This window comes from Pogoniulus pusillus, chromosome 6 (genome assembly GCF_015220805.1).
Source record: "Pogoniulus pusillus isolate bPogPus1 chromosome 6, bPogPus1.pri, whole genome shotgun sequence".
NCBI lineage: Eukaryota > Metazoa > Chordata > Aves > Piciformes > Lybiidae > Pogoniulus > Pogoniulus pusillus.
Genome location: NC_087269.1, coordinates 29,305,571 through 29,522,039, shown reverse-complemented (window position 1 = coordinate 29,522,039; position 216,469 = coordinate 29,305,571). Strand labels below are relative to the sequence as shown.

Here is a 216,469-nt window from a genome sequence, read left to right as displayed (position 1 = left end):
ATTCTCTGCTGCCCAAGAGCAGGGCTAGCAGCAGCCATGCACGCTGGCTCCTCACACGCAGCTGCCAGCCTGCAGCTCACTCCCACTTGAAAGCCCTGTCTCAAACCCAAGTCTTCTGCTCCATATTAAAAGCATTTGTCAAAGCTCAGGCTCCATCCTGTGCTGCTGGGTACCCGACGCTGTGCAGCAGGGTACAAAATCTGGAATGGAAGCTGAAGTGGGAGGGTAAGGGGAGGGTAGGGGGAGGGATATGTGTGTGTGTGTGGATGTGGATCCCATCCATCGGCATGCAGGGATGGCAGAGAGAACAGGGATGGCAGAGGGAGCACCAGATTTGCATTCCAGCTTGCTATGGGGCAGGCTGGAATTCCTGCTGTAGCCAACCTCAGATCCTCTACCCCCAACCCTACTGTGGCGTGATAAACGAGGGAGAAAACTTTGCGAGCTCAGTCTGTTCTGGCAGCGCTGTCCAACAGAGCACAAGCCTGTCTAATCAGAAGCTACAGTCCTTCACCATCTGTTTGGAGCCTAATTAGAAATGCAGGAAGAAAAAAACCCAAAAAACACACCAAAAAAATAATGTGCCTCACAATTGCACCAGTAAATGCTGTAAATGATTTAAATGCATGCATATGTTCCCTGCAGAATCCAGCATGCATCTGCGACTTCTTCTCCCCCTTCACATCAGCCACACAAATCAAGGGGAGGAAGTAAAAAAAAATCCCACCTCAATCTGATGAACAGCATGTCCCTAGGATGGTGATTTTTATCCCTTTCTGGTTGTGGTGGTTGTTTTCTCTCTCTCCCCCCCCCCCCTACTCCTGCTGGAATAGCAAACAGGGCTTTTTTGTAACAATTCACTCAGCGGCGTTTGCTTCGCTTCCATTTCCCAAACTGTTTATCACTGCCGTGTAAATATAGTACAAATTACTCCATAAAACATGCAAGAAGCAGAACAGCAGCCGGGCCAGCCTGCAGCTGCCTGGCAGGGCTTTCAAAGCAGAGGTTTTTATATCTCTGGGGTGCCTGCAGAGGAGCAGAAGCAGCTCGCTTTGCCTGCTAGAGACCAGGACTCTCCCCACAGCAGCATCAGCAGCAGCATTGACACGGACAGACAGAATGCATTGGGTTGGAAGGGACCCTCAAAGGTCGTCCTGTCCAATCCCCCTGCAGTCACAATAGACACCTCCAACTAGATCAGTCTCCCCAGGGTCACGTTGAGTCTGATCTGGAGCAACTGAGGGTACTGGTAGCTGAGCATGAGCCAGCAGTGTGCCCAAGAGAGCCAATGGCATCCTGCTCAGGACCAGGAAGAGTGTGGCCAGTAGGACAAGGGAGGTTCTTCTGCTCCTGTGCTCAGCACTGCTCAGGCCACACCTTGAGTGCTGTGTCCAGTTCTGGGCTCCTCAATTCAAGAGAGATGCTGAGGTGCTGGAAGGTGTCCAGAGAAGGGCAGCAAGGCTGGGGAGAGGCCTGGAGCACAGCCCTGTGAGGAGAGGCTGAGGGAGCTGGGGGTGTTTGGCCTGCAGAAGAGGAGGCTCAGGGCTGATCTCATTGCTGTCTACAATTACCTGATGGGAGGCTGTAGCCAGGTGGAGTTGGTCACTTCTGCCAGGCAAGCAGCAACAGGAGAAGGGGACACAGTCTCAAGTTGTGCCAGGTCTAGGAGGTCTAGGCTGGATGTTAGGAGGAAGTTGTTGTCAGAGAGAGTGATTGGCATTGGAATGGGCTGCCCAGGGAGGTGGTGAAGTTGCTGTCCCTGGAGGTGTTGAAGCAAAGCCTGTCTGAGGCACTTAGTGCCATAGTCTAATTGAGTGGATAGGGCTGGATGAGCTTGGAGGTCTCTTCCAATCTGACTGATTCTATGATCTTCAGTGTATCCAGGGAGGGAGCCTCAACCACACCATTGGACAACCTGTTTCAGTGTCTCACCACCTACATTGTGAAGTGCTTCCTCTTAATTTCCAACCTAACTCTACCCTGCTCCCATTTTATACCATTGCCTCTCATCCCACCACCACAGGCCTTTCTAAACAGTCCTTCCCCAGCCTTCCTCTAGGTCTCTTTCAGATATTGAAATGCAGCACTAAGGTCTCCCCAGAGCCTTCTGCAAGCTGAACAACCCCAGCTCTCCCAGCCTGTCTTCACAGCAGAGGTATTGCAGCCCTCTGATCATCTTTGTGGCTCTTCTCTGGACCTCCTCAATGAGGCCAATGTCCTTCCTGCATTGAAGCCCCCAGAGCTGGACACAGTACTCCAGGTCAGGTCTCATCAGAGCAAAGTGGCAGAATTACCTCTTTCCATCTGCTGGCTACATTTGAAGGATGGTCACCACAAAGCCATGGAGGCAACTTCATGTGAAGGGGCAAGGGACTACAATACTTTGCCACCCATACAAATGAGGAGCATTGTTGGAATGTCAGGGAGAGGCAGAGGATGCAGACCTGCAGGAATGGTCTGTGTACTACCACCCTAGCAGACGTAGAAGTGACAGCATTTCTACCCTGTGGAGCACTCCAGTTAGAGGAAACAGGCTAAAAAAGGCTTTGGAGATTGAAGATAAAGAAAGAGACTTGCAACTGATGGGAGATGAGCATCACTCCACAAGAGAAGTTTCCTTTGCATCTGGAACACATGTGCTTGCTTACACAGAATGTCAGGGACTGGAAGGGACCTCAAAAGCTCATCCAGTCCAACCTCCCTGCCAGAGCAGGATCTCCTATACCAGATCACACAGGAATGAATCCAGGCAGGTTTTTAACATTATCTCCAGAGAGGAAGACTCCACAACCCCCCTGGACAGCCTGTTGCAGTGTTCTGTCACACTCACAGTGAAAAAATTCCTCATGTTTACATGTAACTTCCTGTGCCTCAACTTGCACCCATTGCTCCTTGCCCTGTCATTGGGCATCACTGAGAAGAGCCTGACTCCATCCTCATGGCACTCATCCTTTACATATTTATGATGAGATCACCTCTCAGTCTCTTTTCCCCCAAGCTAAAAAGCCCCAGGTCCTTCAGTCTCTCCTCATAAGACAGATGTTCCATTGCCTTAATCATCTTTGTGGCTTCCCTCATGTAAGAGAGCCAGTGCCAGCTGGCTCCAAGATAGAACTACTATCAAACTCTGGATGCATGCTCAGAATACAGCTTCACAGCACCTTAAGCTGACTTAAGGTGAAGTGTGGTAACACTGCCTACCAAATGCTCTTCATGTCCTTTGCTGCTGGTTCAGGAAGATAACCAGATACAAGCTGTCTAGAAGGAAAACTTTGCATCTCCACCCATTCAGATGTCTTGGTTATGGCCCTGTGTCAGAACACAGCACTACCCTGGTCTGGATTTAGACTGCTCTCACACAGACACTGAAACTAGACTTAACTAAATCTGGATACAAAAAGCAGCCCAGCTTCAACAGCTTACCTACACTTCAGTGGTCCAGCTCTGAAGTAAGGAGTAGTTGGCACCACTAAGCTGAAAGATAGGACCAAAAAAGGCCAGACATAGGCTCAGTTTGTATCCTTTGAGCTAAAGCCGCAACAGATGCAGCTCCTCCGCTTCCTTCCCTCTCATCCAATCCCCTCCTGATCCCTGTGCCCCTCTTGCTGCTGTTGCATTGCCAGCTCACAGATTTCACCTCCCCTTGGTCTGTTGGACTGGACACCAAAGGCCACCAGAGAAGCCATTGTGAGACAGGAGCAGCATCCCAACCTTCCACAAGAGCCAGGGGATGATGGGAGGTGCTCCAGCCTCCAGCTTGTTCTGCCAGAGCACATGGTGGCTCTGCTGCTTGGCACCAGGCAGGGATCTGTGCCCATCTTTGAGTTAGCTTCACCTCAGGGGCCCACCTTCATCAATGCTGCAAGTGCCTGCATTGATGTCTACACCCAGCAGTGAGGTGAGGCCATAGGTTGGACTCGATTGTGCAGAGAGCAGATGGGCCAGGTCAGCACCCGCTCTCCTTGCTGAAAGATGGTGAAAGCACTGACAACTCTGCTGGTCTTGCCCAGGCAGGTGAGAGGATAGGGTTAATTAAGGAGAGGAATTATGTTCTGGACAGGCGATGAAGACCCATGGACCCAGCTCAGCTCCCAGCTTTCACAGTGTCACAGTATCACAGTATCATCAGGGTTGGAAGAGACCTCACAGATCATCAAGTCCAACCCTTTACCACAGAGCTCAAGGCTAGACCATGGCACCAAGTGCCACGTCCAATCCTGCCTTGAACAGCCCCAGGGACGGCGACTCCACCACCTCCCCGGGCAGCCCATTCCAGTGTCCAATGACTCTCTCAGTGAAGAACTTTCTCCTCACCTCCAGCCTAAATCTCCCCTGGCACAGCCTGAGGCTGTGTCCTCTCGTTCTGGTGCTGGCCACCTGAGAGAAGAGAGCAACCTCCTCCTGGCCACAACCACCCCTCAGGTAGTTGTAGACAGCAATAAGGTCACCCCTGAGCCTCCTCTTCTCCAGGCTAACCAATCCCAGCTCCCTCAGCCTCTCCTCGTAGGGCTGTGCTCAAGGTCTCTCACCAGCCTCGTCGCCCTTCTCTGGACACGCTCAAGCATCTCGATGTCCCTCCTAAACCTGAGATCTTCCTCTGGACCTCCAGGTCTCCTAAGTCCAAACAGAGATCCAGGGAGCAAGTTCCTCTTGTAGAGCATTTCAAGACCTAGAAGGAGGAAGCGCAATGCCCTGGCTAAATCACCATGGAGAGAAGAGAAGCATTGAATTGTTTTAGTTGAAAAAGACATTTAAGATCATTGAGTCCAAGTGTGAGCCCAGTACTGTCAGGTCACCACTGAACCACGTCCTTCAGCACCACATCGACATGGCTTTGAAATCCCTCCAGGCATGACGACTCCACCACTGCCCTGGGCAGCCTGAGCCAGGGATCGATAAGCTTTTCAGGGAAAACAGTTCTGCTAATGCCCAACCTAAACCTCCCCTGGCAGAACCTGAGGCTGTTTCTTGTCATTCTATTACTTCTTTGAGAGAAGAGAGCAATCCTTACCTGGCTTCCATCTCCTTTCAGGGAGCGTAGAGAGCAATGAGGTCTCCCCTCAGCCTCCTCTTCTCCAGCCTAAACAACCTCAGTTCCCTCACCTGTTCCCTACCAGCCCTGTTCTCCAGACCCTTCACCAGCCTTGTTGCTTTTCTCTAGCTCTGCTCCAGCATCTCAACATCCTTCTTGTATAGAGGGGCCCAAAAGCAATCCCAGTATTTGAGGTGCAACCTCACCAATGCCCAGTACAGGGGCACAATCACTTCCCTGCTGCTGCTGGCCATATGGCTCATCCAGCCCAGGATGCTGTTGGCTTCCTTGGCCACCTGGGCACATGATGGCTCACCTTCTGCCCACTGTTGACCTGCAGCCCCAGGCCCACTTTCGCCAGGCAGTTTCCAGCCACTCTGCCCCAGAGCCTGGGGTGTTCATGAGGTTGTTGTGACCCAAGTGCAGGATCTGGCACATGGCCTTGTTGACCCTGAAGTAGGGCTTTGTCACCTGCAGCATTACTGCTGCCTGTCCCACCTCAGTGCTGGTGCAGCACCCACCATTCCTAACCTGGAAACTGGGCTCAAGCGCTACATTTCTTATTAAAGATACGTTTAAAACATCAAGAAGATTTGCCTAACACATCTGAGATACAGCAACCTTCCTTCTGCCTTGCAACTCCCTCATCATTCTACATTTTCTTACCTTCAGCTGTTCAATCTGCAAAGCATCAGATGGGACTTCACCTGGGCAGCATCCAGCAGCAATTATTTCCCTGCCATTACATGCACTATCCTATAAATAACCCATTCCCTTTCAGAGAGGCATCACCCACATGCTCATGGCTCAAGATGCCTGTCAGCATCCATCCCTGTCCCACAGAGCTCCCAGCAGCTTTAAACCCACACCTGATTCTTGCCCAATTTGAACCTGTATTGATTTTTCCTCTCATTCCTCCAACTTTCCTTAGCTGAGGGCCATCAAAGACAAAGGATAAATTCCCTCTTTGCTTGCTCCCCCCTACAGAAGCAGTAAGTATGGTCTCCACACTGACCTGCAGATCAGTTGGAGATAGTAAATTAGAATAACTGGGCTCTCAAAGCAATCCATCTGAGGCTCCTTCACCCGGGCCTGGTAGTGATTTCTCAGAGCTTAACAATCCAAGCTGGGAGAGAAGGATGACCAGAAAGAAAAACACAAGCTGAAACTGCACACACCAGTGTGTCTCCAAGAGAAACCATTCCAGACACCAGCAGCTGCACAGTATCAAGCATTAACTTTATAAGCAACAATACTGGCTAATTAAGTGCTGTCTTGAGAGGTGATTTGTCTGTAACATGAGGGAGAAGATCAGCAGAGGTGTAAACAAACAGAATCTCATTGTACTTAGGTCCAGAGGAAAATGCAGAGTCCAGAGCAGACCACATGGCAGTGCGGAGGGCCACAAAGGGATGTTTTGATTCCCAACACGAGGCTGGCTTGGGCTCTTCAGCCACGGCCAACTGCTTCATTGCTCCAAGCAGTGCTCCAGCACTCCTGGAGGCAATGGCAGCATTCACCCACATAAGCAGCTCCCAGCTTCACTGCTTCCTTATATCCTCCCCCCCCAATTCTAGCTGTCCTTTCTTCCACTCCTGGTAGAATTTCTTTTTGTGTGACAGCTTGTCCAGGAGCTCCTTCTCAGCCAGGCAGGCTTCCTAGCATTCTTTCCTGCTTTCCTCTTTGTTGCTTCTGGACACAGAGGAGGTGATTTTTGAATACTGACCAGCTGTCCTGGGCCTCTCTTCCCTCTAGGGCTTTGTCCCACAATACTTTGGCCAGCAGATCCCTGAAGCTATCAAAGTCTGCACGCCTGAAGTCTAGGGTCATAAGCTTAGAGTATGTCCTCCTGGTCAGCCCTGAGGATCTTAAATTCAACTCAGTCATGGTGACTGCAGCCAAGGCTGTCCCTGAGCCTCACATCAGTCACCAGCCCTTCCCTGTTGGCCAGAACAAGCACCTTTTCTTGTTGGTTCCCCTACCATTTGCATGAGGAAGTTGTCATCTATACAATCCAGGAACATCCTGGCTTGCTGACGACTTGCTGTCTTGTCCCTCCAGCAGATGTCAGGGTGGTTGAAATCCCCCATGAGGACCAGGGCTTGTGACCTGGAAGCTGCTTCTATTTGCCTGTGAAGGGCCTCATCTGCTTGATTCTGCTGGCCAGGTGGCCTGCAGCAGACCCCTACAGTAACATCAGCCTCTCCTGTCTTCCCTTTAATTTTAACCCATACACTCTGAACCAGCTCATCAGCCTTCCCCAAGTGGAGCTCCACTGATTCTAGCTGGTCACTGATACAGAGGACAATGCCTCCTCCTCTCCTTCCCTGCCTATCCTTCCTAAAGAGCCTGTACCCATCCCACCGAGTTTCAATAGTAGCCACTATGTCATGGCATCCCAGCAGTACAGTGGCACTTAATTCATCCTGTTTGTTGCCCAAGCTCTGTGCATTTGCACAGAGGCACTTCAGCTGGGCTGGCCTTGTCATCCTCTTGTGCCAAGTCCCCTTGATTTCCTCAGATTGTCCTGGTGCATCATCCCTGGCTTGCTTCAGGGCAGCAAGCTGAGGACCCTCATTGGCTCTCCATCCCTCTGCCTCCAGTGAGCTGCCCCACTGTTTGTCACCAGCCAGCAGGAGACTATTAACCCCTTCCCCCTTTGAGTCTAGTTTAAAGCCCTATCAATGAGCCCTGCCGATTCCTGCCCCAATATCCTCTTCCCCCTCTGGGCCAAGTGCATCCCATTAGTTGTTTGCAGCTCTGGTGCCTTGTAAATCGAGCCATGGTTGTAGAATCCAAACCCCTGTTGATGACACCAGCCCCAGAGCCATGAATTGAGCTGTTGGCTCTTCCTACGTGTTCCCTCATCCATCACTGATGTTAGAGGGATAGAGGAGAACACAACTTGAGCTCTTGATCCCTTTACCAGCTGCCCTATGGTCCTGAAGTCTCTTTTAATTGATTGTGAGACTCTCATTGTTGCATCGCCGCTACCCACTTGAAAGACCAGAAGCGGGCAGTAGTCTGAAGGACTCACGAGGTTGGCAATTTTACTACAATGTCCCTTACCTGGGCACCAGGGAGGCAGCAGACGCCTCTATGAAGTGGGTTCAGTCTGCATATCAGGCCCTCTGCTCCCTTCAGTAGGGAGTCTCCTGTAACAATGGCTCCTCAAGGTTTCTTTTCAGGATCGGTTTGATAGCTGGGCTGGAGCAACCTGCCTTTGGTGCAGATTCTGGGCTTTCTGAGTCCTCATCCTTGCTGACCATCTGTTCCTCCTGCAGAACCTCATACCTGTTCTGCAAGTGCACTGTGGGCAGTGTGCTGCTTAAAGTAGTGCACTTGCTCCATTTGCATTTGTTCTCTCGGGCGGAGACCTGCTCCCATTGACCCTGCTCATGTGGATGACTACATGGAGGCTGAGACTTGCTGGTGGGAGGGTACCAGACCCCAGCTCCACTAACAGTCAACCCTAGTTCAGGTATTAAGGGATTAGACTGTGGAAAGAGTCAATTTCCTTTTCGCAGTCTCTTACAGTTCGTAGTCTTTCCGCCTCTTCTTTTAGTTCAGCCACGGTGTTCATCAGCTCCCTGATCTGCTCACACCTAACACAGCTGTGCTGCTTGCCGTCCCCGATAGGCACTGCCTGATCTGCTCACACCTAACACAGCTGTGCTGCTTGCTGTCCTCCATAGGCACTGCCTGATCTGCTCACACCTAACACACCTGTCCTGCTTGCCATCCCCCATAGGCACTGCCTGATCTGCTCACACCTAACACAGCTGTCCTGCTTGCCGTCCTCCATAGGCACTGCCTGATCTGCTCACACCTAACACAGCTGTCCTGCTTGCCGTCCTCCATAGGCACTGCCTGATCTGCTCACACCTAACACAGCTGTGCTGCTTGCTGTCCTCCATAGGCACTGCCTGATCTGCTCACACCTAACACAGCTGTGCTGCTTGCCGTCCTCCATAGGCACTGCCTGATCTGCTCACACCTAACACACCTGTCCTGCTTGCCGTCCTCCATAGGCACTGCCTGATCTGCTCACACCTAACACAGCTGTCCTGCATGCCGTCCTCCATAGGCACTGCCTGATCTGCTCACACCTAACACAGCTGTCCTGCTTGCCGTCCTCCATAGGCACTGCCTGATGTGCTCACACCTAACACAGCTGTGCTGCTTGCCGTCCTCCATAGGCACTGCCTGATCTGCTCACACCTAACACAGCTGTCCTGCATGCCGTCCCCCATAGGCACTGCCTGATCTGCTCACACCTAACACAGCTGTCCTGCTTGCCGTCCTCCATAGGCACTGCCTGATCTGCTCACACCTAACACAGCTGTCCTGCATGCCGTCCCCCATAGGCACTGCCTGATCTGCTCACACCTAACACAGCTGTCCTGCTTGCCGTCCTCCATAGGCACTGCCTGATCTGCTCACACCTAACACAGCTGTGCTGCTTGCCGTCCCCCATAGGCACTGCCTGATCTGCTCACACCTAACACAGCTGTCCTGCTTGCCGTCCTCCATAGGCACTGCCTGATCTGCTCACACCTAACACAGCTGTCCTGCTTGCCATCCTCCATAGGCACTGCCTGATCTGCTCACACCTAACACACCTGTCCTGCTTGCCGTCCTCCATAGGCACTGCCTGATCTGCTCACACCTAACACAGCTGTCCTGCTTGCCGTCCCCCATAGGCACTGCCTGATCTGCTCACACCTAACACAGCTGTCCTGCTTGCTGTCCCCCATAGGCAGTGCCTGATCTGCTCACACCTAACACAGCTGTCCTGCTTGCCGTCCTCCATAGGCACTGCCTGATCTGCTCACACCTAACACAGCTGTCCTGCTTGCCATCCTCCATAGGCACTGCCTGATCTGCTCACACCTAACACAGCTGTCCTGCTTGCCGTCCTCCATAGGCACTGCCTGATCTGCTCACACCTAACACAGCTGTCCTGCTTGCCATCCTCCATAGGCACTGCCTGATCTGCTCACACCTAAGCTGTCCTGCTTGCCGTCCCCCATAGGCACTGCCTGATCTGCTCACACCTAACACAGCTGTGCTGCTTGCCGTCCCCCATAGGCACTGCCTGATCTGCTCACACCTAACACAGCTGTCCTGCTTGCCGTCCTCCATAGGCACTGCCTGATCTGCTCACACCTAACACAGCTGTCCTGCTTGCCGTCCTCCATAGGCACTGCCTGATCTGCTCACACCTAACACACCTGTCCTGCTTGCCGTCCTCCATAGGCACTGCCTGATCTGCTCACACCTAACACAGCTGTCCTGCTTGCCGTCCTCCATAGGCACTGCCTGATCTGCTCACACCTAACACAGCTGTCCTGCTTGCCATCCTCCATAGGCACTGCCTGATCTGCTCACACCTAACACAGCTGTCCTGCTTGCCGTCCTCCATAGGCACTGCCTGATCTGCTCACACCTAACACAGCTGTCCTGCTTGCCATCCTCCATAGGCACTGCCTGATCTGCTCACACCTAAGCTGTCCTGCTTGCCGTCCCCCATAGGCACTGCCTGATCTGCTCACACCTAACACAGCTGTGCTGCTTGCCGTCCTCCATAGGCACTGCCTGATCTGCTCACACCTAAGCTGTCCTGCTTGCCGTCCTCCATAGGCACTGCCTGATCTGCTCACACCTAACACAGCTGTCCTGCTTGCCGTCCTCCATAGGCACTGCCTGATCTGCTCACACCTAACACAGCTGTCCTGCTTGCCGTCCCCCATAGGCACTGCCTGATCTGCTCACACCTAACACAGCTGTCCTGCTTGCCGTCCTCCATAGGCACTGCCTGATCTGCTCACACCTAACACAGCTGTCCTGCTTGCTGTCCTCCATAGGCAGTGCCTGATCTGCTCACACCTAACACAGCTGTCCTGCTTGCTGTCCTCCATAGGCAGTGCCTGATCTGCTCACACCTAACACAGCTGTCCTGCTTGCTGTCCTCCATAGGCACTGCCTGATCTGCTCACACCTAACACAGCTGTCCTGCTTGCCGTCCCCCATAGGCACTGCCTGATCTGCTCACACCTAACACAGCTGTCCTGCTTGCCGTCCCCCATAGACAGTGCCAGGCTCCTGCACTCACTGCACCCAGCCGCCTGAACGCCTGCACGGCTGTGTGCGGCCTCTGTCCGGGTGCCCACTGTCTCTCTGCTGGCCTTTGCCCGAGTAGCAGCCATGTCTTTCGGTCCCGGCCCTCTGTGCCGCCCCAGCCCTGGCAGCGAGCTGTCGCCGCCGCCGCCAACGCTCCCCACAGCCACGCGCAGCCTCCGCTCGCTCGCGGCGCCGTTCCCGCGGCAGCCCCTCCCCCTCTTACGTCACTGCGCTCCGGCGTAACCAGCCCCAGCCTGCTGCCCCCTCCCCTGCTCAGAGCTGCGGAGCCGGCAGCCGCCTGGCGCCTGGGAAGCGGGGACAGAGAAGCCAAAACAAGCGCCCAGAGCTGAGCTGCCCGCCGCTGCTGCGGCCTCTCCTCAGACCTGCGCCGCGGTCATAGAATAGAGCAGAATCATAGAACCAACCAGGCTGGAACAGAGCTCCAAGCTCAGCCAGTCCAACCTACCACTCACCCTGCTCCAATCAACCAGACCATGGCACTAAATGCCTCAGCCAGGCTTTGCTTCGACACCTCCAGGCACAGCGACTCCACCACCTCCCTGGGCAGCCCATTCCAATGCCAATCACTCTCTCTGCCAACAACTTCCTCCTAACATCCAGCCTAGACCTCCCCTGACACAACTTCAGACTCTGTCCCCTTGTTCTCTTGCTGCTTGCCTGGCAGAAGAGACCAACCCCACCTGGCTACAGCCTCCCTGCAGGCACTTGTAGACAGCAGTGAGGTCAGCCCTGAGCCTCCTCTTCTCCATCCCAAACACCCCCAGCTCCCTCAGCCTCTCCTCACCGGGCTGTGCTCCAGGCCCCTCACCACCTTCCTTGCCCTTCTCTGGACACCTTCCAGCACCTCAACATCTCTCTTGAATTGAGGAGCCCAGAACTGGACACAGCACTCAAGCTGTGGCCTGAGCAGTGCTGAGCACAGGGGCAGAAGAACCTCCCTTGTCCTACTGACCACACTCTTCCTGAGCCAGACCAGGATGCTGTTGGCTTTCTTGGCCACCTGGGCACACTGCTGCGTCATCTTCAGCTACTATCTACCATTATCCGCAGGTCCCTCATTCCTCTTCAGCCATCCTGTAGGATTCCGTTAGTTCTAAGGTCTCCCCAGAGTTTTCTTGAACCCTGCACTTGACCTTGTTCAATCTCATCCCATTGGCCTCTGCCCACCCATCCAGCCTGGCAAGGTCCCTCTGCAGGGCTCTCCTACCCTCCAACAGCTCCACACCTGCTCCTAGCTTGGTGTCATCTGCAAACTTACTGATGCTGGACTCAATCCCCTGCTCCAGATCATCAATAAAGACACTGAACAGGACTGAGCCCAGCACTGATCCCTGGGGAACACCACTGGTCTGCTTGGTTGTGGCGTGGTTTCTGCAGCAACCCTTCCCACGTCACTGCGCTCAGGCACATAAGCAACCCGAGCCTGCTGCCCCTTCTCCTCTCTTCAGGAGCTCTGGAGTGAGTAGCCCCTTGTCACCTGAAAAGAAGTGAAAGAAAAGCCAAAAACAAGCGTTCAGAGCTGGGCTGGCCACCACTGCCTCCTCTCCTCACAGCCACGCATCGGGTTCTCACACCAGAGCCTCTCTGATCCCTCTCCTCAACTTTACAGACCTTTCTCAATGCAGACTAAAAGGCACCTTAAAAACTTCAGCTTAGGATCACTTTGCATTTTCCCTTTCCTTGGGGTTCACCTGCAGACCAGCAAGTTGGAGTCCACAAGTGTCCATCATGGACACAGCAAGAGAAAATGGTCTCTGGCTGGCCACCACCTTCAGCCCCACCATGAGTAGCACCATGCTGCAATCCCTTAATTCAGTTGTATGTGGAAAAATTAAAGCAAGCAGAAGTCCCAGATGTGGAGGTTTCCCTTATATTTGCTTTTTTTGTGGCATGAAAGTATGAAATTCCCTTGAAACAATGCCCTGCTCCCTGGAATGGCTGCTGTCTGTTCCAGCGGCTTGCTTGGAGGTATGCAGGGCTCAAACCTCCTTTAGCTTAACACCACCATCACAGCTTGATGGAACCACCAACACTGTAGGGCTGTACCTGCAACAAGAAGGAAGTAACACCCAAGATGCCACCAACAGCCTTAGGGCTGTACTTGGAACAAGGCACTAACACCCAAGATGCCACCAACAGCCTCAGGGCTGTACTTGGAATAAGAAGGCAGTAACACCCAGGATGCCACCAACAGCCTCAGGGCTCAGTTTAAAGCCAGCGTGGTGGTACCAAAATGCCACCCTTGCCCGTTTGCACTGGGGTGAGGGACAGGTTTCCCTGTGCTCCCATTGCCTCCCTGAGCTCCCTGGAGAGGATAAAGCTTCTTTGGTCCCTTTGCTCCATGTGGTAGAAGTCCAGTGGGACTTGCCCATCGGCACTGGGGTGAGGGACAGGTTTCCCTGTGCTCCCATTGCTTCCCTGACCTCCCTGGAGAGGACAAAGCTTCTTTGGTCCTTTGCTCCAGTTGAGCTGGTGAGTGGCAGAAGTCCAGTGGGACTTGCCCATTGGCACTGGGGTGAGGGACAGGTTTCCCTGTGTTCCCATTGCTTCCCTGACCTCCCTGGAGAGGACAAAGCTTCCTTGGTCCCTTTGCTCCAGTTGAGCTGGTGAGTGGCAGAAGTCCAGTGGGACTTGCCCATTGGCACTGGGGTGAGGGACAGGTTTCCCTGTGTTCCCATTGCCTCCCTGACCTCCCTGGAGAGGACAAAGCTTCCTTGGTCCCTTTGCTCCAGTTGAGCTGGTGAGTGGCAGAAGTCCAGTGGGACTTGCCCATTGGCACTGGGGTGAGGGACAGGTTTCCCTGTGTTCCCATTGCTTCCCTGACCTCCCCGGAGAGAACGAAGCTTCTTTGGTCCCTTCGCTCCGGTTGAGCTGGTGTGTGGCAGAAGTCCAATGGGACTTCCTAAGCACAGAGGAGTTTCCCACTGGATGCAACCTCCACTCCAAAGACAGGCAGCCTGCCCCAAAAGCACGTCATTTGGGGTAAAAAACCCAATCCTAAATACCCAACAGCAGCACTGCAAACTGAGGGCATCCCCCTGGCTGTTCCACTATACAAGGTGGACAACAAGAACGGAGCAGGCAGACCCCACAGCCAGACCCAGCATGAGGTAAATTGTCATTACCACCCCTGCTGCCTCAGCCAGCTCTTTAGGCACAATCTTGGGGCCATAGATCATGACCAGTGTCCCCAGGTAGCCATTGCTCAGCCCCAACAGCACTGTGAAGACCACCGGGTAGACGTCTTGGTTGAAGACCACTATCCGGATGTGAGCCCGGGGCTGGTAGTTACTGAGGATGAAGAGAGGGAGGAAGATGGTTCTGAGGAGGACGAGGGCAGGCAGCAGCTTGCTCTTGGGGCCAGGGACCTGGATCCAGGCAGTGATCTGCCTCCCACACCAGTCAGCAAAATTGTAGAGGAGGAAGCTGGTGAGAGGTACAAAGTACTTGGTGGCCCATGGGCTTCCTGAGGACTGGCTAACTGACTCGATGTTGGAGGAGAGAGAAGGGAAGATGATGATGGAGACGAAGAAGATGTAGAAGAGGCAGAAGCCAAGAAGGGCAGTCTTCTGCAGGATGGGGCGGAGCGGGGGAACGCCAGCGTTTCTGCTCAGGAAGGAGGCATCCCTGGTGCCTTCCGCCTCCGCCTCGTCCCCTGCGGAGCTGTCGGGCGGCACGGTAGCCAGAGGTGGACTCTCCTGCCTGCTCAGGTAGTACCTGGAAAAAGGCAAGGAGGGAGATCATCAGCCCAGTGTGCAGGGGGAAAAACACTCTGAAATGTAGAGAGGGAGCAGGAGAGAAGCAGGCAATGCAGTCATGTCCACTTGACAAGTAAAGGTGGGTTGCAGTGATCGCACCACACTTCCAGCTCTTCCAGGACTCACCACCCCCTCTTCTCCGTCGTGAAATCCCTTTACACTCTTGGTAGTTCACAGAGGAGACCTACTACATGCAGGCATTTGGGGGGCAGATGGTGTTGGAGCCAACAATACCAACGGGTCACGCACATCAGTGCATGATGTTGTGAATGCGAAAGCCCTACAGGGACCCATCCGCCTGACTGCTTCCAGATCATGGATCTCTGCTGACTTCACGCATCTTGGACGCCCTCGGTGTCATGTCAGCACTACACTCCCCCTGGGGCTTGCCAGAGCCTCAGCACAGGGCAGGAGGCCAGTTTCAGTCTGTGGTTTCAGTCAAATTGGGAAGTGTGTCTGGTGGTGGGACAGAGCTGGAGCACGTGGGGTGGTGATGAGACAGGGACTAGCACAGCAAGTATCCCATGGGTACCCTCAGCGACCCTGCTTAGCATCGATGGTAGCAAACTGTCCTGCCCTGTGCCCACAGGACACCCATAGCAGGCTGGTGCACACACCTGGAGTAGTCCAGCCTGGGAAGGAGGAGGTACACCATGATGCAGATGACAATAAAGATGTCAGCGGTGAGGAAGTAGGCCAAGGCGCTGTCGGTGACATCGGCTGAGGCTGCCAGGTCTATCACAGAGGCCATGGCGCTGATTGTGCCACCCATGGCCTGACCTGTGGGGACCAGAGTGGTGGACCTCAGTGCCTAGTGCTGAGCCAATCTGACTGAGGTAAGATCAGGTGCAAGATACCAAGGTGGCAAACAATAACCCACAATACCAGCAGCAAAGAAGACTGCTGCAGAAGGGGGACCCAGAAACAACAGCATCCTCTCATCAACACCTCGTGGCATGCACAAACCCTCTCAGGGGAAAGAAGCTGGTCTCACTTGCTGGTCCCCAAACCTGTCTCAGGGTGCAGCTTCACTCATCTCCTCATCTTCATTTTCATGCAGCACAGCTATTCATGGGGGCTGCATCACAACCTAGATCCCACCCTCCATCCCCTTCCAGCACTGCACAAGGGACAGGATGGGATCCAACCTGCTGGGCTTGCATGTGACGAGTCCTGCAGAGAAGATCCAAACCCTGCTTTCCACTAGCACACCTATGACCACCTCTCTTTATGCCACTCCCTCAGATGGGAACTCCAGCCACTAGCAAAAGGGATGCTCAGCAGGTCTCTGGGCAACCTGATCTACTTGAAGATGCCTCTGCTTACTGTAGAGTGGGGTTGGACTAGATAACCTTCACAGATCCCTTCCAACCCAGACCATTCTATGATTCTATGCCACTTTGGGAATGCTGTGACTCCCCCCACTGGGCTAAACTCATTAGAACACTCCTGTCTCAGCCCCAGGAGAAATAGCTCCATCTTGATTTCTCCCCTCTTCCTCCCTGGGTTTGTCAGCAGTTCCACAGCACATTTATAATGTTAGCAAACCTCCAGGGAGCTCATCACTCACAGCTCCCAACATGCCCCTCATCACTCATGGGAATGCTGAGCAGAAAGGAGGAGACAACACAGAGTTGCAAGCAGAGGAGCTGAGGGATGTCTCTCCTTCCCCTCTTCTCCCTGCACAGAACACATGACCCAGGTCAAGCCACGGAGCTGCTCTGCAGGATGTTCACCCCCCAGGCAAGAAAGGTGAAGAACCACCACTCTCCTTGTCTCTGCTGAGCCCTCAGAACCTTTGCTTCACGGGTATTTACAGAAATGAAAACACCAGCTCATGCCACTGAGCACGTTTCTCCTTCAGCAACTTCCTTCTGTCTTGAAGGCAAAGTTCAGCTTCTAAAATAAGCCCCACGTGACGAAACTGCAGATGGAGGCGAGAACGAAAACCAACCACCCGACCACAGAGAAACCAAAGCACAGCCTCACTGGGACAGCACAGATGGGGGACACCAACCCGAGATCAGAGCCTGCAAGTTCTTCATGGGGAAGCAGCTGCTCAGCCCAAAGATGCTGCTGGTGAAGATCGTTGAGGCGCTGCTGACTACCACCACACAGACAATGGTGAGGGCAAAGAACTGGGCGGTCCAAGCGGAGGTGTCGACCTTCACCAGCACCGTGATCACCAGGAAGACAGTCAGCATGACAAAGAGGGAGGACAGGATCCGAACGCTGGCAGGCACCCTGGAGACAAGAGGAAGGAGAAATTCCTGTGTTTGGAATGTGGAGGCACAATGTGATGGTTTGGGTGTTCCCTGCCCCCCCACACTTTGGAAATCACCCAGACTAGACCCAGTTGGCTCTGGGAATATAAATGAAGCTTTTATTTACAGCTAGCACAATATACAAGCAGATATTTACAGTATATACAGTTATAGACAGAAATATACAAGGTAAAAGGTAATACAGAAACACAACTCCCCTCCCAGAAACCTGAGTCCCCAGGAGGGGCTCTCAACCACCCCTCACCTTCCCCCTGCCTCTCTCAACCTTACCCCAGTCCTAAAGAAGAATAGAGGTTCAGCCAAGAGGTTATGAAGCAAAGGTGAGTGGAAGGTGAGGTTAGGGAGATGCAGCTCAGTCGGAAGCCCGAAGCAGAGTGTGACAACATGGCAAGAGTGTTATCTAATGTTTTCCTTTCTTCTTCAGCAAGACTCTGAGGGGAGTAGACATCACCATTGTCTTCCTTTCACAGCCTATGATCCAGTTCTTCTCACCAAAACATTCTACCCTGCTTCAAACTAGCACACACAAGGCCTCTGTTTGAGGAAGGGTCAAAGAAAACAAAGGAAGTTGTGGGGGTAGGGGGGAGATGAGAAATAAAAAGCAATGCTTCTTCTCAGAAGCCTTTAGATGTTAACTCTGTAATTTCCACTTTTGCCACCAGTAGGACTAAGTCTAAATACCTCTTTGCAATCTAAATATTATTGGTAGAACAAGAGGAGAAGGCCTCAGGTCACTTCAGGGAAGATTTAGGTTGGACTTCAGGAACAATTTCTTCCGCAAAAGGGTTCTCAAGGCCTGGACCAGGCTGCCCCAGGGAAGTGGCGGAGTCCTCATCTGCGGAGGGACTTAAAAGCCATGCAGATGTAATGGTAAGGAATGTGGTTTAGTGGTGACCTGGCAGTACTGGGTTAACAGTTGGACTCAATGCTCTTGAAGGTCTTTTCCAATCAAAATGATTCCATAGTTCTATGATTTCTCCCAGCAGCTGGAAGTTATCCTCATTCCTGGAGCAAAGGACAGCGGCAGTGCAATGCCTGTCTGGAAACCACCATGGGCTGGGTGAAAGCAATGCCAGGCATGCCACTACAAGGCAAAACAGTTGCTTGGACATGGAGGTTGCTTATTACTCAACCAGAAGCCTGGATGGGCAGGCCTGAAGCAATGGGAGTGGGCGAGAGGCAGGGAGCCCAACTGTCAGCTGGGATCTAGGGATGAAGCTCACCAACATATTCCCCTTCACTCACAAACATACAGAATCACAGAATTGTTAGGGACCTCAAAGATCATCCAGTTCCAACCCCCATGCCAGGGGGAATATTTAATAAACTTCCAAGTTAAATTTCCTTTTCTTTCATGAAGGGGAAAAAAACCAAAACAACTTCAAAACAAAACCACCCCACATTATAGCACCTCCCATCAAGAAGTGTACCTGAAGTAACTTCACATTGGATCAGGTTGTTTAGAGCCACATCCAGCCTGGCCTTAAAAATCTCCAGGAATGGGGCCTCTACCACCTCCCTGGGCAACCTGTTCCAGGCTCTCATCACCCTCATGGTAGAGAATTTCTTCCTAATATCCAATCTGACTCTGCCCACCTCTAGTTTTGCTCCATTTCCTCCTACTCCCATCACTACCTGACATCCTAAAAAGTCCCTCAGCAGCTTTCTTGTAGGCCCCTTTCAGATACTGGAAGGCCACAACAAGGTCTCCGTGGAGCCTTCTCCAGACTGTATAACCCCAACTCTCTCAGTCTCTCTCCACAGGAGAGGTGCAGGAGTTTGATCTGGGATATGGAAAGGCACAAATGAGGCAAGGTGACTTGTTTAGATCTAAAGCAGCTTGCAACAAGGCACAGATTAGCCCAGTTCTTAAGCCAGTTCAGCAACTGGTGGGACAGGAGCAGGCATTACTTCTGCCTGGATGAGCCCACCCAGTCCCCTAGTGGCAGTTTTAAGAGGATGATTGGCAATTTGGCAAGGAACTGGACAAAGAACTCATGAGGAGATTATATAGACTGGTGCAACTCAAGCCAGCTTCAGGCATGGGTGCTGCTGGTGGGGAGCAGGGTGCTTCATAGAATCATAGCTGTTCCAGTTGGAAGAGACCTTTAAGATCATAGAGTCCAGCCACTGACCTAAGACCACCATGGCCATTAAACCATGTCCCCAGGAGCCACCTCCACACTTTGATTGAACACCTCCAGTTTACTGCTGACTCCACAGCTTCCCTGGGCAGCCTAATTTAATTTCTGATTCATTTCTTTCAGTACAGAAATGTTTCCTAATCTCTAACCTAAACACCTCCTGGCACAATTTCAGGCCATTCCCTCTCCTTCTCTCCCCTGACAATAAGAATACTGCTTCATTTCAATCACCTCTGATTCAGGCAGGGACAGATGAGAAGATTTTGGCCACATTCTGCTCACAATGCCCTGTGTGCCCAATGGCTTCTCCCAAAGGAGAGGGTGAGCTGGGAGCCAGGGGTGAAGTCAGAGAAAGACAGGAGCCACATGGGCAAAGGCAGGGAGATCCACAGCTTAGAGACTTGGGAAGGGAGCAGCACTCACTTGTTGACAAGCAAGAAGTTTCCAACCAGGCACAGCACAGAGGGCACAGTTGAAGCGATGGAGATGTAGCTCTCAAAAAAGTCCTGCCAGGAAAAACATAAGAACAAATCACAAAAGGTAGGTGGGAGAGCACCACATGGATTTTGGGTCCTAAATACAGCATGCATGGGGTGTTATAATGGAGGTGTCCATCTCACAGGATACAAGGGGTTGGAAGGGACCCAAGGAGATCGAGTCCAACCCCCCTGCCAAAGTAGGACCACACAGTCTAGCACAGATCACAGAGGAACACATCCAGACAGGTCCTGAAAGACTCCAGAGAAGGAGGCTCCACAACCTCTCTGGGACTCCACAACCAGTGCTTTGTGACCCTCACAGTAAAGAAGTTCCCCCTAGTGTTGAGGTGGAACCTCTTTTGCTGCAGCTTACACCCATTGCTCCTTGTCCTATCCCAGGGAGCAGTGAGCAGAGCCTGTCCCCCAGCTCCTGGCCAGCCCTCAGATACTTATAAACAGTTATCAAATCCTCTCTCAGTCTTCTCCAGAATAAACAGCCTCAGGTCCCTCAGCCTCTCTTCATCAGGCAGTGCCCCCAGTCCCCTCATCACCCTTGTAGCCCTCCACTGGAGCCTCTCCAGCAGATCCCTATCCCTCTTCAACTGGGGAGCCCAAAACTGAACACAGTATTCAAGATGAGGTCTCAGCAGGGCAGAATAGAGGGGGAGGAGACCTCCCTTGATATGCTGGACACACTCTTCCTCATACACCCCAGGATCCCATTGGCCTTCTTGGCCACAAGGGCACATTGCTGTGCCATGGATGTTATCCACCAGGACCCCCAGGTCCCTCTCCACAGGGCTGCTCTCCAGCAGATCACCTCCCAGTCTGTACTGGTGCAGTTCATTATTCCTCCCCAGATGCAGGACTCTGCACTTGTCCTTGCTGAACCTCCTTTGGTTCCTCTGTGCCCAGCTCTCAGTCTGTCCAGGTCTCTCTGGATGGCCTCACAGCCTGCAGCTGTATCAGCCAAGCCTCCCAGCTTGGTGTCAGCAGCAAACCTGCTGAGCAGACTCTGTCCCCTCATCAATGTCAGTGATGAAGATGCTGAACAGGACTGACCCCAGCACTGATCCCTGGGGAACTCCACTGGTTACAGCTCTCCAGCTGGACCTGGCTCCATTGATCACCACTCTCTGAACTCTGTCTTGTAACCAGTTCCTAATCCACCTCACTGCCTGCTCTTCCATCCCACACTTCCTGAGCTTGCTCACTAAAATGTCATGGGAGACAGTGTCAAAGGCCTTGCTAAGGTCAAGGTAGTAGACTACATCCACTGCTCTCCCTGAATCTACCCATTCAGTTATGCAATATAACATAACATAAATAACATAACACATAAATAATGCAACAAAATCTATTTGCATTGTGCAACATCTTGCACAGCTTCTCAGGACAACAAGCAGTTGAAATGGACCTTTTGCATCCTACAGTAACCCTGGGACATTTCAGGACATTAGGGACTTACAAGTCAGAAGTAGAAATAGTGAAGGAAATACCTGCCTTACTACTGTGCTGCCTCCAAGGAGAAGGAAATCACAGAACTACACAGAATGGTTGGAGTGGGAAGGGACCTCTGGAGACCTTCTAGTCCAACCCCCTTTGCTAAAGCAGGCTCACCCACAGCAGCTCACCCAGGATCACAATATACAGGTGGGTTTGGAATCTCTCCCAGAGTAGGAGACTACACAGCCTCTCTGGGAAGCCTGCTCCAGGGCTCCAGCACTCTCACCCCAAAGAAGCTTCTCCCCCTATTCAGATGGAACCTCCTGGGTGTCAGTTTTTGCTTGTTGCCCTTTGTGCTGTTGCTGAGTACCACTGAAGAGTCTGGGGTCTTCTTGACCCCCATGCTTGATAACCACTGATGAAATCTGAATTCTTACTCTGGCTTCAGCATCTTGGACAAACTTGAATCTTTCCTCCTACTTAAGCCCCACGAGGGTGGCTTTTTATGTATCAAGACATCAAAGCAGTATTACCCTTCTATTAACTGCCTCAAAAGCCACTGAGAGCAGCAGACCTCTGCACCTCTTTTCAGTGGTGCCCAGTGATAGGACAAGGAACAACAGGCACAAGCTGGAACACAGCAGGTTCCACCTCAACATGAGGAGAAACTTTCTCATTGTGAGGGTGCTGGAGCCCTGGAGCAAGCTGCCCAGAGAGACTGTGGTGTCTCCCTCTCTGGAGACATTAAGACCCCACCTGGATGTTTTCCTGTGCAGCCTGCCCTAGGTGATCCTGCTCTGGCAGGGGGGTGGACTAGGTGATCTCTGGAGGTCCCTTCCAACCCCTAACATTCTGTGATCCCTCTCCACTCAGAGTGTGCTCCAGCAAAAGCAGCCTGAGTGGGGACACAGGGACATTATTTCCCCATCCCCTCTTTGTGTGCATGAACCTCATTGAGAAACTATATTGAGACTCAACACACATTTACCCTGGGGACTTGTAGATCACCCAAGCAAGTCAGCTGTAACATCAGTCAATACTCACCAGCCCACTTTGTGTGGAGGGCAGGCAGGAAGCAGTAACCACAGTAGAGAGCTGGAGATGTATTTGGCAAGACTGTAGCCAAACACTTAACATTTTCAATCCATTTTCCATACAATGCTGTTAAAGCATCTCTGCTCTATCTCCTTCCCTTGAGCTGCTCAATTCCCTGCTGCTTCTACCTCAGGCAACAGGTAGGACAATGCTCAGAAAGGGGATGACCTACATATCCACCCCCACAGTGATGGGTTCTCATCTTCTGCAGTTACCTAGCTACAGAGATGGGGCCATGGTGCACCTGAGTGTGAGAAAGCACTTGGCAGGCCTTCTCTGCATGTTACAGGTGGGGTTTGGGCAGTTGATAATCACTTTACAAGCACCTTCACTTATTCTTCCCTATCAGGAGCTTTACTGTAAGCAACACAAAACCTAACAATCACTCCTGGAGGGTCCAGACAGAGAGAGACATAAATACCTGCACTTACAGCCTCAGCTTGGCAAAGCAGAAGGCTCAAAGCTCTATGGCATTGTGATGAATTAAAGGAGCTAAGCAAAATGCAAAGCAACTCTGCTATGAGGACAGACTGAAAGAGCTGGGGCTGTTCAGTCTGCAGAAGACGAGGCTCCCAAGGCACCTTCTTGTGCCCTTCCAGGATCTGAAGGGGGCCTCCAAAAAAGCTGGGGAGGGACTTTTTAGGCTGTGAGGGAGTATCAGGACTAGGAGGAATAGAGCAAAGCTGGAGGTAGGGAGATTCAGACTGGCCGTGAGGAGGAAGTTGTTGAGCATGAGAGTGGTGAGAGGCTGGAATGGGATGCCCAGGGAGGTGTTTAAGGCCAGGCTGGATGAGGCTGTGTGCAGCCTGCTCTAGGGTAGGGTGTCCCTGCCCATGGCAGAGGGGTTGGAACTGGCTGATCCTTGAGGTCCCTTCCAACCCTGACTGATTCTAAAGCCTGCTGGTAAAACTAAAACTTATTTACCAACCTCCTTAAAACAAACCTCCAAATCAGCCTGGGAATATTTAATAAACTTCCAAGTTACATTTCCTTTTCTTTCATGAAGGGGAAAAATACAAAACAACTTCAAAACAAAACCACCCCACATTATAGCTCCTCCCATCAAGAAGTGTACCTGAAGTAATCCAGCAGAGATGCTGCATTTCAGGCACCCTAGAGAAAGGCTCATTCATTCCCAGTGAATGTACTCACACCAGCAGTGGGAATAGAGCTGGGTGTTAGGTGTTAATCCAGCTCAGATGGCAACTCTTCTTCTCCCACCCACCAAAGACATGTTTTCAGAGCACATTTCTAGCTGCACAAGATACACTTAACCCTAGAATGGTTTGGGCTGGAAGGGGCCTTAAAGATCATCTACTTCCACCCCCACTTCCATGGGCAAGGGACACCTTCCACTAGAGCAGGCTGCTCAAGGTCTCAGCCAGTCTGGCCTTGAATGTCTCCAAGGAGGGGGCATCCACAACCTTCCTGGGTAACCTGTGCCAGTGTCTCACCACTCTCACTGTAAAGAATTTCTTTCTAATGTCCAGTCCAAACCTGCCCTCCTCAAACTGAAAAGTCATTGTCCCACATCCTAGTCCTTCACCCTTTCTGCTGAGCCCTCCCCATCAACCAGCTCACCTCCTCCTTTGCTCCCAAGGGCCAAGCTCCCTGTTGCTGCCAGGTTTAGAGGAGAAATGCAAACACTGAAAGACTCTCACTCCTTTCCTGGCTAATAATGAATAATAATAAACCTCAAAGTCACCTTTCTCCCACCTGCCCCCTCTCACTGGGAAAGTGTCATCCCTCAGCCATGGGGCCATAATGGAGGTGTTTGACCCTCTATTAACCACAGCATCTTCAAACGTGCTGTTGTGATGCACGCCATGCCCTTGCTACCTTAAGAAAACAAACCCAAACAAGAACAAAGCATAGTGGTGGCAAATCAGTCACCAGAGTCACCAAGATGTGTTTGCAAAGCAGTTTTTATTCTTCTTCAGCCTGGACTCAGCAACTGGGCTCCTGCTGGGCTAGAAAGACAATCCAGGCCCACGCTGGTGGCTGAAGGCACTGGAGCGTTACCTGGAGCACAGGGCATGAAATTAGCTGCAGCCAGTAGGTTGGAGCCAAAAGTAAGCTGACAGTCACAAGGGCATCTCTCCAGAGCCAAGCTCTGTTTGCAGGTAAGTCCTGCTGCTGCACCATCATGGCTTGTTCTGGGCAGAAATGGGGCCAGCTGGTTTATTTTTCGTCATAGAATTGGTTTAGTTGGGAAAAAACCCTCTAAGATCATTGAGTCAACTCATTCTCTACTGAGTCTGGTGCTAAACTGTGTCCCTCAGCACCACATCTCTCTGCCTTTTAAACAACTGCAGGGGTGGTGATCCAACCACTTCCCTCTTCCAGTCTTTGAGAACCCTTTCAGTGAAGATATTGCTTCTCATATCCAACCTAAACCTCTCTTGGTGCAACTTCATACAATCAGAATGGCTTGAGTTGGAAGGGACCTTAAAGATCATCTAGTTCCAACTCTTCTGCCATGGGCAGGGACACCTCACACTAAATCAGCTTGCTCAAAGCCCCATCCAACCTGGTCTTAAGCATTTCCAGGGATGAGGTATCTACAACTTTTCTGGGCAACCTGTTCCAGAGTTCCACCATTCAGAACTTCTTCCTAATGTCCAAACTAAATCTGCCCTGCTCCAGTTTAAAACTTGCTCCTCCTCCTGTCACCACAGGTCCTTATAATAAAAAGTGTCTCTTCAGCTTTCCTGTAGCTCCCTTCAGGTACTGGAAGATGGATGTGTGGGATGGGTAGGACCAACCAACAACTCTGGTGGAGCTTTAAACCTCTTCCCCTGCTTCATGCAGAGAAGAAGCCAGCCCATGGAGCTGCACTTACAGTTGTGCAGTGATGCAACAGAAGTGCCTGGGTGAAGTGGGGTTTCCTGTGTGCTTCATGGGACTCCACAGATGCCTGTGTCCTGCCTCAGGGCTGTCTGCTTTTCAACCTTTGCCCTGCTCCTGTGAGCTCCACCAACACTTAAGAGAATAGGAGGAAGTTGTTGGCAGAGAGAGTGATTTGCATTGGAATGGGCTGCCCAGGGAGGTGGTGGAGTTGCCGTGAGTTAAGGTTTTCAAGCAAAGTCTGGCTGAGGCACTTAGTGCCATGATCTGGTTGATTGGGCAGGGCTGGGTGATAGGTAAGACTGGATGATCTTGGAGGTCTCTTCCAACCTGGTTGATTCTGTAAGTCCAGATACAGAGGACATAGGCTCGGGGCTACCTCCTCTCCTGTTAAAACTTACTGGGCTGACCCAAGTACCACAGAGAATGCAGGTTGCCTTCAACCAGTGAAATAAAAAAGTGGCAAGACACCAGCTCTGCCTTGAAACCAGCTTCTTCTAACACTGCCTTGGATAAGCAGGACATCAAAGCCACAAGAAGTGGGTGGGATGGAGGCAGCATGGAAGGACATCATGGCATGTGGTGGCAGAGCACCTTTGCCCCTTCTTTAATATCAAACCAGCCACACTGGCTGCCACACTGGGGAGAGAAGGCACAGAGAAAAACTGTGTGTCCTGTGTATAGGGTTAACACTCCAGGGGGAGTAACCTTGAACCTGACCCTAGGTGGTCTTGACCCCTCCCCAGGGGTGGGTCTGAACACCACCAGGTGATTTTTAGCTCACTCCTGTCTAAAGATCCATAAAAGCAGGGGGACTTCCTGTTCTCTCTCTCTGTGCTCCCTGCCTCCCTGCTTACCAGCATCACCATCCTGTTCCTGGTTCTCTTTGTTTCACCACGTGGCCATCACCCACAAGGCAGACAAAGCCATCACCATCAAAAACAGGTTGTATTTATACATTCTGTATTTGCTTTCCCTTCCCTGTACCTTTGTAACTTCCCTACCTCAGATACCTTTTTAAGTTATTGTTAAACTTCTCTCCTACACTTCCAAATCGAGTGAGATTCATTGATTTGGGTGTGCCTACCTTTTCTCTCTCTACATCTAATCCCTTTCTTTTGGGAAAGAAAGGGGGAGAGGGAAGGGCACTCTATAAAAATTGTTATTGGATCTATCAAATTTATTTGAGTCTCTGGAAATTTAAATTAGAACCCAGAGATCCTGCTTGACTCCATGTTTGTCTAACAATAAAATGTGTCTAAACCACTGGAGGAAGCTTGGCAACAGAGGGGGAGGATGGGGCACAGACTCATACAAGGAAATAATCCTGCAGTGGCAGGAGAAGCAAGAGAAGGCTTTTACAGGGACAAAAAGAATGGACACCAAAGCCACAAGAAGTGGGTGGGATGGAGGCAGTGTGGGAGGACAGCATGGCATGTGATGGCAGAACACCTTTGCCCATTAATATTAAACCAGCCACGCTGGCTGCCACACTGGGGAGAGAAGTCACAGAGAAAATCTGGGTATCCTGCTTGGCTCCATGTTTGTCTAACAATAAAATGTGCCTAAACCACTGGAGGAAATAATCCTGCAGTGGCAGGAGAAGCAAGAGAAGGCTTTTATGGGGAGAAAAAGAGAGGCCATCAAGCTTGCCAGCCCAAGGCCAGCTCATCAATCGCCCCATGACAAGCTCCTCATCCCATATGCCAAAAGCCAGATGTTTATCGCTGCAAGGAAATATTCCAGTCACAGTTGCCAGGTCTTGAAGGAAAAAGCAGTAAAGCATCTGGGGAGGGGGGCTTGAGACTGTTGGTGCTCCTGCAGAGCCTTGCTGCTGCCTCTGAACAACGTGCTACACCACTGGAAGGGAGAAAATGCCCAAAACCTGCTTGATGCCTCATCACCAAGACAGAAGTTCAGGCCAATTTATCTCCCAGCCCGGCTGAGACAAGCTGGGAAAGCACAGTGCTCTGCAGGGCTTGGGGGGGAAGTGCACCAAGCATGAAAGACAAACAAAGCACAAAGATTTCTACCTTCTGCTGCAGAAATTGTCCTTGAAAGGCAGCCTTGATTATGGGGCAGGTTAAACCAAATTTTTTTAAGCCTTAGCACACAGAATGGTTGGGGTTGGAAGTGACCTCTGAATACCATGTGAGTCCAGCTGCCTGCTGTCAGAGCAGGATCACCTAAAGCAGACCACATAGGATGGTGTCCAGGTAGGTTTTGAATTGACTCCAGAGATGGAGACTCTGCCACCTCTCTGGGCAGCCTGTTCCAGTACTCTGCCACCCTCAAAATAAGTAAGTTCCTCCTCATATTAAGATGGAATGTTCAGGTTTATGCCCATTACCTTTTGCCCTCTCACTGAGAATTATCAAATCAACCAGGCTGGAAGAGACCTCCAAGATCGTCCACTCCAACCTATCATCCAGCCCTGTCCAATCAACCAGACCATGGCACTAAGTGCCTCAGCCAGGCTTTGCTTGAACACCTCCAGGCACACCGACTCCACCACCTCCCTGGGCAGCCCATTCCAATGCCAATCACTCTCTCTGACAACAACTTCCTCCTAACATCCAGCCCAGACCTCCCCCGCCACAACTTCAGACTGTGTCCCCTTCTTCTCTTGCTGCTTGCCTGGCAGAAGAGACCAACCCCACCTGGCTACAGCCTCCCTTCAGGGAGCTGTAGACAGCAATGAGGTCAGCCCTGAGCCTCCTCTTCTCCAGGCCAAACACCCCCAGCTCCCTCAGCCTCTCCTCACAGGGCTGTGCTCCAGGACCCTCACCAGTTTCATTGCCCTTCTCTGGACACCTTCCAACACCTCAACATCTCTCTTGAATTGAGGAGCCCAGAACTGGACACAGCACTCAAGGGGTTGCTGCGTGGGGTTGTTGTGGCCAAAATGTAGAACCTTGGACTTGACCTTGTTCAATCTCATCCCATTGGCCTCTGCCCACCCATCCAGCCTGTCTAGGTCCCTCTGCAGGGCTCTCCTACCCTCCAACAGATCAACATATGCTCCTAGCTTGGTGTCATCTGCAAACTTACTGATGATGGACTCAATCCCCTTGTCCAGATCATCAATAAAGGATGAGGACCACAAGGTACCTACATCTTTAAGTTTTAAGCACCTTTCCTCCAACTTTCTCCCCAGAGAAAGCCCCACCCCTGGTTTGCTGCAGGCAAAACCCCAGGGGGTGTTCACTCACCTTCTGGGGAAGTGGAGGGGAAAAGGAGCAAGTTGGGAAGGAACCCAACTGTTTTTTTCCCCAGCCTCAAGAGCAGCACACTCACCCGCAGATCCGATGCTGCCTGTCCCGCTGGGCCAGCCTGATCCGAGCAGTTTTGTAGCTTGTACATCCAGTAGTGCTTTGCTGTGATGAAAAAATTCCAGGGCAGCAGGGACCCAATGCCCAGGAGGAAAAAAATAATGTAGGCCCCATGCAAGTGGTCACTGGGCTTCTGCTGGCTGTAGCTGTTCACTGAGGGCTCCTCTATCAGCGGCTCCTCATCTGCTGGGTGCATTGTGCTGGCAGCCTGCAAATAAACACCATCAGAAACGTTATCATCACATGAGGGTTGCAAGCTGCTTATGCATGGTTCCCTTCTTCCTTGGTCTGTGATTGCCCAGCAAATGCAGCATGAGTGAGCTGAACCAGCTCAGCACAGGGACGGATGGATACCCAAAAAGGTGTGGGAGAAGGGACTGAGACAGTTTGGCTTGATGACATTAAAGGTCTTTTCCACTCTAAATGACTCTGTGAGACATGGTAGGAACGGGCTGTGCTGCTGCAGCACCCATATTTCCATCCTTTAATAATTAACCCATCCCCTTGACCTTGTAGAAGTAGGAAATCCCCACTCAGGCAACGCTCCAAAAAAAAATTAACAGCTTGTAAACTAAAGCTGCTGTGCAGAGCAACCTGTACACCAGCACAACACCAGCAGGCTTGGCAGAGCAACCTGTACACCAGCACAACACCAGCAGGCTTGGCAGAGCAACCTGTACACCAGCACAACACCAGCAGGCTTGGCAGAGCAACCTGTACACCAGCACAATACCAGCACAACTCCCAGAGCTGTAAACCAGTACAGCACCTCAAGGACGTGCAGAGCAACCTGTAAACCAGTACAGCACCTCAAGGACGTGCAGAGCAACCTGTAAACCAGTACAGCACCTCAAGGACGTGCAGAGCAACCTGTAAACCAGTACAGCACCTCAAGGACGTGCAGAGCAACCTGTAAACCAGTACAGCACCTCAAGGACGTGCAGAGCAACCTGTACACCAGTACAGCACCTCAAGGACGTGCAGAGCAACCTGTACACCAGTACAGCACCTCAAGGACGTGCAGAGCAACCTGTAAACCAGTACAGCACCTCAAGGACGTGCAGAGCAACCTGTACACCAGTACAGCACCTCAAGGACATGCAGAGCAACCTGTACAAGGTCATCAGGCTTGGCACAGCAACTCATAAACACACATAACAGCAGCCGGCTTGGCAGAGCAACCTGTAAACCAGTACACTACCAGCAGGACTGGCAGAGCATCCTGTTAACCATGCAACACCACCAGGATTGGCAGAGCAATCAAGAAATCACTATGGTACCTGAAGGACTTGCAGAGCAACCTGTAAACCAGTATACTACCACCAGGGCTGGCAGAGCAACCTGTTAACCAGTGCAACACTGCCAGGATTGGCAGAGCAACCAGTAAATCACTATGGCACTTGAAGGACTCGCAGAGCTGTAAACTAGTACAGCACCTGAAAGACTTGCAGGACAACCTGCAAACAATTAGCAGATTAACCTGTAAACCAGTACAGCACCACCAGAACTGGCAGAGCAACCTGCAAACAATTAGCAGAGCAACCTGTAAACCAGTACAGCACCACCCAAACTGGCAGAGCAACCTGTAAAACAATACAACAGCAGGATTGACAGAGCAACCTGTAATGCAGTAGCAAAGCAACCTATAAATCACTACACCACTTGAAAGACTTGCAGGGCAACATGTAAACAAGTAGCAGAGCCACCTCTAAAGCAGTACAGCACCACCAGGATTGACAGAGCAACGTGTAAACCAGTAGCAGAGCAACTGTAAACCACTACACCATCACCAGGCTTAGCAGAGCAATCTGCAAACAATTAGCAGAGCAACCTGTAAACCAGTGCAACACCACTAGAAATGGCAGAGCAAACTGTAAATTGCTACAGCACTTGAAGGACTTGCAGAGCTGTAAGGTAGTACAGCACCCGAAAGATTTGCAGAGCAACCTGTAAACAAGTAGCAGAGCAACCTGTAAACCAGTGCAACACCACCAGACCTGGCAGAGCAACCTGTAAACCAGTACAGCACCACCAGAATTGGCAGAGCAACCGGTAAACCACTGCAACACCACCAGACCTGGCAGAGCAACCTGTAGATTCCTACAGCATTTGAAGGACTTGCAGAGCTGTAAAGTAGTACAGCACCCGAAAGATTTGCAGAGCAACCTGTAAACAAGTAGCAGAGCAACCTGTAAACCAGTACAGCACCAGCAGGATTGACAGAGCAGCCTGTAAACCAGTACAGCACCAGCAGGATTGACAGAGCAGCCTGTAAAGCAGTGCAACACCACCAGACCTGACAGAGTAGCTTGTAAATTGCTACAGCACTTGAAGTACTTGCGGAGCTGCAAACTACTACAACACCTTAAAAACTTGCAGAGCAACCTGTAAAGCAGTACAACACCACCAGACCTGGCAGAGCAACCTGTAAACTGCTACAGCACTTGAAGGACTTGCAGAGCTGTAAAGTAGTACAGCACCTGAAAGACTTGCAGAGCAACCTGTAAACAAGTAGCAGAGCAACCTGTAAACCAGTACAGCACCAGCAGGATTGACAGAGCAACCTGTAAACCAGTGCAACACCACCAGACCTGGCAGAGCAACCTGTAAACCAGTGCAACACCACCAGACCTGGCAGAGCAACCTGTAAACCAGTGCAACACCACCAGACCTGGCAGAGCAACCTGTAAACCAGTGCAACACCACCAGACCTGGCAGAGCAACCTGTAAACCAGTGTAACACCACCAGACCTGGCAGAGCAACCTGTAAACCAGTGCAACACCACCAGACCTGGCAGAGCAACCTGTAAACCAGTGCAGCACCACCAGACCTGGCAGAGCAACCTGTAAACCACTACAGCACCACCAGAACTGGCAGAGCAACCTGTAAACCAGTGCAACACCACCAGACCTGGCAGAGCAACCTGTAAACCAGTGCAACACCACCAGACCTGGCAGAGCAACCTGTAAACCAGTGCAACACCACCAGACCTGGCAGAGCAACCTGTAAACCAGTGCAACACCACCAGACCTGGCAGAGCAACCTGTAAACCAGTGCAGCACCACCAGACCTGGCAGAGCAACCTGTAAACCAGTGCAGCACCACCAGACCTGGCAGAGCAACCTGTAAACCAGTGCAGCACCACCAGACCTGGCAGAGCAACCTGTAAACCAGTGCAGCACCACCAGACCTGGCAGAGCAACCTGTAAACCAGTGCAACACCACCAGACCTGGCAGAGCAACCTGTAAACCAGTGCAGCACCACCAGACCTGGCAGAGCAACCTGTAAACCAGTGCAACACCACCAGACCTGGCAGAGCAACCTGTAAACCAGTGCAACACCACCAGACCTGGCAGAGCAACCTGTAAACCAGTACAGCACCACCAGAACTGGCAGAGCAACCTGTAAACCAGTGCAGCACCACCAGACCTGGCAGAGCAACCTGTAAACCAGTACAGCACCACCAGAACTGGCAGAGCACCCTGTAGATTCCTACAGCACCTGAAGGACTTGCAGAGCTGTAAAGTAGTACAGCACCTGAAAAACTTGCAGAGCACCCTGTAATCCAGTACACCACCAGCAGGATTGAGAGAGCAACCTGTAATCACTACAGCACTTGAAAGACTTGCAGAGCAACATGTAAACAAGCAGCAGAGCAACCCCCAAACCAGTACAGCTCCAGCAGGCTTGACAAAGCAACCTGTAAACCAGTAGCAGAGCAATCTGTAATGCACTACACCACCACCAGTGCAGTCTGCAAACCAGTACACCACCTGAACTGGCAGAGCAACCTGTAACCCAGCAGCGAAGCAAGTGGCATGGCAGTAAGCACAAGGCCAGCACACTCGGCAGCGCAGCCCGCAAGGCAGCCGCGCAGCGCCATGCTCGCTAAGAGACAGCAGAGCAGGGGCCGCAGGCTTGGCTCAGCGGCCTGTGCACGACGAGAACGTCGCCGAGGCTTCGCCGAGTGACACGGAACCTGTGGCAACACCACCGGGCTGTGGAGAAGGGCTCCTAACCTCCTCCCACAGCTGCTGCCTCTGCCAGGCGAGATGGAACTCCCGTCGCAACCCCGAGCTTTGCAAACCGACTCCTCCACCACTGCACAGCACTCACAGGCAGCTAGGGCAGCCCGGGGATGGGCCGGGCCGGGCCGGGCGCAGGGCGGGAGGCAATTGCCGGAAATCAGGCACTTGGCAGAGAAGCTGCTCCCGTCTCAGGGGGGCAGGCGGCGCATCCCTCCCTGCGCCCCTCCGGCCCAGCCTGCACCCTCACTGCCCACACCCCAGAAACACTTACCGGGGGCAGGTGCCGGGCCCCGGCAGCTCAGACCCCGCCGCTCCGCCCCGCCACGGGTGGCCCCAGCGGCTTAGCCCCCTCCGCTCCGCCCCGCCAGGGCTGGCCCCGGCCGCTCAGCCTCCGCCGCTCCGCCCCGCCAGGGCTGGCCCCGGCCGCTCAGCCTCCGCCGCTCCGCCCGCCAGGGCTGGCCCCGGCCGCTCAGCCTCCGCCGCTCCGCCCCGCCAGGGCTGGCCCCGGCCGCTCAGTCCCTACTGCTCCGCCCCGCCAGGGCTGGCCCCTGCCGCTCAGCCTCCGCCGCTCCGCCCGCCAGGGCTGGCCCCGGCCGCTCAGTCCCTACTGCTCCGCCCGCCAGGGCTGGCCCCGGGCGCTCGGTCCCTGATCCTTCGCCCCGCCAGGGCTGGCCCCGGCCGCTCAGTCCTCCTCGCCCCGCCGCTCCGCTCCGCCCCGCCAGGGCTGGCCCCGGCGGCTCAATGCCCGCCGCTCCGCCCCGCCAGGGCTGGTCCCGGCCGCTCGGTCCTCCTCGCCCCGCCGCTCCGCTCCGCCCCGCCAGGGCTGGCCCCGGCCGCTCAGTCCCTACCGCTCCGCCCCGCCTGGGCTGGCCCCGGCCGCTCGGTCCTCCTCGCCCCGCCGCTCGGCTCCGCTCCGCCCCGCCAGGGGTGGCCCCGGCCCGGCCCCGCGGGCGGTGCTGGGCAGCGAGAGGCAGTGCGGCTCGGAGTCCTGGGACGGGGAGGGAGCCGCAGCGGCGTGGTTCTTGGGTCAGCAAAACTCATGACCCTCCTGCGGGGGAATGGGGAGCAGCATGGATCATGGAGTAGGTTGTTGTGTGGGAAGGAGCTTTTAAAGGTCACTTACTCCACCGCCCCTGCAGCCAGCAGGGACATTGCAACTGGAGCAGGTTGTTCAGAGCCCCGACCCACCTGGCCTGGAATGGATCCAGGGATGAGGCATCTGCTACCTCTTTGGGCAGCCTGGACCACTATTTCACTGCCCTCACGGTTAAGCATTTCTTCTCTCTGGCCCAGATCTCGCTCTTCAGTTCAAACTCATCCCCCCTGTCCGGTTGCAACAGGCCCTGCTAAAAAAGACTGTCCCCTGCACCTTCTGTACGGATGAGGAACCCCTAGAGCCAGGGCACAGGCTCCTCCCTTCCTCATCTTGCTGCCTGCAGTGCTCTCTTAGCGCAGAGTCACAGAACGGTTTGGGCTGGAAGGGACCTTAGAAATCTAGTTCCAACCCCTCTGCCGTGAGGGCAAATCCTGCCTGACAAACCTGGTGGCCTCCTATGAACAGGTCACAGCATTCATAGATGAGAGGTGAGCAGCTGGCGTCATGTACCTGGACCTGAGCAAGGCCTTTGGCACTGTCCCGCACCACATCCTGGTCTCCAAGCTGGTGGCACATGGGTTTGATGGGTGGAGCACTGATGGATAAAGAACTGGCTTGATGGCTGCACCCAAAGAGTGGCTGTCAATGGCTCCATGGCCAAGTGCAGGCCAGGGACAAGCAGAGTCCCTCAGGGATCAGTCCTGGCACCAGTCTTGTTCAGCATCTCTGTGGGTGCCATGGACAGAGGCACTGAGTGCAGCCTCAGCAAGTTTGCTGACCACACCAAGCTGTGTGCTGCAGCAGACAGGCAGGAGGACAGGGATCCATCCAGAGGGACCTGCACAGGCTGCAGAGGTGGGCACAAGCCAACCTCAGCAGCTTCAACGAGACCAAGGGCAAGGTCCTGCAGCTGGGTGGAGGCAATGCCAAGTACAAATGCAGGCTGGGCAGGGAGTGGCTGGAGAGCAGCCCTGAGGAGAGGGACTTGGGGGTGCTGCTGGACCAGAAGCTCAGCATGAGCCAGCAGTGTGCACTTGCAGCCGAGAAAGCCAAGCAGAGCCTGGGCTGCATCAGGAGAAGTGTGGCCACAGCAGGGCCAGGGAGGTGATTCTCCCCCTCTACTGTGCTCTGCTGAGACCTCACCTGGAGTACTGCATCCAGTTCTGGAGCCCCCATGCCAAGAGGGATGTGGAGATGCTGGAGTGTGTCCAGAGCAGGGCCAGGAGGATGCTCAGAGGGCTGCAGCAGCTCTGCTGTGAGGACAGACTGAAAGAGTTGGGGCTGTGCAGTGTGGGGAAGAGGAGGCTCCCAGGTGACCTTCTTGTGGCCTTCCAGGATCTGAAGAGGGCCTCCAAAAAAGCTGGGGAGGGACTTTTGAGGCTGTGAGGGAGTGCCAGGACTAGGGGGAATGGAGCAATGCTGGAGGTGGGGAGATTGAGCCTGGCCACGAGTAGGAAGTTGTTGATTATGAGAGTGGTGAGAGGCTGGAATGGGTTGCCCAGGGAGGTGGTTGAGGCCCCATGGCTGAGGCTGTGGCCAGGCTGCTCTAGGGTAGGGTGTCCCTGCCCATGGCAGGGGAGTTGGAACTAGATGATCCTTGTGGTCCCTTCCAACCCTGACTGATTCTATGATTGTATGATTCTCACCTGGGGCTCTTTCTTGCTTTGCCCTCCACTGCACATGTATGCAGCCTTTACTCACCCAAGTAAGACAGTCTCCAGTTTTCACAGAAAGCCCTGAGATGGTCTAGCCTGGATTTTTCCCACGTGCAGCTCCTGCTGGGACAGCTGCAGATGGACCCAGATACCTTACCTGCCAGCAGCACCAGCTGGCTGCTGCTTGGGAGCCAGGGCCAGCCACCAGCCTCCTCCAGCCTCCAGCCTTCAAGGAGGGCAGATCAGATAACCTTGGCCACGCAGCTGTCAGAATAGCCCAAGACACACACACACACACACAAACACACTCTAGTGTTTTTTTTTTCCATCTCTCATGAACAAACAAGCAACCAACCCACTGGCAATGTGCTGAAATGGGAAGGCTTTAGAGGAGCACATGGGTTTCTCCCCAGAGGTTTCTACTCAGGATTTTCATTTGCATTGACATGCCAGGCTGGGAAAGCACCTGAGGAGATGGCACAGCCTCTCCGAGCCAGTAACCCATCAGCTCAGAGGGATTTGCCTGATGTTTCTGATCTGCTGCTGTCTATCATGTCAAAAAAGCTACTGCTGGAGAGGAGCCTCAGATCACATCAGCACAAGGGACCGTGACAGCCAAGCAGGGGAAACAAAGCCAGCCCACGCTTAACTAGAGCCTCGGCAGCCCCTGCAGGTAGTATTATCCACACTCAAGAGACCTTCTGCAACACTGACCTCCCCCCCCTATAAAACAAGATGAATTTTAGGGACACCTCTATGCTCAGGAGTTTGAGTGGTTTGAAAGCACGGTGAGATGTGCTGCAGCAGGGTTTTGTGGTTGTCTCAAAGGAGAAAGGGCATCTGGCTGTGCTGGAGGCATAACAGAGCACAGTAAGTGGTGGTTAAGAGACTGGAATGTGATCACAAAGACTTAGGGAGATCAGAGGAAATGCTTCCTATACAGCTCACTGCTCTACAGAGCAACTCACAGTTAAAATACAGTGGGATTAGCCCAAAGAAAATTCCTTAAGCACGAAGGAAAAACTAAGACACCCTGATGTGGGCTCGAGTGCCCCCCAGGTGTCCTCTCACCTGTAGAATAAGTCTATCATGCTTAGGAATGAGCTTTACAACCTACCATGGGGTCTGAATGCAAGATACCAACTGCAGAGAAGGTCTGGGGCAGCTTAATTTCAAGGGGAATTAGCAAGCTGGAGATTTCAACAAGAGAAGTTCTCAAGTGACATCAGGCACCATTTGGCCAAACCTATCCACAGGTTTGGGCCCTTGGAAAGATCATAGAACAGTTTGGGTTGAAAGGGGCTTTTAAAGGTCATCTAGTTCAGCCCCCTGCATTAAGCAGGGACAGCTACAAAAAAAATGGGCAGGGACTTTAGGCTGTGAGGGAGTGCCAGGACTAGGGGGAATGGAGCAAAGCTGGAGGTGGGGAGATTGAGGCTGGCTGTGAGGAGGAATTTGTTCAGCATGAGAGTGGTGAGAGGCTGGAATGGGTTGCCCAGGGAGGTGGTTGAGGCCCCATGGCTGGAGGTGTTTAAGGCCAGGCTGGCTGAGGCTGTGTGCAGCCTGCTCTAGGGTAGGGTGTCCCTGGGCATGGCAGGGGGGTTGGAACTGGCTGATCCTTGTGGTCCCTTCCAACCCTGACTGATTCTATGATTCTAAAGCCTGCTGGCAAAACTAAAACTTATTTACCAACCTCTTTAAAACAAACCTCCAAATCAGCCTGGGGATATTTAATAAACTTCCAAGTTAATTTACCTTTTATTTCATGAAGGGGAAAAAACCAAAACAAATTCAAAACAAAACCACCCCACATTATAACTCTTCCCATCAAGAAGTGTACCTGAAGTAACCCAGCAGAGATGCTGCATTTTAAGCCTGATCTAGGGTAGGGTGTCCCTGCCCATGGCAGGGGGGTTAGAACTAGATGATCCTTGTGGTCCCTTCCAACCCTGACTGATTCTATGATCTTCAGCTAGAGCAGGTTGCTCAGAGCTCCATCCAACCCCACATGGAATGGTTCCAGGGTTTGGGCTTCTACCACCTCTCAGAGCAAGCTGTTCCAAGATGAGGTAGTGCAAAAGGCAGCCAGCGAAAGCAACTTGAGGGACTCAGTTTAAAGAACTATGATGCAAAGGAAAGGTTATCACTTTTGAGAAGGAATCTGCCTGAGCATCATATCTGGAGCTGGAAAGCCCAGCTTGGGAGAGTTCTGCATTTTTGCATGGTTAAAGCCACAGGGCAACAATTTTCTCCCCGTTTCTTTCACTGGTGGCAGAATCTCCAACACCTGCTCAGAGCAGGGACAACATTGCCATCTCCTGGTGGTACCTCATCCACATGAGCTGAGCAAGAGGCAGCAGGACCCTCAAGTCTCCCTGGGACCTTCACCTTTCCCAGGGACTTCACCTCGTCCTGCAAACCCTTCTGGCTTCTCTTTGGCCAGAGCCAGAGCAATGACACTGAAGTAGTGGAGCAGTGTGATGGAGGTGGCCCCAAAGCAAAGGGTGGGGCAAAGCAAAGGAGGTAGAGGAGTGAGGTGGCAGCCGGAGGATGGGGATGTTCCAGTAGAGGATTGCATCTCTGTGCTCTGTCCCACTCCCATATTAGGCACCCATGTCCCTGTCCTTGCTAGAAGGGGCATTGCTTCCTGCAGGGCTGGTAGACATCCCTCAGAGGAGGGAATTAACTGCTTGAGATGGTGGCTTAGGCCACAAGACACCACTGTGACACCAGTCCCCTGCCTTGTAATCACCCATGTGAGTCCAAACTCATACCATAGAATCAGCCAGGTCGGAAGAGACCTCCAAGCTCATCCAGTCCAACCTAGCACCCAGCCATGCTCAATCAGCTGGACCATGACACTAAGTGCCTCATCCAGGCTTTGCACCAGAAGGCTGAAAATGTCCTGGATCTGGAAGTCCTCCTCCGTACAGCATCCTTTACAATGGTACAACTTTGGTTGCAACCATCAACTAGGGTCAGTGGTTGGACTCAATGATCTTAAAGGCCTTTTCTGACCAAAATAACTCAATGCTTCTATAACCTGTATGGATCTACACATGGGGATACTCCCAACACACAAGTCATGCTCCCTCCCACACCTTTCTCTCCCTCCCTTCTCACTTGGTGCTACAGGATCCCAAAAATCATAAAATCAATCAGGTTGGAAGAGACCTCCAAGGTCATCCACTCCAACCTAGCACCCAGCCCTCTCCAATCAACCAGACCATGGCACTAAGTGCCTCAGCCAGGCTTTGCTTCAACACCTCCAGGGACAGCAACTCCACCACCTCCCTGGGCAGCCCATTCCAATGCCAATCACTCTGACAACAACTTCCTCCTAACATCCAGCCTAGACCTCCCCTGCCACAACTTCAGACTCTGTCCCATTCTTCTCTTCCTGCTTGCCTGGCAGAAGAGACCAACCCCATCTGGCTACAGCCTCCCTGCAGGGAGTTGTAGACAGCAATGAAGTCAGCCCTGAGCCTCCTCTTCTCCACACTGCACACCCCCAGCTCCCTCAGCCTCTCCTCACAGGGCTGTGCTCCAGGCCCCTCACCAGCTTCACTGCCCTCCTCAGGACACCTTCCGGCACCTCAACATCTCCCTTGAATTGAGGAGCCCAGAACTGGACACAGCACTCAAGGTGTGGCCTGAGCAGTGCTGAGTCCAGGGGCAGAAGAACCTCCCTTCGAAAACCTCCCTACCATCAATCACTCTCTACAGCTTACCTCCATCAAGGACTCTCAACCACCTCCTTCAGTTGCTGGCACTGTCACACCTTTGGCATTGAACCCAAAAACAGGCTGGAGGGGATGTTCATAGAGATCTCCCAATGCTGCTGCTGGAGCCATACCCAAATCCCCCCTCCCCCGATGCTAAAGCCATCAGGAACCAGTGAGCGATGGACATGAGAGGATTGAACAGATTGTGCCTTTGTGACTGTTTTGTTTGGGTTTTGGTTGTTTGTTTTTTTTTATTAGACTAGGAAATATAATTTATTGCATAAAAATTAATTTGTTACAGTAGGAAGGCTAAACTTTATTTACAGTTCTTTAGTTTACAGAATAAACAGATGGGGGTTTTAGAGGATGCCACCAGGCCCATCCCCTGGACATATAAATATGGAAACAGACTGCTGAGCAAGAGATGGGACACTGCCAGCACGACACAGACCATGGGCTTGCCTCTGCCAAAACTCCTGGCTGGAGCAAACTCCAGTCACAGAGGGAGGCAGGGAGGGCTCCCAGTGGGAGCTGGCACCCATGGGAGATGGACGCAGGCACTCAGGAGACCTCCCCACTGTCCTGCAGGTCTGAAAAATGGGGAGAACACCATCCCCCCAGTACACACCTGGGTGGACACAGACAGCTGCTGCCTGCTGGAAGGAAAGGGAAGACAAATATGGACGGATGGGGATGGAGGCAGAGGCAGCCAGAGGTGGGACGGATGGACAGACAGACCGGCATGTGTGACACTGCAGTGGTCTGTGAGCCAGACAGCGAGAATGAGAGATTCAGATGAGACCTGAAAGAAGAGGATCTCATCTCACAGAGCACAGCAATGCTGAGAAAGAAGCCCTATAGACCACTAGCAGCCACTTTGACCCATCAGTTCTTCATCTGATTCCAAATGTGCTTGCTCCCCGTCTCAGCTCAGAGGCAAGGTCAGCAATTTGACTCTCAAACGCAGCCTAAGGGACAGATAAAACCCATCCGACCTGACACAGGAGCTGACCCAGCAGAAGGCTTCCCACCCATGTGAAGAAGATCCCCTCTCCCACAGCCCTGAAGACCCAGCAAGAAATGAAGCCCAGCGAGCCCCAGACGCAGCAGGGAGCAGCGCCACACGTTCAGCCGCTGCTCCAAGAGCTGCCAAGAGGAGGACTTGCACCCGTGCCCACGCAATACTGAAGTCAGCTCCCCCGAGCCGCCTGGCGAGGGAGATGCTCTCACTCACGGCAGGGCTCCCTGAGTTTGCTCTGCTCCCCAGCGTCGCCCCATGACGCCAGGCCAGGGTATCGCAGCCCAAAGCAGGACCTGCTCTTAACACTTGCTCTGAAGGAGGATGCACAGGCTGCCCGTGTGATCTAAACCTAATCCTGAGCTTTACCATCCCTGCCCTATTTTTGGTTCTAAATACCAGACAAATCCCTAAGGTGTAGCACTGCTGAGTAACTATTACCTACCTGCAGGCAGTCTATATCTTGACCTTCATTGAAACACCACATCCTTGTGAGGAACCTACCCCTTGGTCACTTTCCACTCATCCCACAACTTCTCCATCCCTAGTAAAAGTCTATTACAGGCAGGAAAAAACAGAAAGGAGGATGAAAATCCCATGACCAGAAGATGCCATCCCTCACAACGAAAATGCTCAACCTGGCTTGCAGCTTATAGATACTGAGGTCTTCCTCCCCCAGTCTTTGCTGAAATACTGCATCAGGAACAGGGCAGGAGCACAGAGCTCTGAGAACAATGTGCCCTGATCTGCCAACGCTTTGTTCGCCTCAGACCCTTCCACAAGCTACTCATCTCATAGAATCAGTCAGGGTTGGAAGGGACCACAAGGAGCATCCAGTTCGAACCTCCCTGCCATGGGCAGGGACACCCTACCCTAGAGCAGGCTGCACACAGCCTCAGCCAGCCTGGCCTTAAACACCTCCAGCCATGGGGCCTCAACCACCTCCCTGGGCAACCCATTCCAGCCTCTCACCACTCTCATGGTGAACAACTTCTGCCTGACCTCCAGTCTGAAGCTCCCCATCTCCAGCTTTGCTCCAGTCCCCCTAGTCCTGGCACTCCCTGACAGCCTAAAAAGTCCCTCCCCAGCTTTTTTGGAGGCCCCCTTCAGATACTGGAAGGCCACAAGGAGGTCACCTCACAGCAGAGCTGCTCCAGCCCTCTGACCATCCTCGTGGCCCTTCTCTGGACATGCTCCAGCACATCCACATCCTTCTTAGAATGGGAGCTCCAGAACTGGATGCAGTTCTCTTCCTCTCTGACCTCTGAACCCAGGCTTGATGTGCTCACTGTAGGTTTAAAAACACCCCCTCCTCCCCAGTGTGGGTCAGGGGGTTGGTGCAGGAGTGAAATCTTTGGTTTGTACCGAAGTGATGTGATGAATGAAGGTGCAGTCATCCTGAAAAATACTCCCCCAGATGATTCCAGGGGGGAATTCATTAAAAATACCCTTATCTGGACACACTTCCCACTCCAACCCCTACATCCCTCATCCCTCTTTGCAGGCAGAAAGGGATTCCTCACTCCACCAGGCACTGCTGCTAAGAAAAGGGGAGTTTGCAAGGGGGAAAAAAACACCAAACCAACAACCCAAAAAAAACCCTTGGGGAGGGTCTGAGGTGGCCCTGAAGCAGAGGGATGTAGAGGCACTTCACCCTACAAGACTCCCTAGTAGATCCCAGGACATGTAAACACATTTTGCTCCACGCTCTTTTTTCCTACAAAAGGGTGTCCGCACCAATCTCTCTTCTCTTGCCACCACCCTGACCAGACCAACTCTCTTGCTCTCTCTCTCTCACACACACACACACAAAGAAAAATGTTTATTAAATCTGACTTTTTTTTTTCTTTTCCTCTTTTTTTTTTTTGTAAAAAGGACTCATCCATAGATCTGGATAATAAATTATTGGCGTTTCCTAAGAAACTCTTCTTGGGTTTGTTTTGTGGTTGTGGTCTTGCCTTGTCTTTTCTTTTCTTCCCTTTTCTTTTCTTCCCTTTCCTTTTCTTTCCTTTCCTTTTCTTCTCTTATCTTTCCTTTCCTTTTCTTTCCTTCCCTTTCCTTTTTCTTTCCTTTTCTTCTTATTTGCCTTGCTGAGCTGTCTTGAAGCTTTCCACAGAAGCCTTCGCCTGGATTGTACTCATCTCTTCAACGCAGAAATGCTATTAGAGGAGGAGGAGGTGAAGCCAACTGAAGAAGGAAAGCCCCTGTCCCGACTCAAGAAGCCCTAATTCCTCCCCACACCACGGCAAGGAGGAGGAGGAGGAGGGAGAGGAATGCTGTGTACCACTTGAATTGCTTGTAAACGCTGAGGATGGGTCTCTAAGGCTGACAGTGATGCAGGGAGGGAGGGAGAAGCTCTGGCCTCAGCCCTTCCTTGCTCAGCCGCTGCCCAGGGCTGGACGTGCCCCCCCGTGGCCATCAGGGAAGGGTCTCCCACCTTTGCCCCCCAGGTTTTGTCCTCCTGCTTGTTGAGAAGCATCATCAGCAGTCTCCCTCTGTGGCCATGACCACCAGCATCTCACTCTTGCCCATCTCTTCTAAGGCACAGGCCAAGGTGTTGAGATCACCGTCGTCTTGGTGCTCGGCTTCCCATAAGTCCAGGAGCACCCCAGTGGGGCTGGCTTTGGTGGCAAAGTAATTCAGATACCTACAAAGGGGGAAGCAGAGGGGAGGTCCACGTTGGTGCAGTGTTCTTTGGGGATGGAAAGAATCATGGAATGGTTGGAGAGGACCTAAACCATTCTATGATTCTGTGATTTATAGGTGGAGCTATGCAGCTGTGGATGCCTGCAGCAGGGAGGGAGCAGAGCGAAGCCCTCCCTGCCCAGGACACAGGAAGGGAAAGCAAAGCAGGAGCAGACCTACCGGTCCATGGAGAGCTTCTGGGCGAGAAGCCTCCAGTCATTTCCTCTGGAATTGGGAGCATCCAGGCTGTTGCAGATCTTCTGCCGGATGGAGAGGGGGATTTTGAAGGCGTAGGGTCCCACCTGAGTGGTGGTGGTGGTGGTGCTGCCACCGCTGTGGTGAGAGCGAAGGGTGTCGAAGGTGCTGGTGTGCTGCAAGGGGAAGAACAGGGCGAGGTGTGAGAGCACAGAGTGTGTCCCAGGTACGTCCTCTTGCTGTCCCCCCACCTCCCCCACCACTCACCTCTCCCACTGTGATGTGGAGCTGGAAGATCTGCCCTTCCCCTTCCACCTGCCGGACGCAGATCTTGCAGGTGAGCTCGGTGGAGGCCTGGCTGTACCTCTCTAACGTGAAGGTGCAGTGCAGGGCTCGCTGGCTGCCGCTCCAGATGTGATAGAAGGGGATCTCCTGCAGATCCAAGTGTGGGCTCAGCAAAGGCTCCAGCAGTTCCCTTGGTAGATCCCATCTCCTCCAGCCACCCCAGGGGGATGAGACGAGACAGAGGGACCCCACAGACCACATCCCACCAGGGAAGACTAGAGGACTGGTTCCCCTTCCTTCTCCATCCCTTTGGGAGACAACTGCAGAGGTAAGACCAGGGTGCTCACGACACTGTGGTGCCTGGCCAAAAATGGGGTCCCCAGTCTGGGATGCCAGCTGCTCCTGCCTCAGCTCCTTACCTGGTACTTGGCCAGCAGCTTGCTCCTCCATAGTGCATGAGGGATGTCATGGATGGAGAGACGCAGGTTGTGGTAGCTGTCCTTGAAGGGCAGGGGCTTGGGCTCCTCCAGCAGGTAGCCACCCAGTGTCCGCTCCAGCTCCAGCACCTCCTGTGGGCAGCAGGACAGGCAGTGTGAAACCCAGGAGAAGAGCAGGGGCTGCTCCTCTCCCCACTCCGTATCCAAAGCCAGGGATGTTCCTGCTAAGAGGAGCCAGCAGCAGCAACCAGCCCACAGGGAGGCCCCCTGAGGAAAGCAGCCTTTGCTGCCTTGCCAGCTGCCCTCCAAGACCTTGCTAACTCATCTCACATGCTATCCCCACCTATGCCAAACTCTCTTTGGAGGTGCCCAGCAACAGGACAAGGAGCAATAATGGGCACAACCTGGAACCCAGGAGGTTGCACCTGAACATGAAGAAAATCTTGTTTGGTGTGAGGGTGCTGGAGCCCTGGAGCAGGCTGCCCAGAGAGGTTGTGGGGTTTCCTTCTCTGGAGAGATTCCAAATCACATTGTGACACTGTGATTCTGGGCAGCCTGCTGGGGGTGACTCTGCTTTAGCAGGGGTTTGGACTAGATGATCTCCAGAGGTCTCTTCCAACCCCCACCATTCTGTGATACCTTGAATTCTGTAACAGATGAGTATCCACATATGCCTCTATGCCTCAGACAATGCAAAGGTCCAACATAAAGGTCACTCAATCTGTCTTTAACACCATCCCAGCATTACATCAGCAGCTCTTAGGAGGAAAATACAATCAAGGAGACAGAGTCATGTCTCCATCCCCACCTAGAGGCACTGCAGCAACCTTGACAGCACAGAACAAATCACTGTGAATCCATCAGCCACCAAACTGGTGGTCCAAGCAGCCAAAGCATCACAGCTCCAGCTTCCCATGCTGCACTTGGTGGTATCTATGCCACAAAAACTCTCCCAAGGAGGGGAGAGAGAGGTCTCCATGAAGGGCTAACATATTCCAGAGAAAACCAAGACACATCCCAGTAGCAAGTGGCACTGTTTTGGCTTTGATGTTTTATCATGATGAAAAACCTCATTACTTAGAGGGTGCTGGAGCAAGGACCAGGCTGTCCAGAGAGATTCCAAACCTGCCTGGATGCAGAGTCACAGAATTGTTTGGGTTGGAAAAGACCTCTAAGATCCTCGAGCCCAACCATTGTCCTTACACCATCACGGCCATAACACCATGCCCCATAGTGCCATGTATTTGTATTCTGAACATCTCAGTTTGTTGTGGGTGACCTTGCTTTAGCAGGGGGATGAACTAGATGATATCTAGAGGTCTCTTCCAACCTCCACTGTACTGGGATTATGTGATGGCATGAGAATACCCACCCAGCATCAGCAAAACCTCTCATGAAAGGTATGCAGAAAGGGAGCCCAGTAGGAGAGCTGAGCAACACCTTCATTGTTGCCATCAGAGAGGGTGAGGAAGTATAAGGAAAGCAGTAAACATGTCTGTTATTTCACTGTGGTCACTTTGCAGGCAGCTGCATCAGGTTGTCTTCTCCCTCGGGCCAGGACATCCTGAGAGGCACCTGGCAGCATCTCACTGCCAGCACACGCAGGTTTGGGAAGCAGGGGCAGCTCATGCCAGTATTACAAGGTGATGTTACCTTCAGAGCATCTGGCGTGTCCTCCAAGCAGTAGACTTTGAGGTTGTACTCCAGGGATGTACAAATGGTGGGTGCAAAGATTGCCAGCTGAAGCCTCTTGATGGCTGACCTGGAGTAGGACTCTCCCACGAAGACATAGGTGCCAAGCTGGTCTAGCAAAATGTGGCAGGACTTGGCTTCCAACTGGCAGTAGCAGGGAGTGTTGAGGGTCTCCTCATCCAAGGTCACGACTTCCTATGAGCAGTCAAGATTGAGGGTCAGCCTGTTATCCAAGGGGCTGTGACCCTTGCAGCCTGGAGGGCCAACCAGAGCCTAGGCTGCAGCAGAAGTGTGGCCAGCAGGGCCAGGGAGGTGATTCGCCCCCTCTGCTCTGCTGAGACTCCACCTGGAGTACTGCAGCCAGTTCAGGAGCTCCTATTACAAGAAGGATGTGGAGATGCAGGAGCATGTCCAGAGAAGGGCCAGGAGGATGCCCAGAGGGCTGCAGCAGCTCTGCTGTGAGGACAGACTGAAAGAGTTGGGGCTGTGCAGCCTGCAGAAGAGGAGGCTGCGAGGTGACCTTCTTGTGGCCTTCCAGGATCTGAAGGGGCCTCCAAAAAAGCTGGGGAGGGACTTTTTAGGCTGTGAGGGAGTGCCAGGACTAGGGGGAATGGAGCAAACCTGGAGGGGAGTAGGTTCAGGCTGGAGGTGAGGAGAAAGTTGTTGAGCATGAGAGTGGTGAGAGGCTGGAATGGGTTGCCCAGGGAGGTGGTTGAGGCCCCATGGCTGGAGGTGTTTAAGGCCAGGCTGGATGAGGCTGTGGCCAGGCTGCTCTAGGGTAGGGTGTCCCTGGGCATGGCAGGGGGGTTGGAACTGGCTGCTCCTTGTGGTCCCTTCCAACCCTGGCTGATTCTGTGATTCTCTGAACCCACAATGCTCCTGGTCTTCTGTGGCTGCAGGGGTTGGGCTCCCACCTTACCTCCCAGTTTCCCTGGTGGGACTGTGTTTTCAGCTGGTAAATCCAGTCTGAGGAGCCGACGTCGGCACAGTGAGGAATGGTCAGGACAACAGGGCGGCACAGGAGCAAGCCGGTGGGGCCACAGGTCACTGCCGGGCTCAGCACCGTCTGCGTGCCCTCGGAGGGCAGGCTGGGCAGGGGAGAGGGCACACTGGTTACACACAAAGCCCCACGGCCACCACCAAGAGCAGAAGCTTGAGTAGCGGCACTGTGACTTACAGGGCATTCTCTGCCTTGTTGAGGACCAGGTACATCTCGTAGAACTTCCCCTGGGGGATGGCTCCATGAGGCACCAGCAGGCTCACCCCTGGCACAGCACAGACAAGAGTTAGTCACAAAATGAGGGACAAACCACCCCTCCAGCCCGCTGGTGAGCACAAGGGCAGCAGACAGCTAGGGCAGCCCAGAGCACTACAGGAAACACAGCTTTTCACTGAGAGAGAGGTCAGGCACTGGAATGAGCTGCCCAGGGATGTGCTTAAGGGTAGTCTGGATGTGGTGCTTAGGGATATGGTTTCAGGTGGATCTTTCAGAGTAGGGTTATAGGTTGGATTTGGTGATCCTGAGGGGCTTTTCCAACCTGGATGTTTCTGTAATCTATTACTGATCTCCAAGTGCTCCTCAGCTATAAGACACCAGCCCTGGATTGTTGGCAGGGCTAGCCAGGAAAGTCCCAAGAGGTTGTGACCTCTATCCTGAGAAGTCTGGCTTTGGAATAGCTTCCTGCCTGCCTTCTGAGGGAGCTGGGGTTGTTCGGTCTGGAGAAGAGGAGGCTGAGAGGAGACCTCGTTGCTCTCTACAGCTACCTGAAGGGAGCGAGGAGGGGACAGCCTCTTCTTGGTGGCCAAGTGACAGCATTAGGGGAAATGGTTACAAGCTGTGCCAGGGCAGGTTCAGGATGCATGTTAGGGAATATATTTCTTCATCAAAAAGGTTCTCAAACATTGGAATGGTCTGCCCAAGGCAGTGGTGGAGTCACTGTCCCTGGAAGTGTTTAAGGAGCATGTGGACCTGGCCCTTGGCAACATGGTTTGGTGTTGACCCTTCAGTGCTGGATCGAGGCTTGGACTGAATGACCTTTAGGTCTTTTCCAACTGGATGTATTCCGTGATTTTCTGAGCCAACTTTGGGATAGCAAAGAGCAGAGAAGAGCAACTCCTTCATCATTCAACACCCAAAGTCACTCTCCTCCCCAGCCCAAGGCTTACCAGTGCCTGGTATGGTGAGCCTTCCTCCCAGGTAGCCAAATGTGCCACTGGCACTGTTGCCATGCTCCCGGGGCAAGCTGAGGAGCTGCTGGGAGCCCAAGGCTTTGTTCCGCACGTTGGCAAAGTGGCTGTCCCTGGTGTTGTCCCCTGGGTAGGTGCCAGTAGTGGGGACTCCCCCAAGCAGATCTGTCCCATCATGGAGCCCCGGTGAGGAGGAAGTGGTGGAGGAGTTGTAGACCTTAATCTTGAGGTTGGGGAGGGGGTCAAGCAGTGGGGAGTTGGTCATGGGGATCTTGTCAGAGGAGTCCTGCAGGGCGTACATGGGGCCGCGGTACACCCCAGCGCTGGCGGTCAGGTCTGGCTGCATCGAGGGGTGCAGCAGCTGCGGGTTGTCTGCGTGAGGATGAAACAAGAATAGGGTGATGATGGTGGTGGAAACAAGGAGAAGAAAAAGCACTGCTTGATGGGGAAAGATGCCTGGGAGAAGCCTTCCTCACCAGCAAAGGGTGGAGGGAGTGCAGGAGGTACAACAGGTACAGCACTGGGCTGTGCCTCTCTGCGTTCCACCAGACACTTGCTCAGCAGAAGAGTGTGGCCAGCAGGTTGGAGAAGGTTTTTCCTCTCTCTCTACTCTGCTCTAGTGAGGCCACAGCTGGAGGTACTACATCCACTCTGGGCTCCTCAGTTCAAGAGAGACTGGAGAGAGTCCAGCAGAGGCCTGGGGCATGTCTGTAAGGAGGAAAGGCTGAGAGCCCTGGGGCTGTTTAGCCTAGAGGAGCCTGAGGGGGGCATTTGATCAATGCTTAGCAAGACCTAAAAGGTGAGGGGCAAGAGGATGGCAACAGACTCCTTTCAGTGGTTCTCAGGAGCAGCACAAAAAGCAGTGGGCACAAACTGGAACCAAGGTGGTTCCATCTGGAGAGGAGAAACTTTGCTATGAGGGTGCTGGAGCTGTGGAGCAGGCTGCCCAGAGAGGTTGTGGAATCTCCTTCTCCAAACCAACCTGGACGTTATGATCCTGGGCAACCTGCTGTGGGTGACCTCCCTTTAGCAGTGGGGTTGGACTAAATGATCTGTGTATTCCCTTAGAAAACTGGAGCTGGAGGTCCACCAAGGACCAATCTGACTTTCATTCTGCCTGGGCTTGAGCTGGTGAGGAGGACCTGTATGGGCTATGGTTCTTACCATGCCGGGAGGTCTTGAAGTTGACAGGGTGGAAGCCTCCAGTCAGAGCAGCTGATGAGTCTGTGATGTCCGTGTCGAAATCCCGGCATCTCCGCCGGTAGACCACCACCCCCACAGCCATCAGGATCACGATGAAGACAAATATGGCCACCACCAGCCCAGCATACAGGGCCACATCACCTGTGGCCTCCAGCACTGGGAGGGATAAATGAAAAAGGAAATGAAAATGGAGCACCAGAAACACACCCAGTGGTGCTCCCCAAGCCTACCACTCGCTCAGGACCTAGGCATGAAGGGGAAGATGGGCAGTGGTCCTGCTGAAAAGGCTGTGACAGAAGGTGATCTCTGAGTGGTCCAGAAGTCAGAATGATGACAGAGATTGAGATGAGGGTGAATCCCTCAGACATTAAGAGGACAGCTCACCAAGGCTCATGCAAACTATACTTGAGCACCAAGAAACCCAGCTCAGGTTCATGAAGCTATCAACCCTCACATCCCAACAGAAACAACCCTGAGGAGAACCTAACACCTCTCCATGCATCCCATAAATATGACCCTCCAGAAATCCATGAAGGTCCAGTGTCACTGTCTCTACACAGACACCACTACTCAGCTCCCAGGTCTTCCCTTCCCCTGCCATGAGGCTCTCAATCTTTAAATGCCTGCTGTGTCTTGGATAGATCTGCCCAGGAAGGAGATGGATGAAGAGGGAAAGCAAAGCACACTCAAGCTCCCAGCTCAACCTTTCCTTCTTCCTCCCTCAGTGCTCAACCTCCATCTCTTGGTTTCATACTGAAGCTCTGACCATGCTAGGATTATACCACTTGTGGGAGGTGTCACCTTATTCCCAAGTTCCTCCTCTCTGAATGCCAGAAACAGGAACCCTGATGCCTCCAGCACCCCCAACTAAAAGAAGGGGGAGTCCTCCTGAAGAGATCTTGATACCTAGAGTAGTTTTGGTGATGAGACATCAGCTGCATCACAGCTGCTTCTCTGGAGATACTGAAAACCCTCCTGGATACAATCCTGGGCAAGCTGCTCTGGGTGACCCTGCTTTAGCAGAGAGTTTTGACTAGATGATCTCCAGAGGTCATAGCATCATAGAATCAACCAGGTTGGAAGAGACCTCCAAGATCATCCAGTCCAACCCAGCCCTATCCAGTCAACCAGACCATGGCACTAAGTGCCTCACCCACTCTTTCTTGAACACCTCCAGGGACGGTGACTCCACCACCTCCCTGGGCAGCCCATTCCAATGCCAATCACTCTCTCTGACAACAACTTCCTCCTAACATCCAGCCTATACTTCCCCCGGCACAACTTGAGACTGTGGTCCTTTCCAACCTCCACCATTCTTTGAGCCTGTGGTGCACTCAAGAACTTCAGGCAGCAAAAATAGGAGGATGGGAGCAGAGATGCAAAGCAGAGGACAAGGTTTTAATATGCACTGGAGCCTTGGGGTGACCTTTAACTGCACTCTTATCCTTCTGTGCCCCATGTCCTGCCCCAAGACCCCTAGCACGGATGTGACAGACCAAAATCAAAGCAATGCCTTGCAAAGAAACAAAATGGCCATGAAATGAACACTTACGGTGGCTTTTGGGTTCGCTTAAAACTCTTTTATCTGTTAGGGGGGAGAAAAAAAAATTAGAAAATAAAAGGTGAAGGTGACAATGAGGATGAGATAAAACAAAAGGCAGGTAGAGGGAAAGCCAGCCTGGGGGTCACAAGGAGCTGCAGCATGGTGGCAAGGGATGGGAAAGCAACATCCTTCCCCAGCACATGCGGAAAGCCAGCTAGAAGCTTGGTGCTGAGGGCGTCCCCATGCCCAGCCAGCCCTTGGGGTGCACGTTCCCAGCCAACAGGACTTATCTGGCTGTGGCAGTGTTGAAGGGGACAGTGGTGCCACACAGCAGCAGGTGGCAGCATTGGCTGCTCAGCCTTCTGTGTGCCCACTCACAGTGTAGCAGCACCATTTACTGTTGTAGCTGTCATTAATATTGCTGTTCTGCTGTGGTGTTAATGCTAGCTCCTGCTCTAGGGCTTCTACCAAGCAGTGACCCAGTCTGTCATCTGTGATTCTGTGACCCTGGTCAGATGTTTCCATGGTGGAGCTGAGACCTCTTCAGCGTGCCCCAGGGAACCCCAACCAGCCTTTATTTCAGCAGAGACTCCCAAACCCAGCACAGCTTCAGAAAGCTCAATAGGACACTGATATTTAAATGCCACCAAAAAAATCCCCAACCCTTCCTTTCCACCTGGTGACAACTACCTCTGGAAGGGTTGATTTTGGTTAAAACAACAACCAAATCCAACAACAACAACAAACTTCTTAAAGACAGAGCTTAAAGTCAGGAGCGAGCAGCACTGCTGCCTGCCCCATGGACTTGGGAGGCTTAGCCAACAACGGCGTGGGCAAGCAGTGAAGCAGCAGGGCCAGAAGTCCCCTGCTCAGCCCCCTTCTGGAATGCTTGTTGTGCATGCAGGCACAGCCCCCATCCCTGCTTTCTCACGGTGAGCATGCAAGCAGAGCCCCCATCCCCGCAGAGCCTCCATCCCTGCGCGCTCACTGTGTGCATGCAGGCACAGCCCCCATCCCTGCGCGCTCGCTGTGTGCATGCAGGCACAGCCCCCGTCCCTGCGCGCTCACTGTGCACAGGCACAGCCCCTGTCCCTGTGCGCTCACTGTGTGCATGCAGGCACAGCCCCCGTCCCTCTGCGCGCACTGTGTGCGTGCAGGCACAGCCCCCGTCCCTGCGCACTCACTGTGTGCATGCAGGCACAGCCCTCGTCCCTGCGCGCTCACTGTGCACAGGCACAGACCCCGTCCCTGCGCGCTCGCTGAGTGCATGCAGGCACAACCCTCGCCCCTACGTGATTGTTGTGTGCAGGCACAGCCCCCGTTCCTGCACGCTCACTGTGTGCATGCAGAGCCCCCGTCCTTGCAGAGCCCCCATCCCTGTGCGCTCGTTGTGTGCGTGCAGGCACAGCCCCCGTCCCTGGCGCTCACTGTGTGCATGCAGGCACAGCCCCCGTTCCTGCACGCTCACTGTGTGCATGCAGAGCCCCCGTCCTTGCAGAGCCCCCATCCCTGTGCGCTCGTTGTGTGCGTGCAGGCACAGCCCCCGTCCCTGGCGCTCACTGTGTGCATGCAGGCACAGCCCCCGTCCCTGCGCGCTCGCTGTGTGCGTGCAGGCACAGCCCCCGTCCCTGGCGCTCACTGTGTGCATGCAGGCACAGCCCCCATCCCTGCGTGCTCGTTGCATGCAGGCACAGCCCCCGTCCCTGCGTGCTCACTGTGTGCATGCAGGCACAGCCCCCGTCCCTGCGCGCTCGCTGTGTGCGTGCAGGCACAGCCCCCGTCCCTGGCGCTCACTGTGTGCATGCAGGCACAGCCCCCCTCCCTGCGTGCTCGTTGCATGCAGGCACAGCCCCCGTCCCTGCGTGCTCACTGTGTGCATGCAGGCACAGCCCCCGTCCCTGTGTGCTCACTGTGCACAGGCACAGCCCCCGTCCCTGTGTGCTCACTGTGCACAGGCACAGCCCCCGTCCCTGCGTGCTCACTGTGTGCGTGCAGGCACAGCCCCCGTCCCTGCGCGCTCACTGTGCACAGGCACAGCCCCCGTCCCTGCGTGCTCATTGCGTGCATGCAGGCACAGCCCCCGTCCCTGGCGCTCGCTGTGTGCATGCAGGCACAGTCCCCATCCCTGTGTGCTCACTGTGCACAGGCACAGCCCCCGTCCCTGCGCGCTCGCTGTGTGCAACCAGAGCCCCCATCCCTGCATACTCACTGTGCATGCAGAGGCCATCGGTGCAGTTTTTGGAGTCGAGCAGCAGGCCGCTGCAGTCCTTGCCGCCATTTCGGGGGGCCGGGGCGGTGCACTCGCGGCTGCGCCAGTGTGTGCACTCCGTGCTGCACGCTGACCACTTGCTCCACTCTGTCCATGCACCATCCACTGCAGATCAACCAAAACCAGGCACATCAGGACAACCTTGGGCATCCCCTGGGAGCTCGTTCCCCAGTGACAAAGCTTATCTTAGTGCTTCCAGAAGGCCTTTGGGAAGCATCATCCCAGCCACTCTGCAGATATCTCTACAAAGGTGCCCAGCACGTGGAGAGAGGTGATTCTGCCCCTGTGCTCTGCTCTGGTAAGACCTCATCTGGAGTACTGTATCCAGCTCTGGGGTCCCCAACACAAGAAAGACATGGACCTGCTGGAGCAGGTCCATAGGAGGGCCACGAAGATGATTAGTGGGCTGCAGCACCTCTCCTATGAAGACAGGCTGAAAGAATTGGTGTTGTTCAGTCTGGAAAAGAAAAAGCTGTAGAGAGACCTTAGAGCTACATTGCAATATCTGAAGTGGACCTGAGGCTGAGGAGGGACTGTTGAGAAGGGCTTGTAGTGTACAGGACAAGGGGCAATAGTTTGAAACTGGAGCAGGGGAGATTTAGGTTGGACATTAGGAGGAAGTTCTTCACAGTGAGAGTGGGTAAAATACTGGAACAGGTTGCCCAGGAATGTGGTTGAGGCCCTGTCCCTGGAGACATTTAAGGTCAGAATTAACATGGCCCTGAGGAGCCTGATCTAGTTGGAGGTGTCCCTGCAGACTGCAGGGGGATTGGACAAGACAACCTTTGAGGGTCTCTTCCAACCCAACACAATCTGTCAATCACCAGCTCTTTCAGGCCTTGGCAGATTGAAGGATACTTGCAACTGGTCTCCTGAGCCCCCATCTCTTTGGTGAGCTCCAAAAGCACAGTTGGACCATGCAACCCTGAGGATGGGCAGCATTGAATTGTTTTGGCTGGAAAAGACTTAAGATCATAGAATCCAGCCAAGTCCACCACTAAACCATGTCCCTCAGCACCACATCCACAGGGCTTTCATATCCCTCCAGGGAGAAGAGAACAGCTCCCACCTGGCTTCAACCTCCTTTCACGGAGTTGTAGAGAGCAATGAGGTCTCTCCTCAGCCTCCTATTTTCCAGGCGAAACAACCCCTGCTCCTCACCAGACCTGTTCTCCAGACCCTTCACCAGCTTTGTCACCCCTCTCTGGACATGCTCCAGTGTGGGGAAGGTTTCTGACTTGGTCTTACCTGGGCAGAGGGTGGTGCAGGGGATTTTCTGGAATGGTTGCCCATCACAGAAGGAGCCACCGTTCAGAGGTGCGGGGTTGGTGCACGTCCGCGTGCGCTTCTGCCAGCCCCGGCCACAGCGGTTGTTGCAAGGAGACCACTCCGACCAGGTGGACCAGCCACCGTTCACTGCAAGAGAAGATGGACAGTGTTAATGACTTCAGTGGAGCCCATTTCTGCAGGCACTGGAGCTAAGCTTGGGCTTCACCAGGTCCTCACATCTCCTGTGACAGCCTGGAACAGCTCATCCTCGCAAAAGCCAATCGTGAGGCTCTTACTTGTGTCACATGCCCCATACAGAAGATGCTCAAGACTGATTTGGTCCTTTTTCCACTTGGCAAATATTTTTGCATCTGGACACAGAAGAAATCTTTGGTTTCACAGCAAAGTTCAGCCAAATGCAGCTTTTCAGCTGCTTTGAGAGTCAATCAGGCTGGGTCCAACCTCCACCCATCTTCACAGCCAACAGAGAAGGCTTGGAGAACCTCCACCTAACAGTCCCTCCTAATAGCCTGTGCAAGCTAAGCTAGTAGAGGTTCCTCTTTTGTAGGCATTGCCTATGACCCATTTTAATGCAATGCTCTGGGGGAACTCACTCCTACCACTCCCAGAAAGTGCCCGTATGCCCACTTGGCTTGGAGACAAGGCCAGCAGCAAAGGTCCCCTCCCCAAGAGCGTGGGCCAGTACCGTAGACAATGACAGCAGCTGTGGTGCTCCGTCGCTTGGCCACGATGTTCTTGGCCATGCAGGTGTAATTAGCAGTGTCCAGGAGGCGAGCCTGCTTGATAATGAGGTTGTGATCGATGGTGATCAGGAAGTTGGTGTCCTGGCTGGGATCGATGACATCCTCATTCCTCAGCCACTCCACCTGGCAATGCAAAGAAAGGGATGGGTAAGGACAGGGATGAAGCTGAATCGGAACTGAACACTCAGCCAGGAAAAGCTCGTCACAGGTTTTAGTGGAAATGCCTGTGAGGGTCTCCACTGGCCACAAAGCTGACCTGGGATTCAGCTGCTTCACTAGGCTGCTTGGGAAGGGTGTGAGTAGATATTGTCATTGACCAGGGGTGCAGGCACGAGCAAGGCAAAACATCAGTTTAGAGGGGCTGAATTCACCACCCTTCAGACCAGCCTATGATGCGGCCCAAAGCCCTCCCCATCTTCATCACCAAGCCCACTGACATCCTCAGCACCACAATCACTGACTGGCCAGTGCAGTCTCTGACTGTATTTATTCCTCCTCAAAAGCTGAGCCAAAGCAGGCCTGGCCAGAGTGCATCACCGCTGTTTGGCCATGGATGGGACATCGTGGTTACCAGGAACACCCAGCTCCTGGGGGCTGACAGCTGTGTGACCACTGCCTTGCTAGGACAAGCCATCAGTGTTGACTTGCCCACCCTTGGATCTCACTTCTGACTGCTCCCCTTCAGATAAGTTATTGGGTGGCTCTTTGTTAGATCTCTCCTCTCATGGGTTAAAGGCACACCAGAAGGCAGGGGAGAGGTGGGTGGAGCAGGTGCTGAGGTTATACCTGTCCTTAGGTGTCAGAATAGCAGATCCACTGCCTCAAATAAACACTTCTGCTAAGCAATGAAAAATGATTCCACCAGCCCATCCCTTGTGGCCACAAGCCATCGGCAAGAGTGTGCCCCACCTCTCCCTAGGACAGGAGGTGACAATCTATCAGGCACTTCGAGCTGCTCACCTCAGCTTGTGGTACCCCCTCGGGTGGGCGGCACTGCAGCAGGACCTCGTGCTCCAGTGGCACCTCTTTGCCCAGTGGCTCCTGGTCAAAGTTCTTGCGTAGGTCTGGGAGGGAAAGGAAAACCTCAGGGGTTAGCAGCCCACTGCAGGAACGAGACAACCTGTAGAAGTTTGGTGGGCACACGGCATCACCTTGGCACCAGGATCCCACAAACAGAGAAATCCCTCAGGGCTGGGGACAGAGTGGCTGAGAGCAGCCAGGCAGAAAGGGAGCTGGGGGTACTGGTAGAGAGTAGCTGAAGATGAGGCAGCAGTGTGCCCAGGTGGGCAGGAGAGCCAATGGCATCCTGGGCTGGCTCAGGAAGAGTGTGGCCAGCAGGACAAAGGAGGTTCTTCTACCCCTGGACTCAGCGCTGCTCAGGCCACACCTTGAGTGCTGTGTCCAGTTCTGGGCTCCTCAATTCAAGAGATGTTGAGGTGCTGGAAGGTGTCTAGAGAAGGGCAATGAAGGTGCTGAGGGGCCTGGAGCACAGCCCTGTGAGGAGAGGCTGAGGGAGCTGGGGGTGTGCAGCCTGCAGAAGAGGAGCCTCAGGGGTGACCTCATTGCTGTCTACAACTCCCTGAAGGGAGGCTGTAGCCAGGTGGGGTTGGTCTCTTCTGCCAGGCAAGCAGCAAGAGAAGAAGGGGACAGAGTCTGAAGTTGTGCTAGGGGAGGTCTAGGCTGGATGTTAGGAGGAAGTTGTTGGCAGAGAGTGATTGGCATTGGAATGGGCTGCCCAGGGAGGTGGTGGAGTCTCTGTGCCTGGAGGTGTTGAAGCAAACCCTGGCTGAGGCACTTAGTGCCATGGTCTAGGTGACCGGACAGGGCTGGGTGCTAGGTTGGAGTGGCTGAGCTTGGAGGTCTCTTCCAACCTGGTTGATTCTATTATCCCTCTGACACAGCACTGCTGAAGCAAAACATGGAGAAGGACTTGTGAGGGGGCCCAAGGACATGTAGGGGGACACAGAAGGACATGTAGGGGGCCACGGCAATGATGTGAGGGCTGAAAGCCCTCTGCTGTGAGGTCAGGCTGAGAGAGTTGGGGTTATTCAGTCTGAAGAAGAGAAGGCTCCAGGGAGACCTTCTGGTGGCCTTTCAGTACTTAAAGGAGCTGATCAGAAAGCTGGGGAGAGACTTTTATCAAGGCCTGTTGTGACAGGAAAAGAGGAGATGGTTTAAACTAAAAGAAGAATAAGACTGGAGAAAAGGATGGAATGTTCGACACTGAGGTTGATGAGACCTTGGCCCACATTGCCCAGAGAGGTGGTAGAAGCCCCATCCCTGGAACCATTCCAGGTCAGGCTGCTTGGAGCTGTGAGCAACCTGCTCTAGTTGCAGAAGTCCCTGCTGACTGCAGTGAGGGTTGGACTAGATGACCTTCAATGTTCCTTACAACACAAACCAGTCAATGATTCTATGCCCTGGGAGGAAGGAGCTGAGGAAGCATCTTTCCCAGGATGGATCTGGGACAGCACGTGGTGGTGCTCAAAAGATGTCTCCTTTCCTCTTCCATGTGCTTGCAAGCTTATACTCCCTCCTGTCTTCTACTTTTGAGACTAAAGCTCAGCTTAACTGCTGCTTCTTCAACCTTGCTGTTTCTTTCCCTTTCTGGACTCTGCACCAGGACATTTCTTTGTTGCAGGGGTGTGGGGGAAATGAGAGCCCTCATGTTGAGGCCAAAGCAAATCCTCGCATTTCAGGGCTACAGAGGCTTGTTGCTGGGCTCTGCCCCAGTTGGCTCTTGGTGAACCATGTCTCCAGGCAGGCTGGGAACCCAACCATCACATTCCAGTGCTGAAATGGGGAACGGTCGCTGCTGAAAAGCCAGGATTATTCAGCACGGGGCTGGCCAGTGCTTTAGAGAAGGAGGAGGAGCCCAACAGATCCTAGAGAGACGTGGGAAACACAGCAGAATCCCACACCAAAGCCTGGAAAGGAACAAGAGCATCACTAGATGGTGCTGCAGCCCTCTGCTACAGCTCCTAGCCCTCCAGAGCTGTGATGCCGCTTGTGTAGGGCAGCCGATCCTTGTTCATCTCATCTGCTCACCACCTAGAAACACCACATCCTTAGCTGGGGCCAAACAGGCTCCCTCAGTAGTCATCCCTGTGCCTCAGAAGTCCTTTGGCAGCCACCTCCCCTCTGGAGAAGGTGCTGGGTTATGGAGCCCTCTAATAGCCAAAGCTATTTACGCCTGGGGAAGCCAGGCAGTTCTCCTTCAACTTTGCCATCTCATTTGCTAAGAGAGCAAGTTCAGCTGGGTAACAGCCTGATTAACTCGTCCTTAATGAGGCTGACACCCACAAACAGCAGCTTGGCAAAGTGACATACGACAGCAGGAGCTCTAGGGAGGAGGAGTGAGTCGCTGCTGATTCAGGTGAGGCGTGCAAGGTGCTCACCCTTGGGCTATTAACAACAATAAAGAACCAGAAAGAGCTGAGCAGGCTGCTGGGCAATGCAGGATTAACCCAGGTAGTGCCACAGCATCTCATACAGGGAGGCTGGGGTGCTGGGATGGGGCTCAGAGAAACCTGGTCAGGCAGAAGGTGGCCCTGTGCACAGCATGGGCGTTGCAACTAGATGATCTTTAAGGTCACTTCCAACCCAAGGCATTCTATGTATTGGGTCATGCATTTGGGTCACAACAACCCCATCCAATGCTCTAGGCATAGGGCAGAGTGGCTGGAAGGTGCCCAGCAGAAAAGTACCTGGGGGTGCTGGTCAACAGCAGGCTGAAGATGAGCCAGCAGTGTGCCCAGGTGGCCAAGAAGGCCAACAACATCCTGGCCTGGATAAACCACAGTGTGGCCAGCAGCAGTAGGGAAGTGATCATGCCCCTGTACTTGGCATTGGTGAGGCTGCACCTCAAATACTGGGTTCAGTTTTGGGCTCCTCACTACAGGAAGGATATTGAGGGGCTGTAGTGGGTCCAGAGAAGAGCAAAGAAAGTGATGAAGGAGAACAGGTCTGATGATGAGTGGCTGAAGGAATTGGGGTCGTTTAGTCTGGAGAAGAGGAGGCTGAGGGGAGACCTCATTGCTCTCTACAACTCCCTGAAAGGAGGTTGGACTGAGGTGGGGATTGGTCTCTTCTTCTTAGTATCAGGTGATAGAAGGAGACCAAATGGCCTCGTGTTGTGCCAAGGGAGGTTTAGGCTGGATATTAGGAAAGATTTCTTCACTTCAAGAGTGGTCAAGCGTTGGAACAGGCTGCCCAGGGAGGTAGTGAAGTCACTGTCCTTGAAGGTGTTCAAGAAACGTGTGGACATGGCAGTTGGGGACATGGCTTAATGGCCACAGTGGTGTTAGATGAAGAATTGGACTCTGATTTTAGAGGTCTTTTCCAAGCAAAACGATTCTACAACCCTGTACAGGCCTGTCCAGATGCAGGTAGGGATGGGGAGCTAAGACCAGGGTCATCCAGCAAGGATGAGTCCTATCCAACTGATCTCAAAGCACCATCTTCAACATGGAGCCAGCTTTTGCAGATGAACAAGCCCACGTTGAAGCCTTGGGGTAGGGGGGGGTCCCAGGAAGCTGGGAATGAAGAGCTTCAGCTGCTGTTTCACCTAGTGTGGCTGCCACAAGCAGCACTCATCTGCTGTGACACCACAGGTTTTCTACCCTGGGATCCAAGACCACACCTCAGGCTCTGCAACTGATTTCTAAATGAATGGGTGATCCCCTCTGAGATCCTCTGGAGCCTGCAATGTGGAGAATAAGGTAGGAGGAGGATTACACATCACAGGATGTCAGGGTTGGGAGGGACCCAAAGACATCATCAATTCCAAACCTCCCTGCCAGAGCTGGACCATACAATCTAGCTTAGGTCACACAGGAACACATGCAGACAGGTGTTGAAAGTCTTCAGGGAAGGAGACTCCACAACCTCTCTGGCGAGCCTGTTCCAGTGCTCTGTGACCCTTACAGTCAAGACGTCCCCCCTTGTGTTGAGGTGGAACCTCTTTTGCTGTAACTTACACCCACTGCTCCTTATCCTACCCCAGGGAGCAAGTGAACAGCCCTTAGGTGTTTATAAACATTTATTAAAACCCCTCTCAGTCTTCTCTTGTTCTCTTGCTGCTTGCCTGGCAGAAGAGACCAACCCCACCTGGCTACAGCCTCCCTTCAGGGAGTTGTAGAGGGCAACAAGGTCAGCCCTGAGCCTCCTCTGCTGCAAGCTGCACACCCCCCCCAGCTCCCTCAGCCTCTCCTCACAGGGCTGTGCTCCAGGCCCCTCACCAGCTTCGCTGCCCTTCTCTGGACACCTTTCACTACCTCAACATCTCTCTTGAATTGAGGAGCCCAGAACTGCACACAGCACTCAAGATGTGGCCTGAGCAGTGCTGAGTATAGGGGCAGAAGAATCATGTCCATTGCTCGTTGTCCTATCCCAGGGCACAAGTGAGCAGAGCCTGTCCCCATCTTCCTGACCCTCAGCCCTCAGGTATTTGAAACCATTGATTAAATCCCCTTTCTGGGCTGCAGCAGCAGAAGTGTGGCCAGCAGGGCCAGGGAGGTGATTCTCCCCCTCTACTGCGCTCTGCTGAGACCCCACCTGGAGTCCTGCATCCAGTTCTGGAACCTCCATTACAAGAGGGATGTGGAGATGCTGGAGTGTGTCCAGAAAAGGGCCAGGAGGATGCTGAGAGGGATGGAGCAGCTCTGCTGTGAGGGCAGACTGAAAGAGTTGGGGCTGTGCAGTCTGCAGAAGAGGAGGCTCCCAGGTGACCTTCTTGAATCCTTTAAGTATGTGAAGGGGGCCTCCAAAAAAGCTGGGCAGGGACATTTTAGGCTGTGAGGTAGTGCCAGGACTAGGGAGAATGGAGCAAAGCTGGAGGTGGGGAGATTCAGCCTGGAAGTGAGGAGGAAGTTGTTGAGCATGAGCGTGGTGAGAGGCTGGAATGGGTTTCCCAGGGAGGTGGTTGAGGCCCCATGGCTGGAGGTGTTTAAGGCCAGGCTGGCTGAGGCTGTGTGCAGCCTGCTCTAGGGAAGGGTGTCCCTGGGCATGGCAGGGGAGTTTGGAACTGGCTGATCCTTGTGGTCCCTTCCAACCCTGATTGATTCTGTGATTCTGTGACTCTCAGCATTCCTTCCACCCATTGAATGCCCTCTGAGGATCCCTGTGCCGGCAGTGAGCAGGCTGTGAGCCAGGGGCACAGGTGGTGCAGGCAGCGCTGGGTACTTACAGGCTATCCGGACGTATGCCCGGCGGCTCTTGGTGGTGCCCGCGGAGCTCCAGGCCACACACTGGCACCAGTAATCTTCCAAGCCAAAGAGCTCCTCCACCTGCTGTCTGGACACCTCGATCTGCACCTCCCGCACCAGCATCCCTGCAAGAGGACAGAGGGGTGGCGTCGGCTTGGCAGGAAAGAAGGGAGGAAGGAAACTGAGGCAGCACCTGAGGGCTGGTGGATGCACACAGCTTGAGAGTTGGAGGCAGTAGGCTGGAAGCATCTCAGAGGCATCTGAGTTTGGTACCTCTGGAAACCACAGAGTTTCCTCTAGAGGGTGACCTGGAGCTGAAACCAGAACAATGACTCACAGGGAAGATTTCTTCTCTTTCCTCCGGCCCTGGCCTAGCTAGGCAGGACCAGGATCTCTTGACTGTTTCAGGAGATACCACCCTCCTCCACCAGTTCTCTGCCCTGGCACCAACATCACCCTCTCTGCCATAGACTCCTTTCCTACCCAACAAGTCTGAAGGATACTTCCAAGGCTTTCCCGCAGGGAGAAATCATCTCTGCCAGCTGCCATTTAAATATGAACACAACAAAGAAATGATCTTAAAGAAATCATCCAAGGATGAGGGTGCTCCATGTCCACGACCACAGAGAGTGTGACACACCTCCATCCATCAACCCCTCAACACCTCCATGAAGTCTGCAGGACACCATGGCCATGGCAGAGGTCCCACGACTGAGGGGCACAGCCGTATCCAGGATGCAGCCCCTGGATCATAAGGATGCTGAGGCTCACCTGAAGCATCAACCCTTCATGACACAGCTATGGCAGAGGGCAGGAGGAACTTGGGGCTTGTTTTTCCTGCTTCTCAGCAATCTTTGCCCTTTTATTTTTGCAGCTTCTATTTATGACAAGGCCTCAAGTTCCTGGCAGCAGCGAGCCGCATGCTCCACAGCTGTAATTCTGTTAGCTGGCCCCCGGTGCAGCGAGGAGCAAATCACCAGCCCCAGGCCAGCTTCCCGGGAGGAGCTGACAAACATGCACCCAGGAAACAATTTATTTTGCCACTCTTAAAAGCAGAGAAGAAATAACTCAACAGAGAAGGCATTTGGGTCAAGCACTTCTGGAAAACAGTCGGGTCTGTAGAAGGTGGGGGACGAGAAGCTCAACAACAGGAGCCAGCAGTGTGCACTTGCAGCCCAGAAAGCCAAGCAGAGCCTGGGCTGCAGCAGCAGAAGTGTGGCCAGCAGGGCCAGGGAGGTGATTCTCCCCCTCTGCTCTGCTCAGACCCCACCTGGAGTCCTGCATCCAGTTCTGGAGCCCCCAGTGCAAGAGGGATGTGGAGATGCTGGAGTGTGTCCAGAGGAGGACCAGGAGGATGCTCAGAGGGCTGGAGCAGCTCTGCTGTGAGGACAGACTGAAAGAGTTGGGGCTGTTGAGTCTGCAGAAGAGGAGGCTCCCAGGTGACCTTGCGGCCTTCCAGGATCTGAAAGGAGCCTCCAAAAAAGCTGGGGAGGGACTTTTTAGGGTGTCAGGGAGTGGGAGGACTAGGGGGAATGGAGCAAAGCTGGAAGTGAGGAGATTCAGACTGGACATGAGGAAGAAGTTGTTGAGCATGAGAGTGGTGAGAGGCTGAAATGGGTTGCCCAGGGAGGTGGTTGAGGCCCCATGGCTGGAGGTGTTTGAGGCCAGGCTGGCTGAGGCTGTGTGCAAGCTGCTCTAGGGTAGGGTGTCCCTGCCCATAGCAGGGGGGTTTGGAACTGGATGATCCTTGTGGTCCCTTCCAAGCCTGACTGATTTTATGGAAGTCCCAGGATGGAGAGAGTTCAATTCATGGAACACACAGGGCTGGAAGGGACCCTCAAAGGTCATTTTGTCCAGCACCTCTGCAGTCAGCAGGGACATCTCCAAGTAGATCAAGTTGCTTAGGGCTTCATCAAGCTTGACCTTGAATGGCTGTAGGGATGGAGCCTCCACTACCTCCCTGGGCAACCTTTTCCAGTATCTCTCTGCCCTCACTGTGAAGAGTTTCCCCCTAATGTCCAACCTAAATCTACCCTGCTCCAGTTTCAAACCCTTGCCCCTTGGCCCATCACAACATGCTCTTGGGAGCAGTCCCTCTCCTGCTTTCTTGTAGGTCCCCTTGGGATACTGAAATGCTGCTACCAGGTCTCCTCTCCAGGCTGTACAATCCCAGCAATCCCAACCTGTCTTCACAGAAGGGGTTGGAAGGCATCTAAGGAGAATATCGAGTCCAACCCCTCTGCCAGAGCAGGACCACACAATCTAGCACAGATCACACAGGAACACATCCAGACAGGCCTGGAAAGTCTGCAGAGAAGGAGACTCCACAACCTCTCTGGGCAGCCTGTGCCAGTGCTCTGGCAGTCAAGAAGTCCCCCCTTGTGTTGAGGTGGAACCTCTTTTGCTTCAACTTACACCCACTGCTCCTTATCCTATCCCAGGGAGCAGTGAGCAGAGCCTGTTCCCCACTCCTGGCCAGCCCTCAGGTGTTTATAAACAGTTATTAAATCTCCTCTCAGTCTTCTCTTCTCCAGACTAAACAGCCCCAAGTCTCTCAGCCTCTCCTCCTCAGGCAGTGCCCTCCACTCCCTCATCATCCTCCTAGTCTTCCACTGGACACTCTCCAGCAGATCCCTGTCCCACTTAATCTGGGGAGCCCAAAACTTAACACAGTATTCAAGATGAGGTCTCAGCAGGGCAGAGTAGAGGGGGAGGAGAACCTCCCTTGCTCTGCTGGACACACTCTTCCTAATACACCCCAGCATCCCATTGGCCTTCTTGGTCCTCCAATCTTCTGATGACCTTTGTGGCCTCCTGGACCTGCTCCATCAGCTCCATGTCCTTCCCGTGTTGAGGACCCCGGTGCTAGACACCAGAGTCCCGATGGGGTCAGATCAGAGCAGAGTGGCAGTCACCTCTCCCCCACCTGCTGGCCACACTGACCAGGGCACGACGAGCAAATGCACTCCGCTGGCTTCATCACCTCATCTCTCTGAGCAGCCTTGCTGGGCTGGGTTGAGCAGACCTTTGAAGGTGAGCAGCATCCTGCTACTGCCTTATCTCTCTAATTCTTGACAGCAAAGGCTATCTAAAACTGCAGCCTGAGCTGCTGACTCACAGGAGTGACAACTGCAGGGGCTTGCAGGCACCCAAACACAGCCAGCTCCAACAGACAGCCCCTCCTCAGCCAGATGAATTCTCCTCTCCGACTTGGCCTATTTTTGCTTTCTTCCCCATGAAATGTTTTGGATCAGAGGCAGGCAGAGCATTTCCAAGCCCAGCTCATTCAAGGCACATCATCTTTTTTTTTTTTAAGGTCCCTTTTTCCATGCTTTTCAACCCAGGACACTTCAAAAGCCACCAACACCTAACAAGTGTTCACCCATGACTCTGTGGCCAGCTCTTCCCTCATGCCCACCTTCCTTTAGCCATGCAGATTTTTTAGCACAGGAAACCATTCTGGTTCCAGCTCTTTCTTTTGGCTGTTGTATTCCTTCCTAGGGTAGCTATGCCCACGCTGGTGGAGTTTTACATGCACAGCATCACCTCCACACCGAAGGTACTGTTGTCTGTTCACTGATAGCAGCCACACCATCTTTTGGAGGCCTGGGTGAAGGAGGTGCTCGTTGTTTCCTCACTCAAATTGCTGGCACACGTTCTGCAGGCTGGGATCTGGGGAGGAAAGTGCTGGCCCAAAGCCAATGAGTTCCCCCCTAAAAGGGGGGGGGGGGAAGGACAGACTTTCTACTCTCTTTCCACTAGTTTTTCTCCAGCCTGTTTTGCTCGAGAGCTGTGTGAGGCAGGAGAAGTAATCAACCAAGAGCTGGAGTGAGTGGTGGGGCCAGAAATCTAGAGCTGTTCATAGCATCATAGAGTCAGTCAGGGTTGGAAGGGACCACAAGGATCAGCCAGTTCCAAACCCCCTGCCATGCCCAGGGACACCCTACCCTAGAGCAGCCTGGCCACAGCCTCAGCCAGCCTGGCCTTAAACACCTCCAGCCATGGGGCCTCAACCACCTCCCTGGGCAACCCATTCCAGCCTCTCACCACTGTCAGGATCAACAACTTCCTCCTCACAGCCAGCCTCAATCTCCCCACCTCCAGCTTTGCTCCATTCCCCCTAGACCTGGAACTCCCTCACAGCCTAAAAAGTCCCTCCCCAGCTTTTTTGGAGGCCCCCTTCAGATCCTGGAAGGCCACAAGAAGGTCACCTCACAGCCTCCTCTTCTGCAGACTGAGCAGCCCCAACTCTTTCAGTCTGTCCTCACAGCAGAGCTGCTCCAGCCCTCTGAGCATCCTCCTGGCCCTTCTCTGGACACACTCCAGCAGCTCCACATCCCTCTTGTCTCAGGGGCTCCAGAACTGGATGCAGTACTCCAGGTGGGGTCTCAGCAGAGCACAGCAGAGGGGGAGAATCACCTCCCTGGCCCTGCTGGCCACACTTCTCATCAAGCAGCCCAGGCTCTGCTTGGCTTTCTGGGCTGCAAGTGCACACTGCTGGCTCCTGTTGAGCTTCTCATCCAGCAGCACCCCCAAGTCCCTCTCCTCAGGGCTGCTCTCCAGCCACTCACTGCCCAGCCTGCATTTGTGCTTGGCATTGCCTCCACCCAGCTTCAGAACCTTGCCCTTGGTCTTGTTGAAGCTCCTGAGGTTGGCTTGTGCCCACCTCTGCAGCCTCTCCAGGTCCCTCTGGATGGATCCCTGCCCTCCAGCCTGTCTGCTGCACCACACAGCTTGGTGTGGGCAGCAAACTTGCTGAGGCTGCACTCAATGCCTCTGTCCATGGCACCCACAGAGATGTTGACCAAGACTGGTGCCAGGACTGATCTCTGAGGGGCTCTGCTTGTCACTGGCCTCCACTTAGACATGGAGCCACTGACAGCCACTCTCTGTCACACTTCTGTGTCACAGGCACACTGCATATCACTAAGCCAGGAAACTCCCAGCTGTGGGATAGTGGGGTGATCTGGAAGAGAACTGACTCAAAGAGGGAATGGATTGGAGCTTGAGGTGGGCAGATTTAGACTGGAGATGAGGAAGAAACTCTGCACAGTGAGGGTGGTGAGACACTAGGACAGGCTGCCCAGGGAGGTTGTGGATGCCCCCTCCCTAGAAGTGTTCAAGACCAGGTTGGTGAGGCCTTGAGCAACCTGGTCTAGTGTGAGGTGTCCCTGCCCCCATGGCAGGGACTTTGGAACTAGATGATCTTGAAGGTCCCTTCCAACCCAACTATGACTCTGAGTCCTGACAGCATTCAGATGCATTAAGACAGGGGAAATTCATCCAGAGCTGGGCCATGCTGCTAAGACATCACCACTAGATGAGAAAGTCCCTAATCCCAGGCTGCAGGAAGCCTGGAGCAGGATCCATCACTCCATCCTTGTCCCAGTTCCCTGCTCTTCCCCCTAAGCATCCACCACTACCACAGGCAGAGCACAGAAACCTTTGGCTTGACCCAGTATGGCCACATGTTATAAATAACCTAACAACCCCCTGGCAGAGGCTGTTCTGTCACTGACTGGCATTGACTTTGACCTAGAGCAGTGAAGGTTTCTAATCTGACCTTCATGACAGTTAGGAGGTGGAGATTCAGCCCAAAAGAGAGAAAGAAAAGCTCTGGAGAAGCAAAGAGGACTTCCTGCCTGTACATTTTTGGCCATTCTTAAAATCATTAAATGCATCAGGTTGGAAAGGACCCTCAAAGGTCATCTTATCCAATCTCACCTTCCAGAGGATTTCTTCACACAGGGATGTCTGGAAACAAAACACCACATGAAAAGATGAAGCAGGTTTAGGAAAGGCTCACAAAGCCACAGGGGGAAAAAAATGATCTTCTCTTTGCAGAGCAGGTTCAGAGATGCACCCAAGTGAGGACCATCTCAAGGCTAACACTGGATAAGGAGCCAAGAAGATGTAAGGCTGGGCAAAAATAGGACAAGGGGAGGTTCTGGAGCAGTACTTGTGCTCCTCTGGGCTGACCAAGCATCTCCTCTAAGTCCAGCTTGCCTTCTGGGGCCAACATTGAAGCAGTTCAAAAGGCTGCCTTGGTTTAAAGCCTTCCAGAAGTGAAGCATGCCACAGGCAAACAGATCTAATCTGGGAAAATGTGACTCTTTCCTCCCCTCCTGATCAGGGCACAGAGACCAGAACTGGTGCAAGAGAGCTGGGGGCTGAGCTAAAAGCATCCCAATTTTAGCCAATCTACTTGATTGCATGGTCTGTCCAGTCCTTACAACTTGGTCTTAGGCCCAGACATTTCAAATCACAGAGTCACAGAATTTCTCAGCCCTTCAAGCTCATCCAGTCCAATCATTAGTTCCACACTGACAAGTCCTTGACTAAACCGAAGCCCTCAGCACATCTCATCACTAGGAATCACTCTGCTTGGAAAGGACCACCAGCATCAGCCAGTCCAACCTTCAGCCCAGCAGCCTTCATCACCAGACCACAGCCTCAAGCACCACATCCACTCTGGTTTTAAACACCTCCAGGGATGGTGACTCCACCACCTCCCTGGGCAGCCTGTGCCAGTGCCTGACCACCTGCTTAGGAAACAACTTCCTCCCAACAGCCAACCCAAACCTCCCCTGATGCAACTTGAGGCCATTTCCTCTTGTCCTATCATTAGTAACTGGGGAGAAGAGACCAGCTCCAGCCTCAATACAACCTCCTCTTAGGTAGCTGTAGAGGGCAATAAGGTCCCCTCTCAGCCTTCTCTTCTCCAGACTAAACACCCCCAGTTCCCTCAGCTGCTCCTCACAGGCCATGTTTGCCAGACCTCTCCCCAGCCTCATTGCCCTTCTCTGCACCACTCCAGCACCTCAATGTCCCTCCTGTACTGTGGTGACCCAAACTGGACACAGTACTGGAGGTGTGGTCTCAGGAGTGCTGAGCACAGGGGCATGAGCACCTCCCTACTCCTGCTGCTCACACCACTGCTGATCCAGGCCAGGATGCTGTTGGCCTCCTTGGCCACCTGGGCACACTGCTGGCTCATGTTCAGCTGCTGGCCACCAATACCCCAGGTCCTTTTCCACCAGGCAGCTCTCCAGCCACTCCTCCCCCAGCCTGTAGGGCTGCTGGGGGTTGTTGTGGCCGAAGTGCATGACCTGGCACTTGGCCTTCTTAAACCTCATGCAATTGGCCTCAGCCCATGGCTCCAGCCTGTCCAAATCCCTCTGCAAGCCCTTCCTACCCTCAGCAGATTGACACTTCTGCTTCATTTGGTGTCATCTGCAAACTTGCTGAGGGTGTATTCGATCCCCTGATCCAGGTCATTGATGAAGAGATTAAACAAGACTGGCCCCAAGACTGGCCCCAAAACCAGAGGGCAACCAACTCTGCAGAGCCCAATCCTATGGAAGAAGACACCTCCTAAGAGGCCCCAATTTGAGGCAACCAGAGGCTGACTTGTCCTGAGGCAGGGAAAGAACTCATCTGCCAGTAGATGACATTTCAGATCCTACCTTCACATGTTCTCATTGCCCACTAAGCATCTAATGTCTTTGTGAACCTGAGTGAGATGCCAGTCTTTATGACCCCTCATGGTGATGACTCCTCCATGCTGACAAAGCATTTTTCAGGAAGGCATTTCCTTGTTTTGATTACTTTTAAGCCTGATGCCCTTCAAATCCCATTTAGCGACCTCAAGACCTTGCCAAAGAGCAAGTGTGTAAGCACCCAGACTGCCTTCCCCAAGCCTCTATGGGGTGTGGTGACCCTTAACCATCACCACACCTCCCTCCATGGCCTGGAATCTAAGCTGAGGCAATCCCAGATATCCATAGAGGCTGAGGGATAATGAAATTGAGAGCAGCCCAACAGAAAAGGACTGGGGGATCCCAGTGAATGAGAAGCTGGACATCAGCCAACAGTGTGCACTTGTAGCCCAGAAGGCCAATGGCATCCTGGGCTGCAGCAAAGGTAGTGTGGCCAGCAGGTTGAGAGAGGTGATTTTGCTGCTCTGCTCTGATGAGATCTCACCTGAAGTGCTGTGTCCACCTACAGAGCCCTTAACATAGATAGGACATGGACATGAAGCAGCAAGTCCAGAGGAGGGCCATGAAAATGGTCATTGGGTTGGAGCATCTCTGCTGTGAGGACAGGCTGAAGGAGCTGGGGCTGTTCAGCCTGAAGAAGAGAAGGCTCTAGGGAGACCTATTAGCAGCTTCCAGTACCTGAAGTGGGTACTGGAGAGGGTCTGTAAACAGAAGGACTGTCTACAAAGGCCTCCAGTGATAGGATGAGGAGAAATGGTTTGAGATTAGAGAAGAGCAGACATAGACTGGATATCAGGACCAAGATATTTGCCATGAGGATGGTGGAGCACCAGAACAGGTTGCTCAGGGGCCCCATCCCTGGAGATACAACTACCTGAAGGGAGGCTGTAGCCAGGTGGGGTTGGTCTCTTCTGCCAGGCACCCAGCAACAGAAGAAGGGGACACAGTGTCAAGTTGTGGCAGGGGAGGTCTAGGCTGGATGTTAGGAAGAAGTTGTTGGCAGAGAGAGTGATTGGCATTGGAATGGGCTGCCCAGGGAGGTGGTGGAGTGGCTGTGCCTGGAGGTGTTGAAGCCAAACCTGGATGAGGCACTTAGTGCCATGGTCTGGTTGATTGGCCAGGGCTGGGTGCTAGGTTGGAGTGGCTGAGCTTGGAGGTCTCTTCCAGCCTGCTTGATTCTATGAATCCATGATACTCAAGGTGAGGCTCCAGAAGGCTCTGAACAACCTGATCTAGTAGAGGATGTTCTTGCTGACTGCAGGGGGGTTGGACTGGATGACTTTTGGAGGTCCCCTGCAACCCAAACCATTTTGTGGTTCTATGATTCTATGAATCTAGCTCTATATAGACCAAGGAGGTGGAACTATAGAAAAGTGATCTCGAGAGACTGCAATCACCCAGGAATAATATAAAGGAATCAAACCTGTTGGTCTACCTGGAGGAAAACCATCTCCAGCATGGATGAGCAAGAGAGAGCAAAAGGGCAGAAGCACCTGGGGAGATGGGGGAAGAAGGACACACAGGGGGGTGGGCTGGGCTGGGTTTGCTCACCAGTGACCTCATCCAGGCTCTCCTTGGTGACATGGTCGTTCTGGTTGACCCACTCCCCGTTGCACTTGAAGTAGATCTGGGTGGCAGGGTTGGCACGGCAGACCAGCTCCACAGGCTTGTTCTTCACGATGTAGGCATCCTGTGGCTCCAGCAGGAAGTGAGGGAGGGTCTCTGCCGGGGCCGAGGGGAAGGAGTCGGGCAGCACGTCGCTGTACTCCAGCCCTGGCAAGGACACACAGGCTCAGCAGGGGTCTTTAGTCTCATCCCAGCATGGACTCAACCCCTGCCCATTCCACTTCATCCCTCCCTCTCTTTCTCTGTCCCACATCCAGCAGTGTTAACAACAGTCCTCACTGAAGAGGCTCAGAAAAGCAGAAGAGGGATGGAGGCTACTGAAAGCAAAGCAGATTAAATCAGAGAGTCATTTATGTTGGAGGAAACCTTTCAGATCATCCAGTCCAATCATTAGAATCATAGAATCAACTACTAGGTTGGAAGGGACCTCCAAGCTGGGAGGAACAGGGAGGAACAAGGGGACACAGTCTCAAGTTGTGGCAGGGGAGGTCTAGGCTGGATGCTAGGAGGAAGTTGTTGGCAGAGAGAGTGATTGGCATTGGAATGGGCTGCTCAGGGAGGTGGTGGAGTCACTGTGCCTGGAGGTGTTCAAGCAAAGCCTGGATGGAGCACTTAGTGCCATGATCTGGTTGATTGTAGAGGGCTGGGTGCTAGGTTGGAGTGGATGATCTTGGAGGTCTCTTCCAACCTGCTTGATTCTATGATTCTTTAGTGATCCAGGCCAGGATGCTTGTTGGCCTTCTTGGCCACCTGGGCACAAGCTGCATCATGTTCTCTTGCCTGTTGACCAACACCTGCTGGTCCTTTTCAGTTGAGAAATCTCTGCTAGAGAGCTGCTGCTGCAGGCTGCATCCTGTTTCCACCTGTGTACCATTTTCCCCATCCATAGCCCAGATCCCTGTCTGACCCCAACCCTGTGTGATCTGGCTCGAGAAAACTGGGAGAAAACAAAGCCAAACCAACCCAAGCCCAGGGATGGTGACAAGGACACAGCAAATCACCAAACACAGCCACCCGACTCTGCTGGAGCCCTGTTTGGCTTCTCCCCCCCTGCCAATGCTTGCATCTCAGAATCACATGGTGGGGGGGGGGGGGGGGTGTGTGCTACTGGCAGCCCCAGGCAGCACAGCCCTCAGGGACTGGCCATTTGTCCATCACAGGTGAGCAACTGCTTCTAGCCCAGCCATCACCAGAGTGCTCCTCAAAGTGGATTCACAACTACCCCACCCCAGAAACCACAGTGGTCAGTGCCTTGGTGATCCATGCAGTGCCCTTCTGTGCTCTCAAAAAACAATCTAAATGCACAAAGATCCAGAAGAAAAGGTCAGGCCAGGCCAAGAAAAGTCTTGGAGAAGGACAAACAACTCAGTGTTCACCCAGGGGTGTAATCTCTGAGGAAGCAGGAACCTCATGATGCCTCATGCCCAGCATTGAAAGGCTGAGAGCTGTCTGGGTCTCTTTAGCTTGCAGAAAAGGATGCTGAGGAGACAGCTTACTAAATGCTCATAAATATCTAAAGCTGAGTGTCAGGAAGAAAGGTTCAGACTCTTCTTGGTGGTCCCCAGAGACAGGACAAGAGGTAATGGGCAAAGACCTGAACATAGGAAGTTCCATCTAAATGTGAGGAGGAACTTCTCTACTTCAAGGGTGGCAGAGCACTGGAACAGGCTGCCCAGAGAGGTGGTGGAGAGACTCCATCTCTGGAGACTTTCAAGACCCACCTGGCCACGTTCCTAGGTGATCTGCTTCTAGGTGATCCTGCTCTGGCAGGGTGGTTGGACTCCAAGACTTTCCCAGCTCCTTTCCAACCTCTACCTTTCTGCTGACTGGCTTCAGATGATGCTGTGAGCAACACTGAGGAACAGCTGCAGCGTCCAACAACGGAAACCTGCTCCCAGCCATTTCACCCACGAAGATCAACCCCAAGTTTTGCAGGTCTGATAGAACACAAAGAGGCAGTGGGATGCTACTCTTTAACCTGTAGTTCCTGTGGGATGCTACTCTTTAACCTGTTGTTCCTGTGGGATGCTACTCTTTAACCTGTTGTTCCTGGGCATCTCGCTGGCAGTCAAGTCACACCACGAGGCTTTTCTTTACACCTAAGAAGAGTTATGAGCTTTCCCTCCTCCTCCTCCTCCTCTCTTCCCCCAGCAAGAAGCTGTGATTCTCAACTCCAGGCACTGCAGCCTGCAGGAAAACAGTAAATATCTTCCAGCCCCTGTGATAACATCTCCAGAGCTGGCAAGGGAGAAAGGAACTCACTCCCTTCATCACCCTTGGTGAGGAGCCAAAAATCCCGAGGTGGAAAGAGGAGCAGAAGAACAAAGAAAATATTCATCTGCATCAAGAGGGGAAAAAAAAAAAACCAACCCACCAAGATGACCAAGTTACCTCCAGAGCAAAAGTATCAGTGAGGGGAAAGGGAAGAAGCAGCAAACCACACAGACACACAGCCACGAGGTCAGTCGTTTAAAATCCACTTAGGAAAAATTGACTTTCCATTTCCATTTAACACAGGACGAAGGAGAGAGCGTCAGGGCATTTGTCATAATCCATTAACTGCTCTTTTGGAAACAATGAATTAAACTCCAGGCTAATTCCTCTCCCTGCCTGCTTCTTTCCCCCACCCCTCTGCAGTCAGGTTGTTTCCACCACCGTCTCACATTTGCAGAGCTCTGGTTTTGCCCCAACGGCTTAGGGTGGGGATGGGAGGAGGTGCAACACCTCCCACCCCCCCACACACCTTGCCATGGATTGTTGCATGCCTCTCCCCGTGCCTCCATCAGGTCATCTGTCTTGCTCTCCTCTCCTGCTGAGCAGCTTCTCACCTGTAGGGCTGCTTCTTTTAGGTTCAAGAATCACGGACTCATAGGTCTATATAGAGCTAGATTCAGAGAATCGTAGAACCACAAAATGGTTTGGGTTGCAAGGGACCTCCAAAGGTCATCCAGTCCAACCCCCCTGCAGTCAGCAAGAACATCCTCTACTAGATCAGGTTGTTCAGAGCCTTCTGGAGCCTCACCTTGAATATCATGGATTCATAGAATCAAGCAGGTTGGAAGAGACCTCCAAGCTCATCCAGTCCAACCTAGCACCCAGCCCTGTCCAGTCAACCAGACCATGGCACTAAGTGCCTCTGCCAGGCTTTGCTTCAACACCTCCAGGCACAGCCACTCCACCACCTCCCTGGGCAGCCCATTCCAATGCCAATCACTCTCTCTGACAACAACTTCCTCCTAACATCCAGCTTAGACCTCCCTTGCCACAACTTGAGACTCTGTCCCCTTCTTCTGTTGCTGCTTGCCTGGCAGAAGAGACCAACCCCACCTGGCTACAGTCTTCCTTCAAGAAGTGTGTAGATGTAGCACTTCAGGATATAGTTAAGTGGCTGCACCAAAAGAAGCATGGCCAGCAGGCCAAGAGAGGTGATTCTGCCACTCTTACCTGCTAAGACCTCACCTGGAGTACTGCATCCAGCTCTGGAGCCCTCAACACAAGAAGGACATGGACTTGATGGACTGGGTCCAGAGCAGGACCAGAAAGATGATCAGGGGCTGGAGCACCTCTCCTATGTGCTGAGGGAGCTGGGGGTGTTCAGCCTGGAGCAGAGGAGGCTCCAGGGAGACCCAAAGCTGCCTTCCAGTACCTGAAAGGGGGGCTACAAGAAGGCTGCAGAGGGATTGTTTACAAAGGCCTGCAGTGATAGGATGAGGGGCAAGGGTTTGAAACTAGAGGAGAGCAGAGGTAGATTGGATGTTAGGAACAAGTTCTTTATCATGAGGATGGTGGAGCACTGGAACAGGTTGCCCAGAGTAGTGGTTGAGGCCCCATCCCTGGAGCTATTCCAGGTCAGGCTCAGGCAAGGCTCTGATCAAACTGCTCCACTGGAGGATGTCCCTGCGGACTGCAGGTGACTTTTGGAGGTTCCTTCCAACCCAACCCATTCTTTGACTCTAAAGGTGTTGTTTTCCAACCTTGATGATTCTGTGACTCTTTCCTTGTTCATTTTCTGTTCAGTTTGCATCCACTGCGTTGTTGTTTTGTTGGGCTTCTACTTTTTTTTCCCTCTTCTCTTATTTTTTTACATGCCACAAATCCTACATTCCCTGGCAAAGGAGGTTGGCAGGAGACAATCCAACTGGCAGCAGAAGCAGCCAACAAAACTTCACTCATGGGGGCTCCTCTGAGAACTTCTCTGAAATCACAGAATCCCAGCATGGTGGAGGTTGGAAGAGATCTCTGGAGATCATCTAGTCTGGCCCCACAGCAGCTTGCCCACGATCACACTGTCCAGGCAGGTTTGGAATCTCTCCAGAAAATGAGACTCCACAACCTGCTCCAGGGCTTCAGCAGCCTCACAGCAAAGAAATTTCTCCTCCTGTTCAGGTGAAGCTTCCTGGGTTCCAGTTTGTGTATGCTGCCTCTTGCCCTGTCACTGGACACCACTGAAGTGTCTGGCCCCATCCTCTTGCCCCTTACTCTTTAGCTCTTGCTGAGCATTGCTCAGATCCCCGCTCAAACTGCTCTTCTCCAGGCTCAACAGCCCCAGAGCTCTCAGCCTTCCCTCCTCCTCACAGAGATGCTCCAGGCCCTTCAACAGCTTTGTAGCCTCCACCAGGCTCTTCTCCAGTAGTTCCTTCTATGTCTTGAACTGGAGAGCCAAGAACTGAAGGCAGCACTCCAGATGGGAGCTCACTGGGGCAGAGCAGAGAGCTCTCCACATCCCTGCAGCACACAGCCTGTGTAGCAAGCAATCAGGAAAGGAAGCATCACCCAAAATCCTCCCAAAAACACTGATGGGATGCCTGGGGAACATCACTTATCACTCACCCTCTGGTCAGGGGTGGCTCCCAGGCTTTGTTGTGACTCTCCCAGTCAATTAGCAACAGAAGAAGGGGACACAGTCTGAAGTTGTGGCAGGGGAGGTCTAGGCTGGATGTCAGGAGGAAGTTGTTGTCAGAGAGAGTGATTGGCATTGGAATGGGCTGCCCAGGGAGGTGGTGGAGTGGCTGTCCCTGGAGGCGTTGAAGCAAAGCCTGGCAGAGGCACTTAGTGCCATGGTCTGGTTGATTGGCCAGGGCTGGGTGCTAGGTTGGACTGGCTGAGCTTGGAGGTCTCTTCCAACCTGCTTGATTCTATGATTCTAAGGGCAGGTGGGTTTAGGAAGCAGGTTTGCTGTCAGGAGTGTAAACACTTGAAGCACATCAGTCTCTCCAGGCTGCTTGGCAGAGCAGAGCCCTGCCTGGGGCCAGCATCGACCTCCCCCAGGCACTGCCAAGGGCAGTGGTAGAGATGACAGCTCCGCCAAGAAGATGCCATCCTTGGCCATAGCATGGGCCTGAAGCTCCTCATTAAATTTTCCTTCTCTGTCTGTGCCAGCTGCTTTCATATTTCTTTTTTTCTTCCTGTTTTATTTGCTTTCTCTCCAGGCCAGGTGTAACACCCCAAGGAATCTTTCAGCCTTCCCAGCACCGTAAGGGTGGTCCACAAAGACCTAAAGCTCCACAAGCAGCCAACCTTCAGGAGGACTTTCCCTTATGGAGGGTAGCATATCATAGAATCAGTCAGGGTTGGAAGGGACCACAAGGATCATCTAGTTCCAACCCCCTGCCATGGGCAGGGATACCCTACCCTAGATCAGCCTGGCCAGAGCCCCATCCAGCCTGGCCTTTAACACCTCCTGGGACAGGACCTCAACCACCAAAGCACACACACATTTTCTCATCCAAAAGCACAAGCAAGAATAAGACTCTCTCCAGCAGCCAACACCAAAGACACATTCTTCTCCCACCTCACCACCACTTTGGTGATGCTAAAGCAGACTTTAGGTCATCCAAGAAGATCTGGAAGCAGAGCTAGGATGAATCATGTCCCAGCAGAGATGAAAATCACAGATTGGTGACTCCCACATGGTCATCTGCAGTGGGATGGGTGATGCTCTGGGCTGTGGTGGGAGCCACCTCAATCCCCAGGCACGGGGTCTGGGGCTGAAACACCACCAGTGGTACCAAAAGTCCACCAATATCAGCCCCTATCAGTGGGCCCCATCCTGCTCTTCACTCCCAAGATGAGATCTGCTTGAAATTCCTGCTGGGGTTTCAAGCTCAAAGCTTCAGGTTTCTTTTCTAAGGAGGGCAGAGTGACTCTGGGGACAAGGGTGGTAGAACAGAGTGATCTCCTTAGATGCTATTAAAAATCTCCTCCCTTTAAAGTTTGAATTCCAAAAGCCTGAACCTTCAAAGCTAGGAGCATCTCAGCTGATGGGAAAGGTAAATTGTTGCAGCAGCTGAGATCTTCTATTTCTGCCCAAGACAGATCTGAGGCCAGGAGACAGAAAAATAAGATGATGGGTCACTTCCAATCCAAAACACCCTATGGTTCTACAATCAACCCTCCAGCACTGTCAAGTCCATCACTAAACCATCTCCCTCAGCACCACATCTACACAGCTTTCAAATCCCTGCAGGGATGGGGATTTCACCACTGGCCTTGACAGCAGGGACTGGGGAACAAATAGCTCCAACACAGCCAAGGGCAAGGTGCTGTTTGGGTCAGGATTAAAGAAGCAGAGGATGGAGAGGTTGGGGAAGGAGTCTGCTGTGCTCCAGCAGAATAAAAGCATCAATAAATGGCTCTGTAAAAGCAGAAGAGGGTAACATCCCAGCACAACTTGAGACTGTGTCCCCTTGTTCTGTTGCTGCTTGCCTGGCAGAAGAGACCAACCCCACCTGGCAACAGCCTCCCTTCAGGTAGCTGTAGACAGCAATGAGGCCTTGAACAGCTGAGTCTAGTTGAGAGGGGTCTCTGCCCATGGCAAGAAGGATGGAGTAAATGATCTCTAAAGTTTCTTCCAACCTAGAACCACAGAATCAATCAGGTTAGAAGAGACCTCCAAGCTCATCTGGTCCAATGGATGTGCTCTGTGTTAGACTGTATTGTCCTGCTCTGGCAGGGGGGTTGGACTCAATGATCTCCTTGGGTCCCTTCCAACCCCTAACATCCTCAGTCAGTCCAACCTAGGACCCAGCCCTGAGCAATCAACATAGAATCAAGCAGGTTGGAAGAGACCTCCAAGATCATCCAGTCCAACCTAGCACCCAGCCCTGTCCAGTCAACCAGACCATGGCACTAAGTGCCTCAGCCAGGCTTTGCTCCAACACCTCCAGGGACAATGACTCCACCACCTCCCTGGGCAGCCCATTCCAATGCCAATCACTCTCTCTGGGAAGAACCTGACCCATTCTATGATTCCATGATACCATAGCTATAAGAAACCTTGCAAGAAGCAGCCTCCTCCAGCCTGGGCAGCCAACTTCAAGCTATGGCTTGGCAGCAGTGGTGGGACTCCAGGCTCTAGACGAGTAGTTGAACTCGATCTCAAAGGTCTCCTCCAGCCTCATGGTATGTACTGGGAAATCTAGAGGGCTTTAACATCAGTAAAGACCTGGTGAACAGGCTCACAGGATGGTAAGGGCTGGAAGGGACCCAAGGAGATCATTGAGTCCAACCCCTGGCCAAAGCAGGACCACACAATCTAGCACAGATCACAGAGGAACACATCCAGCCAGGCCTGGAAAGTCTCCAGAGAAAGAGACTACAACCTCTCCTGTTCCAGTGCTCTGTGACCCTTACAGTAAAGAAGTTCCCCCTTGTGTTGTGGAACCTCTTTTGCTGCAGCTTACACCCATTGCTCCTTGTCTTATCCCAGGGAGCAGTGAGCAGATCCTGTCCCCACTCCTGAGCAGCCCTCAGGTGTTTATAAACAGTTATCAAATCCCCTCTCAGTCTTCTCTCCTCCAGACTAAACAGCCCCAGGTCCCTCAGCCTCTCCTCATCAGGCAGTGCCCCCCAGTGTTCTCATCATCCTTGTAGCCCTCCACTGGAGCCTCTCCAGCAGATCCCTGTCCCTCTTCAACTGTGGAGCCCAAAGCTGAACACAGTATCCAAAATGAGGTCTCAGCAGGGCAGAGTACAGGGGGAGGAGAACCTCCCTTGATCTGCTGGACAATACACCCCTATACACCTAATACACCCCAGGATCCCATTGGCCTTCTTGGCCACAAGGGCACATTGCTGTGCCATGGATGTTATCCACCAGGACCCCCAGGTCCCTCTCCACAGGGCTGCTCTCCAGCAGTCACCTCCCAGCCTGTACTGCTGCAGTTCATTATTCCTCCCCAGGTGCAGGACTCTGCACTTGTCCTTGCTGAACCTCCTTTGGCTCCTCTGTGCCCAGCTCTCAGTCTGCCCAGGTCTCTCTGGATGGCCTCACAGCCTGGATGGCTGCACATCAGAAGGCTTCACATGGGTGTTTGCAAGGCTCTGGTCATAAGCATCACCTTTCTGAAGGGTGCTTTGCCCCACACGTGCATGGAAGCCTCCTCTGCTTTGCCCAGCACTGCTGTGATCCCACCTGAGATGCCAGTTCGGCTTGTTGACAGCAGGAGCGGCACACACAAGAGAGAGACTGCTGCATGTGGAGGCAAGGCAGGAGCCCTGTGCAGCCTGAGTTTCCACTACCTCAAGCAGAGGAGCAATAAAACTCCCAGCAGCCACAAGCTAATAAATATTTGAGAGCATGCTGGGCTGACTGCAATCATCATCTCCCTGGCAGACGTCTAGAGGGGGTTCCCATCTGCTGGCTTCCCTCCTTCCCACTGGAGGTGGCTGTCTGCTTCCCAGCTCCCTTTTGGGATTTTTTCCTTTTTGGAAGTCCCAGGCTGTCACCATGCCACAGTCTTACACTGCTTGTGGGGCACATGGTTGGGTGCGACGGGCTGGGGATGGATTTGAGGGAGGGCAAGCAGAGGGGCAGCTCCAGGCTTGACTCATGGAACCAAATCCTGAGGGTATGGAATAGAATAGAATCACAGAATATAATCAGCCAGGTTGGAAGAGACCTCCAAGCTCAGCCACTCCAACCTAGCACCCAGCCCTCTACAATCAACCAGACCACGGCACTAAGTGCCTCAGCCAGGCTTTGCTTCAACACCTCCAGGGACAGTGACTCCAGCACCTCCCTGGGCAGCCCATTCCAATGCCAATCACTCTTTCTGGCAACAACTTCCTCCTAACAGCCAGCATAGACCTCCCCTGCCACAACTTTGGACTGTGTCCCCTTGTTCTGTTGCTGCTTGCCTGGCAGAAGAGACCAACCCCCACCTGGCTACAGCCTCCCTGCAGGTACTTGTAGACAGCAATGAGGTCAGCCCTGAGCCTCCTCTTCTGCAGGCTGCACACCCCCAGCTCCCTCAGCCTCTCCTCACAGGGCTGTGCTCCAGGCCCCTCACCAGTTTTGTCATAGGAGCAGGGAGGTAGACAAGGGAGAAGGGGAATAGGCACTGATGACTTCTTTCCTCTGCCCCATCCTTCATCACACATTTTAATCTGCTGGGGTTGAGCTGGATTATCTGCAGCATCTGTTCTGTTGGAGGGGGGGGAGGGTGTTACATGCAGATGTTTGCAGCCAGTGTTTACAACATGGTCATAGATTGATGACCCCTAGCAACCAACCACCACCAGCAGCCTGCAGGGGCAGAAGCACCAGAGCCTGGGTCAAACACGAACCCCTCTTCCATCACCCCAAAACCACACTCGTGCAAGGGCTGAGAAGCCCAGAAAGCCATTCTCCTTGCAGCCATGGCCCAGCAAACCTCTGCAGGAAAGCGTTAAAATCCTTTCTCCAGCAATTGTTATCCCTCCAAATATTTGGGAGATTACAGAAGCATTAGCAGCAGCCAAGCCTGGTGTCCATCACCCACCCTGCCCATCACCCACCGTTTCCCCTTCCACCACACCGGGCAGGCAAGAATGTGATGTGAGGATTAAGCTGGGATGCCTTCACTTGCTCTGGCTGGGTTTCTCCTGGCTAAAGCTCAGTGGTGGTGGGTACTTAACCCCTTCTGCCTCAATCCCCCCACCCCCCACGCCTGTCTTGGGGGGAGAGTTTTTCACAGGAAGGCCTGGAAGACAATGGTTAAATCCATTCTTGTCTGCCAGGCAGGCAGAAATCCTCCTGCAGAAATGAAAAGAAATATATGACAGCTTATCTTTAGCACCAGAGGAGGAGTACTGCCTGCCTTCCCAACACCCTCCCCCCATTCAACTCCAGCTCCAGAGATCGAGCTGGCAGGGATGCTCCAGCCACTGGCTTAGCTTGAGGAGGTGTCTGAAAGGCTGGAGCAGGGCTTTACCCTCACCACCCCCCCCCCTCATATTGCCTCTGGGGGAAATGTAAGACCAGACTCATTTAGGGATTAGTGCTGTTGCCACTTAAGCTCCAGCAAATTGTGATGCTGGAGTGTAGGTGTGGCTCACTCCCATGCCAGAATCCCTGCTGCAGCAAGGACATCCTTGGAGGAAGGGCAAAGGCATCTCCACCTGAGTGAGGATCATCACGTGGGATGCAGAGCTCATTCCACCACATTTCACTCCATCCCTGAGTTGAGGGAGAGTCAGCATCACTGATTTGGGTCTGCCTTGTTCCCAAGGGCTTCCATCACAGAGTGCCCTCCTGGGATAATTTTGGTTACAGCAGCCACCAATAAGCAAGCTTTTCCTCCTGGAAGCACCCCGAGCATCCTCTCTTCCCCAAGCATCCCTTTCTCTGCTCTCCATCACACAAATTCAGCCTCCTCCACACCAGTGTGGACCCCAACAGAGAATCACAGAATTGGTTTGGTTGGAAGAAGCCTTTAAGGTCACCCAGTCCAACCCTTAATGCATCACTGCCAGGTCACCACTAAACCATGGCCCTCAGCACCACAACTACATGGCTTTGAAATCCCCCCAGGGATGGGGACTCCACCACTGCCATGGACAACCTGGTTCAGGGCTCTGCAACTCTCTGGGGAAAGAATTCTTTCCTAATGTCCAATCTAAACCTTCCCTGGTGCAATATCAGGCCATTTTCTCTCATCCTATCACCTGTTAATCAGGAGAAGACACCCAAACCAACCAGCTACAACCTCCTTTCAGGGAGGTTTCATGTCCAGCAGGTCAAGAAGGTGATTCTGCCACTCTTACCTGCTAAGACCTCACCTGGAGTACTGCATCCAGCTCTGGAGCTCTCGACACAAGAAGGACATGGACCTGATGGACTGGGTCCAGAGCAGGACCAGAAAGATGATCAGGGGCTGGAGCACCTCTCCTATGGGCTGAGAGAGCTGGGGGTGTTCAGCCTGGAGCAGAGGAGGCTCCAGGGAGACCTAAAGCTGCCTTCCAATACCTTTCAGGGAGCTGTAGAGAGCGAGGAGGTCTCCCCTCAGCCTCCAGTCCTCCAGGGTGAACAACCCCAGTTCCTTCAGCCACTCCTCACCAGACCTGTTCTCCAGACACTTCACCAACTTTGTTGCCTTTCTCTGGACCTTCTCTAGCACCTTAATGTCCTTCTTGGAGTGAGGGAACCAAAGCTGAAGTCAGTACAGGAGGTGTGGCCTCACCACTGCCCAGCACAGCAGGATGATCCCTTCCTTGGTCCTGCTGGCCATACTATTGCTGATCCAGGCCTTCTTGGCCACCTGGGTACACATTGGCTTATCTTAAGCCAGCTGTCAACCAACATCCCACCTGCAAAGTCATCCTCTGCCTTCAAAATTCTCCAAATCATTTAAAGCAGGCTCAGGCACAAGCTGGAGCAGTGAGATGCAGAGGATGGAACAAGCCTTCAGCACCACCATCCCAAGGGCTGCAGCTTGCTGATGTAACCCCCTGGCCTCATTAAGTCAGCACTGCACTCATTAACCTCTCTCTCTGTGGAAGGATGGAGGGGACAGGATGGGAAAGACCCAAGCTGCCTGCAGAGGTCAAAAACTGAGCATACAGCCTTCAGGGACAGCAAGGAGAAAGACTGGCAGTACTTGGCATCTCCTCTCCAGCCTGAAGCAAGGTTGGCTTTTGAGATGAGAAGGCCACAGGGGTGTCCAGCCATTGGACATGGGGTGACCATCCCTGTGGCATCTGACACCTCCCCCACACACGTGTAATGGCAACTCGGGAAAGACTGGACCACAGAACCAGCACTCAGCTTGTGGCCATCTTCAGCCCTTCCTACCACTGGTTTGCAGAAGGTGCTGCTCTACCTCAGGGCCACGCAGTGATAGGGTTTCCTTCTCTATTCCCCACACAAGTGGAGCTTCAACCTGGGAAAGCACCAGGAAGCCTGGAAGCACGAGGTACCTTTGGGGAACACTCCACATGGAGCAGCAGGACAAACAGACCTACACCACTGCTTCCATGGCTCCACAGGCTGCAAAGTCCCTTGGCTAAGATGGGTTAGAACCATTTAACCCTTTCCTCCAAAGCACTTCTGCCCAATCAAAGTGGCTCATTTTCCTTCTTCGATGCCACTCTTCCAGGTGCCTGCCATCCCCCTCCTGACAAACCTGGGATAAATCCAGCCAGGATTATGCCCTATCCCTCCATCCCAGCACCCTCTTGGAGCCCAGCCAGCCACCAGGACAGACAGACATTTCACAGTGGTGTTGCCAATGGGTTAAGCAGTTTCCCCTCGCCTCATCACCCAGCAGCAGGCAAACGTTCTAATTAGAGAGCATTCCTCCTCAGCGTGGGTAATGAGGGGGTGCACCCAGCCAGCCCTAATTACACCCTTGGAAAAAAAATAAGCAGATTCCTCTCCCAGGCAAATGAAAAGCCTGCAGCCAGCCTCCCTCACTGTGCACCTTTATTAAACCAGGACTGGACAGGCAGGGGAGAAAACAAACCAGAAAGCAAAGTCAGCGCTGAGAAAGGGGTGGGAAGGAGGAGCTGAGCAGCTCCAAGGATGATTTTGCTTGCCACAGCCTTATCAATCAAAATCCACTTCACCTCACCTCCCTGAGAAAACAAATCAGCTCTTGAGCTACATCCCCAGGTCCAGCTTTTGCAGAGAGGAAAACTAAAAGCAAGGTGACCTTGCATGGAGTCATCCCAACTCAGTATCCTCCTGCATCCTGGACCTGCATATCCCATCGCAGCATTCCTGTGCGTCCCACCACAGCATGTCACCATAGCACCTCACTGTGTGCATACATCCAACTACAGCATCCCAGCACAGCATTCCTGCACATCCCACCACAGCATCCCTACATGTTCCAATGCAGCATCCTATTCACAGCATTTCTGTGCATCCCACCACAGCATCCCTGCACAACCTATCACAGTATCCCACCACAGCACCCCGCTACAGAATGTGTGTACAAATAACTTCAGTATTCCATCACAGCATTCCTGTACATCCCACTAGTGTCCCACTACAGCATCCCTGCACATCCCATTACAGTCCTCCATCACAGTATCCCTACACATCCCATTACAGCATTCCTCTGTATCCCAACACACCTTCCCACTACAGAATTCCTGTGCATCCATCCAACTACAGGATCACACCACAGCATCCCAATGCATCCCACCACAGTATCCTACCACAGCATCCCTGCACATCCAATTGGTGTCCCACAACAGCATTGTGGCACATCCTGCCACAGCATCCCACTACATTATCCCACCATAGCTTCCCTGCACATGCCATTAGTGTCCCACCACAGCATTCCTGCACATCTCACTACAGTATCCCACCATAGCATCCCTGGCACATCCCATTACAGTATCCTACTCATTACAGTATTCCAGCACAGCATCCCACTACAGAATCCCTCACGTCCCACACCAGCATCCCAATGCCACTACAGACCACAGACTAAGAGTGTCCAACCTAAACCCTGATCCCCACCCCTGATGGAGGAGAAACATCCAAACTCCGGCAGCAGCTCCCCTCCCTGGGAGCTGGGAGTAGACCAATTTATCTGCTTGGTTATGTCTTACATAGAACCTTATGCCTTCTTATCCCTTATGACCAGAACTGGCTTGATGGCTGCACCCAAAGAGTGGCTGTCAATGGCTCCATGGCCACATGGAGACCAGGGACAAGCAGAGGCCCTCAAAGATCAGTCCTGGCACCAGTCTTGGTCAACATCTTTGCCGGTGCCATGGACAGAGGCATTGAGTGCAGCCTCAGCAAGTTTGCTGACCACACCAAGCTGTGTGCTGCAGCAGACAGGCAGGAGGGCAGGGATCCATCCAGAGGGACCTGGACAGGCTGCAGAGGTGGGCACAAGCCAACCTCAGGAGCTTCAACAAGACCAAGGGCAAGGTCCTGCAGCTGGGTGGAGGCAATACCAAGCACAAATGCAGGCTGGGCAGGGAGTGGCTGGAGAGCAGCCCTGAGGAGAGGGACTTGGGGGTGCTGCTGGAGGAGAAGCTCAACAGGAGCCAGCAGTGTGCACTTGCAGCTCAGAAAGCCAAGCAGAGCCTGGGCTGCATCAGGAGAAGTGTGGCCAGCAGGGCCAAGGAGGTGATTCTCTCCCTCTGCTCTGCTGAGACCCCATCTGGAGTACTGCATCCAGTTCTGGAGCCCCCATTGCAAGAGGGATGTGGAGATACTGGAGTGTGTCCAGAGCAGGGCCAGGAGGATGCTGAGAGGGCTGGAGCAGCTCTGCTGTGAGGACAGACTGAAAGCGTTGGGGCTGTTGAGTCTGCAGAAGAGGAGGTTCCCAGGTGACCTTCTTGTGGCCTTCCAGTATCTCCAGAAGGCCTCCAAAAAAGCTGGGGAGGGACTTTGTAGTTTTTAGGGAGTGCCAGGACTAGGGGGAATGGAGCAAAGCTGGAGGTGGGGAGGTTCGGACTGGAGGTGAGGAGGAAGTTGTTGAGCATGAGAGTGGTGAGAGGCTGGAATGGGTTTCCCAGGGAGGTGGTTGAGGCCCCATGGCTGGAGGTGTTTCAGGCCAGGCTGGCTGGGGCTGTGTGCAGGCTGCTGTAGGGTAGGGTGTCCCTGCCCATGGCAGGGGTGGGGTTGGAACTGACTGCTCCTTGTGGTCCCTTCCAACCCTGCCTGATTCTATGATTCTATACAGAGGAGTATTTATGGAGCCACTACTCTTCTGTTTATCTTTATGATTATGATAATCAAAGGCGAAGCCCTCTGAGAAGCGTAAACAGCTGCGATCCCTCACACTAGGAACCTCCTCATTTTTCATCAGATGGATTTATAGCAGGGCAGATTGGGCTAAATTGGTCTTTATTCCTGGTTTTAACAGAGCAGAGGCGGCAGCTTTGCACATCCCTGTGCAAGGATAATGAATTAGGAAAGGAAAGGAAAGGAAAGGAAAGGAAAGGAAAGGAAAGGAAAGGAAAGGAAAGGAAAGGAAAGGAAAGGAAAGGAAAGGAAAGGAAAGGAAAGGAAAGGAAAGGAAAGGAAGGGAAAGAGGGAGGGAGGAAGGGAAAGAGGGAGGGAGGAAGGGAAAGAGGGAGGGAGGAAGGGAAAGAGGGAGGGAGGAAGGGAAAGAGGGAGGGAGGAAGGGAAAGAGGGAGGGAGGAAGGGAAAGAGGGAGGGAGGAAGGGAAAGAGGGAGGGAGGAAGGGAAAGAGGGAGGGAGGAAGGGAAAGAGGGAGGGAGGAAGGGAAAGAGGGAGGGAGGGAGGGAGGGAGGGAAAGAGGGAGGGAAAGAGGGAGGGAAAGAGGGAGGGAAAGAGGGAGGGAAAGAGGGAGGGAAAGAGGGAGGGAAAAAGGGAGGGAAAAAGGGAGGGAAAGAGGGAGGGAAAGAGGGAGGGAGGGAGGGAGGGAAAGAGGGAGGGAAAGAGGGAGGGAAAGAGGGAGGGAGGAAGGGAAAGAGGGAGGAAGGGAAAGAGGGAGGGAGGGAGGGAGGGAAAGAGGGAGGGAAAGAGGGAGGGAGGGAGGGAAAGAGGGAGGGAGGGAGGGAAAGAGGGAGGGAGGGAGGGAGGGAGGGAAAGAGGGAGGAAGGGAAAGAGGGAGGGAGGAAAGGGAGAAAGGGAGGGAGGAAAGGGAGAAAGGGAGGGAGGAAAGGGAGAAAGGGAGGGAGGAAAGGGAGAGAGGGAGGGAGGAAGGGAAAGAGGAATTACCCAGCAACTCCTGGTTGCAGTCTATTGTGGTGTTTTCTTTTGTGCTGTTTTGCACCTTGCCTCCAGGGAAGCAGTGAGGTTGGAAAGCTATCTCCAAATCTCATCTCCGTTCCAGGCACTGCCACTTCTCTTTGTGCCGCTTTAATTCCACTGTCGTGGGCCTCTCGGAGAGGTTGTTCTGTTTGCTGAGCTACAGGAGGTTATTTTGGTTACTTCGTGTTTGTTTTCTGAGGGGATATGATAATTCCATGAACTTCTAGTTATTTGCTTTGGGCTTCTAAAAAGGAGGGGAGGGGGAAAAACCCAAAAGAAACCCAAAAAGCACAAACCCCAACCAAACCAAACAAGCCAGGGGTGGATAATCATAGGATCACCCCTGCAGTCAGCAGGGACATCTCCAACTAGATCAAGTTGCTTAGGGCTTCATCAAGCTTGACCTTGAATGACTGTAGGGATGAAGCCTCCACTACCTCCCTGGGCAACCTTTTCCAGTATCTCCCTGCCCTCATTGTGAAGAGTTTCCCCCTAATGTCCAACCTAAATCTAACCTGCTCTAGTTTCAAACCCTTGCCCCTTGGCCCATCACAAGATGCTCTTGGGAGCAGTCCCTCCCCTGCTTTCTTGTAGGTCCTCTTGGGATACTGAAATGCTGCTACCAGGTCTCCTCTCCAGGCTGTACAATCCCAGCAATCCCAACCTGTTTTCACAGGAGAGGTCACAGGATCACAGGATGGTAGGGGTTGGAAGGGACCCAAGGACATCATCAAATCCAACACCCTTGCCAGAGCAGGACCACACAATCTAGCACAGAGCACACAGGAACACATCCAGACAGGCCTGGAAAGTCTGCAGAGAAGGAGACTCCACAGCCTCTCTGGGCAGCCTGTGCCAGTGCTCTGGGACCCTTACAGTAAAGAAGTTCCCCCTTGTGTTGAGGTGGAACCTCCTGTGCTGCAGCTTAGACCCATTGCTCCTTGTCCTATCCCAGGGAGCAGTGAGCAGAGCCTGTCCCCCCTCTCCTGGCCAGCCCTCAGGTGTTTATAAACAGTTATCAAATTCCCTCTCAGTCTTCTCCTCTCCAGACTAATGCCCAGGGTGGAGTCACCACCACTGGAGGTCATAGAATGAGTCAGGGTTGGAAGTGACCACAAGGATCATCTGGTTCCAACCCCCCTGCCATGGGCAGGGACACCCTACTCTAAATCAGCCTGGCCTTAAACACCTCCAGGCATGGGTGTTCAATCAAAGCCTGGCTGAGGCACTTAGTGCCATGGTCTGGTTGGCTGGACAGGGCTGGGTGCTAGGTTGGACTGGATGAGCTTGGAGGCCTGGTTGATTCTACTCTGTTCTAAGGAGGGACAGGGAGCTGCTTGAGAAAGTCCAGTGTAGAGCCACAAAAATTATTAAGGAAGTTGAACATCTTCCTTCTGAGGAGAGCCTGAGTGAGCTGGGGCTTGGAGCTTGGAGAGGAGACAACTAAGGAGTGACCTCATTCGTGTTTATAAAGATGTAAGGGGTGAGTGCCAGGAGGATGGAGCCAGCCTCTTCTTGGTGATGCCCACTGACAGGACAGGGGGCAATGGGTGGAAGTTGAGGCATAAGGAGGCTCCATGTGAACCCGAGGAAGAATTTTTGACCTGTGAGGGTGACAGAGCACTGGAACAGGCTGCCCAGGGAGGTTGTGGAGTCTCCCTTTCTGGAGATATTCAAGAACCATTTGGATGCATTCCAGTGTGATCTGCCCTAGGTGATCCTGCTCTGGCAGGGAATAGAATCATAGAATCAAGCAGGTTGGAAGAGACCTCCAAGCTCAGCCAGTCCAACCTAGCACCCAGCCCTGGCCAATCAACCAGACCATGGCACTAAGGGCCTCAGCCAGGCTTTGCTTCAACACCTGCAGGGACAGAGACTCCATCACCTCCCTGGGCAGCCCATTCCAATGCCAATCACTCTCTCTGTGAAGAACTTCCTCCTAGCATCCAGCCTATACTTTCCCCAGCACAACTTGAGACTGTGTCCCCTTGTTCTATTGCTGGAGCTGGACCAGATGATCTTTTGAGGTCCCTTCCAGCCCCTAACATTCTATGATTCTATGATTTAAAGCCTGGATGAGGCACTTAGTGCCATGGTCTAGTTGCTGGGTGTTAGGTTGGACTGGATGAGCTTGGAGGTGTCTTCCAACCTGGTTGAGTCTATGATTCTAAGCTATGCCCTCCAGTCCCCTTCTCATCCTTGTAGCTCTCTGCTGGACCCTCTCCAGCATGTCCCTGGCTGTTTATTCACATGTACAGCACACAGGCTGCCTCTCTGTTGTGGAAAAAAATATGAATCTCAACAAGAGAGAAAGGAAAAACAAAACAAGGAACAAACAAGGACTTGTTACCCCAGTTCACATCAGGAAGTCCAAGGCGTTATCAATTATCAAGCTGCAGTAAATCAAGCACGAGATAGAATCTCTCCCTGATAAAGAAACACAACAAAAAGCCAAACCTCTTCCCCACCCCCCCAAAAAAAGAAAAATAACCCCAACAAAACAACCAAAGAGTCTCCTGCTCCTGCAGCTTTAAAATGCTGAACAAAACGAGGCAGAAAGTTGCTGGCTTTGCAAACAGAATGTGATTTCCCCCTCACTCAGATGACATACAGAATATAAATGTCCATTCCCCAGCATTCCCCCAGAGAGGGCAGCTTCCAGGCACTGGGATTTGTTCTTTCCCCACCCCTGCCTCTCAACGTGCACATCTGGAGGTGACAGCATTGGTTTCAGGCACAGAAAGCAGCTCTGAAGCGCTCCTTGGGAAGAGGATGCTTCGCTGCCCACCCAGCATCCACATCACAAAGGCACCATGAGCCAGTGGGTGCAGGGTTCACCCTCTGAGCACCCAGGTGGCAAATACCAAGGAGAACGAGCTAGCCACAGCCTCTAAAAGTGCCTCACAAGGTTGGGTGTTCCTGGGTAGCACTTCTGTGCCAAATTCATAGAGTGGTTTGGGCTGGAAAGGACATTAAAGAGCATCTCGTTCCATGGGCAGCTTTCCACTAGACCAGGCTGCTCCAGGCCTATCCAGCCTGGGCTTGAACACCTCCAGGAAGGGGAACATCCATTCCCTGAGCAACCTGTTCCAGTCTCACCATGCTCACTGTAAAGAATTTCTTACCATGATCCAACACAACCCTCCTCAAATCCAGAGCACACCCCAAAGAAGGCGATGCAGAGAGGCAAGGGATGGCACCAGCCTGACGAGGCAAAGCATGAAGTTTAGGCAGCTGTTTGCCTGGCCAGGCATTGGAACAGGCTGCACAGGAAGGCAGTGGAGTCACTGTCACTGCAGGCCTTCAGAAACCATGTAGACATGGCACTGTGAGACATGGATATTCTGCCCCTGTACTCAGCACTGGTCAGGCCACACTTCGAGTGCTGTGCCCAGTTCTGGACTCCTCAGTTCAAGAAAGATGTTGAGGTGCTGGAAGGTGTCCAGAGAAGGGCAAGGAAGCTGGTGAGGGGCATGGAGCACAGCCCTGTGAGGAGAGGCTGAGGGAGCTGGGGGTGTTTGGCCTGCAGAAGAGGAGGCTCAGGGCTGACCTCATTGCTGTCTACAACTCCCTCAAGGGAGGCTGTAGCCAGGTGGGGTTGGTCTCTTCTGCCAGGCAAGCAGCAAGAGAAGAAGGGGACAGAGTCTGAAGTTGTGGCAGGGGAGGTCTAGGCTGGATGTTAGGAGGAAGTTGTTGGCAGAGAGAGTGATTGGCATTGGAATGGGCTGCCCAGGGAGGTGCTGGAGTCTCTGTCCCTGGAGGTGTTGAAGCCAAGCCTGGCTGAGGCACTTAGTGCCATGGTCTGGTTGATTGGCCAGGACTGGGTGCTAGGTTGGACTGGCTGAGCTTGGAGGTCTCTTCCAACCTGGTTGATTCTATGATAAAGCCTGGCTGAGGCACTTAGTGCCATGGTCTGGTTGATTGTACAGGGCTGGGTTATGATAGGTTGGACTGGCTGAGCTTGGAGCTCTCTTCCAACCTGGCTGATCTATGATTCTGTGGTTTGGGGCCAAGGTGGTGTTGGGTTGACAGTCAGACTCAATGATCTCAGAGGTCTTTTTCAATCTTCCATGATTTTATGAAAGGAGAAGAAAAGAGAGCAAAAGGAGAAAGCTGTAAATTCCTCCCCCCACACCCCGTGATGGTTTTCATCTTTCTCTCACCCACTCTCTGCTCCCCAGCAGCTCCTGCAAGCCCCAGGAAGCCAAAGCTGCCTGGAAGGATGCTCCCCTACCGCCTCCAGCCCAGCCTCTCCGCAGGCCCCTTGCCAGACGCTGCCCTACTTCCCCCACCCCCCAACACTCTTCCCACTCTTCTCCCACAGCTCAGTGGCAGGCGTGGGCTGGGAGCTTCATCCTCTCCCCTATGCCAGAGGGCTCCCACCAGCTGAGGTCACCTCCTACCCCACCAGGCACTCAGCTTCCAGCAGTGCCACGCTGCACTGATTTTCAAATCATTTCAGTCACTGCATTATTTCTTCATCCAACAACAACAACAAAAAGGTTCTTTCAATGCCCCAAATTCCCTCTTAATTCAGCTCGGGGAGGGACATCACAAGAGTGGCTGATTAAGGTCCTTTTATTAAACAGTCTTTAAAGTTGCCCTTAATCTTTCAGATTTGTTGCTACGATAAAAACCAGCCCAACCCAAACCCGACCACCATAAACAGAGACTGGAAATATTTTGCTTTTCATTGTCCTTTCTCTGCCCTTTTCTTCCCTTCTCATTTTCCTGTCACAATAAGGGACAAATAGAAGGAAAGGAGGAGGGGAATAGAGGGGAGGGGGGAGAAGGATAGAAGATTTAAGGGAAAAAAAATATATAGATATAATCCCTGCTGATGTTGAGTATCAAATATTAAGACATTTCCCTCCCCCCACCCCCCGACTCTTTCAGCAGCATCCCTGTTAGAGAATAAAACCCCAAACAATCAACCAGGACAAGGCCTCTCCAGCCTCTGGCTTTGTTGTTCTTTAATCCCTGCTGCCAAGAGCAGGTAGGAGAGAGGCTGGTACCCAAACCACAGCCTGGTCTGCCCATCACAGCAAGGTCTGCAGTGGGTGGCAAAAGGATTGGAGCAATTACTTTGGTCATGTTTAGTCCTTCCCCTCTAAACCCCCCTCCAAAAAACCCAGCTGGGCTCCCAGCACTTCACACCTGCTTTATGCCCCCAAAAACCCAGCTGGGCACCTAGGACTGCAGGCCTGCTTTACCCCCCAAAAACCCTGCTGGGCTCCCAGCACTTCACACCTGCTTTATGCCCCCAAAAACCCAGCTGGGCACCTAGGACTGCAGGCCTGCTTTACCCCCCAAAAACCCTGCTGGGCTCCCAGCACTTCACACCTGCTTTATGCCCCCAAAAACCCAGCTGGGCTCCCAGCACTTCACACTTGCTTTATCCCCCCAAAAAAACAGCTTTACCTCCCAAAAAAACAGCTGGGCTCCCAGTACTTCACACCTGCTTTATCCCCCCAAAAAACAGCTTTACCCCCTCAAAAACCCAGTTGGGGTCCCAGCACTTCACACCTGCTTTACCCCCCAAAAACCCAGTTGGGCTCCCAGCACTTCACACCTGCTTTACCCCCCCCCCCCCCCCAATCCACCAAATACACAACACACCAAAAGAGCTTTGATTAAACTGAGAGAGTTTGCTTTGTGGTTGTCTTTTCCTATCTGGTGGGTGCCTATTTTGGGTGCCTCCTTTTACCTCCCATGCTCCAGTGGAAGGAAATCCCAACAGAAAAACAAAGCCTATTCTTCTCCCCCCCTCCTCTGACAGCAAGGTGGGAAGGCTTTGGGAACTTCCTAATGTTGTTTGGCACCCTTCTCTACTCCTGCTCCCTGGCATTTAAATACTGTGGCATACAAAGCCACCATAACCAGTTTCTTCCTTTCTCACCATTGGGAATTTCCACCTTTTCTTCTCTAGCTTCAGCCTCTTGTTCCCACAGCAATGAGTTTCTTTTTCCTCCCTTTGTCCTTTGGCACACACAGTCCTGCTCTGCCCCATGGACCGAGCCCCAATTCCCATGTGGACCAAGCTCCTCACTAGCATCCTCCCCTCCTATGGGTATCAATTTGCACCAGAAGGCTGAAAATGTCCTGGATCTGGAAGTCCTCCTCAGTACAGCATCTCCTCTAAAACTACAGCTTTGGTTACAACCATCAGCCTAGGTCAATGGTTGGCCTCAATGATCTTAGAGGTCTTTTCTGACCCAAATAACTCAATGCTTCTATAACCTGTATGGATCTACACATGGGGATACTCCAACACACAAGTCATGCTCCCTCCCACACCTTCCCCTCCCTCCCTTCTCACTTGGTGCTACAGGATCCTCAAAATCATAGAATCATAGAATCAAGTAGGTTGGAAGAGACCTCCAAGCTCAGCCACTCCAACCTAGCACCCAGCCCTGGCCAATCAACCAGACCATGGCACTAAGTGCCTCAGCCAGGCTTGGCTTCAACACTTCCAGGCACGGCGATGCCACCACCTCCCTGGGCAGCCCATTCCAATGCCAATCACTCTCTCTGACAACAACTTCCTCCTAACAGCCAGCCAAGACCTCCCCTGCCACAACTTGAGACTGTCCCCTTCTTCTCTTGCTGCTTGCCTGGCAGAAGAGACCAACCCCACCTGGCTACAGCCTCCCTTCAGGGACTTGTAGACAGCAATGAGGTCAGCCCTGAGCCTCCTCTTCTCCAGGCTAAAAGTATCACAGAGTCACAGAACTGCTGAGCTTGGAATAGATCACTGAGATCATCAGCCTGAAACTTAAGGTTGGAAGAAACTATTGAGATCATCACTCTTAAAAACTTAAGATGCTTCCTAGCAAGGTGCAACACTACCCAATTAAATGAAGTTTGGGATGATGAATCCAGAGACTTTATGGTGACAAAACCACTGAACATCTCCAATCTGCAAACTGGAGCATGTCCCAGAGGGAGCAAGGGCACCCAGTGAAGCAGCTCTTGCAGGACTTGAGAGATGTGCAGTGAGCAAGGCACCAGAGGTGACCCAAAAAGGTCTCAAAGGAGCAGGGCAAAGGATCAGACATGCTGAGCACCACCTGTGCAGCACACAAACAAGAAGCAGTGAAAAAAGCACCATGCCCCCCCTCTCCCCAACCTCACATCCTCTCCCCTCATCTCCCAGCAGCTGCATTTCCATAAGCTATCTGTGCTAATTGCTTTAAATATGGCCATGCTGTGGGTAATCAGAGTCATTAAGTGACCTCTGCTCCAGGAGGGCAGGCAGGGCTGTGCAGAACCCCACATCCAGGGCCATGGGCCAACCTCCCCACATAAGCAGGGTATGCTCCTGCATCCCCAGCGTGCTGAAGTGATGGAGCTTGACTCCAATTTGCTCTTCCCTTGAGGCCAATCAGTAAATGACCTCTCTTCTGCCCTGGAATGGGAAGGCCAAATACTGCCTCACACCTGCACCACAGCAAAGATGGATCCTAATGATGCCTGGCTACCCTAGTCATAGAATAAAGCAGGTTGGAAGAGACCTCCAAGCTCAGCCAGTCCAACCTAGCACCCAGCCCTGGCCAATCAACCAGACCATGGCACTAAGTGCCTCAGCCAGGCTTGGCTTCAGCACCTCCAGGCACAGCGACTCCACCACCTCCCTGGGCAGCCCATTCCAATGCCAATCACTCTCTCTGCCAACAACTTCCTCCTAACATGCAGCCTAGCCCTCTCCTGCCACAACTTCAGATTGTGTCCCCTTGTTCTGTTGCTGCTTGCCTGGCAGAAGAGACCAACCCCACCTGGCTACAGCCTCCCTTCAGATAGTTGTAAACAGCAATGAGGTCAGCCCTGAGCCTCCTCTTCTCCAGGCCAAACACCCCCAGCTCCCTCAGCCTCTCCTCACAGGGCTGAGCTCCAGGACCCTCACCACCTTCCTTGCCCTTCTCTGGACACCTTCCAGTCCCTCAACATCTCTTTTGAAGTGAGGAGCCCAGAACTGGACACAGCACTCAAGCTGTGGCCTGAGCAGTGCTGAGCGCAGGGGCAGAAGAACCTCCCTTGTCCTGCTGGCCACACTGCTCCTGAGCCAGCCCAGGATGCCATTGGCTCTCCTGCCCACCTGGGCACACTGCTGCCACATCTTCAGCTCCTCTCTACCAGCACCCCCAGCTCCCTCTCTGCCTGGCTGCTCTCAGCCACTCTGTCCCCAGCCTGTTTTGCTGCTTGGGGTTGTTGTGGCCAAAGTGCAGAACCTTGCACTTGGCCTTGTTCAATCTCATCCCATTGGCCTCTGCCCACCCACACAGCCTGGCCAGGTCCCTCTGCAGGGCTCTCCTACCCTCCAACAGCTCCACACCTGCTCCTAGCTTGGTGTCATCTGCAAACTTACTGATGCTGGACTCAATCCCCTGCTCCAGATCATCAGTTAAGGTACTGAACAGGACTGTGCCCAGCACTGATCCCTGGGGCACACCACTAGTGACAGCTGCCAACTGCATGTGGCACCATTCACCACCACTCTCTGGGCCCAACCTTCCAGCCAGTTCTTGTCCCATATCAGAGTGAATCTGTCCAAGCCAGGAGCTGCCAGCAGTGCCAGGAGCTGCTTGTGGCAGACATGGGCAGTGCCGGTCTTTTGCACCACTCTCCCAAGGGGATGAGTGGCATTTGTCACCTACAAGGGTGCAGGCAGCAGGTTCTCTCCCAACTAAAGGTTGGGAGGTGTAAAGAAATCACTGTGCTTCCAGGAAAATGGAGTGCAGCACAGCTTCTGCCTGCCCATGGGGACCCATTACACTAACAGTGTGTCCACTCGGCTTGATCTATAAATTACTAATGTAAATTAATGGATAGTTGAGGCCCCTTTAGTCCTAAATATTTAAATTATTTAACAGGCAATTAAGAGAGAAGGAGAAAGAGAAGAGGAAAAGGGGCCCTAACCCCAGCAGGGCTGAAAAACCCACACATCATGCAAATTAAGTGAGAGGAGACCAGAAAGAGCCAAAACACTCACATTTCAGAGGGTGTGAGCCCAGCAGGTATTGTGGGGGCTGACCCAAAGAGGCAGAGGGACAATCGGGAGAGTAGCTGCTGAAGGAGCCCCACCAAACAGCAGGACAACTTCTTTCCAGGGCCTCTCCAAGAGAGAGTGAACTCCATGGCTGCATTTGCAACAGTCTTGGTTGCCAAGAAGGTGGTGGAGTCGCAGTCCCTGGAGGTGTTCAGGAAGCACATGGTCCTGGCACTGTGGGACATGGTTTAATGGCCATGGTGACGTTAGGTTGATGGCTGGAGTTGATGATCACAGAGTGGCTTGGGGTGAAAGGGACCTTAGAGATCATCTAAGTGACTGGCTGGAGAGCAGCCCTGAGGAGAGGGACTTGGGGGTGCTGCTGGACCAGAAGCTCAACAGGAGCCAGCAGTGTGCACTTGCAGCCCAGAAAGCCAAGCAGAGCCTGGGCTGCAGCAGGAGAAGTGTGGCCAGCAGGGCCAGGGAGGTGATTCTCCCCCTCTACTCTGCTCTGCTGAGACCCCACCTGGAGTCCTGCATCCAGTTCTGGAGCCCCCATTGCAAGAGGGGTGTGGATATGCTGGAGTGTGTCCAGAGCAGGTCCAGGAGGATGCTGAGAGGGCTGGAGCAGCTCTGCTGTGAGGACAGACTGAAAGAGTTGGGGCTGTGCAGTCTGGAGAAGAGGAGGCTCCCAGGTGGGACAGTTTTGTGGCCTTCCAGGATCTGAAAGAAGCCTCCAAAAAAGCTGGGACTAGGGGGAATGGACCAAAGCTGGAGGTGGGTAGGTTCGGGATGGACGTGAGGAAGAAGGTGTTCAGCATGAGAGTGGTGAGAGGCTGGAATGGGCTGCTCAGGGAGGTGGTTGAGGCCCCCTGGCTGGAGGTGTTTAAGGCCAGGCTGGATGGGGCTGTGGCCAGGTGATCTAGGTTAAGGGTAGTTCCAACGCCCCCATGGCAGGGGCTTGGAACTAGATGATGCTTGTGGTCCCTTCCAATCCTGACTGATTCTATGATCTACTGCCACGGGCAAGGATATCTTTAACTAGACCAGGTTGCTCAAGGCTTCATCCAGCCTGGCTTTTGAACACCTCCAAGCAGGAAACATCCACAACTTCCCTGGGCAACCTGTTTCAGTGTCTCACCACACTCACTGTAAAGAATTTCTTCCAATCCTGTCCTATCCTAACCTAGCCAAGCCCACCCCAGCCTAAGATCAACAGGAGAACCCTTGCTAACAGCACAGCAGACAGCATGGAGAAGGTCAGGACTGAGGAACAAGCCATTTCCTTCTCCTGGCTCCATCCCAGACTAGCCAGGGATATTCCCACCACTCCCCTGAGCACTGGAGGAGGTCTTCAGCAAAAATAGTCCGTGGCCCGTGGAGAACAAGACCTCACGTGGGAAAAAACACCCCTGAGAACAAAAGCAGCAGCGTGTGAGCTTGTGCTGCCTGGGGACGACACCGAGGGCAGGGAGAAGGACCAAGACAATAGTGAATAGACTCCAGATCCTATCCTGAACTCACAGCCCCGCGGGAACAGGGGTTAGAAAAACCCTTTGGATTCTGTTTGTTGTCCAAAACAAACAAGTCCATAAAAAAAGCCCAACGTGGAGGAGCCAGACAGGAAGTGAGCAACATCTGGGAAACATCTGGCCCCGGTTGCCTTACAAAGCCAGGCGCAGGTACCTGCTTCGCACGGCTCCGTATCAGGGAGGGTATCCAAAAGTCCTGCCCCAGAATCAGGGAGGGTATCCAAAAGTCCTGCCCCAGAATCAGGGAGGGTATCCAAAAGTCCTGCCCCAGAATCAGGGAGGGTATCCAAAAGTCCTGCCCAAGAATCAGGGAGTGTATCCAAAAGTCCTGCCCCAGAATCAGGGAGGGTATCCAAAAGTCCTGCCCCAGAATCAGGGAGGGTATCCAAAAGTCCTGCCCCAGAATCAGGGAGGGTATCCAAAAGTCCTGCCCCAGAATCAGGGAGGGTATCCAAAAGTCCTGCCCCAGAATCAGGGAGGGTATCCAAAAGTCCTGCCCCAGAATCAGGGAGGGTATCCAAAAGTCCTGCCCCAGAAGGGCAAGCTGTGCCCACTGTCACTCAGCTGGGCTCATCTGTCACGCGATGCCCCTCCTGAGCCGTGTGAAGTGAATCACAGCAGTGGAACTGTTTGGCTTGGAGAAGGCTTCCAAGATCATCCAGCAGCCTAAGACCACTAACAGCTGTGAAGCCATGTCCCACACATTTCATTGAACACCCCCAGGGATGGGGACTCCACCACCTCCCTGGGCAGCCTGCTCCGATGCCTGACCACTCTTGCAGGAAGGACACTTTTGCCCAACCTAAACCACCTCTGGCACAATTTCAGGCCAGGAGAAAAGACCAACCCCTGCCTCACTCCAACCTCCTTTCAAGGGGTTGTAAAGGGTAATGAAGTCTTCCCTCAGCCTCCTCTTCTCCAGACTAAACACTCCTGGTTCCTTCAGCTTCTCCTTACCAGCCCTGTTCTCCACACCCTTTGCCAGCTTTGTTGCCCATCTCTGGACATGCTCCAGCACCTCAATGTCCTTCTTGGAGTAAGGAACCAAAAACTGAACAGAGTAAACCCTTGTCCCACATGGGCACCCAGTGACGGCACAGACATATCAGCCCATCACAACAGCAGGCACAGGCAGCATCCCTGACAGAAGAAGAAAAGCCCCAGGGACATGTCACCATCAAGCAAGACATCCCAGTGCCTTTGAGCATTGCAAGACAACAAGCAGGGCTCTGGGCACTGCAGGATGGAGACAGGCTGGTCAGTTGCTTCAGGGCACACTTTCCCAGCCCTGAGATCAGAGAATCATAAAATCAAGCAGGTTGGAAGAGACCTCCAAGCTCAGCCAGTCCAACCTAGCACCCAGCCCTGGCCAATCAACCAGACCATGGCACTAAGTGCCTCAGCCAGGCTTTGCTTCAACACCTCCAGGGACAGCCACTCCACCACCTCCCTGGGCAGCCCATTCCAATGCCAATCACTCTCTCTGCCAACAACTTCCTCCTAACAGCCAGCCTAGACCTCCCCTGCCACAACTTCAGACTCTGTCCCCTTCTTCTCTTGCTGCTTGCCTGGCAGAAGAGACCAACCCCACCTGGCTACAGCCTCCCTTCAGGGACTTGTAGACAGCAATGAGGTCAGCCCTGAGCCTCCTCTTCTCCAGGCCAAACACCCCCAGCTCCCTCAGCCTCTCCTCACAGGGCTGTGCTCCAGGCCCCTCACCACCTTCCTTGCCCTTCTCTGGACACCTTCCAGCACCTCAACATCTCTCTTGAATTGAGGAGCCCAGAACTGGACACAGCACTCAAGCTGTGGCCTGAGCAGTGCTGAGCACAGGGGCAGAAGAACCTCCCTTGTCCTGCTGGCCACACTCTTCCTGAGCCAGGCCAGGTTGCCATTGGCTCTCCTGCCCACCTGGGCACACTGCTGCCTCAGCTTCAGCTCCTCTCTACCAGCACCCCCAGGTCCCTTTTTGCCTGACTGCTCTCAGCCACTCTGTCCCCAGCCTGCAGCACTGCTGGGTCCACAACCCTGTCCACATGAGGCAGAAGGTCCTCCCCAACAGATGAATGGACTGAAGGTATTTTCATCTTCCTGTTCCTAAGCTGCTGCCTTCCTCCTCCCAAAGCCCTGTAGAAAGAAGTGCCCAGCAGAGCAGCCCCATGGTGAGCCAGGAAGCCCGGGGAGGTTGCAGGGCCTGCTGCTCAGGCAGGCTCCAGCCTGGCTGTGTGGGAGGGAAGCCAGCTCAGCAGGCTGGCAGCTGGGGAATTCCCCCATGGCTGCTGCCCAAGCTGCCAGCCCACCTCCTCCTTCTCCACCCGGGGGCTCTGAGGGTGAGAAAAGAAGGAGGACACAAGGATGAAAGCAACCCCCTAGAGCTACCAGGGCACAATGTAAGGGCTTGGGACTGCTCTGGATGCCAGCAGGAGTCACTTCTGCGACACCCCCCCTCCTTGCACCTCCAGTTGTATTTAGAATTCTAGGATCATACAACCCTTTATAGTGGGAAATGAAACCATCACACCCCAATGAACACTGGCACAGGTTGCCCAAGGAGGTTGTGGATGCTCCCTCCCTGGAGGTGATCAAGGTCAGGTTGGATGAGGTCTTGAGCAACCTGTTCTAGTGGGAAGTGTCCCTGCCTATGGCAGGGGTTTGGAACTGGAATGATCTTTGAAGTCCCTTCCAAGCTAACCCATTCTATGATTCTGTGAATGGAACAACTCCACTGTGCACCATCTCCATCAGGTTATGGGGCACGGGCTCAAGCTTTGGGTCAGCAAGCTTCTCTCAGCTCCTCAGACCAAGCCAGCTGCTCCTTGATTCTGTGATCCCATCCTGTGCATAGATTGGTTTGGGTTGTAAGGACCTTAAAGGTCATCTGGTCCAACCCCCCTGCAGTCAGCAGGGACATCTGCAACTTGAGCAGGTTGCTCAGATCCCCAACCAACCTGACCTGGAATGCTTCCAGGGATGGGGGCTTCTACTACCTCTCTGGGCAGCCTGGGCCAAGGTCTCACCATCCTCAGTGTCAAACATCCCTTCCTTCTCTACAGTCAGAATCTCTCTCTTCTAGTTTAAACCCTTGTCCTGTCACAGCAGGACTTGCTAAAAGGTCTGTCCCCAGCTTTCTGCTTGGCCCCTTTAAGTCCTGAAAGGCCACCAGAAGATGTTCACAGATGCCACCAGGTAACACCCAAGCAATTCCAATTCCCCCCCAGAACATCTCCTCCACATTCCCTATGCAAGCATCTATTTACTCTGGCAGAGCCTGGGATTAGCTTGTCACATTTTCCAGCAGGAAGGATTAAAGCTGGTCCAGCTCTGGACCATGCTGGTGAGGAAGCAGCAGCTGGCTGCATGGCATCTGGCACCTGCTGCTCATTTCTTGTTGCCACATGGGCAGCAGAATGCCAGACCAGTGAGGGAGGACTGTGAATAGTGCTTGTGGCTCAGGTATCCTACAGGAGCAAGAATCACAGCATCACAGAATGCCCCAGCATGGCAGGGGGTGGGAAGGACCTCTGGAGGAGATCATCCAGTCCAACTTCCCTGCCAAAGCAGGTTCACCTAAGGCAGGCTGCACAGGAACACATCCAGGAGGGGTTTGAAAGTCTCAAGAAGATGCCTCCAGACCGGAGGAGGAAGGATAGCAGTTTGGAAAGGGAAAGAACCTAGGCTCTGTAAAGGAAAAAACGAATCAGCAGGCTGCCAAGGTTAAAGCAGCAAAAGCATTTGGGCGTTGCAGGATGTAGAGACCTGGCTCAAGAAGCCTCAACCAGAACAAGCCACTAGCAAAAATCATCTGATGTGTCAGGGACAGAGACTCAGGCCCCCTATCCCTGGAGATACCTGACCTAGCTAAGGATGCCCCTGCTTACTGTACAGGGGTTGGACGAGATGACCTCTGGAGGTCCCTTTCCATCCCAGACCATTCTATGATTCTGTAACTCTGTGACAGCCCTGACCCAAGCTGCCCAGAGAGGTTGTGGAGTCTCCTCTGGAGAGATTCCGAACCCACCTGGGCACCGTGATCCTGGGTAACCTGCTGCGGGTGACCCTGCTTCAGCACCGGGGGTTGGCCGAGATGATGCCCAGAGGGCGCTGCCAGCCCCTGCCACGTATCACTGCACAGTCCTGCAGCGCAAACTGCGCAGCTCCTAAATCCCGAGCCCCGCAGCCCACCCAGAGCGCCATAAAAGCCACTCCTAGTTGGAGTCTCACTCTTGGCCACCTTTACACCAGCCTGCACCTCTGCTTTCTCTCTCTCTCCCCGCACCCCTCCTTCTCCCTCTCCATCTCCCTCCCCTCCACTTCTCACTCTCTCTCCCTCTCCCCCCTTCCCTCTTTCCTCCTCCCTCTCCATCTCTGCCCCCCTTCTCTCTCCCTTCTCTCTCTCCCCTCCTCTCCCTCTTCTCTCTCCTTCCCTCTCCCCCCCTCCTTTCTCCCTCCCTCTCCCTCTCTCTGCTCCTCTCTTCCTCCCTCTCTCTCCCCCCTTCCCCCTTCTCTCTGCCTCCCTCTCCCCGTCCCTCCCTCTCCCTCTTTCTGCCCCTCTTTCCCCCTCTCTCTCCCCCCTCCTCTCTCCCTCCCTCTCCCTCTCCCCCCTCCTCTCTCCCTCCCTCTCCCTCTCCCCCTCTCCACCCACCTCTCCTTCTCTTCCCCCCTCCCTCTCCCCCTCTCCACCCACCTCTCCTTCTCTTCCCCCCTCCCTCTCCCCCTCTCCACCCACCTCTCCTTCTCTTCCCCCCTCCCTCTCCTTCTCTTCCCCCCCTCCCTCTCCCTCTCCCCCTCTCCACCCACCTCTCCTTCTCTTCCCCCCTCCCTCTCCCCCTCTCCACCCACCTCTCCTTCTCTTCCCCCCTCCCTCTCCCTCTCTCCACCGACCTCTCCTTCTCTTCCCCCCTCCCTCTCCCTCTCTCCACCGACCTCTCCTCCTCTTCCCCCCTCCCTCTCCCTCTCTCCACCCACCTCTCCTCCTCTTCCCCCCTCCCTCTCCCCCTCTCCACCCACCTCTCCTTCTCTTCCCCCCTCCCTCTCCCCCTCTCCACCCACCTCTCCTTCTCTTCCCCCCTCCCTCTCCTTCTCTTCCCCCCTCCCTCTCCCTCTCCCCCTCTCCACCCACCTCTCCTCCTCTTCCCCCCTCCCTCTCCCCCTCTCCACCCACCTCTCCTTCTCTTCCCCCCTCTCTCTCCCTCTCCACCCACCTCTCCTTCTCTTCCCCTCTCCCTCTCCCCCTCTCCACCCACCTCTCCTTCTCTTCCCCCCTCCCTCTCCCTCTCCCCCTCTCCACCCACCTCTCCTTCTCTTCCCCTCTCCCTCTCCCCCTCTCCACCCACCTCTCCTTCTCTTCCCCTCTCCCTCTCCCTCTCCCCCTCTCCACCCACCTCTCCTTCTCTTCCCCCCTCCCTCTCCCCCTCTCCACCCACCTCTCCTTCTCTTCCCCCCTCCCTCTCCCCCTCTCCACCCACCTCTCCTTCTCTTCCCCCCTCCCTCTCCCCCTCTCCACCCACCTCTCCTTCTCTTCCCCCCCTCCCTCTCCCCCTCTCCACCCACCTCTCCTTCTCTTCCCCCCTCCCTCTCCCCCTCTCCACCCACCTCTCCTTCTCTTCCCCTCTCCCTCTCCCCCTCTCCACCCACCTCTCCTTCTCTTCCCCCCTCCCTCTCCCTCTCCCTCTCCCTCTCTCCACCCACCTCTCCTCCTCTTCCCCCCTCCCTCTCCCCCTCTCCACCCACCTCTCCTCCTCTTCCCCCCTCCCTCTCCCTCTCGCCCAGCCTCCCGCGGCGGCTGGCGCAGCAGGCAGGGGCCGGGCCGGGCGGGCGCAGCGCTGTGCCGCGCCGCAGCTGAACCCGGCCGCAGCGAGCAGGCGGCAAGCAGGCTCCTCGGAGCCCTCCGAAGGCAAGCAGCCTGTCGGGGCGCGCAGGGGGGAGACAGAGGAGCCCACGGGAGCCCAGCAGCCTGTTCCCACCGCCCCTCACACGTGCCATACCCCTCCCCTGCTTTTCCTACCCAATTCCCAGCCTCTAAACCAAGGCTTTGGGGAGGAAATTACTGAAAAGCAAAGCTGATTACAAAGAACAATACAATGACTCAATCGGTTTCTTTTACCTCAATTGTATGAAGCTTTTGCATTTAGGAAAGGTTCCTCTCCCCACCCCCACAATTAAACAGCCTCCCAGGGAAGCAGTAAGAGGCCCTGGAGACTTCCGAGCAAGACTGGACAAAACACCCTGGAAACAATCCCAAAAGGAAGGGCCAAGATGATCTAAGAGGTCTTTTTCATCTTTAATTTCTTGCCCTTTCCTCTTTCTCCTCCCGTTGCAGGCTGAGTTTTGTTGTGGAGGGTTTGAGGGTTTTTTTTCTGCTTGCCTTTTTTTGTTGTTGTTGAGCTGCTGCTAATTAGATGTCAATGGGAGAGCAAGTTGAGTTTTTCAGCACGTGGTGTCACCAAGAGAAGAAAAACATCGGGGGGGCCCTAAATGACAAACAGGGGTGGGTGTCCTCATTCTCAGCAGGGAGAAGAAGAAATCCCTAGGAGGAAAACAGGACCTAAGAATCCTGGTATGCTTTCCACACCAGGATGGATTGCTTCTGCACCCACTGGTGCCTCGATGCCCACGGCTTACAACAGTGCCTGCTTCAGATCTCCTCCCTCTCCATCTCCCCACGGCCAACCTCTTCACCAAGGGTACCACAGACATCATCAAAGTTGCTTTCATAGAATCATACATGCTGGAAGCACCTTGAGAGCTCGTCCAGTCCAAGCCCCCTGCCAGAGCAGGATCACCTACAGCAGATCACACTTCCACCCCTTGTCCTGTCATCAGGCATCACCCAGCAGAGGCTGGCTCCAGCCTCCGGGCACTCACCCTGCACATCTTTATAAACACTGATGAGGTCACCCCTCAGTCACAGGCTCACAGGATGTTAGGGGTTGGAAGGGACCCAAGGAGATCATCCAGTCCAACCTCCCTGCCAGAGCAGGATCACCTACAGCAGATCACACACAGGAACACGTTCAGGTGGGTTTTGAGTATCTCCAGAGAGGGAGACTCCACAACCCCCCTGGGCAGCCTGTTCCAGGGCTCTGTCACCTTCACAGGGGAAAAAAATCCTCTTCATGCTTACATGAAACTTCCTATGGCTCAGCTGCCACCCAGTGCCCCTTGTCCTGTCATCAGGCATCGCCCAGCCGAGGCTGGCTCCAGCCTCCTGCCACTCGCCCTGCACATCTTTATAACCACTGACGAGGTCACCTCTCAGCCTTCTCCAAGCAGCACAGCCCCAGCTCCCTCAGGCTCTCCTCCTAACAGAGATGTTCCACTCCCTTAATCATCTTTGTGGCTCTGTGCTGGACTCTCTCAAGCAGTTCTACATCCCTCTTGAACTGGGGGTCCAGAACTGAACACAGGACTCCAGATGTGGCCTCACCAGGGCAGAGTAGAGGGGGAGGAGAACCTCTCTTGACCTAGACCTTTGTCCAGCTGTAATACAGATAGGTAGTGGACAACCCCTCACCAGAACGACAGACATCCTAAAATAACCTAATTTTAGGTGAACCACCAGCCACAAGACCAATCAACCCTCCTGGCTGCTCCCTGATAGACCAGATGCCAGGAGAAAGCAAGAGGATGGTCTTCACCACCACCTCCTTCTCTCTACTGCTTGTTTGAATCATCTCTAACACCCACGTCTTGAGCTGTGTGCAATAAGATCAATGAGGTGATGCAGAGGCAGAGGTCTGTGCCCTTGGGTGCGCTGCACCCCACTGCAGGAGAGTCAACGAGGGCCACCTCTCATCATCACCAACACAACCATAAAGCCAACTACACTCAGAGATCATTTGGTGGAGATGCTCCACCCTGCTCCACACTGCTTAGTGGAGATCATGGAATCATAAAATCAAGCAGGTTGGAAGAGACCTCCAAGCTCAGCCACTCCAACCTAGCACCCAGCCCTGGCCAATCAACCAGACCATGGCACTAAGTGCCTCAGCCAGGCTTGGCTTCAACACCTCCAGGGACAGAGACTCCACCACCTCCCTGGGCAGCTCATTCCAATGCCAATCACTCTCTCTTACAACAACTTCCTCCTAACATCCAGCCTAGACCTCCCCTGCCACAACTTCAGACTGTGTCCCCTTGTTCTCTTGCTGCTTGCCTGGCAGAAGAGACCAACCCCACCTGGCTACAGCCTCCCTTCAGGGAGCTGCAGACAGCAATGAGGTCAGCCCTGAGCCTCCTCTTCTCCAGGCCAAACACCCCCAGCTCCCTCAGCCTCTCCTCACAGGGCTGTGCTCCAGGTCCCTCACCATCTTCCTTGCCCTTCTCTGGACACCTTCCAGCACCTCAACATCTCTCTTGAATTGAGGAGCCCAGAACTGGACACAGCACTCAAGCTGTGGCCTGAGCAGTGCTGAGCACAGGGGCAGAAGAACCTCCCTTGTCCTGCTGGCCACACTCTTCCTGAGCCAGGCCAGGATGCCATTGGCTCTCCTGCCCACCTGGGCACACTGCTGCCTCATCTTCAGATACTCTCTCCCAGCACCCCCAGCTCCCTCTCTGCCTGGCAGCTCTCAGCCACTCTGTCCCCAGCCTGTAGTGCTGCTTGGAGTTGTGGCCAAAGTGCAGAACCCTGCTCCACACTGCTTTCCCCTCCTACCTTATGCCCATCTTACCACTTCCACAAGAGTTAATCTATTCTTAAGTATTTTGTCTTTTGCAACCCTAGTAGAAGCTTTCTAAGAGAAGCTAAAGTACCTGTACCGTATCTCTCTCTCTCTTTCTTTCCTTCTTTCCTTCCTTTCTTTCTTCCTTTCTTCCTTTCTTCCTTCCTTTCTTCCTTCCTTCCTTCCTTCCTTTCTTTCTTTCTTTCTTTCTTTCTTTCTTTCTTTCTTTCTTTCTTTCTTTCTTTTTCTTTCTTTCTTTCTTTCTTTCTTCCTTTCTTTCTTCCTTTCTTCCTTCCTTCCTTTCTTTCCTTCTTTCTTTCCTTCTTTCCTTCCTTCTTTCTTTCCTTCTTTCCTTCCTTCTTTCTTTCCTTCTTTCCTTCCTTCTCTCTCTCTCTCCCCCTGTCTCTCTCTCTCTCCCCCTCTCCCTGGTCTTTCTCTGGCCAGCAGGGGTGACCCTGACTCTGCACCAACTCACCAGCAGGCAGTTTATACTTCACTTCACCATCCTACCTAGAGGTGATACTTCGAGGTCTGTGTGAAAGACTCAGGCACTAGTCAAGAATGGATGAGGAGCCTCCAAGATGTGGTGGTGGTGGCACTTTACTCCTGACAATTAGTGCAGTCAGTCACACTCCACCAGCTACTGGTGTCCCTCCGGGCAGTGACCTCCCTCCAGCCCCATGGGGAACTGACCCAGTGCCTATGCTCCAGTCAAGACAGGAATGAAAGCGGCTGCTAAGAGACACATTTACGACCTTCCAAGAGGGAGCCTGTTGACAGCTTAACGAGCTTTTTTTGTTTTTCAAGTAGTGGTTTTATATTTACGACCTGAAAGGGAAAGATGCAAGAAGGCAGATGATCGTGGGGCTATCTGCTCCTTCTGCTCCTGACCCCTTGCTGTCCAACCCACATCCAAGCCATTCCAGGAAGCCATAAAAAGCGATTGCATTTCAGCTTCCCCCTCCCCACCCCTCCTCCTTTCTCTTTCCCCACTAAAAAAAGCACCTTTTCTTTTTTGTTTTTGTTTTTTTTTGTGGTGGTGAGGGTCATTTCTTTTTAATGTTCACCCCCAGGAAGAGCATCAAATATTAACGCAGGAAGCTTCAGAAAGATCACACCAGAAACCAGTGGCCCCTCGTATCGTGGAGCATCCCACTGGATACAAGATCCCACCAGTTGTGTCCTGGCTCTTTAATGCCTGAGAAGGAAGGAGGAGGAAAAAAAGGAGGCCAGAAGTTGAGCTTTACGAGCCTGAGAGATCACATTCCTGAGAGTTGCACTTAGGGGAGGGGAGAAAAAAAAAGCTAAGATAAAAAGCCCCAAACCCACTGCCCCTCCCCGGGATGCAGCACTGTTATTTATAAACTTACTGGTGAAAAGAGAGGGCCAACAAAAAACAAATCCCTGTTTTTATCCCCAGATCTCAGCAGAGAAATGCCTTCGGGCTGTCAGAGCATTCCAGCCACCAGCAGAAGATAAGCCTCTTCCTTTGCCCCCAGAGCCCTTGGAGGAGAGGAGACACATGGGGTTTACTTGCATACAGAGATGGTACAGCCAGGACACGAGCCTGGTAAGAGCTTTTGTCCTCTTGTGAGCTCACCCAGCTGAGCAAGGCTTCCATCTAACAGCTCATGAAACTCTGAGGACACTTTGGCCAAGCCCAGCTTGAGGAGTCTGAGGGTAGGGGATGGGCAAGGCACAGTGGCTGGTGGAGGACCTGCAGTGCCACGTCTGGGAGGAAAAGGTTGGACGTGGCAATGTGCCACGCAGCACAGTGCCTGCTGCACTATGGCACTGTGGTGTTGGACATGCATGTCCCCTGTTCCAGGTGAGGAGATGTTCACCATGTGCTTGGTGGCTGCAGCCTTGTGCTGAGACCTCACACGGCTATGGACGAGAGGCAAAGTGCTCAAGTTGGAAAAGATCACAGAACCACAAAATCAGTCAGGGATGGAAGGGACCACAAGGATGAGCCAATTCCAATCCCCCTCTGCCATGGGCACGGACACCCTGCCCTAGAGCAGGCTGCACACAGCCTCATCCAGCCTGGCCTTAAACACCTCCAGCCATGGGGCCTCAACCACCTCCCTGGGAAACCCATTCCAGCCTCTCACCACTCTCATGATCAACAACTTCCTCCTCACCTCCAGGCTGAACCTACCCACCTCCAGCTTTGCTCCATTCCCCTTAGTCCTGGCACTCCCTCACAGCCTAAAAAGTCCCTCCCAAGCTTTTTTGGAGGTCCCTTCAGATCCTGGAAGGCCACAAGAAGGTCACCTGGGAGCCTCCTCTTCTGCAGACTCAACAGCCCCAACTCTTTCAGTCTGTCCTCACAGCAGAGCTGCTCCAGCCCTCTGAGCATCCTCCTGGCCCTTTAAGATCTTTAAGGCCATCCAGTCCAACCATGAACCCAGCACTGCCAGGTCACCACCAAACCATGGCCCTCAGCACCACAGCTACAAGGCTTTGCAATCCCCTCAGGGATGGGCACACCCTGGGCAGCCTGGGCTAGGAGTTGACACCCCCTTGGGAAGAAATTTTACCTCCTGTCCAACCTAAGCCTCCCCTGGTGCAACTTCAGACCATTTCCTCTTGTCCTGCCTCTTGTTGCTGTGGAGAAGAGCCCAAACCCTGCCTGGCTTCCATCTCCTTTCAGGGAATTGCAGGGGGTGAGGTGGCCTCCCCTCGAACTCATTTTCTCCAGGCTAAATCCCATCGTCTCCCTCATCTTCCTCCATCTCCACGCAAGCCCTGTCTGCAAGTGCTCCTGGGCAGCCCCAAGACCCTAAGAATTTGGGGTGTGCACAGAGAACAACAAGGAATTAGAACTAAAAGTGGAAGCAGCCTTTGAAGTGGGATCAGCACTGTCCTGAGCGAGGGGGTGATGCTGAACAGGGTCCTGGGGCTGCGGGGCACAGAGTTGGGGGCGGCAGCAGCAGCAGCAGGGCAGGGGAGAGGAGGCAGCCCCCAGCTTCCCCCCTCCTGCTTTATCTGCACCCTGGCGCCTGCTGATAATCAGGGAGCACACTGGAAACCCCGGCGCCAGACAGGATCCTTATCTCCTTCTGGAGAGGAATGCGGGATGGGGGCAGCCCCTGCAACAGCTTCGGCAGAGGGGAAGGGGGGAGGAGGACCCACCCCCTCCACCCTCACCGTGGCCCCTTTACACACCATTAACAGCAGAAGGGAAGAGGAGGGGAGGGGAGGGAGGCAGGCACCCCAGGCAAGGTGGGCGACTATGGTTTGATGGCTTTGCATGGTGCCAGGTTTCCAGCCCAGCCTCCAGCGCTGGCTGCAGGGGTGGCTGGAGGGGTCGGAAGCACCCAATGCCTTGTGCAAAGGCCGTGTAATTACCCTGGGAGTAATTGCTCTGCTTAATTTCCCCATAAAGTCAAGTCCTGGGTAGATTGGCTCCAAAAAGAAGCCATGCAAGGAACTAGGGCCAGGCTGATCCTGCTGGGAAAAGCCCAGGGCATGGGCCTGGGGGGGACATGTAGTGACATGGGAGAGCCAGGCTTCCCTACCCTGCTTGGAGCAGCTCTCCCACCCCTAAAGATGCAGGGCGAGGGCTGGGAGGCATCTTCCAAAAATTCCCAAGACCTTCAGGGCTCAGCTTGTGGACAGGAGAAGCTTTTAGGGGGGGTGTGAGAGGTGGACTGACCCCCAAGATCCTTCTTCCCTGATGAGTAGAGTAAGGAGTGCTGCTCAGACCTGAGACTGGAGCAGCCTGGAGGTTACCAACAGGACCAGCAGGAACTTCAAGCAGCCTAATAACAGCGGGGGGGGGGGGGGGGGGGGGAAGGAGAGGAAGCAAAAGCCAAGCTGCTGGCTCTCCTCCCACCTGCTGCCAGGCAGGACTGGAGCCATGGCCTCAACCCCACACTCCCTCAACTCCCTCCCAGTAAGAGGGCTGGATGCTCTAACCCCCAAAAACATCTTCAAGCAAGTTGGGCAGGGAGTGGCTGGAGAGCAGCCCTGAGGAGAGGGACTTGGGGGTGCTGCTGGATGAGAAGCTCAACAGGAGCCAGCAGTGTGCACTTGCAGCCCAGAAAGCCAAGCAGAGCCTGGGCTGCACGAGGAGAAGTGTGGCCAGCAGGGCCAGGGAGGTGATTCTCCCCCTCTGCTGTGCTCTGCTGAGACCTCACCTGGAGTACTGCATCCAGTTCTGGAGCCCCCATTGCAAGAAGAATATGGATGTGCTGGAGTGTGTCCAGAGAGGGGCCAGGAGGATGCTGAGAGGGCTGGAGCAGCTCTGCTGTGAGGACAGACTGAAAGAGTTGGGGCTGTTGAGTCTGCAGAAGAGGAGGCTCCCAGGTGACCTTCTTGTGGCATTCCAGGATCTGAAGGAGCCTCCAAAAAAGCTGGGCAGGGACTTTTGAGGCTGTGAGGGAGTGCCAGGAGTAGGGGGAATGGAGCAAAGCTGGAGGTGGGTAGGTTCAGCCTGCAGGTGAGGAGGAAGTTGTTGATCATGAGAGTGGTGAGAGGCTGGAATGGGTTTCCCAGGGAAGTGGCTGAGCCCCCATGGCTGGAGGTGTTTAAGGCCAGGCTGGCTGAGGCTGTGTGCAGCCTGCTCTAGGGTAGGGTGTCCCTGGGCATGGCAGGGGGGTTGGAACTGGCTGATCCTTGTGGTCCCTTCCAACCCTGACTGATTTTTTGCAAGGAGAAACCCAGAGCTTTCATCTCAGCAGCTGGAAAGCATCACACCAGCACCTACAGTCAACTTCTGCCCAGAGGTACCACGGACCATCGAGTCCCAGCCAGCATCAACAACCCTCAGCTTCAGGGTTTTCATGGGCATCCACCCAAGGAGGACTCTGTGGATGCCATTAGAGCCCCGAGGAATTTGCATCTAATTAAAGGGATATTTAAACAGGAGGAAGGGAAGGGGGGGGAGGGGAAAGCAGCATCCAACATAAATGAGGGGCTAATGAAGTTGAGAAGCTGCCGACACCAAGCATATGCCTCCAACACGCAGGGTACAGTCGGTGCCTAGGTAATGCAACTGCAGGTATCAGCTTGCCTAATTAGCTACCAGAAGAAAGCCCTAATTTCAAACGAAGCTCTGATTTGATTTCATTTGCTGACAGTAGCAGAGCAACTCCCTCCAGCATGATGTGAAAGCAAACAGGCTGTCCTCAAAAAAACCAACAACCCAAAATCAGCTGCCCTGGACTTGTTTCATTTCACCCTTCAACAAGTGTGCCCCTGCTTGGTCTTCAGGAAGGTGTAGGGGATGGGGGAGGAGGAAGAAAACGACAATGACAAAAACCCACAAGCAAATCTCTGGGGAGCACCAACCTGCAGCTCCTATTAGCATGACAGAGGGCTTGCAAAGACAGCTTCTCACTTGTCACCTCCCTGCCACCAGGAAGCTAAAAGCACACACACACACCTCTGTGTCTGGGGGAGGCAGGGAAACTGCCTTCAAATAAAACATCACCAAGGAAATGTGTCCTCCACTTCCACTGTCAACGCTGGGGTGGATGAACTACAACTGCCTGAGAGGAGGTTGGAGCCAGGGGGAAGGGTTGGTCTCTTCTCCCCAGTGTCTGGTGTTAGGATGAGAAGAAACGGCCTGAAATTGTGCCCAGGAGAGGTTTAGGTTGGCCAGTAGGAAAACTTTCTTCCCCACAAGAGCTGTCTGACCAGGGAGGTGGTGGAGTGACCATCCCCAGAGGTGTCCAAGAAATGTGTGGACGTGGCAGTTTGGGACATGGTTTAGTGGCCATGGTGGTGCTGGACTTGATCTTAGAGGTCTTTTCCAAAGGAAACAATTCTTCTCCCCCTCTACTCTGCTCTGGTGAGACCCCACCTGCAGTACTGCATCCAGTTCTGGAGCCCCCATTACAAGAAGAATATGGATGTGCTGGAGTGTGTCCAGAGAAGGGCCAGGAGGATGCTCAGAGGGCTGGAGCAGCTCTGCTGTGAGGACAGACTGAGAGAGTTGGGGCTGTGCAGGCTGCACAAGAGAAGGCTCCCAGGTGACCTTCTTGTGGCCTTCCAGGATCTGAAGGAGGCCTCCAAAAAAGCTGGGGAGGGACTTTTTAGGTTCTCAGGGAGTGGCAGGACTAGGGGGAATGGAGCAAAGCTGGAGGTGGGGAGATTTGGCCTGGAGGTGAGGAGGAAGTTGTTGATCCTGAGAGTGGTGAGAGGCTGGAATGGGTTGCCCAGGGAGGTGGTTGAGGCCCCATGGCTGGAGGTGTTTAAGGCCAGGCTGGGTGAGGCTGTGTGCAGCCTGCTCTAGGGTAGGGTGTCCCTGGGCATGGCAGGGGGGTTGGAACTGGCTGATCCTTGTGGTCCCTTCCAACCCTGACTATGAAAGAAGTTTGGAGCATCCCAGCTCCATGCTGCCATCACCCTGCAGATGCCCATAAGAGAAGGCTCCTGCTTGCTAGAGGCACCACGTGGCTGGACACGTTGGCATCAGGCTCTAGACCACATTGCAAGGTGTTCACTTAAGCTAAGAGACTCCTGATGGTTCTCATCTCTTCTCAGTCTTTGCCTTTGGATGAAAATGCAAGGGGGGGGGGGGGGAGGAAGAGAAATCCTAGGAGCAGGGAGAGAGTGCAGGGCCACTGCAATTTTATTTAGTATCTTTATTTATTGAAGTGCTTTAAATAGATATGGATTGACTCTCCCAGCTCTGGCTATTACAGTTTGAAAGGGGAGCTGCAGGCTCTTTGATTAATGCACACTAGACTGCTTCCAGAGATGCTCAGCATCCCACACCATGCTGTACCTCCTCCTGCCTACCAAGCTATGCAACAGGGACCCCTGTATTGCCCTCCCTGTACGGGTCAGAGGGTGGCACAATCCCCCCCTCCGTGTATGTTTTAGATCCCCATGCTTTGGAGCAGGGGTTGGTTGCTCTGCAAGTGCCAGGTCCTGTCTTTGCCCAGTTAAAGCTGCTTCAAATGCCCACTTTGACACCATTTTATGCTACAAGTATCTCCAGGCACATCCTAAGGAGTGGTGGAGAAATTCATTCATCACCGAGCAAATGATCCACACCCCACATGCAGGAGATCTTGGGAAGGCTCTCCTCAATTCCAGCACTGCAACTGCATCCCACCAGCAAGACTCTGGAGAAGGGTGGGAAGGGGAAGAGCAAGATGCCAAGCTGGGGAAAAAAAGCATCTCTTTGGGCATTGCACTTCATCTTTTGCAGCCAGAGGATGGTTGGTGCCAAGCTCCACCACACAGCTATTTCAAGGGATGCTTTGGTTTCTCTTCTCTTGCAAAACACAATGTCCTAATGTCCTCCACCACTCCCCCCTGACACCATCCACCTAAACTCATCATGCCTCTCCATTGCCATCATCCTCAAATAGTCTCCACACCCAAGACTGGAGCCTGGAGAAGAGAAGACTCTAGTGGGACCTTACAGCTGTCTTGCAGTACCTGAAGGGAGTCCACAGGAAGGCTGGAGAGAGACTTCTCATAAGGGTGTCTTGCAATGGGACAAGGGGAAATGGATTTAAACTGAGGGAGAGTAGGTTTAGACTGGATCTTAGGAAGAAGTTGTTCAGTCTGAGGGTGGTTGAGACTTTGGAATAGGATGCCCGGAGTGGATGTGCCCTCACTGGAGCTATCACCAGGTTGGATGAGACCTTGGGCAAACAAGTCTAAATGAGAGGCATCCCTGCCCACAGCAGAGATGATCTCTAAGGAACCTTCCATTCTATGCTTAAGCCACCAGCACCCACAACCCACTGAGACAAACCCTTCATCCTTCCCCTGCCACCTCCTCCACAGGGTCCAAGCTCCTCCAAATCATCAGAGATTGATTCCTTCCCAGCGGCACATCCTGCCACTCCTTTATGAATTTATGGAGCAGGGGAGAGGCATCACAAGCTTTTATGGACAACACTGGCTGGGACATGCATTTTTCTTGCCACCGATGGAAGTAATTCCCTTCAGTTAAGGAGTAAGTGAAAAACACACTCCTCTTAGGCAGCTGGAGAAGAGGAGGAAAATCTATTGCAGCGACCCTGAGCAGGCTCTTCCCCAGGGCTTCCAGGCAGAAAACTTATCAGACACTGCACTGATAACATATTCAGGCTGAGCCATAAGTCTTCAGCATATAAAAGGTCTTCCTAACTGCAAACTGAATGAGCAGAATGGGAGGGGGGGGGGGGGGGGATGAAATAAAGCTAAAACCCCACAGAAGCCTAAAGCTGGAAGGTGGCAGCAGGTCTGAGGCTGGGCTGTGGGACCCTGGCACACACTCCCCCTGCCTGGGGCTAGGCAGAAGGATGTCGGTGCTAAGCACCCATCTCCTGCCAGCAAGTTTTCTAGGGAAAGTCTTCTGCATGTTTAAAACTACAGAGCAGTGGAGAGGGAGCGAAAAAAAAGACGTTAAAATGAGCACCCCTACAGCCATCAGGCTGCTGAAAGATTGCCCCCTGGGCCAGCATCCTCAATCATCCCAAACAGCCTCTTTGCTCATTCTGGCCCCATCTGCCTTCCTTGCTGTGTCCCAGTCCCAATACCCATCTTACAACACCTTCCCCCCCACCCCACCTCCGCCAACCCTGCTCCTTTTCTTCCCCTGTAACTCCAAACCCACTCTTTGTCCCAGGCACAAAGAGCTGCGATGTTTCTGCTGTGGGTTTCTCTCCACACTGGTTTCCCATCCAGCTCTTTGGATCAAAGCAAGCCAGCTGTGATCTCTAGCTGCTTTTTAGTAACTCCAGCAAGTATTTTCCCTGCACCTTGCATGCAGTTGCAATGACAGAGTTTGCAGAGCCTCACAGGATATTAGGGGTTGGAAGGGACCCAAGGAGATCATCGAGTCCAAATCCCCTGCCAGAGCAGGACCACACAATCTAGCACAGATCACAGAGGAAGACATCCAGACAGACCTTGAAAGTCTCCAGGGAAAGAGACTTCCTCAGAGGGGTCCACTTTCTCCTCAGCAAATCCACACTCTCCAGTCACCAGTTAAACCCCACGGGGGTCAGCCTAAGCTGGGGAAGCCAAGTGACACAAAACAAGCTGACGACAAAACCCTTTCCTATTTCCAAACCACCTTAGAAAGGTGAGAGGCAGCACATGATGCAACTCTCTGGTAACCTGACCTGCAAAAAGCACATGCAGAAGGGGAGCTCTGCAGCTCCTTGGCAGCTCCACATGTCCTACAGCTACTCAGAGGTTAAGTGAGTTAGTCCTGGAGGAAACAAGTAAAAATCCCTCTTTGCCATGCCTTAGTAACACCCCCCAAGCATGGATGACAAGCTGATGATACAACGAGCAGTGACCACAGAGCTGCTTTTGCAAGCCTCTCTTTCCAGTGCCTCAGGCTCAGTTTTTCCAAGCAAACTCCAAGCCCCAGCCCAAACTGCTCCCCGATTTTAGCAGCTCTGCAGCATCAGGTAACAAGCGATAGGATGAGAGAAAAATGACCTCAAGTTGCACTAAGGGAGTTTCAGGTTGGATAGCAGGAAGGATTTCTTCACCCAAAGGGTCATCAGGCACTGGAAAAGGCTGCTCAGGGAAGCAGTGGAGTCACCATCCCTGGAGTGGTTGACAAGAGAGCCAATGGCAGCCTGGGCTGGCTCAGGAAGAGTGTGGCCAGTAGGGCAAGGGAGGTTCTTCTGTCCCTGTACTCAGCACTGCTCAGGCCACCCCTTGAGTGCTGTGTCCAGTTCTGGGCTCCTCAATTCAAGAGAGATGTTGAGGTGCTGGAAGGTGTCCAGAGAAGGGCAATGAAGGTGGTGAGGGGCCTGGAGCACAGCCCTGTGAGGAGAGGCTGAGGGAGCTGGGGGTGTTTGGGCTGGAGAAGAGGAGGCTCAGGGCTGACCTCATTGCTGCCTACAACTCCCTGAAGGGAGGCTGTAGCCAGGTGGGGTTGGTCTCTTCTGCCAGGCAAGCAGCAACAGAAGAAGGGGACAGAGTCTCAAGTTGTGGTGGGAGAGGTCTAGGGTGGATGTTAGGAGGAAGTTGTTGGCAGAGAGAGTGATTGGCATTGGAATGGGCTGCCCAGGGAGGTGGTGGAGTCACTGTGCCTGGAGGTGTGAAGCAAAGCCTGGCTGAGGCACTTAGTGCCATGGTCTGGGTGATTGGGCAGGCCTATGTTTGGACTAGAACTTAAGGTCTTCTCCAACCATTCAATTCCGTGATCCCATGAACACTGACCCTACAAACACAGCCAGCCACCACCTTCCCCAAACCTTCAGCTCCTTGCCTCACCCAAGGTCCACCCACAGCACCATCTCCACCAGCCTCCACCCACGCAGCAATGCTCCTGATCCCAGCATCACCCCAGCCAAACCCAGTGCTCCCTCCCTGCCTCCAAGGCTGCTTTTCCAGGCAGAACAAGGATGGGAATTACTCAGGCAGCATGTGACATGACCACCAGAAGGAGAGCGCTGCATTACTGGAGCTAAAACTGGATCCTGGTTTCTATTGTCTGTTCTTTTGTAGTGATGGGAAGAAAGAGCTGCTTGCTCTGTAATCAAGGTTCTTCTGGCTGGTTCCCTGCTTTTAGGACCGACCAGGATAATGCAGCAATGCTTTCATGTGGCAGGAGAAGCTTATAAACAACACCATTACGCCGCTGCACAGCCAAAATTAAAGCCCTGCTCCAAGGCTTGGTTGCTCCCAGAGGCAGCCTGGCTCCCTATCTTCTCCAGAAGGCTGGGATAGAGTGAAGGGACTAAATTTCTTTTTAAAGAAGCCCTGGTGAAATTTAATTACTCCAAAAATAATGCTTAGTGCCTCCAAAAATAATGCCTGAAGTGATTCCTTCCAGCTTTTGGTTGATGTTCTCCTATCAAACACTCTGCACGACTTGTTTCAGTCCATGTGCAGCTCTGGTCACACAGAGCAGCTCCACATCACCACTTGCCCCCCCAAACCTAAGAGTTTTTTTTTACCCTGATGTTTTATTTTGGTCCAAAATTATTTGAGATTACCTCTTCCCCTCCCCCCCCTGCAAAAACACAGATTCTGAGCTCACCAATACAGACAGTTTTGAGACCAAAAAACCTCCAGAGTGAGGTTTAACTCAGCCAGAAATGATCTCAGCTGTGAAACATCACAAGGGGCAGTCACATTCTCAGTGGCTTCAAAATAGAGGTTTGAGGGGAGAGGTTTGGGGTTTGTTTGGATTCAAAGGGATGCCATTTCTCTGTGGTTTATCCAGAATAAACATCCTGGTACTGGTAGAAAACACAATTTGGCCTCCTTCACTCCAGTTTCTCATTGGTACCACCTTCTTCAGAACCTCTTGATGGTTTCTCAAGCCTTCTTCTGCACTGCATTAAGAGGACTGCCTCTGCAGACAGGACAAGGACTCACTTCACCACTCAAGTGACCCAACCTCACAGCTGCCCTTTCCCAGGCTCAGTGCCTCTTGCTCTAAAGCATCTCCTGTGCAGCTCAGTTAGGACAAGCCAGGAGTCCACCCTGCCAGCAAAGCAAGGGACATGTTTTTGACAGTGCAGGGGAAAACACCAGGCAGAGCAAACCCTGTGCAGATCCTCAGGACCTGCAGAAGCAGCTGGCACCATGTGAATGGGAAAATTGGGGTTTTTTCCTCCCCATCTTTCCCCTTGTTGCCCCATTCTCAGAGAGGAGCATCTCTCCGAGTTGCTACTCCTCAAAAATATGAAAAGGTAGAGCTGCAGAAAGTCTTTGGCCCAAAGAACTACAATTATCCAAACTCCTCCAAACCTTTAAACCTCATGCAAATGCCTTTTAAACTCCTTTTCCCCCCCTTTACACACACTGGCACAATGAGCCCCAAGAAACTGCCACATAGAAGTATATAGAAGGTTGGAAGCAACCTTTGAGGTTATGGAGTCCAATTTCTCTCCTAGAACTCACAATCCCACCACTGCTGCTAAGCCACACCACTAAACCATGTCCCCTCAGCACCACATCCATGACTCTTTTAAATACCACAACCAAAGATGGTGACTCCACCACCTCCCTGGGCAGCCTGTTCCAATGCTTGAGAATCCTTTCTGGGAAGAAATTGTTCCCATGTTCAGCCTGAACCTTTCCTGATGCAACTTGAGGCTGCTTCCTCCTCTCTTCTTACCTGTTCATGTGAGAAGAGACACACAGCAGCCTCCTTTGAAGTGGTTGTAGAGGGCTAAACCATCCTGGTTCTCTCAGCTGCTCCTCACCAGACCTGTTCTCTAGGTCCTTCACCAGCTTCATTGTCCTTCTCTGCACACACTCCAGCACCAAAACACCCTTCTTGAAGTGAGGGGCCAAACATCCAACATGCCAAGTGATTTCTTCCAAAGAAGAATCCAAGGACATGCATCCCTTCCTCCTCAGCTGACCCAGGTGAAAGACATTCTCACCCTCTTGCTTCCCCTTCAGCCATCATGAGCAAAAGGCCATCTCCTTTTGCAGCAAAGGTCATCTGCCAACAGGTGCAGCAGGTCCAGGTGAGGGCCATATAGATGATTACAGAGCCTGCAGCAACTCTCCTCTGAAGAAAAGCTGGGAGAGCTGGGGCTGTTCAGCCTGGAGAAGACAAGGTTCCAAGAAGACCTTGGAGATATGTTTCAATATCTGAAGGGACCTACAGGAAGGCTGGGGAGGGACTGTTTAGAAGGGCTCAGAGTGACAGGACAAGGGGCACTGGTTTGAAACTGGAGCAGGGGAGAATTAGGTTGGACATCATGAGGAAGTTCTTTAGAATCATAGAATCAATCAGGTTGGAAGAGACCTCCAAGCTCAGCCAGTCCAACCTAGCACCCAGCCCTCTCCAAACAACCAGACCATGGCACTAAGTGCCTCAGCCAGGCTTGGCTTCAACACCTCCAGGCACAGTAAATCCACCACCTCCCTGGGCAGCCCATTCCAATGCCAATCACTCTCTCTGCCAACGACTTCCTCCTAACATCCAGCCTAGACCTCCCCTGCCACAACTTCAGACTCTGTCCCCTTGTTCTGTTGCTGCTTGCCTGGCAGAAGAGACCAACCCCACCTGGCTACAGCCTCCCTTCAGGCAGTTGTAGACAGCAATGAGGTCAGCCCTGAGCCTCCTCTTCTGCAGGCCAAACACCTCCAGCTCCCTCAGCCTCTCCTCACAGGGCTGTGCTCCAGGCCCCTCACCAGCTTCCTTGCCCTTCTCTGGACACATTCCAGGACTTCAACATGCCTCGCTGCAACAGGCTGCCCAGAAATGTAGTTGAGGCCCCATCCCTGGACATTCAAGATCAGACTTGATGTGACTCGACACAGCCTGATCTAGTTGGAGGTGTCCCTGCTGCCTGCAGGGGTGGGGTTGGACACTATGACCTTCGAAGGTCCCTTCCAACATGATGCAGTCTGTGAGTCTTAGAATCATAGACTCAGTCAGGGTTGGAAGGGACCACAAGAATTATCTACTTCAAATCCCCCTGCCATGGGCAGGGACACCCTACCCTAGAGCAGGCTGCACACAGCCTCAGCCAGCCTGGCCTTAAACACCTCCAGCCATGGGGCCTCAACCACCTCCCTGGGAAACCCATTCCAGCCTCTCACCACTCTCATGATCAACAACTTCCTCCTCACCTCCAGCCTCAATCTCCCCACCTCCAGCTTTGCTCCATTCCCCCTAGTCCTGGCACTCCCTCACAGCCTAAAATGTCCCTCCCCAGCTTTTTTGGAGGCCCCTTCAGATCCTGGAAGGCCACAAGAAGGTCACCTGGGAGCCTCCTCTTCCCCACACTGCACAGCCCCAACTCTTTCAGTCTGTCCTCACAGCAGAGCTGCTCCAGCCCTCTCAGCATCCTCCTGGCCCTTCTCTGGACACACTCCAGCATCTCCACATCCCTCTTGCATTGGGGGCTCCAGAACTGGATGCAGGACTCCAGGTGGGGTCTCAGCAGAGCACAGCAGAGGGGGAGAATCACCTCCCTGGCCCTGCTGGCCACACTTCTCCTGCTGCAGCCCAGGCTCTGCTTGGCTTTCTGGGCTCCAAGTGCACACTGCTGGCTCCTGTTGAGCTTCTCCTCCAGCAGCACCCCCAAGTCCCTCTCCTCAGGGCTGCCCTCCAGCCACTCCCTGCCCAGCCTGCATTTGTGCTTGGCATTGCCTCCACTCAGCTGCAGGACCTTGCCCTTGGTCTTGCTGAAGCTCCTGGGGTTGGCTTGTGCCCACCTCTGCAGCCTGTCCAGGTCCCTCTGGATGGATCCCTACCCTCCAGCTGGACTGCAGAGCCTTGCAAAACCATCTTTTGCCCTGACCTGCAGGCACCCTTCAAGTGCTCCTCTCACCTTACTTAAGGTGTATCCAACATCCTTCTTCATTCTTTGAGGTACTTCATCTCAGCCAAAACTACACAGCCCCCGTGAACAGCAGAATGAAACCTACTTTCCTGGAGACCTGCTGCTCAAAAGACTCCACACCCACATGCTGTTTGTGTTCCCCAATAGTAGGTGGCAAGTGTGAAGTGTGTGATGCTTGTTTGTTGGGTTGGGGCTCTTTTGGGGAGGGTGGTTGTTGTTTGGTTGGTTTTGGGGGGGAGGATATTAATAGATCCCTCTCAGTGGCCAACCAGCTAAAGAAAAAAACCAAACCAACAACAACTCTATTGCTAATTTCCTAATCAGGCAGGCTCTTAATTGTGAGATATCTACTTGGGAGTCAAAGATGGGGGAGGGCTGCAAGCACACTGACAGCAGGAAAAAACTGTAAGATCAAGTCTGGATGTTGGGGTTTGTTTTTTTGGGTTGGTTTGTTGGTTTTTTTAGGAAACCAAGCTAAAAAAAGAAATCTCATCCAAACAAATAAGCAAATCCCTGAAATAAAACAGGCAACCATAGAAAAATCCATCAGGATTTTGTGTGTCTTAGGCACAGGAGCTCCTCTCCGTGCATGATCTAAGAGGATGCTGTGCCCCACGTAGAAGGATGGACCCCAGGGCTGTTCCCACGAGGTGGAAGGAGGGAGGGAGGAAGGAGGTAACAGTGATGTTGGTCTTCTCCTGCATCCCATATATATAGCATGGTCCCTGCAGGCTGTGAGCAGATGGTTACCAAGCTGACAGGTTGCAAACAGCTCCGTAGAGCTGGTTGGGGGAACCAGAGATTGTCTCCATGCCTTTAGTTTTGGAAACAAAAGATGTTTCCCAGCTTAAAAATGGCCCCCCAAAAAACCCCACCCCAAACAAAAACAACAAAGGAGAAGTTTGCAGTGGGACCTCACCACTCCCCCTATTTTGGGGGTTCTTCTTTAAAAGCACACAGAAACATTCAGGTTGGAAAAGACCCTCAGGATCACCAAGTCCAACTGATATCCCTACTCTACAAGATGCACCCTAAACCATATCCACAAGCATCACATCCAACTGACCTTGAAACACATCCAGGCTTGGTGACTCCAGACCTCCCTGGGCAGCCAATTTTAATGCCTGACCACTCTTGTAGGGGAAAAAAAAACCCTAATGTCCTGTCTAAACCTACTCAGTTGCAGCTTGAGGACATTCCCTCTTGTTCTGTCACTATTGGTGAGGGGCCTGGAGCACAGCCCTGTGAGGAGAGGCTGAGGGAGCTGGGAGTGTGCAGCCTGCAGAAGAGGAGGCTCAGGGCTGACCTCATTGCTGTCTACAGCTACCTGAAGGGAGGCTGTAGCCAGGTGGGGTTGGTCTCTTCTGCCAGGCAAGCAGCAAGAGAAGAAGGGGACACAGTCTCAAGTTGTGGCAGGGGAGGTCTAGGCTGGCTGTTAGGAGGAAGTTGTTGTCAGAGAGAGTGATTGGCATTGGAATGGGCTGCCCAGGGAGGTGGTGGAGTGGCTGTGCCTGGAGGTGTTGAAGCAAAGCCTGGCTGAGGCACTTAGTGCCATGGTCTGGTTGATTGTAGAGGTCTGGATGCTAGATTGGAGTGGCTGAGCTTGGAGGTCTTTTCAACCTGGTTGATTTTCTGATTCTATTTACCTGTGAGAAGAGACCAGCACCAACCCCTCCACAACTGCCTTTCAGGTAGCTATAACTTCCATGCAGCTCACATCTCTTCTGTTTGAAGCCTGTACAACTCTCCATGCTGCCTGCACATAACTTTTTCCACTCCAAGAAGGGAAAAATGGACCTTCTCACCTGACTCTCCACTCTGTAGCTGGAAGGAGAACAGCCACAGTGCACAGCAAAACATCAGCCTTGCTTTTCCAGTGAGCTGCAGGCAACTCCAGGCCCTGCAAAAAGCTCCTTCCCTTGACTACCTATGAAACTCCAGAATGCCATGAACACAGGACAACTTCTTCCCAGCATCCTTGGTGTTGTAGCAAGATGAGGCTTGGTCTCTTCTCCCAAGTTACTGGTGGCAGGACAAGAGGAAAAACAGCCTCAGGTTGTGACAGAGGAGGCTGAGATCAGATATTAGGAAAAAATTCTTCAATGAAAGAGGGATCAGGCACTGGAACAGGATGCCCAGAGATGGAGTCACCAGCTCTGCAGGTATTAAAAACATGGCAGTTTGGAACATGGTTTATTGAGGTAGTGCCAGGACTAGGGGGAATAGAGCAAAGCTGGAGGTGGGGAGATTGAGGCTGGCTGTGAGGAGGAAGTTGTTGAGCATGAGAGTGGTGAGAGGCTGGAATGGGTTTCCCAGGGAGGTGGTTGAGGCCCCATGGCTGGAGGTGTTTCAGGCCAGGCTGGATGAGGCTGTGGGCAGCCTGATCTAGGGTAGGGTGTCCCTACCCATGGCAGGGGGGTTGGAACTGGCTGATCCTTGTGGTCCCTTCCAACCCTGACTGATTCTATGAGCGTGGTGGTGCTGGGTTGATGGTTGGAATTGATCTTACAGACTGACGGAGGTCAGAAAAAGAGTTGTGATTATTTATAGAAGCACCAAGGGCTTGGAAAGAGTCCTGGACCCCAGCCCTAAATAAATGGCACACCAGTGACACAGCAAGGCCCTGAATCATCTTTTCAGGTGGGTTTATGCTTTAAAAATCATCCTTTGGGAGGCCATGCTGGACCCCCTCCCACACCTACCAGGATGCAAAGCGCAGCCAGACTACAGGACTCCAGCTCCTTTCACTTCCCTGCTGGTTTTAGCTCTGCAACTTGACCCTGGCAGGAACATATGGTTTGCATTCTCCCCTTTATACTTTCCACAGCCTCACACACCACACTCTCCTTTCCCCTGCCTCCCAGAGGCACACAAATCCAAGTCCTTTCCTCCTGAAGTGGGGAATGGTGCAGGCAGCCCTCCCCGCCACTCTCCACGGGCAGGAGATGGGCACTGGCAGAAGCTGCAGTCAAATCCCTTGGCTGAGACTCTTTGTGGGCTTTGCAGTTTCCTGCAGGGATCATTAACAACCTGACTGAACCTGCTTGGTCCTCTTACAGCCTGTCCATAAATACTAACAGAGACAGAATCAGTAGCTTACTGGAGATGGAAAGTGCGAGGCAGCAACAAAAACCTGCTCTGCAGTCAGGGTTTTACCTTCCCTAGCTGGCCAAATACCACCAAAGAACCATCCTGCTTGAGCCTCCAGCCTGATACCTCTCTGCTAGCAGAAGACAGAATCAGGAGCAAGCCCTTTAGATGCTAGGAGAGCAAACTGACAAAGCAATGTCAAGGCACTGGGTGGTCAGAGGATGCTCAAAGGGCAACAGCAGCCACCAACAGGTCTAAGCAGCAACTTCAGCTTCTCTTTTCCCCTCCCCACGCATGAAACTCATCCTTTATTTTCCTGTTAGGCAGTTTTCATCTCATTTTCTGCTTCATCCAGCAGCCAGGCTTTTCTCCCCACAAAGAGATGATGGCAGCCTAAGCTGGTTTTTGTTCAGCCAGGAGGATTGAGCCAGTGGGAAACGGCGAGAAGGATTTTTACGGAGCATTGCTTTGCCTTCCCGAGAAGCAAGACATCAGCCAGCCCCATCCTGCATCAGGGGCACAAAGTGAAAAATTCATGAAGACACTCCTACTCGATTATTTTTTCCCTTTCCTCTAGTGTCCTTAAACCACCACACTCCCAAAGTGCCTCACAGAGCCTGGGAGAGCTGTGGGATGGATGGATGGATGGATGGATGGATGCCCCTGGCCAAAACAGCACAGGCTGTGATAGAAACCAGAAGCCCTGTGGTCTGTGAGCCCAACTGCCATTGCCAAGCATTGCTGGCATGACAGTGTACCCCACACCACCCTCCAGGCCAGGGGCAACGAACAGCAGAGCAAAAAACAAAACCAACCCCAAATCCTCTATATTGGTGTATTTTCAGCAGCATGGGACCAGTGAGCCTGACAGGTTCACAGAGCTGAGCGCAGCACAAATCCCTCTTAGCAGGCATTAGAATCATAGAATCAGTCAGGGTTGGAAGGCACCACAAGGAGCATCTAATTCCAACCCCTCTGCCATGCCCAGGGACACCCTACCCTAGAGCAGCCTGCACACAGCCTCAGCCAGCCTGGCCTTAAACACCTCCAGCCATGGGGCCTCAACCACCTCCCTGGGCAACCCATTCCAGCCTCTCACCACCCTCAGGCTCAACAACTTCCTCCTCACAGCCAGCCTCAATCTCCCCACCTCCAGCTTTGCTCCATTCCCCCTACTCCTGGCACTCCCTGAGAACCTAAAAAGTCCCTCCCCAGCTTTTTTGGAGGCCCCCTTCAGACACTGGAAGGCCACAAGAAGGTCACCTGGGAGCCTCCTCTGCTGCAGACTGCACAGCCCCAACTCTTTCACTCTGTGCTCACAGCAGAGGACATTATCAAAACACTTCAAAAAAAGCCTCCCCCCAAACCACATCTTTTTGATCTGTTGTGGTTTTAGGATGGTTGTTACTCAATCTTTTAGCTGGACAGACAAAACCCTGCAGCAACCTGGGGCTTTCCCTCCCACTTATCCCTTGGGATCCTTCCCAGTCAACTGGGACCTTGTCTGCAACACCAGTGCGTGGGTTCACTTCCCCCCCCCCACCTTTCCACCACCAGCAGGACCAAGCCCCAACACGCCCCAGAACTCCTGGGGTTTTGCTGGAGACTACAAAAGGAACCTGCCCAATTCTCCCCAGTTTGCATAACCAGTTCTAATCCCAAGCCTTTGGTTTTGAAGAACTCAACTCCTGTTAGTCACCGTTCAGCCCAAACAAAACCCAACCCTCTTCCCAGCTTCTGCAGCTCGCTTTTCCAGCTCTGGGTAGAGCCAGCAGTTTTATCTCGGGGTACAAATGTTAGGCTCTGAAATATCTGCCTCTATATCCTGAGTTTCATCACATATATTTATATATATATACACACACAGATGCATCCAGTGATCTAACAAGGTAGCTGATGCACCCACTACCCAGGATAGGGATTAGCCATCAGGCTGTAACTCCTGCAATCCAACTCCTGCTATCCAAAAATGGGATTCCCCTAAGCACTGTGGGATTCTAGAGAGGTCATAAAGATGATGAAGTTACTGGAACATCTCTCTGATGAGGAAAGGTTGAGAGATCTGTGGCTGCTTGGCTTGGAGAAGAGCAGAAGGAGAGGGGGGTCTTGCAAATATCTGAAGGGTGGGTGTCAAGGAGAAGGGGCCAGGCTCTTCTCAGTGTTGTCTTGTGATAGGACATGGGGCAGTGGATAGCAACTGGAACACTGGAGGTTTGACCTCAACATGTGGAAGCAAGTAGGTTCCACCTCTACTTCACTCTGGTGAGACCCCACCTGGAGTACTGCATCCAGTTCTGGAGCCCAAATTACAAGAAGGATGTGGATGTGCTGGAGTGTGTCCAATAATCAGTGCTCTGGGGTCATAGAATCATAGAATCAACCAGGTTCAAGAGACCTCCAAGCTCATCCACTCCAACCTAGCACCCAGCCCTGGCCAATAAACCAGACCATGGCACTAAGTGTCTCAGCCAAGCTTTGCTTCAACACCTCCAGGGGTGGGGACTCCACCACCTCCCTGGGCACTCTGGTCCAATGTTTGTCTATCTTATACTCAGCACTGCTCAGGCCACACCTTGAGTGCTGTGTCCAGTTCTGGGCTCCTCAATTCAAGAGAGATGTTGAGGTACTGGAACATGTCCAGAGAAGGGCAATGAAGCTGGTCAGGGGCCTGGAGCACAGCCCTGTGAGGAGAGGCTGAGAGACCTGGGGGTGTGCAGCCTGCAAAAGAGGAGACTCAGGGCAAACCTCATTGCTGCCTACAAGTACCTGAAGGGAGGCTGTAGCCAGGTGGGGTTGGTCTCTTCTGCCAGGCAAGCAGCAAGAGAACAAGGGGACACAGTCTCAAGTTGTGGCAGGGGAGGTCTAGTCTGGCTGTTAGGAGGAAGTTGTTGTCAGAGAGAGTGATTGGCATTGGAATGGGCTGCCCAGGGAGGTGGTGGAGTGGCTGTGCCTGGAGGTGTTGAAGCCAAGCCTGGCTGAGGCACTTAGTGCCATGGTCTGGTTGATTGGCCAGGGCTGGGTGCTAGGTTGGACTGGCTGAGCTTGGAGGTCTTTTCCAACCTGGTTGATTCTATGAGTCCAGTATTCTTTCAGTAAAGGAATTCTTTCTGATATCCAACCCTTGGTATAACTGGAGGCAAATTCTTCTTGTCCTGTCACTGGTTACTTGAGAGAAGAGACTGACCCCCACCTCACTGCAACCTCCTTTCAGGGAGCTGTGGAGAGAGAGGAGGTCCCCCCTCAGCCACCTTCCCTGCAGACTAAACTACCTGAGCTGCCTCAGCTGCTCCCCATAAGACCTCTCATTCAGCATGGATAGGTGTGATGAAGAAAGAGATGACAAAGATGGAAAAAGAAAGGGGTGCAGCCCTTGGAAGTGCACACCCCAGCACCACCACACTCTGGCTGCCGGTCACCCAACTGGCTCCACACTCCACAACCATGCAGCCAAATCCCCTCTCCTGGAACAAATCCCTTTAGTGCCGACGCCGGCGTGCAGAAGGAGAGGTTCACAGGGATGTGACTGCAGAAAAGCAGCCAAAAAAAGAGATGACAGACAGCAGCAGGCAGCACACGTCCTGCAGGCAAACCTGCTGCCACAAGCAAGTCAAGCATCTCCTCCTCTGAAGACCAGGACGAGAGGAACCACAAACCCAGATGGGAATGCGTGGGTGGAGAGGGCAGGGGAGCCCAAATTGCCACCTCTACTTCCTTCCAGCTCAAAGCATTAGCCTGCAGGCCCAGCTCATAGAATCAGGCAGGGTTGGAAGGGACCACAAGGATCAGCCAGTTCCAACCCCTCTGCCATGCCCAGGGACACCCTACCCTAGAGCAGGCCGCACACAGCCTCAGCCAGCCTGGCCTGAAACACCTCCAGCCATGGGGTCTCAACCACCTCCCTGGGAAACCCATTCCAGCCTCTCACCACTCTCATGATCAACAACTTCCTCCTCACCTCCACTCTCAGTCTCCCCACCTCCAGCTTTGCTGCATTCCCCCTAGTCCTGGCACTCCCTCACAGCCTCAAAAGTCCCTGCCCAGCTTTCTGGAGGCCTCCTTCAGATGCTGAAAGGCCACAAGAAGGTGACCAGTTGTGCTAATGGAGCTGGGCATGCACCCAGCAGCGACACTGTGTCACCCACTGCTTGTTCCCAACCGGTGCACATCAAAGCAGACCCTACAGAGCCATGTCACAGCCCCCCTGAATTGCTCCTGAGCAGAGGAACAGCTTCTCTCCAGCCCAACAAAGAATGTCAACAACATTTAGCCTAAAGAAAGAGGTCTCAGAAAGCAGAACAGACAACAAGCTGGGGAAGAACACCTTTCAACAAGCCTAGGCCTGGAGCACAGCCCTGTGAGGAGAGGCTGAGGGAGCTGGGGGTGTTTGGCCTGCAGAAGAGGAGGCTCAGGGCAGACCTCATTGCTGTCTACAAGTCCCTGAAGGGAGGCTGTAGCCAGGTGGGGTTGGTCTCTTCTGCCAGGCAAGCAGCAAGAGAAGAAGGGGACAGAGTCTCAAGTTGTGTCAGGGGAGGTCTAGGCTGGATGTTAGGAGGAAGTTGTTGTCAGAGAGAGTGATTGGCATTGGAATGGGCTGCCCAGGGAGGTGGTGGAGTCTCCGTGCCTGGAGGTGTTGAAGCAAAGCCTGGCTGAGGCACTTAGTGCCATGGTCTGCTTGATTAAAGAGGTCTGGGTGCTAGGTTGGACTGGCTGAGCTTGGAGGTCTCTTCCAACCTGCTTGATTCTATGATTCTCTGACCCCAGAGCACTGATAACTGTTAACTGCTGTGTAACTGCACTTAGGAGCCATACTTCCATGTAAAGCACACCTGCACAATTCACCTTTGTCAAGTGGGAGAGGGCTGGGGGAGAAGAAAAACTTTCATAAATACTATTCCAGCACAGAAACATCACTACAGCACCATCCAGAAGGTACTGCCACCCGAGCAGCATCCTCAGCCCGTTTGGGATACACAGGGATGAAGGAGAGAGGCTGCTGGGATCGCAGACCCGGGCAGCGGCCATCCAAAAGGAGGCAATGGCCCCATGCCAGACCACAGCAGACAGCAGGGCAGCACTGTATGATCCACCCTCATGACCAGCACTAATTGCTGGCTTCACTTGCAGGCCCTGCAAAGCCTTCAGCAGAGATGTCCCTGCAGGTGAGGGTGGGGATGCTTGCTTGCTCGCTCGGCTCCATTTGGCTGCGTGGATGAAAAGCAAGCAGCAGACCACAGTGTTTTTTTTTCTGGGGGCTGTTTTAAATAGCAGCCAGTTCCAGGCTGCTGGAAAACACCCTCCTTCTGGTCCTCAAGCCAAGCCAAACAGAGCGAGCCAATAGCAGGGCCCAGTGGTGGCGTAGGACGGTGAGGTTCTCCACAGGGGCATCACAGGCGTGTGAAAGGGACCAGCCCCCTCTCACAGGCCATGCAAGAAGAACCCCCCCCAGGGTGGCAGTGAGGCAAGCAAGTGGAAGGAAGCTCTGTTCATCCATCTCCATAAAACCTTCTGAAGCATCATTCCTTCATCTCAATTGTTCTTGGTCCTCCAACTATGGTCATCACCATCCAAAAGGAAGAACTCCAGCTTCCCAGCACAGAGAATCATGGAATCAACCAGGTTGGAAGAGACCTCCAAGCTCAGCCAGTCCAACCACAGGGCAGCTGGACCAGATAATCTTTCAAGGTCCCTTCCAGCCCCTGACATTCTTTGATTCTAGCACCCAGCCCTCTACAATCAACCAGACCATGGCACTAAGTGCCTCAGCCAGGCTTTGCTTCAACACCTCCAGGCACTGTGACTCCACCACCTCCCTGGGCAGCCCATTCCAATGCCAATCACTCTCTCTGACAACAACTTCCTCCTAACATCCAGCCTAGACCTCCCCTGACACAACTTGAGACTCTGTCCCCTTGTTCTCTTGCTGCTTGCCTGGCAGAAGAGACCAACCCCACCTGGCTACAGCCTCCCTTCAGGGGCTTGTAGCCAGCAATGAGGTCAGCCCTGAGCCTCCTCTTCTCCACGCCAAACACCCCCAGCTCCCTCAGCCTCTCCTCACAGGGCTGTGCTCCAGGACCCTCACCACCTTCCTTGCCCTTCTCTGGACACCTTCCAGCACCTCAACATCTCTCTTGAATTGAGGAGCCCAGAACTGGACACAGCACTCAAGCTGTGGCCTGAGCAGTGCTGAGCACAGGGGCAGAAGAACTCCCTTGTCCTGCTGGCCACACTCTTCCTGAGCCAGCCCAGGATGCCATTGGCTCTCCTGCCCACCTGGGCACTCTGCTGCCTGAGCTTCAGCTACTCTCTACCAGCACCCCCAGCTCCCTCTCTGCCTGGCTGCTCTCAGCCACTCTGTTCCCAGCCTGTAGCACTGCTTGGGATTGTTGTGGACAAAGTGTAGAACCCTGCACTTGGCCTTGTTCAATCTCATCCCCTTGGCCTCTGCCCACCAATCCAGCCTGGCAAGGTCCCTCTGCAGGGCTCTCCTACCCTCCAACAGCTCCACACCTGCTCCTAGCTTGGTGTCATCTGCAAACTTACTGATGCTGGACTCAATCCCCTGCTCCAGATCATCAATAAAGATACTGAACAGGACTGTGCCCAGCACTGATCCCTGGGGCACACCACTAGTGACAGCTGCCAGCTGGATGTGGCACCATTCACCACCACTCTCTGGGCCCAGCTCTCCAGCCAGTTCTTGTCCCAAATCAGAGTGAATCTGTCCAGGCCACGAGCTGCCAAGATCACACGCACCCAGCTGACATCTGGAAGGTCAATGAAGCAAGGTCTCCTGCTGAGGTACCTTCAGCCACTGCTGGGTGAATGTGCTCATGCATGAATAAAGTCAAAACCTCACAGCCTAGAAAGCACTGAGGACGCTCACAGACAGCAACCTCATACAGGAAGAGACAATGCATTCCAGGTGTGTCACTTCTCCCATTTAAACCTGTCCTGAGGAGCTTCTGGGCTCCCAAACCTCCTGCCTAAGGACAACTCCCACGATATACAATGCAACACAACCCTCTTAATAGCCTCCTGCCCCTGCAAGCCATCCTGCCAGGAAGCCTGGACTCATTTCATGTCTTGTCCCTCCAGCTTACCACCACCCCAGGAGAGGCAGGTACACCAAGGGACCCACCCGGAGGTGGACAGCTCATTCTGCTCCCAGGAGCACTCCTAGTGGCATTTAAATGCTAAATGCTGCCAGTTGAGGAAGGATTGTGGTGAGAAGAGGGCAACCAGGGACAACTTCCAGGCCAGCAGCAGCTCCAGGGGCAGGAGTCACTCCGCAAAAGAGAAGATTCACAAGGCATCAGCAGAACAAGGTCAGGGTGGAGAAAGACTTGGTCTCATCTTAGCCATGCTCTCACCTCCCTGCCCAGTGCAAGCCTCTCCTTTGCAGAGCTCCTATGGCTCATCAGCCACCGTGTCCACCTCCACACAACTTCAGCAGGGAGGGATGTCTGGTGGGGGGAAGCCTCACCCTGTCTTACAGAAGCGTTTTCCATGCATCACACTGCACTAAAACTCTCACACACATCTCACTTGCATCTGACCACCGTTTCCTTCCACCAGTCAGGGTGTGCTGAATCCCACCCTGAGGCAAGCCAAAGCAATCCCACATCTGCATGCAGAGCACACCTTGGCAGCCATACCAAGGGGCCAAGAAGATATCAGGGGACTGGAACACCTGTCCTGTGAGGACAGGCTGAGGAAGCTGGAGTTGTTCAGCCGGGAGAAGAGAAGACTCCAGGGTGACCAAACAGAAACCTCTCAGTACCTGAAGGGGGTCTGCAAGAAGGCTGCTTACAAAGGCCTGCAGTGACAGGACAAGGGGCAATGGTTTAAAACAAGAGAAGGATAGACTCAGATTGGATGTTAGGAACAATTCTTTACCATGAGGGTGGTGGAACACTGCAGCAGGTTGCTCAGGGAGGTAGTTGAGGCCCCATCCCTGGAGATGTTCAAGGCAAGCAGCAAAAGAACAAGGGGACATAGTCTCAAGTTGTGGTGGGGGAGGTCTTGGCTGGATGTTAGGAGGGAGTTGTTGTCAGAGAGAGTGATTGGCATTGGAATGGGCTGCCCAGGGAGGTGGTGGAGTTGCTGTGCCTGGAGGTGTTGAAGCAAAGCCTGGATGAGGCACTTAGTGCCATGGTCTGGTTGATTGGATAGGGCTGGGTGCTAGGTTGGACTGGCTGAGCTTGGAGGTCTCTTCCAGCCTGGTTGATTCTATGATTCTAAGTGTTTTGCTACTGGTGGCAGACTGGGGTGAAGCAAGCAAAGGCTGAGATGTGGCTGCGGATGCTCTGCAGGTTAGAATCATAAGGTCAGGCTCAATAAGGCTCTGAGCAACCCAATCTACTGGAGGATGCCCCTGCTGACTGCAGTGGGGCTGGACCTTTGGAAGTCCCTCCCAACACAAACCATTCTATAGCTCTATTCCATCTCTCCACCCCTGTGACAGTTTCACAGGCAGAAGTTTCCATCCCTTTCTAGCATCCCCTTCAATCCATCCGCATGGATCCTCCGGTCAAGGCTCACCCCCGCAGACTCCCCAAGGCTTGCCTGGGTGCCAAGCATCTGCCCTCACAAGTGCTGCCCTCCTCTCTCACGGTGGCCTCAGCTCAAAAGAAAGGCAGATGCAGCTAATATGCATTAAACCTCTCAAAATGAGATTTTCCACGCTCGTTCAAAGGGACACAATCCCTCTGCTTTCGTGCTGGGCGCAGGCCTGCGAAGGAAGGGAGCAGCAAAGGTTGCTCCTGGAGCCTTGGTGAAGACTCCCCCCCCATGGAAGCATGAGAGATGCCAGCATCTGACTTTTGTGCCTGGCTTGAGGAGTGGGTTGTACTGATTAGGACAGCCCTTGCTCACAGTCCCATGTCTTCAGGCAGGGAAGGGATTGCTCCTGGTGCAGACAAGCACCTTCTCCCCTCCCAGTTTCCATGGGAATAAATAGATGGGGAAGAGAAGTGAGAGTGGAGATCTACATGTAGGTACAGGTGCTGCTGATCAGAACTGTGGGCCAAAGGGATGGAGGTGGAAGAGATAACACCCCCACACCTCCTGCCAAAGATGTACTGCAAATCTCTACAGGTCTCCTTTCCTGCCCAAATGGATTTATTCCCCCAGGGAAAGGGACAGTCCAACCCCTAAATGCAAGCAGAGAACAGCTCTGGGGGTTTGGAGCAAAGCTAGAGCTCTGCTCACTTCGCCTCTTCTAGAAGTGAATCATAGAATCAAACAGGTTGGAAGAGATCTCCAAGCTAAGCCAGTCCAACCTAGCACCCAGCCCTGGCCAGTCAACCAGACCATGGCACTAAGTGCCTCAGCCAGGCTTTGCTTCAACACCTCCAGGCATGGCAACTCCACCACCTCCCTGGGCAGCCCATTCCAATGCCAATCACTCTCTCTGACAACAACTTCCTCCTAACATCCAGCCTAGACCTCCCCCACCACAACTTGAGACTCTGTCCCCTTGTTCTGTTGCTGCTTGCCTGGCAGAAGAGACCAACCCCACCTGGCTACAGCCTCCCTTCAGGGAGTTGCAGACAGCAATGAGGTCAGCCCTGAGCCTCCTCTTCTCCACGCCAAACACCCCCAGCTCCCTCAGCCTCTCCTCACAGGGCTGTGCTCCAGGCCCCTCACCAGCTTCGGTGCCCTTCTCTGGACACTTCCAGTACCTCAACATCTCTCTTGAATTGAGGAGCCCAGAACTGGACACAGCACTCAAGCTGTGGCTTGAGCAGTGCTGAGTACAGGGTCAGAATAACCTCCCTTGTCCTGCTGGCCACACTGCTCCTGAGCCAGGCCAGGATGCCATTGGCTCTCCTGCCCACCTGGGCACACTGCTGCCTCATCTTCAGCTCCTCTCTACCAGCACCCCCAGCTCCCTTTCTGCCTGGCTTCTCTCAGCCACTCTGTCCCCAGCCTGTAGTGCTGCTTGGGGTTGTTGTGGCCAAAGCTCAGAACCCTGCCCTTGGCCTTGTTCAATCTCATCCCCTTGGCCTCTGCCCACCCATCCAGCCTGGCAAGGTCCCTCTGCAGGGCTCTCCTACCCTCCAACAGCTCCACACCTGCTCCTAGCTTGCTGTCATCTGCAAACCTACTGATGCTGAACTCAATCCCCTGCTCCAGATCATCAATAAAGATATTGAACAGGGCTGGGCCCAGCACTGTATCTTACTCTTTAATAGGTATTTCAAGTTGTGCCTTCCATCTCCCAGAGTGGAAATAAAAACCCAAGCAACCAGCACTGCCTTTAAATTAAACAAGAAGCAAAGGTAAAAAGGAAAACAGTAATAAACTGGCTCAAAACATTGGCTTTTTTAGATCCTGGGGGACTACATCAGCCCCATCCATCCAGTCCAAGCCTCACCTGGCAGGCAATGGGATGCCCCCCCCACCCCACCCCCCAAGTATTTCACCTGCACAAACCCAGCTCCAGTAGAAGCCTTGTCTCACAGTCATAGACTGTTTTGAGGACTCCTGTGCCACCACCACTCCTGCCATTCCCAGCCACATGCCTCAGGAGGCTTCAGACACCTCCCAAGGCACCCAGTAATTCCTCCTCCTCCCAGCAAAGGGCAAGGTCACCAATGTGCTAGCTGGAAAGGAAATACTTCCCAGCACTTTAACAAGTGCTTGGCCATCAACTGCCTCTGGAGAGAGGCTGTGTGCTGAAGCAGAAGGAAGGACACAATGGTCTCCATGCATGATGCAAGCAAGGCGAGGCACCTGGCAGAGCCTGGTCCTGCAGGCTGCAGAAGGATAGAAAGCAGGGTCCACACCAAAGAGGGAAACACTTTCATCCTCTTGAGCTGTAAGACATCCTGCCTGCTGCTGACCATTGACTGTGGTGACACACGGCTTGCTTTGCTTTTTCACCTTCCCCACCTGAATTTCCCCCATGGAGTCCAACACAGAGATCCAAACTTATAGAATCAACCAGGTTGGAAGAGACCTCCAACGTCATCCAGTCCAACCTAGCACCCAGCCCTAGCCAGTCAACTAGACCATGGCACTAAGTGCCTCATTCAGATTACCTCCAAGTACATTCCCAACCACCAAAAGCTTCAATACCCCAGAACTTACACCAGGTAGCAGGCTCCTGGAACCCCAGTTTAGGGATGAGGACCAGGACCCACCACTCTGGGCACTTCACTACAAACCTAACGCAGATACAACACACTCATATGGGTGTGGGGGAGGTCACTGCAACAGGAAACAACCCACCCAAAAAAACCCATAAAGCTAAGCCAGGGCAATATGTCTGGGAGAAGCCACCAAAGGTTGTGTGGAGCTGAGGAGACCTGAGCTGGGCTGTGCCAGGCTGCAGTGGGGAGGGACTCACAGGAGATTAAAGACAGCATGCAGGACACGCTGGAGCAAGCCCCGTGCTAAATAATTCCTGATTCCCTTCTCTTTTCCTTGTCTTCCCAGTGTGGCTTCACCTGCCCTTTCCCAGCCTGGCTCATGTTTGATCTTGGAGCTAGCTCTTGCCTTTCCCTCACCTCCAACCCAGGGTTTGCTACAACCCACCTGGCTGCCCCATCAAAAAAAGCTACATGGAAAAAAACAGAGAATCATGGAATGGAGTGGGTTGGAAAGGACCTTTAAAGGTCATTTAGTTCAACCCCTGTGCAGCCAGCAGGGACATCTGCAACTAGAGCAGATTGCTCAGAGCCCCAAACAGCCTGACCCGGAATGGTTCCAGGGATGGGGCTTCTACTGTGTCTCCGGGGAATCTGGGACAGGGTCTCACCACCCCCAGGTGTAAAATGTTTCTTCCTTCTCTTCAGTCTCAATCTCCCTCTTTTAGCTTAAACCACTTCCCCTTGTCCTGTCACAACAGGCCCTGATGAAAGGTCTGTCCCCATCTTTCTGTTTGGCCCCTTTAAGTCCTGAAAGGCCACCAGAAGATCTCCCTTGGAGCTTTCTCTTCTCCAGACTGAACAACCTCAACTCCCTCAGCCTTTGGCAAAGAGATCAGCAAAAGGAAAAGGAGAGGGGAAAAAAAATCCCCTAAAAATCCAAGCTCAGCAAACATGTGGCAGCTACCAGCCCATCCCGGTGGTTTGGGAGGAGAGGGGATGGGGAACCGGCTGGGAAGGAGGAGGAGGAGGAGGAGAAGGAGCAGGAGGAGGAGACAGCAGCTCTTCCCCTCCACCAAGAAGCAGGTCTGGGGCTGCCAGCCCAGTGCATTCCTGTGCCGTGAGTCAGGCCTCCAAAAAACCAGGAGGCTTCAAAAATACTATGACTGCATACAGCCGGGATGCTTTGCTTGCCTTCTGCCTCCCCCGTTCAAGCAGCCTCTGCCTTTTTTTGCTCCCCAGCAAGATCAAAACACTGCTTTAAACTAAAACCCAGCTGGGACCCTCCAGAACCCAGCCAGGACCTTTAAGAACCCAGCCAGGACTCTCAAGAACGACACCACCTTCCACGCTGGCACCCCAGCATGAAGTTAAAGGGAAACACACACACCAAAACTGCCTCAACAACGAAAGTCCAAGTGTTAGTCCGAGCCCAACAGTGAGCTGGACGATTTAGGGAGTGTTAGGGAGGGTGTTTCACTGAGCTAAGGGCCTCCAGGTTCCTAAGAGAGAATGGGTGTGAAAGAAGTCATCTGAGCAGCCGTCTGGGGCTTGCTGCCTCTCCTAAGGCAAGGGTCTGGGGCTTGCTGCCTCTCCTAAGGCAAGGGTCTGGGGCTTGCTGCCTCTCCTAAGGCAAGGGTCTGGGGCTTGCTGTCTCTCCTAAGACAAGGGTCTGGGGCTTGCTGTCTCTCCTAAGGCAAGGGTCTGGGGCTTGCTGCCTCTCCTAAGGCAAGGGTCTGGGGCTTGCTGCCTCTCCTAAGGCAAGGGTCTGGGGCTTGCTGCCTCTCCTAAGGCAAGGGTCTGGGGCTTGCTGCCTCTCCTAAGGCAAGGGTCTGGGGCTTGCTGCCTCTCCTAAGGCAAGGGTCTGGGGCTTGCTGCCTCTCCTAAGGCAAGGGTCTGGGGCTTGCTGCCTCTCCTAAGACAAGGGTCTGGGGCTTGCTGCCTCTCCTAAGGCAAGGGTCTGGGGCTTGCTGCCTCTCCTAAGACAAGGGTCTGGGGCTTGCTGTCTCTCCTAAGGCAAGGGTCTGGGGCTTGCTGCCTCTCCTAAGGCAAGGGTCTGGGGCTTGCCGTCTCTCCTAAGACAAGGGTCTGGGGCTTGCCGTCTCTCCTAAGGCAAGGGTCTGCGGCTTGCTGTCTCTCCTAAGGCAAGGGTCTGCGTTTCCCAGCCCACTGCAGGTCACGCAGGAGTTTCTTCCAGAGCCCCAGCGTGATGTCAGGAGCCACATCCCACTGAGGCACTGCTTCACCACTGCTGGGGCACCATCCAGGCTCCAGTCTGGTGGGGGTGAGGAGAGGGGAAGCGTGGCACAGAGTATTTCCTTTAGGTGCTGCGCTCTGGCAGAGCCAGGGAAGGATCTGCCGAACGCCCCAGGAGGAGCCGCAAGAGCAACAGAGCCTTCGCGCCACCGGACACAGCCCCCCAGCCCTAGCAGCCGGAGGGACAGGGCTGTGCCAGCTCAGTGCCACCACACCGTGACTCAGGAGCAGGTGTGGCTGGCACAGCACAGTAAATTACAGCTCGGTGCTTTAAGCGAAAGCAAAAATCAGAGGCAGTGGAACCTACAATGCCACGGCGGGGCAAGGAGGGGCTCAGGCATCTTCTGCATCCTCATTAACCTCCCTGCTGCCTAAGGGGAGACAGGCAGTGGGGTGGCTGGAGGGAAGCAGAGGGGATGGGCTGCTGATTTATCCCCCCCCCCTCCTCCGTACCTCACCTCGCTCCAGCGAATGTTTTCCCCCGCATTAGCATGGCTAAAGCCAGGAGGATAGCAGCGACTCGGGAACAGCAGGAACCTGTGGCTTTATGGCACCGACATCTGCTGTAATGAACTCTCACAGACTCCATACAGCCCTTCCCGTCCTCAACTCCCATCCCAGAGCTTCCTGCTGCCGCCCTGATACGGAGAGCCAGGCTTTCGCCCAGCAAAGCCCTGTTGGTGGAACATCCTGATAACCTACAGGCTCCCCAGATAGCCTTTGGGACTCTCCTGATAACCCACGGGGCTGGCAGGCTGATCCCACCAGCCCCAGACACGCTGGGGAGGGAGAAAACCACAGAGCCGAGGACTTCTATAAGCACTGCTGCTGCCTAGAAATGGAAGTAAAACCAAGCTCCTCGCATCACCTCGGCTTGTTCGACTGCCCCAAAATACAGATTTATTTATGCTTTATTCCCGTGTGGCTAGGATGAGGAGGGAAAGGGGAGCAGTGTGCACAGCACCGAAAGGACCCAAGAGCCCTCATTCGGGAGGTAAAGGATGCAGCTGGACTCTCCAAGCTGCTCACTGGGGCAGCAGTGCTGCGTTTCTGAGTTCTAAACAGAGAAACTGCAACGTGGCTTTCTCCCCTGCCCCACAGCCACCACCTCCAGGAGAGCTTGCTTCATTCACAGTAGTTGGTTCTCCATTTCTCTCTTCATCCCCCCTGCCCCCACCGTGTTTCACTATTTTGCCACTATCACATATAATCAGCGCTGACTTCTGAGACAGAGCAGGCTCCATAACCGAGAAGGTGAATGAGAAGGAGACAGAAAGCCAGAGCAGACCCTTCCACACACTGTCGTCCTCAAGCAAGCCTCCACCTCCTGCAAGGGCAGGCTTTCCTAGTGAGCAACAGGTCATGGAGCATCTCTTCCCCATTGTCTGCTTGCGACGACCAGCCCAAGAACCATGAGAGTGGGGGGGCAGTGGTGCAAATATCCCCCTCCCTCCATCCATCCGTTCCTGATGGTGGTACAGCAGAGGGATGGAAGGACAGTCCTTCACTGGCATGGCAGTGTCACCCTGCCTGCAAACACCCCCACCAGCCAAGCCCCTCTCCAGCATCACCCTCTGGATTTCAGCAGCCTTTCTACAATCTCCATGGGGAACGAGCCTCAAACAAGCTTAAGCAATCCTCGCCCCAAGTAGTTTTCCCATTTAGAGCAGCACACACAGGAGAGGGAAGCAGGACTGGGATGGGTTGGTGGTGGGGAGGAACAACACGGGTGGGAGCTGGGGTTCCCTTCTTCCAGGGGAGAGAGCACAGCAGCAGAGCCAAGGACGTGTGGGCTGACTGCTTCTGGGTGTCAAACGCCAAACCCCTCAGCCTTGGAAAACCCAACACAAAACAACATGCACATTCCTGGTGAGTAAAAGGGGAAGAGAGTTTCTGCTTCGTGCCTCTCCCTTAAAACCAGGCAAGGGAGCGGATTATCAATTATAAATGGCCTGGAATTGTGCCAGGAGAGGTTTAAGTTAGATATTAGGAAAAATTTCTTTACAGAAGGAGTGGTCAGGCTTTGGAATAGGCTGTCCAGGGCAGCGGTGGAGACACCATCCTCGGAGGTGCAGGCACGGCACTACAGGACATGGTGGTGTGGATGGTTGGATCTTAGAGGTCTTTTGCAAACAAAAGGATTCCGAGACTATGATCGGCAGGGCTAAGGACCCATCATCAGCTCCCTCCCCTGCACCATCACATGCAATCTCTACACAACACTCCTGCAGCTCTGCCACTAAAAACTTTACACACATTTACATATGCCAGATGAACTGCGGTGCCTGTAGAAAGCTCCCCAGACACAAACTGATCCAGCTTGGGCAGGTTTAACTTGTTTTCTTTGTTTTATTTCTTCTTCAAACCCTCCCTCCTGCTCAGTTTTATTTCAACCCTCACATGAACTCGGTAAAAAACAAGACCTCTGCATGGGATGGGGCGTGGTGGTGTAGGGGGGGAGAGGGGGCTGTCCTGGATCACCAACCCAAACAACATCCCTCAAGGAGCCCTGTACCACCAGCCCAAACAAAAAAAAAATCAGACAAGGGGCCCTGCACCATCACCCCAGCCAACATCCCAACCCCAGCAACCCCCCAACAGCTCAGTCACAGCTAAACCCTGACCCGCAGCCGTCTGGCTAATCCAGCCTTCCCAATCCCCTGCATCCACAACATTCCTTTTTCCAGCAAGGGAGAGTTTCTTCTGGCTGGAGGAGGAGGATGCTGCAGCAGCAGCAGCAGCAGTAGCAATAGGTCCAGGCCACTGACTAAGTCAATAGTGCCATTTCTGTTTTCCATCTGCTGAGACACAGTGGAGATCTTTGTGTGGCAGAGGCGGTATAGAAAAAAAAAAATCCCTACAAATACATTAATCTAATTAAACTCCCTCCCTGAAATTCCTCATCACCTTAATTACGCCTCAGGAAGAAAAAAAAAAGAGGAGGCTTGGTTCATTTTCCTAGAAAATCAGCTTGTCAGGAGATGTTTTCAACTGCTGACAAGCCCGAGCCACGCAGCTTCATGATGCCTCCTCCAAACCCTCACCACCAGCTTGCAAGAAGCGAGCTCTAGGGGCTCTCCTCCCGAGTTCCCACCAGGATGAGACCACCTTGCCTATCACCGTAGCCCCCACGGTGATCGTTGCGGTCCCCTCCAAGCCCTAAAAAAAAATAACTAAGCCATCAAACTTTACAGGGCTACACTTCCCAGCTCTACACTCCAGGACATGATTTTATACCTGGATGATAAACGCCGGCACCTTTGCTGTGCCACCACGGAAAGGATGACAAAGGACAAAGTCCTGAGGATGTTGAGGAGTTGAAAGAGAAGGATTTTGAGGGGGGAGGTGGAAAATATAGCGGAAAGGCTGGATTTGCTCAGAGGAGGGCAGCAGGAGAGCCGTGCCTCTGTTTATTGTCTGTGGCAGGGATTACCACCGACGGAAGGGCTGGATTTAAGTGCATCTCAATCACAAGATTGGGTTGCGCACAGGAAACTTTGAAGAGCCATCGGAAAAGCTCACTTTGGCAGCTCCAGCCTTAAAACTCCTCAGGTCACGAACAACAACAACAAAATATTATTAATAATATTATTGTGTGTGTGTGGTGGGGGGGAAGAGATTAAAATAAACAACCAGGGCTGAAGAATCACTTAGTTAATCACAGCCGGCGACACTACCCCAGCGGGGCTGGGCTTGTTTTTGCTTTTCCCAAGACAAAATAAGAGAGAACTATAAATATATTTAGATACATACATAGAGATATGAATATAAAGATATACCCCAGGAGCAGGCAGAAAGGCAGAAGCAAGAGGTGAGGGGAGCTGCCAACCCGCAACCCCGGGAGCATCACCCCCAGGAGCATCGCTCGGAGCATCTCCCCCAACTCCAAGTGTAGCTCAGCCCTCACCGGGAACCTCAATTTTTAAAGACGAAAAATGATACAAGGAACCAAATGTCCCAAGGCTGCACACACCCTCCCCCCTCCACGCACGCACATTCGGAGCTGCCCCTAAAAAAGGAGTTAAACTGCAGAGAAGTTTATCTGGGGGCGGGGGGGGGGGGGGGGGTTGGGGAGGAGAAAGCAGCCCCCGCACACATCCCTGGATAAACTTCCTTCCCACCACCCATTTCCCCCCGTTACCTGCGGCGGCCAGCGCCCGGCGGAGCAGCGGGAGGAGGAGGAGGAGGAGGCTGAAGGCGGCTCGGCGGGGCCCGGGCGGCGGCATGGCGGCGGAGCCGGGAGCGGAGCGGAGCCGACCTGCCTGCCCGCCCGCCTCGCCACACTGCCGGGCTGCCCGGCGCCGAACGGGGCGGGACGGGGCGGAGCGGGGCGGGGAGGGGACCCGAGGGGGAGGCACCGCCCCGCTTCTGCCAGCCGTGAGCTGCTCCCGGTCTCAGCTCCCCCTCCCTCTATTCCACACTGCCTCCATCATCATCATCTTCACCCCCATCCCGAGAAAGGCTGAGGGGGCGTGGGGGGGGGGGGGAATGGGCACGCAAACCCAAGGCTGCGAGGCAGGAACGGAATAACCCTGACCAAGCACCGCTCTGCAGTAGGGATGTGCGGGCACAAGAGGGAGCCTCGCAACGCGCTAGGCACTGGGACCCCCTCCCCCCCCCCCCGCCCCGAAACAGCGTCTGCTTCCTTCGCCTTAGCCGGGGACCAAGCCCCCGAGAGCCGGCTGTGCCCCACTGTACTCACCCCAGATTAAAAGCCATCGCTCAAGGCTGCCTTTTGCTACCAACGACGTGATGCCAGCAGCACAGAACGGAACCTCACATCCCTCTCCAGGAGCGCGGTTGAGAGGCAGGCTGTAGAACGGACCCAGATGAGCATCACGCCCATCCCTCTTGCCCCATGCCTTCATCATAAAACCATAGAATGCAGCGGGTGGCAAGCGACCCTTAAAGCTCGTTTTGTCCAACTCCCCCCAGGCTGCAGTCAGCAGGGACATATCCAACAGGATCAGAGCCCCATAAAGTTTGGCCTTGAATGTCTCCAAGGATGGGGCCTCCACCACCTCTTCGGTCAACCTGTGCTAGTATTGCACTACCCTGTTGGGAAAAACTTCCTCTTAATGTCCAACACAAGACCTTGCAGTCCTTCTTACTGAGTCTCATGAAAATTAGTTAAACCTATGCCCTAAAGGAGGACACAGCCTCAGGCTGCGCCAGGGGAAATTTAGGCTGGAGGTGAGGAGAAAGTTCTTCCCTGAGAGAGTCATTGGACACTGGAATGGGCTGCCCGGGGAGGTGGTGGAGTTGCCATCCCTGGAGCTGTTCAAGGCAGGATTGGACGTGGCACTTGGTGCCATGGTCTAGCCTTGAGCTCTGTGGTAAAGGGTTGGACTTGATGATCTGAGAGGTCTCTTCCAACCCTGTGATACTGTGATACTGTGATACTGTATCCTGCATCTACTCAATACCTGCTCACCTCCCTTCTTGCAAAGAGTTGAAAACAAGTAAAGAAACCCAAGTTCAGTGAAACTGCAGTACAAGAGAGCAGAGCTGCTGCTTGTGTCCACACAAGCTGGTCCCAGAAGCGCTGGGTGACAGCAAGAACCTCCAAGGGAGAGGGAGCTGCCATTGCTGCCTGTAAATGGTTAAAATGCTATGGGAGCTGCTAACTACTGCTGAGTGCTGGCAGCTGCCCAGTTCTCCCCCAGCAGGGCAGTGGGGTTCATAGAATCATGGAATCATAGAATCAACCAGGTTGGAAGAGACCTCCAAGCTCAGCCAGTCCAACCTAGCACCCAGCCCTGGCCAATCAACCAGACCATGGCACTAAGTGCCTCAGCCAGGCTTGGCTTCAACACCTCCAGGCACTGTGACTCCACCACCTCCCTGGGCAGCCCATTCCAATGCCAGTCACTCTCTCTGCCAACAACTTCCTCCTCACATCCAGCCTAGACCTCCTAGACCTTGCACAACTTCACACTGTGTCCCCTTGTTCTGCTGCTGCTTGCCTGGCAGAAGAGACCAACCCCACCTGGCTACAGCCTCCCTTCAGGGAGTTGCAGACAGCAATGAGGTCAGCCCTGAGCCTCCTCTTCTGCAGGCTGCACACCCCCAGCTCCCTCAGCCTCTCCTCACAGGGCTGTGCTCCAGGCCCCTCACCAGCTTCATTGCCCTTCTCTGGACACCTTCCAGCACCTCAACATCTCTCTTGAATTGAGGAGCCCAGAACTGGACACAGCACTCAAGGGGTGGCCTGAGCAGTGCTGAGTCCAGGGGCAGAAGAACCTCCCTTGTCCTACTGGCCACACTCTTCCTGAGCCAGCCCAGGATGCCATTGGCTCTCCTGCCCACCTGGGCACACTGCTGCCTCATCTTCAGCTACTCTCTACCAGCACCCCCAGCTCCCTTTGTGCCTGGCTGCTCTCAGATGTTTTGTCCCCATGCTGTAGCTCTGCTTGGGGTTGTTGTGGCCAAAGTGTAGAACCCTGCAGGAACCCTGACAGGCTATGGTGACAATTTGGGTTTCACCACTTGCCCAGGGGATCCAGGGCTTGGGGACTGGTTCTTAGCAAGCTCAATGTGTTGCTCCAGCTGTGAGTTTGTTCCTTGGTTGAGCTTGTCTGTTGCCTTTGAGAGGTTGTAAAAAGCCTGATGGAATGAAGAAGCTGGGATATGGCTTCTGGTGTTGAATCATCTTGTTTCATGCCCACTGTGAGGTTCTGCTGGGGGAGACCAGGGGTGCAGCACTTTATCCTTGGAATGGACCTACTTGACATATTCCAAGGAAGAAAATTCATATTAAACAAACTTTGAGGAGTCATCACAAGCTCTCCCTGATTCCAAGCTGTCTTCTCCCACTTTTGAAGACAACCTCTGCATGCCACACTCTTTGGTCCACCTGCACATCACCAGTCACACAGCTGCTTTGAGTGCTGCCTCAAGCATCCCACACTCAGCTGCTCTTCAGCCTGTATTTAAAGAGCAGTGAGAAGTGCTGGGAAAGGCTCAAGAGCAAAAAACCAAAACAGCCAGAAATCTCATTCCCAGTTGTTGTCAATGACAAGGGAGTGAAGCCATAAAAGAAAGAGTCTGGCTGGGCAAGAAGGGGGAGAGATGTACCTGATGCAACCCCAGCTTTGGAGAAGGGCTGGTGGGGAGAATGATGGGAGAAGAAATAATGGAATCATAGAATGGTTTGGGTTGGAAGAGACCTTAAAACTCAACCATCAGCAAAAAAATGGCTAGTTCCAGCTGGAGTGGGTCACACACAGAGTTCAGCACATCAGCACTTGACTCTGGCCCCATGTGAAGCCCCAAAGCCTGGAGATCTTGAGCTGGAGCCCAGTGACTGTGCATGCAAGAGGACCCAGTGCTTCAGCAAAGGGTTAGTGTTCTGTCAAACAACAGTTGCCCACTTCTGAGCTCCCCAGTCCAAGAGAGACAGGGAACAACTGGAGGGAGTCCCAGAGATGGTTATGAGGATGATGAGAGGAGTGGAGCACCTGTGTGATGAGGAGAAGCTGAGAGACTTGAGGCTGTGCAGCCTGGAGTAGCGCAGCCTAAGAGGAGATCTGATCAATGCTGATCAATGGGTAAATGGTGAGGGGCAAGAGGACCAAACCAGACTCTTCTCAGCAGTGTGCAGCGACAGGGCAAGGGGCAATGGGCACAGGAAGTTCCATCTGAACATGAGAAGAAAGTTCTTTACTATGAGGGCCCAAGAGCTCTGGAGCAGGCAGCTCTGAGAGGTTGTAGGTTCTACTTCTCTGAAAAGATTCCAAACCTGCTCAAATGCTCTCCTGTATGTTCTGCCCTATGTGATCCTCCTTTAGCAAGGGAGGTTGAACTCATTGATCTCCAGTGGTCCCTCCCAACCCTTACTATTCTGTGACTACTGAGGGGAAAAAGCACCATGAAGGCCTCTGAGAAGCAGTTCAGTACCAAAGAGGGTCAGAAGAGCAGGTGGGCATTGGGAGTGTCTTGATTTTGGAAGGAGGTGGGAGCCTTTTCTTCTGCAGGAGACAGTGAGGATATGTGGGTTAAGGCAGGTGGCAGAGAAGTCCTCTCCTGGTATTCAAAATATGAATTAAAGCAATGCAAATGAAGGGTTAGCCCACCACTATTTTGCAATTTTGGGCAAACACACCCTGACAAGCTATCATTAAAGGCAAAGGGATGGTTTTCCTCCTAGGTGTTTACCCATTACCCCTCGTTTTCCTCTCACAGCCTGGTGAGCATGTGTCAATCACAGCCCCAGGGTGGTGGCACCGCTCCCAGCAGCCCATCGGGAGGTGCAGTAAGTTGTGCAGGGCTCAGCAGCTCGACTGCAGCAGGACTGGCAGAGCTCAGGCCTTGGCACAGGCTCTGGAGGCAGAAGAAGGTGAAGGGAAGTGGAGAGTAGATGGAAAAGGGTTCGCACCACTCAGTTTGGGTATGGCTTAAGAGAGGGGCAGCATCAGTACAGGCGAGGGGGTGACCTGCTGGAAAGCAGCTCCAGAGATGAAGACCAGGGAGTGCTGGTGGACAACGTGTTGTTCTTTGGAGCGTGTCCAGAGCAGGGCCAGGAGGATGCTCAGAGGGCTGGAGCAGCTCTGCTGTGAGGACAGACTGAAAGAGTTGGGGCTGTTGAGTCTGCAGAAGAGGAGGCTCCCAGGTGACCTTCTTGTGGCCTTCCAGGATCTGAAGGAGGCCTCCACAAAAGCTGGGGAGGGACTTTTTAGGCTGTGAGGGAGTGCCAGGACTAGGGGGAATGGAGCAAAGTTGAAGGTGGGTAGGTTCAGGCTGGAAGTGAGAAGGAAGTTGTTGAGCATGAGAGTGGTGAGAGGCTGGAATGGGTTGCCCAGAGAGGTGGTTGAGGCCTCATCCCTGGAGGTCATAGAATCAGAGAATCATCCAGGTTGGAAGAGACCTCCAAGCTCATCCAGCCCAACCTAGCACCCAGCCCTATCTGATCAACCAGACCATGGCACTAAGTGCCTCATTCAGTCTTTTCTTGAACACCTCCAGGGACAGCAACTCCACCACCTAGTATTTAAGGCCAGGCTGGATGAGGCTGTGGACAGCCTGATCTAGGGTAGGGTGTCCCTGCCCATGGAAGGGTGGGGTGGAACTAGATGATCCTTGTGGTCCCTTCCAACCCTGACTGATTCTATGTTCACCTTGAGCCAGCAATGTGCCCTCATGGACAAAAGGGGCAATGGGATCCTGGGGTGCTTTAAGAAGAGTGTGGCCAGCAGGTCAAACAAGTTCTCCTGCCCTCTGATCTGCTCTGGTGAGGCCACATCTGGAATATTGTGCCCAGTCGTGGGGGCTGCAGTTGAAAAGGGACAAGGAACTACTGAAGCCAGTCCAGCAGATGCTACAAAGATGTTGCTGAGTCTGGAGCATCTCTGTGAGGAGGGAAGGCTGAGACACCTGGGGCTGTTAAGCCTGGAGAAAAGCCATTTGAGAGGGGATCTGATCAATGCTCAGGAAGAGCTAAAGGGTGAGGAACAAGAGGATGGGGCCAAATTCTTGTCATTGGTGCCCCGTGACAGGACAAAGGACAGTGAGCACAAGCTGCAGCCCAGGAGATTCCATCTGAACAGGAGGAAAATAATTCTTTGCTATGAATGTGCTGGAACCTTGGGGCAGGCTGCCCAGAGAGGTTGGTGGAGTCTCCTTCTCTGGAGGGATTCCAAACCCACCTGGGTGTTGTGATCTTGGGCAAGTTGCTGTGGGTGCCCCTGCATTAGCAAGGGGGTTGGACTAGTTGAGACCACACCTCCAGTACTGTGTCCAGTTTGGGTCACCACAGTACAGGAGGGACATTGAGGTGCTGGAGCAGTGCAGGGAAGGGCAATGAGGCTGGGGAGAGGTCTGGCAAACATGGACTATGAGGAGTGGCTGAGGGAGCTGGGGGTGATTAGTCTGGAGGAGAGGAGGCTGAGAGGGGACCTTACTGCCCTCTACAGCTACCTAAGAGGAGGTTGCATTGAGGCTGGAGCTGGTCTCTTCTCCCCAGTTGCTAATGATAGGACAAGAGGAAATGGCCTCAAGTTGCATGAGGGGAGGTTTGGGTTGGCTGTTGGGAGGAAGTTGTTTCCTGAGCAGGTGGTCAGGCACTGGCACAGGCTGCCCAGGGAGGTGGTGGAGTCACCATCCCTGGAGGTGTTTCAAAGAGGAGTGGATGTGGTGCTTGAGGCTGTGGTCTGGTGATGAAGGCTGCTGGGCTGAAGGTTGGACTGGCTGATGCTGCTGGTCCTTTCCAAGCAGAGCGATTCCTAGTGATGAGATGTGCTGAGGGCTTTGGTTTAGTCAAGGACTTGTCAGTGTGAAACTAATGACTGGACTGGATGAGCCTGAAGGGCTTTGCCAATCTGAGACATTCTGTGATTCCCAACCCTCACTGTGCTGGGGCTGGCTGAAGAGCACCTGAGTGTGGGATTTTGTGATCCAAGGTGCCATCTGATTTTTGATGTTCTACAGAGGGCACAGCTCGGGGACTGCTCCCACCCAGAGACACAGGAGAAGCATCAGTCCACATTCTACTGGTGACCACCTAAGCAGGGGCTCACTGACCTCTCTCAGGTGCACATCTCAGATTGGACACACGAGCCAGGGGGGTGCAGGAAAGCGTTAAAAAAGATTGCAATCAGATGAATAATAAACAGAGGCAACTCCTAAAGCATAATCAGGAGGTGAGACAAAGACTCGCTTGTTCAGACTTTGAGGTCACAGTGTCCTTTGGCTGTGATTGCAGTAGCACAGGAGGGGTGGGTAGCTTTTCCCATCCAAACTTGAGAGGCAGAGTGGACTGAAACATCCTCTCTCACTGCTTTTGTTCTTTCAGGTGGTGACTGTGACCCTTGCTACAGACCTCAGCCACCGAGGCTGGGCTGGGTTGCACAGAGATGATCTTTATGGTGTAAAGAACTGCAGGGTAGGGGGAAGGATGAGTTGTGTCTTTTCATGAAAAGCATTTGCTGAACCTGCCTTGGCAGGGGGGGTTGGACTTGATGATCTCCAGAGGTCCCTTCCAACACCTACTGTTTTGTTTAAACCATAGAATAGAATCATAGAATCAGTCAGGGTTGGAAGGGACTACAAGGATCAGCCAGTTCCAAAACCCCCTGCCATGGGCAGGGACACCCTACCCTAGAGCAGCCTGCACACAGCCTCAGCCAGCCTGGCCTTAAACACTTCCCTGGGAAACCCATTCCAGCCTCTCACCACTCTCATGCTCAACAACTTCCTCCTCACCTCCATTCTCAGTCTCCCCACCTCCAGCTTTGCTCCATTTCCCCTCGATCTGGAACTCCCTCACAGCCTCAAAAGTCCCTCCCCAGATTTTTTGGAGGCCTCCTTCAGATCCTGGAAGGCCACAAGAAGGTCACCTGGGAGCCTCCTCTTCTGCAGACTCAACAGCCCCAACTCTTTCACTCTGTCCTCACAGCAGAGCTGCTCCAGCCCTCTCAGCATCCTCCTGGCCCTTCTCTGGACACACTCCAGCATCTCCACATCCCTCTTGCAATGGGGGCTCCAGAACTGGATGCAGTACTCCAGGTGAGGTCTCAGCAGAGCACAGCAGAGGGGGATAATCACCTCCCTGGCCCTGCTGGCCACACTTCTGCTGCAGCCCAGGCTCTGGTTTGCCCTTTGAGTTGCAATCTCCCCCCCCAGCCCCCTCCCATGCTATGCTATTAGCAGCCACAGTCTGCTGGAAGGGCTGCAGGCAGCTCATCATGGGGGAGCCAGAGGTGCTTATCTATTTGGGGGTTCAGAGGTCTCCAAGTCAATTTGCATAGCATTATCTATAACTATGCTATCGGGCCAAGCAGCCCCACCAACCTAATTAGGCATTAGGAAGAAGAGAGCGTCTGAAGACATCCTCATAGGGCAAGGAGAGGGGAGACACAGCAAAGCCACATATAAGGTAGGATGGAGACACTGGGAAGGGCTTTCCCACAGCAAGGAAAAGCCGTAGCTGCAGCGAGCTTTGCTTTCCCTTGGGATGCCTCAACCCTAGCCTGAGCTCCCCACCAGGTCACCCACAGCAGCAGGGAAGAAATGTGGCAAATTGCATCTTTCCAGCTCAGCAAAGTAGCCACTGCTGAAAAAAATCTGCTGGTTTGCAAAGAGGCACTTCCCTCCTTCGGGAATGCAGCTGGGCTGGAATCCCTCTGCTTGTTTTGAAAGGGGAATTCTTCTTTTCTGGGGAGCTTGTCATTACCAAGGGAGCCCTGACACAAAGGAAGCACTGAGTTAAGCAGGGATTTATTAACGATAGGGGTTTTTCCCCCCTGCTACCCAGGATTTCCTCCAGGTGCATCCAAGGAAGCTGCAGAATTAGCTGCTGATGGACCTGCTGTGAGGGTGAGGTTTGCTACCACGGAGTGGTCCCAGCCTGCAAAGTACAATTTGCTTCTCTGCTTACCACGGGGAGAACTGGAGGAGGAGGAGCAGAGGGCAGGTTTTCCTGCCAAACAAGTGGTTTTCTGGGTACGCTGGTGCTGGTGGGCAGCTGGGTGGAGCCAACCTGTCCTCCCGGGTCAGGCTCCTTGCTAGGTTTGCTCGGTGAGGATGCTCGGAGGCAGCGGCGTGCTCGGTGCTTGATGCACCGGCAAAAACGGAGCCAGGGACTGGCTCAGAAACGTCCTCCTCTGTCAGCGATTCCTGTGCTCTCTGAGGGTGAAATCCCTGCCGCTCAACCCTCCTTCTCTGCTCCACGCACTTTATGCTGGAAAAGGCACCCTGTGGTTCCTGGGTTGCCCTTTTCAGCTTGAGCAGGGGTGGTGAAGCCAAGGGACTGCCCTTGTAACCCTCATCTCCAAGCGATGGGGCTGCACACAGCACGTTCTGTGCTCAGGCTGGCAGGAGGTCGTGAAGGACCCAAGCAAAGCACAGAAGAAGATGTAGTATCTCCACAAAAGCTGAGGGTGGAGAAGGTCCACTGGATCATCAAGATGTGCCACTGGATCATCAAGATCTGATGCCTGCCCATTGCTTGCTCAAAGAGAGACAACCTTGCTGGGGAGCTGACCAAAGAGGGCACAACATCCCCAGGATGAACACCAGGGCCATGAAGCACCCAAAATCTCTGAGCCCAGGGGACACCTGGAGTGATTCACCTAACACACAGCACAGGGTGGGATCTCCAAGCCTCTACCCCAAGGCCATGAAGCACCCAAAATCTCTGAGCCCAGGGGACACCTGGAGTGATTCACCTAACACACAGCACAAGGTGGGATCTCCAAGCCTCTACCCCAAGGCTATGAAGCACCCAAAATCTCTGAGCCCAGGGGACACTTGGAGTGATTCACCAAGCACACAGCACAAGGTGGGATCTCCAAGCCTCTGCCCCACGGCCATGAAGCACCCAAAATCTCTGAGCCCAGGGGACACCTGGAGTGATTCACCTAACACACAGCACAGGGTGGGATCTCCAAGCCTCTACCCCAAGGCCATGAAGCACCCAAAATCTCTGAGCCCAGGGGACACCTGGAGTGATTCACCTAACACACAGCACAAGGTGGGATCTCCAAGCCTCTACCCCAAGGCTATGAAGCACCCAAAATCTCTGAGCCCAGGGGACACCTGGAGTGATTCACCAAGCACACAGCACAAGTTGGGATCTCCAAGCCTCTACCCCAAGGCCATGAAGCACCCAAAATCTCTGAGCCCAGGGGACACCTGGAGTGATTCATCAAGCACACAGCACAAGGTGGGATCTCCAAGCCTCTGCCCCAGCTCTCTCCCAAACCAAATGCATGAGCAAGAGATGGAGAAGAGGAGAAGCAGGTCCCCATGGAGGAGCTGAGGAGGGGGGAGGTGTTTGTGGTTCAGTGGCTCCCAAGTCCTTTCTGCTTTGCAGAGCTTTACGAGTGACACTGGCGTGTGATTCGATTAGGGAAAACACTTCACTTTCTACTGACTCCAGAGCCTCCTCTGCTGCAGCTTCAGATGTGATGGAAATCATCCTGCTTGGTGGGGGGAGAAGCTGACACTAACACTCCCCTTCTCCCTGTCCCCTCTCCTTGCACTCTCCTACCACCTCTCTCTACCACCCTGGGTGGTGTTTCAAGGCAGCTCGCTGTCCCAGGGGGCCAGGGAATCCTGGTTAGTTTAATTCCCAAGGTGACTGTAACCTATGTTACAAACAATTCTTCTAATGAGGGGCTGAGGAAAGGTCCACATGTGCACATATGGAGCCAACAGGCAGGAGCAAGAACCCAAAACTCTACCTTGGGTCCTGTGCCCAGTTCTGGGCTCCTCGATTCAAGAGAGATGTCAAGGTGCTGGAAGGTGTCCAGAGAAAGGCAACAAAAGTGGTGAGGGGCCTGGAGCACAGCCCTATGAGGAGAGGCTGAAGGCGCTGGGGGTGTGCAGCCTGCAGAAGAGGAGGCTCAGGGCTGATCTCATTGCTGTCTACAACTCCCTGAAGGGAGGCTGTAGCCAGGTGGGGTTGGTCTCTTCTGCCAGGCAAGCAGCAAGAGAACAAGGGGACACAGTCTCAAGTTGTGCCAGGTCTAGGAAGTCTAGGCTGGCTGTTGGGAGGAAGTTGTTGTCAGAGAGAGTGATTGGCATTGGAATGGGCTGCCCAGGGAGGTGGTGGAGTCGCTGTGCTTGGAGGTGTTGAAGCAAAGCCTGGCTGAGGCACTTAGTGCCATGGTCTGGTTGATTGGCCAGGGCTGGGTGCTAGGTTGGACTGGCTGAGCTTGGAGCTCTCTTCCAACCTGCTTGATTCTATGAGTCTAAAGCACCATATCTGCATGGCTTTTGAATACTTCCAGAGAGGGTGACTCAAACACCTCCCTGGGCAGCCTGTTCCAAAGCCTGACAACCCTTCAATCATAGAATGGTCTAGGTTGGAAGGGCCTCAAGGATCATCCATCTCCAAACCCCCACTGTAGACAGGGACAACCTCCCACTAGAGCAGGTTGCTCACAGCCTCATCCAACCTGTCCTTAAACACCTCCACAGAAGAAGCAGCCACAACCTCTCTGGGCAACCTGTGCCAGTGTCTCACCACCCTCACTGTAAAGAACTTCTTCCTAACATCTAGTCTAAATCTCCCCTCTGCCAGTTTAAACCCACTACCACTCATCCTGTCATTACAAGACCTTGAAGTAATTGTTCCTAATGTCCAACTTAAACCTTCTCTGATGAAGCTTGAGGCCATTCCCTCCCTCTAGTTACAAGACCACACAGCCATGAAGCTAAGCAGAGAACCTTTCCAGCTCCATCCTCCATGCTAGGCTGGTAAGGCAGTGGGAAATTGCCAGGAGACATGAATGAGGGAAAAGAAAACCTGCAGCAGAGCAGTATAAAGGCCCCAGTGCCGTGGAGCAGGTGCAGAGGCAGCTATAATTCCCCATTTCTTCCAAGAGAGGAACTAGGAGTGTCCAAATCAAGTTATCAGGCAGCAGATTTGAGGACAAACAAAAGGCAGAGCTTTTTCCACGCCACCCATGATTCAATTAGGGAACTCATTGCTACAGGATGCTATGGAGACCTGCAGCTTAAACGGGCCCCAGAAAGCAGTTAGGCAAACTCAAGGGGCACACAGAGCTGACAAGGTCTGTTGAGCATGATGGAGCAGCCATCTCAGGGGAGTTCCTAAGCACAGAGTCGCTGGGAGCATGTGTGGGATGAGGGGCTCAGCAGACCTGCAACCTCTTGCGGAGGATGCTGGACCAGCAGAGCCTGGGAAATAAATCGATAGTGGGTCTAATCACCTAAATAAACTGTTCCCTAGATCCTCTTGCAAGCAAGGGGGAGGTTATTTGACCTCAGAAGGGCATAAGATAATGCTTCAGGCAGAGAGGGGCATGGAGGGACACCACAGTTTGCAAGCATGTCCCAGCACAGGATAGGTTATTTGACCTCAGAAGGGCATAAGATGATGCCTCAGGCAGAGAGGGGCATGGAGGGATACCACAGTTTGCAAGCATGTCCCAGCACAGATAGGTTATTTGACCTCAGAAGGGCACAAGATGATGCTGCATGCAGAGAGGGGCATGGAGGGACACCACAGTTTGCAAGCATGTCCCAGCACAGATAGGTTATTTGACCTCAGAAGGGCACAAGATGATGCTGCATGCAGAGAGGGGCATGGAGGGACACCACAGTTTGTAACCATGTCCCAGCACAGGATAGGTTATTTGATCTCAGAAGGGCATAAGATGATGCTGCATGCAGAGAGGGGCATGGAGGGACACCACAGTTTGTAACCATGTCCCAGTACAGGGTAACACTGAGCCCTGATTGTTGCAAAGCTGCATTAGGGTGGTACAAGCAACCTCAGAGAGAAACAAGGATATCTCCATCCCACTTTGGGATCAAAACCACAGCTCTGCTCCACAGCTGAACCAAGTCAGGCTTGGAAACCACAGAGTGGCCTCTCCTGCCAGCCATCCCTTCTCTAAAGCAGATGCTGGGGGTGATTAATGACCACCTCAGCGAGGTGCCAAATCCCCACCTCTGCCAAGCTTCTAGGCAGGCTGCTCTGAGGAGATAGGACAGGAACAGGGGTGGGCTGGCTGGGGCCATGGCAGGATTTGGGACTGTGCTGTCCTCAAGCTCAGCACTGGAACTAACCATGCAGCTCCCAGAGAAACATACTCACCCTCTATGTAAGGACAAGCAGTGCCCAGGCTGATGAAGCTTGGCAGGGGTTGCCATTAAATCCTTCCTGCTAAGATGCTGCCCGTGTCCATGGCAGTGGTGGAAAGGCAGCCCTGCACCTACAGAACTGGTTAGCCCACCTTATCTTGCATCTCCAACACAAATACTCTGCACCTGACTTGCATCCTAAGCAGAGTTTTCCCTCTTCTGCAGGCAAAACCCATGTCAGATCCTACGGAGAAGGGAATAGCAGCAGTTGCTATTTACAGCCAGGAGCTGCCCTTCCTCCAGCTGCAGGTGAGTGTCACCATACCTGCTTTTTTTTTTAAGGAATCCATCTCATTGGATTTGTAGAAGAAACTTCTGCCCTAGAAGGCTCAAGTACTGCAACAGGCTCCCCATGGAGGTGTTTGAATCCCCATCCCTGGAGGTGTTTAAAAGCCAGAGAGGTGTTGTGCTGAGGGAGGTGGTTTAGCACCAGGCTTGGTGGACTGAGAGAGTAGTTAGATGCAGTGATCTGAAATGTCTTTTCCAACCACCAGGATTCTATGATTCCACAATTTTCCCTTTGCAGACCAGGGTGATCCATGCCCAAGGGCCAACACAAGTTCAAACCTGACAAGAAGTAATGGGCACAAACTTGGACATGGGAGGAAGTTCCATTTAAACATGAAGAGGAACTGGACTGTTAAAAAAAAAAAAAGCCTGGCTGAGGCACTTAGTGCCATGGTCTGGTTCATTGGCCAGGGCTGGGTGCTAGGTTGGACTGGATGAGCTTGGAGGTCTCTTCCAACCTGGTTGATTCTATGAGTCTATGAGGTGGGGGAAGCACTGGAGCAGGCTGCCCAGACACCTATTGGCATCTTCATCTCTGAAGTGCTTCAAAGCCCACCTGGACATTGCAATCCTGTGTAACCTCCTCCAGGTGATCCTCTCTGGCAGTGGGCATGGACTAGATTGATCTCCAGACTTCCCTTCTAACCTGTGCAACCTGCTCCAGGTGACCCTCTCTGGCAGTGGGCTTGGGCTAGATTGAGCTCCACATGTCCCTTCCAACCTGTGCATCCTGCTCCAGATGACCCTCTCTGGCAGTGGGCTTGGACTAGATTGATCTCCAGACATCCCTTCCAACCTGTGCATCCTGCTCCAGGTGACCCTCTCTGGCAGTGGGCTTGGGCTAGATTGAGCTCCAGACATCCCTTCCAACCTGTGCATCCTGCTCCAGGTGACTCTCTCTGGCAGTGGGCTTGGACTAGATTGATCTCCAGACATCCCTTCCAACCTGTGCATCCTGCTCCAGGTGACTCTCTCTGGCAGTGGGCTTGGACTAGATTGATCTCCAGACATCCCTTCCAACCTGTGCATCCTGCTCCAGGTGACTCTCTCTGGCAGTGGGCTTGGACTAGATTGATCTCCAGCTGTCCCTTCCAGCCCCTACCATTCCATGTTTCTGTGAAGAGTGCAAGCACAAAACCCTCTGGCACTGAGATAATTCCACCCAAGCTCCTCAGGGATCCTTTGCCAGGGATTTTGGCCCACGGCTGGTCTCTGGGCTGACTCAGTGAGTTTAGGTGGGCAGAGTCCTGCTGTTCCCTGAGCTGCAGGCAGAGATGTTCTTGCTCAGAAGGGAAGGGAGCAAAACATCCCCCGTTGCCCACAAAGACACCACGTGCTGTAAACACAGCTCGGGCTCCTCGCTCTCCATCCAGCATGTTAGCTCAATAATTGATGGTCCAGGAGGTGCAATAAGCATCCATAATTCACGAGCAATAATGTTCTACAAGTTGGAACTGGCAATTTGGCTCTCTGGACCACGATGCTCTCTCCCTGGGCTTGCCTTGCACTGTGCCCAAGGTCTCCTTTCTCCTTGCCGAAAGGCACAAAGGCAGCAGCCACCTCCAGGTTGATGTGGCCATGAAAGGCATCCTACAAGTGCCAGGCTTGGGAGCTGTGTCCACCTCTCTCTGCTCTTCAGGTTTCCAAGGGATTCTTCACCTGCTGGGCTGAAAATTATAGAATTAGAAAGGTTGGGAAAGGCCTCCAGGTCCAACTGTCAACCCAACACCAGGGTAGCGATTGAACCATGTCCTGAAATGCTATGTCTACACCTTTTCTGAGCACCTCCAGCAATGGGCACTCCACCACCTCCATGGGCAGCTTGTTCCAATGCCTGACCACTTTTTCAGTCGAGATGTTTTTCCTAATGTCCAATCTAAACCTCCCCTGTGCAATCTGAAGTTGTTTCCTCTTGTTCTGTCACTAATCACTTGGAAGAAGAGCCCCTCAGGAGAAGAACTCTTGGGGTTTGGTCTGAAGTTGGCAGCCAGTTGGCAGCTGTCACTAGTGGTGTGCCCCAGGGATCAGTGCTGGGCCCAGACCTGCTCAGTATCTCTGGAGCAGGGGATTGAGTCCAGCATCAGTAAGTTTGCAGATGACACCAAGCTAGGAGCAGATGTGGAGCTGTTGGAGGGTAGGAAAGCCCTGCAGAGGGACCTTGCCAGGCTGGATGGGTGGGCAGAGGCCAATGGGATGAGATTGAACAAAGCCAAGTGCAGAGTTCTGAGCTTTGGCCAAAACAACCCCAAGCAGCACTACAGGCTGGGGACAGAGTGGCTGAGAGCAGCCAGGCAGAAAGGGAGCTGGGGGTGCTGGTAGAGAGTAGCTGAAGATGAGGCAGCAGTGTGCCCAGGTGGGCAGGAGAGCCAATGGCATCCTGGGCTGGCTCAGGAAGAGTGTGGCCAGCAGGACAAGGGAGGTTCTTCTGCCCCTGTACTCAGCACTGCTCAGGCTACACCTTGAGTGCTGTGTCCAGTTGTGGGCTCCTCAGTTCAAGAGAGATGTTGAGGTGCTGGAAGGTGTCCAGAGAAGGGCAATGAAGCTGGTGAGGGGCCTGGAGCACAGCCCTGTGAGGAGAGGCTGAGGGAGCTGGGGGTGTGCAGCCTGGAGAAGAGGAGGCTCAGGGCTGACCTCATTGCTGCCTACAAGCCCCTGAAGGGAGGCTGTAGCCAGGTGGGGTTGGTCTCTTCTGCCAGGCAAGCAGCAACAGAACAAGGGGACACAGTCTCAAGTTGTGGCAGGGGAGGTCTAGGCTGGATGTTAGGAGGAAGTTGTTGTCAGAGAGAGTGATGGGCATTGGAATGGGCTGCCCAGGGAGGTGCTGGAGTCGCTGTGCCTCGAGGTGCTGAAGCCAAGCCTGGCTGAGGCACTTAGTGCCATGGTCTGGTTGATTGGGCAGGGCTGGGTGCTAGGTTGGAGTGGATGATCTTGGAGGTCTCTTCCAACCTGGTTGATTTTATGAAAGGTTGAGGGAGGTTGCAGGCTGTGGGGCTCTGTATTAGGCAAGCAAGATGGAGATTCATGGGAGGAGCAAGACAAGTTGTATCCTTGCTGCAGAGACCTGGCATCCTTCAGCAGCTCATTGCAGCAGTGCCCTCCAGCAGTGATTTCCTCTCAGCACAGGAACCCTATTGCCATAGAAGCATGCAGGTCCTAGAGATGCCACAGAGAAGGATGAACAGCAGCATCTTAATGTTCAACACAAAGCTGATAAACAGCTCAAAAAGAGGTGATCCAAGTGATGATTCAGGGCTGGGAGTGGAGATGGGGCTGGCAGAAAGGACCAGGGGGAAGTTGTACCAGGAGATAACACAGAAGCATCACGATATCAGCCTCAGAGATGCAGGGAAGTGAAGCAGCTTCAGGGAGAAGTCTGAAACATGAGCCACCAAGTTCTCAGATGAGAAAAACACCTCTTGCTCTGCAAACTCTGTTAGTCAGACATAAAACACGGCGAAGCAGAGCATGCTGGAGCTCCTTGGCTCCCGGGGGAGATGTTTATTAACTCGTCAAAGTACGCTGGCTGTTGTTGCCAGCAAGAAGCTGGAACAGAGGGGAGGGAAAAAAAGAAAGAGAGAGAAAATAGAAAAGGGGGAGGAAAAATAGAAATCATACACAGAAAACATCATTTGCTTCCCTGCTCTTGGCTGGAGGTGGCTGGTCTGTGGAGGGTGCCTGAGGATGGAGCATGGCAGGAGCTCGTGTACCATCAGCCTTCCTCCTGTGCTGGGCACTTGTGAGGTCATAACTCAAATCCTGGGCCTCTCACTCCAAGGAGGACATTGAGGTGCTGGAGCAGGTCCTGAGGTGGGGAATGAAGCTGGAGGAAGGTCTGGAGCACAGCTGTAGTGAGAAGCAGCTGAGGGAACTGGGGTTGTTTAGCCTGGAGAAAAGGAGGCTGAGGGGACATCTTCTGGCTCTGTACAAGTACCTAAAAGGAGATTAGAGTGAGGTGGGGGTCAGGTGCTTGTCCTGTCACTTGTTCTTGGGAGAAGAAAGAGCCTGAAGTTGCTCCAGAGAAGATTAGGTTGGACACTGGGAACAATTTCTTCCCCAAAAGCATTGCCAGGCTCTGACCTAGGCTGCCCAGGCCAATGGTGGAGTCTCCATCCCTGGGGGGATTTGAGAGCCACGTAGGCATGGTGCTGAGGGACATGGTTCAGCAGTAGCCTGGCAGTGCTGGGTTGTACTGAATGATCTCAAAGATCTCTTCCATCCTCAACAATGCCAGGACTGATTCTCTGACCACATTGGTGTGGCAAGAGGCGAGGCCAGGAAGAAGCTGTTGCAACACCCAGCTCCTACTCATGTGCTGCTTGCAGGAGCTGCTCCCTGACCTTACCATATCACAGAATCAACCAGGTTGGAAGAGACCTCCAAGATCATCCAGTCTAACCTAGCACCCAGACTTATCCAGCCAACTAGACCATGGTACTAAGTGCCTCATCCAGGCACACCTTGAATCCTGTGTTCAGTTCTGGGCTCCTCAATTCAAGAGAGATGTTGAGGTGCTGGAAGGTGTCCAGAGAAGGGCAAGGAAGCTGGTGAGGGGCCTGGAGCACAGCCCTGTGAGGAGAGGCTGAGGGAGCTGGGGGTGTGCAGCCTGAAGAAGAGGAGGCTCAGGGCTGACCTCATTGCTGCCTGCAACTCCATGAAGGGAGGCTGTAGCCAGGTGGGGTTGGTCTCTTCTGCCAGGCAAGCAGCAACAGAACGAGGGGACACAGTCTGAAGTTGTGGCAGGTCTAGGAGGTCTAGGCTGGGTGTTAGGAGGAAGTTGTTGTCAGAGAGAGTGATTGGCATTGGAATGGGCTGCCCAGGGAGGTGGTGGAGTCGCCTTCATGTAATTGGGACAGTTGGCACACCTGGCCTGCTGTAAATTAAAGCTTTAGCAAGAAATAAGATGATAGCTGGAAAGGAGGCACCAAATTAAGGCTGAAAGAGCTGCAGTCATTACACCCTGGTGACACCACGCAGCCAGAAAGGGGACAGCAGCCACCCGCCCGCTGCAATTATTTTAGTGTTTAAGTGCTGCAGGTCAGGGTGTAACTTCCTTCATCAGCTCTCTGCTGTTGTTTGCCTCACCTTGAAACACAGCCTGAGTGCCCAGGGCATTAACAGGAGGGCTTGCACCATTACCCCAAGGCCATCCCTCTGAAAGGATGCCTCAATCCTGCCAATAACAGGGGTCCTCCCTAGGTTACATGGTGCAGGCAGCACCAGCAACTTGGTGCAAGCCCAAGCAGCTTTGGCAGGAGAGTCACAGAGTGGTTTGGCTTGGAAGAGACCTTAAAAAATCATCCAGTTCCAACCCCCATGCCAAGGCAGGGGGATCTCCTATTAGACCAGGCTGATCAAGATCATGGCTTGGAACGTTTCCTCGGGCTGCCCAGGGAGGTGGTGGAGTCGCCGTGCCTGGAGGTGTTGAAGCAAAGCCTGGCTGAGGCACTTAGTGCCATGGTCTGGTGGATTGGCCAGGGCTGGGTGCTAGGTTAGACTGGCTGAGCTTGGAGGTCTCTTCCAACCTGGTCGATTCTATGATTCCAAGCTTGGAGCCTCCACAACTTCTCTGGGCAACCTGTTCCAGTGCCTCACCATTCTCACAGAGTTGACATTCCTAATATCAAACCTAAATCCTTTTTTCTCCAGTCTGAAGCTACCATAGAATTGTCAGGGTTGGAAGGGGCCCCAAAGACCATCCAGCTCAAACCCCCATGCCATGGGCAGAGGCATCTCACACTAGATCAGGCTGCCCAGAGCCCCATCCATCCTGGCCTTAAAAACATCCAGGCATGGAGCTTCCACCACCTCCCTGAGCAACCTGTTCCAGTGCCTCACCACCCTCACAGTGAAGAACTTCTTAGAATCATAGAATCATAGAATCAACCAGGTTGGAAGAGACTTCCAAGATCATCCAGTCCAACCTAGCACCCAGCCCTATCCAATCAACCAGACCATGGCACTAAGTGCCTCAGCCAGGCTTTGCTTGAAGACCCCCAGGGACGGTGCCTCCACCACCTCCCTGGGCAGCCCATTCCAATGCCAATCACTCTCTCTGGGAAGAACTTCTTCCTAACATCCAGCCTAGACCTACCCTGGCACAACTTGAGACTGTGTCCCCTTGTTCTATTGCTGGTTGCCTGGGAGAAGAGACCACCCCCCACCTGGCTACAATGCCCCTTCAGGTAGTTGTAGACAGTAATAGATCACTCCTGAGCCTCCTCTTCTCCAGGCTAAACAGGCCCAGCTCCCTCAACCTCTCCTCATAGGGTTTGTGTTCCAGGCCCCTCACCAGCTTTGTTGCCCTTCTCTGGACATGTTCCAGCACCTCAACATCCTTCTTGAATTGAGGGGCCCAGAACTGGACACAGCACTCAAGGTGTGGCCTGAGCAGTGCTGAGCACAGGGGAAGAATAACCTCCCTTGTCCTACTGACCACACTGTTCCTGGTGCAGGCCAGGATGCCACTGGCTCTCTTGGCCACCTGGGCACACTGCTGCCTCATCTTCAGCTTACTATCTATCAGTACCCCCAGGTCCCTTTCCTCCTGGCTGCTCTCCAGCCACTCAGTCCCCAGCCTGTAGTGCTGCTTGGGGTTGTTGTGGCCAAAGTGCAGAACCCTGCACTTGGCCTTCTTCCTAACACCCAATCTGAATCTACCCACCTCTAGTTTTGCTGCATTTCCCCCAGTCCTATAGCGATAGGACATGCTAAAAAGTCCCTCCCCAGCTTTCCTGCAGGCCCCCTTCAGATACTGGAAAGCTTTGGTTCAGCTGAGACATCAGGGATGACTTTTCTAAGCCATACTTCAGGATCAGGCTGCCCAGAGAGGTTGTGGAGCCTCCTTCTCTGGAAAGATTTCAAACCCATGCAGACATTGCAACCCTGAGCAACCTGCTGCTGTGACTGCCCCTGATGTAGCAAGGGGCTTGAACTCAGCTGGTCTCCAGAGGTCCCTTCCAGCCCCTACCACACTGGAATTCTATGAAAGGGAAAAGAAAAACCAGCCCCATGGGAAGGCTTTACCAACACAAATGTCCCACCCAAGTTTGAACCACAGGGAAGACCTTATCTGAACACTTGCTTGGATAGCAGCAGCTCTGCCACTTTTCATTTCTGTTGATTGATTTGGATCGATTCATTAGCAGAAATCAGTATCTGGAGCTGTTTGCTGATTTGGATATCTCTAGGAGATGTGAACACAAGGAAAACAACCTCTCCTGTGAGGGTGCTGGAGCCCTGGAGCAGGCTGTCAAGGAAGGCTATGGAGTCTCCTTCTCTGGAGAGATTCTAAGCCTACCTGAATGCCATTCTGGGAATCCTGTGTGTGATCCTACGTTAGATGTTCTCCATAGGTCCCTTCCAACACCTTTGATGATGCTCAGAGGGCTGCAGCAGCTCTGCTGTGAGGACAGACTGAAAGAGTTGGGGCTGTGCAGCCTGCAGAAGAGGAGGCTCCCAGGTGACCTTCTTGTGGCCTTCCAGGATCTGAAGGGAGCTGGAAAAAGATGGGGAAGGACTTTTTAGGCTGTGAGGGAGTGCCAGGACTAGGGGGAATGGAGCAAAGCTGGAGGTGGGGAGATTGAGCCTGGCCGTGAGGAGGAAGTTGTTGATAATGAGAGCGGTGAGAGGCTGGAATGGGTTGCCCAGGGAGGTGGTTGAGGCCCCATGGCTGGAGGTGTTTAAGGCCAGGCTGGCTGAGGCTGTGTGCAGACTGCTCTAGGGTAGGGTGTCCCTGGGCATGGCAGGGGGGTTGGAACTGGCTGATCCTTGTGGTCCCTTCCAACCCTGACTGATTCTATGATTCTTGCCCACCTTGGAAACAAAACTCCATTGAACCTTCTTCTTCCAGACAGTTCTTCCTCCATGTAAAGAAAAAACAACATTCCCCTTTTCTTCAAGTTTTAACAACAACAACAACAACAACAACAACAACAACAACAACAATAATAATAATAATAATAATAATAATAATAATAACATCATTATTAATAAACAGTAATAATAACAATATTTAAAAATCTCTGATGCTGCCAATTTCTTGAAGTTTTACTACTAATAAAATAATAATAATAAATAATCTTATGCTGCCAATTTTTTCAAGTTCTGTTAATAATAATACATCTGATGCTGTCAATTTATTCAAGTTTTATTAATAATAATAAAATAATTATAATATATGCTGCTGCCAATTACTTCAACTTTTATTAATAATAATAAAATTATAACCAAAAAATGGTGATGCTGCCAATTTCCTCAACTTTTATTGTTATTAATATAATAATAATCTCTGATGCTGCCAAATTATTCAAGTTTTATAAATAACATAACAGTAATAATAATAATAATCTCTGATGCTGCTAATTTCTTCAAGTTTTATTAATAATAGTAATAATAAAATAATAAGAATAATCTCTGATGCTGCAATTTCTTCATGTTTTATAAATAATAATAAAATAATAACAATAATAATAATTAAAATAATCTCTGATGCTGCCAATTTCTTTGAGTTGTATTAATAATAATAGTAAAATAATATCAATAGTAATAATAAAATAATCTCTGATGATGCTAATTTCTTCAAGTTATATTAATACTAATAAATTGATGATGTTGATTTTTTCAAGTTTTATTAATAACAATAATAAATAATAATAATAACCATCACTGATGGTGCCAATTTCTTCACATTCTATAAATAATACTACTAATAATATAAGAAAATAATAATAATAATAATCTCTGATGGTGCCAATTTCTTCACATTTTATTAATAATACTACTAATAATATGTTAATAATAATCTCTGATGGTGCCAACTTTTTCACATTCTATTAATACTACTACTATTGTTATTGTTATTATTATTATTATTATTATTATTATTATTATTAATAATAATCTCTGATGGTGCCAATTTCTTCAAGTTGTATTAATAATAATAAACTAATAACAATAATCTCTGATGCTGCTAATTTCTTCAAGTCTTATTAATAATATTATAATAAATTAATACTAATATTATCTGATGCTGCTAATTTCTTCAAGTTTTGTTAACAATAATAATCTGATGCTGCTAATTTCTTCAAGTCTTATTAATAACAATAATAAATAATCATAATAATAATCTCTGATGGTGCCAATAATAATCTCTGATGGTGCCAATTTCTTCACATTCTATTAATACTACTACTAATAATATAATAATAATAATCCCTGATGGTGCCAATTTCTTCAAGTAGTATTAATAATAATAAACTAATAACAATAATCTCTGATGCTGCTAATTTCTTCAAAGCTTATTAATAATAATATAATTAATACTAATATTATCTGATGCTGCTAATTTCTTCAAGTTTTGTTAACAATAATAATCTGATGCTGCTAATTTCTTCACATCCTATTAATACTACTACTACTACTAATAAAATAATAATAATCTCTGATGGTGCCAATTTCTTCAAGTAGTATAAAAAATAATAAACTAATAACAATAATCTCTGATGCTGCTAATTTCTTCAAGCCTTATTAATAAAAATATAAAAATTAATACTAATATTATCTGATGCTGCTAATTTCTTCAAGTTTTATTCATAACAATAATAAATAATAATCTCTGATGGTGCCAACTTCTTCACATTCTATTAATCCTACTGCTACTAATATAATAATAATAATAATCTCTGATGGTGCCAATTTCTTCAAGTAGTATTAATAATAATAAACTAATAAGAATAATCTCTGATGCTGCTAATTTCTTCAAGTCTTATTAATAAAAATATAATAAATTAATACTAATATTATCTGATGCTGCTAATTTCTTCAAGTTTTGTTAACAATAATAATCTGATGCTGCTAATTTCTTCAAGTTTTATTCATAACAATAATAAATAATAATAATAATCTCTGATGGTGCCAATTTCTTCACATTCTATTAATACTAATACTAATAACATAATAATAATAAACTCTGATGGTGCCAATTTCTTCAAGTAGTATTAATAATAATAAACTAATAACAATAATCTCTGATGCTGCTAATTTCTTCAAGTCTTATTAACAATAATATAATGAATTAATACTAACACTATCTGATGCTGCTAATTTCTTCAAGTTTTGTTAACAATAATAATCTGACGCTGCTAATTTCTTCACATCCTATTAATACTACTACTACTACTATAATAATTATAATCTCTGATGGTGCCAATTTCTTCAAGTAGTATTAATAATAATAAACTAATAACAATAATCTCTGATGGTGCCAATTTCTTCAAGTAGTATTAATAATAATAAACTAATAACAATAATCTCTGATGGTGCCAATTTCTTCAAGTAGTATTAATAATAATAAACTAATAACAATAATCTCTGATGCTGCTAATTTCTTCAAGTCTTATTAACCATAATATAATGAATTAATACTAATATTATCTGATGCTGCTAATTTCTTCAAGTTTTGTTAACAATAATAATCTGATGCTGCTAATTTCTTCACATCCTATTAATACTACTACTACTACTATAATAATTATAATCTCTGATGGTGCCAATTTCTTCAAGTAGTATTAATAATAATAAACTAATAACAATAATCTCTGATGGTGCCAATTTCTTCAAGTAGTATTAATAATAATAAACTAATAACAATAATCTCTGATGCTGCTAATTTCTTCAAGTCTTATTAACCATAATATAATGAATTAATACTAATATTATCTGATGCTGCTATTTTTTTCAAGTTTTATTAACAATAATAATCTGATGCTGCTAGTTTCTTCAAGTTTTATTAATAACAATAATAAATAATAATCTCTGATGGTGCCAATTTCTTCACATTCTATTAATCCTACTGCTACTAATATAATAATAATAATAATAATCTCTGATGGTGCCAATTTCTTCAAGTAGTATTAATAATAATAAACTAATAACAATAATCTCTGATGCTGCTAATTTCTTCAAGTCTTATTAATAATAATATAATGAATTAATACTAATATTATCTGATGCTGCTAATTTCTTCAAGTCTTATTATTAAAAATATAATGAATTAATACTAATATTATCTGATGCTGCTAATTTCTTCAAGTCTTATTAATAATAAAAATAAAATAAAATATAATCATCATCATCATCATCATCATCATCATCTCTGGTGGTGCCAGTTTCCAAACCAAGGAAGCAAATCTTTGGAGCAGCAAATGCAAAGGGCCCCCAAGGCATCTTCTAAATGTCACCAAAAAGCACTAGTCCTAACTCGTGCCTGCCTGCTGCTGCTGCAGCTGCATTCTCAGCCCCTGCTCTGGGAAACTGGGAACTGTGGGGGTTGGGGGGAGGCAAAACCAACAAACCCCCAGACTTGGGTCCCCTCCCAGCTGCTTTGAAGCTGACAGGCACTCCCAACAGGGGGAAAAAAAAAAAGCACAAAACAACAAACCCACCAAAAAATAAAATCAAGTTCAGCTTTACTCCTAGCAACGACATTTTGACAGCTTCTATTTTGGGGATGGCTTTATTGTTTTCCCTCTGCTCCCTCAATTAATGCCTTACCTCAAAATAGCTATGAGCCAGCAGGAGTTTTCCACTCACTAGGCTATGAGCTGCTCTGAGTTTCCTCCTTGGTGAAACTGCTCATGGCTTGGGCTAGCTAGCAGCGAGCTTCCAAGACACTCTTCCTTGATCTCTTCTGCCAGGCAAGCAGCAACAGAAGAAGGGGACAGAGTATCAAGTTGTGGCATGGGAGGGCTGGGCTGGATGTTAGAAGGAAGTTGTTGGCAGAGAGAGTGATTGGCATTGGAATGGGCTGCCCAGGGAGGTGCTGGAGTGGCTGTGCCTGGAGGTGTTGAAGCCAAGCCTGGTTGAGGCACTTAGTGCCTTGGTCTGGTTGACTGGCTAGGGCTGGGTGCTAGGTTGGACTGGATGAACTTGGAGGTCTCTTCCAACCTGATTGATTCTATGAATGATGGTAACTGTCCTGCTGAAGCCAAGCTTTGATACCTGAAAGTCAACACAAAAAGGGAAAGAATCACAGAATCAAGTAGGTTGGAAGAGACCTCCAAGCTCATCCAGTCCAACCTAGCACCCAGCCCTGTCCAATCAATCAGACCATGGCACTAAGTGCCTCAGCCAGGCTTTGCTTCAACACCTCCAGGCACGGTGACTCCACCACCTCCCTGGGCAGCCCATTCCAATGCCAATCACTCTCTCTGCCAACAACTTCCTCCTAACATCCAGCCTAGACCTCTCCTTTTGGAGCTGGCAAAGGTTCAGCATGTGCTAGCCTCATAAGTTTTCTCTGTGGTGCCAGTTTAGCCAGAAAGGGAGTGTGCAGCAGCATGTCCTGAGCCTCATCCCAGGGCATGGCCCTCCTCCCTGGGGGGGGGCATCACATCCCAAATCCCCTCTGGCTCCTTACCCCTCCTTGCCACAGAATAAACTTATAAAGACCCCTCTCAAGGTTATCCAACTCTGCTTAAAGATTGAAGGAAAGCACTGTACAATGTATGGAGCTCCTCCTGAAATATTCATCCCCCAGCATCAATGTTTCATCAATTTTCTATCACATATCACCCCTGACACCAGCTTCAGTCGTGGTGGTGGTGCTGCAGATGGTGAAAAATAGATGTGTTTACAGAACCATCCACCTTCAGCTTCCTCCTTTCCTACAGAACTTAATATCAATTAGCCCATGCAGATACCTCCATCCCCATCTGCCCTGGCCCAGCCAGCTGTGACCCCAGCATCCCTCCCAGAGTCAGGGACAATCCAGATGGAGCATGGAAGGCTTATTTTTTGCCATGAGGAGCTCAGCACTTACCCACACCTACCTTGCAGCACAGCAGTCACCCCAAAGGCTCTGGTTTATAATACATCCATGAGAGCCTGCATGTTCACAGTTGCAGGATGCTGGCTGCCTTTTCCCTTTGCCCTGCAGCTCCCTGGAGCCTCATTATTCACCCAGTGGCCACTCTCCCAGTCACATTCTGGCCACCAGGTCCCATAGCAGCGAGGCACCCAGACCCCAGCAGACCCCAAATCAGGGCAGCAAGGCACACAGAGAAGCACACAGGTTTGCACCCTCCCCAGCTGCAGTGGGAACACCTCACCTTCACTTGGAGCCCATGGAAGAAATCCCACTGCTGCTGGCCCACATGAGCACCCAAGCAAGCACACCTGCTTCAGAGTCCTTCAGCAATTTGTGCTGCTCAGTCAGCAGAAATCCCAGCCCAGGCCTTTGATCTTCCCAAGGCATAGATTTCAGCCCAGACTCCATTGCTGGCTCAGGCAGAAAGCTCTCCTAGCCTTTGTTAAACAAATCTTTTCCAGTTCCCTTGAATTGTTTAACCTGTGTTCAGTGCCTGCCTGTGCCTCTCCTGGCCCTGCTCAACGACCAACCAGCTCCTTCAATCTGCCCATCAGTTCCCACCAGACTGCTGTGACAAATTTGGGTGGGTGAATAGGGAGAAAAAAAGCTCTTCATGGAGTTATCTTTCAAACCACATCATTTTAGTGCAGCTAACCAAGTTAAAGGAGACCTTCCCTGTGCCCTGTCATCCTGAGCAGGAGAAGCTGAAGCACTGAGTGCAAGCACTGAGTATGTCCTCAGCAAGTTTGCTGACCACACCAAGCTGTGTGCTGCAGCAGACAGGCTGGAGGGCAGGGATCCATCCAGAGGGACCTGCACAGGCTGCAGAGGTGGGCACAAGCCAACCTCAGGAGCTTCAACAAGACCAAGGGCAAGGTCCTGCAGCTGGGTGGAGGCAATGCCAGGCACAAATGCAGGCATTTGAGTGAGTGGCTGGAGAGTAGCCCTGAGGAGAGGGACTTGGGGGTGCTGCTGGAGGAGAAGCTCAACAGGAGCCAGCAGTGTGCACTTGCAGCCCAGAAAGCCAAGCAGAGCCTGGGCTGCATCAGCAGAAGTGTGGCCAGCAGGGGCAGGGAGGTGATTCTCCCCCTCTACTCTGCTCTGCTGAGACCCCACCTGGAGTCCTGCATCCAGTTCTGGAGCCTCCATTGCAAGAGGGATGTGGAGATGCTGGAGTGTGTCCAGAGAAGGGCCAGGAGGATGCTGAGAGGGCTGGAGCAGCTCTGCTGTGAGGACAGACTGAAAGAGTTGGGGCTGTTGAGTGTGGAGAAGAGGAGGCTCCCAGGTGACCTTCTTGTGGCCTTCCAGCATCTGAAGGAGGCCTACAAAAAATCTCGGGAGGGACTTTTTAGGCTGTGAGGGAGTGCCAGGACTAGGGGGAATGGAGCAAAGATGGAGGTGGGGAGATTGAGAATGGAGACGAGAAGGAAGTTGTTGATCCTGAGAGTGGTGAGAGGCTGGAATGGGTTGCCCAGGGAGGTGGTTGAGGCCCCATGGCTGGAGGTGTTTAAGGCCAGGCTGGATGAGGCTGTGTGCAGGCTGCTCTAGGGTAGGGTGTCCCTGCCCATGGCAGGGGGGTTGGAACTGGCTGATCCTTGTGGTCCCTTCCAACCCTGACTGATTCTAGGATTCATTTTATCTGTTATCTGATTTGAGATGCTAAAACAAAACAAAATAGAAGTCAAAAGAGAGGTTAAAAAACCCCAGAGCCCTCAACCCAACCCACTGCTGGCTCCTTCTTGCCTTTAATTGCAGAGTACAAATGCCAGGCTTGTTTTTTTTTGCTCTCCCTGAAAATTCCCTCTGTCAGTACAAGGCTCCCTCTGGTTCAGGACAAAAATTGACTTCATGTCATGAATGAAGTAATTATTTCCCCTCCACAAATGAATATGGCAATTATTTTCCTTGGTGAGAAGGGATGGATGTGTGTGTGGTTTGAGCTGCTGAGCAGAGCTGTGTTTCTCCTTACCCAGAGCAGGGCTGCTCTTGGGTTTTGTTTGCTCCCTTCTGGCTCTTATCTTTCCCAACACTGTGTTCAGGCTCAGCCACGCTGCCCTGAGGCAAAGCTGAGGATCCCTGCTGGCCATGGCCACTTTGCTGGATCAAGGGAGATGCTTAGGAGGACAACTGCTCTCCCTACTGCTCTGCCCTTAGCCTAAGGGCATCCACTGGAGCTCAAAGCAACTTTCCCTCTCTGTGTTGTTTCCTCCAGCACAGGAACAAAAGACATTTCCTAACGAGCCCATCCTGTACCCTTCACTGAGCAAGAGCAGGGATAAAATACTGCCCCGGATGTGTGCATGGGGGAATGAAATATGCAATCATTTTGGTTGGGAAAAGACCTTCAAAATCACTGAGTCTAACCATTAACCCAGCACTGCCAAAGCCACCGTGAAACCACATCCCTCAGCACCACCCCTACAAGGCTTTTACACCCCTCTAGCAATGGGGAGTCCAACAGCTTCCTGGGCAGCCTGGTCCAAATCCTTTTTGGGAAGAAATTTTTCCTAATACCCAGCCTAACTCTTCTCTGGCACTACTTGAGGCTGTTTCATCTTGTCCTGTTACCTCACAGACTCACAGATCCATTACAGGCATGACCAAGTGCAAAGTCCTGCACCTGGGTCGGTGCAATCCCAAGCACAAATCCAGACTGGGTGGGGAATGGCTGAGAGCAGCCCTGAGGAAAAGGCCCTGGGGGTCTGGGCTGATGAAAAGCTCAACAGGAGCCTGCAGTGTGAGTGCAGCCCAGACAGCAACTTGTGCTGGGCTGCAGCAAGAGCAGTGTGGGCAGCAGGGCAAGGGAGGGGATTCTGCCCCTTTACTCTGTTCTCCTCAAACCTCACCTGGATGTGTGCAGTTCTGGAGCCCCCAGCACAAGGAAGACATGGAACTGTTAGAGTGAGTCCAATGGAGGGCCACAAAGATGCTCAGAGAGCTGCAGCAGCTCTGCTATGAGGACAGGCTATGAGAGCTGAGGCTCTGCAGCCTGGAGAAGAGAAGACTTTGAGGAGACCTTAGAGTAGCATTGCAGTATCTTAAGGGGTCCTACAGGATGGCTGGGGAGGGACTATTGACAAGGTCTTGTAATGACAGGACAAAGGGTAATGGGTTTAAACTGGAAGAGGAGAGATTCAAACTGGATGTTTGGAAGAAGTTCTTGACAGTGAGGATGGTGAGACACTGGCACAGATTGCCCAGGGAGGCTGTGGATGCTCCCTCCCTGGAGGTGTTCAAGGCTAGGTTGGATGAGGCCTTGAGTGATCTGTTCTAGTGGGAGGTGTCCCTGCCTATGGCAGGGGGGGCTGCAACTGGATGATCCTTGAGGTCCCTTCCAACCTACCCCATGCTATGATTCCATGGAAAAGCTGTTTCTGTTTCTCCATTCCCAGCTGGACCAAAGTCTCCCTCCTCCAAGGAAAGAACTGGGGCAAGCAGACCAGGACCAGCCCATCAGAGGCAGATGCTGCCTGCCCTCACTGCTCTGCTGTTCTCACCACCACCAGAAGGGCAGTGGAGCACCACCCATGCATGCACCTGCAAGAGATCAACGCTGGGCAAACACAAGCTCTTCCCTCAGCACCCAGGAGGTCTTTCTCCAGTTGTGTTTGGAGACAGACATCTGCCACACATTGACCTTGCAACGTCCTAGCTTTTGCTTTTGCCGCTGGCCATTTGCTCTGTGCCTGCCCATTTCCCAGCTCTAGCAAGGAAGGGTTTTACCAACTCATAAAGCATTTCATCCTCAGCTCTCGAGCATGTGGCAGCTTCTGCAGGTGTTAAAAGCTGCTGTAAAGAGCTAGACACAAAAGAAAGCTATTTGTGGTGCAGGCTGAGATCTCTGAACCCCGCAAAACACAGCAGCCCCGACCAGAGGGCCAGGAGACAGCAGCACAGCTATTAACTGGTTCCAGAAAGGCAGACCCCAGGCAGTCCTGCAGGAACATCCTTGGCAGAGCAGATGGCACAGCACTGCACCAAAAAAATCATGTCTTCACATCAAAGCCTTCTGGGCACAGGCTGGAGCTCCAGCAGCTTCTCCAGAAAATCATCACAGAATCAATTTCTTAGGTTGGAAAAGACCTTCAAGATCTTTGAGTCCAATCATTAGTGTCACACTGACAAGTCCTTGACTAAACCAAATCATAGACTCAATCATAGACTCCAAGCTCAGCCAGTCCAAATTATCATCCAGCCCTGTCCAATCAACCAGACCATGGCACTAAGTGCCTCAACCAGGCTTTTCTTGAACACCTCCAGAGATGGCAACTCCATCATCTCCCTGGGCAGCCTGTTCCAGGGCCTGACTACCTGCTCAGTAAAGAACTTTCTCCCAACATCCAACTTAAACTTCTCCTGACACAACTTGAGGCCATTTCCTCTCGTCCTAGCATTAGGAATTGGGGAGAAGAGACCAGATCCAGCCTCACTGCAACCTCCTTTTAGGTAGTTAGAAACAACCAGGTTAGAAGAGACCTCCAAGCTCATCCAGTCCAACCTAGCACCCAGCCCTGCCCAGTCAACCAGACCATGGCACTAAGTGCCTCAGCCAGGCTTTGCTTCAACACCTCCAGGCACAGCAACTCCACCACCTCCCTGGGCAGCCCATTCCAATGCCAATCACTCTCTCTGTGAAGAACTTCCTCCTAACATCCAGCCTAGACCTCCCCTGCACAACTTGAGTTGTAGAGGGCAATAAGGTCCCCTCTTAGCCTTCTCTTCTCCAGACTAAACAACCCCAGCTCCCTCAGCCACTGCCCATAGGTCATGTTTGCCAGACCTCTCAACTGAATGTGTTGGGTTGGAAGGGACTTTGAATGTCATCTAGACCAACTGCCCTGCAGTGAGCAGGGACATCCCCAGCTAGATCAGCTGCTCAAAGCCCCACTGAGCCTGACCTTCAAGGCATGGAGCCTCCACCACCTCCCTGGGCAGCCTGTTTGAGTGTTCCATCACCCTCACAGGAAAGAGCTTCTTCCCAATGGCTAATCTAAATCTACTCTGCTCTGGTTTCAAACCAGTAACTCCTGTCCTAGTGTTACAAGCCCTTGGAAACAGTCCCTCTCCAGCTTTCTTGTGGGCCCCTTCAGGTGCTGGAAGGCCAATGCAAGGTCACTCTAGAGCCTTCTCTTCTCTAGGCTGAACTCATTCAGTACATCGTAGTAGAAGACATGCTCCAGCCCTCCAATCACCTTCACCACCCTCCTCAATAAGGTCCTTGCTGTGGTCAGGGCAGCAGAACTGCACACAGTAATCCAGGTGAAGTCATAGAATCAAGCAGGTTGGAAGAGACCTCCAAGCTCAGCCAGTCTAGGTCTTGACCCTGACCCAGCTCCTCCTGACTCCTCTGCGAGGTTGGGTCTGAACCTCACTCCAGGTGCAGTGGTTAGCCCACTCCCTGTCTAGCCCCCTATCAAAAGAGAGGAACTTTCTGTTTCATTCTCTCTTGCTCTGCCTCCCTGCATCACCCTCCTGTTCCTGCTGCTCTTTGTTTTAGCTCGTGGCCATCAGTTCACGAGGGTGGACAAACTCATTGACATCAATCTGGTTGTGTCTACATATTTTGTGTCTTGTTTTCCCTTCCCTACACCTTCTTTGTAACTCCCCTACCTCAAATACCTTTTATTTACTGTTAAAGTTCTCTCTTTTAACTTCCAAATGGAAGTGAGATTATTTATTTGGGTGTGTTTTACCTTTGCCTCTCTCCATCTAATTCCTTTTCTTTGAAAGCAAAAGAGGAAGAGGGAAAGGCATCCTAGAACTTGTTACTGGTTCTATTCACTATACCTGAGTCTCTGGGAGATTTAAACTAGAGCCAAGACACAGAGGGTTCCCCACGGATCAGTACTGGGCCCAGTCCTGTTCAATATCTTTACTGATGATCTAGAGCAGGGGATTGAGTCCAGCATCAGTAAGTTTGCAGATGACACCAAGCTAGGAGCAGGTGTGGAGCTGTTGGAAGGTAGGAGAGCCCTGCAGAGGGACCTGGACAGGCTGGATGGGTGGGCAGAGACCAATGGGATGAGATTGAACAAGGCCAAGTGCAGGGTTCTGCACTTTGGCCACAACACCCCCAAGCAGCACTACAGGCTGGGGACTGAGTGGCTGAGAGCAGCCAGGAGGAAAGGGACCTGGGGGTACTGATAGATAGTAAGCTGAAGATGAGCCAGCAGTGTGCCCAGGTGGCCAAGAAAGCCAATGGCATCCTGGCCTGCATCAGGAAGAGTGTGGCCAGCAGGACAAGGGAGGTTCTTCTGCCCCTGTACTCAGCACTGCTCAGGCCACAGCTTGAGTGCTGTGTCCAGTTCTGGGCCTCTCAATTCAAGAAAGATGTTGAGGTGCTGGAACATGTCCAGAGAAGGGCAACAAAGCTGGTGAGGGGCCTGGAGCACAAATCCTATGAGGAGAGGTTGAGGGAGCTGGGCCTGTTTAGCCTGGAGAAGAGGAGGCTCAGAGGTGATCTTATTACTGTCTACAACTACCTGAAGGGGCATTGTAGCCAGGTGGGGGTTGGCCTCTTCTCCCAGGCAACCAGCAATAGAACAAGGGGACACAGTCTCAAGTTGTGCCAGGGGAGGTATGGGCTGGATATTAGGAAGAAGTTCTTCCCAGAGAGAGTGATTTCCCATTGGAATGGGCTGCCCAGGGAGGTGGTGGAGGCACCGTCCCTGGGGGTCTTCAAGAAAAGCCTGGCTGAGGCACTTAGTGCCATGGTCTGGTTGATTGGTTAGGGCTGGGTGCTAGGTTGGACTGGATGATCTTGGAGGTCTCTTCCAACCTGGTTGATTCTATGAACCCTACCTGAAGGGAAGCTGGCTAAATACACATCACATGCTCCAAACTCCAGATCCATCTCATTGCAGGCACTTCAAAACCCACTGTCACCACCTGCCCCATGGGAGCCACCGCCAAGCCCCAGCTCCAGCTCTCCCAGCAAGACCTCATCTCTTTGATCTGTAAGTTAGAAACCACAGGACACAGGCAGTCCCTGAGCAAGCTGGAAAGTCACTGGAAGGCTGTGAGTGACCTTGAGGAGAGCTGGACGGTGGCTTGCTGGCTGCAGCAGCGGAAGCGTGAAAATGTATTGCAGCCCTTGGGCAGCCTTCAGCTCTCATTTAAGCTGTTAATCAGAGGGGCAGAGGGAGGAGAGCAGCAGCAGCAGCAGCAGCTTTTCCCCGCAAGCCTGCTTGTAAAAGTGTGAGTGGCACTGGAAGGGCCTTCAGGACATGATGGCATGGGGTGAGGGGGCGGGGGGGGGAGTGGAAATCAGCTCGGCTTTGCTGTGAGAGGGAAGGGCTCTTCTGAGAGCTGAAGCAGCCTGGTTCCCTCGTCCTTTGTAGTCCTTCCACAGATGGACTTACTCCAGAAATTAGTTTTCTCGTGTCTGTGGGTCTCCCATCCAAGGGCAGCATCACCCCTGTGACTCTGTCACACAGTTTAGGGCCACTTTATAACACAAGTGGTACTTTGCCCCCACAAACAAACCCTAAGGCGTAGCTGCCCTCAAACACCCTTCCACATCTGTGTCATGGTGAGAAGGAAGCAGCAGTGAGACTTTCCTGCTCCCTGCAGAGAGGTTGGACTAGATGACCTTTGAAGGTCCCTCCCAACCCAAATCATTTGATGACTCCAAGTCAACATGCCATAGATAACAGCTGCTGTTCCTCAGCATACCTGAGGAACAAGTCAGGAACCCTCAGGTCATAAAGCTGATGGAAAGGGACAGAGAATCATAGAATCAAGCAGGTTGGAAGAGACCTCCAAGATCATCCAGTCCAATCAACCCAGCCCTGGCCAATCAACCAGACCATGGCACTAAGTGCCTCAAGCCAGGCTTTGCTTCAACACCTCCAGGCACAGCAACTCCACCACCTCCCTGGGCAGCCCATTCCAATGCCAATCACTCTCTCTGACAACAACTTCCTCCTAACACCCAGCCTAGACCTGCCCTGGCACAACTTCAGACTCTATCCCATTCTTCTCTTGCTGCTTGCCTGGCAGAAGAGACCAACCCCACCTGGCTACAGCCTCCCTTCAGGGAGTTGTAGGCAGCAATGAGGTCAGCCCTGAGCCTCCTCTTCTGCAGGCTGCACACCCCCAGCTCCCTCAGCCTCTCTTCATAGGGCTGTGCTCCAGGCCCCTCACCAGCTTTGTTGCCCTTCTCTGGACACCTTCCAGTACCTCAACATCTCTCTTGAACTGAGGAGCCCAGAACTGGACACAGCACTCAAGATGTGGCCTGAGCAATGCTGATTAGAGGGAACAGAGAAGGACACAGGCATGGTGCTCCTCAGGGAGTGGGGTGATGACCTGCCCCACCAAGGGGACTACCTCAAATAATGGTGGGATGCTCTTAGAGAGAGCAAGCAGAACTTGAGCAGCACGCCAGAGAAGCCACTTCCTCCCTCACCTGGGTTCCTTCTCCAGCACCACAAGGGTTAAGCTGAGTCTATTACTGTTTGCTTGTCACTTTGTCGCTGATCTAATGACCATCGATAATAGTTGAATAAGAATTGATGGAGAGATGGATTTAATTAACCCTGGTGTCAGCAGCCAGCATTGCTGTCTGTTTGTGTTAATGGAGCAGCTCAGGAAAGAAAAAAACCTCTCTTGAGCTTTGCTGGGCTCAGCCTGCGGCAAGGCAAAGAGTCCTATTCATCAGCTGCGCCCTCCAGGTATACCCAGGGAGTGCCACATGGAAATTGGTTCCTCCTTCCCCCAGCAGAATGAAATAATCACCTACTCGGTCACACTCCCAATGCTTCACACACCACCCACTGCCCCCTCCTGCCTGCCACAGCGCGGGCAGGAGCTCAGCAGAGCAGCCCAGAGCTCTGCCTGGGAAGTCAGTGTGATGATAGCAGGAGGTTGGACATCTTCATTTAGCGAGAGGATGGAGCAAGGGGCTTCCTGAAGGAAGGCCAGCAACTGCCTGGTGCTATCTGCTGGAAAAAGGGGATGGGTCAAGGATGCAGGCTGAGAGGCTTCCTCAGCGGGCCAGCCTGCTCTGCATCCCCCTGGACCATCCTACAGTCCTCCTCATTCCAAAATCCAGATGTTGCACAGACTCCAGTGGGGTTTATCTTTCTCTTTTGGCCTTCAAGACAGACGTTCAGTAGTCAACTGTGAGCTTGCAAGCTCACTGCACGGCTTCTCCTGAGCACTTCACCTGTGTTGCAGGACCCTCCACCGTGCAGGCACAGGAGCACAACCCACAGAGCCTGGCAACTCACCCTAGATCACAGGATCATACAATCAACCAGGTTGGAAGAGACCTCCAAGCTCAGCCAGTCCAACCTAGCACCCAGCCCTATCCAATCAACCAGACCATGGCACTAAGTGCCTCAGCCAGGCTTTGCTTCAACACCTCCAGGGACGGTGACTCCACCACCTCCCTGGGCAGCCCATTCCAATGCCAATCACTCCCTCTGTGAAGAACTTCCTCCTAACATCCAGCCTATACCTACCCTGGCACAAGACTGTGTCCCCTTGTTCTATTGCTGGTTGCCTGGGAGAAGATCCTCCCAGTCCCAGTCCCGGTGCCACTAACAAGGCTGATCCTGCAGCTGGTAATGGGGAGGGAGGAAGCTGAGTGGGCAGCCTGGCACGTAGGACATGTAGTGTCTGTCTGCTGGCTCTTTTCCTCTCCTCAGCCGACCTGCAGGTAGAGCAGATGACAGCTCATGTTGCTCTCCACCCTCTCCCAGCCAGCTTATCAGGAAGATCACCAGGGAAATGCCATCCATCAGGAAGATCATCAGGGAAATGCCAGCCTGGAGAGAGGGCAGTGGCATCAGCCTTCTCACCCATGGACACCCAACCCCATTTAGACATTTCCACCACAGCAGCATCCAGCATCCATCCTAACCCTAACCCAAACCACCAAGCTTTATCCCCAGATTCTCTGTGGGGCACACCAAAGCATTTCCCTCCCTGGGTGTTACCTGATGGGGAGACCTCATTGGGCAGGCTTGGGGGGGGGGACTTGTCTGACACCCACAAGATTTTCTTCACACTTTCCCCATCCTTTCATTTTCAGCTGTGATTGCTTTTCATGTTCTAACACATGTCCAGCCTTGACCCACACTGACAGACAGGCAGGTCTGGATGAGTCCACGGTGCTGGGGCTGCGAGGAGAGGCTGCTGGAGCAGCAGGAGAGGAGGCTGCTGGAGCAGCAGGAGAGGCTGCATGCTCACTCTGACAGACCAAGGTATTACTGTCTGAAGGAATAAGCTTCCCAGAGTGATGCTTTTGCCAGGCTAAAAATATTCCTTCCAGTAACAAGGCTGGCTCCTGCTCCCAGCCCTGTCTCGTGGCTGGCATTTGCCAGGTAAGATGGGATGCAGATCCTTCACCATATGAGGTCACTGAAAATACCCATGGCTGGCAAACTTCTCTCCTGCTGAGAAATGATGAGGTCAGCTTTTTGGCTTTGGCATCTCATGTAGCATTTGCTGGGAACTCTGAGGGAGTGAGCAGGTTGCAGCCAGGAACCCTATGGAAGAGGAAGGCATGGAAAAAAAGAGGCAAGTGGGCAAGGGAAGAGGAGGTGAAAGCTGGTGCCAACAAAGATTTGGGGTTGGTTCCCCTTGAGCCTCACTCATCTTTTAGGATCTCAGGGAATGACAGGAGAATGGAGCAAAGCTGGAGATGGGTAGTTTCAGACTGGACATGAGGAGGAAGTTCTTCAGCATGAGAGTGGCAAGAGCCTGGAATGGGGTGCCTCTGCTCTGAGGACAGACTGAAAGAGTTGGGAATGTTCAGTCTGGAGGAGAGGAGGCTCCCAGGTGACCTTCTTGTGGCCTTCCAGGATCTGCAGGGGGTCTCCAAAAAAGCTGGGGAGGGACTTTTGAGACTGTGAGGGAGAGCCAGGACTAGGGGGAATGGAGCAAAGCTGGAGGTGGGGAGATTGAGCCTGGCCAGGAGGAGGAAGTTGTTGAGCATGAGAGTGGTGAGAGCCTGGAATGGGTTGCTCAGGGAGGTGGTTGAGGCCCCATGGCTGGAGGTGCTTAAGGCCAGGCTGGCTGAGGCTGTGTGCAGGCTGCTCTAGGGTAGGGTGTCCCTGGGCATGGCAGGGGGGGTGGAACTGGCTGATCCTTGTGGTCCCTTCCAACCCTGCCTGATTCTATCATTCTATTCTAAGATCTGGCTGATGGAAGGAAGATCACATCATCTGGTCACAGAAAGGTGGAGGGTTTAGGGCAGAGGTGCTGTGTCTGGAGTTTCTAAGCCCTGAACACAGCTTTTCAAACAGCCCTTGGAGCATTCTGGGTCTGGCTTAGGAGAGCTGTTCATAACAATGAACATGTCTCCCTATTCTTCTGTCCCAAGATTTTCCTTCTACTGTACTTAACAGAGAAGATCAGGAACTAAACTAAGCAAAGCAATGCAGAACTAAGCCTGGCCTCCTGAAGGTGCTCTCTGAAGTAGCAAAGGCATGGCAGCAGTTGTGAGCAGGATCCCCACATCTCAAATCCAACATCCCAACATCTCAAGTCCATCTTTACCTGGCAGGACTCCCAAGCTAGGGCTGAGCAGGAGCATTCTCCACCAAAGACAAACCAGCCCCAAAACCAACCAACCAACAAAAACCAAGCAAAGTAACCCACATTTTCCTCTTCCATCCTCATCTGCCTGATGGAACATCTTAGTGACTGCCCACACAGGCTCTGTTCCATTCCCAGCCAAAGCTCTGCAAGGCACAAGCAAGGTCTGTCCTAGCCTGGAATAGCCCAAACCTTTGGAAAGATGCTGATTTAGAGGGAAGCTTCCTGTTTTGCTCATCTCTATCCCAGACAGAGAGTACCTTTGCCAAGTACATCTTCAAATCCCTGCCAGTAACCTGCAGTTATGGAATATGTGAGCATTTTGGGGGGAGGGGGGGAAGGAGGGAGGCAGAAATAATTAACAACTCATACCCACCAGTCAAAGCCCAACAGAGTTTCATTTTCAAGACCCAGATATTCTCAGATCTTCTCAAGCAACAGGAGCAGGTGAGGCAGTAAGAAAACCAACAGCCCAGAGAGCAGGTGAATATTGGGGTTTGTTCCAAAGAGATGAGTTCAGCCAGAGCCTGAAGAAAAGGAGGGAAAGAGAAGAAAGAGGAGGAGTGGTTCCATGCCAAACATATTTTGGCACTCCAGCTGAAAGGGCTGACAGAGTAATGAGTGAGGGGGAGGACTCACTGACTGCTGAGTGTCATCTCACCTTGTTTGTCTGGGTTCAGCCTGGCCCTGCTAACAATGGGTGTCACTGCCCAGCACTGGGAACATCCTTTGCTGAGTGACACCCAGCAAAGCCCAGCTTCCTCCTGCCATATACCTGCCAACAGCACCAGTGGTGACTCAGGAGGGGGCCACCAGATGGGCTGGCTCCAGGAAGGCTGTGGAGTGGAGGGGCCAAGGTCTGTGACCATACATCCTGGTGCATATCTATTTTCAACAAGCCTCGGATCTCACCTCCTGGTCTTCAGCTGGCTGAAGCCACCCAGAGCTTGAGGATGGCCAAGGGATGAGGCCCAGACAGCATGGGTTTAGAATCACAGAAAAAAACAGGTTGGAAGAGACCTCCAAGATCATCCAGTGCAACCTATCAACCAGCCCTGTGCAATCAAGGGAGGGCCAGGTCCTGCCTGACCAACCTGAGCTCCTTTTATGATCAGGGTCCCTGCCTGGTGAATATGGAGCAGGCTGTGGCTGCAGTCTACCTGGACTGCAGCAAAGACTCTGGCACTGTCTGCCACAAGCAGCTCCTGGCAAAGCTGGCAGCTCATGGCTTGGACAGATTCACTCTGATATGGGTCAAGAACTGGCTGGAGGGCCAGGCCCAGAGAGTGGTGGTGAATGGTGCCACATGCAGTTGGCAGCTGTCACTAGTGGTGTGCCCCAGGGATCAGTGCTGGGCCCAGTCCTGTTCAGTATCTTAACTGATGATCTGGAGCAGGGGATTGAGTCCAGCATCAGTAAGTTTGCAGATGACAGCAAGCTAGGAGCAGGTGTGGAGCTGTTGGAGGGTAGGAGAGCCCTGCAGAGGGACCTGGCCAGGCTGGATGGGTGGGCAGAGGCCAATGGGATGAGACTGAACAAGGCCAAGGGCAGGATTCTGCACTTTGGCCACAACAACCCCAAGCAGCACTACAGGCTGGGGACAGAGTGGCTGAGAGCAGCCAGGAAGAAAGGGAGCTGGGGGTGCTGGTAGAGAGTAGCTGAAGCTGAGGCAGCAGTGTGCCCAGGTGGGCAGCAGAGCCAATGGCATCCTGGGCTGGCTCAGGAAGAGTGTGGCCAGCAGGACAAGGGAGGTTCTTCTGCCCCTGTGCTCAGCACTGCTCAGGCCACAGCTTGAGTGCTGTGTCCAGTTCTGGGCTCCTCAATTCAAGAGAGATGTTGAGGTGCTGGAAGGTGTCCAGAGAAGGGCACCGAAGCTGGTGAGGGGCCTGGAGCACAGCCCTGTGAGGAGAGGCTGAGGGAGCTGGGGGTGTGCAGCCTGCACAAGAGGAGGCTCAGGGCTGACCTCATTGCTGTCTCGAACTCCCTGAAGGGAGGCTGTAGCCAGGTGGGGTTGGTCTCTTCTGCCAGGCAAGCAGCAAGAGAAGAAGGGGACAGAGGCTCAAGGTGTGCCAGGGGAGGTCTAGGCTGGCTGTTAGGAGGAAGTTGTTGTCAGAGAGAGTGATTGGCATTGGAATGGGCTGCCCAGGGAGGTGGTGGAGTCGCTGTGCCTGGAGGTGTTGAAGCCAAGCCTGGCTGAGGCACTTAGTGCCATGGTCTGGTTGATTGGCCAGGGCTGGGTGCTAGGTTGGACTGGATGATCTTGGAGGTCTCTTCCAACCTGCTTGATTCTGATTCTCTATGGAGGTGCCCTGCACCTGCAGGCACTTCCAGCACGCTGACTCTTGCCAACACTGGTCTGTCTTTTGGGTGAGTCACTAGGCATGGTGAGACCTCCCTCCCCACCCCAAAACCAGTGTGGAATGGGTTTGAGGGACTAGAGCTTTTGCTGCTCTGAGCTCACACAAAGGCCTGAAGCAGAAGGCTTTGGAAGTTGCCAGAACCTGACATCCCTTTCAGTGAGTAACAGGCCTGGAGGTGACTGGCTCTAAATGGAGGTCATGTTTCTGGAGTGGATGGGTGTGGGTGAGCAGTCTCCAACGTCTGCTGTTGCTTCCTGGCTGCAAGTTATGTCTGGACTGGTGACCTTGGGGAATTTCAGTGCCTCTTGTCCATGTGAGCTGTGCAGCTCAGACTCAGAGCACAGTGAGCAGCCCTCTCCCAGCATCTATTCCCTGGACCAGAACTGGATGAGCCAAGCTTATTAATTTTAATCACCAGAAAATTTGCTCTTTGGAGCAGGACTCGGTGCTGACATGGGCAAGCCTGGTGGCATTTCATGGCATTTGGAAAGGTTCCCTCTGGTTAAAGGATACCTGTCAAAGGCCAGGGCAAGCCAAGCTGTGACCACGCTGTGGGAGAAAGCTGCTCCCTGTGAGTCAGTTAGAGTCACCTGCCTCCGACTTGCTGCTGCTGCTAATTCAGTGCCCACAAGAATAATGAGACTTTGGGGTTATTAGCTGCTTATTTGAGTTCTTCTAATGCCCCTCATCAGCTGGGAGGTCCTAGGGACTAGGAGGTCCTATGGCTGGAGTGGTTCTTACAGCAGCTTTCTCCTTTCCTCTCTGCTCAGACTATTAGTGAGGCTGGCAAGGGGACAACTTGAAATCTTCCTGATGTTTGTTTCCCCAGCCTGATTCTGCAGCTTTTCAGACATTTATGGCTTGCTTCCCTACTGAGTGACATCTTTCAGGACATGCTTTCTGAGGGTCAGAGCAGAGGGCAACCTCCCAGAGAACAGCATGATGCTTCTGTGATAAATAAAGAGCTGAGAGTGAAACCTCCTGGAGGGGGGGGGGGGGGGACAAGGGCAACTTGAGTTTCTCTCAAGGCTTGGGGGTGCTTCCAGGAACAAACAGCTTGCACTTACACTGACAACCATTAAAACCATGGGGTAAAGCTCAACAAATTGAAGGTCAGGTTGTCTGGGATAGGAAGAGCTCCAGAAATTTCCAGTGATAGATTTGCAAGCATTTGTCCATGACTGTTTCCTGGATGTCTTTCCTACTCAGCTTAACATCTGTGCCCAGCCTGGCCTTGAAGCAAAGAAACTCGTCCATTCAGGCTGGTTTGGATAATTAAAGTGACAAAACAAACAACATTTTCAGCTGTTCTATTCTAGTCCTCACTCTAAGAAGGACATTGAGGTGCTGGGGCGTGTCCAGAGAAGGGCAATGAAGCTGGTGGAAGGATCTGAAGAACAGGTTTGCTGAGGAGTGGTTGAGGGAACTGAAGTTGTTTAACCTGGAGAAGAGGAGACTGAGGAGAGACCTTCTGGCTCTCTACCACTCCCTGAAAGGAGGTTGGAGGTGGGGATTGGCCTCTCCTCCCAAGGAAAAAGTAATAAGACAAAAGGAAATGGCCTCAAGTTGCAGCAGGGGAGGTTTAAGTTCATAGAATCAAGTAGGTTGGAAGAGACCTCCAAGCTCAGCCAGCCCAACCTAGCACCCAGCCCTGGCCAATCAACCAGACCATGGCACTGAGTGCCTCAGCCAGGCTTGGCTTCAACACCTCCAGGGACAGCGACTCCACCACCTCCCTGGGCAGCCCATTCCAATGCCAATCACTCTCTCTGCCAACAACTTCCTCCTAACAGCCAGCCTAGACCTCCCACGTTGGACACTGGTAATGGTTTCTCAGTTGAAAGGTTTCTTAATCCCTTGACCAGGCTGCTCAGGGCAATGATGAGGTCCCCAACCCTGGAGGGATTTGAAAACCTATCAGATGTGGTGCTGGGGACATTGTTTAGTGATGGACCTGGCAGTGCTGGGTCAGTAGTTGAACTTGATAACCTTGAACACCCTTTCCTCTCCAAATGATTCCATGATTCTGCTGCCACTCTCCTGCTTTGTGCTGTTTCTCTGGAGGGGGAAAGGCAAAACAGAGCCAAGGCTCCTATTTGCTCACCATGATGAAATCTAAAGCTCAATCACTTCTCTCTCTCCTGATGGAAACTTCTGCTCATAGGAAGGTTAAAGCTGTCCAAACTCCTAAACAGCAGCAGGAGACCTTATAAATACTTCATAGAACCATAGAATCAGTCAGGGCTGGAAGGGACCACAAGGATCAGCCAGTTCCAACCCCCCTGCCATGCCCAGGGACACCCTACCCTAGAGCAGCCTGGCCACAGCCTCAGCCAGCCTGGCCTTAAACACCTCCAGCCATGGGGCCTCAACCACCTCCCTGGGAAACCCATTCCAGCCTCTCACCACTCTCATGATCAACAACTTCCTCCTCACCTCCAGGCCAAATCTCCCCACCTCCAGCTTTGCTCCATTCCCCCTAGTCCTGCCACTCCCTCACAGCCTAAAAAGTTCCTCCCCAGCTTTTCTGGAGGCCTCCTTCAGATCCTGGAAGGCCACAAGGAGGTCACCTGGGAGCCTCCTCTTATCCAGGCTCAACAGCCCCAACTCTTTCAGTCTGTGCTCACAGCAGAGCTGCTCCAGCCCTCTCAGCATCCTCCTGGCCCTTCTCTGGACACACTCCAGCATCTCCACATCCCTCTTGCAATGGGGGCTCCAGAACTGGATGCAGTACTCCAGGTGGGATCTCAGCAGAGCACAGCAGAGGGGGAGGACCTCCCTGGCCCTGCTGGCCACACTTCTCCTGATGCAGCCCAGAAAGCCAACCAGAGCCTGGGCTGCAAGTGCACACTGCTGGCTCATGTTGAGCTTCTCATCCACCACTTAAAGGGTGGGTGTCAGGAGGATGGGACCAGGCTTTTTGCAGTGGTACCCAGTGACAGGAGATTAACAGGCACCAACTTGAACATAGAAAGCTCCATCTAAACATGAGGAGGAACTTCTTGACTTTGAGGGTGGTGGAGTCCCCATCTGTGGAATCCTAGAATCAGTCAGGGTTGGAAGGGACCACAAGGATGAGCCAGTTCCAACCCCCCTGCCATGGGCAGGGACACCCTACCCTAGAGCAGCCTGGACAGACCCCCATCCAGCCTGGCCTTAAACACCTCCAGCCATGGGGCTTCAGCGACCTCCCAGGGCAACTTAATCCAACCTCTCACCACTCTCATGCTGAACAACCTCCTCACCTCCAGCCTGAGCCTACCCACCTCTAGCTTCGCTCCATTCCCCCTAGTCCTGGCACTCCCTGATATCCTGAAAAGTCCTCAATCACTCAAAAGCTGCCTGGGCACTGTCCTGTGTAAGCTGCTCTAGGTGAACCTGGTCTGGCAGGTGGGTTGGACCAGATGATCTCCAGAGGTCTCTTTAATCCTCCACCACCCTGTGATTAATTAGTTCTGTGATTTTGCTCCAGCAATGCATGTGAGCAACCTAAGGAAGAGCTCAGCCAGCCCAGCAAGCATCCAGGCTGCTGGAGAGGAGCACTGACATCCACTTCCAGCCTGTAGTTACCCTGGAGGATAAATGGAAGCAGTGCTGCCAGCTGCAGTAACCCCTCGTGTCCCCACCAGCCGCTTCCCGGGATGCAGACCTTGTTAACATGCAAAGCAATGGAAAGATGCAGGTGGGGCTCTGGCTGCTTAACCAGGAGATGCTTCACTGAGAATTATCCAATTAAATCTCCATCTCTGCCTCTCTTTCATGAAGTGGTCTTTTCCTTGCCACCCCACACCCTCTTTGTAGCAGCATTATCAACCAAAGCAATAGGCACACAAGTCCTAATCCAGCGCTGTCTGCACAAAGCCATCAGCAGGAGCTTTGGGTAAGCCTGTGTGTCCCTGCAGTGCCAGCCTGGCTCTCCTGGGAGGCAAGGAGAGCCAACCAAAACCTAAATACAGACACATGGTCCCAGGAAGTGCTGCTTGGTGGGTTCAAAGCTCTTTCTGATAGAATCATAGGCTGGTTTGAGTTGGAAGGGACCCTTGAAGGTCATCTTGTCCAACCCTGCCATATAGTGAGCAGGGCCATAGAATCATAGAAGAGTAGGGGTTGGAAGGGACTTCAGGAGATCACTAAGTCCAACCCCTCTGACAAAGCAGAGCCACCTAGGGCAGGTCACACAGTAACACATCCAGAAGGGTCCAGCTTTAAATAGATCAAGTTTGACCTTCACTGTCACCATGGATGGAGTCTCCACCACCTCTCTGGGCAACCTGTGCCAGTATTTCACTGCCCTCACTCTAGCACAGCTCCCTTTTTATTCAGCCCAACCTTTCTCCTTCTCTACCACACCATAAACAAACCTGAGCATGGCACAAGTAGGTGTTGATCCTCACCTTAAGCATGGATGCTAAACCCTTCTTCTCCTCCCCCCCACAAAAACCCCAGGGTTAAAACCTCTCCAGTCTTACCTCACAGCAGGAACTGTGACAGGCACATCAGCAGGATCCATCCTGGTGAAGACACATTGCAGAATGATAGGGGTTGGAAGGGATCTCTGAAGATCATCTAGTCCAACACATCCCTGCAGAGCTCTTCCAAGGAGGATCTGGTGGGGTTGCACTGCCTGGCTGCTGCATGACTTCTGCATCACCCCTTGGCCCCAAAGTAATTCTGATAACTGCTTGCCTTGACAACTATTTTTCTCCAAGCACTTGCACTGTGTTTTTTATTGTGGGCTTTCTGGTGAAATAAAAGCAAGAAGAAATAAGAGCAATAGCAGCAGTTACCAGAGCCCCTGGAGCTAACAAAATACAGCTTTGGAGTAAAGATGAGGTTCATTTTATTAGCTGTACTACCTGTTTGCCAACGGCATGCTCAATTCAGGCTGAAAAGTTCTAACAAGTTAACTCTTTTGCCACCCACCTGCTGAAGGACCACTGGCTGGTGATGTGTCCAGGTTGGCTGGACACGGTGATGGTGGGATGCAAGGTGCTGCACGAGGGAACCTAAGAGTGCTGTGTCCAGTTCTGGGCTCCTCAATTCAAGAGAGATGTTGAAGTGCTGGAAGGTGTCCAGAGAAGGCACCAAAGCTGGTGAGGGGCCTGGAGCACAGCCCTGTGAGGAGAGGCTGAGGGAGCTGGGGGTGTTTGGCCTGCAGAAGAGGAGGCTCAGGGCTGACCTCATTGCTGCCTACAAGTCCCTGAAGGGAGGCTGTAGCCAGGTGGGGTTGGTCTCTTCTGCCAGGCAAGCAGCAAGAGAAGAAGGGGACAGAGTCTGAAGTTGTGGCAGGGGAGGTCTGGGCTGGCTGTTAGGAGGAAGTTGTTGTCAGAGAGAGTGATTGGCATTGGAATGGGCTGCCCAGGGAGGTGGTGGAGTCTCTGTGCCTGGAGGTGTTGAAGCAAAGCCTGGCTGAGGCACTTAGTGCCATGGTCTGGTTGATTGGCCAGGGCTGGGTGCTAGGTTGGCCTGGCTGAGCTTGGAGGTCTCTTCCAACGTGGCTGATTCTATGATAAAGGCAGAGGCTGATGTGCTGCTGCATGGGTGTAAGGGGGGAATCTCCATGTGCCTGCCCCAGCACTTGGTGGGGACAACAGATACAACCCATTGATGCAGCCACAGTTGGGGCTGGAGGTGAAGCAGGGGTAATGTCCACCCCCTCTCTCACCCATTCTGGTCCCCTAGCAGGAGCTAGGATTGCTACTAAAACCACTTCCATGGAGGCAAGGCTGGTAGCCAGGTGGAAGGGATGTCCTGCAACCCCTACCTACCATGAGAGAAGACCTCACTCTGCCTGCCCACCCCTTGAGAGCAGCCTGAGGCATGGGATTTCCTCCTCTCCCCCTGACTGTGTGTGATTGCAGCAAATCCCTCTCTGCAGGAGCTGTGTGAGTGGCTAAAACAGAGCTCAGCACTGGAAGGAGCCCTCCACCATCTCCGCTTGCCTCCCCCAGCAGTCGGCTGCTTGGGTCCTGCTGGGCAGGGATCGTGGCTGGTAAAAGCAGCTGCGACTGAAATCACATCAACCACCCCAGCCAAGGTGATAATTCGTTTCTGTGAGGCCATCTGACACCCTGCAAGAGCCTGGTCAGGGCACACAGTGGGGGAGCTGGGGTCTGCAGAGGTGGAGATTAGCTTTATGCCAGGGACTTTTCCCTCCAAGCCACCTCCAGAGCCTGCCTGGGGAGGTTTCACAGACTCAGAACGGCTTGATTTAGAAGGGACATTAAAGACTATCTAGTTCCAACACCACTGCCGTGGGCAGGGACACCTCACACACAAGAGCAGGTTGCTCAAATGCCCATCCAGCCTGGGTCTTAAGTGCCTCAATACATGAGGTGTCCACAGCTTCTCTGCAAAACCTGTTCCAGGGTCTCACCACCCTCATAGTAAAGAATGTCTTCCTAACGTCCAATCTAGATCTTCCCTATTCTAGTTTAAAGCCATTTCCCCTCATCCTATCACTACAAGCCCTCGTGAAAAGTCCCTCCCAGCTTTCTTGTAGCCCCTCTCAGTTCCTGGAAGGCCACTGTAAGGTCATAGGATCACAGGATGTTAGGGGTTGGAAGGGACCCAAGGAGATCGAGTCTAACCCCTCCTTCAGCCTGCCCTCCTAGGAGAGCTGCCCCAGCCCTCTGATCATCTTTGTGCCCCTCCTCTGGACCCTGTCCAACAGATCCATCTCCTCCTACTTGTGCTAGGGACTCCAGAACCGGACACAACACTCCCACTGAGTTCTCACCAGAGCAGAAAGGCAGAATCACCTCCCTTGACCTACTGACCACACATGTTTGCACCTACCTGCAGCCCTTCATCCTACCTGGGAGGCCTGAGCTCTGACAGCCTCTACTGGTTGACACCAAACCAACCTGGTGTTGATGCCCCCCAGTCTCTGCATCGTGTCTGCTGCATGTGCAAAGGAGATGTTCAGTGCAGGGGACCATCTCCCTTACCCAAGAGTCAGACCAGGCTAAGCACCCCGAGATCCTTCCCTATCCCTGTGAAAAGAAGGCTGCTGCAGGCTGAACACCCTGGGATCCCACACCCACCAGGCATTACAGAGCATCTGCACTCTGCAAGCCCTGGCAGGGACCAATATTCTAACCATTGGGTGATACTACCCTGCTCCCAGCCAGCAGCACTGGACACCTCAGGAGGTTGAGGTCAATCTTTCTTCAGTGGTGCCCAGTAAGGAGCCAAGAGGCAATGGGCACAAACTTGGACACATAAAGTTCCCTCTAAACACAAGGAGGAACTTCTGACTTTGAAGATTGTGGAGCCCTGCAACAACCTGCCCAGAGAGATGGTGGAGTCTCACAGTAAGTCAGAGGATGGAAGGGACCTCCAGAGATCATTGAGTCCAACCCCCCTGCCAAAATCAGGATCACCCAGGGTAGTCCACACGGATGTTGAGATACTGAAACATGCCCAGAGAAGGGTGATGAAGCTGGTGAGGGGCCTGGAACACAACCCTGTGAGGAGAGGCTGAGGGAACTGGAATGGGCTGCCCAGGGAGGCAGCATCCTTGGCTGTCCTGGCAAGGAGCTGGGACCCTCTCCTGCTGCAAAACTCTCTGTCTGCTGGAGTATTTTGGTGGCCCTCCAGCTGTCTATCCATCTGGGAAGGCAAAGTGGAGGATGCCAAGGAGCCTGCTGCAAGCGGATCAGTGAGAGTGTTGGCAGGTCCTGTGCCATCAGCCCCTCTCTCTGTCAGGTGCTGAGGCCACCCATGGTACCCAGTACCCAGGTTTTACCCAGCCTGGTGGCACTGCAGAGGAAGGATCATAGAAGCAACCAGGTTGGAAGAGACCTCCAAGCTCAGCCAGTCCAACCTAGCACCCAGCCCTGTCCAATCAACCAGGCCATGGCACCAAGTGCTGGGGAGCAGAAAGATGCTTTTTGCCGTCTCAGAACAGTTTTGTCCCTGCTTTTAGGAGATGCCTCCACATCTCCCAGCTCTGCCAGCCACACAGAGAACCTACCAAAGGTAAAGCTCTAGATCCCAAGCCAGAGATAATGCTGGGAGCAGTTTTTGGCTAGCAAGTGGAGCCTTTATCATAGAATCAAGCAGGTTGGAAGAGATCTGCAAGCTCAGGCAGTCCAACCTAGCACCCAGCCCTGTCCAATCAATGCAGAATCAAGCAGGTTGGAAGAGACCTCCAAGCTCAGCCAGTCCAACCTAGCACCCAGCCCTGGCCAATCAACCAGACCATGGCACTAAGTACTGGAAAGCCTCAAAGCAGTTTTGTCCCTGCTTTTGGGAGATGCCTCCACATCTTCCAGCTCTGCCAGGCACACAGAGCACCTACCAAAGATAAAGCTCTAGATCCCAAGCCAGAGATAATGTTGGGAGCAGTTTTTGGCTAGCAAATGGAGCAATGTTTGATAGGTGGAAGGCAAAGGGGGTGTGGGGGGGGGGTTGTGTCTGCTCTACAGCAGGTGTTTACCTTGCTTCAAGCTTCTCTTTTCTTTATCCTGGTCAGGTAAGCCCTGGAAATGTCACCTTCCCACGCCTGTAATTAAACCCTGGGACTTCCTTCCTGGAGAACATGAACACACTTCATTTTTTATATGGCTTTTGTTTGTTGGGTTTGTTTTTTTTCTTTCCTCTCTCTTCCAAACAAAAAATTGCCCCCAAAACTTCTTGGTTTATTTTCTTCTGGCTCCAAAAAAACAAAAATCAATGATGCAGATGTTCACCACGTAGCTGGATATCACCATGGCAACTGAGTTTGTCCTCCTGCCTGCCTGCCCCAGCCCCTTTTGTGGCCAAGAAGAAGAAAGGGGTGGGGAGGGTGGGAGAGAAAGGGGGAAAAAGTTATTATTAAGAAAAGAAAAAAATTAAAAATAAGCAATTTTAATAATGTCATGGGGGAAGGGGGGGGGGGGAAGCAGACAGGGATATAAAAATCCATTAAGAGCTGGAGTGGTCCTCACAATGGGAAGTGCTCCAACTCCTTCCCTTGCTGTCGCTCGCTCTCTTCAACCCCCTGAAAGGTAACCTTTAAAACACACTCTGCAGTGTGGTACTTAAACCTCTGGCATTTACCTTCATTTCACTCTGGCTTTTATTTCTTTGGAGGGGAGGAGGCCTTTTCTGTTCTAAGAGGACAAGTTGGGTGCATTTCCCCCCCCTGCCTTTCCACTAGGCTTGATTATTTTCCCCTCCTCTGCTTGTGGTTTCTGGTTTGCCTCTTGTTTTGTGGTCACCACCATCTGTGCACACAGCCCCAGGGCTCCTGCTGCCCCCTCGAGTACCCCAAACGAGCATTTTAACATCTTAAATGCAGGGTAAAGGTGATATAAGTGATGAGGGAAGGGAACAGTGGGCCTGGAGAGCCCAGAAGGTTGCAGGAGGGGACTCATACTAAGAAGGTTGTGCTCCCTGAGGACTACACTCAAGCCACAGCACTTCTTTTGGGGGTTCTTACAGTGTTTTTGGTTCTTACAGATGTTAGGCAAATGGTTGCACTTAATGATCTTAAAAGATCTTTTCCCTCAATGATTCTATGAAGGTAGTGGCTGTAGTCTACCTGGACTGCAGCAAAGCCTTTGACACTGTCTGCCACAAGCAGCTCCTGGCAAAGCTGGCAGCTCATGGCTTGGACAGATTCACGCTGATATGGGTCAAGAAATGGCTGGATGGCAGAGCCCAGAGAGTGGTGGTGAATGGTGCCACATGCAGTTGGCAGCTGTCACTAGTGGTGTGCCCCAGGGATCAGTGCTGGGCACAGTCCTGTTCAGTATCTTAACTGATGATCTGGAGCAGGGGACTGAGTCCTCCATCAGTAAGTTTGCAGATGACAGCAAGCTAGGAGCAGGTGTGGAGCTGTTGGAGGGTAGGAGAGCCCTGCAGAGGGACCTTGCCAGGCTGGATGGGTGGGCAGAGGCCAAAGGGATGAGATTGAACAAAGCCAAGTGCAGGGTTCTGCACTTTGGCCACAACACCCCCAAGCAGCACTACAGGCTGGGGACAGAGTGGCTGAGAGCAGCCAGGCAGAAATGGACCTGGGGGTGCTGGTAGGTAGTAGCTGAAGATGAGGCAGCAGTGTGCCCAGGTGGGCAGGAGAGCCAATGGCATCCTGGGCTGGCTCAGGAAGAGTGTGGCCAGCAGGACAAGGGAGGTTCTTCTGCCCCTGTACTCAGCACTGCTCAGGCCACACCTTGAGTGCTGTGTCCAGTTCTGGGCTCCTCAATTCAAGAGAGATGCTGAGGTGCTGGAAGGTGTCCAGAGAAGGGCAAGGAAGGTGGTGAGGGGCCTGGAGCAGAGCCCTGTGAGGAGAGGCTGAGGGAGCTGGGGGTGTTTGGCCTGCAGAAGAGGAGGCTCAGGGCTGACCTCATTGCTGTCTGCAACTCCCTGAAGGGAGGCTGTAGCCAGGTGGGGTTGGTCTCTTCTGCCAGACAAGCAGCAACAGAACAAGGGAATAGAGTCTCAAGTTGTGGCAGGGGAGGTCTAGGCTGGCTGTTAGGAGGAAGTTGTTGTCAGAGAGAGTGATTGGCATTGGAATGGGCTGCCCAGGGAGGTGGTGGAGTTGCTGTGCCTGGAGGTGTTGAAGCCAAGCCTGGCTGAGGCACTTAGTGCCATGGTCTGGTTGATTGACCAGGGCTGGGTGCTAGGTTGGACTGGCTGAGCTTGGAGGTCTCTTCCAACCTGCTTGATTCTATGATTCTGCAGATGCACTCCTCCAGCTCCCACAGACATGACAAATCTGCAACCTCTGCTCAACATTCCCCTCCTCCAGCACCTCTGCCCACTAACCCTTGCTGACTGATGCCTGCCAAACACCCATCTTCACTGAGCTCCCTGAGAAGCACCACTCTGCCTGCTCCTCTCCTCCAGTTGTAGCAGAAACTGGCTCACTGCTTGCAGGGGGTGTTGAACAACCTGCACCACACTGCCTGGCAACCTCAGCTTCTCATCAGCCTTCCCCTCACAACCTCCCATCTCTTGGCACATTAAGCTCCGTTAAGAGCTAGACCCAGGAAGCCACCCAGCAGCGAGTGCTTTGCAATGGCTTCATCACAGCCCTGTGGATGCTCTCTCAAGTTGTGCTGGGGGAGGTCTAGGCTGGCTGTTAGGAGGAAACTGTTGGCAGAGAGAGTGATTGGCATTGGAATGGGCTGCCCAGGGAGGTGGTGTGGGCTTCTATGGCTCTTGCTGAAGGAGATCTACACATGCCAGTCATGGCTGGTCACTGTTTTGTCACAACCTGCTTGCTACATTGGTTTCCACCTGCAGACAGACCCTGCTTCAGGAGTTGTGTGATTAGCAGAGCATCTCCCTTCTCATTACTAAAGAAAATCTTGCATCTTCTAGATTGAAAGACAGCTTGAAAATATGACCTAAGGGTGTCCAGACACCCACAGGCAAAGAAAGAATCCAAACTATATTAATAAAAAGGAACTTGCTCCTTATCTTTGGTGTGTGTTGGGTTTTTTTTTCCAAAGCCACTCATTAATTTCAAGCATGACCCAGGAACAGAGGCATGAATGAGGATTTCTTCCTAGCCCCAGCTGCACCTGTGCTTCCAAGGCTGGTTCTGTCATGCCATCCACAGCAGGAGACCACAGCATCCCCATCTCCTGCACACCCTAAATACCTGGGAGGGATGGAGAGAGATTCCTTCACCCCATAGCTAGGAGACTGGAGCAGCCCACAGAATGTTAGGGGCTGGAAGGGACCTTGAAAGCTCATCCAGCCCAACCTCCTCTGCCAGAGCAGGATCACCTATACCAGATCACACGGGAATGCATCCAAGCAGGTCCTGAATATCCAAGCAGGTCCTGAATATCCAGCAGCTCTCCATATTAAAGACAAGCACATGCCAACAGGACATCTTTTCCCATGGGAAGCAGAAAGACACAGGAATGAGCCCTTGGCATCAACCCCCTCTTCAAGAAGAGAAAGCAGGGTCAGAATTGCTTGAGTCATTGACTACCAGCACAAGGTGGCTTCGATGCCTGCAGTGCTGAGAGATGGGAGACTCATTCATACAACCAATCAGGTTGGAAGAGACCTCCAAGATCATCCAGCCCAACCTATCAGGTAGCTCTGCTGTTCCATCAAGCCTTTAACCACCTGCCTGGGCCTTCTTGTAGGGAAAAGGGAGAAGCCATATGCTTACATTTGCACACAGGGTCACAGAATGTCAGGGGCTGGAAGGGACCTCAAAAGCTCATCCAGTCCAAGCCCCCTGCCAGAGCAGGATCACCTATACATGATCACACAGGAATGCATCCAGGCAGGTCTTGAACATCTCCAGCGACTCCACAACCTCCCCTGGGCAGCCTGTTCCAGTGTTCCATCACCTTCACAGTGAAAAAAAAATCCCTCCTCATTTTTTTCCATAGAGCTTCCTATGGCTCAGCTTCCACCCACTGCCCCTTGCCCTGTCACTGGGCATCACCCAGCAGAGCCTGGCTCCAGCCTCCTGGCACTCACCCTTTGCATGTTTATAAACATGAACAAGCCCTAGGGTGAGAAGGGTGCCCAAAAAGCTGCTTGCCTTTCCCAGGCTCCTTCTAGCACCAGAGTTATGCCCTGGGGACTTCTTCTACCTCAAAGCCCAAACGCAGGGACATGGCAAGGACAACATTACCAGTATAGGGGGGTTTGGGTTCCCCACTTGCCCACACAGAACCAAAGAATCATTTTGGTCACACTTAATGCCATGGTCTAGGTGACAGGACAGGGCTGGTGCTAGGTTGCATTGGATGAGCTTGGAGGTCTCTTCCAACCTGGTTGATTCTATGAAACACACCTTTTAATATCAAGTCCAGCCATTAACCCAGCAGTGACAGGTGACCACTAAACCATGTCCATCAGCACCACAGCTACATTATCTTTTAAATCCCTCCAGGGATGTGGACTCCACTCCTGCCATGGGCAGCTTGGTCCAGAGATTAGCAAACCTTAGAGCAGAACTTTTCCTTCATGTCCAACCTAAACTTGCCAATTTCCTCTTGCTATAATGGTTGGATTGGAGTATCTTAGAGTTTTTTTCCAACTAATTTTTTTCTCTTTTCTGATTTTACCTGAAGGTTTCTGGGTCTTGAATCATAGAATCAAGCAGGTTGGAAGAGAGCTCCAACCTTATCCAGTCCAACCTAGCACCCAGCCCTGGCCAATCAACCAGACCATGGCACTAAGTGCCTCAGCCAGGCTTTGCTTCAACACCTCCAGGCACAGCCACTCCACCACCTCCCTGGGCAGCCCATTCCAATGCCAATCACTCTCTCTGGCAACATCTTCCTCCTAACATCCAGCCTAGACCTCCCCTGGCTCAACTTCAGACTGTGTCCCCTTCTTCTCTTGCTGCTTGCCTGGCACAAGAGACCAACCCCACCTGGCTACAGCCTCCCTGCAGGTAGCTGTAGACAGCAATGAGGTCAGCCCTGGGTTGGACTGGATGAGTTTGGAGTTCTCTTCCTACCTGGTTGATTCTATGATTCCAGTTGCATTTAGATGGTGCAGCTGCTGACCCTCTGGACAAGAAAGGAGCTGCACCTAAAGAAAGGCAATAAAAAGTGCAAAGGTATGGAATGGCCTAAAGATTTTGTCTGACCATGATGGGATGAGGCTGTGGTGGCACTGAAACAGGAAAACAAAAGAAAACTGAATGCTTCAGTGTTTGCAGAGATGAAATTGAAGCTTTCTGGCCTGGGCCATCGATTGCATTTCACTTTCACAAGCAGTTGTGTGGCAGCACAAATTACAGAGGACATGGAATGCACATTTCTCAGCCATCAATTTGCTCATTTGGGGCAAGAAACTCCTCAGAGTGAGCCAGCAGGCTGGCATCTATAGGAATTCAATGCAAAGGAAAAGCTAGAAGCCATCATGCATGGCTCAGCTGAGGATCTCCAATATACTGCAGCTGTGTCACTTCAAAACACTCTGGTACGCATCAGGCAGCACATCAAGATGAACCTGAGTGCCAGGCAGCTCCTCAGCACTCAACCTTTGCATTGCCAAAGAGCCCACCCATCAGATTCCCACAACTCCTCCAAGGACACAATATAGGGCTGCATTTTAATCCAAGAAAAGACACAAGAGGCTGCGAGAGGAGGAAGAGAAAGCAGCAGAGACAAGGAGAGATTGGTGGGTCAGGGACTGGCAGTGTCAGAAAGCAGCTGAATAAGAGGCCCATAACAGAGCACAGATGTAACTACTGGTCCCAGGAAGGTATTTCCCCTTTCTCACAGCATGAAAATACGTGGGGCTGGGAGCTGGACTTCAGTGCTGAAGAGAACAGACTTGTTTTAATGAATGTTGGGGTTGAGGGGGGGAGTTACTACTCAAACTCACTGCCTCAGGGTGCCCTGTGACATTGTCTTACTGCAAACTTGATGGCTTCATGCATGAGCCACTTGCCACAACCTTGCTAACTCCTGGGGTTGCACAGGTACTGAATACAGAGGTTAAGAGAGGGGAGATGTTGGGAGGGAGATGAGCTGGGGTTGCAGAGTTACTGAGTGAAGAGTTAAGAGAGGGGAGATGTTGGGAGGGAGATGGGCTGGGGTTGCACAGGTACTGAACACAGAGGTTAAGAGAGGGGAGATGTTGGGAGGGTGATCTAGAGAGGAAGAGCAGCTTAGTTTTTAGTATGCACCTCTCTAGTGCCTCAGCAGAGTCAGAGCCATTTGGGAGGTCTGGTTGGAATGATTCTGCCCTTGGCATTCAAGCCCAGAGGTAATGGTGAAGGCTGCAAGGCATGTGATGGCTGTAAAGAGCTTGACTAGAGATGTTTGCCAAGTTAAATACCTCCAAACACTGCTTTCTGCCAACAAAGAGATTCAAATCAACCAGGAGAATAAAAACTGCCATAGCTGCTGCTGCTATCCAAGCTGTTATTCAGAGGAGGTCTTCTCTGTGCTTCAAACATCAGTATGGCATTTCTGTTGGCATAGTCTTACATGGTCCAGAGTTTTCTTCTCCCATTCACAGAATCCCAGCCTGGTAGTAGTTGGAAGAGACCTCTCAAGATCCTCCAAGACTAACTCCCCTGCTAAAGCAGAATCACCCACAGCAGCTTGCCCAGGATCACAACAGCCAGGTGGGTTTAGAACCTCTCCAGGGAAGGAGACTCCACAACCTCTTTGAGAAGCCTCTCCTGTGCTCCAGCACCCTCACACCAAATAAATTTCTCCTCTTGTTCAGGTGGAACCTCTTGGGTTCCAGTTTGTGTCCATTTCCCCTTGTCATGTTACTGGGCACCACTGCAAAGAGCCTGGCCACATCCTCTGCTCCCACCCTTTAGCTGTTGCTCAGATCCCCTCTCAGCCTACTCTTCTGCAGGCTTAATAGCCCCAGGTCTCTCAGCCTTTCCTCCTCACAGAGATGCTCCAGGCCCCTAGCACCTTCATAACCTCTGCTAGTCTCTTTCCAGTACTTTCTGGTCTCTCTTAAACTGGGGAGCCCAGAACTGAACAGAACATTCCAGAAATGGCTTCAGTAGGGCAGAGTAGAGAGTGAGGAGAACCTCCTTCAGCCTGCTGGCCATACATTCAATCCACCCTGTGATGGTTTCCCTTTCACAGCCTATAATCTAGTTCCTCTCACTAAAATATCCCAGCTAGGCTCAAACTAGCACACACCCAAAGATAGGTGACTTCTCCCATCACTGCCTGCAAGCAGCATGCTGCTGGAAATCCTTGCCTGTCCCTCTCCTGGAGTTCCCCATCACCACCCTTTCAGAGCCATCTTTCCCTTTTTGCAGGCACACTCCTGACACATCCTGGGTTTTTTCTCATCCAAGCCAGATCTGGAGTGAAAGCAGCCAAAGGGCATTTCAGTGGAAGAGGTGTCAGGCAGGGTGACAAAATGCTGTGAGAAGTGTCCTCACAAGATGCTGATGGGGCCCAAGCAATGCCTTAACACTTCCTCTGATCATAGAATCAAGCAGGTTGGAAGGGACCTCCAAGCTCAGCCAGTCCAACCTAGCACCCAGCCCTAGACAAGCAACATAGAATCATAGAAGCAAGCAGGTTGGAAGAGACCTCCAAGATCATCCAGTCCAACCTAGCACCCAGCCCTGTCCAATCAACTAGGCCATGGCACTAAGTGTCCCATCCAGCCTTTATTGCTAATGGTTGGTTTCACCCAGATTTAAGGGCTGTTGGCATCCTGGAAACCCTTGGCCACTTGTGCAGAAACCCAGACTCATTCACCAAACAGCAGTGGCAAGAGCACAGAAGGAGAGGCTCACACTCCTCTGGCTGCAGCCCAGCCCTTGGCTGCCTGCTGGGCTGCAGGAGGGCACTGCTGGCTCCTGGGCAGAGCTCAGAGGGAGAGGACCAAAGGCTGGCTCACTCTGTTGTCAGGAGAGGAAGGATCACAAATCAACTTCTTATCAACATCTACGAAGATCTAAAGGGTGAGTGTCAAGATGAAGGTGTCAGGCTCTTACTGGTGCTGCCCAGTGACAGGACAAGGAACAATGGGTACAAGCTAGGACACAGAAGGCTCCACCTCATATCCATAAAAGGGATATTTCTTTACTGTGAGGGTGCTGGAGCAGGCTGCCCAGAGAGGTTGTGGAGTCTCCTTCCCTGGAAGCTTTCAAAACCCACCTGGATGCATTCTTGTACGACCTGCCTTAGGTGATCCTGCTTTGGTAGGGGGGTGTTGGACTTGATGATCTCTTCCAACCCCTAATATTCTGTGGTTCTGTGAAACCAGACCACACAAGCTTGTTGATCACATCACACACTCCACCTGTCGGCACACTTTCCTCCCAAGGGGACAGATTAAAGGCTCAGAGTGCTTCTCCTTCCAAAGGAGAAGTGAAGTCTACCAGCATTATAGCCATGACATTAACACCAAGGACAGGCTTTTAACCCTTCACCCAAAGAAGTAGAAGCTATCTGTGGTACCAACTAAGCTTTAATAAACAGAAAATCATTTCTAACAGCTTCAGCCACCTAATTAGACACAGGCAATCTACTCCTGCAGGCTCCCTGGCCAACAAAAAACTATCAGGAGACAGCAGTGAAACACAAGCTCTGCACAAACTTTCATAGAAGGTCAGCTCTGACCTCCTGTACAACTGCTGAAAGTGGAGCTGAGGGTGAGAGGAAAGGACAGGGCATCTAATCTGTGGCATTGCTCAGGTCCAGGCTCTGGAGGGATCCCCAGGGAGTGAGAGCTTCAGAAAGGATCAGATTTTTTCTTTCCATCACAGCTGTCCAGAAGGGCTGGACAAAGATGGACAGGATAAGAGAGCCTTCAGTTAATTCCACTTTAAACCTAATTTCATTTCCTTTTTAATTAGAGCAGCAGCAGCCTTGTTTTAACAACTGATTATCTCTCCTGGGCAGCTCTCTGTGTGTTCTTCTTGGTCACTTTGTCATTTTTTTCTCCCTAAGCAAAGCTCTGCTGTAATTGTAACACAAACAAAGGGAGTGAAGCAGAGCACAGGCAGCTGGAAGAATGCTCTGCCAGACCTCACTAACTGATTATGAAGAGTTAGGTGTAGCAAAAGCCAAATCCTCTCTCCAACAGGCACTCAACTCTCATACCATATCTCTTACCTGTGCATCTCATGCCCAGCAAATGCAGCTTCTTCCAGCAGCTCCTAGGCACCCAAGAATCCTTTCTTCCCATTCTCCCAAATCATGGAATTAACAGCAGCATCTAACCCCACCCTCCCCCTTAAAGCCAACAGCAGGGCCAGGGCACAGGTGAAGGGATTTTAGCCCTGGCATGGCTAACACCTCTGCAGGTGGATGTGGTTGTCTCTAACAGGCAATAGGAAGGGGGGGACAGAGCATCACTGGTGCCTTTCTCCAACACTTTGCTCTTTCCATAGAAGTGTTTTGACTGGAAAAGACCTCTAAGTTTACTGACTCCAACTATTGACCTAACATCACCATAGAATCATAGAATCAACCAGGTTGGAAGAGACTTCTAAGCTCATCCACTCCAACCTAGCACCCAGCCCTGTCCAATCAACTACACCATGGCACTAAGAGCCTCATCCAGGCTTTGCTTCAACACCTCCAAGCACAGTGACTTGGGCAGCCCATTCCAATGCCAATCACTCTCTCTGACAACAGCTTCCTCCTAACAGCCAGCCTAGACCTCCCCAAGCACAACTTGAGAGAGCATCCACAGGGCTGTGATGAAGCCATTGCAAAGCACTCGCTGCTGGGTGGCTTCCTGGGTCTCTTAACGGAGCTTAATGTGCCAAGAGATGGGAGGTTGTGAGGGGAAGGCTGATGAGAAGCTGAGGTTGCCAGGCAGTGTGGTGCAGGTTGTTCTACACCCCCTGCAAGCAGTGAGCCAGTTTCTGCTACAACTGGAGGAGAGGAGCAGGCAGAGTGGTGCTTCTCAGGGAGCTCAGTGAAGATGGGTGTTTGGCAGGCATCAGTCAGCAAGGGTTAGTGGGCAGAGGTGCTGGAGGAGGGGAATGTTGAGCAGAGGTTGCAGATTTGTCATGTCTGTGGGAGCTGGAGGAGTGCATCTGCAGAATCATAGAATCAAGCAGGTTGGAAGAGACCTCCAAGCTCAGCCAGTCCAACCTAGCACCCAGCCCTGGCCAATCAACCAGACCATGGCACTAAGTGCCTCAGCCAGGCTTTGCTTCAACACCTCCAGGCACGGAGACTCCACCACCTCCCTGGGCAGCCCATTCCAATGCCAATCACTCTCTCTGCCAACAACTTCCTCCTAACATCCAGCCTAGACCTCCCCTGCCACAACTTAAGACTCTATTCCCTTGTTCTGTTGCTGGTTGTCTGGCAGAAGAGACCAACCCCACCTCACTACAGTGTCCCTTCAGGGAGTTGCAGACCAACCCCCACCTGGCTAAACCACATCTCCCCAATGTGTTTTGATATTGTCTCCTACAACTTCCTTGTAGATAAGCTCAGGAGATGTGGCATCAATGGCTGGACTGTGGGGTGGGTTGAAAAGTGGCTCCACAACAGAGTCCAGAGAGTTGTCATCAATGGCACAGAGCTGAGTTGGAGGCCTGTGGCCAGTGGTGTTCCCCAGGGATCACTACTGGGTCCAGTTATGTTCAGTATCTTTATCGACGACCTGGATGAGGGCACTGAGTGTACCCTCAGCAGGTTCACTGATGATACAAAACTGGGGTTGGGGTTGGGGGGTATCTGCCAGTGTGTCAGGTTGTGCTGCCATCCAACGACCTCTGGACAGGCTGGAGAGCTGGGTGAAGGCTAACCTTATGATATTCAAGAAGGAGAAGTGCAGGGCCCTCCATCTGGGGAAGAATAACAACAGGCAACAGTACAGGCTGGGGGCTGCCCTGCTGGAAAGCAGCTCTGTGGAGAAAGACCTTGAGAGGCCTGGTGGGCAGCAAGTTCTGCATGGCCCAGCAATGTGCCAGCAATGGCATCCTGGGGTGCATCAGGAAGTGTGGCCAGCAGGTCTAGGGAGCTGCTTCTCCCCCTCTCCTCTGCCCTGGTGAGACCACACCTGGTGTCCAATTTTGGGTTTCCCAGTTCAAGAGAGACAAGGACCTGCTGGAGAGAGTCCAGTGGAGAGCCACGAGGGTGACTGGAGGACTTGAGCCTCTCCCCTTTGAAGAGAGACTGAGAAACCCAAAGCTGTTCAGCCTGGAGAAGACTGAGAGGAGATCTGATCAAGGTGTACAAATATCTGAGGGGTGGGGGTCAAGTGGCTGGGGCCAATCTCGTTTTGGTGCTCAGCAGCAGTAAGCCAAGGAGCAATGGCTACAAGCTGGAATACAGAAGCTTTCACCTCAACATGAGGAGAAACTCCTTTACAGTGAGGGTGAGAGAGCACTGGAACAGGCTGCCCAGAGAGGCTGTGGAGTCTCCTTCTCTGCAGACTTTCAAACTCTGCCTGGATGCATTCCTGTGCAAACTACCCTAGGGGATCCTGCTTTGGCAGAGGGGTTGGACTCGATGCCCTCTGGAGCTCCCTTCCAACCTTTAAAGTTCTGTGATTCCCCAAATTCACCTTGCTGCAGCCAGCCCATCCCATGAGCCATCTCCAAGAGCAACAAGGGTTAAAAGCTGTCATCCCTTGCCTCCAAACCCAGCTCCCTGCAGTCATTTCTTTGCTGTTTTTACTGGGATGTGTCATGCTTCTACTTAGCTTGTTCCAACCAACTGCCTGTGCCAACGCTTGGCTCCTGCTGGAAAGCCACGCTCCAGGGAAGGGAAAACAAGCTGGGAGTGGGAAGCAGGCACCAAGACACCCACCCTGAGAACCTTGCCTTAACATGTGTGTGTGTGTGGGGGTGACTCAAGGGGGCCAAAGATCTACTTGTACCCCTGCAGCTTGCTTTGGACATGGAGCTTAGCAGAGGAGCAGAGTCTTGTGCCCAGCAGCAGCTCACTGTGTCAGGCCCCTGTCAACACACTGCTCTGCTAAGCATGGTGGAGCAGCGGTGCTGTGAGCAGCCCCCAACCCTGCCAGCTTCCCAGCACCTTGTTACGAGATGTGTTTTGTCCAAAGCTGCTCTTTCTCTCTCCAAAATAAACTCATTCAGGGAAAAAACACAAACCAACAACAAGTCGGAGTCACCATCCCTGGAGGTGTTGAAGCAAAGCCTGGTTGAGGCACTTAGTGCCATGGTCTGGTTGATTGGACAGGGCTGGGTGCTAGGCTGGGCTGGCTGAGCTTGGAGGTCTCTTCCAACCTGCTTGATTCTGTGGTCTGGTTGATTTGATAGGGTTGGGTGCTAGGTTGGACTGGATGAGCTTGGAGGTCTCTTCCAACCTGGCTGATTCTATGACTCTATGAACAACAACAAACGATTCAAACTGCAGCACATCCAACCCCTCCTCACATCCTTAAGGCCTTTCAGCACCAGTAAAGGGCTAGGAAGCCACCATGTCCCTTTTTCCCAACCGACTTCCATGCTGGCAGCTGATTCCCAGATGTGAGGTGTAGTTTACTTTCCTTTTTCCATGCCCTCACCCCTCTTCCTCTCGGCACTGCCTCTCCCTTTGGCTAAGGGCATGTACCGGCAGCATCCAGAGGGGTCTTTTCATAGCAGAAGGGTTTTTATGGTACAAAATTGATCTGCACCCGGGGGTGAGGGTGTGTGGGGTGTGCCACTAGTGCAGGTATAAAGATGCTGAGTGGCCTGGAGCATCTCTGCGAGGAGGAAAGGCTGAGACCTGAGGCTGTTTAGCCTGAAGGAAGAACAGATCAATGCTGATTGATAACTAAAGGGGGAGAGGGGAGGCAAGAAGATGGAGCCAGACCCTCTTCAGTGGTGCCCAGTGAGAGGACAAGAGGCAATGGGCACAAAATGGAACCCAAGAGGTTCTGTCCAAACAGGAGGAGAAACATTTTTGCTATGAGGGAGCTGGAGGTCTGGAGCAGGCTGCCCAGAGAGGTTGTGGAGTCTCCTTCTCTGAAGAGATTCCAAACCCACCTGGACACTATGAACCCAGGCAAGCTGATGTGGGTAAACCTGGTTTAGCAAGGGGGTTGGACTGGATCATCTCCAGAGGACTTTTCCTACCCAAACCATTCTATGATGATTCTCTATTGCTAGGATGATGCTTTAAATCATAGAATCATAGAAACAAGCAGATTGGAAGAGACCTCCAAGCTCATCCAGTCCAACCTAGCACCCAGCACTATCCAGTCAACTAGACCATGGCACAGGTTGGAAGAGACCTCCAAGCTCATCCAGTCCAACCTAGCACCCAGCCCTATCCAATCAACCAGACCATGGCATTAAGTGACTCATCCAGGCTTTGCTTTGAACACCTCCAGGGAGGGCAACCCCACCACCTCCCCATCCCCATCCTCCTCATGACTGAGGCCTGAAGTTCCTGGTAGCTCACACACCCTTCTCACGACATACACAAGGTCTTGAAGATGAAAAAACAGGAAGATGCAAAGCACTGCACACAGCACCAATTTCACACACAAACACAGACACACACACACACACCCCTTTTCTCTCCAGAGTCCTGAGCTGGTGTTTAAATTTCCTACACCCCACAAAAACTCATTAAGGAGTTTTGGAGCAGCCACCTCGGTGGCATCTTCCTCCTCTCCAAATGGGATGCGACAGCTTAGAGTTAATAAGTCCAAGAGGAATACTTTGGGAATCAGATGGTGTCACAACGTGTTGTTAAAATAGCAGGTGAGCTGGCCCATTTGGAGAGCTTAATGGGTCCATGGTTTAAAAATATCTGTGCTACTTCTTGCCCTCCAGATAATAAAGCTGTGGCAGATATGGATTTTCCTGCCCCAAGGGGGTCTCACTGCCTGTGCAAACTCCTCCTGCTCCTCTTACGATGCTGTTTCAGGGGAGGGTGGCTGTAGGGGATCTCATGCAGGGTTAGGCAAAGATGATTTTGGTGGAAGGGATGATCATCACTGTCTCCACCTTGAGGGCATTGCCCTGGTGTCAGGTGCTCCTTCTTCCCAAACATCTTCCCTCTGCTGGGGGGATTAGCCAGGACTAAGCTCTCACTGAGGTCTCCAAGGACCTTCCCATGCTTGATGTCAAAGCCTCCCCATAGAATCATAGAACCAACCACGTTGGAAGAGACCTCCAAGCTCAGCCAGTCCAACCTAGCACCCAGCCCTGGCCAATCAACCAGACCATGGCACTAAATGCCTCAGCCAGGCTTGGCTTCAACACCTCCAGGGACGGTGCCTCCACCACCTCCCTGGGCAGCCCATTCCAATGCCAATCACTCTCTCTGCCAACAACTTTCTCCTAACATCCAGCCTACACCTCCCCTGCCACAACTTCAGACTGTGTCCCCTTCTTCTGTTGCTGCTTGCCTGGCAGAAGAGACCAACCCCACCTGGCTACAGCCTCCCTTCAGGTAGTTGTAGACACCAGTGCTGAGCACAGGGGCAGAAGAACCTCCCTTGTCCTACTGGCCACACTCTTCCTGAGCCAGGCCAGGATGCCATTTGCTCTCTTGGCCACCTGGCCACATGAACACCCATGGGCAGATTGAAAACAGACATTTTGGACAGCAGTCAGACACAGTCTTCAGGCAGAACCCCATGCTGTGAAGTGTATACACAACCTGGCACCGCTGTGACCACATCCCCAGGCAGCACTCGGTGCTCTGCCAAGTCCCCACACCTCCATCCATGCATTGACAGAGTGGTGGTGGCACCCTGAAAAGAGGACTCCACTACAAAAAAGCTGCAAGCTTTTTGATCCCTCCTACAGCACCAACATTGCCCAAAGCCACAAGCAGCTGTTTTCCTGGTGGGAATAAATTGATGATACTGCTGGGAGTAGGGAATGGGTGCATGAAGAAGAGTATGGCCAGGAGGGCAAGAGAAGCTCTTCTCTCCTTCTACTCAGCCTTAGTCAGGCCACATCTGGAGTACCAGATTCAGTTCTGGGGTCCCTATTTTAGGAGGGACAGGGATCTACTGAAGAGAGTCCAGCAGACGCTAAAAAGACGCTGATGGGCCTGGATCATCTTTGAGAGGAGGAAAGGCTGAGAGACCTGAGACTGCTTATCCTGGAGCTGAACAATGCTCAGCTAGAGGACAATAGGATGGAGCCAGACTCTTTCCAATGGTGCCCACTGAAACAAGGACAAGGAGCAGTGGGCACAAACTGGAACTGAGGAAGCTCCATCTGAACATGAGGAGAAAGTTCTTTGCTGTGAGGGTGCTGGAAGACTGCAGCAGGCTGCCCAGAGAGGTTGTGATTCCAGACCCACCTGGACATAGCAATCCTGGGCACCCTGCACTAACAGGGGAGCAGGCTGCACAGAGAGGTTGTGGAGCCTCCTTCTCTGCTGAGATTCCAAACCCACCTGGACATAGCAATCCTGGGCACCCTGCACTAACAGGGGAGCAGGCTGCACAGAGAGGTTGTGGAGCCTCTTTCTCTGCTGAGATTCCAAACCCACCTGGACATAGCAATCCTGGGCACCCTGCACTAACAGGGGAGCAGGCTGCACAGAGAGGTTGTGGAGTCTCCTTCCCTGATGAGATTCCAAACCCACCTGGACATAGCAATCCTGGGCACCCTGCACTAACAGGGGAGCAGGCTGCACAGAGAGGTTGTGGAGCCTCTTTCTCTGCTGAGATTCCAAACCCACCTGGACATAGCAATCCTGGGCACCCTGCACTAACAGGGGAGCAGGCTGCATAGAGAGGCTGTGGAGTCTCCTTCCCTGATGAGATTCCAAACCCACCTGGACATAGCAATCCTGGGCACCCTGTGTTAAGAGGGGAGCTGGATTAGATCTCCAGAAATCCCTCCCAACCCCACCCCCCACCCACTCTGGGCTTCTCTCCTTCCATCTGGACACACTGATAACAGAGATCAGAGAGCTGGGCAGGGGAGGGCTCAGTTATTTTATCTTTCCCTCTTTTCACCTTGACTCTGTTTGCAAGAACTTAACGCCCAGCACGAAACCTCCCAACCACCAAGTGAAATTTAGTTAGCAGAGCTTCTATTATTCCCAATTTATTACTCCACTGGAGAGAGTTGTGCTGGCTTAAGGGCTGGAGAAAGGAAAAACAGAGGCAGGCAGGCAGGCCCCGGCAGAAGCCAGCAAACCAAACCCAAGGCTCCTGCTGAATGATGACTCACAATTTATAAGCCATTACGTGCAATGGATTTCAACTCTATTTATGGCAGCAGAGCTGCTCACAGCTCAACGACAACAACCAAAAAAAATCAATGTGGTAAATGTGGAGGGAAAGGCTGAAATTATTAATGTGCTGGAGAGAAACGCCGCGGCACAGCCCCTGCCCACTGAGTAAGGGCAAGCCACGGGATCATAGAAGCAGTCAGGGTTGGAAGGGACCACAAGGATCAGCCAGTTCCAACCCCCCTGCCAGGACCAGGGACACCCTACCCTAGAGCAGCCTGCACACAGCCTCAGCCAGCCTGGCGGCCAGTCACTAGTGGTGTCCCTCAGGGATCAGTGCTGGGCCCATCCTCTTTAACATCTTCATTGATGATCTGGATGAGGGCATGGAGTCAGTCATCAGCAAGTTTGCAGATGACACCAAGCTGGGGGCAGATGTGGCTGGGTTGGAGGGCAGAAGGGCTCTGCAGCAGGACCTTAACCGCCTGGACAGATGGGCAGAGTCCAATGGGATGGGGTTCAATAGCTCCAAGTGCAGGGTGCTGCACTTTGGCCACAACAACCCCATGCAGAGATACAGGCTGGGGTCAGAGTGGCTGGAGAGCAGCCAGACAGAGAGGGATCTGGGGGTGCTGATTGATACCCGCCTGAACATGAGCCAGCAGTGTGCCCAGGTGGCCAAGAGAGCCAGTGGCATCCTGGCCTGCATCAGGAATGGTGTGGTCAGCAGGAGCAGGGAGGTCATTCTGCCCCTGTACTCTGCACTGCTTAGACCACACCTTGAGTCCTGTGTTCAGTTCTGGGCCCCCCAGTTTAGGAAGGACACTGAGATGCTTGAGCGTGTCCAGAGAAGGGCGACGAGGCTGGTGAGAGGCCTTGAGCACAGCCCTACGAGGAGAGGCTGAGGGAGCTGGGATTGGTTAGCCTGGAGAAGAGGAGGCTCAGGGGTGACCTTATTGCTGTCTACAACTACCTGAGGGGTGGTTGTGGCCAGGAGGAGGTTGCTCTCTTCTCTCAGGTGGCCAGCACCAGAACAAGAGGACACAGCCTCAGGCTGTGCCAGGGGAGATTTAGGCTGGAGGTGAGGAGAAAGTTCTTCACTGAGAGAGTCATTGGACACTGGAATGGGCTGCCTGGGGAGGTGGTGGAGTCGCCTTCCCTGGGGCTGTTCAAGGCAGGATTGGATGTGGCACTTGGTGCCATGGTCTGGCCTTGAGCTCTGTGGTAAAGGGTTGGACTTGATGATCTGTGAGGTCTCTTCCAACCCTGATGATACTGTGATACCCCCAGCCATGGGGCCTCAACCACCTCCCTGGGCAACCCATTCCAGCCTCTCACCACTCTCATGCTCAACAACTTCCTCCTCACCTCCATTCTCAATCTCCCCAGGAGCCCAGGTGGAATCAGCATATGCCACTAATAAGCTTTAAGGTGGGAGATGCCCATGGAGTCATCTGGGATGGAGAGGCATGGGTATGGCAAAGGGAGGGTAGCATTAGAGTCACCTGCCACTGAGGCCACATCCAAAGTTCATCTGTGGGGAAGCAGACTGCAGATTTGCAGGCAAGGCTTTTTGTGGCCTTGGCAAGCAATAAGATGCTGCTTCAAAATAAAAGATTGGGGACAAGAAGAAGAAAAAAGAAGAGAAAAAGATCCTTGGTTAAGTGGCCTCATCTTCTGAGGTGGAGAGAGACAGGCTGGGGGACACACACACAACCAAAGGCCACATGTCTCTCAGCAAATGTAAGGAATCCTACATAGGGTCGGGAGGAATCTCTGGGGATCATTTATTCCAACCCCCATGCTTAAGCAGAAGCACCCAGAGCAGCTTGCCCAGGCTCACAATGTCCAGGTGGGTTTGGAGTCTCTCCAGAGAAAGAAACTCCACAACCTCTCTGGGCAGCCTGCTCCAGCAAATAAGCTTCTCCTTAAGTTTAACTGAAACCATTTGTGACCAAGTTTGTACCTATTGCCTCTTGTCCTCTCTCTGGCTGAAACAGAGGCCAACCTCTACAAAAGGTAAGGCAAGAGAAGTTTATGGCCATGGTGAAGGTCCCTAAAATGTGACATTGCCTGCCAGATGGCCTGAAGAAGTCAGTTATGCTCAAGGCAGGCAGACAGTGCATGGGCAAGGCACCCTAGACAAGGGGTGGCTGCTGTGCTTCTCCTTTGCTTGGGGACAGAGCAGTCACTGGGTGAGGACTGCTGGGTGGGGAGAGGAGGAGTTGAGAGAAGGAGGAGGGAAGAGGAGAAAGAGGAGAGAGGAGGAGGAGAAGAAAAGGAGGAGAGAGCAGGGAATTAATCAGGTTGGAAGAGATGTCCAAGATCATCCAGTCCAACCTAAAGGTTAGATTCATACACAGAGAAGGGATGAACAGAGATCCCATGCCCAGCCTTCATACCTCACTCACTGCTTTGGAAGCCACAACCCCAACTTTGTAATGAAAGCTCTTCAAAGATGTCCCCAGAGTGGTGGCTGGTGATTCTGCCACTCTGCTCTGTTGAGACCTCACCTGGAGTAATGTGTCCAGCTGAGGAGAGGGGGGAGCGGAGAGAGAAGGAGGAGAGAGAAGGAGGAGAGAGAAGGAGGAGAGAGAAGGAGGAGAGAGAAGGAGGAGAGAGAAGGAGGAGAGAGAAGGAGGAGAGAGAAGGAGGAGAGAGAAGGAGGAGAGAGAAGGAGGAGAGAGAAGGAGGAGAGAGAAGGAGGAGAGAAGGAGGAGAGAGAAGGAGGTGAGAGAAGGAGGAGAGAGAAGAGATCAGGTTGGAAGAGATCTCCAAGATCATCCAGTCCAACCTAAAGGTTAGATTCATACACAGAGAAGGGATGAACAGAGATCCCATGCCCAGCCTTCATACCTCACTCACTGCTTTGGAAGCCACAACCCCAACTTTGTAATGAAAGCTCTTCAAAGATGTTCCCAAGGTGGTGGCTGGTGATTCTGCCACTCTGCTCTGTTGAGACCTCACCTGGAGTAATGTGTCCAGCTGAGGAGAGGGGGGAGAGGAGAGAGAAGGAGGAGAGAGAAGGAGGAGAGAGAAGGAGGAGAGAGAAGGAGGAGAGAGAAGGAGGAGAGAGAAGGAGGAGAGAGAAGGAGGAGAGAGAAGGAGGAGAGAGAAGGAGGAGAGAGAAGGAGGAGAGAGAAGGAGGAGAGAGAAGGAGGAGAGAGAAGGAGGAGAGAGAAGGAGGAGAGAGAAGGAGGAGAGAGAAGGAGGAGAGAGAAGGAGGAGAGAGAAGGAGGAGAGAGAAGGAGGAGAGAGAAGGAGGAGAGAGAAGGAGGAGAGAGAAGGAGGAGAGAGAAGGAGGAGAGAGAAGGAGGAGAGAGAAGGAGGAGAGAGAAGGAGGAGAGAGAAGGAGGAGAGAGAAGGAGGAGAGAGAAGGAGGAGAGAGAAGGAGGAGAGAGAAGAGATCAGGTTGGAAGAGATCTCCAAGATCATCCAGTCCAACCTAAAGGTTAGATTCATACACAGAGAAGGGATGAACAGAGATCCCATGCCCAGCCTTCATACCTCACTCACTGCTTTGGAAGCCACAACCCCAACTTTGTAATGAAAGCTCTTCAAAGATGTTCCCAAGGTGGTGGTTGATGTGCATCTGGGCTGCAGGAAGTAAGATGGACTAAAAACAGCCTGCAATTGTGCCCAGGAGGGCTTAGGTTGGGTATTAGGAAAAATTCCTTACCTGAAAGAGTGGTCAGGCATTAGAAGAGGCTGCCCAGGGAGGTGGTGGAGTCACCATCCTTGGAGGTGCACAAGAAAGCCTTGGACATGGCACTTTGGGACATGGTTTAACAGCCATTGTAGCATTGGGCTCTGGTCTTAGAGGTCTCTTCCGACCACAGCAATTCTGTGTTTTCTCTCTTCAAAGGTCCCTTCCAACCCCTACCACTCTGTGCCTCTGGGAAACCCAGGCATCTGCTTCTAAAGGTTGGATGATGTTGGCTTTTCCATTTTGGTGCTCAGCAACCATATGCTGCACTCCCAGGGGAGAGGATTTCTCCTCCAACTTGAGAAAGGAAAGGAGAAAACGATGAGATGGGATGAGAAGCAGAGGGATGGTTTTACATCTCTTTAATCATGACCTTTCTCTTATGTTCCCTCTGTAACATTGGGCAGGAAACTTACTTCTGTTTTAAAAAGCACACCAAAAAAAACCTCCAACCCCAGGGTTTCAAATATGTTCTCATCATTCCCCACCCTGGCACTTTAAATTAATCAGAGCAAAGAAGCCACCGTGAAAATAAAGATACCAGGGCCTGAGTCTCCTCCAGGCAAAACATTGCAAATGCTGCCTGGTGTCTTCGTGTTCCACAAAAAGAGGGGAGGAAAAAGATAAATAAATAATCATTCCTCTCCTTGGCACCTCTCCTCTGGCTCATCTCATGCAAAACATCTAGCAAAAGAGACTGTTCCCAGGCAGCCCCAGAGGCTGGGCAGTGGGGCAGAGCGGAGCAGCGAGCTCGCAGGTAAGTAGTTATGTGTGAACTCACAGAATCAGGCAGGGTTGGGAGGGACCACAAGGGTCAGCCAGGTCCAAGGCCTCCCTGCCATGCCCAGGGACACCCTACCCTAAGAGCAGCCTGCACACAGCCTCACCCAGCCTGGCCTCAAACACCTCCAGCCATGGGGCCTCAACCACCTCCCTGGGCAACCCATTCCAGCCTCTCACCACTCTCAGGATCAACAACTTCCTCCTCATGGTCAGGCTCAATCTCCCCATCTCCAGCTTTGCTCCATTCCCCCTAGTCCTGGCACTCCCTCACGGCATAAAAAGTCCCTCCCCAGCTTTTTGTAGGCCCCCTTCACATACTGGAAGGCCACAAGAAGGTCACCTGGGAGCCTCCTCTTCTCCACACTCAACAGCCCCAACTCTTTCAGTCTGTGCTCACAGCAGAGCTGCTCCAGCCCTCTCAGCATCCTCCTGGCCCTTCTCTGGACACACTCCAGCATCTCCACATCCCTCTTGGAATGGAGGCTCCAGAACTGGATGCAGTACTCCAGGTGGGGTCTCAGCAGAGCACAGCAGAGGGGGAGAATCACCTCCCTGGCCCTGCTGGCCACATTTCTCCTGATGCAGCCCAGGCTCTGCTTGGCTTTCTGGGCTGCAAGTGCACACTGCTGGCTCCTGTTGAGCTTCTCCTCCAGCAGCACCCCCAGGTCCCTCTCCTCAGGGCTGCTCTCCAGCCACTCCCTGCCCAGCCTGCATTTGTGTTTGGCATTGCCTCCACCCAGATGCAGGACCTTGTCCTTGGTCTTGTTGAAGCTCCTGAGGTTGCCTTGTGTCCACCTCTGCAGCCTGTGCAGGTCCCTCTGGATGGATCCCTGCCCTCCAGCCTGTCTGCTGCACCACACAGCTTGGTGTGGGCAGCAAACTTGCTGAGGGTGCAACTCAATGCAGCAAGATTAAATCTGAACCACGTCCTCTGCCAGGCTCCATTTTTTCCCCCTTGGAGTGATGTTACACAAAGCTTAATTGCTTGGGGAAAGGCAAAGGTTTGGGATGCTCCAAAGTTCAGGGAATCCTGCAGGTCCACCAGCACTCTTCAGGAGTCTTCAGGGTGGGGATGAGTTGGAGTGTTTAGGAAGGAGAAGAGAACACCTTGTGATGTATGTGGCCAACTGCTGCCAGTCTGCCAAGCTGACTCATTAGACACCATCAGCCCAAGAAGAAACCTGAAGTGCCAATGATTTCCAATAGCTGGTTCATCTGAGGACATGGTGGCACACAGCGTGTTCAGGGGTGGCTTGCAAGAGGAGCTTGATTCATGTAGCAACCTATTTGCAGTGGAACTGTTTGCTGGGCTGTACTCATCACCCAACAGTTTTATCTGCATGGCTTTAAGTCAGCCAGCATTTGGCAAGATTTGTCCTCCTCTCCCTGGGATAAATTGAGAGCAGAAATATTGTGGTGGTCCTCAGCCAGGCTCATGAGGTTGGTCAGAGGACTGGAGCAGCTCTCCTATGAGGACAAGCTGAGAGTTTGGGTTACTCAGTCTGGAGAAGAGAAGGCTCTGAGGAAGCCTTAGTGTAGCCTTCCAGTAGCTGAAGAGGGCCTAGAGGAAAGCTGGTGAGGGACTCTTTGAGGATGTCAGGTAGTAACAGGACTAGAGGGGGATGGATTGGACTGGATGATCTTGGAGATCTCTTCCAACCTGGTTGATTCTATGATCCCAACTGGAGGAGGATATATTTAGATTAGACATTAGGAAGAAGTTGTTCACCATGAGGGTGATGAGACACTGGAATAGGTTGTCCAGGGAGGTGGTGGAAGCCTCATCCCTGGATGTTTTTAAGGCCAGGCTGGATGGGGGCCCGAGCAGCCTGATCTAGTGGAAGATGTTCCTGTCCATAGCAGGGGGGTTTGGAACTGGATGATCCTTGAGGTCCCTTCCAACCCTGACAGTTGTGTGATTCTGTTTGGGCATGCTGTTGGGATAGGATTCATAATCCTTCATGCAGCAGGGAGTACTAGAACATCAGATCTCTTCCTACAGCTGACAAAATGTTGCATGAGCTCCAGGAGGGACTGGACAAGGTCATGGACAAGTCTCCACTACAGACTGCTAAATACACAGAAGCTGTGCTTGTAGTTAGATTTAGTCAAGAAAGCCAACAGGATCTTGGCCTGGATCACCAACAGTGTGACCAGGACAGGGATTGTCCTCCTGCAATCAGCACTGGTGAGGCCATTCCTTGAGTACTGGGTTCAATTTGGGGGCCCTCACAACAATAAAGATGTGTAAGTGCTGAAGTGTGTCCAGAGAAGAGCAATGAAGCCAGAGAAGGGCTGGTGAGGAGCAGGTGGGGGAACTGGATTTGTTTAGTCTGGAAAAGAGAAGGTTGAGAGGAGACCTTCTCACTCTCTACAACTCCCTGAAAGGAGGTTGGAGCCAGATGGAGATTGGTGTCCCCAAGCAACTAGTGACAGGACAAAAGGAAATGGGCTCAAGTTGCACCAGAGGATGTTTAGGTTGGCTATCAGAAGAAACTTCTTCACTGAAAGGATTCTGAAACCCTGGAACACACTCCCTAGGGAGCTGGTTGAATCCCCATCCCTGGAGCTGCTTAGAAGGCACAGAGATGTGGTGCTGAGGAATATGAATTAGCATCAGACTTGGTAAAGTTAGAACCATAGAATCAGTCAGGGTTGGAAGGGACCACAAGGATCATCTAGTTCCAGCCCCCCTGCCATGGACAGTTAGAGAATGGTTGGACTCAATGATCTTAAAGGTCTTTCCTAACTGAAGTGATTCTGTGGTTTCTATCTAGGTATCCCCTAAGGAAAGTATCTGCCATGGGCCAATGATGAGAATCTCCTCCTCTTACCCTGATGAGTGAGACTGTGAGGCAGCAGCCAGCATTTCATGGAAGAGAAGAGCCATAGTTCCATCCCACTTGAGGCAGGGTGGGGAAATCACTCAGACTGGACTGGATGATCTTAAAGGTCTTTCTCAACCAAAAATGGTTCTGTGGGTCTGTGCTAGTTTGAAGCTAGCTAGGATGTTTTGGTGAGAAGGACTAGATTACAGGCTGTGAAAGAGAAACAAGGGTGATGTCTACTTCACTCATAGGCTTGCTGAGAGGTATAAGAACAAGAATCCAAACATAGATAAGCTGCTGCTGCTTCTGGGGGCATTGCCTGGGCTGAACTTCTCTGTAGCCTCTCTGCCACCTCTCTGATTAATCCACTTTGCTTCCTAACCCCCCTGGCTGAACCTCCATTCTTCCTTGGGACTAGAGTAAGGTTGAGACGGGTGGGAGAAGGTGGAAGGGTGATTGGGAAGCCTTCCTGGGGACTCAGGTTTCTGGGAGGGTTGTTGTGTTTCTGTGTTACCTTTCACCTTGTCTATTTCTGTCTATAACTGTATGTGCTGTAAATATCTGCTTGTATATTGTGCTAAGCTGTAAATAGAAGCTTCACTCATGTTTCCAGAGCTGGCTGAGTCTAGTCTGGGTGATTTCCAAAGTGTGGTGGTGGTGGGGAACACCCTAAACTGTCACAGAGTCTAAGGCTTTTGCTTTGTAGAAGGCAGAGTCAGCTCCTCCACACCCAGAAGGAGGAGTACTCTGGGGTACATGTTTCCTGAGATATGAAAAGGGGAGAGATAGGGATTTAGTGGTGACCTGGCAGTAAGTCCAGGCTCACAGAAAGGGCAGCTGCCTCCTGGGATGAACATCCCCATCCCTGCCTGCACTGCCCAGGACACCTCCTGCTGCGCTGAAAACGTGTTCTTGGCCTTGGCAATGTGAAATGACAGCGATGGGAAATGGTCTGGCTTTAAAGGAATGGTACCCACCAGTAAGCTTCAACTACCTGGATGCTGAGAGAGGAGCTGGGCTTCCTTGGAGTATCATCTCTGCCTTGCTTTACCCCTTTGGAGTCCTCTGCCATCTTATGGCCCTCTTGCTTGTGAGCAGGTGGAATGGGACAAGAGGAAACAGCTTGAAGTTGCATCAGGGGAGGTTTAGGTTGGACACTGGGACAGAACTTCTCCAAAAGGGTTATCAAGCCCTGGACCAGGCTGCCTGGAGTAGCAGTGGAGTCTCCAGCCCTGGAGGGATTTAAAAACTCTGTAGATGTGGTGCTGAGGGACATGATTCTGCACTTTGGCCACAACAACCCCACGCAGTGCTACAGGCTGGGGACTGGGTGGCTGGAAAGCAGCCAGGAGGAAAGGGATCTGGGGGTACTGATAGATAATAGGCTGAAGATGAGGCAGCAGTGTGCACAGGTGGCCAAGAGAGCCAAAGGCATCCTGGCCTGGATCAGGAAGAGTGTGGCCAGTAGGACCACACTGTACTGTGTGAGTCCCCTGTACTCAGCACTGCTCAGGCCACAGCTTGAGTGCTGTGTCCAGTTCTGGGCTTCTCAATTCAGGAGAGATGTTGAGGTACTGGAAGGTGTCCAGAGAAGGGCAAGGAAGGTGGTGAGGGGCCTGGAGCACAGCCCTGTGAGGAGAGGCTGAGGGAGCTGGGGGTGTGCAGCCTGCAGAAGAGGAGGCTCAGGGCTGACCTCATTGCTGTCTGCAACTCCCTGAAGGGAGGCTGTAGCCAGGTGGGGTTGGGTTCTTCTGCCAGGCAAGCAGCAACAGAAGAAGGGGACAGAGTCTGAAGTTGTGGTGGGGGAGGTCTAGGCTGGATGTGAGGAGGAAGTTGTTGGCAGAGAGTGATTGGCATTGGAATGGGCTGCTCAGGGAGGTGGTGGAGTCACTGTGCCTGGAGATGTTGAAGCCAAGCCTGGCTGAGGCACTTAGTGCCATGGTCTGGTTGATTGGCCAGGGCTGGGTGCTAGGTTGGACTGGCTGAGCTTGGAGGTCTCTTCCAACCTGCTTGATTCTATGATTCTGTGGTTTAGTGGTGACCTGGCAGTGCTGGGTTAATGGTTGGACTGGATGATCTTCAAGGTCTTTTTCAACCAAAACAGTTCTGTGACTCAATGACTTTTGCTTTGCAGAAGGCAGAGTCACCTCCTGCATGCCCAGAGTAAGGAATACTCCAAGGTACATGTTTCAGGAGGTACGAAAAGGGGAGAAAGAGGGGTTTAGTGGTGACCTGACAGTGCTGGGTTCATGGTTGGACTGGATGATCTTCAAGGTCTTTTTCAACCAAAACAGTTCTGTGACTCTGACTTTTGCTTTGCAGAAGGCAGAGTCACCTCCTGCATGCCCAGAGTAAGGAATACTCCGAGGTACATGTTTCAGGAGGTACGAAAAGGGGAGAAAGAGGGGTTTAGTGGTGACCTGACAGTGCTGGGTTCATGGTTGGACTGGATGATCTTCAAGGTCTTTTTCAACCAAAACGGTTCTGTGACTCTATGACTTTTGCTTGTAGAGGGCAGAGTCAGCTCTTGCATGCCCTGAATAAGGAGTAACCTGGGGTACATGTCCCAGGAGACATGAAAAGGGAAGAGAGAGGGATACATGAGCCAGCAAAAGGGGAGTACATCTCAGCACTGAAAGTGTTTGCCTTGCACTCATTGCTACACTTGAATGGCAGAACATGGTCCATGACCCTTGGGCTGCTCAGGAAGAGCTGGAGTTGATGGATGCTAGGAGGGCACTAGGAAGACAGATGTCCACCTGATGGGCAGTAAAGGTACAGCTTCAGCCAAGGAAAGAGGCTTATGGAGGTTGGGCTTGCCCAGCTCAGTTACCTGTGCCAAAAAACTGAGCAGAGGCAGCTTCTGGGAAGGGGTGGAAGACTTTCAGCCCCTCTGGCTGCTCCTCACCAGCACTGCCTTTACTCAGCAGTGACTTGCTGCTGCAGCAGCAGCAGCATTTGTTCAGCAAAGGCAGCAGGTGCTGAGGCTGTGCTCCATCTCTGCAGGACTGGGTGTTGCACAGATGCCTACCCAGCCAGACACTCATCCATCTACCTGCTTCAGCTGCCTTACCAGGAGCTCGCCCGGTTGCATGCCTTTGTTGTGCCCCCCTTCACCCCCCAGTTTCATGCAGGCATTTTTCTCTCCTCGCTGACAGACCCACCCAAGGGACACGAGAAGTTTAACAGGATTCACAGCTCCCCTTCACCCTCCTCCCTCCACCCAGAGCTGGTTTCAACTTAGCACCAGGGAGAGAAAAATGTGCCTTGTATAATCCGTGACGGCTGATGACTTACGACATTTATCTTCCCTCTCGAGGAGGACAGGAGAAGTCACTTGTGGCTGCTTTCCCCTCGGCTGTCAGGTTTCTCAGTGCTGCCTTTAGCCTGGGAGGAGCTGTGTGACACAGTCCTTTTTTTTTTTTAACCAGGCTGATGCAGTGATGTGCTGCAAATGCTTCAACCAGGGGATCCATGAAGTTCAGCCTCACGTCTGAAAAGGCACAGGCATCACGTGTAAGCGCTTGGAGACCGGTGAGGGATACAGGCTGCTCTTGTCCCACCTAAACCAAGTTCCTTTTAATGAAGAAACCCTTTCCAAACCTATCTGGCAAGCTCCTCCTTCCTAAAAGGTGGGATAGCACCTGAAATTATAGAATCAGCCAGGGTAGGAAGGCACCACAAGGATCATCTAGTTCCAATCCCCTGCCATGCCCAGCGACACCCTACCCTAGATCAGCCTGGCCACAGCCTAGAACCATAGAATCAGTCAGGGTAGGAAGGGACCACAAGGATCAGCCAGTTCCAACCCTCTGCCATGCCCAGGGACACCCTACTATAGAGCAGGCTGCACACAGCCTCAGCCAGCCTGGCCTTAAACACCTCCAGCCATGGGGCCTCAACCACCTCCCTGGGCAACCCATTCCAGCCTCTCACCACTCTCAGGATCAACAACTTCCTCCTTGCATCCAGTCTCAATCTCCCCACCTCCAGCTTTGCTCCATTCCCCCAACTCCTGGCACTCCCTCACAGTCTCAAAAGTCCCTCCCCAGCGTTTTTGGAGGTCCCCTTCAGATCCTGGAAGGCCACAAGAAGGTCACCTGGGAGCCTCCTCTTCTGCAGACTGAACAGCCCCAACTCTTTCAGTCTCACAGCAGAGCTGTTCCAGCCCTCTGAGCATCCTCATGGCCCTTCTCTGGACACACTCCAGCACGTCCACTTCTTGCTTCTGTAGGTTCACAGGCGAATAGAGTGAAGGCAGGGTAGAGAAATCTGCTGGGTGTCACTAGGCAGACAAATCACATCAGGCTGGCATTCCCCGGAGAGGAAAGCAGTTGCAGGTCAGGACAGCCTCTGTGGTAAGTAGGGATGTGCTCTTCAGTTGAACCAAAAAGGTCTTTCTTGTGTTCTTATAGGCTCCTCCCTACTGCAAAGTGCAGTGCTGTTGGAAATGTGCTTGTGTGATTGGAGCTGTGGTTTTGTGGCTATAAACCCTCACCGCTCTCTCTTGAGTAGTTAACTGCTGGCATCCTCCAAAACCTGTCTGTCTCTGTTTCCCCCCTACCCCAAGTTGTGAAAACAATGAAGATTTAAACCCAGCAAGCTCGACGACCTCATCTTGAATACTGTGTTCAGTTTTGGGTTCCCCAGTTGAAGAGGGACAGGGATCTGCTGGAGAGGCTCCAGTGGAAGGCTGCGAGGATGATGAGGGGACTGGGGGGCACTGCCTGATGAGGAGAGGCTGAGGGACCTGGGGCTGCTTAGTCTGGAGAAGAGAAGACTGAGAGGGGATTTGATAACTGTTTATAAACACCTGAGGGCTGGCCAGACAGGCTCTGCTCACTGCTCCCTGGGATAGGACAAGGAGCAGTGGGTGTAAGCTGCAGCACAGGAGGTTCTGCCACAACACAAGGGGGACCTTCTTGACTGTAAGGGTCACAGAGCACTGGAACAGGCTCCCCAGAGAGGTTGTGGGGTCTGCTTCTCTGGAGCCTTTCCAGGCCTATCTGGATGTGTTCCTGTGTGATCTGTGCTAGATTGTGTGGTCCTGCTCTGGCAGAGGGGTTGGACTCAATGATCCCCTTAGGTCCCTTCCAACCCCTAACATCCTGTGAGCCTGTGACCTTCCCCTGCCTGATAATTTCTTCCCTCCTTCTCCTACTCAGAGGCTTGCACCTGAATAATTCTCTGCTGGCTTCC

General features: G+C 52.6%; 2 protein-coding genes and 1 long non-coding RNA gene across 6 annotated transcripts; all 3 read right to left on the bottom strand.

Moving 5' to 3' along the window:
- Window positions 1–13,030: 13,030 nt before the first annotated feature.
- SLC29A3 (solute carrier family 29 member 3) lies at window positions 13,031–32,948 on the bottom strand. 3 transcript variants are annotated; one of them, XM_064145061.1, is made up of 6 exons: window positions 32,864–32,948; window positions 28,528–28,770; window positions 19,787–19,869; window positions 16,952–17,178; window positions 15,552–15,714; window positions 13,031–14,893 (listed from the first exon to the last, which is right to left on the bottom strand). In XM_064145061.1, exons 2-6 carry the CDS (start codon window positions 28,756–28,758, stop codon window positions 14,227–14,229), a joined length of 1,371 nt encoding a protein of 456 aa, XP_064001131.1. In that variant the 5' UTR covers window positions 28,759–28,770; window positions 32,864–32,948; the 3' UTR covers window positions 13,031–14,226. The 3 variants fall into 3 exon arrangements, with proteins under 3 accessions (XP_064001131.1, XP_064001132.1, XP_064001133.1); XM_064145062.1 differs by lacking the exon at window positions 32,864–32,948 and adding an exon at window positions 30,859–30,893; XM_064145063.1 differs by lacking the exons at window positions 19,787–19,869; window positions 32,864–32,948 and having other exon boundaries at window positions 28,528–28,762.
- Window positions 32,949–39,359: 6,411 nt separating this feature from the next.
- UNC5B (unc-5 netrin receptor B) lies at window positions 39,360–140,017 on the bottom strand. 2 transcript variants are annotated; one of them, XM_064145059.1, is made up of 17 exons: window positions 139,888–140,017; window positions 69,872–70,093; window positions 60,803–60,946; window positions 55,576–55,679; window positions 54,558–54,738; window positions 53,831–53,998; window positions 52,523–52,687; window positions 50,323–50,355; window positions 48,732–48,926; window positions 47,547–47,939; window positions 46,558–46,645; window positions 46,300–46,468; window positions 45,342–45,575; window positions 43,671–43,820; window positions 43,234–43,398; window positions 42,952–43,142; window positions 39,360–42,733 (listed from the first exon to the last, which is right to left on the bottom strand). In XM_064145059.1, the coding sequence occupies exons 1-17, from the start codon at window positions 139,970–139,972 to the stop codon at window positions 42,568–42,570; spliced, it is 2,853 nt and encodes a 950-aa protein (XP_064001129.1). In that variant the 5' UTR covers window positions 139,973–140,017; the 3' UTR covers window positions 39,360–42,567. The 2 variants fall into 2 exon arrangements, with proteins under 2 accessions (XP_064001129.1, XP_064001130.1); XM_064145060.1 differs by lacking the exon at window positions 50,323–50,355.
- Window positions 140,018–177,438: 37,421 nt separating this feature from the next.
- Window positions 177,439–197,033, bottom strand: LOC135176526 (uncharacterized). Its single transcript, XR_010302697.1, has 3 exons — window positions 196,946–197,033; window positions 183,887–184,157; window positions 177,439–177,584 (listed from the first exon to the last, which is right to left on the bottom strand). It is a non-coding gene; the product is annotated as an uncharacterized LOC135176526 (long non-coding RNA).
- Window positions 197,034–216,469: the final 19,436 nt, after the last annotated feature.

What these genes read in the sequence shown, in the direction of transcription:
- UNC5B (XM_064145059.1), bottom strand. Translation starts at nt 139,972, where the DNA reads ATGCCGCCGCCCGGGCCCCGCCGAGCCGCCTTCAGCCTCCTCCTCCTC. An exon ending in AACAAGGCAGAGAATGCCCT is followed by an intron (nt 46,469 to 46,557) that starts GTAAGTCACAGT and finishes TCCCCTGCCCAG; the next exon opens with CCTGCCCTCCGAGGGCACGC. An exon ending in TCCACATCACAGTGGGAGAG is followed by an intron (nt 43,143 to 43,233) that starts GTGAGTGGTGGG and finishes TTCCCCTTGCAG; the next exon opens with CACACCAGCACCTTCGACAC.
- SLC29A3 (XM_064145061.1), bottom strand. Translation starts at nt 28,758, where the DNA reads ATGCACCCAGCAGATGAGGAGCCGCTGATAGAGGAGCCCTCAGTGAAC. An exon ending in AGGCAGCATCGGATCTGCGG is followed by an intron (nt 19,870 to 28,527) that starts GTGAGTGTGCTG and finishes TTTTCCTGGCAG; the next exon opens with GACTTTTTTGAGAGCTACAT. An exon ending in CCCAGGCTGGACTACTCCAG is followed by an intron (nt 14,894 to 15,551) that starts GTGTGTGCACCA and finishes GCCTTTTTCCAG; the next exon opens with GTACTACCTGAGCAGGCAGG.